At 46.2% G+C, this 249,685-nt stretch overlaps 3 protein-coding genes across 10 annotated transcripts; 2 read left to right on the top strand and 1 right to left on the bottom strand.

The window, feature by feature from the left end:
* Positions 1-6,318: 6,318 nt before the first annotated feature.
* LOC126285283 (glucose dehydrogenase [FAD, quinone]-like) lies at positions 6,319-29,604 on the bottom strand. The gene is made up of 4 exons (XM_049984571.1): positions 29,497-29,604; positions 12,987-13,151; positions 6,843-7,987; positions 6,319-6,796 (listed from the first exon to the last, which is right to left on the bottom strand). Exons 1-4 carry the CDS (start codon positions 29,602-29,604, stop codon positions 6,319-6,321), a joined length of 1,896 nt encoding a protein of 631 aa, XP_049840528.1.
* LOC126285281 (glucose dehydrogenase [FAD, quinone]-like) lies at positions 29,470-127,650 on the top strand. Its single transcript, XM_049984570.1, has 8 exons — positions 29,470-29,543; positions 56,580-56,879; positions 62,104-62,535; positions 67,173-67,672; positions 76,864-77,047; positions 79,985-80,206; positions 83,460-83,840; positions 125,347-127,650. The coding sequence occupies exons 2-8, from the start codon at positions 56,583-56,585 to the stop codon at positions 125,554-125,556; spliced, it is 2,226 nt and encodes a 741-aa protein (XP_049840527.1). The 5' UTR covers positions 29,470-29,543; positions 56,580-56,582; the 3' UTR covers positions 125,557-127,650.
* A 32,860-nt stretch (positions 127,651-160,510) lies between these two features.
* Positions 160,511-217,918, top strand: LOC126284825 (glucose dehydrogenase [FAD, quinone]-like). Of its 8 annotated transcripts, none has more exons than XM_049984045.1 (8): positions 160,511-160,645; positions 176,466-176,816; positions 192,445-192,690; positions 200,681-201,052; positions 207,145-207,420; positions 210,439-210,570; positions 211,991-212,227; positions 216,646-217,918. In XM_049984045.1, exons 2-8 carry the CDS (start codon positions 176,487-176,489, stop codon positions 216,958-216,960), a joined length of 1,908 nt encoding a protein of 635 aa, XP_049840002.1. In that variant the 5' UTR covers positions 160,511-160,645; positions 176,466-176,486; the 3' UTR covers positions 216,961-217,918. The 8 variants fall into 8 exon arrangements, with proteins under 8 accessions (XP_049840002.1, XP_049840001.1, XP_049839999.1 ...); XM_049984044.1 differs by having other exon boundaries at positions 160,519-160,645; positions 176,461-176,816; XM_049984042.1 differs by having other exon boundaries at positions 160,525-160,645; positions 200,648-201,052.
* The last annotated feature ends 31,767 nt before the right edge of the window (positions 217,919-249,685 follow it).

Here is a 249,685-nt window from a genome sequence, read left to right as displayed (position 1 = left end):
AGTCAGATTGTATACTGCTAATTGTTATGAAACACATGAACTTGATGGATATCATTAGTAGATGCAAAACTAAAAGCTAGCTCTCAATGTGCAAGGTAATACATTTTTTATAATCAGCTATAAAGACGTTACATCTTTTGACAACATTACTGCACTAAAGTATTGTTTAAAACATTAGTAGCGATTTCAAGTCACCGGGAGACTTTAGATAATTTAACTCATCTGAAAGGATACTGCATTCAAGGACTTTATCCTTTTACCTTTTACATCATTCTTCTACTTAAGAAGGTTACCAAACAGGATAAACAGGGGGGGGGGGGGGGGAGGAACAGAGAGAGAGAGAGAGAGAGAGGGAGGGAGGGAGCGAGATTAAATACAGATATACACGATTCGTGATTAGACATAATCAAGAAACTCGGAGAGGGATGGTAAAACAAGGATGCAAAAGTTTTTGTATTTCCTTTCGTCTTCCTATTTCACGGTACTCCAGTGTTTATATTTGTAAAAATAAACCCGAGGGCTCAGAAAGGTTTGGTCTTCATTTGGAACTGAGTGAACTTGTAATATTTGGCACTGTGAAACGAAGTTGCTGTGTTCATTTGAGCTGCAACAAATCCTTCGTGGGCATGTACGGGGGTGACGTCGAGCACGGGTTGTATTTACAGCTAAGTTCGCCCTCCTCCGTGAAAAATCCGAGAATTATACTAATGCAGACAGTATTGGGTTGTTCAGACGGAATCGACCATCCAGCAGTACTTATCGCTGTCGAGTGGTGCAAACACTTTAAATGCGTCCACAGCACTATCAGCGCTGAGGAGAGGTCAGGGACGCCTCTGCTAGCAGTGGACGATAAAAAGGCAACTGCCACTCGCAAAGAGGGCCGCCGCATATCAGAAAAGAAGATGCCACGATGTCACGTAAGAGAAGATTACGTAAAGAAATAAACTGCCCATCATTAACTCTGACGTGCGTCATACTGTTCTGGATGCCTCGTTTACTAACTTCTCGAACAAAAACCAAACTATAAAATCCACAGCTGTGACATCTAGGATGAAAAAAAATATTCTTTCAGCACTGTCAAACAGAACAAAACCCCATTCGATCGCTTTCACCTGCGGAATGAGGTTCTGGGCAGCTGGACCGCCGCCATTTTCTTTTCCACTGGACCAGTGTTTCTTGCAAGGATAAAAGTAGTTCCGAGATCTTTCGTATTCAGTACTCTATTAATCTGATGTAATACCTTCCATGAATACCCACGATTACGTAGGGAAATCGCACGAACCTCCATAGAAAACTGCGTGACGAAATTATTACTTGCATGGTAAGAATAATCATAAATCGGAAATGGAAAATGTTCTAAGAGCCAAATATCACAATTCTCAGGAGAATCAGAAAACAACCTCTCTCTTCTTGTACATAACTTATTTGTACCCAAAAAATTTAGAAGGTATTCTGCTACCACAGAAATATGCCGCTCAGCTCATTACCGCAAAAAATGAGAGGAAAGAGAAAATAAATAAGTTACGAGGAATGTTCTGAAGGGCCGTACCAGGAAACTGGCTGGTTCTAAGTGTCAATAAGAAAGTTATTGTTTGAAGTGCCATTAATACTGAGGTACTAAGTTTTATTTGTGAGAATACAAGTATACACACACAGCAGCAATAGCTTAACTAGTAGAACTCTAGTGAACAAAAACCATTTCTCATTTCTTTTCAAGTTTTCTACAAAAGAATAACAAAATTAAATCGAAGCAAAAAATACTTTGGTATTGACTTCTGTTCCGTACACATCTCAATTCTTGGGATCAGATGTTACACAGTTTAGTATAATTTCTTATGTTATTGAGGAAGAAATGGCAACATCATCATCAACTTTTTATGCTTTGTAACCTAGAAACATTTTAAAAGAAAGACGGCATGGCATACATCTGCTATAACCTTTCATCTTATGAAGATACTGGCATTTTTCCGCTCTTCTGTTTGAGAGTAAGAATTTTTAATAACAGTTCCAGATGGATGAGTATGAAACACTTTGATCATACTGCATTTGCTACACACGTGAATTGACAAAAACGTTTCAGCAGCGCCTTTAAAATAAAAAAATCAGTTCTATGCATTGGAATTACAGGGAACAGCTTTAGCGAACTCAACAATCTTGTGTACATCTTGCGAAACAAAAGCTTTGATTACCTTTCTACGTTCCTTCATAATTGAAAAACCTGTCGCTGCTCAAAACGCAATGCCCACTCAGCAAATACTTGTGTAATATGTCACCAAACCATCGTAGGCTAAATGTAGGAGGTCTTGACGCACAGCACTTGGAACTCAACAGGGAAGGACTGCTTGCCACATAGACAATGCGCCATGCAATCTGGTAATGTCTGAATCGTTTTCTCCGTGATTTGACACTTGGACCAAGTCTAGGGAAAATGTAACAGAGTACCGAGAACAATAAGTCTAACACAATAACTCTGAAAACACGTTTCGTGGAAAAAGTGGCAATTTCCACTGCTCAGTTGTCGAAGGTGTTCCATTGCGTTCGACATTGTACACCATAGCTCCCAGAAAAACAAAAGCCCTCAGCATAGAATGAAATTTTCACTCTGCAGCGGAGTGTGCGCTGATATGAAACTTCCTGGCAGATGAAAACCGTGTGCCGGACCGAGACTCGAACTCGGGACCTCTGCTTTCGCGGGCAAGTGCTCGCTCCATACTGGCAGAAGTAATGCTGTGAGGACGAGGCGTGAGTCGTGCTTGGGTAGCTCAGATGGTAGAGCACTTGCCCGCGAGAGCAGAGGTCCCGAGTTCGAGTCTCGGTCCGGCACGCATTTTTAATCTGCCAGGAAGTTTCATCCCTCAGCATGTTTATTTTATTTTGACACCTCCACTAAATTCATCGGATCTTGTAGCTTCAAATTTTATTCTCTTCTCAAGCACGTTAAAATTTTTGAAGCTCCGCCCCCCCCCCCCCCTCCCTTCCTCCAGGGACGGAATATGTGTACCCTTTCTCTCTGCGTGTAGTGTTATCCCAAGTTAAATTGTAAGAATGAGCTCGAAATGTTGACGAATGGGCTAACTGAGGCGGAACACGGGTAGATGCTAGATATTCACCTAGTCGGATATGGGGAAGCCGCCTAAGAGCGACAGCCAGGCTGGCCGGCACACCGGCCCTCGTCGTTAATCCGAATCGAGTCGGCACAATCATTAAACTCAAGAAGATCTTTACAGAGACACTCCAAATGATGCAGGAAGCCTACGGTGATGAGTGCTTAAGCCGTACTCGGTGTTACGGATGGTTCACAGGGTTTAAAAGCGGCCGGACGGAAGTTAAAGACGGCCCTCGTGCAGGGCGTCCTTCGACGTCTAGCAACAACGTTCGTGTCAGGAACGTCAACGAGATTGTGCGAGCCAATCGAAGACTGACTGTCCGACAGATTGCAGAAGAATGGAACATTTGAGCTGGATCGTGTCATGATGTCCTGACAGAGCATCTTGAAGTGCATCGTGTTGCCGCCCAAGTTCCTGCCGCGTCTCATGAACACCATAAAGTCATTTGTGTCGCAGTCTGTGAAGACCTTTTGGATAGCACAAATGAGAACGAGATGTTCCTTAAGAGGATCATACTGGAGATGGAACGTGGGTCTAAAGTTACGGGAAAAAAATGCTCATCAGAAATAGGTCAAATATAGAAATCACACTGATAGTTTTCTTTGACCTCGAAGGATTGTCCATCGTGACTCCGTGCCACAGGTGCAACTGTTAATCGATGCCTATCGGAACGTGCTGCAGCTCTTGCGAGAAAATGTGAGAAGGAAACTGTCAGAAATGTGCCGAGACAACTCATGGCTCTTGCATCACTATAGCACATCCACACCTCCTGGTGGGTGACTATCGGACAAAAAACAAAATCAGTGTGCTGCTTCATCGTCCGTGCCTGGCTCTTGTGGACTTCTTTTAATTTGCACAGTTGAAAACTCCGTTGAAAGGACGAAGATTTGAAATGATAGACGAGATAAAAGAGAAGACGCAGACGGGCGTACCAAGACTGCTTCTGGAAGTGGAAACGGCGGTTGGAGCGCTGTATCATTTGTGGAGGAGAGTATTTCGACAGAGAGCATGCAAGACAGGTAAAAGGTGGGAGCAGTAAATTTCTGAGGACGAAGTTCTGGAATTTTTTGAATTATCAGTCATACGAATTTTGCGAACATGAAGTTCTTAAATTTATTGTAATTATGTGTCACTACTCGAAGGAGTAAGGAAGATTTGGGATTGGCTACCCTCCAACTCTGGTCACATTATACATACAGTTCTGGATCAGTTTGTCAAGGATAGGGGAAGAAATCGAGTGCTGCTCTGTGTGAGTGTGGAAGGTGGGGGAGTGATCCCGTTGAATCATTCGATGCCTAAGCCAGCATGTCCAGGGTGGAATCTGAAATCTGGTTAGGATTTTCTCAGTTTCTACTGGGTATGGTACAAAAGAAGGAAGATAGGCTTTAACATCCCGTCATCAAAGATGCCATTGGAGATGAAATGAAAACTGGCAGATAATCCGGACGGAAAGTTCCGTTGACGAATCATGTAAATACAATACCGAGGCAGCCATTCTGAACAAATGGCACTTAATGGCTGCTGTTTCGACAGGATAACACAACATGTGAATATAACAGACGATAATGGGAGGAGAAACAGTGGTCTGTTACGAAGGTTGCTACTTGTTCCTGCTTAAGAACGAATGATCTGTTTACAACCCACTACGTACACTAACGTCCGCAATGAACAAGACAAATACGCATATTTTTGAGGAGCTGTTTTACCTGGACAAAAATTCGTTATCTTGTTTCTGTCATCCTTGCCACAGCTCCCATCTGAAGCATACTGAACTAGTCTGTAATTCAACAGTTATGAAATATTTTTAGGTTTCTAATTTTATGCTGCTAATGTTAAAATCGTACATTCATGAGATTTTACAAGAAAAACTTATTTATTCTTGAGGTGTATTAGTATCAAAATACTTTACAAATAGTATTACATGATGAGATTACAATACGAAGTATAGACGAAGACTAGATTGTGACTCACAGAGATGACAAAGGTCACTACGAAGCAGTCTGGAAGGAAATGGGGTGTCACTTGGTTATTCTGTAGTTCAAACTTAATTTGTGGAGAAAGTATACACCCGCCGTTTTCCGCTGTTAAGCTAACACCCAGTCGTAGAGAGAACACAGCAGTACCGACGACTGTGTCACTAACCAGTCGACTACGCCACACGGAGCCTGAAGATTGTTTCAAACGATCGCAGGTTCAGAATGTCTCGAACCTCCTTCATCTCGTCGCCAGTGGACTATAAGCAGCAACCCCAATGCTGCCGGCGTTTGGTTTCCGCCCGAAGCCAGGGACACAGGCAGAAGCATGGAAGTTAAAACAGGACTTTATGTAATATGTGAAAGACATTCAGGAATGCACAGAACTGTAGGACAGTGTATTAAGGTATTTACACAATACTATGGTGACGAGAAAAAGGTCTGCATCAATGAAATTCGAACAATGTAAATGAGGTGGTTGTGTTTGGCGCACTGCACTTTGGTATCTTTACAATCCATTAAATAATAAAAGTAATCATTTCCACCTCTACTGTTTATTACTTTAGCTGTATAGTTTTACTTAATGCTTGTACGAGACTGACTTGTTGAGGACACACAGGCCATTTTTAAATGGTACAGGTATACAGTATGACAGAGAGCGTTTCAGCACATTCAAAATATCTGTTCTCAATATCTCACATCGTAGATGAATACACAAAGAGACAAGATATATCGGAAAGCATAGTGACGCTGTCCTTATCGCGAAGATCCGTTTCCACAGTGGTTTACTAGTCAACGTCCTATAGGAAGTGGTGTGACCTTGCGTTCCTCCAACTTTTAGACTGATAAATCGACCGGTTTACTGGAAGCCTGCAGTTCAAGGTGCACTGCGAACAATCTCCACGTTTCTAACATTGGAATATCAGGACCGGAAGTGAAACACATGATAAGCGACAGAAAAAATTCTAGACCCAACTGAGGATCGATCGGGCACGGAGCAGTCTACTGACAAGATGAGCGGAGCTCGTTGCTCAGTTACAATACATCGGAACTGTCCGTGCATCGACGTTGGCTCCAATATTTTGAATGGATTAAGGCTGTGAAATCCATTTCCACACCCTGTCGCACTTGAGAATAACCTATGAGTCCAGAACTGGACAATCTCGTGTACGATTTCGATAAAAGATTGCAGATAAGTAATAAACAGACGCGATGGAAACAGTGACTTGTTCGTTTAATCAGTTGATACGTGTGAAGAAAATTTCCGCACTGTCAGGAGTAATCCAGTGGTCTGGTATCATGTCAGAGGCCTTGTGTGCCACCACGATGGTGGGAGCGTTGGTGTTGGCAGTGGGCAGCACCGGCAGTGTGGAGGAGCCGGCGACCCTGAGGCCGTCCACGCCGCGCACTCTGAGCTGCGGCGGGGTCGGAGTCCGGCCCGTTTCGCACGTGCCGCCCAAGGGGCGCAGGGACGTCGTGTGCTGGCGGAGCGCGCACTCCAGGAACCCGTCAGACACGAGCTGGAGGTGCTTGCAAGCCGGCAACGGGTGCGGCTTGAGGTGGGAGCCCAGTTTCTGCATAGTCTCCGTGGCGCCGAGCCTGCCACCGAATTTCGACGCCTCGACCAGGGCCCGGACGTCGTCCGGGTGTGCGAGGTAGTTGGCGAAGATGCGCGGTGGAGAGCTGGGATCGGCATCCCTCAGCCGGACGGTTCCCCTGCACGAGTGTGGCCACCGCAGTGAAACCGTCGCGGTACAGCAACGGTTCGTAGACGGCGCTGTAGAACTCGTCGCTGGGGCCGAGCAGGCCCTTGACGTAGACGCCGCCGTCGACAGTCTCTGGTACAGCCGAGAGGTACAGTGCCACCTCAGGGTACGACGTATCGTTAGAGTATTTGGTGTTGACGAAGGCGAGGGTCTCTGCCATTCCCGTCGTCATCAGTGGGCCCTCGTTACGGAGCAGGAAGTCGAAGATATTCTCGGTGTTGAGCTGGCGCGGAACGACTAGGGAAACCGGAAAGTCGACGAGACAGAGGAGCCCGCCTGGTGCGATGTGATCTTGTAGGCTGTCTCCCACCCGCAGATCCGCTACGACCGGGGAGGTGCCTGTTTCGTCGAGGTGTTCCTTCGGCCCTACGCCGGACAGCACGAGCAGCTTGGGCGAGTTTACGGGTCCGGCGAGACGACGATCTCCTCGGTGGCCCGGAGCGTGTAGCGGCGACCGGCCTCGGTGAACACGACGTGCGTGGCGTTCTTGGACTGGGGGTCCACCAGCAGCTTCTCGACGAGGGAGTGCGTGCTGATGTCGAGGTTGGGCCTGCGGGCGGCGGGCTCCAGGAAGGCCCTGGCCGTGCTGCAGCGCAAGCCGTCGCGCGAACCCGTACTGCGTCTCGCCGTTGTAGTCGGCGACAGCTCGCGGCCGGCGTCGACAACGCGTCCGCCGCCGGCGTGCGGTAGCGGTACTCGTCGACGGCGAGGCAGCCGCCGGTGGCGCGGTGGCGCGCAGCCGCTGCGGCCGCGCGGCCTCGCACCTCTTGAAGTACGGCAGCAGCCCGTCGTAGGACCAGCCGGCGCTGCCCGCCGCCGTAGTCGCGCCGGTTGCCGCGCACGTACACCGTGCCGCCGAGCAGGCCAGCAGCTGCCGGTCGTCTGCGGAGCGCGGCAGCGTGGCGGCCACGCCGGCGAGCGCCGAGCCTCGGCCGCCGCCCCCAGCAGCAGCACGCGCCGCCTCGCACGGCCGGCTGGCCACCACGGAGCCCGAAGACACGGCGCCCACCACCACCAAGTCGTGCTCGGGCGCCGGCCGCCGCCCAGCTGGGCCAGGTAGCGCGGCCGCTGCGCGTACAGCTCGGGACGCAGGTGGCGCCCCGTCAGCTCCAAGACCCCAGCCGCGCCGTAAAGGCGGCGCCTCGCGCCGCACCGCTCACGGCTGACGCCACTGCTGCGGTCACCAGGCGTACACGTCTCAGCTGAGCACTAGGCGAGATCGTCGCTTCAGCTACTACTTTCTTTATATGCACGACCTCTTTTGTAGCCTTTAGCTGCGTCGTCGCATGTGTTAGAATTGAGTCACCCTCTGATCAAAAAAACGAAGGCACGATATGATCCAGCGTTCAGTTAGCAAATTCCGGTGAGTAGCGGACATCAATTATGAAACAGTACGCAACGACACAGAACGCTACCGCGATACGCTTCTGTGATAACTGCTGAGTTAAGGGGATCTTCATATACCGAAAAGGTGATCAAAAAACGACCGTACGTGATCGTCCGTGGGATTATGTGAAATTAACTAGCAGTGGTTGCTCGTGTAGCTAAACAGTTGAATCGGCAGAAAGCGAACGCGCGGTAGTAAGCGCAGCCTTTTGGCGTCTCGCTTTGCCAGGAAGATCCTGTGCTGCTTAGTTTCACACAGACCCGTACATCATCTACAGTCAGTTTTTGATCACTTTTCCAGTACACGGGGACCTGATAGCTCAGCGGGTATCAAGGGTGTATCGCGGGATCATTCCACATTGTTTCGTACTGTTTTATATTTGTCATCCACTACTTACCGAAAATTACTGACTATGAAGGCTAGGTCATCCCATTTTCTCATCTGATCAGAGCATGACTCGATTTTATTCCACCTGATGATGCAGCTAAAGGTTCCTAAACTGGTCTTGTTTATAAAGAAAGTACTTACAGCTGAAGCGGTTTTATCTTCAAAATGGTGTATCCAGACTGTGGCTGCCCAGACTACAAAGTCTTCCGTAGGGACAATATTAAATGAAACTGGCCAGTTTCAACACGTGTTCGACGCGTTAACTACCAAAACTGTTCCCACAAGGTTTCATTTCAGATCCACAGTTTCTCATTGTGTATGCCAGCTGATTATCTTTCGTTACCAGGTTACGAAAAGGAAAAGGAACGAAACCTGCCTACAGTATAAATAGAAAGTCACTCCATTTACAGGTTTTGAAGTATGAATTCAGTATACAAGTAATTTAATTCAAACCTTTAACACTGTCATACCACGAAATCTTTTATAGTATCAGGAATGTTAGCGACCAGCATAGGAACGCGAATGTTAGGGATTCGATTTTAATATTCGTCGTTATCATTTTACATCATCGGTCCCCTCACCCCTGGCAGTCAATTGTCCTCGGGACTGTGATCAGTCAGCCTACTTACAAACACTATCATAAATCACCATTTTCGATTATTTTTATGTGGAATATTCTTCCCACCGGACTGCTGCTTTTAACTACGTCTCTTTCCAGCCCAGTTTTTTTTCCCTACACCGTTAACCATATATGTACAAGGTTTTTCTGCAATTTCCTCATGTTTTATCGAATTATGCTTACTTACACTGCAATGTGTGTCCGATTCCTACATCATATTTTCCCCCACAAAGTAACTCGTATGTGTATCAAGATTAGAAGATATGCTCTAAGTTTCATTCTCATATTTAAAGTTTCCTTGCAGACAACGAAAGTATTGTAATAAATAGTAGATGATCTCGAGGACGAAGCATTAAAATTTCACTGCAATAATTCTGTATTCGACTAGCAATACATATAATTCTGTTACGGTGACCTACAAGAAGGGTGATCAATTGAAACTGGCAACTTTTGAACGGCAGTTAATAACAACAACAAAAAATTGATCTTATGAGTGACCGCGTAACACAACAGTGGTCTAGGGTAAAAAAAAAAGAGGTAACTAAGGGTATAATTCTCTCATCGCAGAACTGAGGTGTCTGAATGTTTGCAGATAAACGGCAACTCTTTCTTCCCCAGTAGTCGAAACGAGGGAAGAGAGTGGCCGCTGTGGTCAGGAGCGAAACAGACGTCCGGAATCATTCCAAAGGCGTCCCACTGGGTCGAGGTCGGGACGCTGGGCGCGCCAGACCGTTTAGGACTGTTACGGTCCACAACTCAGCCCCTCACACATGCGGGGGATACAGTACGATACTCTTTAACGCTGATGACTCGGGTCATTTCGCTTTTTTCCCATTATAATTTAGTACTTAAAAGCACGAATCGGATCAAACTGTATCATATACTCCGCGACTAACAGTTCATAGCGTATTACGTTCAGGGCAAGCTTCCCAGCCTGCGCTGTTGGCCCGCTCTTCTGTTGCCTGCTTCCGCTATTTTCATCTTTTGAAGCTTACAGTGTGGTGTTGGCTGCTTCACTGTGCCCTTTCGATCACAGTGGACGGCTATTTACTGTATCTGTTGGAGAGCGATCGTAAGGAAGCAGAATAAGAATTAGAGCAGCAAAAAGTAAAAGGCAACGCGAAAAGGAAGCTAAGTAAGTAATAACACCCGACGTATTTAACGAATGAGCATTTTCAGTGAAATTTTTAATGTCTGTGCATTGATGTGTTATTCGCGTTGGAAACATTGCATAAAGACGTGTTCTTGTACTTGGACTGAACTTTAGTATCAGAAGTTATGACGTGACCAGACGTATTTAGTTTCAGGTACTTCAACCCAGATCCACATCTAAGTAATTTTGAATGGTGTTGTTATCACAAAGAAGACAAATTCAAGTGTGAAAGCATAGCAGTATTCTATCTGGAGAAAGCAAAAAATAAAGTTTAAAGTGAACTGAACAAAGTGATACAAGTTGGCAGACACTCATATATGATGAAAACTACAACTCCAAAACGACAACGAACAGGTTGCATTACGCAGGAAGGCGCGATCGAAATTCCACTGATGAACCGAGAAAATTGCTTGACGCTAAGAAACTGGATGCAGACAAAGTGTTGAAAACAAGATTTGGGGACAATTGGAAATAGGTTGATACTTTGCAGTTTTATGTTTCGGCACTAAACATCGATGCGACATCAGCTGACACAGGTAAGCCGACTCGTGAGGACGGTGATTGAGACTGTTTTCACGAGGAAAAAGGTCTAAGTGCAAGACTGCAATAGATCGATCAACCGTCAACAATATGTTAATAGCTTTATTTTCTTACGCGATGGGCTGTGTCCAACAATAAAACTCAATAAAAATTGAAATGAACGTTTCAAATGATAATATGTAAAATGACTGGATCGAAATGTGTTTTGTTAAGTGAATTGGTTCAAATGTATTAAGTGCACTTTTGAAAATTAAAATAGCATTTTCATGCAGTGGGAAACGATTTCAATTATGACTGATTCTGGAACACAAACACCTAGGCCCTGCCACCGAGAATTTTGACATATTTCATTTGATTCTGAATCGAAACGTATTTTTGGCTTCCTGTAGAGTACGATATGTGTGCTAAATCGATTTGAAACGCAACTCCTCACATATAAACAGTAAGCATTCACAACACATCCCCATTTAGTACAGCGCAGATACTCAGCAGCTCTTTAGCTTGCTCTACAATGAAGTTCACGTGTTTTTTCTATTTGTTTATAAATGCAACTTTCGGCAGGCGCAGTTACTTTAGCAGGCCTTCGCCGAACCTTTCGGGTAAATTTGTGGACCCTGAAGATTGAGCTTTCACTCTGAAATACTTAGGAGTTCAACGACGCTCAGAAACAGTCGTATATACAGTTGAAGGACTTTTAATAATGAGATAAATGTGTTTGAAAGTTTCTGGCCAGTAAATTTTTTTATACTTTTCATTATCTACTGTAATGGGCAACGGGTTTCTCGAGATCACATTCGATATGGACTCACGGTTCTTTTCAGTCAGATATCAGGAGAGCTGGTAGTAGCAGAAGAGGTTCGCGATCGGGAATTCAATAACGACGATTTTGTAGCTAAATTATGGTTTGTCATTATTGTGGGTATAAATTATTACCGATATTCGACAAACTGCATGCATGGCGTTCTGAAGCAGAAGGTAGCGGATTGGAAGGCGTGAAGGAAAGGAATCAGCCGATTTCACAATAATCGGAATAAGTTTAAAGCACAACACTGTTATACAGGGCGTTTCACAGTGTTTTGACGATTACAACTTTGAATATCACACATAGTAATGACGAAACAAAGTTGAATTTTATACTAAGTACAATATTTATTGAAGTTTACTAATGAAATACTACATCGGACAAATAAAGACCTTTCGCGGCTATACAATACTCGAGGGGTTTCATCCAATTTATGAGCACATCTTTCGTAACTGCTGGAGGAATTCTGAAAATTTCATCGTGAATTCGATCTTTTAACAGTTGTAAGCTTGCCGGCCGCTCAGAGTACGTTCTCGCCTTCAAATGACGCAGCAGGTAAAAGTCTGGCACGGTTAAATCAGAGGAGCGAGGCGGGCACTCGACAGAAGCGCGTTTGGAAGCTACGCGGTTGCCGGAGGCTTCACGGCGAACTTGGAGGGTCTTGTCGGATGTGCGACGTGTCGTGCCGTGTTGTCGGAACCCAGTGTTCGTAACGAGCGACGAGGGCTTGCCTGTAAACTGCTACGCTCACGGCAGACGTTCTCGGGAATTGCGACGGCTTTCCGAGGACTGGTCGACTTTCGATTTGGTTACCTCGACAGTTGCACGGAATTTTGTAATCTGTCCAGTACTCTTATACGAGTAGGAATTCGACTGAAACGCGAAATGCTGAATGGCAAGGCACGTTGCACGCGGGCGACAGATTCGTCGTAGCGGTAATAGCACTCCACGCGGGCGCACGACGTAGCTCCGACACGATTACTGACCTGTGCAAGGGATTAAACTCGACACTCCGCAAAACCACTAGATGGCGCCACCGTCACTATATCTCGTTTTTAGCGCGCATTAATGAAATTCGAAATTGTCAAAACATTGGAAAAACTCTGTAGGTATAAAATTTTCCAGAGCCGCTAAGAATGATAAATGACAGTGCCGTAACATGTTGGGAGGGGTGTATCGGAGTTGCGAATCGAGGGCGGCAAGGAACAGGCGCCACTGCGCTCTGCGCTTCTGTGCCAGGGCGCGGACTAACCTCATGGCCAGTGATAAGTCCGGCAGAGCGGCGGTCCAGAGGGTGGGCAGGAGGCGCGAGGCGCGAGGCGCGGCCGTCGCAGAGCGACTGGTGACCATGCCGAGCCCGCACGGCTGGCGGCGGGCTGTGGGAGCCACCGGGCGGCGGCGGCGGCGGCGGCACCAACTACAGCGCACTACGCCAACTGACCAAAAGTATCCGGGCACCTGTTAGCGGACGTTAACAAGAGTTGTGTCCGCCCTTCGCCTTTACTGTGGTTTGATCTCTGCTGAGGACACATTTAATGAAGCATCTAAATATCTATGTGGGGATGACAGCCGTTCCCTCTTCAAGAGCAGAAACCGAAGGAAAAAGTGTCGTTGGACTGTAGGGAGAAGTCGACGTTCTGACTAATCTGATAGACGTTCCGTCGGGTTCGGGTCGGGACTCTGGGAAGGCTAGTCCATTTCAGTAATTTTACTGTCGAGAAAGAATTGCATTACAGATGACGCATTGTCACAGACCGCGTTGTCATGGTGGTACTATCATCGACTCCCATCTGTCCCTCTGCTGTGCACAGCACAAGATGCTCTAAAATGTGCTCCTATATCTTTCCTCATTTACTGTTTTTTTTATTATTATTCGTAACACGGGGATCACACCCTAAACCCGAAAAACAATCCCAAACGGTAACACCACCTCCTTCCACAGTACTGCCACGGAGTACAGCGCTTCCAGTCACCCACTGGCCAGTGACGTTTTGTATACCACCTCAAGCGTCGTTTAGCATCGACAACAGAAACGTGTGGATGCTCGATCATCTTATCCCACTGTTTTTATCTTCTTAAGCAGAGTCACTGTGCTGATAGCACTCTGGAACTCACGAGTGGCCCTTCCGCTGACTCATACGACTTTTAAAAGCATCCTCCGCAATGAGGTCTACCTTGTCTTCCTGTAGCTGTGTCGTTCCTTCTCTTTTCCGCTTCACAGTAACATCTGTGGACTCGGGCGGCTTTAACAGCACTGAAACGTCCATGTTGGATTTCTTACTCCAGTGCTACCCAATGACTAGCCCATTCTGCTGCTTCTCTATTCACGACACTGTACTCCGTGGCTCCTTCTACATTCTGGCGGATCTGCCTCTCGCGACATTTAGTCGTCAGTTCCGCATTGCACACATGTATCCATACATTTTTGATCAGATAGTGTTCAGCAACATCTAATGTGCCATAATGAACGTGGTACATCAAACTTCTGCAGAAACTGTATACGCCCACAAATAGTTCCTAGACAGATCTGCGCAGCCATATTTGTCAGACAGTAGATTTAAACTTATTTGCCAGATAGCAACTTATTTGTGAGTTAGGTAACTCCAAACTTATCTGCAAGTTAGGTGCCGCGCGGGATTAGCCCAGCGGTCTAGGGCGCTGCAGTCATGGACTGTGCGGGCTGGTCCCGGCGGAGGTTCGAGTCCTCCCTCAGCCATGGATGTGTGTGTTTGTCCTTAGGATAATTTAGGTTAAGTAGTCTCTAAGCTTGGGGACTGATGACCTCAGCACTTCAGTCCCATAAGATTTCGCACACATCTGAACATTTTGCAAGTTAGGTAGAAACGTATTAGCAAGTTACGAAGCCCCTACCTCATTGGTCAGACCAGTAGACCGTATCTTACACGCTAATCAGGTAACTGGAAAAATATTTGCCAAACCAATGGGTCCAACCTTATTTACAAGTCAGCTGGGTACAAACATGTTTCCAAGTCAGGTAGCTACAAACGTGTTTCCAAGTAAGGTAGGATCAAACTTATTTGCAAAACAGCTATCTCCCCGAATCACCTTCAAATCATCTTTTAACAGCTTAGGACTCAACCAAGGCTGTTCTCCTGTACCTAATGTGACATCATTGTAGAGCCATGCCAACGATAGGGCAGGATATGTGAACCCGTGACTCCATGTTGTGTTGTGCTCCACCCCGTAGACTTTTACAAGATTCCAACTTGTTTTCGGCCTTTTTCAAACTTCTTTTTGTTTCTCGACTGGTGCAGTTAGGTCCATAGACGAAGTACAGATGTATACCCGTACAGTGTAGCATCGTTATGATCTTCAGAGACTACCACAACAACATTACCGCATGAAAGTCAAGTTGTCCACGGGCAGATGGTTAACACCGAGCGAGGTGGCGCGGTGGTTAGCACACTGGACTCGCATTCGGGAGGACGACGGTTCAATCCCGTCTCCGGCCATCCTGATTTAGGTTTTCCGTGGCAAATGCCGGGATGGTTCCTTTGAAAGGGCACGGCCGATTTCCTTCCCAATCCTTCCCTAACCCGAGCTTGTGCTCCGTCTCTAATGACCTCGTTGTCGACGGGACGTGAAACACTAACCACCACCACCACCACCACCACCACCACAGATGGTTAACAACTTTTGTTATTAAGTTGTACAATAGGCGGCAGGAGCGCCCTTCTACACCGGAGCCAAGTTATGTTAGTTTGGAAACAGTTACCAGAACTGCGCCAATGTTCGTCCGATCATTTTCTTCAGATCGATAGGGCATACGCGAAGAAATGAGACAAGTTTGAAAGTTGTTTCGGTTCTGTTCGCGTGTAACTTGATTGCAAGATAGCGCCAAAACCGCAACCGCACCAAGCAGACGGCATACTTTCCCGGGAGCTGCGGGACAGCCAAAAAATTCGTGTTATATACTGTTTTCTACAAACACTATTTTCCGTCGCGCTCGGAAATGTTAAATCTGCGGTCTATTAGACTCGCAGACAGTCTTGTGTCAGAATTTTGTAATGAATTAAAATCTGCACCTCTACATTCCAAGAGGGGAGAAATTCAGTGTAGATCAGGCCTCCTAAAGCGATAATGTTGGTTCAGTCATGGAAAGCTTCGCAACGTCCAGCGGAGTTCCCTTCGTTCTTTGTGAGTACTGATACTAATTCTTTGTATAGGTAGTAATGGGTAAGAAAACAGATAGCGCTTGTGTTCTCGCTTAGCCTGATCAGACAACTTAATGACACGAGAAAGTGTGTGATTATCTTTACAACACAAATGTAATCACTGAAATGGAAAAAGCTTTGGATCTTAGTTCACAAGAGTACAAGGACAGACCTTAGCGAATGAGATACAGTATGGAGAGAAACTACTGAAAACGAAATGTGGCATTGAGCATTTTAATACTGATACTCTTGCAGAATGTTTTGGGGGATCCTGGCCAGGAAGAAAACAGACGTTCATGAGTAAAGGCCTAATCCAATGTACGGACACCAACGCGTGACGGAGAAGGAATTAAAGCGAGAAATTGTGTAGCTGATATAGTTAATATCTTTGCAGTAAAAGAAAATAGAAGAATTGATCTCTGACTCTGTGGCGAGGGCACATACTCTGACGAGCTACAATTCTATGAATCAAGACATCAAGGAATTGAAGGCATTAGCTGCCATTGGGCACGATTTATAGTCAGGCAAGTTGAAAATTTGTACCACAGCGCGTTTCGAACCCGGGTCTCCTGATTACTAGGCAGATACACCGACCACTACGCCATCGACACACAGTGGTGACCACAACTGCGTGGACAAACCTAGAGCACCTCCTGTCAGATGTAAATTCTCAATTTATACCAAGCGCTGTTGACGTAGTACCCTGTTCATTTGCCTCATTTCTCGCAGCATCTCGCCGATTCCAGTAAGAGTTTGAGCTCGGTCGAGGGGCACTACATCGGTACTGTGTGGCATAAATCGAGAATACACGTTTGACCGGAGGCGCGATAGCGTAGTCCGTGCAGTTATGGTGACCTCTCTGTTCACACGGCGTAGAGGTCAACCGATCTGCCTACTGAGCAGGAAACCCGGGTTGGAATCCAGGTCTGGCACAGATTCTCAACTTGCCCCATCGATATAAATCAAAGGCACTGTCAGCTAACGTCTTTAATTTCTGTGTGTCTCGATTCATAGTAGTTGCAGGATCAAAATGGCGTCTGTTCTTCGGCGATACAGAACGCCGCTTGGTGACGCTGCGACGAAGTGACGCGGTAAGAAAAGTCTATAAGCTGAGCAGAGATGATTGGAGAATAATTGTAGTGACGATGCGGGAGGCAAACGGTGAAACCCACTGGCACGAGAAACTTGGACAAACTGCAGACTGTCACGGCCCAGCGCCTTGGAACGGCAGCTCGCAGTCGGCGAAGCTGGTCGCTGCCCGCTCTGTGGAGCAGGATGGTCGGCGCCCCGCGGCTGGTGACAGAGTACAACGCTGTTGCAGCCACAACACGCTGTCCAACGCACATCCCTGAACGAAGGGTGCCGCGGCAGACGAGCTTTACGTCCTCCCGTGCTGATCCAACGATATCGTCAAGTACCACTGCACAGAATCACAGGTACCGGACCGTAAATCTATGGAAACGTGTCACCTGGTCGGATGAATCATATTGCTTATTAGGTAAGGTAGATGGTCATGTCCGGATACGGCGTTTAACATGCAACCTCCCACGGTCGGCGAAGGCAGCAATATCCTAAGGGAGACCTTCACCTGGGCTTCCATCCGACCTGTGGTAAGAGTCGAAGGCACCGTGACAGACTGGAGTACACGAGCGTTTTTGTGGACCACGTGCAGGTCATCGCGCTTGATGCCCTTCCCGACGGGGGTGGCATTTTTCAGCAGGATAACTGCCCGCTTCATAAACCATATTCGTGATACAGTGATTCTGGGAGCACGATAGTGAATTGAAGTTGATTTCGTGACCATCAAATTCGCCTGGTCTGAACCCTACGGAACACATCTGCAACGCTATTGGAGCCAGTTACGCTCCCACAAACCACCGAAGCGCAATTTACGGGAATTGTATATCGTATGTGTAGACATATAGCGCCATATACTTATTAAGGACTTGTCGAATCCACACCACGCGTAATCACTGCTGCATTGCTTCCCATACGTGCACCAACACGCTACTGAGGAGGTCATAATGTTTTCGCTGATCACTGTATACTGCTTGTCCAATAGACTATATTGTTCCAAATTTTAACGTAAGAACTGTTAATGAAAACAGCATTAATGTGGTTTGGGTTTCTCTTGTTTCAGTAACTGAGCTAATCCGAATGTTGGTTTTATGTTCCCACCACCACACACATATTAAGATTCGCTTGGCTATGTCGAGGGTTCAAATGGTTCCGATGGCTCTGATCACTATGGGACTTAACATCAGAGGTCATCAGTCCCCTACAACTTAGAACTACTTAAACCTAACTAACCTAAGGACATCACATACATCTATGCCCGAGGCAGGATTCGAACCTGCGACCGTAGCACTTGCGCGGTTCCGGACTAAAGCGCCTAGAACCGCACGGCCACCGCGGCCGGCTATGTCGAGGGTATATCACTTTATATACGCAGCTGCACTGCAGTATATTTCCTTGCACGTCAAGTTTTAGCGTAAATGGAGCCACATTTGGTCGGTGGTGACAAGAAAATGAGAGAAAAGAGCTCCCGAAATTATCTGAAACATGTTAAAAAGTATGTCTATGTGTTACTGTGGACAAAAAGTGTGTGTGCGCGATTTCTTGATAGAAACGAAATGCCAGTCAAAGTAGTAGTTGGAACACGGTTGCCATGTAGAAACACAGGCGACGTCAGTTTCGTCTACCAGAAATGTTTTGGTCAGTGTTTTCTGGGACATAAAATGGGTTCACTTACCAATTACTTTGCAAATGATGAACATTAAGAATTATGACGAATACTATCGAATCCTTCTGGAGCAACTCGATGGGAAATGCCTGTGGAAAGGCTTAGTTTGCACAATAAAAACAGGAGAGAGCACCTGCACATAAAGATAATTTCACGACAGGAAAACTGAGGGCTTCGACAGATTTGGCTCCATCTGACAGGTTATTCCCGCTGTTCACTTATTGGCGAAGCAATGGCATTAACATCCACTTCTCCACCCATCCCCCGTCTCCTGGAGAGGAGTCTGGCCGCCGAAAAGCAGAAGTCTGCGCTGCTTTCCACGCGTTTGCTATCTGGAGCACTAAATTGTGGTCTGTGGTTGTGAAAAATCAGATGAAATCGGAGGAAGGAATGAAAATTCCAAAGAGCTACCCGTAGCCCAGCTGGCACTGACTGAGCGTACGGGGGTAAAGAAGATTGAGGTACAATGGTTTAGAAGCCCACCACAGTCAGTGCGAAGAGCGACGCCACTGAACAACGGTCGACTGCGAACAAGTGACTGGGAGCGATGAATCACACTATGTCCTGTGGCAATCCGATGGAAGAGTCTGGGCTTCACGAACGTCTGGAGAACATTCCTGCCATCCTCAGTAACGTCACCAGAGAAGTCGGTAGGGGGTTGTCTCCTTAATGCGCTTAAGAAAACGCTACATGCTTAAGGAATGGTTCAAATGGCTCTGTGCGTTATGGGACAACATCTGAGGTCATCAGTCCCCTAGAACTAACCTAAGAACATCACACACATCCATTCCCGAGGCAGGATTCGAACCTGCGACCGTAGCAGCAGCGCGGTTCCGGACTGAAGCACCTAGAACCGCTCTATCGACAGTGGCCGTCATACGGAAGGATATGAACATATTTTACAGCACTGTATACTGTGTACAGTAGAGCAACAGTCTGAGGACTGCTACTGTTTGTATCCGTTTAATAATGCATCATGTCATAAAGCAACATCTGCGAAGCAATGGTTTGTGGATATAAACATTCCTGAGTCTCTGTCTGAACCTTCGAGATGAGTTAGGATGTTGACTTCGACCCAGACCCCTGCGCACAACATCGCTAGCCTCTCTAATTTCGGCTCTTGAGGAAGAACGGCTTATGCTCCGAGTGTCCCAGGCAGAGATGTGGCCGTTATAGAAGCGATGGGTGGTGTCCGGCGCTGCTGCCGCCTTGCGTCCCTCTGCCGTCGACAGCGAACGGCTCACTTCCCACTTTCAACAAGGTCGCCGAACAGTAACGTCCACGTTGATTCCGGTCACCGTCGGCAGGCGGCGCTCCGCTGCCCCGTTCCGCCACTGCGCAGGGGGGCCAGTCAGTGCACTGCGTGTGAGCGGTGGAGGCTGGTACAGGCACGAGCGAAGAGGCCGAGAAACTGTTGGGGACAGGCTATTAAAAATTCTGTTTCCGTAAGGGTCTCGTCGATGGGGTTGATAGATACAAGTGTAGGAGGAGGACACGTACATCTTTCGTGAAATTCAAGTTTTTAATTGTCTTGTGGTTTGCAATTAGGCTATAATAATGAAGAAGATGAGTGTGGTGCATTAAACCGGCAGAGAGGCAGTAATAACTGTGAAGAAAAAGGCTGATGAAAATTTGTGAGAGTGCCTCTCCTGACTTCCACGCTTCGAGTTAGCTAATGGTCGTACTGACACACTCACAACTCAGGACTTGGTTCGAATAAGAAAAAAATAATAATGCCCCTCGATCAAGCAAACTTCCGAAGTTTTCCAATGACTTACCAGAGCTACATGAAGCACTGGCGAGAAACAGGGGATAATTTTATTGATAAGCGTCTCTGAAAAGAATACCGAGGGTTTCACACGTTAAAGCAATTTGAATTTTCTGAGGGAGTTTGGGGCTTTATTTATAGATGGGACCTTCAGGAGTTGCCCTAACCTGTTCCACCAAATACTGATAATTCATAAATGGAAATGGAAAAACTATTTTCCGTTGGTATTTTTTTGCTCCCAAAACAAAAATATGAAACATATAAGGAAGCTTTGTCCTTAATTCCAAATAACACCAACCGGAAGTTATATAGATTGACTTTGAGACGGCCATTCACGAGGCAATTGCTTGCATTTCCAAACGAAAATAAAATGCTGCAGATTTGATCTTGGGCAGACATGGTGGAGAAAAATTCAGTCCTTGGGACTGTAAAATTATTTTAAGTCAGAGGAATCTGATATGGTAAGTCTTCTGCTAACTTCGTTTGAACTGCCTCTCCTGCCCTCTGGCCACACTCAAGACTGTTTCGTCGAAGGCCTAAGTCCTGCAGGTCTAACGAAACTCTGGATGAAGGTTTTGATTATTTACTTCATATGCATGTTTTTGCTGATAATGACATTCTACCCATTATGTGGGCCGAATTTGGTAGTAGTTCTGAACGGACTACTACCTGCTGTGAGGCATTCCACTCTAAACTGAAGGCTCAGTTCTATTCTTCCCATCCCAACACATTCCATCGGCTAGAGACATTAAAATGCTTTAAAACTGAAACTTAACGTTGAAATGAGAAGCGAAAAGAAAACTATTCCCACAAAATGCGGGAAAAACAAAACTACGTAAAACAACAAATGCTTAATGTGTGTAATTCAATCATTACCCGGTATGACTATCTTCTGCTACAAGTTTCTCCCACCTAAATAGTTTTATTACTTTCGCTTGACAACTGTAACTTTGCTCGTACTGTACTCACATAATGAGAAGGTCAAAAAGCCAAACTTTTTACGCATACCTACTGCATGTAGAAACTCCTAAGTCTGCGTAAAATGAACTTAAAGGTCGGGCAACCACAGATAAAAAGCGTGAAGATAATATGAAGGACACTCAAACGATTTAAAATTAGAGACGATAAAATATTCTATATTAAACCGAGTGTAAGTTCAAATCCGCAATAGCTGTTTATTGTGTTTTCACTGTATGACGACCAGTTTATACCTTGAAAGGTCTCTGTTGGATTCCTTTCATGTTAATTTCTTAAATCTGTTGTCATTTACGGCATAAATTCCTCTTCTAAATTTACTGTGGTGTTTCCTACTATCTGGGAGGAGACTGAGCAGTGGAACGTGTTACTTTTACACATAAACAAGAACGATCTGTCACACTACTACACTTTAAAACACAGTTTATATGCAATTCATGTCACACAGTCTCATACGGAACCTACATCCGCTTTTTTTATGTACTGTATATGATAAGACACTGTCATCCCCCTTCCCTTCTGTGTGAAAGGATGAATGAGCAAATGTATTTCTAGTTGCATGCTTGAGGGTAGCAGACCAGCCTGTCTGCTAGAGAACAGTAGGACCAACGTCAGAACAGGTAGCTACGCTTTCTAAAAGCAAAGAGGTTTCTATCCTTTGTATGGTTCTGTCCGTCCCTTGTCATGTTGGTATACGAAGCCGCCTCTCTGGTCACTTCCGTTTTGTATCGGGAAGCACGCTCGGTAGGAGCGCAGGTCAGTCTGTCCGCGGCGAGCGTCTGAAGTGGTAAGATCTCCGGCTAAGCGCGTGTCTGCTAAGTCCGCAGGACAATGGATTTCTTAAGTTCAGCCTAACTGAAAATTTATCAACTTTATTTCAGGTTTAGCTCTAAAATATCTAATGTTATCTTAAATTGCAACCCAGTGTATTTCGAGTGTGAACTTCAGAATATTTTACAGTAGTTGCTTTGTCACTACTTTGTGAGTAAAGTGGAACCACGTGTTGATCAGTAACTCTAACTAAGATCATCAATCTTAAATGCGAATGTGCGTGAGATTATAACGTCTCGCCTTAACAATATTTTTCAATATAGCAACTTTTCTTTATGTACAATCCACGTGGGGTGTACTTCGTGAGACCAGTACCACGTGCTTATACAATTGTTTAACCCATCAGGTTAATAGTAAGACGATAGTAACCAGTTCGAGGTTTTTATTTTGTAAATTGCTTTTTGATCTAATTTATTTTAATTATCAAAATTATTGTGGAGTTACACTCTTTGTGTAAACCAAATTAACCACGTGAAGCATGTGGCGTAATCATCAAGTAGCTCTCAGATATTCTTTTCGGGAAGATTTCACAGAGAGTTAGTATGAATTTAGTATACCAGTGTGTGGTAATTACATGACGGACAGGATTGCGCTACGAACGTTACTTCTTTGGGTGAAAATTGAATCGGTTGGTTGTGGTTAATTTCCTCTTACATATGTTTCAATGTTCTTCGTGTGTTATCTTATGAATGTAGTGTTGTATGCAGTCTCCCAATCTTGGTTCCCTATTTGATGTGTTCCGTAAGATTACAAACTCACATTTTCACAATACTAAATAACGCACCAGCTTAGTTATGACTCAAGTTTAATATGCTGAAATTTCAATGATCAATGTTAAAATAAATTTCCAAATATAAACTGATTTTTTTCATTTTATTTAAATTCTCTTTTTTATATATGTATCACCGGTTTTCGTATGACTATTAAAAGATTATAATTAATGATAGTCTGGTTGGAAATTTGGTGAGCTAGACTGGATACCTGGTGAAACAGTTGCTCAGTAACGCAACGTTAACTTCCTCAGATAGCTCACAGCTTTTAACCCTCTTTTATTGTCTATCAGCACCGCTTTCACATAACAAAATAAAGCAACAACATTACAACCTTGTAGCTATATCTGCAGATGACATAAAAACTAATACTTCATGTGCCACGAATTCCAAGGTACAAGTGAGCTAAAAACATGTCACTCTTCGGTAAAACCTTGGATGAAAGGGCAGATGGTTCGTATCGGACGTCCATCTGTCTTTTCATCCCAGTCGTTAACGAGTAACTTTGTTACCAAAATCCTAAAGCGTTCGTAACTATTTTACTAGAAAATTTTCCACAGTATTGTAATGAAAATGTAGACGGACATGGGCTGCATATTTATAATAAGGGAAAACGCTGTTGGGAAAAATCTAGCTTTATATTGTGTATATTGAACTGGGGAGCTAGAAACGACGGAGAGGCTTCGTGCCGCAGTAGCCCTCAGTGGTTCACAGCCCGACAACAGGCCACACAGTCCACTCACCCCACACCGAATCCAGGGTTGTTGTGCAGTTCCCCCTCCCCCCGGCCGGTAGCGTCGCACACCAGACACGAGTGTAACCCCAAATGTTTGCGTGGTAGAGTAATTATGGTGTACAGGTACGTGGAGACAATGTTTGCTCAGCCCTCGCTGACATAGTGTAACTGAGGCGGAATAACGGGAACCAGCCCGCATTCGCCGAGGCAGTTGGAAAACCGCCTTGGAAACCGTCCACAGACTAGCCTGGCACACCGGACCTCGACGCTAATCCGCCGGGCGGATTCGTGCCGGAGACCGGCACGCCAACCCGCTCGGGAAGCAAGCAACGAGTTAGACCGCGTGGCTAGCCACGCCGGCAATCTAGATTTATTAAAATTTTTACACGATACGCTAATAAACATTTGGGTGGACATAATAGGCTATAAATGTTTTAACGATAATGTACAGATTTTCTGTTAAAACAGCAAAGTTGTGTCTATGGCTTATAATTACAATACCGTTACAGAATCCGAATAGTCCGAAACTTTGTAATCCTACCCATTCACAGATTAAAGCTATGTGAAATACTGCCATCAGAGCTGCTATCCTCTCAGATCTAGCAGCTGGAGAGGCCTCTTTCAAGCCCTGTATACCAGTGATCCCCTCGAATTTAACTATTCATTTTAGGCGACTTCTGTCCCCAGTCAGGGTTTAGTTTGCAATAACAATAAGTAAGGCTCACCGTCCTCTAGAGGGCAGAAGAGGAAATTGCAAGGAGGGGGGAGAGGGTAAGGGGGGGTAGGGGAGGAAAAGACACAGATAGGTGGAAGGAGGGGATGTACAGAAGGGAAGGAGATGGAGGAGGTGAAGTACAGAAAGATGGTGTGAGGAGATGGGAAATGAGAAGGGGAAGGAAGAGACGGAGAGGGAGAGAAGGGAAGGAATTTAGAATGTATTACCAGTATCCCACACACACGAGCGGGCGTTCAATAAGTAATACATTTTTTTCTGCGAGCAGATTGATACATTTTTTGCTGAAAGCAGGTCTGTTTTATTCTGGATTTCAGTAGACCATATTATTCCCCACTCTTCTGACTGGAAAACCTTGTTCTTCAACGAAATCGCCCTTCAGTGCGAAGGCCGTCCGCTACTTTACTGTGTTTGTCCTCCTGGGACCACTCTACTGGTCGACTTCGGAGCCAACGTCTTGCTGCATCAGTAACCTCCCAGATGAAGGGGAAGGTGCGAGATTCGGACTCTAGGGTGAATGACAAAGACAGTCCAATGAAGTTTCGTGAGCTCCTCTCGGGTGAGCAGATAGATGTGAGGCCTTGCATTGTCAAGGTGAAGGAGAAGTTCGTTCTCATTTTTGTGCTGGCGAACACGCTGAAGTCGCTTCTTCAATTTGCTGAGGACAGTATAATACAGTTCCGAGATGATCGTTGCACCTTGCAGGTGGACATCAAACAGAATAACCACTTCAGAGATCCAGAAGACCGTCGCCTTGAATTTATCGGCTGAGGGTGGGGCTTTGAACTTTTTCTTCGGAGGAGGGGACGTGTGGCACGACTCCATGGTCTGCCGTTTTGTTTCTGGTTTGGAATGATCTACATCTACATCTACATACATACTCCGCAATCCACCATACGGTGCGTGGTGGAGGGTACCTCGTACCATAACTAGCATCTTCTCTCCCTGTTCCAATCCAAAACAGAACGAGGGAAAAATGACTGCCTATATGCCTCTGTACGAGTCCTAATCTCTCTTATCTTATCTTTGTGGTCTTTCCGTGAAATGTAAGTTGGCGGCAGGAAAATTGTACTGCAGTCAGCCTCAAATGCTGGTTCTCTAAATTTCCTCAGTAGCGATTCACGAAAAGAACGCCTCCTTTCCTCGAGACACTCCCACCCGAGTTCCTGAAGGATTTCCGTAACACCCGCATAATGATCAAACCTACCAGTAACAAATCTAGCAGCCCGCCTCTGAATTGCTTCTATATCCTCCCTCAATCCGGCCCGATAGGGATCCCAAACGCTCGAGCAGTACTCAAGAATAGGTCGTATTAGTGTTTTATAATCGGTCTTCTTTACAGATGAACCACATCTTCCCAAAATTCTAACAATGAACCGAAGACGACTATCCGCCTTCCCCACAACTGCAATTACATGCGTGTCCCACTTCATATCGCTCTGCAATGTTACGCCCAAATATTTAATCAACACGACGGTGTCAATCACTACACTACTAATGGAATATTCAAACATTAAAGGATTCTTTTTCCTATTTATCTGCATCGATTTACATTTATCTATATTCAGAGTTAGCTGCCATTCTTTACACCAATCACAAATCCTGTCCAAGTCATCTTGTATCCTCCTACAGTCAGTCAACGACGACACCTTCCCGTACACCACAGCATCATCAGCAAACAGCCGCACATTGCTATTCACCCTATCCAAAAGATCATTTATGTAGATAAAAAACAACAGCGGACCTACCACACTTCCCTGGGTCACTCCAGATGGTACCCTCAGCTCCGATGAACACTCACCATCGACGACAACGTACTGGCTGCTATTACTTAAGAAGTCTTCGAGCCACTCACATATTTGGGAACCAATCCCATATGCTCGTACCTTAGTGAGGAGTCTGCAGTGGGGCACCGAGTCAAACGCGTTCCGGAAGTCAAGGAGTATGGCATCCGTCTGATACCCTTCATCCATGGTTCGCAAGATATCATGTGAAAAAAGGGCGAGTTGCGTTTCGCAGGAGCGATGCTTTCTAAAGCCGTGCTGATGCATGGACAGCAACTTCTCTGTGTCAGGGAAATTCATTATATTCGAACTGAGAATATGTTCGAGAATCCTGCAACAAACCGATGTTAAGGATATTGGTCTGTAATTTTGAGGATCCATCCTTCTACCCTTCTTATATACAGGCGTCACCTGCGCTTTTTTCCAGTCGCCTGGGCCTTTACGTTGGGCAAGAGGGTCGTGATAAATGCCAGCTAAGCGAGGAGCCAATGCAGTAGAGTACTCTCTGTAAAACCAAATTGGAATCCCATCAGGACCTGGCGATTTATTTATTTTCAACCCATTCACCTGCTTCATAACCCCAGGGATGTCTATCACTATGTCCCCCATACGGGAATCTGTACGAGACTCAAACGGCGGTATGTTTATACGATCCTCCTGCGTGAAAGATTTCTCAAATGCTAAATTTAAAATTTCAACTTTCGTTTAGCTGTCTTTCGTTGCCAGGCCAGACTGATCAGTGAGTGACTGGATGGAAGCCTTCGATCCGCTTACCGATTTTACGTAAGACCAGAATTTCCTTGGGTTTTCAGCAAGATCTTTTGCTAAGGTATGACGGTGGTAGTGGTTGAAAGCTTCGCGCATCGCTCTTTTTACAGCAGCACGAATCTCTACTAACTTTTGCCTGTCCTCATTCTCCCGATCTTTCTTGTACCGGGAGTGCAACTGTCTCTGCTTCCTGAGGATTCTCAGAATTGCGCTGTTAAACCACGGTGGGTCTTTTCCGTCCGTAACCCATTTTTTCGGCACATACTTGTCCAATGCGTGATTTACAATGTGTTTAAAATTTGCCCATAATTCTTCCACGTCTATCACACCGGAAGTAAATGAAGTCCATTCATTTACTAAGTGTGATGCTAACAACTGCTTATCTGCTCTTTTAGTAAGAATACTCTCCTAGACTTATTGGCCGACTTTCTAACTTTCGTAACCATAGTCGTAATGAGAACATGATGATCAGTAATCCCTGTCTGAACACTGACACTGTCGATGAGGTCTGGTCTGTTTGTGGCTACCAGATGTAAAATATTTCCATTACGCGTTGGCTGTCGATTTAGCTGCTCAAGGCAGTTTTCGGATAATGTGTTCAAAAGTAATTCACACTACGGCTTGTCTGTACCAACTATAATGAGTCCATAGACATACTAGGTAGGTTGAAGTCGCCTCCGAGTAATATAGCATTATCCGGTTACTTCTGCGATACAGAGTGTAGACTCCCTTTGAATGATACTAGAACTGTCACGGTGGAATCTGGTGGCCAGTAATAACAGCCGACAATTAACTTTATTTCTCCTAGCTCTGTTAAACGTGTCCAGATAACTTCACAATCACACTCTACTTCACCGGCCGCGGTGGTCTCGCGGTTCTAGGCGCGCAGTCCAGAACCGTGCGACTGCTACGGTCGCAGGTTCGAATCCTGCCTCGGGCATGGATGTGTGTGATGTCCTTAGGTTAGTTTGGTTTAAGTAGTTCTAAGTTCTAGGGGACTGATGACCACAGCAGTTGAGTCCCATAGTGCTCAGAGCCATTTTTTTTTCACACTCTACTTCAACCTCAGTAGACACAATATTTTTGTCAACTGCAATGAAGACACCACCTCCTACGGTGTCTAATCTGTCTTTCGGATACACGTTCCATCCCGCACTAAATATTTCAGAACTTCCTATCTCAGGGTTCAGCCTGGTCTCAGTCCCGAGAAAAACTTGCGGGCCACACGCTTCCTGGAGGACAGTAAATTCAGGAACTTTATTCCGAACACTGAAAATTTACTGCTAATGTCTTGATAGCTGAAGTGTCTTTACACTGAGCGCGTCCTGATTTCCCTGCCTGCACGTCGACTGGTGAGTGTTCATCAGGACACGTCGCACTACTGCCTAGCCCAAAAAAAAAAAAAAAAAAAAAAAAAAAAAAAAAAAAAAAAAAAAACATGCGCACGCCACAAGTATTCTGCTACCCGAGTAGCCGCTTCCTTTGTGTAGTGAGTGATGAATCCATGCTTTATAGCCTGTTACTATTTTCAACAAAAACGTGCTACGATCATCCTCGTAACACGCAAGGAAACAGTTTCTATGTAGGGTCTTCTGTTAAGCTGCGACGAACTCAGTGGGCACACATCTTTGAGCACCCCAGCTGCTCGACGAGCGTGTCAACACTACTTGCAAAGACGTTCAGCTGAGCAGCAAGACGTCTGATTGTGATCCATCGATCACTGCGAATGAGAGAGTCCGCACGTTCCAACATTGCACGAGTCAGAGATGTGAGGAGCCGGCCTACACACAGGTGATCGGGCAGGTTTACACGTCTTTGTTGCGATGATGACAGACGCCTCCGCCAGCGACTGATCGTTCTCTTGTTCACTGCCAGGTCTCCGAAGATATACTGCAAGCTTGTGATGCTCTGATTTTTCTCCGAAAAGAACTCAATGACAGCTCTCTGCCTGGAACTTACCTCCTCTACAGACGCCATTTTAAAGGCTGCGTACAGTGCCACCACCTATCGTACCTTCATGAAACTATAGGCGCTGAAGCGGAAATATTCCACGGTATTCAAGAACAAATTCCGCATATTATGAATCGCAATTGGTGGAGAAAATAAGTGTTGCATTACTTATCGAACACTACTCGTATGCATCAATTGTGAAGCAGCGCCGGGTTCGCTAGAGCAAAATAAAGATGTGGAACTGACAAGGACCAACTCTGAACTAACCGGAAGTGTTCTCGTCGAGGAACTGCATAAGGCGTGGGCCACAGTTGCCCGTCAGATCCGACACGGAAGCTAAGCGGGGGCAGGAGGCGGGAGGTGGAGTGTGGCGACCGCGGCTGCCCTGGCCCGACCTGTTCCGCTCGGCTCCGCAGCCCCGGCTGGCCCGCTGCCCGCTGCCTGGAGCCCGCTGCCTGGAGCCCGCTGCCCGCCGCGCCGCGCCGCCAGTCCTCCTCTGGAGAGCGCGGCTCCAGCAGGCGCCGCTCACCTGCGCAGCCCTCCCATCCCTGCCGAGCCACGGCGTCTCTCTCTCAGGTAGGCCGACGGCGCTCCGCGTCTCACACTCGCTACCTTCTGCCTCCTTCCGTTCAAACATTCTCCGTCGTCGCGACCACTTCCTCCAGTAACGACATCTCTTATATCTTCTCACTAATTTCTCCTAGCATTGCCGGCACATCTTCCAGCGACACACCTACTCTCACCAAAGACTGCGCGCACATAATAAGCGATTCGAAAATGTCGCTTAGCGTCGGAGACATCCATTGAACGTAGAAATTCTAGAAATATACCTGTTTCAGTCTGTTGGGCACAGTTGGCTGCGTGTCTCGATCTCTATTTCTTACATTTAGTCCACAAAACAGATTCATGCAGTTTCAATGATTGGCTCTAGACCTCCCAAAAATTTGGAAATGTTTTTAGGCTTTTCTCGCCTACACCTATTTTGGGTAAATTACTGCAAACTACGTGCTCCGGGTACATGCCATTGTGCCAATTATGAAGTATCTTTCTCGATCTTTTTATGTATTGAGAAGAGGGAGAATAACATATTAAATCGCACTGAGTAATTTCTCTCTTCATTCTGATCCCCAATGGAACGCTTCTTGACTGAAAACTGATTGTTGCAAATTTCTCAGTCACCTTTTGTGGTACCATAGAGGTGCGTATTTTAGCGTTTCGCTTCATCTTTTCTATATAGTCAAAGAAATACCTCTCAGCGCACATAGCTATTCCTGCTCCTATCACCTTTACGTGCTCCCACAGAGTCGAGAAAATTACCAGCGATTGTCTTAAAAGTGTTTTTACAGCCAGTCTCCCTCCGATAGGATATCAATGAAATGAACTGCCACTTGCTACACACACGACGGGCTCTCTGGGTCCATTGCGCACTGCCATGCGTTCTTAATTCCACATACAAAGGGAGTATGGCGCTGGCTCTGACACCGACTCGTTATTCCTGCACTCAAAGATTACTGCGTTTGTACGTTTCATGGAGTATAAAAGCTGAGCAGTTACAGAGTCTCGAGACGTGCAGAAGTTAAGCCCTTACAAGGCTTTCGTGAGGTATGCACGTGAAGCATAACAATGTTTGTACCTGTTTCAAGCTTTGTTAACGTTCCTGCGGTTAATCAGATCTACTGCAGGTGTGCTCTTCATTGCCACATAAACATGTAGAGTCTCTGTGGTAATGGAAACACGAAACCAACATTCGGATAAACTTCTTACTGTAACAGGAGAACCCTAAATATATTAACATACTTTTCCTTAACACTTTTTACCTTATAATTTCGACCCACTCAGTCTAGTGACGGAACAATAAATGTGCTCACGCCACGGAATACGACTGTATAAAAACTTGTCCGTCAATTCTGGATAAAAACTCAATCTTTCCACCATTACCGCCATCCGCTTCGTCAGGACCAACTGTTTTCGAAAGTTTGATGCTTTATCCAGAACTGATGCGACAAGACTGTTGTCGCAAAAAAACAAAAGAAAACGTTCTCACACAATAAGAGTGAACTACGTCAACTAGTGCAGCATTGGTCTTGCGTCTCTCGCCGTTACTCACGTACGAGTATACGTATATTCCTACATTGCCGAATCTCACTCCTTACATTGTATTATGCCGCTACCCCATGAAAGTCTGCTTGATTCTTTACCTTAATTCCCAAAATCCTCCACAAGTCTCTCAACACCAAAATGGCTGATACTGCACATTATTTTAATTTTTTTTCATCATACGATAATTTTGACTTATGAGCTAAGATATCCTTTTTGTTCTTTTACGAACTGAGATACAAAAGATTTTTCCATTTCAGTAATTACTTTTGTATTTCGAGCAAGATCACACACTTCTGCGGCGCATTAAGTCGTCTTCTCGTTTTTTCAGCCATTGTGTTGTCTGCAGTCAATACGCCACAGGTTAAGAGAGGTGCCCCAGTTGACAGTGCCTAGTTCGAATTACGATGAACGAATCCGCATTTAGCGCTTCAGGCGGTGAGACCTTTACAGTATTCTACGAGGAGTCTCTGTGTCAACGGCCTGCCACGTAAGACCAGTCTCTGCAACGAGGGCATGGCAGTCACCGGTAGCGGTACCAACGTCACATCCTTCGGCGACTCTTGGTTCGATTATTTTGCACTTTTGCGCTCCATTTCTTTCTTTGTCTTAATTTCCTTCCTGTCCTCAGTCACGAACAAGCTAATCAGCACAGTGCCTCGCTTCAACCAGTCACGCCTATCTCACCACTGACTACTAGTGTCAGACACATACGGTTGCTGTCAACAAGTATGGGCCTGAAGATGATGATGTAACAACATCGAAACTAGTTGCCAATATAACCAACACCTTAATACAGCTGGACGAATTTCATTATTTTTAACATACAGATTTTATTTGCTGACGGCTTGGGTGGGTTATTCTGTAACCGATATATTCATATCTGAATATGGTTCGCATAGATCCGTAACCGGTTACAGTTTTAAAAACACATGCAATCCAAACAGGCAAAAGTACCTGTTGTACACCCATACGGTGCTAATTTTTTCCTAACGTGACAGTATGTTAATTTTTACAATTTGCATGGGTGGCGGACGACGCAGCGGCGTTTAATCCTTAAGAGGTATCCTGCAAGCAAGTACAACGATACAGTTAAGTAGATGCACGAAACAGGTTTGACGGCAGCATAAAAACTGTTCGCCGGACAGCATCTGCCTAGCAGCGATGGTCTCGCAAACCTGAAACAAGTTTTGCGACTGGCGCTTGATGTGCCGCATCTGTTGGGCAACTGACCGCAGGCTGAAAACGTCTGAACCGTCTTTAGGTTCGAGTTCCATCTTTTGTATGGAAGCGAGACACGAGTGCTGAAACGCAGAGATGAACCGCAAATGCAGTCAGCAGAAGTGAGGTTTCTACGTGCAGCTGCGGGCTGCTCCAAAAGAGAACAAATAAGAAATGAGTTTATCAGAAAGGAATTAGGCGTCTACTCTTTAAGAGGCAAAATCAATAAAAATCAATATAAAAAAGGAAAACATGATCGCAAGGAAGATGCAACATGACTTCAGTCAACCAGTAACTTCCACAGTATTACCATCGTCAGGGCTAATGAAAATGAGTCACAGTGGCTAATTGACGAGGAGGGCACCCCAAGTGCCATAACCAGATTTCCCAGAAACTTCGCTCAGTTGAAGACGATCCAAAATAAGCGAACTCGTGTCTCGACTTATTCGTAGATAATCGGCCGTTTCCGAGAAAACGACGACGTGGTTATTGTTTTGTTTATTTTTAATTTTCTTTCATTTCTCTACTTATGTTCGTAGAAGATTACTGCCAAAACTCTTCATCTGTTTTCATGAAGTTAGCGGACAATTTGGTGTTTGAGTGCAGCAGGAGATGAACCGACCAGTGGAACAAGATTCGAACGTGTACGCAACCCCCACAAAATCCGGGAAGCTGCCAAAAGAAACATACAGTCAATTGTTGGATAAAGTTATGCAATCGTATGCTAAGACGTAGCCATTCTTATTTATTATTGACCCGTTGGAAATTTGGAAATTTGTGGTAAGGTCTTATGGAACCAAACACTGATCCAATGGGTAGACAGTCCGATCCTTAGTTATACAACGAGAAATACCTAAGTGAAGATGGAATACCAAACTGTTCGTTGGAAGTAAAGTAATCACAACTAGACGCGTTGCAATAAAAATCCTCGCATTGATTCATAATCAACTTGAAGTGCCACTTTTCGGGAAAATTATCCTTTATACGCGATTTGCCGCGAAACAATTGCCAACGCGTGAGATCTTCAGGCGACCACGTAGCACATTAGAAGGTATGTAGAAGTAGAAAATGCTAGAGGTGGACTAAAGGAGGAGTACGTTTGAGAAACCGATCTGGACGACGGTAAACATGAATTCCGTTTAAGTGAAAACTGGTGTACAACTGCACAAGACGCAAAATTGCTACAGATTATTCTTGGGGTAGATAAACAGCGACCGACTGGTACTACTAAATGAACAAGAACTAGCTTGTAAAGTATTTTTTGATTCGTCGATGGGAAGTGAGGAAAGTCAGAGTTTAGTGTTCCGTCGACGACGGTTCACTAGCGACAAGCATAAGCTCGAATAGGGAAGGAAGGGAAGTAAATAGTGACCGTGTTCTGCTGAGATGAACCATCGCGACATTTCTCCATAGTTTAGAGAATTAACAGGAAACCCAAATTTGTGTAGCCAGAGGGGATTTGAATCCCGCTCTTCCGAAATGCGAGGCAAGTGTGCTAACCTGCGCCAGTGGAAAGCGTTAGAACTCAGTGTCGGTGTCTGATGTACATGGACTTCCTGCGGAATACTCTGCCTGGGATGCTCGGGAATGTGCAGTTGACAAACGACTTCCGCATCACAGTTCACCGACACTACAACAATGTCTTCTCCGGACTCTGGGTAGGACGCAGAAGCCCTGTAGCACGGCCTGATAGAGCACCTGGATTTTCATGTCTGGGGGTATCTGAAAAGCATTGTGTATGCCGAACCAGTTCCTCATGTCCAGACCCTTAGCAACGTTTTGACGACGCCTGTGACGCGATTGAGAGAGAGGCCAGGACGTGTGAAAGAGCGCGGCAATCCGTGATGCGACTCGTCAACGCGTGCATTGCATCCCACGGAGGCCACATCTCATCGAGGCCACTTTGACCATCTGCTGTGACGCGCATGCGATGCAGCTCTGTACTATGTCCCCGGAAGATTTTCTGTAGCTGCGCCCAAACCGTCCGTTTCCCGACACACGTTCATACGACTTTTTTCCGCCATTTACGGTCAGAAATCCGTCCCTGCAGCCTGTCGGTTGAATTAATGTTCACCCTGTATTTGTTACTCATTGTGTCATTTCCATCACCACTAAAGAATTGCATGTTAAAAAAATACAACGCGGGCTGCTAGTTTCTGTGTTCGATTCCCAGTCCGAAACACAGATTTTATCTGGCAGCAAGTTCAAACTGTTGCTTGCACGTGTGGGATCGTTCAGCGCCGAAGAGAAGAGCAGCAGCGGGCAGGCCACGCGCCAGCTGGAGCCCGCGTGTTTGCCGCGCCGCGCCGCGCGGGTGCCGCTCCGGGGGAAGCCCGGCCAGCCCCGCCGTCCCCGGGGACGCCCACGCCCCGCCCCGCCCCGCCCCGCCCCGCCCCGCCCCGCCACGCCACGCCCCGCCCCGCCCCTCCGCGGCAACTGGGTCGCCCGGCCGGCGGCGGCGGCCCGCACTTCCGCGTGCGCGCCTCTCCAGACCCTGGGCCGTGTGGCGGCTACCACAGGGATCGATTCACCGACATCTTAGACGGCGCCGACAGTACTCACATCGTCACGGTACCCTGACTGTCTAAGGAACGATACGCGAGGGCTTTAATATAAGCTGAAGAGCCAAAGAAACTGCTAAAAACATGTCTAATATCGCGCAGGGCCCCCGCGAGCATGCAGAAGTGCCGCAACACGACATGGTATCGACTCGAATAGTGTCTGAAGAAGGCTTTTGACAATGTTGACTGGAATACTCTCTTTCAAATTCTGAAGGTGGCAGGGGTCAAATACAGGGAGCGAAAGGCTATTTACAACTTGTACAGAAATCAGATGGCAGTTATAAGACACGAGGGGCATGAAACCGAAGCAGTGGTTGGGAAGGGAGTGAGACAGGGTTGTAGCCTCTCCCCGATGCTATTCAATCTCTATATTGAGCAAGCAGTAAAGGAAACAAAAGAAAAATTCGTAGTAGGTATTAAAATCCATGGAGAGGAAATGAAAACTTTGAGGTTCGCCGATGACATTGTAATTCTGTCACAGACAGTAAAAGGACTTGGAAGAGCAGTTGAACGGAATGGAGAGTGTCTTGAAAGGAGGATATAAGATGAACATCACCAAAAGCAAAACGAGGATAATGGAATGTAGTCGAATTAAGTCGGGTGATGCTGAGGGAATTATATTAGAAAATGAGACACTTAAAGTAGTAAAGGAGTTTTGCTATTTGGGGAGCAAAATAACTGATGATGGTCGAAGTAGAGAGGATATAAAATGTATACTGGCAATGGCAAGAAAAGCGTTTCTGAAGAAGAGAAATTTGTTAACATCGAGTATAGATTTAAGTGTCAGGAAGTCATTTCTGAAAGTATTTGTATGGAGTGTAGCCATGTATGGGAGTGAAACATGGACGATAAATAGTTTGGACAAGAAGAGAATAGAAGCTTTGGAAATGTGGTGCTACAGAAGAATGCTGAAGATTAGATGGGTAGATCACATAACTAATGAGGAAGTACTGAATAGAATTGAGGAGAAGAGGAATTTGTGAGAGAACTTGACAAGATGAAGCGATCGGTTGGTAGGACAAGTTCTGAGGCAACAAGAAATCACCAATTTAGCACTGGAGGGCAGTGTGGAGGGTAAAAATCGTAGAGGGAGACCAAGAAATGAATACACTAAGCACATTCAGAAGGATGTAGGTTGCAGTAGGTACTGGGAGAAGCTTGCACAGGATAGAGTAGCACGGAGAGCTGCATCAAACCAGTCTCAGGACTGAAGACCACAACAACAACAATGTCTGAAGTAGTGCTGGATGGAACTGACACCATGAACCCTGCAGGGCTGTCCGTAATTCCTTAAGAGTACGAGGGGGTGGAGATCTCTTCTGAACACCATGTTGCGAGGCATCGCGATAAGCTCAATAAAGTTCACGTCTGGGGAGTTTCTTGGCCAGCGCAGTGTTTAATCTCGTAAGAGTGTTTCTAGCGCCACTCTGTGGCAGTTGTGGACTGTGGGTGTCGCATTGTCCTGCTGGAATGGCCCAAGTCCGTCGGAATGCACAGTGGACACGAATGGATGCAGGTGATCGGACCGGATGCTTAAGTACGTGTCACCTGTCAGAGACGCATGTAGACGTATCAGGGATTCCATATCACTCTAACTGCACGCGCTCCACACCGTTACAGAGCCTTCACCAGCTTGAACAGTCCCCTGCTGAAATGCAGGGTCCATGGATTCGTGAGCTTGCCTCCATGCACGTACACGTCCATCCACTTGATACACTTTGAAACGAGTCTTGTCCGACCAGGCAACATGTTTCCAGTCTTCAACACTCCAGAGTCAATGTTGACGGTCCAGGGCGAGGCATAAAGCTTCGTGTCGCGCAGTCATCGAGGGTACACGAGTGGGCCTTCGGGCCCGAAAGTCCATATCGACGACATTTCGTTCAATGGTTCGGACGCTGAGACTTGCTGATGGCCCAGCACTGAAGCCTGCAGCCATTTGTGGAAGGGTTGCACTTCTGTCATGTTGAATGTTTCTCTTCAGTCGTCGTTGCTCCCGCTTTTGCAGGATCTTTTTCTGGCCGCAGCGAAGCCGGAGATTTGATGTTTTACCGATTTCCTGATATTCGCGATACACTCGTGAAATGGGTGTACGGGAAAATTCCCACTTCATGGCCACCTCGGAGATGCTGTGTCTCATTGGTCGTGCGCCGGCTATATAACACCACGTTCAAAATCACTTAAATGTTGATAACTTGCCGTTGTAGCAGCAGTAACCTGCCTGCTTCCATATATCTGTATTTGAATACGCATCCGTGTACCAGTTCCTTTGGCGCTTCTGCGTAATTTTAGAGTTTACATTTCATACTTGTCTTCGAAACTTTGGTAGTGGGCTTTCCCGGAGTAATTGGCGTCTACCTTCGAGTGCTTGCCAATTCAGGACTTCCAGCATGTTAAGCGCGATGCCGGGAATCAAACAAACCTTACATACGTCTAGTATGTTCTGTAGGTCCCATTTGGTGTGGGTCGAACACACCAGAGCATTTTCTCGGAATTCTGCCAATTAGTAGATGTCAGTCGTCTATTTTACCTGCTATTGAGCTATGCGATCATTTCATTTCATATCTATATAAACTTTACACCTAGATATTTGCATCAATTGACTGATTTCAATTATGACTCACTGGTATTTAAGTCATACGACGCAGTTTTTCTGCATGCTGACAGCTGTATAATTTCTGGATAATGGTAGCAATGGACGTCAATTTTTGAGACACGGCCGTCACCTTCAAGTTGGTTCTCTCAACCTCATCCCACCAACTGTACGCATATATAAACTGAGAGTGACACTTCGAAACGTGGTAGAACTCTGACACACACCATCTCCATCTGCGCGTGTCAGAAAGGGATGCATGTCTGTAACAATGCTCATATAACGTGCACCTGGCAGTGGCCCCCACAGACAGACAGTGGCGATTAGTTGCGACCATGAGAACGCAGCCCAGACCATAACTGGGCCGCTTTCTCCCTGAACATATATACAAGAACTGCAGCCTCTGGGGCATGTGGTACATATACTCGTGCCCCCCCCCCCCCCCTCCCCAGGTCGATACAACTGCAGTCACGATCCATCGGACCTCGCTGAGGCCATTGGTGTTCCGCAGTCCAGTGACGATGTTGCGGGTCCGTGGCAGCGGTTCACCTCCTTGCCGTGGCGTCACCAAAGGAACACCTGACGGTCGACGGCTGGTGAAGCCTGGGCGATGACTTTCTCTCCGTATATTCCTAGTAGAACTGAATTCCTGGTGCAGCAAATTCAAACCGACGGTGACCTGCCTTGCAGTAGACCACGCTCTGCGGAAGCGACATGACGTTTGTTCGTCAAACACTTCGTGGTCGTCCTGTGCGGCGATTTACGTGTTTGGAAACAGTGTCTCTGCTATGGTGAGAATATACTCTACACCCTGCTGATCTCATAAATACGATTTTTTTTTGTCATCTTCGATATGCTAGGACCCATGCATCGTGCTCACATTATTGTCTCAGGTTCAAAGCTGGTAACTTCGCGACGTGCTGTAATAATCACTACATACCCATCTGTGACAAACTGTTCAGATATCACGTCTACACTCGTGCCATATCCGACATCTAGCCACAATATTCGGCCGTCATAAACAGTACATCTTCAACTTGGGCAACCGTTCTCCTGATTTTTGGGAAGTCAGTTCATTTCGAAGAATCGTTTCGGCATTCTCCTGGTACAATGTTATGTGCCTACACGAGACCTTTGTCAGGATTTCCGAAATGAAATTTCAGTCCATGTCTCCAGCAAACGTATCCAATATCTTACCCTGTATCCTGTCAGTGATAGTATCTGTGTAGTTATTCTGTGGGATGAATATAAGAGCAGAGTTCAATAAGTAATGGATCACATTTTTCTTCTGACAGGAAGTTGATTTTATTCACGATTCGAATACACCTTATTATTTCCCAATACTTTGGCTACAAAACCGTATTTTCCAAGGTAATCTCTCTTTAATGCAACATCCTTACGCCACAATACTGGCAGGCTGGCAGGGCCTGTATGTCGGCACGGTACCACTCTACTGGTGGACGCCGGAGCCAACGTCTCGGTGCATCAGTAACCTTCCCATTGCCCCATATTGCTTCCCGTGGAGTGCGTCCCTCACTATGCCAAACAGATGGAAATCCGAAGGTTCGGGATCCAGGCTGTATGATGGATGAAGAAAAAAAAAAAAACAGCCCAATGAAATCTTGTGAGCCCCACTTGGGTGCACAGACTTGTGTGACACCTAGCGTTGTCGTGGAAAAGGAGAAGTTCGTTTGCATTTTTTGCGACGACGAACGACCTGAAGTCGTTACTTCGGTATTCTGAGGGAAGCACAGTGCACTTCAGAGTTGATCGTTGCACCACGAAGAAGAAGACAAAACGGAGTAACCCCTTCAGAGATCCAGCAGAGCGTTGCCATGACTTTACCGGCTGACGGTGCGGCTCTGAGCAAATTCTTCGGAGGAGACGTGATGTGGCACCACTCCGTGGACTGCCGTTTTGTTTCCGGTTCGGAGTGGTGAACCCACGGGTCATCGCCCGTGACGACATTCGACAAAAAATTGTCACGATCAGCCTCGTAACGCGCGAGGTGGTCCTTCGTTGCTCCTACGCTCTTCTGTTAGGAGGCGAGGAACAAAGGGGACACACACTGAGTGCCCCAGTCGGTGGCCGGATTGTCAGCACTACCTTCAGAGACGTCCCATTGGCCAGCGAAGTATTTCCACTGTGACCAGCCCACCTCTCGAATGAGGAGGTCCCTACGTTCCACCACTCCAGGAGCCACAGCAGTGCGCGGTCGGCATGCAAGCGGCAGATGGGGCAGGTTAGCCGGACCAAGGTGCGAAGATGGCAGATGCCTCGCCCAACGACTCATTGTGCTTTTGTTCACTGACGGGTTTCCGTAGACATGTTGCAAGCGCCTATGAATATCTGTGAGGCTCTAGTCTTCCGCCAAAGTGATTCAATGACGTCTCTCTGCTGTGAACGCACCTGCGTTACGGACGCTATTTTGAAGGCTACGTGTAGCTCCGTCAGCAGTCAGAAGTTCGAGAGACTACGGGCGCTGAAGCTGGAATATTCCACTGTGTCCGCAATTTTTCAACCGAATTTGGCAGAGAAGAAAATGTACTGCGTGGCTTATTGAGTGCCCCTCGTTTTTACGGTGCGTACGGTTTTGGGAGAGGACTGACGGATCGAGCTGGACGCAGGGTGCCAAAAGCATCCGAGGCTCCCCACGGCGACCTCTGCGAGCGGAATACCGGTCCAGGGAAGCGGGTCAGCGAGCCGGCCGCTGGCCCTCGAGGCGGCCCCGTTCCACACGCGAGTCACGTGGGGCTGCCGTGCCGTGCAGCTGAATAGCAGTATCTCAGTGAAAATAAAAGCGTTACCTCGAACACAGTTACGTCCTACAGGGTCGAAGGGCATCTTACAAAGAAGAGGCGTAATAAATGACAAGACAGTTTAATGTTATTATGTCAAATCATTACATTATTTCATAACTGTCGTCCTTAATTGATGCCGAAATAGCTAATGTAAGTGTGTCACACCACGTGTTGCATCTCGATAATTTTATCCCATTGTTGTTGTTGTTGTTGTTGTTGTTGTTGTGGTCTTCAGTCCTGAGACTGGTTTGATGCAGCTCTCCATGCTACTCTATCCTGTGCAAGCTTCTCCCAGTATCTACTGCAGCCTACATGCTTCTGAATGTGTTTAGTATATTCATCTCTTGGTCTCCCTCTTCGATTTTTACCCTCCACCCTGCCCTCCAATACTAAATTGGTGATCCCTTGATGCCTCAGAACATGTCCTACCGACAGATCCCTTCTTCTTGTCAAGTTGTGCCATAAACTCCTCTTCTCCCCAATTCTCTTCTATACCTCCTCATTAGTTATGTGATCTACCCATCTAATCTTCAGCATTCTTCTGTAGCACTACACTTCCAAAGCTTCTATTCTCTTCTTGTCTAAACTATTTATCGTCCATGTTTCACTTCCGTACATGGCTACACTCCATACAGATACTTTCAGAAACGACCTCCTGACACTTAAATCAATACTCGATGTTAACAAATTTCTCTTCTTCAGAAACGCTGTCCTTGCCATTGCCAGTATACATTTTATATCCTCTCTACTTCGATCATCATCAGTTATTTTGCTCCCCAAATAGCAAACCTCATTTACTAGTTTAAGTGTCTCATTTTCTAATCTAATACCCTAAGCATCAACCGACTTAATTCGACTACATTCCATTATCCTCGTTTTGCTTTTGTTGATTTTCATGTTATATCCCCCTTTCAAGACATTGTCCATTCCGTTCAACTGCTCTTCCAAGTCCTTTGCTGTCTCTGACAGAATTACAATGTCATCGGCGAACCTCAAAGTTTTTATTTCTTCTCTGTGGATTTTAATTCCCACTAGGGGCGAATGAAAAAACTTAGTAACTTCCAACAAACTCCGGAAAAATGTTTATCGCTTACTATATTTTCGCTGCTTATGCAGGAAAAGTGAAGTTTTAATTTAATTTTTAATTGCTGCAAAATCTAGTCGCAATAAACTTTACAGGCAGTATCCGGATGCTCCAATGAATGTATCAGCAAAATCACGTCATTGTCGAACAAACAACTCCGGGGATATGGTGCCATGAACTCTGAGATGTACGGAACGGATTTCTGTACATGGGAAGGCGACTCTTTAAAGAACAGGTGGGGTTCGGAGCCAACTGCAATGATTTTAAGGGCGAGTGCCTTCAGATACTCGTTGCAGAAAAAGTTTTAAATATTTTGTCAGGAAGTGGGACCTTACAGAAACTCTGTTGGCGGGAGAAGGAAATGGACAATGATAATAATTGCATTCTGCTGCGCATTTCCATATTGGCTGGAAGGCCTAAATCTGAAAGAATTTTATGGACCGATCTGGAGCTCGCGGCCGGCAGATCACTTGGGATGTAGAAGCCGTCTCTCCTCTGAGACGGAGGTGCTGCTCCCCGATGAGCCAGGCTGTTTAGTGCTGTACGGAAGGCAGAGAGAATCCGAAGTGAGTTCTTGGGCGCCGGCGTAGAATTCTGTTTAGGCGCTTTCCCGTTTTCAGCGGCAACTGTTGCGGATTGGGGAGATGATATCGAGGCAAGTGGCCGTGGGATAGAAAAGCAACTGAAATCACTCAACAAAGGGAAGGCCACCGCACCTAACGAGATACCAACAAGATCCTACACAAAGTACGCCGTTCTTCTGGCAGCAGTGGCCTCGAGGTCCCCAGGTGAGCGAGGTGTTCTTGATGATTGGAAAAAAAGTACAGCTCACTGCCGTATTCAAGAAGGGTCGTCGAACAAACGGACAAATTATAGGTCTACATCGACAACGTCGGTCTGTGTAGCATTTTGGTTCATGTTCTATACTCGCGTATTATGACATATCTGGAGGGCAAAAATTCCACTGTAGGGATCAACACGTGTTCCTAAAGCAACGAAAGCATGAAACCAACTCGCTCTGTTCGTCCGAGACCCAGAGAGCAGTAGATACAGACGTCGTTGTAGACACCGTGTTCCTTGACTTCCGGGAGCCATTCGGTACAGTTACGCACTGCCACCTAATCTACAAAATACGGAAGTACGGAATATCAGACCAACTGTTTGCTTGGATAGAAAAATTTTCTAACAAACAGTTGGCATAATGTCATTCTTAGCGGAGAGAAATCTTCAGTCGTAAAAATAATTTCGGGTGAACCCCAGGGGAGTGTTATAGGTCCATTTCACAGCAGACTTTTCGCGAATGATGCTGCTTTATGTAGAGAAATAGCAACGCTACGAAGACCTGCAGAGGTTCGAATCTTGGTGCAAGGACTTGCCACACGAACAAATGTAGCACATTGCCTATACGTAAACAGAAAGACCCATTAGGGTAAGATTACAAGATTGGAGAACAATCACCGAAATCAGCTGCTTCCATAAAATATTCGAGAGTATGCGTACGGAGAGACCTGTAGTGGAAGGATCACATAAAACTAATCGCAGGAAAGGCAGGGGCCAGATTTAGATTCATAAGAAGAATCCTCAAAAATGTAGTCTGTCAACAAAAGAGTTACCTTACAGAAGCTTCGTTAGACCAATAGTTGCTGAGATCATTGGTTGTCAAATGTCCACATCATTTCCGGAACTCTGCCGATTTTATCAACAGACTGGAGGCTCTTCACCTAAGTAGTTCGGATCTTGTAGTGAGTTTTGATGTAGTATCTCTTTTTACAGAGGTACCTCTTGCTGATTCCTTGGCGTTAATTCGCAAACAGTTTCAGTCGGAAATACTGCTTTGTTTCGACACGGTCTTTCCTCGACCTATTTTATGTTTAAGCAGGAATATTTTGAACAGACTTACGGCGTCACCAGGGCAGCCCCTTGTCTCCCCTAGTGGTTAACTTCTTTATGGAGGATTTGGAGGAAAGAGCATTTCAATGGGCGGTTTCTGAACCACCTGTTTTTTTGTAGATACGTGGATGATACTTTCGTAGTGTGGGCCCAGGGAGAAGATAAGTTAATGGAGTTTTTACATAATCTTAACTGCATTCACGAGAACATTAGATTTACTATGGAATTAGAGAAAAATGGTTGTTTCTCATTCCTGGATGGTTTTGTTAGACGGTAGAGTGACGGCACTTTGGGACACTCTGTTTACCGTAAGCCCACTCTCACTGATTTGTACTTGCTCTCTTCAAGTTGCCACGACCAATACCAAACCATCAGTATGCCTAAAATCCGTGTACACGGTGTCCACACAGTGTCGGATGCAAATACTTTACCTAAAGAGCTCTCACATTTAAGGACACAGTTCAGAAACAATGGATACACGACCCGGCAAATTAACAGGGCATTCTCAGCTAAGACCGAGAACCGGGAAGCGGATAAAGAGGAGAACGCGCCGGCAAAGTCCCTAGCTTTTCCTCCCTTCGTTGCAAATATTTCCTTCAAAATAGCAAAAATCCTTAATAATTTTCATGTGAAAGTGATTTTCTGCACAACATCTAAGATTTCGGACCTGCTGGGATCAGTGAAGGATAATTTGTTATCGTGGAAGGCGGGAATGTACAAAATACCTTGCCAGTGTGGTACGGCTTATATAGGACAAACAACACGCACAGTGGAAGAACGTTGCACAGAACATAAACGTTGCACTCATTCCGCAAACCAGCAAGTCTGCAGATGCGGAACATTGTGTCTCCAACGGACATTCAATGGAGTATGACAAAACATTAAGTTTGACCATAGGAATATCTTTTTGGAATTCTGTTACAAAATAATCCGTTGAAATAGGCATCGCGGAAAATGTAATGAACCGCGACGGCGGCTACCAGCTGCACAATGTGTGGAATCCCGCCGCCTCCGGGATCTGCTCCAGACAGAGACGCCAGAAGAGTCCGCAGTTCCAGCAGCGAGGGCGCTGCCCCCAGGCGGCGCGGTCCTTCTGTCACAGTGAGTCTGACGCATGCGCGCCAATACTGTCGCTGCGCTGTTTAAGGCGGAGCGGAGAGCGTCTTCGTCAGTCTTCGATGGCTCACCCGAGGATAACTGACAGGTGGCCAGTTGAAATATCGTGGAATGTAGTTTACGATGACCGGCTGCAATCCCGGAATCTCTTCGAACATTTAATCCATCGGGAAAATTTTAAATTTCACATGAATACTGATCGTCAGTATGGGATCCGTACCATATAGGACCGATAGAGGAAATCGAGAAGATCCTAAGATGAGTAGCTGGTTTCGTTCCAGTTTCAATTATCAGGCACCAAGCGTCACGGAGACGCTCAGTCAACGCTGCGAGGGAGGCAGTACTGTCTACTGTTGAAGCTCCGAGAAGTCACAACAAATATTTTGGTCTCACCTAAATGTGTATCAAAGTGGGACGTACGTTTAATGCCTGCAGAGTTCTCCTGGGCTCGTGAGCATATCGATTGGACGCTAGACCGCTGCAAAACCGTGGTCGCTCAGACGAATTCCGTTTTCAGCTGGTGAGAGCTGATGGAAGCGTTCGGGTGTGGCGCAGACCCGACCAAGCCGTGGACCCAAGTTATTCAACAAGGCCAAGTTATTCAACAAGCTGATGGTGCTTCTGCACTGGCGTGGACTGTATTTGCATGGAATGTACTGGGTCCTATGGTCCAGCTGAACCTATAATTGGCTGAAAAATGGTGATGTTCGGCTACTCGTAGGCCATTTTCAGTCAATAGCCACAATTGCTCGCGGTTCGTTCAAAGAACATTCTAGACATTTCGAGCGAATGATTTGACCACCCAGATGTTTCGATAGGAATCCCTTCAGACATTTATGGAACATGATCCAGAGGTCAATTCGTGCCCAAAATCGTGCACCGCCAACACTTTCGCCATTATGGCTGGCTATAGAGGCAGCACGGCTTAATATTTCTGCGTGGGGCTTCCGACGACGGGTCGAGTCCACGCCACGTCGGCTTGGTGCACCAAGCCGGGCAAAAGAAGGTCCGACACGATGTTAGGAGCTATCCCACGACTTTTGTTGCCTCAGCTTATAGACGATTAAACAATTAACCGTTTTCGTTATGTGCTTCTTTGCTCACTCCAGTCTTCCAGTCTGCTTTAAATTGTTCTATCGCCCCCGAAGACTGTAAGAGCACCTTGCATGCCGCGTGTGTCGCCCTCGGATATCAGGCTAGAGACCGTAACGTACGTTACGAGCGACTGAGTAGAGCTATTAGCAACTCGACAGAGGGGAGTTTCGGTAGGCCGGTTACGTCTGACGACGGTCGGTACCAGGTGTGGCACGGCAGCCCGCTGCCGCCGTGGCGCGTCCGCCGGCCAAACGCACAGTCGGTCCGCCCACGCGACTCCCCCTGCCCGGAGTGGCAGCTCGATGGACGGCCGCGGCCGCGCATTGCGGATGGCGCGCGCGGAGCCGCCGGTAGCCGGCACGGCCGCCGCGTGCGTCGCCGGCCGGCAGCGCCGGCATGGAGGCCCACGTCGCTGCCCCAGGCGCCGCGCTCCGCCCACCCACGTGGCGGCTGTGCTGGTGGCCGCTGCCCACCTCCATTTGCCAACTCAACTTACTTCACCGACATTAAACGGACGCAGCAAATCGGAAAGAAAGAAATTAAATAGTACGAAATGAAATTAAATTCGTGACGTACGCTATCTCATCAGAGGTGTTCGGACACCTATTAGCTGGCGTTAATATGTGGTCTGTTAACCCTTCGCCTTTATAACGGCTTGAACTCTGCTTGGGACGCTTTCAAAAAGGTGTCTCAATACGTCTGGAGGAATAGCAGCCCATTCATCCTCAAGGGCCGAAACCAGAGAAGATAGTGATGTTGAACGCTGAAGTCTGGAGGCAATTCGACATTCTGACTCATTCCAAAGGTGTTCCCTGCGTTTAGATGGGGAATGTTGTTGTCCAACAACCACTGCCTGACAGATGCTGGTTTATGACAGAGTACATAGTCACACTGATACAGTCAATCCTCATTCGAAAAGCGTTCCTCTGCTTTACACAGTATACAACACCGTAAAGTGTCCTCGTATCTTTCTTACTTTAGCGTTGTCTTGAGCAAAATACGGGGACCACACCTTAACCACCGCCATACCGTAACACCACCTCCTCCATATTTCACTGTTGGCTTTGGTAGGTAACATTCCCCAGGCACTCGCCAAACCCAACCTTTCCTTTGGATTGCTATAGCGCACAGCTCGATTCGTTACTTCAGTTCACTCGTCTCCATTCCCCAGTGGCGTCGCTCTTTATGCCGCCTGAGGAGTCACTTATCATTGGCTACAAATATGTTTGGCGTACGACAAGTTGCTCGACCGTTGCACCCCACACTTTTCAATCCCCCACGCACAGTCATTGTGGTACCCGGACTGCTAGTAGTTCATGCGATTGTTCACAGTCACCCTCCGCAATGTTCGGCGGTCCCTTTCTCTCAGTACATCAGGTCTGCTCGGTCTTAGGTAAGCTGCGGTTATTCCCCCGCCTTTCCACTTCACAACCTCGTCACCACAGCTTTAGAACTGTTAAAATTTGCGTGATGGGTGTGTTACTCCGTCGACATTCAGTGACCAGTCCAAGTGAGAGGTTACCGAGCTCTTCTGGCCGGCCGATTCTGCTGTTCCTCCTCCTCTACTGAAAACACAGTTATCCCCGCCTCCTAATAAAGCGGCTTCTATACTAGCGGGTCCCTTTCTCTAGATATCTAGTGGTCAGTTCCGCGTTGCAATGGGTGTTTGTATAATTTTAATCGAATACTGTACGTATCACGTTGGGAGTGGGCTATCCTTCCACACCCGTGGGGTTCTTTTTTCAGCACAGGAAGCTTAAAAGAGTTCATAAGCGAGTTCGTGGGCTCGCGCGTAGAATTCTAATTAATCATTTTGTATTGTTACGCAGGAGTAAGTGTAGAGGAGACCCCTGCAGGCTGAGGCACCGTATCAGATGGCGGACCGCCTGTTTGATGAGCGAGGCGGAGTTGCCCATGTATGAGTGAAGCCATTAAATTCCATTCAGTTCCAGGGACACTTAGGTATCATACTTCTACACTACTATTGATGTTTATTACCAATTTATCCTGTATCGTATGCTAACCACATTCAGTACTTCCACGGTAAGATAAGAAGTGTGATTTCATCGCCATAGCGCTTTTTGCACTCGCCGTCCGAGACCAACTCGTTCCAGTGTTCTGGGAAAACTCGGATAGGTCGAGGTGGACCACTTGCTCAGCCGCCAAGGTCTCCGGATTTGATTCCTTGGCTTTACATGAAAAGCCTGGTGTCACGAGATCCCCAAACTATCAGAAGAAGGCTGAACGAACAGAGTATGGAAGCGGCAGAAGTGATGCACCGTACACCATATAGTTTGGACAGAAAGTACCAGATTCACTGCGGAAAAAGAATTCGTGTACTGAACATTGTCATCATACGGATCAATTTCTTGTGGTTGTCTACAAAACCTCAAGATAAGAGCGAGGGTTGAGAACCTGAGTTGGTTTGTTTTCTCTCACGAGGCCGGAACCGTGCCTAGGAGCAGGAGAGAGGCGCGGCCCGGCTCAGGCCGGCCGGCACGGCCCGGTCGGTAGTGGTGCTGCTCCTCGCTCGACTCCCGCTTCGCTACACAGTACTAATCCGTCGCGAAATCTCCAAACAGCGCACACACTTATACTGAATGAAAGATACTTTCTCATGAAAACTGATGGCTTGCACGCACATATTCCTATACACGAGTTAATTTAGTCTCTCCTCTACAGCACTGAGCAGTTACCTCACATTAAGCGGACTGGGAACGAACCCGCCAAGGTTGTCGAAAAGGTGCGTTTCTCCCGAGGCCGTTCAAACGTCTGGAGATTTATATTAGACATTCAGCCAAGAGTACAATCGCACATATTTCAAGCGTTTGAGATATCGCGCAGAACAGGTTCCTTCAGACCTCTAGGAAGACAGTAAAAATCCCTAATGCGGTTTCTATCTTTTATATGTCACGTATGCAAGCAATGAATGAAGAAACGGTGAACTGCATAAAATACAAAAGTCCGAGTTCTTTCAAAATTAGAAGCAAAGTTTAAATCAGACAGTCCATCGCTACCTTATACCTTTTTAAAATGACGTGTTATGTGAAAGTAGAGCGACCAACCGCGAAAATGTTCTGTTACTTCTATGGCGTTAACGGTGCTAAAAAAATTATATGAAAATTCAAGAACAAAAAGAAACGATGCTCAGTTGTGCGCTAGTATTTAATGATGATGTTGACAAAAAACCGAGCTATTGAGCACATTTTCAATGAGAATGTCACGTGTCTTGAGACTGTGATAGCATTCAACATCAATGATCAACTGTGGTGAAATATGAGGAACGGGCAGATCTCCACAGCATGCGAATTAAAAAATACATGTCAACCAATCAATTGCTTAGCGATCGCTGAAACTGAAGAATGATTTACAAACTATTACGCTTAAAAACGAAGATGGCAATACGGAAAAATATTCAGGAGTATACTTACATTCATATATGAAGTGTACGCTGTTCGGAAGCAGTTTATGTGTAATGTACCGTAACTGGAAAGAATTCATCTGTGTTACTAATGAATCACATAATGGGACTTGGTCTAAGCAAAGTCCAGGGATTAAACCGATATCGCCGACTCTAAAGACGACGTTTATGACACCATGCGTGATTTGAATTACTTTTAAAATAATTTCAAGTTCTGTGGACCCAAGGAATTGCTGTCTCTTTCCAAATCATCTGTAACGTATACGGAGACAAATGTCGATTCTTAGAAATACTTTTAGAAGCGAAAACCATGGATTTTACTGTTCATTTGAGAGTTTAAGAACTGGTGCCCTTAGTATGGAAAAATTCTGGTGCGTGTCATCTGAACTACGGCGAGCATGATGGTGGATTATCATAGTTCTCCGTTGAAGCAGCTGAAGTGAACATCGAGCTATGTTACAGCTAGTAAACTTTAACCTCGTGGGGGGGCTGTGCTGTCACTTCGGTACTGCACCGAGTATTATTCTGTCTGTAATGCTTGCGCGGCTCTATTCCAGATTTAAGCAGATCAACGTGACACATTTCAACACTCTCGTTTGAAATAAATATGGTTCACAAAACTCTATCTCTCTCTCTCTCTCTCTCTCTCTCTCACACACACACACACACACACACACACACACACGCACACGCACACACCTGGATATCGACTGACTGTTACTCTTTTATGCACCAAACTACCAAATGTGCCCTTGTCTTCCCGAAGAAACATCTGAAGATTCGTCTGTAGTTGTTTGAGGACGAGACGAGAACTCCAAAGCAGTTTGGCCGAACCGGGGTAGCAATACAGCCGTCTCAACTATGGTGAAGGTGAAACGACCAACCGTGGTGCTAATCAATGTAAGCATGTCTCTCTGGCACACTTACTGACTCCTTGTGTTTCACGGACTTACTTAGCATGCAGATAACGCCTACGAAGTACAAAGCGTAAAAGTGTCTAACCTCTTGTTGTACATATATATTCCACCCACTCTTACACAACAGTATTTTCCAATATGTCAACGAGTACCGGAGATTACCCCGAAATACTTCGAAATTCGTCGAGAGCCGTTTATGCACTAATTCTCCAGTCAGCAGACGAATAACGAGCCATGTACACTAACACAATGCTAATGTGTATTGAACACTGAGAAGCTTTGGAATATGATTTATGCTCTATTAGTAAAAAGTAGCATTCCTTAGGAAGTCAACTTCTTTCGGTTTAGCTTTAAAAAAACTTTGACATTTAGACCAGATGAGAGCAAGCACTAAATAAGCTCTCATATGACAAAGTGTTTACCTATTATTATCTTCTTCAGGTTGAAGTACTCCACTTTCATGGATTTTGTTCCATCATCTCAAGTGAAATGACACAAACTCGACTCACAGAAGCGGCAAAAAAACATCAGTTGCGTCAGGTCTCACTAAAGGGGCAGTCGAAGGCATCATTTCATTTCCAAATGCTTAAGTGGAGGACGCTGAATTCTGTTGTCCTCACTGTCTGACAGAACAGAACAGCTGTATACGACCTGTGGTTGGTTTCCTTTCGATCTCCGCGATCGTGAAAGCAGATGGTGGGTGGCCCAGAAACTACCCAGACACGTCTTGTACGTTACTACGATTGCAGCCAGCATGCTTGGTCTACGCGGAGCTTTGAGTCCGTTATGCCAGTAAACCACGCGAAATGTGTTGTATAAAGTTAGTCGCAAACCAATACATGAAGTGCACGACGGCAGAAAACGTTACACACTTAAGTACAGAATATGCAGAGTGTACATAGCACCTTCCACTGCTGAAGTTTAAGTCACTGTTTCACCACTACTGCAAAGACGGCAACTAACCTTCACTCCACGGCAGCGACTGAATGGTTGACACGAACACTTTACATAATCTTGCCACTGATGCAATCCACAAATGTGATCAGTAAAGTACAAGAGAATTAAATCCACTACATGATGATGTCTTGACTATTGAAAAGCGTGGTTAGCGTAAATAACAACTGACAGAGACAATCGATGCTGTTTATGTATTTTGGTTCATGTTAACAGGAGAAAGGTTATAAGATAAATAGTGATAAAATAGATCCAGAGGAAGGCAAAGCACAGCGGTGAAAGGCTCTTCTGAATATCTGAAATTTTTGGCAGATATAACCCATGAAACAGCCAATTATTCCGAGAGTTCCGAGGAATATGAGTCCCTGCGAGATGATGCATACTAAATTTATAGTGTACCAGAAGATAAATGACCGTGTGGCTCACTAATTACGAATCATCACAATCCCACTTCTTAAACCATTTTACAAAAGAGGTCTCGTAGCCAATTATGAGACAGACCTATGCTGTTATGTGCCTTTGGAATCACGGTACAATTATGTACGAGTATACCTCGCAAAATAGAACAGTGATAGACGATAGCCCTGTTCAGTGGCACAAAAAGTAGAAATAGGTAACAAGGAGGCCACGCCTTGTCGTCATCATCGATTTCGTGCAAATTTATGGAATGTACCACAAACGAAAGTGCCGTAAGTGGGAGCTCCAGCTGGCCAAGCGTTTAGAAATGAACTGCGTTCTTGGCGGAGGTGGACGGTGCATGAACCAGTTCCACTGAGTTGAGAAAACTCATGGGACAACGATGCGCACGAATACAGATCGCGTCCACGAGGTGGGAAAGAGTCTTGCACTAACAGAGCTGCCACCTGCACTCACGTGGTTCACGTGAAAAGCTTCTGGAGGAATTGCAGTCTCACAATCTTTGAACGGACAATCGTAGACGAACGAAGTTCAGTACTATGTCAAGCGTGTGCCGAGGATACTACGTTTCAGGCATTACATTTCACCATGAACTCCGCAGTGATCGACGGGCTTCACTTAACGAGCGAAAGCAGCGGTGTTTGCGTAGAGTTGTCGTCTTCTAACAAAGAGGCAACGCTGCGCAGCCATCAGTGTGGGGCGTATCTAATGGGTCGTGGCAGCGGGCGACCGACGCGAGCGCCCCTGCCAGCAGCACGACATCGCCCGCAGCACTTCTCGTGGGCTTGTCACAATGTCGGCTGTACCCTACGCGACTGGAGAACTGTGACCTGACGGGCTGAGTTCCGAACCACCCCCAGCCAACTGCCGCCGCCCTCAATGCACTCGCTAGTGCAACTCTGCGACGAGCATTTTTATCGTCAGGTAAGGAATTTGATCAAAAAGCTTCAGAACTGCTCTCATCTCATCAAAAGAGAAAAAGAAATCACATTCCGAAAAGATCGCACTAAAATACATTCTGTTGCCAATATTTGGAGCAATGATACGTTACGCGGGGTTTGCTTCGAGACTGCCTTCTCTGAATATAAATCAGGTTTGTTTTTGTATACAGACTTTACATTTACCATGTAAAAATGTGGTGTTTATAACGTGAAAATTAATGATACTGCTGTTTTCACCATGAATATCACCCCCAGCGCGATTAAATCATCAACTGTACAATGATAAGTGTATCTAACTTTATATACGATGTTCTCGTGTAAACTTACAGTCCCTTTCTGGAAATTTATTCACAAACTCAGATGTTCCTTAAGCTTCCCTTTTCAGGCATTTTTATGAAAATAATAACAAACACAATCATATTTTCGGTTTGTTTTCAGTATTAATAATATAAAAATTGAAAATAGAGACTCGATCCCAGGACCCAAGGAGCCGGCCGCGGTGGTCTAGCGGTTCTAGGCGCTCAGTCCGGAACCGTGCGACTGCTACGGTCGCAGGTTCGAATCCTGCCTCGGGCATGGGTGTGTGTAACGTCCTTAGGTTGGTTAGGTTTAAGTAGTTCTAAGTTCTAGGGGACTGACGACCTCAGATGTTAAGTCCCATAGTGCTCAGAGCCATTTTGAACCGAGACCCAAGGATTACCCTTCCGAGCTCTCACCTCTGCGCCAACAGCTCCCTGAAAACTACGCTACCATACATGACTCATACCTCGCCCGACCTGTGCCAAAAGTGCTGTTTCGTTTCCTAAATGCTTGGCCATCTGGAGCTTCCACTTCTAGCACATTCATTTCTGGCCAAGCCATGAGTACACCATAGAGATGGACACTATCGGTGATGACGAGTAGCTGACGACCCCTTATAAGTCTCTAACCCATAACACCTTATTGATTACGCGTGACAGTAACACAGAACGCTGCTACATTAGCAAAACTAAACAGCCGGTTATATAAATGGTGCCCTTTTCCTCGAATATGTTAGAAAGTACAGTAACCCCGCATTGATATAGTGGATTCGCCTCGATGGGCAGTGAATCCACCACTTTCAGTGCAGATACACAATTAAAGTCGACCTCCTGCGGGAATCCCAGAGTAGCGAGCGTGGAGGATGTGGGTGGGAACAGGGGACTGGTGGCGTGCTGAGGTAGTCCGCGAAACTGCGATTAACACCGTGTCCAGGCTGTGACATATTAGCCGGCGATCCCGGCTTCGAGACCCGGCCAGGCACACATTTTCACTCGTCGCCGCTGATTCCGCATTAAGACATCAATAGTTCCTCCCCCTTCCACCCTCAATGTACATACAAAATTATGGAGCCTATTTCCACATTATCTGTGCTCTACGTTATTCTGTTTTGGCCCCACTAAGGTATTGTGGAGGAGGAATTTCATGTGCACCAGACCTACAGTCATGTATCTACAAACAAAAAATTAATTACCTACTTTCTGGTTCCAGCTGACAGTTAAAAGTTAGTGACGACCGCTCTTAGTGTAATAGCACTTCCGTTGATGGGAAAGTGGTTAAATTTCGACAGTCAGCAGTTAAATAACTCCAGGTATTGTATAAGCTCACGTCCAACCTCGTGATCTCGTGATGATAGCGCTAATACTTTTGATACTGTAACTCACACGCCACTCGGATAGTCTGTGGTCGTCAGACACGTACTTTTAACTTATGAACTCTTCCTTCTTTCTGAGAGGTTTTCTAGATCAAGCGGCGTCTCCCGCATCCAAGTTTCCATCTCCTATCTTGCCACTCCTCCTCTTGCACGGCTCTGTCCTGCATCGCACGGTTCACTCCGTCGTTACACTATAGCCAGCTTCGCCCTCTTTTCTGTGTCGTGCAGGTCTCCAGCGCCATATTTTAGAAGGCCATCGTTCCACAAGTATTGTTCTAAGATATCCATACGATGTAGGTGTTTTTCTTCAATCGTGTCAAAATATCCTTGGTTATTCCATCTGTTCTTGTAGGACTTCATTTCTTATTTTGTTTCTTCTTGTTACTTCAAAACTTCATTTCCACTGCATTTACTTTCTTCTCATTGACTCTCTAGACTTCCCACAGTTCAGCACTATACAGAGCAATGCTCTCAAATATAGTTTTTGAATATCCTTTTTTTCAGCTTGTTTGAAGTATTTGTATTCGAAATGACAGAATGTAATTACTTGATTGCGACCTTCCTTTCCCTCTCCTGTTCTATAATGTATATCCTCGATGTTTTTTACTTCCTTTTCCAAGTTTTCAGTGCTCCGTTGAGAAATAGTTTAGAGGATAGGGACTAGGAAACATCCTTGTCTCAGTGCTAATCCTAAGTTTCTGTGAGAGTAGCTTCTCAACCTTAATACAACAAGCATTTTATGAATGTAGCTTTCTAAAAGTTGTAAAAAACGCTTATGAATGTTATTCGTTACTTCCCAAATGCTAGAAGATGGTACACTGTCATAGCGCTTTTGCAAGTCTATAAAACCCAAGTGTCTCTCCAAGTTATGTGCCGTTCTCCTGTAAGTCACCTGACTAATGCTGCAGGTATACAAGACCTCCCTGCCTGAAAACCACTCTCTTCTCCTTCCTTAATTTCTCTCTCAGTTCTAGTTGTAGCTGTGATCCCTCAAAAATTTGCGTAGTCATTCTTACTTCCATTTCGAAATATGTTTGTAATGAAGCCTTCACGCAAGTCGACAGTGATTTCCTAAGCCAGAGATTAAATAGCTTCGCGAAAAGTTCAAGCAATATGTTTGAAGCGGCCCTCAACTTCTTCGTATATACAGCTCCAGGTACTGGCGTTTTGTCATTTTTCACTTGTTAACTGTCTCTTGTTCCTCCGGTATGTAATCTGCTGGACTTCTGTGTCATTTTCGTTTCTGCAAAGGAGCATATATCTTCAATTTCTTATCGATATTCCTTAAACAGTTTTTTCATAGTATGTCTTCCATCTGTCTACCCATATCATCTTTAACCTCATACTACTCCTGTTATTTGTTGTTACCTGTTCTATCACCTTCCGTTTATCTTTAGACTTTGAACTCCCTAAGCACTACCTAATTTCTTCACATCCAAAGTCCCACAAAACATTTTTTGCTGTAATTACTGTTTTTTTGTCTCTCCTCTCAGCCTTACCTACCTACTAGTACAACTGCCCTATTACTCATAAGCCATCTGTTATAGACATTTTTATTCTTCAACTTTGCTGCAATATCATCATTCCACCAATCACTTCTGAATCTGCCAGACGTGTCCTCAACTACTCCGAGACTCTCATAGTGTGCTTCATGAACAGTGCAAGTTAAGTTTACTGCAAGACCCTTCAATTCCCGTCTTGTACAAGTGGGAAGCTAAATCTGAATGGTGATACGACAATGTATATAGTGTGTAAGACGTGAGCTCCTGTAAAGGCGCCGACACACTAGGCCAATGAACGAAAGAGACTGGATGCGGCCGAAAGTTGGTCACCAATGCATTGGCGTTCGGCTTCTCGTCCACACGAAACGAAAGTCTTGGCACCAACGGATTCGCCCACGTGGCGAATGGTGCGTATCGCTTTCTAATAGCTGAATTATTTCCCTCGAAGCATCTAACCTTTTCACTTTATTTGTGTAATCGCAATTAGTAGAGGTCGATGAAGACTCCCGTTTACGATAGAAGTCTACCAGCTTCAATTCTCTCTCCATGCTCCACTCTATACTCCGGTAATTTCAAACACAATAAGTACACATCCTTAGGCATTGCCTGCAGGAGAAACAGCTATCGTTGAAATTAAGCTTATCAGGACATCCACAAGTTGCACTCGGAATATTTTTCTGACTGAATTCGGTTTTTAATGTAACAGCCAACTACTGTACTTAAGACCGTAAATTCCTGAGTTTCTGGCGAGGCTCTTGTGAAATTAATGACCGAAAACGGTCAATAAAATAAGTGCGACTTGTGACTGTCCTGTAAAACGTAGGTTCTAGAGACACAACAAATCACTACTGAATCAACGAACATTCAACCCGGCGTTCACACTAGGACAGGGGTCTCGCGGCCAATCGACCTGCAGACCGAACCACAACGAAGGCCAGCCGCTTCGTTTGTCGCCTCTAGATGATGTGGTAATGATGCTGATGTTGATGATGATTGGTTTGTGGGGCGCTCTATTGCGCGGTTATCAGCACCAGTACAAATTCCCGATCTTTACACAGTCCAATCTCGCCAGTTTCGCGAATGATGACGATGATGAAATAACGAGGACAACACAACCACCCAGTCCCCGGGAGGAGAAAATTCCCAACCCCGCCGGGAATCGAACCCGTGACCCCTCGATGCTGATGCTGCCCGTACACAACGAGCGAATCTCGGCCAATGAAGAGGTCGGCTGTCGTTGGTCGGTGCAGTGGGTAAGCGCCTGTGGCTCCGGCAGCGCGCAGGAGGGAGGGAGGCGGTCGCCCGGCTGAGCGGCGCGCTGTGGTGTCGGCAGGCCATGTCGCCGCCGTGCCGCTTCGAGGACACGGCGGTGCTGGGGCCGTCGTGCGGCGCCGGCTTCGCGCTCTTCATGTCGCTGGTGGAAGCGGTGCTGCGCTCGCGCTGCGACGTCTCCGACGCCTGCAGGCGCGCCGGCCGCGACGCGGCGCGGGTGCTGCGCGACGGCGACGCCGCCGACTACGTGGTGGTGGGCGCCGGCGTCGCGGGGCCCGTCGTCGCCGCCCGCCTCGCCGAGGAGCCCGGCGTCTCCGTGCTGCTGCTGGAGGCGGGCCCCGAGGAGCCGACCAGCACGCAGGTGCGTTACGTCACGGCACGTCACTGCCGCGCCGCAGCTTGTCCCGCCGGCGCCTGACCGCTCATCTCTCTCGTGTCCGCCAGAACCAGTAAACGGAGGAGGGAGATCTTCTCCAGCTGCGTTGCTCTTTTCCTAGTCCTCCAGAATGGCTGTTGCTGGAACACACGTGGCTGCCTTACAGCTTTTGGATTTCCCACAATGGCCGGTACATTCGGACATATGTTACACATAAACCTGTACAACTTATACCAGCACCTTCTACAGAGACTGTATTAGCGGGAGCAGGAACTGAAAACGCCTACATTCTGCTGGTGATAGACTGTCTGCAGTGCCTAAAGGTTAAGTATTTTCGTAGACCGTTCTAGGGTGCTCGCGAAGTCGAAGAGTCGCCGACAGAGTTGGTGCGACCTCAGTGTACTTCAGACGTCGGGGGCAAGTGGTCCTTCGTGGTCATCCGCCCTACTATTGACGTTCAGACACCTCGAAAGTGCGTTCCCTTCAGCGGCCGCGGAATTCGGGTCAACTATTCCGGTTTTGCTGTTTTGCCAGTGTACAGACATTCTGCAGGCAGAACCCTCACATTAGGTTACGGAGCCAAGTAGATGGATGGACGCGTGGTATTTGGTAAACGAGACACACTGGACGAGATTTCATTGAAGCTAATAATTTACATTTCTTCTTCGTCAAAATCTGAATGTCGTGTTTTTGTGTCATTCTGAATATAGTAAACACACGTTTTAACCCACTTCATTTAAAGATAAACATTAATTTTAAACCGTCAAAAAATAGTTTGACAATCAGCAATTTTTCCATCCTCTCCAATGTGGAAACTATTAGTCCGAGAAAAAAAATGAATAAGATAATTTCTGTAGGAAATTAAAAGAAATTTAACTTTCTAATGGGAAAGATTTTCACTAGTAGACGCGGTTTTCGATTTATTCGAGAAAAACATTAAACCTCACCTTTAAACACCCCCCACCCCCATCGGTCACAATTTTTAGTGTGTAGTGCAATGCCATTCCGTTCCAACACTGTACAAACATTTGCAACTACACGACTTTTTGCTCCAGTCGACATATTTTGATCTCCGCTGACTGGGCTGAACTGTATTCATGCATTCCTGTTGTGGAGATTTTTTGTACAACTGGTTAGGAAACATTTGCACGTTGGGTTGTGAGTGTTAGCGATGTATATTTTCCACAGTCCTGTTGTCGGGTCTCGGAATCTTCCTGAGAGTAGTTAGATGGCTACAGGACTGTAATTATTGACATTGGAGTGGGTTACGATTGGGGCTGACAAACCTCATTTAGCCTCATTGAAGACGCGCAGCCGCGCAAAGAATTAACCTGGATCCGCTAGTAAACGCGTGGCGCTGCGTCGTGCGGTTTGTCCGTGCGACGCACGTCGCCAACAATGAGTGGGTTGTGGCCCGGTGGCGACTGTGGCGCCTGTGGCGCTGCCGGCCGCGGCATGGGAACTCGAGGGCACGGCCAGGTCCACATTCAACGAATTCCCACAGCCGCGGTGGAATCTTGGTTAGAACTCGTAACAAGTAGAACACGGTCATAAATATGGTTCTTCTAGTCCAACCGTTTGTCAAACGATACACTCAGGTATGATAGTCTATCGACTCATAGCTGTAGCCTTTCTGCAAATACCGAATATTGTAAAAACTCTATCGGGTGATGAAAGCCTGTCGGGTTTCCACCCAGCTGGCGGTACTGAAATAAAGCGACATTTCAAAATGTGTGATACGCACTATTTTCTGGCCAGATCTAAAACGATAAGTGTGACACTCGTAGAAATGTCTCTTTATTTCAGTATTGACACTCGGCTGGAAGTCAGGGAGCGATTCATCAGCTGTGTAAGAGGGGAAAGTTTACATTCACACACCGGGACCAAATGTTACCGCATCTATCTCCTCTATCAGTCTAATAGTATTTCAGTCTCTCTCATTTCGTAGACTAAGTCGATCCACTTCATTACTTAGAGTATTTCAGTCTCTTTCACTTCACAGACAAAACAAACCATTAACAGTGTCCATTTCCGACGCGGCTCACTGTCGGTCTCGGAGTTTGTAATAAAATTATAATTCGCTTATAATTCTGCTCGTCTAAAATTGTCATCCATATGTTTGTGACTATTACAGCGCCATCTGTCACAAAGTGAAAAAAGTGGTCCAAGTAAAACATTCATATCTCTTTACGTACTACACGAATATGTAATAAAAATGGTGGTCCCTATTCAAAAAACGCAGTAGATATCCGTTTGACCTAAGGCAGCGCCATCTAGCGGGCAAGCCACAGCGTCATCTCGTTTTCCCGTTCAAGCTAGACAAGTTTCGTTCTTTGTAGTTTTTTCGTTTGACGCTAATGTCGTGAGTTATTTGGCCCGGTCACGATCAATGGACCACCTTGTATATGCAGAGCCCACGTATTCGTATTGTTTTTGTTGACATGCCATTTGATTTCCAGCGACTACAGTTCGCTTATCGACTTGCATTATCAATGACCACCAACAAGGCACAAAGTCAACCGCTTCAAGTGCGTCGATTATATTTGGAAAATATATGCTTTTCTCATGGTCGGTGCTTATTAGTTGGACAGCCGGAAACTTTGTTTTCTGGAAGAAGGAAAGACCAGAAATATCGTGTATTCAAGAGCCGAAGAAAATGGTACAGTGTATAATATCGTGTAGCGCCTCCCGCTGAGCACGCACAAGTGCCACGACACAGTCTCGACTACCGTCGGAAGCAGTGCTGGAGGGAACTGACACCTTGAATCCGTAAGAGTAACAGGGGGTGGAGAATCTCCTGAAGAGCACCTTGAAAGGCATCCCAGATATGTTCAATAATGTTAATGCATGGGGAGTTGTTGGCCAGCGGAATTGTTCAAACTCAGAAGAGTGTTCCTGGAGCCACTCTGTAGCAATTCTGGACTGTCTGGGGTGTCGCATTGCCCTGCTGCAGTTGCCCAAGTCCGACGGACTGCACAATGGAAATTAATGGATGCAGCTGATCAGACAGGATGCTTATGTACGTGTCACCTGTCAGTGTCGTATCTAGACATATCAGGGTTCCCGATTCACTCCAACTGCACATGCCCCACACCATCACAGAGCCTCCACCAGCTTGAACAGTCCCACGCTGACATGTGGGATCCATGGATTCATGTCGGTTTGTGTCGTGCAGTCATCAAGGGCACATCAGAGGGCTTCGGCTCCGAAAGCCCATATCGATGATGATTCGTTTCGTTGAATGGTTTGCACGCTGACACTTGTTGATGGCGCAGCATTGAAATCTGCGGAAGGTTTGCACTTCTGTCAGGCTGAACGATTCTCTTCGGTCGTCGTTGATCCCGTTCTCGCAGGTCGTGCGGCAAAATCCGCACTTCATCGCTACCTCGGAGAAGCTGTGTTCCATTTGTCATGCGCCGACTATAACACCATAACACCACGTTCAAACTTACTTAAATCCTGATAACCTGCCATTGTAGCAGCAATAACCGATCTAAGAAATGCGCCAGACATTTGTTGTCTGCAGCGGCGTTTTCTGCCTGTTTACATACCTCTGCATTTGAATATGCATACCAATGTCAGTTTCTTTGGCGATTCAATGTATATCTCAAAGCACACGAATGAATTTAATTTAATGCACAAAAAAATAATTCTTTCATTTATTTTGCAAATGTAAATGTGTCTTCTCTGTATATGTTTATCTTCTTAGAAAGACGAAAGAGGCATTGCAGCGCTTGCCACCGTTTGAAAGTAACGGGTGAAATAAATATTGGTAAAGTAACCCATTGCTCTCCCAGGAGATGTGGTCGATACTCAGGGATACGACAGAAACGATCACTCGAAGATAGGCGTCTCTAGTACGCATGCCGTAAGTGTTAACAGCTGTGCGCACTACTTTATTTTCGATAAAATGAAACAAATTTCTTCTACTACAAGCTTTTAGCTTTCGATATTTTGGGAGGAGGTAGCATGGACCCAAATTCCAAAATGGACACATTGGTCCCCGTGAGATCAAGTTAAGCATCGTCGGGCGTGGGCAGTACACGGATGGGTGACCTTCGGGGAACGCCGTGTGAGTCCACAAATTTCCCTTTACCTGCACGGCAGAGCGGGGCAGCAGGGACGACGGTGTGAAGCTCTTATCAGCAGGCGCTCGACCCATGGCCAGTACTAAATTCCAAGCCTGTGCGCAGTGTTTCGTGGAAGGGAACGCGACGCTGCTGGCTGTGGTCTGGCCGTCGCACGGGGACTTTAAGCCCGATGGCTCCCATCCAGAGGTGTGGGCCATGTGCTGCCGCCAGGTTTTCCACACTACATGTGGCGCACGTGCTTCATCACACGGTCACCTACTCTTAACATATACACCTACACACAGCCTTCTAAAAAAAAAAGTGCCTGCTAGCGCGAAAAATAGGGAAAACCTTTCCAATTAGGAGGCTACACCTGTCCTTCCGAGTCTTCCAGCTGTTCATGCCATGCGACTTTACTTGCCCATGTTTAGTGGACATGTTTTTCTTCTTTTGGTCCATACTACCTCCACACAAAATGAGGAAAGCTTACAGTAGAAGAGATTTGTTTCACAGTATTGAAGATGAAGAGGTGTTTTATCTCTTAAGGTATATATTTTAGAGCCAATGTCTACTAGACTCTTTGCTGTGTACGACTTTGTATACAATGGTAAGCAGAGGTGGGGTACTTAATGGAGCGACAGCTGTCATCGTAGGAAAGCTGGACTGGAGCCGAAATGATCGGCGAGCAAGTTAACAGACGATTTACTTGAATTTCTCCGAGAGAACGAAGCCTGATTACAAAGAAGCAGCAAGAACTAGAGTTTTAGTTGTTACAACTAGGATAAGACTGGCTGTCGTAATGGCGAACGACGGGGTTGTAGCGTAGTGGCTCCGAGCGCGAGTCGGCCGAGAGGCCGCCTCCCGCCGGCGGCAGAGGGCGCTGCTGGTGGAGAGCTGCTGGACCAGTCACACCCCGCGCCATCGCTTTAGCGTCCGCGTCCGGTGCCGACTTCCCATTCTGTTTCCAACTTCGATACACGATAGGGTGTTGGCACTCGCATGTGATATCACTCCTTTTTGCTCCGATCGATCCCTGAATAGTGACCACTCGTCCTGGTACCCCTGCACGGTCAAAATAACCACAGAAAAGAACCGGCGATGGGAACAAAGACGCAGAGTGAGCGCGCGCCTGCGTGCAGGTGCCGTGCTTCGCGACGCACGCGGTGGGCACGTCGCTGGACTGGAACTTCACGACGACGCGGCAGGAGGGCGCGTGCCTGGCGACGGGCGGCGTGTGCCGCTGGCCGCGCGGCAAGATGGTGGCCGGGACGGGAGGCATGCACGGCATGATGTACACGCGCGGCCACCGCGGCTGCTACGACGGCTGGGCGCGCGCCGGCAACCCGGGCTGGCGCTACGACGACGTGCTGCCCTACTTCAAGAAGGCCGAGCGCAACCTCAACCCCGACCAGGTGCGCCGCTCGGCTCGGCTCGCTTCGCAGGCAGGCGGTGGCGGGGGCGGGGGTGCGGAAGGTGTGGCAGCGGGCCGGTGGCACGGCGCGACGGCCGCGGTAACAGGTGTGCCGACAGGGGGAGGGAGTGGAAGAACAGCAGAGCAGCCAGCGTGGCACGTGGGCTGAGACAAAGGGAAATACCGGGGGGCGCAAAAACTAGTACCATTACTAAATGAATGCAACGCAGGGAACCAGTTGCACCAAAAGGTGTTTTTTTCTCTTCAACCTTCAACCATAGTTTCCACAGATATAAAGTCGTCTTCGTCAATAACACGAGAAGACAGTGTAGCTGCATTAACTACAAACCCGGAAACATACACGTAAAAATTACCCGCCACACAGGACTACATCCCCACAAAGGCGTGGGAATATCCCATATATCACAGAACGTAATCAAAACAATAAAAACTAGTACTTACTAAAATTTCGCATTGGAAAAACGCCAAATAATGAGGAGACCTGAAAATGTGCTGTCAGCGCACGTCATTGCATACAAATGAGCTGGTCTCTGTGACCCGCGCTTGCCAAAGAAGGATAGTTAAAACGGAGAAATAAAACCATTCGAATAAAATATCAGGTCATATTTTGAGCTGCACGCCGATTGACAGGAAAGGGAGAGCGCGGACACCAGGAAAACAAGGCAGGTGGCGCGTTCGCCGATACCGAAGTACAGCTAATATGTGGAAATACACTGGGGGAGGTGGAGAGGGGGGGGGGGGGGGTGACAGAACCGTGAGAAATAACGAATGTTGAAGGACGTTATCGTGTAGTAAAATATGCTAACTTACGTTAATACCCTTATATAATACCACAAGTACATTATCGTACGAACAGTAACAAAGTTAATGCCTGAACGCAACCAATGTCTTCACAAAATACAAAACGGGGGAACGAACAGGCATGCACAAATAATGTACACTAGAATTTTAAGGAACGAGCAACTCTCAGAGGATACTGGCTATTGAATGAAGATTTTGTGCACAGTATAGTTCTGAAGCCTTAAAAAATATTCTGAAAGCAAGATGCAGAACGTCATTCAGTAAATTTTCGTCCCTGAGCTCCAGATGTTTAAAGATTTCTGGTTCTTCCTTAAGATCCGACTTCTGCTCTTTGACTTCTCTGAGTAAAATAACTGTGTCTTCCAACTTTTTCGGGGTATGCTAAGCAATCAGTAAATGTTCGTCAAGCGTAGAATTATGTACATTCACTCCTTTCTTTCCTAACAGATGCTCAATATATCTTGTCTTGACAGCTTTACCTATTTGATCGAGGTAATAACGTGGGCAATCATTACAGTCATTGGAAAACCAGTCGCCAGTATTTTCCAATGTGTGCAAAAATTTTCTTCTTTAAATTGTTGTCTGTAAAGAATGAAATATTACATTGATAATTTTTCACTAGGAGACTCTTAATCCTCTAACAAACATTTCTACTAAATTGAAGAGAGACGAATTTGCTAGAACGTTTGTTATTATTAGAAGCAATGTTGTAGCTCAATGTCGAGGATTTTGAGAAGTTTCATTACTGATGATGTAATCTGCTACGCCGCGGTCAAATCCGTTGTTGACTGTGATAGATTTAATCACATTAAGCTCATTTTGCTCAGTGCCAAGAAATAAAAAAAGAGGCAGCACATTTAATAATGTATTCAATGATGTGCGCTTTTCATTCGAAAAATGTCGGATCGCTTCATTATTTGCTGTTTTCCAACGTGAAATTTTAGTAAGTACAGGTTTTTATTCTTCTGGTTATGTTTTATGATACACGGATATTCTCACTCCTTTGTTGGGATCTAGTCTCTTTATGACGCTTGAGCCGGCCGCGGTGGTCTTGCGGTTCTAGGCGCTGCAGTTCGGAAACGCGGGACTGCTACGGTCGCAGGTTCGAATCCTGCCTCGGGCATGGATGTGTGTGATGTCCTTAGGTTAGTTAGGTTTAAGTAGTTCTAAGTTCTAGGGGACTGATGACCTAAGATGTTAAGTCCCATAGTGCTCAGAGCCACTTGAACCATTTACGACGCTTGATTTTTGACATGTATGTTTCCGAGTTTGTAGTTACTGTAGTTATACTGTCTTCAAGTTACATGTATTTCTGAAGAACAAGGGTTCACATCCGTCGGAACTGTGGTCAGACATTGCATGCAACCACATTTTGTTGCAACTAGTTGACTGCTTTGGATTCATTTACTAATCTCTAACCGTTGTTGAAGCGCCACCATGTTCAAAATGCTATTATTAGGTTTATTTTGATCATTTATCAAATGTATTTCCAGCAATACAGCCTGTAAATGACCCAGTTTGAGAGTTTCAATTATTTTCAAATATAACGTAGGAAACATGGTGACGCTCTTCGTGCATACATATTTAAGATCTTTCTTTCAAGTTCTGCATATCTTCTATCAAAGGGTCCTCCGAAAGAGCAATAATTTCTTCACCTATTGGAATCTTCAGATCGTTAAGTGGAAGAGGTTTGTGGCACCAAACTTTGCATTTCAAATGACCCCATACGAAGAAGTCGCAAACCCACAGATCTGGCGATCGCGCTGGGCAGTGGACATCGCCGAAACGTGAGATCGAAAAATGTTAGAAAAATGTTAGCAAAGAAAGAAAATGGAAAGAAAAAATGAATAATACAGTAGATCAAGAACAAAAAACCATATATGACATATATAGAAAGTTGTTTCAAAGGGAAACGTTTAGGAGTATAGAAATGTAATTGCAGTGCTCATTCAAGACAGTTAAAAATAACCTCTTCGTTTTATTAATATCATTCCCTGTCTCTTATCATCTACTGCTACAGATTCCACGCCTTGTACGTATTACCATCTTCCACACCCATCTTCTCTTTTTAATTTTGCAATGTTTCCGAGTGAAAGTTTTCTTCTCAACTGATCCTTCCAATACCCAGTGGATTATTACCAGATACCTAGGAAGTTAATCTGACGATTCTGGGCCGCGCGGTTGTAGGCGCCATGCCCCGGATTGCGCGACCCCTCCCTTCGAAGGTTTGAGTCCTCCTTCGGGTATGGGTGTGTGAGTTGTTCTTAGCATAAGTTAGTTTAAGTTAGTTTAAGTAGTGTGTAAGTCTAGGGACCGATGACCTCAGCAGTTTGGTCCCTTAGGAATTCACAGACATCTGAACATTTGATCATTCCGGTAGATATTTCCCAGTGTACATTTTTCTGTGGCATATTCCTATCAGTGTCTTTTTCCTTAAGTGGTCCTCACACGGGACGAGGCAACTAACGTTGACGTGGACGCGAACGGGACATCTGACCTCACGAGAGACAGCGGCGTCGGCACACGGGGTGAGGGCGAGCTGGATAACATTTTGCGCTCTCCAGCGGCCGTTTTCGGTTTTATTTGACTCGCAAACCACACTTTTTTTTTTACGAAAATTGACGCGGTTGAAATGCCTTCTTTGACACTGTTAACGACTGTCGAAGAAGAGCGGGGAAAAACGAGAAGAAGATTCCTGACTCGTCGATGACATGAACAAAGAACTTCTGCTCGATGAAAATTATATAATGCTGTACAGAGATCTGAGATACAAACTTGTAGAAGTTATTCGTTAACGCAGCTGAAACTTGATCCAATTTTCTGTTTGAAATTGTATATAGTTAAGGTTTCAATCACCAGTTGTCTCCTCCGATTGAGAAAACATTCTGTTGGCACCTACCTACATAGGGAGAAATCATCATTACGATAAAATAAGAGAAATCTGGGCTCGCACAGAAAAATTTAAGTGCTCTTTTTCCCGCACGCCATTCGAGAGTGGAACGGTAAAGATAGCTCAACGTTGGTTCGTTCAACCCTCTGCCAGACACTTAATTGTGAATAACAGAGTAATCACGTAGATGTAGAAGGTATAGCGTCTAACGTCAGTTCGTGCGTGCATAATTTCCATGTTCTCGATGTTGCATTTACTACGAACACTCTGAAATAACGTACTTCATCACACAGATTCAATGATCGAGATTCGTTTCGTAATTTTATTCTAATGGAAGAAGAGAGATTTCCGAAGCTGCTCCTCATCATTGAAAAATATATTTACGGGCGAGATACAAACATGAGCCACTCATTAACCAAGAAATAGGTATACACTTTACAGAAAGTTTCATAATAGCAACCCTTCCATTGTGAAACTTGTGTTTACTTTCAGACATTGATTGTCAGTCACGTTAAGATTTCTGGCCAGTGGGAAAATACTTCAGTCGTCGGCCTTTGCAAGAAAAATTGCAGCAAATATATTATTTATAATAAATAACATCGAATTTTGAGATAATGCTTCTATTAAATGAATAAGAAAGACCTATAATCTCTTAGAAAAGGAAAAGTTAGAAGGCGGATGTGAATCTGCAACCTTACTCTACACAAGTCAGAGCCCAGGACGATATCAACTTCGCTACAACTCCGACATAGAAATTCCCCCTTTCGATATGGCCTACAATGTTCAAGACAGTATCTACAAATGTCAGTATTGCAAACTGTATAAGGAAGACGCTCTTTTGATAGGTTATCAGTGTACCGTAGCGCTGAAACGGAATAGACCTTTCTTCGTAGCATACACGTCGTGACACTAAAAACATCAGCTAAAGAAGTCTATACCTACCGATATGTAATTTTCTGTCATTCTTTGTAATAAATCCTGGAGCTTTGAAATATATATTCTATGAGGAAGAAAACCCACCAAATACTCTATTTAACACAATACAGTATGGTTGCTCGCGTGTTCTGCTTGTTAGGTGAAATGATATCGCATTTCACTGGCCGCGTTCATCTCGTCGAGGCAAAAGCACGACACGCCAGATCCTTTACTTCACGCTCCGCAGTGTAGCGGAACGTGGAATTACACGCTGTGACGTCACCAGTACCACGCGCGTTTTCGCGTCCCGCGAGAGGACGGCCTTCCGTAAGATAGACGCCCACGTAAACTGCGAGACACTTTCGTGGCACGCTCGCGTGTTAGTTACGGGTGATGCGGCAGCGCAGATGGAGATGGAGTTCCACGGCGCGGAGGGCGCGATGCCGGTGCAGCAGTTCCCGCACCGTCCCGCTATGTCGGAGGTGATCGTGGCGGCGCTGCAGAGCATGGGCTACCGGCGCGGAGACCTCAACGGCGCCAACCAGACGGGCGTGAACGTGGCGCAGATGATGGTGGAGGGCGGCCTGCGCGCCTCCACGGCGCGCGTCTACCTGCGCCCGCTGCACAACAGCACCCGGCTGCGCGTCGCCATAGGCGCTCACGTCACCAGGTACGTCACAGGTACGGCAGCTGCTTCCACTAACATACAGAACACGGGCACAGGTAGCGTATGGCCTCATTCATTTTGTCCGGTTCCAGTCGCCAGAAGCGAGTATTATCCAATAATCACATCCCACGCCTGGCAAATATTTGCACGCCCGGCTTCCCGCACCACTCGATTCCGACCATTAATAAGAACAAGACAAAAAATGTTCAAATGTGTGTCAAATCTTATGGGAATTAACTGTTAAGGTCGTCCCTAAGCTCACACACTACTTAACCTAAATTATCCTAAAGACACACACACACACACACACACTCCCATGCCCGAGAGAAGACTCGAACCTCCGCCGGGACCAGCCGCACAGTGCATGACTCGCCTTAGACCGCTCGCCTAATCCCGCCCGGCAATAAGAACAAAAATGAAGGGGGCAGGGGGTAGACTATAGACCAGTAACAGACAGAAAATTTGAAAGCTGCCTCGTTACACAACTAGAACGAACCGGCCGTAGTGGCAGAGCGGTTCTAGGCGCTACCGTTTGGAACCGCGCGACCGCTACGGTCGCACGTTCGAATCCTGCCTCGGGCATGGATGTGTGTGATGTCCTTAGGTTAGTTAGGTTTAAGTAGTTCTAAGTTCTAAGGGACTGATGACCTCAGATGTTAAGTCCCATAGTACTCAGAGCCATTGAGCAATGTGACAATATTTACAACCTCAGCAGTGATGAAATAAAGACTCGCTACGCAAGCGGCGTAATCGCATAATAAAAACAATCCAACTTGCCAGGAACATTCAATTGCGAAGCACGCTTACGAAATGTTCAAAAGTGTGTGAATTCCTAAGGGATCAAACTGCTTACGTCATCGGTCCCTAGACTTACACACTACTTAAATCAACTCAAATTAACCTATACTAGGAACAACTACCCGTGATCTAGGGGCGCCGGCACGGTAGCTCGGCGTGTTCGGTCAGAGGGTTAGCTACCCTCTGTAATAAAAAAAAACTGAGTTAATCGATCAACAACTAACTTAAACGAACGTCTAACGACGTCCGCCCCAAGCAGACGCAACGAACAAGACTGAACAAAACGAGATAAAAAAAGAAAAAGGGGGTAGCGTCTTTGATTCGTAATCAAAACGTCTTCGGTCCCGGGTTCGATCCCCGCCACTGCCTAAATTTTGATAAATAATCGGCATTGGCGGCCGAAGGCTTCCGGCATAAGAAGTCAGCCTCATTCTGCCAACGGCCTTGTCAAAGAGGGGGGAGGAGCGGATAGAGGTTCAGGGCACTCTCTTGTCTTAGGGGTGGGAAATTGCCCCTAAAGGCGGAAGAATCAACGATGATCAACGACATGAGGATGCAGAAGGCAATGGAAACCACTGCATTAAAGACACGTAACGTGTATCCACAGGACATGTGGCCTGTAGTTGAAGAAGTGTCATGATGATCTCTCCATTGGCAAAAGATTCTGGAATAGTACTCCATTCGGATCTCCGGGAGGGGACTGCCAAGGGGGAGGTTACCATGAGAAAAAGATTGAATAACCAACGAAAGGATAACGTTCTACGAGTCGGGACGTGGAATGTCAGAAGCTTGAACGTGGTAGGGAAACTAGAAAATCTGAAAAGGGAAATGCAAAGGCTCAATCTAGATATAGTAGGGGTCAGTGAAGTGAAGTGGAAGGAAGACAAGAATTTCTGGTCAGATGAGTATCGGGTAATATCAACAGCAGCAGAAAATGGTATAACAGGTGTAGGATTCGTTATGTATAGGAAGGTAGGGCAGAGGGCGTGTTACTGTGAACAGTTCAGTGACCGGGTTGTTCTAATCAGAATCGACAGCAGACCAACACCGACAACGATAGTTAAGGTATACATGCCGACGTCGCAAGCTGAAGATGAACAGATAGAGAAAGTGTATGAGGATACTGAAAGGGTAATGCAGTATGTAAAGGGGGACGAAAATCTAATAGTCATGGGCGACTGGAATTCAGTTGTAGGGGAAGGAGCAGAAGAAAAGGTTACAGGAGAATATGGGCTTGGGACAAGGAATGAAAGAGGAGAAAGATTAATTGAGTTCTGTAACAAGTTTCAGCTAGTAATAGCGAATACCCTGTTCAAGAGTCACAAGAGGAGGACGTATACTTGGAAAAGGCCGGGAGATACGGGAAGATTTAAATTAGATTACATCATGGTCAGACAGAGATTCCGAAATCATATACTGGATTGTAAGGCGTACCCAGGAGCAGATATAGACTCAGATCACAATATAGTAGTGATGAAGAGTAGGCTGAAGTTCAAGACATTAGTCAGGAAAAATCAATACGCAAAGAAGTGGGATACGGAAGTTCTAAGGAATGACGAGATACGTTTGAAGTTCTCTAACGCTATAGATACAGCAATAAGGAATAGCGCAGTAGGCAGCACAGTTGAAGAGGAAAGGACATCTCTAAAAAGGGCCATCACAGAAGTTGCGAAGGAAAACATAGGTACAAAGAAGGTAGCTGCAAAGAAACCATGGGTAACAGAAGAAATACTTCAGTTGATTGATGAAAGGAGGAAGTACAAACATGTTCCGGAAAAATCAGGAATACAGAAATACAATTCGCTGAGGAATAAAATAAATAGGAAGTGCAGGGAAGCTAAGACTAAATGGGTGCAGGAAAAATGTGAAGACATCGAAAAAGATATGATTGTCGGAAGGACAGACTCAGCATACAGGAAAGTCAAAACAACCTTTGGTGACATTAAAAGCAACGGTGGTGACATTAAGAGTGCAACGGGAATTCCACTGTTAAATGCAGAGGAGAGAGCAGATAGGTGGAAAGAATACATTGAAAGCCTCTATGAGCGTGAAGATTTGTCTGATGTGATAGAAGAAGAAACAGGAGTCGATTTAGAAGAGATAGGGGATCCAGTATTAGAATCGGAATTTAAAAGAGCTTTGGAGGACTTACGGTTAAATAAGGCAGAAGGGATAGATAACATTCCATCAGAATTTCTAAAATCATTAGGGGAAGTGGCAACAAAACTACTATTCACGTTGGTGTGTAGAATATATGAGTCTGGCGACATACCATCTGACTTTCGGAAAAGCATCATCCACACAATTCCGAAGACGGCAAGAGCTGACATGTGCGAGAATTATCGCACAATCAGCTTGACAACTCATGCATTGAATCTGCTTTCAAGAATAATATACAGAAGAATGGAAAAGAAAATTGAGAATGCGCTAGGTGACGATCAGTTTGGCTTTAGGAAAAGTAAATGCACGAGAGAGGCAATAATGGAAGCAAGGCTAAAGAAAAATCAAGACACGTTCATAGGATTTGTCGACCTGGAAAAAGCGTTCGACAATATAAAATGGCGCAAGCTGTTCGAGATTTCGGAAAAATGTAGGGGTAAGCTATAGGGAGAGACGGGTCATATACAATATGTACAACAACCAAGAGGGAATAATAAGAGTGGACGATCAAGAACGAAGTGCTCGTATTAAGAAGGGTGTAAGACAAGGCTGTAGCCTTTCGCCCCTACTCTTCAATCTGTACATCGAGGAAGCAATGATGGAAATAAAAGAAAGTTTCAGGAGTGGAATTAAAATACAAGGTGAAAGGATATCAATGATTCCATTCGCTGATGACATTGCTATCCTGAGTGAAAGTGAAGAAGAATTAAATGATCTGCTGAACGGAATGAACAGTCTAATGAGTACACAGTATGGTTTGAGAGTAAATCTGAGAAAGACGAAGGTAATGAGAAGTAGTAGAAATGAGAACAGCGAGGAACTTAACATCAGGATTGATGGTCACGATGTCAATGAAGTTAAGGAATTCTGCTGCCTAGGCAGTAAAATAACCAATGACGGACGGAGCAAGGAAGACATCAAAAGCAGACTCGCTATGGCAAAAAAGGCATTTCTGGCCAAGAGAAGTCTAGTAATATCAAATACCGGCCTTAATTTGAGGAAGAAATTTCTGAGGGTGTACGTCTGTAGTACAGCATTGTATGGTAGTGAAACATGGACTGCGGGAAAACCGGAACAGAAGAGAATCGAAGCATTTGAGATGTGGTGCTACAGACGAATGTTGAAAATTAGGTGGACTGATAAGGTAAGGAATGAGGAGGTTCTACGCAGAATCGGAGAGGAAAGGAATATGTGGAAAAAACTGATAATGAGAAGGGACAGGATGATAGAACATCTGCTAAGACATGAGAGAATGACTTCCATGGTACTAGAGGCAGCTGTAGAGGACGAAAACTGTAGAGGAAGACAGAGATTGGAATACATCAAGCAAATAATTGAGGACGTAGGTTGCAAGTGCTACTCTGAGATGAAGAGGTTAGCACAGGAAAGGAATTCGTGGCGGGCCGCATCAAACCAGTCAGTAGACTGATGACAAAAAAAAAAAAAAGGAACAATACACCCACCCATGCCCGAGGGAGGACTCGAACCTCCGGCGGGAGCGGCTGCGCAGTCCGCGACGTGACCCCGCAAACCGCTCGGCGCTCCCTGACTACAAGCGACTGATTTTGCACAACACTGCTTCCGAGACAGTGGCAGCCAGCTCGTGTGCAATGAAGTGGCCAAGGCTCTCGCAGTACTAGTGAAACGTCCCCTTAGCAAAATTTATACAACTGTGCTTAAACTGACACACCATAGTTTTGAGCGCAACGCAATCTGACTTCCAAAAATCCCTACGAAAGAATGGCCCTGACTATCATGAACCTATACGTTTCACAAATCACTTACCTCACAAAAAATCTTCGTTACTCAAGCTACTGCAATGCAGCGAGCGCCACTACTGCCAGCTAAATAAAAGATTCAAACTACGGAAGGCACTAACTACTGATAGGCACAGTTAGCAAATGAAAGATTTTAATAGAGAACAAACAATGTATTTACCTTTATAGTCATAATATATATATCAGTTCATGACATCCAGTCTTACAAATTACAAAACTCCGCCATCTCTCTCCCCACGTCCACCACTGCTGGCGACTCACCTCCAACTGCGCAACGCTACGCGCTGTTAGCATCCAGCTGCCGCTGCCCAACACTACAATGGCAGACAACAATGCAAACCAGCCACAGGCTGCACACGGCACAGCCAGTGATTTTTCATACACAGCGCTACGTGGCGTTACCAATAAGAAAACGTAAACAGCCTACTTACACTAGCAGTAACGAAATGAGACCTGGAGCCGTATGGGTCTCGGCGAGGGCCTTGCCACGGTTTTGTAAATTTGGACGCAGCACAGTATTTTTGCCTCCTCTGAGTGAAAAAGATTTCGTAATCAACTTTAGAGCTAACCAGACACGAAATTGTAGCTGCACATGAACCAAGCGTACTGCTCAGAAAATTCGCTCAGGTTTGCCTCGTGACAATAAACCAAAATTCGACCAGAGTTGCCTCGTACCTAACACGGACTGTGTGGTGGGACCTTGCAGTCACCACGTGACACAAATACCGTCATCTGGTTACAAGTCTCATTCCTGCACTCTGATCAAGACATTCGTCTATCTCCTCCTTGAAGCTACGTTCTCCCCTCTCGATTCTCCGCTTTGTACTCTCCTAAACCATATTCTCTTCAAGGAGCTTCTTCAAAAAGCACAATCCACCAACGGCGAGGGGTGTGAAATGTTTTTCCGGTAGTGGTATATTGTTTTCAATACCTGCTACTCCCTCCCTCCAGCAGATGACCAATCTCCTTCACCAGTCCTCTCTATTGCGCCCTCCGGTACATGCCTCGACGTCACAGTCAGCTTACCATTCAACGCACAGATCGCCATTCACGCGTGAACACTGGCGTGGAAGACAACACGTCCCTCAAAAATGCAGCAGCTGTTGGAATTGCAGTGCAGCAGATGTCAAGCCCGCCGTCTTATTACGGTGACCGTAACCGACACGGTTTTCCCAGGTAAGCCCACGGAAGAAACATTGTCAAGTCTACCAGCAAAAGCTGACGTTTACCCCCTCCTCTTCAGGGATCAGTTACGAGTGGCCCGTGTTGATGTGATCCTGCGAAGGAGCCATAAAACTCTGACGCCGGCCTTTGCACAGAGATGTCCAGTGTCCCAATAAACGCTCGTTCCTGCGGAACACAGACGAACCCCCTGCTGCTGAGCCCTGTCCACCACTGTACCACCCAAAGTGGGAAGCGGTGACCGAGACCCCTCGCCTATCACCCCACTACATCTCAGCTCAGTCCTCCTTCTCTTCTTGTTTCTTGGCTCTACAGCTCATGATGAGCCTTGGCCTCTTCTACAATTCCCTTTCATCTCTCTCGCTCCTTTGCCCATACTCTCCAGTTTCTATGGCCCATCTTCCTAAGATCTTCGATTACTCCGTCTTCCCATCTGGCTCTTGGTCGACCACGTCCTCTCTGCCCTCCTGGCTTTCCTTGTAATAATATTCTTTTTGGTACTTCTGTATCATTCATGTGAGCCACTTGTCCCGCCCACCTCAGTCTGGATGATTTCACTATCCTTCTGATGGGTTGGTCTTTGTATATGATATACAACCCATGGTTGTATCTCCTCCTCCATCTTCCTCTTTCACAACTGGGCCGATAATTCGTCTAAGTACCTTTCTTTGAAATGCATCCAGTGTTTCAATATCTTTAGTTGTTAATGTCCAGGATCAGAGGCATATGTAAGCACTGGTCGTATAAGTGATTTATACATAGCTAATTTCGTAGTACAGTTCAGGAGCCTTGAGGATACAAGTCTTGTTAGGGCAAAATAGGCTCTGTTGGCCAGTATTAATCTCTGCTTAATTTCAAAGGAGGTACCATTTAGATGTGTAACTGTCGACCCCAGATACTTGAAATGTTCAACTCTCTCAAATGTATAATTGCCCATTGTTATTGCATTTGGCATATTTTCTCTATATGCTTTTCCAGCTGCCATATATTTTGTTTTTTTGTTCATTAATAATTAACCCCATGCTCCTACTGGCCTGTTCAAGAGCTGTAAATGTCTCTTCCATCGCTTTTTGGGTTCTTGTTATTATATCTATGTCATCTGCATAGACCAGTATCTGCACCGATTTATAGAAGATCGTTCCTCTGTTCAGAAGGTTTGCGTTTCTCATCACCTTCTCCAGGGTGGCATTAAAGAGAAGGCATGCCAACGCATCCCCTTGTCGCACTCCATTTTTAATACTCAATGTGTTGGACATCATTCCTCCTATTCTTACACTACCTTGCATTTCGCTCATTGTCATTCTCGAGCTCAGTCCTTCACATTCTCTAAATTGTCAGCAACAAAGTAGCTGCAGTCTACTCCGATGGCTACGACCAACAGCAGCCTTAGCTATTCACGAGAAAGACCTGCTTCCTAAATGAGCGCATTTCCCTAACATCAAAACACTGCAGGCAAAACTACATTACAACCGACGCCGTGCTTAATCACTGTCGATTTTTTCCCCCAAGTATGAACTCTAGGGATTGATCGATGAGCGGATGCGGAACAAAAAAGGTCTAGTGAACTTATTTCCGGAAATGCGTGGTTGCCATGCTAGAGACCATTTATTCAATCATACTTTGTTACAGAGACTGCGGTCTAATAAGCGCTGCACCGTGCAGCCACAGTTACGGTATGCATGATTTCCTCCTAGAGGGTGCTAATGTTCCTCATACGTAACGCCCTAGCGCCCTCTCCTGCCATAATAACTGGTAACGTTGTGTCCGATTCACTTCTGTGGCTGACTCATTTCGTAGTGGATGTGAACAGCGTTGTACACAATGGTTCCGTATTTGCCGGCATGTTGCTGACTTACGAAAGGGAAATGGCAACGAGCGGCGGGCAGCAAGGTTGTATCAGGAGGCGTGTCCCCGCCGACAACGACCACAGCATTCAGTGTCAGCAACAGTGTTTCGCCGTTTTTCTGAGACAGAGTCGTCTCGGGAAGCAGGAAATCATGAAGGACCAACCAAAAATGTTCGGACACCAGGCTTGGAAGGAAATGTGATTAACGCTGTGGAAGGTGACCGCCGAGTCAGTACCAGGCAGTTGGCCCGCCAGTACAGGGTAAGCCAGACGAGCGTGTGGAACATTCTCCATGGCAGTTCTTACTGCCCTTACCACCTAAAGCGTGTGCAGGGCTTATTAGAGACAGACCTTCCACATCGGGAGCAGTTTTGTCACTGGATTCTTCACCAGGCAACTACGATTCCGGGATTTGTGTCATCCACCCTATTCAAATAGTTCAAACGGCTCTGAGCACTATGGGACTTCACTGCTGTGGTCATCCATCCCCTAGAACTTAGAACTACTTAAACCTAACTAACCTAAGAACGTCACACACATCCATGCCCAAGGCAGGATTCGAACCTGCGACCGTAGCGGTCACGCGGTTGCAGACTGTAGCGCCTAGAACCGCACGGCCACTCCGGCGGCTCCATCTTAATGACAGATGAGGCCCCCACAACGCGAAGTGGTATTTTCATCTTTCGAAACAGTCATCTGTGGGATTGTATGTCGAACCTCCATGGTAAAGTAAAAGTGAATCATAAGCGTCGGTGTAGCGGGATTCGTGGTCCTGGATAATTGGCGATCGTATTTTGAGACCAGTCTTCCTTTCACGTCCCCTGAGAGTCGTTTCTTGACGGTGACTTTGCCCCCCACCCCTCCCCTGCTGGAAGAGGTGCCATTGATGTTTCGAAAGATTATGTAGCTGCTACGTCCGGCCGCATCTGAATCGTGTCTTCCCTGGTCGATGGATCCAACGAAGGGGGTCCAGTTCCGTGGCCTGCTCGTTCGCCGAATATCAACCTGTGCGATTTCTGGTTATGGAAGCATCTAATAAAACATGGTGTATGCAGAGCCCATTGTGAATGTGGAGACACTGGAGCATCGTATTCGTGCTGCCTCTGACACAGTTCGGACGCAGCCTGGCTGATGTCAACATGTGACACACAACACGGTACGGCGGGTACACGCACGCGTTGAGGCGCGGAGAAACCATCTTCATCACACACTGTAACTGTGGCTGCATCGTACAGCGCGTATTACACCGCAGTCTCTCTAACAATGTAAAATAGTCTCCAGCATGGAAACCGTGCATTTGCCGACATAAGTCAATTAGACCTTTCCTGTTCTGTATCCTGTCACCGTCCAGTCGCTTGACATTCTGCGCCGTGGATAAAATCGCCTCGCATATAGTGCAATGCACTGGTGACCCGGCGGCGTGCCCGCAGGGTGCTGATCGACCCGGCGAGCCGCCGCGCGCGCGGCGTGGAGTACGTGGACGGCGCGGGCGCCACGAAGCGAGCGCTGGCGCGGCGCGAGGTGATCCTGAGCGCGGGCGCCATCGGCTCCCCGCAGCTGCTGATGCTGTCCGGCGTGGGGCCCAGCGAGCACCTCACCGCCCTCGGCATCAAGGTACGTCGGTCTGCCCCGCCCTGCCCCGCCTAGTAGCGCTAGCTGCCTTCCCGGACATTTGCCACACTTGCCCCTTCGGCAGTTGGCTTGAGTAGCGATCCCTCAGCTAAGGGACGCCCTTCCTCGTACGTCTTCTGTCCGCTTTCAAACCGCCATCTCCACATCTTACTCGATACAAACGATACGTGAGCGACCTTCTTCTTCGACATCTTGGCAAAAACAGTTTCTTTTCCGAAATAGAAATATTTATAGCTTCTGAGAAACGAAAGCAATACCGACGATTATGTCAGTATGTAATTAGTTCCGCCAAGTATAAATATAGATCCGTCTGTCTGTACGGTAGCTTCCTTTCACGCTTACTGATTGCGATAGAAACAGTCCATCGCTATGGGAGTAAATGTACGCTAATCATTTCTTTTTGATCACTGCATTTGTGCTTAGTTTAATTACTGCATTTCTACCTACTGAAATTGCTACAACTCCACGCCCAAAAGACAATAAGTAAAGAAGAAATGGGTATGTGCATGTTTGAAAAGAAGAACGACATACTCCATATTAATTTATTCTCTAAAATCCGATATCCCTTGCGGCAAAACATTAGTTAATACGGCGTAGCGGGACAATGGTCAAAACGTGACTGAAAATACGTTCACTAAATAGAGGCAAGAACATCTTTGATTGACATGTCGTGTAAAGTCGACGTACAATTTCAAAATGTTAGAAACAAGGAAATGAAGTAATACAGAATGCTGTGCTTGTAACATACGTTGTTGTTCTACATTGTTTAGCTCTGGTATTTATAGGGTCACAGAGAAGGCATCCTAGGTTTTGGAGGGGAAAGCCGTAATTGTAATGATCTGCACAACAGAATTCCTGTGACTTAGTGTGGAAAGAGTTTATATTCGACAACCGGAGTAAATTAATAACTGGCTCCATTTACCGACCCCCGGTCTCAGATGAAACAATTGCTGAACAATTCAAAGAAAACTTGAGTCTCATCACAAATAGGTACCCTATTCATACAACTATAGTTGGCAGTGACTTCAATCTACCTTCTGTATGTTAACAAAAATACATTTTCAGGCTCTATTGTACATAGAAAACAACTTCCGTATTTGTTCTAAACGCTTCTTTTAAAATTATTTTGAGCAATTTGTTCACGAGGCCATTCAAATTGTATATGGTTACGAAAACACACTTGATCTCTTAGCCACAAATAATCGTGAGCATAACGACGGATACAGGGATTAGTGAACACACAGTCGTAGCTAGGTTCAATTCCGTAACAAAGAAATTTACTAAAACTAAACGCGAAATATATCTGTTTATAAAAGTAGCTAAAAATTCGGTTGGCATCTTTCTAAGAGACAGTCTCCAATCCTTCCAAACTATGTAAGTGAAGACCATATGTGGCTTAAGTTCAAAGAAAAAGTATCACAGCACAGCACAAAATAAATTAATAAGATACGGAACTGATTCCCCATGGTACACAATACACGACGGAAAGCTGCTCACGTGCCAGCTGTCCCCACACCCTCGTCACTACGCAGTGTCGTCACTAAATTGTGTAGCTAACGGCACAGGGAGCACAGTCGTGTATCGACTCGTACAATACAGATAGCCGACTCTTCACTTCCTGTCGTATTTGTCTTGCTCTTACGGCCTGTTCTTGGTGTCCAATCCGTACGACGTTTTGGCAAACGACCACACTACCACCATCGCATATATTACTTTCGCCTGTTGAAACATTGTGCCAGTTGGACACCAGGATCCGGCCGTGCGCCAGAGAATCATTCTCTGGAGACAAAAATCGATACTCGCTATCTTTCGCCGATGACAATGTGTTTGGCCAACACCAGAGCGAACATTATCTTCATTTTAGTTCGTTTGTGCATAATTTTCAGTAGACTAATCACTTAATGAGGAAAAGCAGAGTATATAAATAGTCAGTTTTGGTTTCTAACAAATATACGCCAACAAAATTAATTATGTTGCCTGCAATGTTGTTACTTCAAATTCGTGGCATGAAGTTATTTTCCAATAATTATACAGGTCAGATTACACTGTATGAACGAAAAAAATGAAAAGACAGAAAAAGATAGTGTGATGTCCGAAAGCTATACTTCGGGCCGAGTTTGTGTCATGAAATCCTCCAGGGCGTAGGGGGGTTGATAGAGGTAATCAAATAAAACATGCACACACCCACAAACGCCCACACGCCCGAAAATACGCAATCAAGATTAATTTTCTCATTTGGCTGACCATCTTTCGCCACTGCTATTATACCGTATAATAGTAATTATTGGGATTCGCGAATTGTAGAACATTTTAGACATGGAAAGCCAAATATTGTTGTTAAAGTAGGATGAAAAAAAATCAGCCAACGAGTTGCGTGACACACGTTTATTAGAACCCTTGACTATGTTTCGATAGTTATAAAATTATCATCTTCGAAAAGATATGTAACGCACGGAAACTACTCATTGGCTAGAAAAGGTTCAAGAAAACTCGAATTAACAAATGAGGATAAAATACTAAAAACCAAGAGTACACACTTATTTGTTACATCTTTTATTGAAAAGCTATGTTGAAATAAGGACGTTTGGCTCTTGTCAAGTAAAAACTCACATCGAAACCATAAAACAACATGATAAGGCCATCAGGTAACATCAGTGTGAACTTGACGGATAAAACTTGTCAGCTGACTAATGTAGCAGGCTGTTACGTTAGTCAATTGACTAGTTTTGTCTGTCAAGTTGGCGCTCATCGCAAGTCGGGGTTCTGGGTTCGAGTCCAGATCTGGCACATAGTATTAATATGTCAAGAAATGTCAAAATGAACATACCCCTCTGAGAAGCGACAGCATCATTTGCGAGTAGCATGCCAGTGTGGCGGTGACGGTACGATGTGGTGTGGTGTGGTGTGTTTATGGGACAGACGGTGCGCGACCTGCCCGTGGGGGAGAACCTGCACAACCACGTGTCGGCCGGCCTGGGGTTCTGGGTTCGGTCCCCGGGGCCGGGCCGGCGCGCCCTCAACGCCGACACGCTGGACGCCTTCCTGCGCACCCGCGGCGGGCCCATGGCCAGCACCGGCTTGACTCAGACCACCGCCTTCGTGCTCTCACAGTACGCCAAGGACGGCGTGCCTGACCTGCAGGTACTGTGCTCTCCGTTCTCCTCCCACGTCGTCGTAGGTCAAACTGAAAATCTCTATACATTCCAGTCTGCGGCTGAGACGATGTCATTTTACACGATGTCTCGACAGTTACTTGCCTTCCTTCCTCTTGTATGAAAGGGAACGAATCTGTAGGGGACAGAGCGAATAACAATACTGCTTTGTTGGAAGAGTGGTAGGTGCTGCTACTATGTTTGCCACTGTTCTTAGCTAAGCAGAACAGCAGACATCTGAACGAATTCTAAGACGCGGTGCTAGGACCGTAATAGTACGGTACTTCCCGTACGGTAATGTTCCTCAGGTACTTACAGAACTTACGTGGGAATACTAGAAAGAAATGCGACAGTGTTTCAGCAGACACTGTGTGCTAAATGTAGAAATCCATATTTCAGCATTACTACGAGAAAATTGTGCTATCTCCGTCAGACATCTCTCGTAGCGATTATGATAAAAAGACAAGAGTGATTTAATCTGGATCGGACTACTGAGCAAGCAGAGCACCCGCACAGCAATGCTGGTGCCTCTGTATTTCATTTCACGCACACGCGCGAGGCAGCGTCGGCTGCGTCTGACTGCCAGCGTGAGCCGAGGGTTCTCTGTTCCACAGTTCCACGCCGCCCACTCACATTACTGCGACCACCGCCTGAGTTCGACGTCGACATGCACTAACCACTCACAGACGGCAGATGGCAACACTAGCAGTTGAGGGTGTATAAAGTGTTGGTGGTGCTAGGACAGGAACCAGATTTGCTGTAGAAATCTTCTCAGTGACAAATGTAAAGCGTTCAGTGAGAAGAATTTACGTGTGCAACAATAAGAATGCAGTGGGAATGCATTTACATCTGTTGGACGAATGTTATGGAAACAAACACTCCAAACCGACGTTTCACGTAAGTCACATGCAACGAAAATGTGTAACGCAACCATCTGTATGTGGCGTGTTTATAATTATGTATTACTTATATTTTAGGACAATTAATGTGTAAAAAACACACCACATGTCATAAAGAAAGCATGTAAAGCGTCTTCGGATGAATCACAACCATTCGAAACCGGTAACGGTACCCTTTGAATAAAGGAAGTGAAAGTAAATTTGTGGCTCGTTGCTGTCCTAACACCACCAAGATTTGTCTTCAAACAATACCCACGGTTTATATTAATGGACTGAGATCCGCCTCGATTGCGAAAAAACACCTAGTGTTTACCTAGGTTTCTGTGTAGATAACTACACCTTCTTCAGAACAATAAACTCAAAAGTGTCTATAAAGACCTTTGTCAATAATTAAAAGCTCAGCATAGCTGTATATTTATAAAAGAAAGAGATGACACATAAAAGTACATGTGAACAAAGTCAAAAGACAAACGATTGCTGACGCGCTGCAATGTTGAAGGTTCTTAATACCCACGGTCTCTATAATGTCATCATATGACAAAATTGCATGTATAAAGTGTGTCGCGGAGACGCGGAAACAGAGCCGTCGTTGTCGCAATGTGGCACACGAGCAATTTATCTGACGCCCCAAAAAGGGCATGATCATTGGGGCGAAGCATAGAATCATTTCAGAAACGGCGACGTTTGTAAACTAATCGCGTATCGTCGCAGTTAAAGTACACCGTGCGTGGCAAAATGACGCTATTCGAAACCGGCGTCGAGGCAACTGCGTTGCACCACGCTCACCAATGAGGGAGGTGAATGGCGGCCGTGGAGTCGTGTGCGGGCTAACAGACGTGCAACTCTTGAACATGACCGCCCGTATAGAGCGAGTAGCTACCAGCAGCTTCGCCTCGACGAGCGTCGAGCGAACGTTGCTGCGCACGGGCCTCCCGGTTCACGCACCCCTGCTGACTGCTGTTCCGCTCACGCTTGTGCGCCAGTACTGCAGCTTGAAGTCCACTGAGTGACAGCAGGTGGCGCCATGCTCCACCGGTGGCGTCGAACATCCGAAAGCAAACACTGTGCAATGAAAGTCGGAAGTGTTGAGGCCAGAGGGCATCCCTGGGTGATCTCGTCATTCCGTAAGGCGCAGTGGATCCACACAAGTATGCATCTACCGTTTACGACTACGCCCAACCCGCACCAGCAGTTTAAGACCGACAGAGAACCTGTGGTGCGCCCCGATCGGGATGTCGGCGCACCCTCCTCAAGCGAGAACCCGAGCGCCGCCGGCCCCGGTGCTGGGAGCGGCGCGGCTGCACAGCCCACACCCCACACCGCTGCCGGTACGTCCCACAGCCCCGCCGACCCTCTCCCTGCACGCCTCGCAGCCGTCTGCTGCCAGGCTTCTGACAGGAGCCACGTTAACCTGACTGGACAGAGCAGCCCGAGCACAACACGTGCCACACTGGCAGCGTGTGCGGAAACCTCAGTCCTCTAGACTTAGAACTACTTAAAAACTAACTAACCTAAGGACATCCATGGCAGAGGCAGGATTCGAACCTGCGACCGTAGCCGTCGCGCGGTTCCAGACTGTAGCGCCTAGAACCGCTCGGCCACCGCGGCCGGCTTTTACCAGTGCATCTGAAGCAATTGGCTGCCAACAAATCCTGCATCCACAAACGTTGCCAACGACGGGGAGGCGGTGAATATCGCAGGCACTGCCATCAAATGTGGGCCATTTGTCGCAGAAATGCCGAGAGGATATCCGCCCTGTTTGCAAAGCGCTTCTTCAGTTGCGCTATGTGGCTGACGTCGCATTGCCTGAGGTGTGGTGATCAGGGTGGGTGGCGGAGGATTTGGCACGTCCATCGCTGTATACAGTTATTTACGACGCCTGTAATGTCGACTGTAGCGTTACCGTGGAGTGTGACTACATTACCCAACAATGTCGTACTGGAACACTCGTGGCTGCCGCATCGCGGTCGGGAAGTGGGGCTGAGGCAGCTTCAGTTAAGTTTTTAAAATATGACGACACTTGGTGTATTTGTATTTTTAGTTTGACAATGTCCATTTTGGACAAACGTTAGTAAGTGTAATTCTGAAGAAGGTTGGGTTATCCCAATTGGAACCTAGGTAAATCTAGGTAACTCCGCAACTGAGGCTGTTAATTTTGAATTTAGTTTGTCATATCTTTGTAAAATTACAATATATTAGCTGTTGATTAGAGCATTCGTATCATCTGCAAAAAAGTAAAGACCTAAGGTGAAACATTGTGGCGCAGTACATAGAAGCAGCTACCATTCCAATGAAGAGTACTTTCTTATCAACACACGGCGCTTCACTCCCGCGCGCGCGCAGATGTTCTTCGACGGCTACTCGGCGCGGTGCTCGCGCGCGGGCGAGCCGGGCGAGTGCGAGTCGGACTCGTGCGGGCCCGCGTACGTGTTGGCGCGGCCGACCGCCGTGCGCGTGGAGAGCCGCGGCCGGCTGCGGCTGCGCAGCGCCGACCCGCGGGCGCCGCCGCTGCTCGACCCGCGCTACCTGTCGCGGCCGCGCGACCTCGCCGTGCTGGCCGACGGGCTGCGGCTGGCGGCGCGCGCCGCCGCCACGCCGCCCATGCGCGCCTGGGGCGTCGCCGTCGACGACGCGCCGCGCCCCGGCTGCCGGCACCTGCCCTTCGCCTCCGACCAGTACTGGCGCTGCGTCGCGCGCGTCCACACCGGGCCCGAGAACCACCAGGTACTGCGGCCGCACTCGGGCTCAACATTAGTCAAACCGACCGAGCACAGCGACGGATTCCTCACTGGAAATGGGGCAAATAAGGTCCTACGAACGTGTGTCCGGCACCGGACGGTGTGCTTGCACCGACAACAAATCGTTACGGAACACACTAAAGTGTTGCGACGCATTCGCGTCGTTCAAAGTGGCCTCCGTCAGGTAGCAGGTGATAGGGACAGTAGCGGCTGTCACGCGGCGTACACACAATCGTACTGTAGCCTACACCGTGTTGACGGGCCACTCGGCTGGAGCTCGTGCTGGGGCTCGTCTCCGTGCCCCGCAGATCCCGCCCCTCCAGATCCGGCGTACCCACAGTCAGCCGCCTCCTAGCACCTTCGTCTGTCTGAAAGGATCCACGACCACATAAACTCCCAAAAGGGTTTGCAATGTTGTATGGAGTACTTGGTGTCAGTGAGGGCAGTTGTTTTGCTATAGCTCTGCTGCCTCTCGACCATTCCTATCTACTTGGCAGTACACAAACACAATTTCAGCTTGTTCCGGACATGAAAGTAGGACCAGTCTGCTGCTTACACTACGCTGCGTCAATTTCGCAGCTTTCACCACGCGAGGAACACCCCGCACATGCTCTGAGGAACTGTCACTCGTCAGCGCCGTACCAATGACGCGTTTCCGGACACGTGTTCGTAGCACTTTCCTCCATTTCCAGTCAGTAACCCCTCCCCGCAGATTATCGGCTTTGCTAATGTTCCTCCTATATAGGGTGATTCAAAGGTAACTGTCAGAACTTGCAGTGGATGCATCCAAATAAGAGTAAAAGTTTCCTCTGAAATTTCTTTATTTCTGAGTTTTGATGCATAATGTCATTTTTGGTAGGCATTACATCATGGGCCACTACAGGCCTTTGGCGTCTCGTCCTCGCCTTCAAATCGACCGATGTTGCTTTGTACATCCCTCTACACTGCTCGGTTGACTGTGGCACGAAATACCTTCCGTTACCTGACTTCGATGTCGTCTGACGTATTCTACGGCGCTATTGTAGTGCAGCGGCACCAGACGTATTCAGGGCGACAGAATGTCAGTCCCAAGGCCCCGGGTTCGATTCCTGACTGGATCGGAGATTTTCTCCGCTCAGGAGCTGGCTGTTGTGTGTCCTAATCATCATCATTTCATCTCGATCGAAGCGCAAGTCGCCGAAGTGACGTAAAATCGAAAGACTTGCACCCGGCGAACGGTCTACCCGACGGGAGGCCCTGCTCTCACGACGTTTTTACCAGACGCATTATGTACATTCATGGTGTCGGTACTTCATAGGCTGCAGTCGTCCTGTACTATACGATGGCGTACTCATCCGGTGATAACGTGGATATGTACTTCCTTTACGGCGCAGTAGAAGGCAACGCATGCAGTGGTGTGACTAGCGCCTCCCGTCGCCTTTCGATTTGACGCCACTTCGGCGACTTGCACATCGATGGCGATGAACTGATGGTGACTAGGACAACACAACACCCAGTCCCTGAGCGCAAAAATCTCCGACCCACCCGGAAATGGAACCCGGGCCCTTAGAATTGACATTCTGTCGCGCTGACCACTCAGCTACCTTTTTTTTTTTTTTTTTTTTTTTTTTTTTTTTTTTTTTTTTTCCCGACGGTAGCAGTCGCACGGTTCCAGACTGCGCGCCTTTTTTTTTTTTTAATTTCTAATAAGACGCTACCCCCCCTTTTTTTTTATCTGGACAGGAAAGGAAAAACTACAAAAAAAAATGTCTATTTGCCACCGCCACTTGTATTCTAACAAAAAATAAAATGAAATGCACCTCTTCAGGCGTTGGCACCTATCTACACCTATTCCAATACAACTAACCTATTACTGCAAAGGTGTAGGAAAGGAAGAAAGTAGGGGGGAAGAAACATAGAGAGTAGCGATAAAAAAATGAAATTTGTTGTGAACAGGAACTTTTTTTTTTAGTTTATTGTATTGCATTTTTGTTTTCTTTATTTTTCTTTGTTTTTTTTTTGTATGTATGTTTTTATTTATTCATTTTTTTTGTATTATGGCAGTCGTTGCACCAGAATTCTAGGAGTCGCTTGCGCCGTCTGATTGGCGGAACATCCAAACGTGTCTTCTCGAAATTTTAGTGGGGATTCCGTGTGTAGTACGTTCAGAACATCATATCGGCAAAAAAGCATCAGCATCTCATGGCTTGGACGTTCCAGCTGGAAGGCGGGTCATGAAAGGCGCTCCGTAGAAAATTGGAAAAGAACTGCTTGTATCTGGGGTTGCGAACAAGTGCACAATGTCGATCGTTAAGGTACGTCCAATAACCTAGTTCTGATTTCTCATCGGGCCCAAAAAGGTAGCGGACTGTATGACCGCGTATCCAATTCACGGCATTAGTTTTTGTTGTGGGGTAATGAATCACATCCGGGAATAGAAGCGTCAGGAAAATAATCTGAGCAGGCGGCTGTCGGGTGAGGAAAGCCAGGATACGCTGCGCGAGCCTCCAGACGTCAGCAGACGGACCACATGAGAACCGATGAGCGTCCGTGTCCTCTACACCACAGTGAACACAGAGTGGTGTGTCGGCAAGGCGGATGCGGTGCAAACGAGACTGGTTGACCTGTTTGCCATTGACGGTGATATACCAGGTGGACTGAACGCTGGTGTCGAGGTAACCAGCATGCACTGCTTTCCACACACGGCGCCATATGATCTGGGGAAACTTGTGTTCAATGGGGTTGGGGGTTTGACACATTTGTAAGGTGTCGTATACAGTCTTTGTCTGGAGTATACGGAGAAGGGGTAAGGAGTGCAGAATGTAACTGATTTCAAGGAAGAAGTACCGAAAGTGATAAAAGGGGGGTGGAATGTCGGATAACATGACCGGGGCTGACATGGAGACTGGTGCGTATTCACGCAAAAGCAGTCCGGTCAGGCTCGTCGGGCAGCGACGCCAGACTTTCAGTTGGGAGCTAACAAAAAGTGCGGTAACTCTGTCTGGCACATGGAATAAGCCCACTCCACCACGCTCCCGCGGGAGGGCAAGGGAGGAATACTGAACTTTAAATAACATCCCGGCACAGACAAAGGATCCCATCGCCATCAACATACGACGTGCGAGGGTAATCGGAACCGGGAACACTTGTGCCACATGAGGGATGTGTGAGGCGTGATAAACATTCACGTATTGCGCGCGCTGTATAATGTCGAGGGATCGAAGCCGGTGTTCCACAAGGCCAGCCCTGATCGTTTGTAGGAGACGTCGACCGTTGGTTGCCGCTGAGCGACGGAGGTCATTCATAAAATCAATGCCCAAACAGCGGACGCTGGTGGCCACACTTAGAGGAGCGACAGATCTTTCTGGTAGACCCTCACCAATGAGCAGAACCTTCGATTTGGAAATGTTAAGAGAACTGCCCGATGCCTCCCCATAAGTCGTCACCCAAGTCAGAGCAGCGCGAACATCGTCTTCATTGCGGAGGTAGAGGACTAGATCGTCAGCATAGGCTGTACAACAGAAGCGGTGCCCATGCAATGTCAGGCCCACCAGGCGTTGGCGAAGCCCCTGTAGGAGGGGCTCTAATGCCAAAGCATACAGTATCGTGGAAAGTGGGCATCCCTGTCGGACAGAGCGCTCGATCGCTAGAGGCGCGGTGAGGCGACCATTACAGAGTATTCTTGAAGTTGCGCCGCTCAAGAGCCGCATTACCACGGTGATTGTACGAACCGGAAAACCCATGTGTTGGAGGACCGATTTCAGAAAAGTATGGTCGACACGGTCGAAAGCTTGACGGAAGTCAAGCGATGCCAATGCGCCAGGTAAATGTCGCGAGCGCGCGAGCGCAATCATGTCCCTATAACGGCAAAGGGCCGTATGGATGTTGTTGTCACCGCCCAACGAAGTCTGATCAAGGGAGGTTACGGATCTTGCTGCCTTCTTGAGGCGTGAGGCCAACAAACGGGTGAAAATTTTCATGTCACTGTTGAGTAGAGTGATGGGCCGGTAATCACAGATCCGTGATCGCCCATGTGGCTTAGGGACCAGGATGATGACCCCATCAAGGAAGGTGGCTGGGATCATCGTTGTGGGTGACATCAATTCACGACAGATGGACGTCCAAGCAGGTAACAAAAGGTAGCTAAAATACTTGTAAAAGTCGAGGGGGAGGCCGTCAGGTCCAGGGGACTTGTTGGCAGCCCCCACCTTGATTGCATCTAGGACTTCATCAGAGGTCACTTGTTCCTGAAGTTCTTGAGCCACATCCTCTGGCATGGTGTTGACAGTCATTGCTGCTTGTCCATCGCTACACAGGAGCCGAGCGGACGTGTTTCGCGCGCGCTCCCGTCTCTACAGTATTCGTGTCGGGTTTTTCGCGGAAAATCGCGTCAGCGTGTGCCTAAAAACAGTGCAAGGCATCGATTAAGTGTGCTGTGATATAGTGCAGTGAAATTTCCTCGCGTTTTACGGGGGAAAAGGTGCTAAATGTGACGTCGCATCTGCACCCATTGGACTACAGTGGACCTCTTCAAAGGTATTTCCACCTTCAACTAACACTCGAGAAACATTACTAACACCCCTAGGAACAATTGACGTTACTAACGTTACTAACCATAGCTTGTGAAGTGTTGGAAAAACCACGAACGGAAAAGTTCACGTGTGGCGAGTCAAGACCATAACATACGGCAGGAGTGTTTTCTGCTCTAGGATGATGAAAGTCTACCAAAAGCGAGTCTAAGACATACGACAGTGTAGCAAAGCTCCTGCAAAAGTTTCGGTTCGGTAATTATAATATTAACGGATTTAGCAGAAAACAGTTTTGACAAACACGAAAGACACAAACCGATATACCGAACACAGTGACGGAACGCAAGTCCCGTAAGTAGAACGCCGGGCGCTGGCAGAGGCGCGCTGCGTGCAAGTTCCGAAAGTGGGCTATAGTGCATTGGCCGACGCGTGCCCGCGTTGCTAAGCGCGACACGTAGTCCTGCGCCCAGCCGCGGGAGGCAGCAGCGCACGGGAACTGCACAACTGCACAATCGGCATCTATTCACGCGCGTGAACTGCGTGGCCGACTGCCGAGCGAAGCCAGACCGCGAGGCGCAGTATCAGCTGGCCCGCGCGTGCGTGACCACCTTATCCGCACTCAGCCGCGCAGCACGACGTATCGCTTTTGGCGCATCGCTTTAGCACAGCGCCTTGGCATATCGCTTTGGAGACTTTTTTTTTTTTTCCACCGCCGGCCATGTAACAGCGTAGCGCCCTTTCGGCAACCGAGTAGTCACCACATAAACACGCAACCCTGGATCGAGTACGACAACTTAGTGGTGCAAGCACCACACCGACATCGACAAGAGGGCCACCTGGCAGGGCAAACATCAGTAACAAAGTGTCGCAAATAGGCATGGCGTCTGGTATTCACGAATATGCCGTCATGTCGCCGAGCCAAAAGATCGCTGCAATTGACGAGCTACTGAATGACATTGCAGCGGAACTGAAGGCTAAACACGTGTCTAGTAGTGTACTGAACACAATACGGAATAAAATATTCCCGTTGGCATTTCAACTTACGTCAGCAGAAGCCAAGGTCGAACTGCTGCAAGAACAGAATAAAGATCTACTGCGAGAATTGCAATACTCAGCAGATCCAGTAAAGGACCTACGCATTGAGACACTTACCGAACAGGTTAATAAACTAGAGGAGGACAACTCCAAGCTTGTTGAAATAAATCAGGAACTTAGAGACCAGATCAGGGAACTGACAGGGAAAGTCACTGAACAAGCGCAGCAACAGGCCAAAACATTAACATATGCTGCAGCTCTATCCACCGCACCCAAAGAACATAAACGCATTGAGGCGGCCAAAGCCAAACAGACAACAACATTGTTCATAAAATCAACAAACAATCAAGACACAAAAACAGTACAACAAACACTGACACAAAAAATAAACCCAAGACGTGATAACTTACATATAAAATCGATAAGAAACACGAAGACAGCCGTCATTGTCGAAGCAGCAACACAGGAGGACTGCCGTAAAATCATAGAAAAGACGAAAGACATAGAGAACATTGCGTGTGAAGGGCCTAGAAAACGGCAACCTCTGGTGATAGTCCACCGAGTTACAGACACTATCTCAGATAGAGAATTTCTGGAGTGTCTGTACGAGCAGAACCTCAGCGACGATCTCACAAAAGACGAATTTGACAGAGACGTCAAAATCAGATTCCGCACAGGTCCAAAAGGAAAGGGATATAACCATCAGGTGTTGGAGGTTACACCCAGAATTTATTGGTATCTCACTAAAAAAGGAAGGGTGTACATAGACTTTCAATCATTAACCGTCAAAGACTTTACCTCCGTAAGCCAGTGTTACAATTGTTGTGACCTAGGCCACACAACCAAAGCTTGCGCAGACACAAGTGCGACCTGTTCAAGGTGTGGCAAGAAGGGTCACAAACGCGCAGAGTGCCGTGCATCAGAACCCATCGATTGTATTCCCTGTAGGAATAGAAACAGAATTTGCAATAAGAGTAGGGGTGGGGTCTGCCAGACCTACAAACAACTGCTTGACAGACTAATTGACAGCACTGACTATGGCAACTGAACACCCCCCTGCGTCAACTGACCTGCTCCACAAATCACACCCTGCTAAAACGAAGTCATACAAGTCACCTTCGACAATAAACCGAAACCACCTACGTGCAATACTCTGGCGTAAGAGGCAAAAACTGTTACCAGACGACTACCCCAACAATGGATACATCCCAGGCTTGATGAACAGTACAAACCTGGAAGACAGCCTTCACGCAGTTACCGAATACATTGACGATCTCACATTGACAGGACAAATAGTACCAGAACCCGCCAAACTAATTAAAAGACAGATAAGGTACTGGATGACGTTTCAGACGACCCTCATTAACAGGATAGACGAACTTGAAGACGAACTACTAAGACTAGACATGGTAACCCCATACTCCGACACTGACAGATCAGGATGCTACAACACATATGACCAACCAGAGCAACCATGCAAAACAATACCACCAACGACCCAACGAGGCCCTTCTACTCCAACACAACGACGCACATACGATACCACGAAATGCGAAGGATATATCAAACCAGTTAAGTTCGTTTTAGGTGAGACTTTAAAACCTTCCGTTATGCAAGCCAGCGAAACTGGAACTCAAACGAAAGACACAGACAAATCAGACACCCCAGGCTGCATTCAATCCAAACGAATAATAACTCACACTTACTCATCGGCAGAGGAAGAAGATGACGTCTATCACTGCCCCTACGCCAGAGATTGTAGCGTACACAAAAATGATCCACCAAATCCCAATGCCAATCTTGAACAGGCCACAGCACTGACCGACACCGCAAATGACACGCATAAAGTCGGGGCAACAACCGCAACTAAAGCTGACAGTGCGCATATCATACTCAAAGCTGATACGACCGATGCAAATAATGACGAAGAGCAGACCTGTGAGAACCAACTCGTGTCAGAGCGAATTAGAACTAAGGTACACTCACCCAACACATCTAAAACACAACAAGATAGCACAAATGAAACACACAAAAAACACACAAAAATAATCACAGCCTTCAAGAAACTAAACCCACGTAATAAACCTAAACAGCCTAAGAGAGTTAAAAAAGTGAAAGCGTGTGACGACCAACCGCGGCAATTGCCGGCTGTTCCAACACCTTGTGTCAAAATAGTGATTCCCCCCAGTGGTGTAAACACACCCTCAGTTCCCAAATCAACAACCGCAACGTCAACGCCATTGGAATCCCCCGCAACGACCAACATGGGCACCCATCCAGCGCTTCTCGCAGAGGCGCACAACGACTCCACGGCACCACCACGGCACGACACGCCAGCGGGCACGGCAGCGGGCACGGCAACACACGCCACCACCACCACCACCACTAGTTTTAAATACGATAAGTTAGACCTAAATGTAAAATTAAGTAGGCTAGAAAAGAGGGACATATTAGAGACGGCACAACGGATGCTTATTCGCACCCTACATCCATATGGAGATTCGGTCTGTTTTCGTACATCGGAGCAAACCGACAGACTCATTCTCAAAACAGAAAACATTCCGACGGATCCTGACAGCCTGCTTAATCTGCTCATGCAGGTGTGCGCGCGCAGGGAGGAGCCATTCGACCTAGATAAGCTATATAAGGATCACGTTAGGGCTCATGGGAGAACATACTTCGATTATAGTCAAACTGGCAGCAAGTGCTACGCCACTGTTAAACACCCGAACTGCTATTAGCACAGCTTAATGCTATGCGGAGTATACTCGTCAACTCGGAGCTCCCACAAGCCCTACGTGAACTAAGAAGTGATATTCTGTGTTTACAGGAGCCATATACCAGAATAGGTCAAATCCCTAATCTCCCTCCAGGCGCGGTGACAGTTGCGGAGGGGGCGGGCTGCAAGGCATCCGTCACAATTCTAAACAAAGGAATATACCCGGTGAAAATCACAGAACTCTGTTCTGAACACCTAGCTACAGTCGAAGTCACGCACAAGGGGGATACGTGGATCATCGCGTCGCTGTACGCCCAATTCTGTCACAGCATTATACCATATGCAGACCTCATTAGAGATCTTGCAAATTATGCTGGCAACAAGAAACTACTTATCTGTGCAGACATAAATGCCAGATCCACCCTGTGGCATTCAGACAGAACTGACGACAGAGGCAGAATCATAAACGACATCATTAATGAAAATGGACTCCACATACTCAACGAAGAAGGACACCACCCGACTTACACCGGACACAACGGCTACACATCAAACATAGACATTACCATCGCCAACAATGCTGCCATTAACCATGTACGAGACTGGACTGTACATGATCAGATCACAGCTAGCGACCACAACATCATCACACTAACCTTAAATGGTACATCCAACATCAACTCAGTCACACAACCCAAAAGACTGTTATTTAACAAAACGGATTGGAATAGGGTCAGACGAACAATACATGAGCACACATTGCACGACATCACCGGTAGCGTTGACTTCCGAGCACACATGCTGACGGACATCATCACAAAAATACAGAACACCTGCATACCTACACAAAGCAAGATAAAACACCAAAACATTCCATGGACCACACAATTAACGCGACTCAAACAGGACTCAAAACGTAAGCGTAAGCTTTATCAACGAGCAATCTCAGACAGAGAAAGACAAATACGACTACACGACTACCGGCTTGCCAAGGACAGGTACAAACTCGAGCTGAATAAGACCAGGAAAGACCACTGGAACAGCCATGTAGCAGCACAAACACAACTAAACATTTGGGGGGAACCATACAAAATAGTGACAGAAAAAGTAAAGAGCCCACTGGTTCTGGGAACGCTGCGACAGGAAGACGGCGCGATGACTAAGGGCTGGAGACGCACAGCGGAGTTCCTGCTAAGCAAACTCCTGCCTGATGACATCGCTGACACTGACACACCAGAACAAGCAGCACTGAGACGCGAACTCGACACAGCATACATTACACCAACTGTCGTCTGTCCTTTTGCACAGGAAGAAGTCGCGATAGCGATTTCAGAACTAAAAAACAAAAAGGCGCCAGGACCAGACGGTATCCACTCTGAGGTACTAAAACAAATTGCACCGCAGATCACCCCATATCTCACAACATTGCTAAACGACGCATTAAGGCTGGGTCGAGTGCCTGCAGTGTGGAAGTCCTCGAAGGCGGTCATCATCAAAAAAGCCCCAGACAAAGACCCCTCAGATCCCAAGTCATACAGACCGATATGCCTCATCAACACACTGGGTAAAATACAAGAGAAACTACTTTGTAAACGACTACGAGCACATAGAACACTACGGGGACTAACACCACACCAATACGGCTTCAGGGAAGGGAAATCTATAGACGACGCAATAAACAGAGCACTCCAAATAGTACATAACACACCTAACAAATACACACTTGCCATTATGATAGATATATCAGGTGCTTTCGATAACCTGTGGTGGCCGGCCTTGTTCAAGAGGCTCAGACACCTGCAGGTGCCGGAATCCCTGTACAATAGCTTCATCGACTATTGCAAAGACAGGACAGTCGTTTGGCACATGGACAATCAGAAAGTAATCAAACGTATTACAAAAGGCTGTCCACAAGGGTCGATCTGCGGCCCCATCTTCTGGGACATAGTGATTGAACCGCTCCTACAGTTACTAGAGGAGCACACTTTGACAGATGGAGTTGTCGCCTATGCTGACGATCTACTCGTGGTTGTATCAGCAAATAACCGGGCCCAGCTAGAAGAAAGAGCCAATGGAACACTTCATACAATAACCAAATGGTGTGCTAAGAACAAACTAAAGATAGCAGAAACCAAAACAACATACACACTGTTAAAGGGCATCCTACGCAGGAACCCAACAGTCAAAATAGGGGACACAAACATAAAAAGACTCGCGGTTACACGCTACCTAGGAGTATACATTGACGAACGTCTGAACTTCCACGAACACATGCGAATATGCACAAACAAAGCAGAAAAGCTACTACACAAACTGGCAAGGCTAAATTCGGAACAATTTAGACTACCCCTGTCAGTCACACGAACATACCATTGTGCTCTCTTCGAGTCAGTACTATGCTTTGCTGCCAGTACATGGGCCCACAGATTGAGTGTCTCAACCAACAGAACCATCGTACGTAGAGGACAAAGAAGTGTTTTACTTCGATTAACTGGGGCCTTCAACACAACGTCAATTGATGCACTATGTGTGGTCATGGGAATCTTCCCAATAGACATCACAATCAGGTACCGTGCAGCAATGTACTGGCTTAGGATGGGGAGAATAGACCAGGTTCGGCAGATCACTGGTGTACCGATTGAGTCAACACGCCAACTTAAAACATGGCGAGTGGATACCTGGCAGAGCGAGTGGGACAACAGCGATAAGGGCCGCCGAGTATACAACTTCTTCCCTGACATCCGGGAAAGACTAAAACTGAAACATATCGATCCCAGCCGCGGTATGGTACACTTCATCACAGGACACGGACCCTATCCCACGCACCTGAACCGCGTGAGTCTGCAGCAGACTAATAGATGCACATGCGGGGAAGAAGGTTCCCCTGAACACATCGTCTTTTTCTGCGGACAACGCACGATCACAAGACACACAGTACACGTAGACCACTTGAACACACAAAATGAACTACATGCCATAGTACGCGATCCTGAAAGGTGGACTGAACTTAATACACTGACTGACGAAATCTCAAAGATTCAACATGCTGAATATTTACGCAACAGACCATACAGAAGGCAAGTCGGCACAACCAGACAACAGGATGCCCAGGGGATCACAGACATTACTGATACATCGAGTGAAGAAGAAGAAGACACAGATGCAGACCAAGGCACCAACACAGATATTGAGGCGTCCAGCGCGTATGACCCATAGTGTCAACTAAAGTGGCCTCAAAGACTTTTCCCGAAAGACCGACAAATGGTGCATATGTCACATAAATTCTGGAAAACTGATTGCACCTAAATGTAAATATGTATATAGTTAATAGTACCTCCATGTCTAACATGAGCTTAAAGCTAGGCACCTCTTCAAGGGACCTACGCCTTCTGGTAAGAGGCAGCGCACGGCCTGGATGGAAGGATCTTAATTGTGGTCCCTCTTGACTGAGCCCAACCCGACGGATACATATTGTAGATCGGGGAAAACCACCTTTCAGGCTGTGTTGCTGGCGGGGCCGGGAGGTGCTAACTAACGCATTATGCAGTATCATAAGCCTTATTGCTTCAACACAAATTGTCAGTTTTAATGCACCTGTACAACCGCTACCATAACCACTATTTTACCAATACCATCGAAGCCAAAGCTTAAAGGTAGGCACCTCCTCAAGGGACCTACGCCTCCTGGTAAGAGGCGGCACACGGCCTGGATGGAAGGATCTTAATTATAGTTCCTCTTGACTGAGCCCAACCCGACAGATACATCTTGTAGATCGGGGAAAACCACCGTTCAGGCCGTGTTGTCGGCGGGGCCGGGAGGTGCTAACAACCGAACAGTCTTTATTAGGAGCCATGCAAGCCCGAAATAAACAGCCACATTCCATCTCACCTCTATTACCATTACCATAACAACTTTCCACCAATAACTTCTGAGCCAGATCATAAAGCTGGGCATTATTTGTTATTCATCACAAGGTAACTTTGCAGACTAGACATGGAGGGTTAGTTGGCTAATGTACCTCAACCTTCCATAGTTAAGTAAGTACTTAGAATGGCAGACATTAGAAGGAATGGTGAGCGACGTCCAGCGACTTGAGGATCATTCCAAGACCCTGGACGCCGCCCACAACCAGGTGACGGGCCCATACTACACCATTCCTTTCCCTATTCCTTTCCCTTTTCTCTACTTCTTCCAAACATCCATTAATTATTAAGTTTTTGTATTATTATTTTCTTAATTCTTTCGTATACTTGTCTGTCTGTCTGTATCCTACTTATTTTATATTTTATATTAGTTTTAAGATTTTAATATGCTGCACAATAACAAAAAAAAAAAAAAAAAAAAAAGATAAGAACCATACAAAGCCCGCCTCCACGTGGCGGGACACGGGCAACGGTGTGGGTGGGGACGGGAGCCGGGGTGATAGCACAATCAGCCACTCCGGACCCCGGACCCAGCCACAGCGGCCAAGAGGCTATATAAGACCCACCATAAGAAATTAGGCGGTGGGTCATTAAATATAAAGCAGCAAGTGAAAAAAAAAAAAAAAAAAAAAAAAAAAAAAAAAAAAAAAAAAAAAAAAAAAGTCATTGCTGCCACCTCCTCAATTAAGGTCGGGGGATGAGGGACGGCAGCGAACAGTTGACGGAAATGAGAATAGAAAGCGTGACCAATGTCGCATTGCGTAGTGTGTCGTCGTCCTTCCGCATCTGTGAGATCGTGGATGAGGGTTCGACGACGACGTCGGCGTTCCCTGAGAAGGTGGTACATCGATGGCGTTTCATGAGGCATATGGTCACGGGTGCAGGATCTGACAAGAGTCCCTTCTAAGCGCCGTCGCGTGAGGGAAGTGATCTGCGCTTTAGCACGATGCACTATCATCTGACGATCAGGAGAGAAGGCCATCGAAGTGCAGTCACGAAGGACTGCATAATAAAAGTCCATGGTGCTCGCTTGCCAGGCTTTGAAGTCTTTGCCATATCCTATCAGCGCCCTGCGCAGAGCTGGTTTCGCGCAAGATACCCACCACGATAAGGTGGATGCGTAGGCTGGGCGACGACGATGACAGAGGGCCCACGCATCCTCAACGATTCGTCGGCAGTCAGGGACAGTCAGGTGGGAAACGTTGAATTTCCACAAGCCGCGGCTGTGCCACACTTGTTGGCGGGCGAGGACGACATCGCAGATGTAGGCGTCATGGTCAGAGAAAGCCAGAGGCCATACTTCGGCATGTCGAGTGTCGGCAGCAAGGGAACGTGTGAGGTATATACGATCGAGACGACTAGATGAATGCGCCGTATAATATGTGAAACCTGCACGGGTGCCATGCACCTTTGTCCATGTGTCAACAAGCTGGAGTCTGTCGATGATGACGGAGAGGGCCGCACAAGGGGAATGATGCGGTAATTGATCTTCAGGCCTTTGCGTGGAGTTGAAATCGCCACCGAGGACCATATCATCTAGGGGACCCTCAAACAGCGGCGTTACCTCGTCAGCAAAGAAAGTGTGTCGATCACGACGTCGACTGGAGCCGGACGGCGCATATACATTGAGGATACGGACGCCGAACAGCGTGAGAGCCATACCCCTAGCATTAGCAAGGTACACTACATCTTCAGCAGGGAGTCCAGAACGGAGGAGGATGGCAACTCCACTACCGTTGTCAGAAGCATGGGAGATGTGTGCCACGTAGCCAGTGGGGGCATGGAAATCGGCGACAAACACTTCTTGGAGGAGGGCAATGTCGACATCAGCAGCATAAATGGTCTCACGGAACATTGCCAGTTTATGGGGGGCCCGAATGGTGGCCAGATTCATCGTCGCTATGCGGTAATGTTGGGGGCGTGCTCCCACCATTGGCACAGATGTTCCGGCAGAGATGTCTGGCTGGCGTGTAACATCTGACGTAGTCACCGTTGTCTTAATCACTGGCTGGAAGGTGGGTCAGGCACCTCCATGGGGCACTGCCTGATGGGAGGACCACCATCTCGAACTGCTCCTTCGTCGATATCATCAGCCCAGGAGACTGGAACAGACGGTGAGCGACTGTCACACTCCTCGAGGGCGAGTTGTAGCGTCGCTGCTGTAGTGGGGTCCAGGGAGGCACCCTCCTTGGAATCCGTCATATTCGTGTGAGATCGTTCTTCAGATGGGACATCAGGAGCAGCCTCTCCTGTCGTCAGAACGCTCGAAGGGAGATCACTGTCGTGTATCAGCTCCACTGCCTGTGATGCCACATGAAGAAGTGTGTCGTCAGATGGCGTTTGACTCCTCTTCTTCCGTTTTCTGGGCGACCGTTGCTTTCGGAGGTGCTGTTCTGAATCAGAATGTGGATGTTCGATGTCCGAGGTCGCACCAGTCTGAAGAAAGGCAGAGGTAGGCACCGCATTCGCGTCGATGTCCATCGAGCTCTGGAGAGTTGGTGGTGTCGTAGCCGTCAGAGGAGATGGTGCCGGTGAGGCCATGGCAGCACCGTCATTTCCAGTGGGGAGTGCCGGGTGGAGAAGAGGTGCTTCCTGAAGTGACGCATCGGGGCTGCGTACGGCTGTGGCGTAGCTATCTGGTAAAAAAGCGGCCGTCACTTTGGGAGCTGAGTCACTGGTCGGGACCTGGAGCAAACGTCGGCGGAGACATTCTGACCGAACATGGCCCTCCTGTCCGCAACCAGCACACGTCCGCGGCTGGCCATCATACATAACGATGGCTCGCACGCCACCTATCAGCAGATAGGATGGTACATGTTTGGAGAGTTCGATTTTGATTTGGCGGACACCATTCAACACGTTGTATGTCGTGAATGTCTGCCATTTCTCCGCGATGTGCCCCACAACATTGCCATAGGGTCGGAAAGCTTCGACGACCACATCTTGCGGCACTTCGAAAGGGAGCTCAAAAACCCGGATTGTTCGAAGTCCGAAACCAGCGTGATCGACCGTCACCTCTCCAATATGCCCGTCAGAATGTTTGAACTTGAGTCCGCGTGCGTGTTGTCGAACTACGTTAGCACACGCTTCCTCCGTCGTCATCTTAATATAGACGATGCTGCTAGTGATAGAGAAATGAATACCTATCACTTCCTGAGGGTCCAGACGTAGCTCTTCGCGAATGAATTGCTCAATTTCAAAAGCGCGTGGTCTAGCATGTTCGGCTTGGAATGTTACTTTAACTGTCGCTCGGCGGGAACAGTGCGCCATGAGGTGCAATAGAAATGGACGCTACACAACACGAAATACCGCGACGCGGAAGTAAACAAACTACGGTGCGCTGTCCGGCGCACGGAGCCGGTCCGCACGCGACCACGGCCGAAAGCCGACTGCCAACGCATGCAGTGGTGTGACTAGCGCCTCCCGTCGCCTTTCGATTTGACGCCACTTCGGCGACTTGCACATCGATGGCGATGAACTGATGGTGACTAGGACAACACAACACCCAGTCCCTGAGCGCAAAAATCTCCGACCCACCCGGAAATGGAACCCGGGCCCTTAGAATTGACATTCTGTCGCGCTGACCACTCAGCTACCTGGGGCGGACAGGCAATGCATGACCAACAAGATGGCGGTATATCGAAGTATTTCCAAACACAAGACTACCAAACCATCAGACTTCCCAGCTCTTCAAATGGTTCAAATGGCTCTGAGCACTATGCGACTTAACTTCTCAGGTCATCAGTCCCCTAGAAACTTAGAACTAATTAAACCTAACTGACCTAAGGACATCACACACATCCATGCCCGAGGCAGGATTCGAACCTGCGTCCGTAGCGGTCGCTCGGTTCCAGACTGCAGCGCCTAGAATCGCGAGACCACCGCGACCGGCGAGATGAATGGAGCCTACCACATTAAGAGAGGGGTAAGACGTCGAGTGCGTCATTGCTTTCGTTTGTATGGAAATCATTTTGAACATGTTCTGTGGTAAATGTATAGTGATTCAATAAACAAGATTTCTTCATTGGAAAACACGACCTCTTTTACAAATTAAATTTGCATTTGAGGTGCTTGACTACATACAAAGGAATTGAAACTACTTTTCAGAAATTTAGCCTCACCAGGAAACGGACAAATAAAAGCCATAAGGTCTGTGTCTACTTAGAGTCAGAAGATTAAAGGTCACAAACTTGGCTTTCATTTGTCCGTTTCCTGGTGTGGCTAAATTCCTGAAAAGTACTTTCAATACCTTTGTATATAGTGATGCACCTGAAAATGCAAATTTAATTCGCGAATCCGGACGTGGTCTCTTATTAAAGAATTCAAACTGTCGCAGCGGTCGTACTTATTCAAATCGTGCAAAGTTTCGGCTGTCGTTGGCCTGTATATAAAGTAGTACAGTCTTAGTTGGATTTCGGCTCCCTTCTTGTCATTGATTTCTGAGAAGAATTAATTTTGTGTTGCACATGTAATCTCTACTCTGTGGCATAGCTCTAAAATAAAGCAATTTCAGGAAAAGCTTTAAATAACATTTTGCGGTTATTTTTATGCAGACATTTCACCCACAAAGTATATAAGTATGTACAGTTACTTTTGAATGACCCTGCATAACTGTAGGGTTAGATAGGTCTAGTACATAAATCGTTTGTAAGCTAAGAGCACTCTGAAAGCGGAAACTACGAGGGGTACGAATTCCTTTGTAATGTTCCATACGTACTGCACGCTGTACGACCACAACCAGACAGTATTATCGTAGTGTATAGCGCTCTTTCCAGGCAGCTTTCTTAGACACTCTACTAATTGCCTGCAACCCTTATGATGCGCTTCGACAAATATACTTAACCCCCCTACGACTACTATTTTCAAGCAGACGCTTCGTCTGTGAGCATTAGGCTTGTTGTCGTATGGATATATCGGGGAAAACCATTTCTCTGAAGAAGGCAAGGTGAGGCTATTCCGTCCCTGAAGTAACTTCTGCTACCAACACCTTGTTCCACTGCGTGTTTATTTCTCGTAAATAAACTCCGTGAAAAGTTTCCTTCTCATCCTTCCCAAATCTGAGCTTCCACTCAGTATCTAATGATATCGCCGCCGACGAAATGTTAAAACGTGATCATCCACCCTTAAAGCTGTGGCAGAAGCAATGGAAATTCACCTGATTGGCGCAAAACCCACACAGTCAGAACAACAACACTAATTGGCCAATATGTCTACCGTTTAAAAATTTGTTGGAATTCGTAATTCGCAAAAACGGCGACTTCCCCATGAACGCCGTTTGGGTGTAGAGAGCAGGTTTGCGTGTCAGCCATTTCTCCACTGTTTTTTTTCTGTAGTGACCGTTGCAATAATTAGGAATCGTAAAGCTATTTTTGAAGGACGGGAAGTTACAACAAAATGGCAGTTATGTTTCCGATTAAGATAACTCACAGTCACAGTACAAAGCCGTCTTGGTGAAGCAGTCCGGATGAGTCTTCTAGGGTTCAGAGACGACCTTGTGACGTGCTCTTATTAAACTCACTCTCCCTTAATAATGTGGTTGTCGGTGGTGACCAGTGTGTACCGAAAACGTGGTTACACTAATAACAGGCCAAAGTTCAAATCCACCCACAGTGTAAACATGTCAAACATTACACGTCGATTATTCTTTGCCAAGTGGTCTCTGCGGGCTTCAGTAGCTCACTCAGCGTGTATTTAATTTTTCCTTATACACATACGGAAAATACTCTTCTATTCACAGCTGAAAAAGAGCAGTTCGTTACTCACGAATGTGGAGTTGTTCCGACATCGCTGGCTGGAGGACGGTCTAATTGTTGCTGCTTCCCACTCTTACCTGAAACAGAAAAAGCAGAGGTGAGACGACAGAGTAAAGAAAGCATTAATATGTGCTCATTTGCGGAAAATGTTACTCTTGCCTCTGTAGTTACAGTGCCTTAAGTAGCTGTACGTTTACGCCTACATGAAGGCCTCGGCTGTTACTTGGGGCTGACATGTAGAGTGGAGTGAAACAAGTAATTGATGAGAAATGTTTGTAAAATGTAGATATCAACGATGAAGGATAGAATGTTTAAGGTTTAGCGAACATGACTCTAACTAATGAAGAATGTAATAGACTGTCAGCTGTTACCGAACACTGCACAACTCTGTGTCTCAGTAGGAGATTTTGATTCTTTACTTGTCTTGAAAATTACTGCGCGTTCAAAGTCATGGAGACACAACTCTGACGGTTTCTAGAGAGCAGTTTATCATTTACCAACTGCACTTGGTACTACCACGACAGTAGCCATGCGTCACATAAGCTTTAAGGGAGAATCAAATAAAAAAGCTGGCCATCAGGTACGTAGATAGCCAGTTTGCTGATAAGACAGAAATGTATTTAAATAAGCGCGAAAATCCTGCGAGTGCAACAAAGTTACAAAACGTATACACGTGTCGCATCCCAACAGTCCGCTAATATATAGTCTCTATGTCTTGTAATAGTTTGAAAGCGCACTTACTGTCACCCAAGAAAAGTTTTGGTCCCTATATACTGGTGGAAGAAGCTGCTATCGAACTCTGACAGGTTATTGATGATGAGGAGGGAGTGTGTCCTTTATTGGTGTTTTCATTAATTGTTGTCATTGGTGGAAATAGACCTTTTGGCTGGTGTTTGCTTTATTGCTTGCCACTGGTGGATACAGGCGAACTGGAAACGGACGGTAGTTGTGACGCAGCGCTGTTTACTTGCTGAAGCGTGCCAGTACTCTGTGCGCCAGTGAGTGCTGTGGTCTCCCATGCGCCAGTGTGCTGTCGTTCAGTAGCGCTGTTACTGCTGACAGCCACGGAAAAAATGGCTCTGGGCGCTATGGGACTAAACATTTATGGTCGTCAGTCCCCTAGAACTTAGAACTACTTGAACCTAACTAACCTAAGGACATCACACAACACCCAGTCATCACGAGGCAGAGAAAATCCCTGACGCCGCCGGGAATCGAACCCGGGAACCCGGGCGTGGGAAGCGAGAACGGTACCGCACGACCACGAGATGCGAACTGACAACCAGACGCCGGAAATCGGTGCTCGTTCGCTCTATTCACGTTGGCAGGTCGCTTGGCTAAACTTTCGGCAGAGTGGACGTGGGAACAGTATGTGCATACTTCAGAGTTACAGTGTTAGTCAATCATTTGTCACGGTCGTCGCCGATTGTAAGGTGATGTGGAAGAAAAGTACGTCCAGCATTCATTCTAGGCTACTACCGTGAAGTGTCGCTGGGTTCAGCAGTGGTCTGCGGAACATTCTCACGCCCGGAGACGAGGTTCTGGGCGTGCACGTAGCACAGACGCACATCAAGATCGACGCACTGTGAGAGCAGCAGTGCCCGTCTGAACGTCATCCAGGGAAGAAGTCTGGGCAAACGTTGCACATGATGTGGCGTGGAGGACCGCAGGGAAGCGCCTATCCTCTTGTCCCTGTGTCACTGCATATTATCAGTGCAACAAAGCACGTCCACCGACGCAACTTGTTCCACGTGGTGTACAACTGCCCTGCCCAGCAAACTAGCCACATTTCTCACGAGTTGAATTTGTACGAGACATAGTGTGGTGGAAACTTACTCATTCTCCAGAGCCTGCAAGGGTCATAACCCAATTTTAACAATCTGTGGTAGGTGCTTCGGACAACCTGCAAACACGACCATCCTCGAAGAAGTGACAAAACGATCAGCCACTACAGAGGCGCAGAGTGACGCAAGGGGAGAGCAACGTCGCACAGCAGAAATCAACACCTTACTTTCGCTCAGTTGTACTAAAGAAGCTCAACACAAGAATCTGCTACGTTAGATTTGTTGTGGAAGTAAGTCATTCAGCTTCGAAGTTAAGACAATGCCCAAGATAACCAGTGGGTGTAAACTTCTGTATTGGAATTGGCGTCTGTCCAGATCACAAACCAGACAATTTTACTTCTCTCGATGCAGCCCACACCAACACTACGAAGATGATGTCCACTACAGAATTGCCACAGATACTATTTGTGGTTTGACGGAATAGTGGTAACTACCGGAATATGATAATAACGCATTTTATTGCCTGGTTTCTTTCATGGACAGGTACAAGTGCTGACCAATCAAACAAACGCCTCTAAAAGCAAAGTAAAAAAATTAAACAAAAAACCTGAGTGTCACCGCCAATTTTAAACTGCTTGAACTTTAAAACGCACTCAAAACGAATCCAGTTTCAGGCGTTGATTTTCCGCGGACTTAGTACAACTGAAATTATTTAAAACAGCAGTCGCACGATTGGAGAGACAATTAGCATTTCCATAATTATAATGGTTCTTGTTTTGTCTTTTAGGATTTTATAGAAAAAGCTACTAAATACTACACCGCGCGTGCAAATCTCCTGACTTAGATTGGTTCTAGCTATGTCACATACAACTGTAGGACATCCGTTTTCCTAATTACGAAGGTAACACAGTCAGTATATCTACATAGAGATTTCCAAATCTTAACTAAAATACATCGAGGCTCACGCTCAAGTCCTAAAATAATCCCTAACAGCCGGCCGCGGTGGTCCAGCGGTTCTAGGCGCTCAGTCCGGAGCCGCGCGACTGCTACGGTCGCAGGTTCGAATCCTGCCTCGGGCATGGATGTGTGTGATGTCCTTAGGTTAGTTAGGTTTAAGTAGTTCTAAGTTCTAGGGGACTGATGACCATAGATGTTAAGTCCCATAGTGCTCAGAGCCGTTTTTAATCCCTAACACAAAATCGCAAAGTCACCATTTCCTTTGTGCTTGCTTCGACCTTCTAAACCACTAGTACACCAGCGCAGAGGCTATATTTCCTTAGTGTGTGCTTTCTCCACCTTCAGATTCAAGTAAAGACTTCACGTGATAACGTGCCTTACCCTCAACAACAAAACGGAAGTTTCCATCCAAACGGGTGGCGCTCAACCAAAACTTCGTTCACTAATTCTTTTGGCATAAAATCACCAATCCTAAACTACAACATACCGTAGCTACTAGACCTGCCTCAGAAACAATTCTAAATTCCCACATAAAGCAATCACTTGACGCTTTTCGCCCCACAAGGCGAGATCAAAATAATCGCAGATTGGCGTAAATATCTTAAAACAAGCCAATGACAATCTCGGGGAATTTTCGTAAACGATTGTACCGTTTGTTTCAAATACTCCGAACATAACTCCACTTCGGACTGATATTAGTCCGGCTACAACCAACAACGGCTTACTGAATTTCTAATGAGACAAACCAAAAACCATTTACGATGAACAAAGGTAGCGCCCTAATTCTCCCTTTGAACAATAGTTTTTTTTTTTTTTTTTTTTTTTTTTTTTTTTTTTTTTTGTGGCTGTCGTTAGAGTCTTGAGGTGGCCAGCTGCGCCGTAGGTATTACCTTTGTCGCAGGCCGCTACTCTGCATTCGTTCGTGTGTAGTAAACTCGCTGGCGTTGACCGGATTCTGCTGCTCAGGTATTTTCAGGCGACAGTCTCTACAAAATTTTACAAAATTGCATATAAAACCTCTTTCCAAACAACTCCTTACAACCTCGTTTCTTTTCATAACGGCGAATTTTAATAATAAGATGAGGCGACACCTACTAGTAATGCCGACGTGACACAAGACAAATTTTAGAGTATTACAGGGACCATTCGTAATTTTTACGATCGTCTGCATTCGTGAATACATGCCTGTGTTGCCGCCACAAGGGGCTACACTGTATAACGTTGCGACTGTTTGGATAGCCTTTACTGTGACACGTGTGTTTCATTTGGTCTGAGATTATTATGATATAAGCTAGCCGGCCACTGTGGCCAAGCGGTTCTAGGCGCTTCAGTCCGAAACCGCGCTGCTGCTACGGTCGCAGGTTCGAATCCTGTCTCGGGCATGGATGTCTGTCATGTCATACGTAGTTCTAAGTCTAGGGAACTGATGACCTCAGATGTTAAGTCCCATACTACTTAGAGCCATTTGAACCATTTGATATCATGATACAATAATGAACCACCTGTCACAAACTTGTTCATAAAATGACCTTGTCGTTGACGATGTTGCAATTTTCACCCAGCAGTGTATATAAGGGAAAGGAAGGCAACAGAAGACGAGTGGATAGCTTTGAGAGCTAAAAAAGAGGATAAAATAGACAGAAACATAAAGCCCTGTTAAAATCCATGAATGTCATACGAAATACTGAATGAAATTGACGAAAGTAAAAATATAAAGGTACTATCAATGAATAAGGTTTACGTAAATGCAGACTTCTGAAAAATGAGGCTGAGCGGAAATGAAATATGGATTACAGGAGAATGCAAACATGTAGTCTATGGGAAAGATAAATGCCACCTACAAGAAAATTAGAGAAACGTTTTCAGACAGCTGTACGGATATCAAGAGCTGAGATGGAAAAAAAAGACGGGAAGGCAGAAATGTAGTACAAGGTAAACGAACTTGAAGACAATATTGTACAAATGAAGGAAGAAGTAGAAGAAAACTACACGGAATGTACGATACTACAAGAAGAAATTGCCAGAGGACTGAAGGACATAATTCGAAACAGGCACTCAGAATTATTGACACCCTTGGAAGAACATTCCATGATAAAACTATTCCACCTGCTACGCAAGCTACACTCCTGGAAATGGAAAAAAGAACACATTGACACCGGTGTGTCAGACCCACCATACTTGCTCCGGACACTGCGAGAGGGCTGTACAAGCAATGATCACACGCACGGCACAGCGGACACACCAGGAACCGCGGTGTTGGCCGTCGAATGGCGCTAGCTGCGCAGCATTTGTGCACCGCCGCAGTCAGTGTCAGCCAGTTTGCCGTGGCATACGGAGCTCCATCGCAGTCTTTAACACTGGTAGCATGCCGCGACAGCGTGGACGTGAACCGTATGTGCAGTTGACGGACTTTGAGCGAGGGCGTATAGTGGGCATGCGGGAGGCCGGGTGGACGTACCGCCGAATTGCTCAACACGTGGGGCGTGAGGTCTCCACAGTACATCGATGTTGTCGCCAGTGGTCGGCGGAAGGTGCACGTGCCCGTCAACCTGGGACCGGACCGCAGCGACGCACGGATGCACGCCAAGACCGTAGGATCCTACGCAGTGCCGTAGGGGACCGCACCGCCACTTCCCAGCAAATTAGGGACACTGTTGCTGCTGGGGTATCGGCGAGGACCATTCGCAACCGTCTCCATGAAGCTGGGCTACGGTCCCGCACACCGTTAGGCCGTCTTCCGCTCACGCCCCAACATCGTGCAGCCCGCCTCCAGTGGTGTCGCGACAGGCGTGAATGGAGGGACGAATGGAGACGTGTCGTCTTCAGCGATGAGAGTCGCTTCTGCCTTGGTGCCAATGATGGTCGTATGCGTGTTTGGCGCCGTGCAGGTGAGCGCCACAATCAGGACTGCATACGACCGGGGCACACAGGGCCAACACCCGGCATCATGGTGTGGGGAGCGATCTCCTACACTGGCCGTACATCTCTGGTGATCGTCGAGGGGACACTGAATAGTGCACGGTACATCCAAACCGTCATCGAATCTATCGTTCTACCATTCCTAGACCGGCAAGGGAACTTGCTGTTCCAACAGGACAATGCACGTCCGCATGTATCCCGTGCCACCCAACGTGCTCTAGAAGGTGTAAGTCAACTACCCTGGCCAGCAAGATCTCCGGATGCGTCCCCCATTGAGCATGTTTGGGACTGGATGAAGCGTCGTCTCACGCGGTCTGTACGTCCAGCACGAACGCTGGTCCAACTGAGGCGCCAGGTGGAAATGGCATGGCAAGCCGTTCCACAGGACTACATCCAGCATCTCTACGATCGTCTCCATGGGAGAATAGCAGCCTGCATTGCTGCGAAAGGTGGATATACACTGTAGTAGTGCCGACATTGTGCATGCTCTGTTGCCTGTGTCTATGTGCCTGTGGTTCTGTCAGTGTGATCATGTGATGTATCTGACCCCAGGAATGTGTCAATAAAGTTTCCCCTTCCTGGGACAATGAATTCACGGTGTCCTTATTTCAATTTTCAGGAGTGTATTTCCACAGGAGATACCATGGATTATTCTGCCACGAAAATCTTGGCCCCACTGGAGATCCTTCTGCGATTCAGTTGTCAAGGAATCTGTGGAAATACGTTTGGCGGAAAATCTCATTAACCGTGATGGCGGCTTTCAATTGAATAAGGCCTGGGACCCGTTGATTTCTATTAATATCAACCAAAAGAAAACTTATTATGCCTTCTGACATGTCGAGCGACAAGTAATTTTAATTTTAATATTGAAATTTTGCATTTTATTGTTTTGGACACGTCTGCCAATAGGAGGCGTGCATGTTTTACTTGTACCACGCATGCGCTTGCGGTCCATAGACGCAGTAATATTGTAGAGGGCCTTGGAATCGACAGGTGGCGCGCATGCAACGGTAACTTGCGCATGATCGTCTTGCGGCACTTTTACGTATAAATAGAGCGACATGCACTAGCAATCTGCAGAACACACGGGCCACGACGCGAGTCTGCGCTGAGATGTCGGAGCGAGAGGATGTCCGTACAGCGAAGGGTGTGGCGGATCGCCGTCCGGCAGAGCTTGCTTTGCCGGCGGCCCCATCCGGCCCCCCACCTAAGACGACCCAGGCATCGTCATTGGACACGACTATGGATTTCGAGTCGGCTGCATTGCAAGTACCGCTGCCCGAATCTGACGACGAGACGGCGGCACGACATGAAGCGTCCACCTCCACCAGGACGACGAAAAGAAGGGCGACCACCACCACATGAACTACTCGAGCCCCTCCTAAGGGAAAGAAGGCAAAACCGGCGGATGTCGTCGTCGATGAGGAAGGTTTTCAACTCGTCAAACGGCCGGCCAGGAAGGCTCAACTGTCATCTGCACCGCCGGTTCCGACGACAAACAGTTATGATGAGCTCGCTGAGGGTGTGGAGTTACCTACTCAGAAGAGTGAACCAAGGCCGCCGCCTATTGTGGTCCAACATACTGAAGACTACGACGGCCTCTACAGGATGCTGCTTCGTCTTGTTGGCCAAGACAACGTTGTCATCAAGCCTGCTGGCACCAACCTGTACAAGGTCACACTGAAAACAGCTGATGACTACAGAAAGGTTACGGCTGCGTTCGGAGAACAGGAAAAGCTGTTCTACACTTATCCGTCGGCAACGGACAAGACGCTAAAGATCGTCTTTCGAGGGCTCCCTCGAAACTACAGCCTGGATCACATCCGGCAGCAACTGGAGGATATGGGCTATGGATTTGGACTCAGGTCGATAACCCGCCTACCGTTTCGCCGAACCAGAAAGGAGACGCCGCTGGTCCTAGTGGTCACTTGTGATATCCCACACAACCGTGGGCTGTGGCAGGTCACGAAGATAGCAGCGACACCAGTCACTACGGAAAAACTCCGCTCGAAGAGGGGAGAACCTCAGTGCTACAACTGCCAAATGGTTGGGCACGTAGCACGGTTCTGCACGCTACCCCCACGCTGTGTTAAGTGTGCAGGGGAGCACGCTAGTCGTGACTGCACACGGCAGCGGACAGATGGACCGCCCAAATGCGCTGGATGTGGGGGAGAACATGTTGCCTCTTACCGCGGCTGTTCCAGCTTCCTACGGGCTGCGGCACGGAGCCGTGGCCAGCGCCCTGGCTCAATAAAGCGGCCTGCACCAGTCAGACCTGGAGTCAGTTTTGCTGCTGCTGTTTCCCCTGGCTCCTCTCCGCAGGCCCCCGTACCTGCGACGGCGCCAGCCACTGTTGCAACAGCTGCAGACAACAAGAAGGCCCGCCGTCCACGAGGCACAGCGCGACCACCAGCACTGCGTCCTGATCAGCAACAGAGTGAAGACCAGGGACAACACGACCGCTCCCAACAGGGACGCCAGGCTGTCGTCGTGGAAACCCCAGCTCAACACCCACACGCTGCATCTGCACCCTCCCAGGCGGCCGATTCCAGCATGGAAGAAATGAAGCTCCTCCTGCAAGAACTTCGGGAGCTTCTCAGGGATATCCCGCGGCAACTCATCGCCGCTGTTAGTGCAGCCGTTCAGGTAATCACCACCGGACCACTGAAGACCCAGCATGGCCCGTAGTCAACGAGGAGTCACTGTATGCGTGTGGAATGCCCAGGGCATCCGCACCCAAGATGGCGAATTTCGTCAGCTGCTGCGAGATGAAGCCGTTGACATTTGCCTCGTCTCGGAGACTTTTCTCAAGCCTGGAGTTCACGTCCGAGCAGCGAACTATGTGTGCTATCGGACTGACAGACCAACTCATGGCGGTGGTACTGCGGTCTACGTCCGGACTTCACTGGCGCACCATCAGATTCAGCTTCCGCCACTACAAGCGATGGAGGCAACTGCTGTAGCTGTTGATACCTCACATGGGCGCATCACGTTTGTGGCTGTCTACCGTCCACCTGGCAGGCAGTTACTCCAACAGGACGTTGAAGCGCTGCTGACATTACCTGGAAAGGTCTTTGCCGGCGGTGATTTTAATGCAAAACATACTGAATGGCATTCTCGTCTTACCAACAACCACGGACGAAAACTTCTCCGAGTCGCACAGCGGTGGAACGCCATCATCCTCGGACCTCATGATCCCACCCACTTTCCTAACAATGGTGGACTTCCAGACGTGCTTGACATTGCGGTGGCCAAGGGGGTGCCCTATGTTATATCTGCCAGCACTCGCAACGCCTTATCCTCGGACCATGTTCCAGTTATCTTTGACATCGATGTCGATGCTCAGCCAGTGTCGCGGAGAGGAATCCAGACCAGGAACACCAACTGGATCCGATACCAGGAGCTGATCGCTGAGGGCCTCCGAGATGCACCAGATGCTGCTGAGGTTGGAGTTGATGGCTATGTCCGATTCCTTCAAGACTGTGCTATACAGGCGGTGCACCGGGCCACACCGCGGCCGCGATCTGAACCACCTGACCGATCACGGCAACTGCCACCACATCTAATGGAGGCGATAACCACCAAAAATCGCCTATTCCGTGAATGGCAGCTGACACGAAACGCAGCAACGAAGAGGGCACTAAACCGGATGAGGAGAGAGATAAAGGTTGCCGTTACAAATCACCGCCATCAGGAATGGTCCAACCGCCTGGCCACTCTTCGGGTTGATGATGGTACTGCTTGGAAAGCCACGCAGTTCTTCCTCCGCCGACGACAGAAGATACCGCCGCTACAAGTCGGTCAAAACATCGCCAGCAGCCCAGCGGACAAAGCCAACGCCGTCGCTGATGTTTTTGAACGAAATTTCCAGCCCATCATGGACCCCATGGATCCGGATCACATTCGACTGGTTACACAACGTCTTCCGGTATTCCTCAATGCACCTGTAGGCGACGATCACATCGAAGAGGTGGATGCTGATGAAGTCTCCGTAGAACTTCGGCGACTCAACAAGCGCAAGGCGGGAGGCCCTGACAAGCTCACAAATGAAATGCTGCGACAGATGTCACCAGCAGCCATAGAACACCTGGCTCGACTTTTCAACAACATTCTCCGCATTGGACACTATCCTCAAGCATGGAAACATGCGGAGGTAGTGCCCATCCAGAAGCCTGGGAAGGACCCTCGTTTACCAAGTAGCTACAGGCCTATCAGCTTACTACCAGCGGTCAGCAAGGTCTTTGAAAGACTTTATCTCAGACGCTTACAACGTCACATTCAGGAAGAACGTCTACTGCCGGACGAACAATGTGGTTTTCGCCCTGGTCATGCAACAACGCACCAACTGCTTCGACTAGTCGAAGAGGCCCTTGATGCCATCGAACGACGGGAGTTTTTCGGGGCCATCTTCCTGGATGTCTCACGGGCGTTCGATTCTGTATGGCATGAGGGGCTCCTTTTCAAGCTTCTGGACCTCGGTGTGCCCCTGCCGCATGTCCGCCTTCTACAATCTTACCTCGCCAACAGAAGCTTCCATGTCCGCACGGAGGACTTGTCGACGCGCCGTCTGGTCAGGGCTGGAGTTCCCCAAGGCTCCGTCCTCGGCCCCATACTCTACATCCTGTATACTGCAGACATGCCGCGGATGGACAGGGTCCATCTTGCCCTCTACGCAGATGATACAGCGATGTACGCAAGGAGCATGAATGCAGCTCTACTCCAACGACGCATGCAAGCAGCAGCTGACACACTTAGTCAGTGGGCCAGGAGGTGGCGCCTCAGCTTCAATGGGGCTAAGACGCAAGCCCTCCTCATCACGAAGAAACATATTCCAGCTGCTCTACCGCAGATCACCATTAGGGGAACCGCCGTACCTTGGGGCACTACAGCAAAGTACCTGGGTGTAACGCTGGATAGAGGGCTCACTTGGAGACATCACATCGATGATATAGTCAAAAAGGTCAGGGGTAGAATGACACAGCTCTACCCCTTCCTCAATCCATCAACTGCACTCCCGCCTGACCTGGGTGTTGCGATGTATCTGACTCTAATCCGTCCACTCATCGACTACGCCGCTGTGGTTTGGGGCAACGCCGCAGCGAGCCATGTCAGAAGACTACAACGACTTCAAAACCGGATCCTACGGCTGGCATTGCACCTCCCTCGGGACTTCCCGTCGGACGACCTTCACCGAGTCTCGAACATTCCAACTGTTAGAGAGAGGTTTCGCCAGGCTGCACGACTCTTCTACGAGAAGACCATGCAGTCAACAAATCCGCTCCTCCGAGCACTAGGCCACCGTGTGCAGCGTCTCAACGCCACCAGATGGCCACACCTGCTTCGCGACCAATAAGTTGCAAGCACGCCAGGAACGCCGTCCCAGCAGACTGAAAGGACATAAACACAACGAAAGGACAACCCACACACACCGCCAGCTTGGAGGAATAGCCAACCAGCTTAGACTCCACCGAACAACAGAGACCAATCTGTCTCTGTCAGGCTGAAGCAGCAGCAATCTGCAATATCAAACACTCGCCTGAAGATGACTGTAAGGTTGTCAGCCGAAATATCGTGGAAAGAAGTCGACGAGATCCGGCTGCAATCCCGAACTCTTGTGGAATATTCGATACGCCGGGAAAACTTCAAGAGTCACAAGAAGGGATATATTCCAATTTTTGTTTTCCCTTATGCTTTTTAATGTTCAACAACTGTCTTAAGTACCATGGAAATCTTTTTTTTGAAGTCTGAAAGTTCTCTTTGAATAACAAAAATATGACTGATGTACTCTGTTTTGAATAAGAGCTGTGCAGAAGTAATAATGAATTGTAATAGAAAATTGAACTGTCGTAATGAGAAGGCAAGCCTGTAATACTGGTAAAGTGAACACGCTGACTGCAAGATTTTTGAGCAGTACAAACTGCCTGAACAATGATCTTTGACATGAAGCCTCCGATGATTAGTCTTGCAAAACTAATCCCAGAACTAAAACCGATACACAACACAGAAAAATCCGTCTCTGAATGACACAAATTGGCCCTGATTGACAAATAAATGTCAAAATATTTAGCCCTTACCTCTATTATGCGCAAATCTCGATAACGCTGTGCAGTACTGCTCTGTCTATGCTAAAGGTGCAAATTACTGTATCTACACAGAGACACTCGTCAGGTGTCATGAGTTCTCCGTTAGTTGCAAATTATTTTCGAAACAACTTGGTTTCTTTTCTGCTTTTGGAAAACCATGTCCAATAAAAAATTGTAAGAGGAAGGTAGGTGAAAAATGGCGCTGCAATAATAAAGAAATTACATTATAATTCCTCTTCACGTAAATAAAAGATTCGGTTACATTTCCTCCTTTTCAGATAAGTTAACATTACATTATCATCTTACTTCAAAAATGTGTGTGAAATCTTATGCGAATTAACTGGTAAGGTCATCAGTCCCTAAGCTTACACACTACTTAACCTAAATTATCGTAAAGACAAACACACACACACACCCCTGCCCGACGGAGGACTCGAACCTCCGCCGGGACCAGCCGCACAGTCCCACACTGCAGCGCCTGTGACTGCTCGGCTAATCCCCGGCGGCATCAATCAAACATTGAGACTTTACATTTGAAACATAACATTACAACTGCACTTTAACACAGCTAACCACTATCTGCTACTTCACCTACACACACACCAATGTTGATAGCCGAACCCTGCGATACAGCTTACAACATCGCTGCTCCCTCACATATAACAGCTCGAGAACAAAGATACGACATTATTGTACAATCGATTAATACTCAAATGACACGCATCACGTGTTTCAATCGTGAATCGTGTCCCTGCTCGGCGGCATCAATCAAACACATCGATACATTGAGACTTGACATTTGAAACATAACATTACAACTGCACTTTAACACAGCTAACCACTATCTGCTACTTCACCTACACACACACCAATGTTGATAGCCGAACCCTGCGATACAGCTTACAACATCGCTGCTCCCTCACATATAACAGCTCGAGAACAAAGATACGACATTATTGTACAATCGATTAATACTCAAATGACACGCATCACGTGTTTCAATCGTGAATCGTGTCCCTGCTCCTTGGCAGTGTCTTCCACACGTTTTTACCCTCGCCGAGTCTGCAGACAATCCCTTCGTTCCTCATCTTCGTTCAGCTAATTTACAAAACTCTTCTATAGCAACACACCTCAAATATTTCGGATATGTGCTCAAAACGAACATATCCGGAAATTTGATCCTCGAGTTACGGCCAATGTTTGATGCTTGTCGACATATTCTGGACAGAAATGCTGCCTTTGCCTTTGCTAGTCTGCTTTTTGTGTCTTTGATTCGCCGATCACGTGCTACTTTGCTTCCAAGATAGCAGAAATCCCTCATTCCGTCTACTTCGTGGTCACTAATTTCTATGTTAAGTTTATCGGTGATCTCATTTATACACTTCTCGTAACCTGCGTCTTTCTTCAGTTTACTCCACAGCCATGTTGTGTTGTTGTTGTTGTTGTTGTTGTTCTGGTCTTCAGTCCAGAGACTGGTTTGATGCAGCTCTCCATGCTACTCTATCCTGTGTAAGCTTCTTCGTCTCCCAGTACCTACTGCAGCCTACATCCTTCTGAATCCGCTTAATGTATTCATCTCTTGGTCTCCCTCTACCATTTTTACCCTCCACGCTGCCCTCCAATACTAAATTGGTGATCCCTTGATGCCTCAGAACATGTCCTACCAACCGATCTCTTCTTCTACTCAAGTTGTGCCACAAACTCCTCTCCTCCCCAATTCTATTCAATACCTCCTCATTACTTATGTGATCTACCCATCTAATCTTCAGCATTCTTCTGTAGCACCACATTTCGAAAGCTTCTATTCTCTTCTTGTCCGAACTCTTTATCGTCCATGATTCACTTCCATACATGGCTACACTCCATACAGATACTTTCAGAAATGACTTCCTGACACTTAAATCTATACTCGATGTTAACAAATTTCTCTTCTTCAGAAACGCTTTCCTTCCCATTTGCCAGTCTATATTTTATGTCCTCTCTACTTCGACCATCATCAGTTATTTTGCTCCCCAAATAGCAAAAGTCCTTTACTACTTTAAGTGTCTCATTTCCTAATCGAATTCCCTCAGCATCACCCGACTTAATTCGACTACATTCCCTTATCCTCGTTTTGCTTTTGTTCATGTTCATCTTGTACCGTCCTTTCAAGACGCTGTCCATTCCCTTCAACTGCTCTTCCAGATCCTTTGCTGTTTCTGAAAGAATTACAACGCCATCGGCGAGGCTCAAAGTTTTTGTTTCTTTTCCATGGATTTTAATTCCTACTCTGAATTTTTCTTTTGTTTCCTTTACTGCTTGCTCAATATACAGATTGAATAACATCGGGGATAGGCTACAACCCTGTCTCACTCCCTTCCCAACCACTGCTTCCCTTTCATGCCCCTCGACTCTTATAACTGCCATCTGGTTTCTGTACAAATTGTAAATAGCCTCTCGCACCTTGTATTTTACCCCTGCCACCTTCAGAATTTGAAGGAGACTATTCCAGTCAACATTGTCAAAAGCTTTCTCCAAGTATACTAATGCTAGAAACGTATATTTGCCTTTCCTTAATCTATTTTCTAATATAAGTCGCAGGGTCAGTATTGCCTCACGTCTTCCAACATTTCTACGGAATCAAAATTGATCTTCCCCGAGGTCGGCTTGTACCAGTTTTTCCATTTAGGTGTAAAAAATTTATATTATTATTTTGCAGCCGTGGCTTATTAAACTGATAGTTCGGTAATTTTCACATCTGTCAACACGTGCTTTTTTGGGATTGGAATTATTATATTCTTCTTGAAGTCTGGGGGTATTTCGTCTGTCTGGTAGAGTTTTGTGAGGGTGGTTCTCCCAAGGCTATCAGTAGGTCTAATGGAATGTTATCTACTCCCGGGGCCTTGTTTGGACTTAGGTCTTTCTGTGTTCTGTCAAACTCATCATGCACTATCATATCTCCCATTCCATCTTCATCTACATCCTCTTCCATTTCCATAATATTGTCCTCAAATACATCGCCCTTGTATAGACGCTCTATATACTCCTTCCACCTTTTTGCGTTCCCTTCTTTGCTTAGAACTGGGTTTCCATCTGAGCTCTTGTTATTTATACAAGTGGTTCTCTTTTCTCCAAAGGTCACTTTAATTCTCCAGTAGGCAGTATCTATATTGCCCCTAGTGATTTTTTTTTTTTTGGGTCATTAGTCTACTGACTGGTTTGATGCGGCCCGCCACGAATTCCTTACCTATGCTAGCCTCTTCATCTCAGAGTAGCACAAGCAACCTACGTCCTCAATTATGTGCTTGACGTATTCCAATCTCTCTGTCTTCCTCTAGAGTTTTCGCCCTCTACAGCTCCCTCTAGTACAATGGAAGTCATTCCTTCATGTCTTAGCAGATATCCTATCATCGTGTCCCTTCTCCTTATCAGTGTTTTCCACATATTCCTTTCCTCTCCGATTCTGCGTAGAATCTCCTCATTCCTTACCTTATCAGTCCACCTAATTTTCAACATTCGTCTATAGCACCACATCTCAAATGCTTCGATTCTCTTCTGTTCCGGTTTTCCCGCAGTCCATGTTTCACTACCATACAATGCTGTACTCCAGACGTACACCCTCAGTAATTTCTTCCTCAAATTATGGCCGGTTTTGATATTAGTAGACTTCTCTTGGCCAGAAATGCCTTTTTTGCCATAGCGAGTCTGCTTTTGATGTCCTCCTTGCAATGTCATCAGCGAATCAGATCATTGAAATCCTTTCACCTTGTATTTTAATTCCACTTGTGAACCTTTCTTTTATTTCCACCATTGCTTCCTCGATGTACAGATTGAAGAGTAGGGGCGAAAGGCTACAGCCTTGTCTTACACCCTTCTTAATACGAGCACTTCGTTCTTGATCGTCCACTCTTATTATTCCCTCTTGGTTGTTGTACATATTGTATATGACCCGTCTCTCCCTATAGTTTACCCCTACTTTTTTTCAGAATCTCGAACAGGTTGCACCATTTTATATTGTCGAACGCTTTTTCCAGGTCGACAAATCCTATGAACGTGTCTTGATTTCTCTTTAGCATTGCTTCCATTATTAGCCGTAACGTCAGAATTGCCTCTCTCGTGCCTTTACTTTTCCTAAAGCCAAACTGATCGTCACCTAGCGCATTCTCAATTTTCTTTTCCATTCTTCTGTATATTATTCTTGTAAGCAGCTTCGATGCATGAGCTATTAAGCTGATTGTGCGACAATTCTCGAACTTGTCAGCTCTTGCCGTCTTCGGAATTGTGTGGATGATGCTTTTCCGAAAGTCAGATGGTATGTCGCCAGACTCATATATTCTACACACCAACGTGAATAGTAGTTTTGTTGCCACTTCCCCTAATGATTTTAGAAATTCTGATGGAATGTTATCTATCCCTTCTGCCTTATTTAACCGTAAGTCCTCCAAAGCTCTTTTAAATTCCGATTCTAATGCTGGATCCCCTATCTCTTCTAAATCGACTCCTGTTTCTTCTTCTATCACATCAGACAAATCTTCACGCTCATAGAGGCTTTCAATGTATTCTTTCCACCTATCTGCTCTCTCCTCTGCATTTAACAGTGGAATTCCCGTTGCACTCTTAATGTCACCACCGTTGCTTTTAATGTCACCAAAGGTTGTTTTGACTTTCCTGTATGCTGAGTCTGTCCTTCCGACAATCATATCTTTTTCGATGTCTTCACATTTTTCCTGCACCCATTTAGTCTTAGCTTCCCTGCACTTCCTATTTATTTTATTCCTCAGCGAATTGTATTTCTGTATTCCTGATTTTTCCGGAACATGTTTGTACTTCCTCCTTTCATCAATCAACTGAAGTATTTCTTCTGTTACCCATGGTTTCTTTGCAGCTACCTTCTTTGTACCTATGTTTTCCTTCGCAACTTCTGTGATGGCCCTTTTTAGAGATGTCCTTTCCTCTTCAACTGTGCTGCCTACTGCGCTATTCCTTATTGCTGTATCTATAGCGTTAGAGAACTTCAAACGTATCTCGTCATTCCTTAGAACTTCCGTATCCCACTTCTTTGCGTATTGATTTTTCCTGACTAATGTCTTGAACTTCAGCCTACTCTTCATCACTACTATATTGTGATCTGAGTCTATATCTGCTCCTGGGTACGCCTTACAATCCAGTATATGATTTCGGAATCTCTGTCTGACCATGATATAATCTAATTGAAATCTTCCCGTATCTCCCGGCCTTTTCCAAGTATACCTCCTCCTCTTGTGATTCTTGAACAGAGTATTCGCTATTACTAGCTGAAACTTGTTACAGAACTCAATTAGTCTTTCTCCCCTTTCATTCCTTGTCCCAAGCCCATATTCTCCTGTAACCTTTTCTTCTACTCCTTCCCCTACAGCTGCATTCCAGTCGCCCATGACTATTATAGTTTCGTCCCCCTGTACATACTGCATTACCCTTTCAATATCCTCATACACTTTCTCTATCTGTTCATCATCAGCTTGCGACGTCGGCATGTATACCTGAACTATCGTTGTCGGTGTTGGTCTGTTGTCGATTCTCATTAGAATAACCCGGTCACTGAACTGTTCACAGTAACACACCCTCTGCCCTACCTTCCAATTCATAACGAATCCAACACCTGTTATAACATTTTCTGCTGTTGTTCATTTTACCCGATACACATCTGACCAGAAATCCTTGTCTTCCTTCCACTTCACTTCACTGACCCCTACTATATCTAGATTGAGCCTTTGCATTTCCCTTTTCAGATTTTCTAGTTTCCCTACCACGTTCAAGTTTCTGACATTCCACGCCCCGACTCGTAGAACATTATTGATATATACCTCTATATCCTTACATTTGTCTTTTAGCCACCCCTGATTAGCCATTTTGCACTTCCTGTGGATCTCATTTTTGATACGTTTCTATTCCTTTCTGCCTACTTCATTTACCGCATTTTTGGATTTTCTCCTTTCATCAATTAAACTCAATATCTCTTCTGTTATCCAAGGATTTCTACTAGCCCTCGCCTTTTTACCTACTTGATCCTCTGCTGCCTTCACTATTTCATCTCTCAAAGCTACCCATTTTTCTTCTGCTGTATTTCTTTGCCCCATTCTTGTCAATCGTTCCCTGATGGTCTCCCTGAAGCTCTGTACAACCACTGGTTCTGTCAGATTATCTACACTCCTGGAAATGGAAAAAAGAACACATTGACACCGGTGTGTCAGACTCACCATACTTGCTCCGGACACTGCGAGAGGGCTGTACAAGCAATGATCACACGCACGGCACAGCGGACACACCAGGAACCGCGGTGTTGGCCGTCGAATGGCGCTAGCTGCGCAGCATTTGTGCACCGCCGCAGTCAGTGTCAGCCAGTTTGCCGTGGCATACGGAGCTCCATCGCAGTCTTTAACACTGGTAGCATGCCGCGACAGCGTGGACGTGAACCGTATGTGCAGTTGACGGACTTTGAGCGAGGGCGTATAGTGGGCATGCGGGAGGCCGGGTGGACGTACCGCCGAATTGCTCAACACGTGGGGCGTGAGGTCTCCACAGTACATCGATGTTGTCACCAGTGGTCGGCGGAAGGTGCACGTGCCCGTCAACCTGGGACCGGACCGCAGCGACGCACGGATGCACGCCAAGACCGCAGGATCTTACGCAGTGGCGTAGGGGACCGCACCGCCACTTCCCAGCAAATTAGGAACACTGTTGCTCCTGGGGTATCGGCGAGGACCATTCGCAACCGTCTCCATGAAGCTGGGCTACGGTCCCGCACACCGTTAGGCCGTCTTCCGCTCACGCCCCAACATCGTGCAGCCCGCCTCCAGTGGTGTCGCGACAGGCGTGAATGGAGGGACGAATGGAGACGTGTCGTCTTCAGCGATGAGAGTCGCTTCTGCATTGGTGCCAATGATGGTCGTATGCGTGTTTGGCGCCGTGCAGGTGAGCGCCACAATCAGGACTGTATACGACCGAGGCACACAGGGCCAACACCCGGCATCATGGTGTGGGGAGCGATCTCCTACACTGGCTGTGCACCTCTGGTGATCGTCGAGGGGACACTGAATAGTGCACGGTACATCCAAACCGTCATCGAATCTATCGTTCTACCATTCCTAGACCGGCAAGGGAACTTGCTGTTCCAACAGGACAATGCACGTCCGCATGTATCCCGAGCCACCCAACGTGCTCTAGAAGGTGTAAGTCAACTACCCTGGCCAGCAAGATCTCCGGATCTGTCCCCCATTGAGCATGTTTGGGACTGGATGAAGCGTCGTCTCACGCGGTCTGCACGTCCAGCACGAACGCTGGTCCAACTGAGGCGCCAGGTGGAAATGGCATGGCAAGCCGTTCCACAGGACTACATCCAGCATCTCTACGATCGTCTCCATGGGAGAATAGCAGCCTGCATTGCTGCGAAAGGTGGATATACACTGTACTAGTGCCAACATTGTGCATGCTCTGTTGCCTGTGTCTATGTGCCTGTGGTTCTGTGTGATCATGTGATGTATCTGACCCCAGGAATGTGCCAATAAAGTTTCCCCTTCCTGGGACAATGAATTCACGGTGTTCTTATTTCAATTTCCAGGAGTGTAGATCCCATCTTCTTAAATTCCTACCTTTTTGCAGTTTCTTCAGTTATAATCTTCAGGTCATAACCAATAGACTGTGGTCAGAGTCCACATCTGCCCCTGGAAATGTCTTACAATTTAAAAACTGGTTCCTAAATCTCTGTCTTACCATTATATAATATATCTGAAGCCTTCCAGTATTTCCAGGCTTCTTCCATGTATACAGCCTTCTTTCATGATTCTTGAACCAAGTGTTAGCTATGATTAAGTTATGCTCTGTGTAAAATACTATTAAAATTTTATCAGGCGGCTTCCTCTTTCATTTCTTATCCCCAATCCATATTCACCTACAACATTTCCTTCTCTTCATTTTCCCACTATCGAATTGCAGTCACCCATGACAATTACATTTTCGCCACCCTTGACTATCTGAATAATTTATTTTGTTTGATCATACATTTCAACAATCTCTTCCTCATCTGCGGAGCTACTTGGCATATAAAGTTGTACTACTGTGGTAGACGTGGGCTTCGTATCTACCTTTTGGCCACAATAATGCGTTCACTATGCTGTTTGTAGTAGCTTACCTGCATTCCTATTTTTTTATTCATTATTAAACCTACTCCTGCATTACTCCTATTTGATTTTTTATTCATAACCCTGTATTCACCTGACCAAAAGTCTTGTTCCTCCTGCCACCGATCTTCATTAATTCCCACTATATCTAACTTTAACCTATCCATTTCCCTTTTTAAATTTTCTAACCTACTTGCCCGATTAAGGGATCTGACATTCCACGCTGCGACCCGTAAAAAACCAGTTTTCTTTCTCTTGATAACAACGGCCTCCTGAGTAGTCTCCGCCCGGAGATCCGACCGGAGGACTATTTTACCTCTGGAATATTTCACCCAAGAGGACGCCATCATCATTTAAACATACAGTAAAGCTGCATGCCGTCGGGAAAAATTACGGCTGTAGTTTCCCCTTGCTTTCAGCCGTTCGCAGTACCAAAACAGCAAGGCCGTTTTGGTTATTGTTACAAGGCCAGATCAGACAATCATCCAGACTGTTGCCCCTGCAACTACTGAAAAGGCTGCTGCCCCTCTTCAGGAACCACACGTTTGTCTGGCCCCTCAACAGATACCCCTCCGTTGTGGTTGCACCTACGGTGCGGGTATCTGTATCGCCGAGGCACGAAAGCCTTCCCATCAACGGCGAGGTCCATGGTTCATGGGGGGAGGCCTCATTCATATCATTCACTTATCATTCATCGCAGTCAGCAGTTCCTGTAATTCTTTTTAGTTTACTGAGGATAGCAAAGTCGTCAGGGTATGTTATTATCGATGTTCTTTCATTCTAAATTTTAATCCCATTCTTGAAATATTATTTTACATCCGTCGTTGCTTCTTCGATGTACAGATTTAAAAGTAGGGCCGAAAGAGAGAGCATTCCCGTCTTCCACCTTTTTTCATTAGAGTACTTCGTTCAAAGTCTTTCCCTTTTCCCTGTACCCTAAACTTATTTTGTTGAGAAATTCTAACGTCCTGTACCATTTTACATTGTCGAACTCTTTTCGTATGTAGACAAATCATATGAGGTGTGTCTTGACTTTCTTAAAAATCTTGCTCCACCACCCAGCACAATGTCAGATTGCCTCGCTGGTGTCTTTACTTTTCCTAAAGCGAAGATGATGGTCATCCAACAGATACTCAGTTTTCTTTAGCATTCTTCTGTATGTAATTCTTGTTAGCAAAATTGGATGCACGAATCGCTAAGCTGATTGTGCGATAGTCTCGCACTTACCTGCCGTCGATATCTTCGGGATTGTGTTTATGATGTTTTCTCGAAAGTCTGATGGTACGTCTCGAGTCTCAACTTGAGTAGTCATTTATTTGTCTCTTCCCACAACGATTTTAGCACTTCCCAAGGAATGTTATATATAATCTCTGTCTTATTTGACCGCAAGTCTTCCAGACGTCGGTTAAATTCTGGCTCTAATACTGGATCCCCTGTGATTTCTTATCGAAAACCATTTCTGCTCTATTACGTTATAACCCATATCCCCCTTCCGTCTTGTGGAGACCATCAGTGTGCTCTTTACAACTACCCGATAACGTCTTAGCACTTAAAAGTGCAGTTCCCAGTGCATCTCAATGTTGTGGCCCTTGCTTTTAATTTCACCGAAAATTGTTTTGATTACGCTGTATGCTGAATCAATCTTTCCGACGACCGTTTATTTTGCGATTTCTTCACATTTTTCTGCAGCCATTTCGTCTCAGCTTCCCCGCATTTCCACTTGATTTTATTCTAAGTAACTTACATCGCAGTGTTCCTGTCTTTCCATACACATTTTTTTATTTTCTTCTTCCGTCGATCAGTTGGAATATTTCTCCGCTTACCCATGGTTTCTTCGTAGTCACCTTCCTTGTACCTTCGTTTGTCTGTCAAAATTCTATGATTGTACTTTTCAGTGATGTGCATTCCTCTTCAACTGAACTGCTCACTTTGGTATTCATTATCGCAGTATTAATTGCTTTGCAGAAATTCGAAAGCATCTCAACATTCTTCCGTAATCCACTTCTTTCCACATTGATTCTTCCTGACGATTCTGCCTACTCATCGTCCTTACTAATTACTGATAATATCAGCTTCTAGTACACTTTACATGACTTCGGAATCTCTTCCTGACCATCACGTAATCCAGATGGAATATTCCCGTGTGTCCTGGTCTTTTCGAAGTACACCACTTCCCCTCGTGGTTTCTGTACCGTGTGGTCACACTCACTACCTGATATTTATTGCAGTACTACTGAATCCTTATATTCTACCGTAATTATACCTTCTCTTACTTTCACTGCTACAGCTTTCCAGTCATCTACGGTTATTACTTTCATCTCCTTCTATATACTGAAATAAACGTTCGCTGTCTTAATATATTTGTCCTAGCTCTTCGTCTTCGGCTTGTGAATTCGACACGTATCCCTGAACTACTTGTACGTTTTGGTTTGGTGTCGACTCTGATGAGAACAACCCTGTCTCTGAACTATTTACAGCGACTCACTCTCTGCCCTACTTTCGTAGTTATAACGAATACTTCCTCCGTTGTAACATTTTCTACTGCTGTTGATATTATCCTGTATTCATTCATCTACATCTACATCTACATTCGACCATTTCATACTATTTCTAAGCTGTGTCTTTCCATTTCCCTTTTCATATTTTCCTTATTTCCTTATCACGTTGAAACGTTCGACATTCCGCCCACCGACTAGTAGAATGTTACCCTCTCATTGACTATTCTGTCCTCATCTCACGCTCATGTTTACCTTCCCGCTGGTAATCCCCTCCCGGACATCCAGATGGGGGACCCATCCGAAATCTTTTGCAAAAGGACAGATCATCATGATACTTTTTCAATTACAGGCCAAACGTCCTGTGGATACGCGTTATGTGTCTTTAATCAAGTTGTTTCCACACCCTTCTGCATCCTCAAGCCGGTGATCATTGCCGATCCTTCCGCCTTGGGCCCATTTCCCGCCCCAAGGAAAAGAGGTTGCCCGCAAATTCATTCCTCTCCTCCGTCCTTTTTGACACCGCTGCTGACAGAACGAGGGTGACTCCTTATACCAGTAATCTTAGGCTGCCATTGCTGACGATTTTCATTTAAAATTTAAGCAGTGGGTGGGATCGAACGCAGGAAACACGAAGTTCCGATTACTACTGAGAGACGCTACCTGTATACCGCGGGTGTGTATTTCACTGTATGTACAAAACTACTTTTGATCACACAAGTGGACGGCACGGCCGTGGGGTCGGGGATTTGTCCGAAATTTTGTGTGGTGGAAGAGGACCCCTAACACCTCACGTGGCTAAAATATTAGGACGCACTACCGGGAAAATCCCGGAAAAAATCGATCCAAAGTTTCTTAGGTGCCGTATGAGTGTAAAATGTTAGTCCGTTGCCGAGCCGGGACTTGCCGAGTAGTGCGCACGTGAGCTGTCAGGGGGGTCCTCCTTCACCGCACAAAATGTCGGACAAATCCCCGACCCCACGGTCGTGCCGTCAGTAAACAACCAAACGGGCTAAGGAATGAAGAGGATTACAAAAAATAGTGATACATCGGCAGGAGGTTGCGGCGCCGGGATGAAATTTGAAATTGGCACCAGTCACTGTAATTACGTGCCTGCCCGCCTCGCCCGTACCTCGGACCTCAGGTAGTGCCTTCCCCTGAGACAGGCGACTCTGTTGCAGGCCGGCACGTGCAAGATGGGCCCCTCGTGGGACTACACGGCCGTGGTGGACGCCCGGCTGCGCGTCCACGGCGTGGCCGCGCTGCGCGTCGTCGACGCCTCCATCTTCCCGGAGGTGCCCAACGGCAACCCCGTGGCGCCCATCATCATGGTGGCCGAGAAGGCCGCCGACATGATCAAGGAGGACTGGCGGCGCGCGCACCAGCACTAGCATCTGGGCAGTCACTACTGCCGCTGCCGTTCCAATCACTTCCGTCATCACAGGGGTCGTCGGACTCGTCGCGGTCACCATCACCGTCGCCCTCCCCACTTCCCGTCGGCACCGTCCTTTCTCGACAGTTCAGATAACCTTCTCGTGGTGTTGCCAACCACGCCGCAGTCATCGTCGGAAACAGCACGACTCACCTCATCGTTACGATGAATATTATTCATTTAAATCCCGTCACTACTTGGAAAATAGAGAGGCAGTCTGTTTTACGGTTTAACGTTTTCTCATTCTAATACCTTGCTGTTGACCATATGGGTACGGGAGTTGCATCTGTATCTATGTTTATTCTTCGATACAGAACAGGTTTCATGATCAAACGGTGCTCGCTGTTCTGCTTCCAAATCTGTTCTTTTTCCGATCTCTCCAAGTATACGGTGACAGAAGCCAGAACTTCGGCCGATCAGATCTTCCAGCACTCATTACCCTTTTGTATTTCCCGTATCAGCTGATGGCAACAACGGCCTTGCCGCAGTGGATACACCCGTTCCAATCAGATCACCGAAGCTAAGCGCAGTCTGGCGTGGCCTGCACTTGGATGGGTGACCATCCGGGCCGCCATGCGCTGTTGCTATTTTTCTGGGTGCACTCAGCCTCGTGATGCCAATTGAGGAGCTGCTCGACCGAATAGTAGCGGCTCCGGTCAAAGAAAACCATCATAACGACCGGGAGAGCGGTGTGCTGACCACACGCCCCTCCTATCCGCATCCTCAGCTGAGGATGATACGGCGGTCGGATAGCCCCTGTAGGCCACATGTGGCCTGATGACGGAGTACTACTTACTTTTTTTATCAGCTGATACTTTTTTTACAATTTTCAGCACAACTGCAATGTCATTCTAAATTTTATTTAAATTAATTTTTCTAGGAAGGTGGGAATTAGGGAGAGAGGGAGAGATTTCCGTTTCACACAAACACAATGGAGTACCAAGCTATCTTCATGTACAATGGGCGACTTCTAATCTTGCTATAGTTGTAGAATACCAAATAATCAAAGTTGTTGCAAAAATTAAACACTTAAGTACAACGCAAAAATCAAACAGGCTCACTCTGAAAAATATCTCTCGCAACTACAAAGAAGCTAGTAAATTCTAATCACGAGATAAGAAACAATTTGCGGGAGTTTATTCATCCAACAGTTCACCATTATACGGCCATACAGTCTCAAAAACGTTACTATTTCGCTTTTTCAGTCGACAGGAAAAAACGAAATTTCTCGAAATGGGTGTTGCTCTTAAGGCTACTACGGGTTTGTTTACAACGGCTTATATACAATGATATAAGCCACACTACCAGAAGGACACAGCTTTCCTACGACAGACAATTATTTAACAGGATACATCACACAGTTATTACAATCATTTGGAACTTTTTAGTCATAAAATAATAATCCAGAAAGTAGCTATTCAGTTTTCTGCATAATACTGCAGGTATACAGAGAACTACGAAAAATTGCATTAAGGTAAAAAATGTAAAAGTAATGACATAAAATAAATAGTCTTTCTGAAACGAAATATTTCGATTACACACAATTTTGGAAATGATTTGACAATTTAGTTTACAAGTGAAATGGGTGAGCGACGGGATTAAATACAGACAGTACGGAAATACTTTAAGCTTTTTAAGTGTACTTGCTCAGCACAATATATGTTGTTCCTCAGTCATGGAAAGTGCCATTATCAACGGCTGTGAAAGTGTTCCTTCACGTCTCATTAGAAATTTTTCCTACTAACAGTTGTACGACAGCAATGTGTGTGACTGTGTCGTATCTGCAGGCTGTTAAATGTTGTGCTGTTGAATGTGGTGATATCTAATCATCATTGAAGCAGGTCAAAGTAAAAATAAAGCATTGTTATAAATGAAAAACGTGTGTCCCCTACATCGAGTCCAGCCTTGGACACTAGTTTAGCGGGTAGCACCTCAACTCCAATTTGATGGACACTGTTATGACTGAAAGAACACCGAAGTGCACATGGATTGACGGAAGCAGCACCACGCGTAAAAGATTAACTTTACATCGTTGAAGAACTTTCAAACTGAACCACCATAAAGAGACGTATACGGTACAAAGTTCGGACAGGAAATTTTTGTAATGTATTCAAAATATTTTTCAGAAGTTCCCAGTAAGATCAAGTAGGGAGGAATGTGTATATTTTTACCACTACCTTTCGTATCACGCAAACGTGGCAGAACTTGCAGCAGACGTCGTGACAATGTTGTTTTTTTCGACCTGCTACACGTCACAACACTAATCGTCACAATGGACAGTTTTACTCGTCGTTCAGCTACTCCTCGTTCCCCCTGCGATTAATACCATTCTAAAACTGACGCTCAGAAGAACTTAATTTTGGTGGCCTTGAGAAGTATTTTTGCTGTCGTATTCAGGAAAACGCGCGCTCCTGGGCTGCTGTCCAAAGAACTCCAGGAGGAATTGTTTAAATTTGCTGTCTTATCTCCGAGATTATTGTAATTCAGGTCCAAGATATCCTCAATAACAACTACTTCAGATTTCCTAAATGACGTATGTGTTACCATTTTACTCGCATATGCTGCACTACTGGTTGTCTTTCTCGAGTGGAGCCATCTACATACCGTTTAGAACTTTGAGGCCAAAAACGTTAATTCATTTCTGTTCACCTGTTGAATAAAAAGTTTATTTTTCCTGCCACATAACAGTGCTGTAAAATGGGAGAATATTTTTTTCGTTGAGTTTTTATGGCCTGTGTTAATATTTGCGGTTAACACCGCTTACTTACTTTGACTGGTCAGCGATACCACCACTCCCTTTCTTTTTTTTGTCACATCCATACATGCAATCATCAGACTTCCTTTCGTCGCAGGATAATAAAAGAACGCCGCACTAACTTCACATTACTTACTGACTCACCTATACTTTTATGCAAATGTCCTTGGACTGAATGAGAGGTTCGCCTACTACAGTGAGAAATCCTACATCGACGTCACCTATTTTGGAACACACAAAGAAGGTGCAATTTTTACGAACTTACAAAGGAGTTGACCACTAACAGGTGCGATAGAAGCCTTGACCAAGCAATTAAAACCATTATACTTTGGTTTCTGATTGATCACTGCGTATTTATTTGAAGAACAAACTGATCCATAACAGGTAGGAAGGAAAAGAATCGGCGTAATTGGCTCAAGCTGCAGATACGGTATCAGCCTGCAGATACGATACAACAGTCTATAAATCTATTGATCTCATTTTGTACAAATGTTTACACATAATATTTGGTGGAAGCTGTATTTAATTTCAAATACTAATAAATATTTTTTCAATAAAATGTTCAGCATTTTACATCCTGTCTCATACTAGCAATGTAAGAGTAAAGAAATGATAAATTTGATGCAATGTAGCACGCATCAGTATGGATTTCGAAGATGAAAGGGAATGAAGGGTTTGTTCTGTAAAAATCTGGAACTGACATCGTCTGCTTTTAAAAGAATGACAGCAGGACTCAACAGCTATAATCTCAAGATGCACTACTCGGTGTGAAATTCTTGCCATGTATGAATATTATGCAAAAAGTGCAGGAGCATCAAAGCAGGGTATAACTGGAAGATAATTCTGCAAGACACAAGCTCATGTCGTGACCTGTCCTCCACATTTAATTTTTTTTTCATAATTTCCGTCAGTTATTTAAGGTAAATCTCGGGCTACGCGGGCACAACACTTTTCCTCTCCCATCGTTTCCAAATCCTAGCTTGTGTTCCATCCCTAACGATCTCGTAGTGGACGGGACGATGAACCCTATCTCCTTTTTCTTACTTTCAATGTCTTATTCTTTTTTTAATTACTGCTGTTAGAAGTAAACACCAAGCAGCCTGGAAAATTATTACATAAATGGAGCATCTGATGTTTAAGAGGACACAGTAGCCGATAATAGACCACAATAACAATTTTTTAGATTATTTAAAGACAAATTTTAAATAGAGAGACAAATACGCTATTTCGTTCATAAGTGATTTTATGACATATTTTGGTTATAAGGTGTCTTCCAAAAGGTAACACGCAAGCTATATCTAGGTGTGGCACTAGGACCTGTCAGGCAGATCACGATAAGGAACAAATCCTCAATGTAGCAATGCACAAGAAATCACATGTGCAGGTTGCGCCTCATACAACTAGAATTGTCCTCAACCAGGAGGCTGGTACTTTGTTACGCGTGGACCTACTGGAGATGGACTCCAAACCACGGTGCAGTCCAGTATTTTTCATACATACGAATCGTTGCCAGACGCCAAGGACAGAAAAATTTACGACCGAGTAAGAACTGGGCTTCGAAATTTTGAATGTATAGTCTCAATTTTGCCGCTTGGACAGAAAAACAACTGATGACTGCTGAAGTAGAGAAGATGTAAAATAAAACGAAAAGCATTTCTGAAACAGAGGAATTTGTTAACATACACCATGATACAAGTTTGTATGTTAGATAGTCTCTTATGAAGGTATCTGAAGTGCAGCCTCATGAAGGAATGAAACGGACTACAAGTAGTTCAGAGAAGGAGAGAACAGAAGTTTTTGAAACGTGGTGCTACAAAAGAATGCTGAGAACTGAGTGTGTAGCTCCTAGAAATATTAATGAAGTACTGATTCGAATTCGGGAAAAAAGAAATTTATAGCACAGATTGACTAAAAGAAGTGATCAGTTGATGGAACACATCCTGTTGCCTGAAGGAATCAAGGAATCACCAATTTGACAGTGGAGAGAAGAGTGTGTGAGTGTGTGTGTGTGTGTGTGTGTGTGTGTGTGTGTGTGTGGAGGGGGAGAGGGTGGCAAAAATTTTAGAGGAAGAGCAAGGGATGGACATCCTGTTGCCTGAAGGAATCACCAATTTGACAGTGGAGAGAAGAGCGTGTGTGTGTGTGTGTGTGTGTGTGTGTGTGTGTGTGTGTGTGTGTGTGTGTGTGTGTGTGTGTGTGGAGGGGGGAGAGGGTGGCAAAAATTTTAGAGGAAGAGCAAGGGATGGACATCCTGTTGCCTGAAGGAATCACCAATTTGACAGTGGAGAGAAGAGCGTGTGTGTGTGTGTGTGTGTGTGTGTGTGTGTGTGTGTGTGTGTGTGTGTGTGTGTGTGTGTGTGTGGAGGGGGGAGAGGGTGGCAAAAATTTTAGAGGAAGAGCAAGGGACGGGACGAAACAGCAAACGCGTCAAACTGATGCAGGACACAAAGAGGCTTGCACAGGACAGAGCTGCGTCAAAGCAGTCTTCGGACTGTACGTTTTTGGCAGTGGTAAAATGGACGTTTAGATTCAAAGAGTTCATACCACTCTACGTCCAGTATGAAATGTGTTCAGAATTAGACGAACAGCGAAGGTGTTCCGGTATGTGAAGGAAACGAACTCTGAAGTACAGGTGGTCGTCCCAATCGTGGTATTGCATGAATGTGAGACCTGGAGTACTGTGAATCAACATTTCCATAATTTCCTCTTTACTGAGCTAGAAGGCTTATGGAAAAGATTTTGATCAGGACACGATACACTCAGTGTAGAAATAAGGAACAATGACAGTTGTTCTTAACGAAATACACAATAGCCTCAACGCCTTAGGCCTATATTGAGTCCTCAGCCCACGACTTTACAGTGGCCCGCAAACTTTCCCTACATTATTCCCAGGGAAAGAAGACCATCAACTATAAACAGGCCAACAGAACGGTGGAGCGATGGACTTTGCAATGTTCTGTTACAAGTAGGCAAACAGAGGAACAGAAATAGGACGCAGGGGAGGAAGATCTTCCGTAATTGCGTGTGCTCTCCTTGGAATGTTCGCGATGATTGTTACACCTTACAGCAAAAACGATTATGATAAGTTACTTAAGCAATTTATTTATCCAAAAAAAACAATAATTGACTAACCTTTAAGCCAAATTTCCAAAAATTCTAGTGCAGGTTTCAATAAACTTTTCAACTTTCTTAGAAGCATTCTGTGTAACTTGTCACTGAAAAAAATCATGGTATTTTGCGAACGTAGCGGAGTTCTTGAGATGAGTGTGTGTCTCTCGCCCTTCTGTGAATCTTTGCAGCTGATAATGAAAACTATCCACATATTCTTCCTTAAGATCGCACTCGCGAATACCCTGTGTGATTTAATCTTCTTGTGAAACGCAGACGGACGTATCCTTTACTCTGTTATGAATCACTCTTTGGGTCATCTCTACAAGTGACATTCCGACTGTCCAACATTGGTTTCTCAGTTCGACAACATTTCCTACAGGTAAGAGTACGACAATATTCCATATTGTCACCTTCCACAAGACGAGCTGCAGCTGTAACTGACAGCTTATTCTATCTCGTACCATAAAGTCTGACTCGCGGCGGCTGTTTTGTTTAGTAAACGAGGTTTAGTGAGGTTTTACGTTAAGCTTCCTTCATAAAATTCACAAAGTGGTCGCTTGATCTTAATGCAGTGCAGCCATGAAACACTATTAGCATCAACGACATCAAACACGAGAACGGAAAGAACCCCATATGAGCTTGAGTTTTTAATAACATCATCTACAAGACCAATGATGTCAAGCTTTATAGACATTTACACTGAGCAGCCAAAGAAACTGGTACAGGCAAACGTAAACAAATACAGAGAGATGTAAACAGGCAGAATACGACGCTGTGGTCGGCAACAAGTGTCTGGCGCAGTTGTTAGTTCGCTTACTGCTGCTGCAACGGCAGATTATCAAGATTTATTAAGCGAGTCTGGTGGTGTAAGCGGCGCACGAGCGATGCGACGCAGCATCTCCGAGATAGCGATGAAGTGGGGATTTCACCGTACAAACATTTCACGACCGTACCGTTAATATCAGGAATCCAGTAAAACATCAAATCTCCCACATCGCTGGGCCGGAAAAAGATCCTGCATGAACGGGACCAACGACGACTGAAAAGAATCGTTCAACGTGACAGAGGTGCAACCCTTCCGCAAATTGCTGCAGATTTGAATGCTGGGCCCTTAAGAAGTGTCAGCGTGCGAACCATTCAACGAAACATCAGCGATACGGGCTTTCAGAGCCGAAGGCCCGCTCGAGTACCTTTGATGACTGCACAACACAACGCTTTACATCTGGCCTGGGCCCGTCAACACCGACATTGGCCTGTCAAAACATGTCGCCTGGTCGGACGAGTCTCGTTTCAAATTGTATCGAGCGGATGGACATGTACAACCTCATGAATCCATGTACCCTGAATTTCAGCAGGGGACTGTTCAAGCTGCTGGAGGCTCTGTAGTGGTGTGGGGCATTTGTAGTTGGAGTGATGCGGGACCCCTGGTACGTCTAGATAAAACTCTGACGGGTGACACGTACGTAAGCATCCTGTATGATCACCTGCATCCATTCATGTCCACTGTGCATTCCGACGGACTTGGGCAATTCCAGCAGGACACTGCGACACCCCACACGTCCAGCATTGCTACAGAGTGGCTCCAGGAACACTCTTCTGAGTTTAAACACTTCAGCTGGCCACCAAACTCCCCGGACATGAGCGTTATTGAGCATTTTGTATGCCTTGCAACGTGCTGATCAGAAGAGATGTCCACCCCTCGTACTCTTACGGATTTATGGACAGCCCTGCAGGATTCACGGTGTCAGTTCCCTCCAGCACTGCTTCAGACATTAGTCGAGTCTATGCCACGTCGTGTTGCAGTACTTCTGCATGCCCTGGGGGCCCTACACGATGTTAGTCAGGTGTACTTCTTTGGCTCTTCAGTGTATGAAAGAAAAGATTTTCTAAGATCATACAGATTATTTGGAAGAAGTTGAAAAAAGTGAAGAGAAGCTATCATCACTTTCAAAATGTACACAACACTGTATACTGAACGTTAGTCCCTATGACAGCTTATATGTTGGTGCTCCACAATTTACACAATCTGACTGCGGTAAACTGGCGCTGCAGCGTTCGTTTTTCGCCAGTCAGTGTAGATGGTGCCAGTTAAGCAAAAGAAAATTCCTGTAATTGGCACGTTTATTTACAAATGTAAGAGGACTTCGGAATTATTCTTTGTGTGAGAGCGCTTGTCATTTTCGCACAATTTAGTTATGTGCATCGTGATACATTGTCTACCTCCCAACATTTGCGAGTGCCGCCAAGACTCGTTGTACGTTGTCAGTTGTGAGCTGAGTTTGTGCTTACAGAAACTATTGGGAAGAATATCCTCATTCAGGAACAATCGCTCCCTGCTTTCATCGTATATGTGGATGAAAAAGATATATTTTTGAGAGTTTTCTTAAGTTACGTGTATAACTTATTTCGGTGTAAATCAGCGTTTACGTTTACAGTTATTGCATGTAAGTAACATATCACGTCACATCAGTTTCCCCTTTTTACATCAGTGTTTACTGTCTGCATTTATCGTAAATTAACGCTATTGTCAAATTTGTTACTGACGATAATCGCAGAAACGTTTCAGAGAAACGGTACATTTTGTACCAAGTTCTTCTGTAGTCGTAAAAGGGAATCTCATTTTGGCTGTTAACCGCTTCAGTTCTAAAAGACTACTGCAATAGTTGTAGCATGTCAGAGTCATAAATTAAAAGAGAATCAACAAGCTTAGTTTAAAATAATTTGTTTACCATTCTTTGAAATACTGCACCAGCCACGATGCAGCCCCACTGTGTTTGCTGTTCTCGGGCACGGAATGATTTAGTTACTGTTTGCAAGCAACACTTCACAAAATAAACAAAGGCCACAAACTCAGTCTTTATGAAGAATTGGAAATTTTCATTCTTAACAGGAAACATGGACAGCACTAAACGAAAAAGTTGAGAGTGGCAATGAGTTTCTTTAAGACCTTCGCAGATATACTACATGATGTACTACCACTCTTTCCACTTTCTTCTTCCCAAGAGACCTTCAATAAAAGATAATTCCCAAAGCACTGTACAGAAACAGTAAGAATTAAATTATGTTGATCCTAAGACAACAAGGTTGTGTTTTTTATTTATTTTTTATTTGTGATTTTACTGTCATGTATTGGCAACAGTAATGCTTGTAACAAATTATTGGTTCGTGATCTGTGGGAAAAATTGAATGGAAGATGAGTGTTTGTGGCGAACCGCAGGAGTGTGTGCACTGGAACAGATTGTAAGCAACTCTGTCACCGTTTAAAATTTATAATCTTAGCGCCATTTTACGCTATCACGTGCCTGTTACAAATTTTGAAGCAAAGTGAAACCACAACATAAAATGGTTGCATCCAGATAGCAAAAATGCAACACAATACCATTGTTTCACTTAAAGATGAGAGTACAAATTATCGAAACGAGTCGTCGGATAAAATAAAAAGAGCGACTGACCAAATACATGTTTTATTTGAACTTTTATTATTCTTAAACAGCTGTAAATCGCCTCTTTACTACTATAAAACAACTGGAAGCTGCTGCAAATAGGTGCGTTGGGTGGGCTACCGAGAGCCATTTATCACGGATATCACAGGTTCTTCAAGAACCGCCATCTCCTCTGCAAACTGTCTCTTCTGCAGGAAGTACAGTCTCGTCCTCTTGACTGTGAGCAGCGTTCAATGGAATTTCTAAGCTTCCTGTAGAGGGGAGACGGAAAGCAACGAGAACTCAGGATGTTAGACACTTCCGCCTAGCCAACAACACTGATATGCTGTCTTCCACAAAAACTGTATCTGAGCCACTGATAGTGACATCACCTATTGGTAAATGTGCTGCGTCCCATGTCAAGGTGAGACAAACGCAAAAGGGTTGGGGGCTATTAATCGTCTTGAGTTCAAATGTGAGGCGAATAGAGGGAAACGGCAGCAAGGGATGGTAAAGCACGAGTGTGGCTAAGAGCACCATCCTCGCTACTGAGCGAACAGGCTGCAACAAGCTGCAATTTGGAGCGCACGTTGGGACAAACCATGCCTGTCTTCTCAACTCTGTAGTCATACTCGAATAATTTCCTGCGAGGAGGTGCAGGACATCAACCTTGCTCATGGAATTTCAACGAAGCTCACAAGCTGCAGCACTGTGCCCAGAGAAGATCGTGGCCCTTAGTTCGGGTCCGACTGTATGGTCTGGACCAGACACTACCAAGCTTCTGTCTCAAGCTAGGTTGTGACTTCCTAGAATTGCGCCATTGCCTTGAGAACGGTAGAGTCCCTCTAAATGAATCAGATGCACACTACACATCACAGGCTCCTAGGCTCCTAATCACGTAACTCTGTGTGTGTGTGGGGTACACACAACGGTTTTTAGATATCCGGAATGAGCTATGAGTGTAAGATCAAAAGAAATGAGCCCCACCCCCTCCCATAGATGAGAGTATTAATATCCAAGTGGTTAACTGCCGAAGTATTCAGAATACAACGTCGGAGTTTGATGCGCTCAAAAAAGTGAAGTTTATAGAATATCGTAATACCGAAAACTGGCTAAACGTCTAAACTGACAACAGTGAGATTTCTGGCAAAACTTTTAGCATATGCTAAAAGGGTAGGGTAATGGCAGATCGAGGTGATGTATGTATTTGTCGCAGCAGGCAAAAAACTCAAATCCACCGAGATAGAAACAGAAACAGCATCCAAAATAGTTTGGACATCGGGGGTTGGCATAAAATTATACCTGTATCCTCATGTCGATCACCAGACTCACATCCTGATCTAATCAAGAACTTCAGAGAGCACCTCATTTCTTTAGTACGTGAGTTCCCCAGTCATACTGCAATCATCAGAGGAGACTTTCATCATCTAACAATCTACAGAGGCAACTACGGTTTTGTTAGTGATAGCCCTGCCAAACATTACTAAATACCTTCTCTAAACACTATCATCTCTTTGAGAATCTCAACTCTTAAACTGGTATCAGTGACCATGAAGCAGTTGTAGCAAAATGGTTACTAGAATTCGAAGGGCAACTAAAACATGCAGAAAGATTTAGATGTTCAGTAAGCTAGATAAAGAAGCAGTAGTGTCATATTTCAATAACCACTTGAAGCTTTTAGTACAGGACAGGGGTATGCGGAGGAACCACGGCTCAAATTTAAAAGAATAGTTGACGATGCACTGGATGGATATGTACCTAGTGGAACAGTTTGTGACGGAAGGAAGTCTCCGAGGTATACGGTCACTGTAAAGAAACTTATAAAGAAACAGAGACTACAGCGTAATAGATATAAAACAAAGCATACGGTTATCAATAGCGAGATCCCAAATGAAACGCGTTTGGCTGTTAAGAGGACGATGCGTGAACTCATCAATGATTACTATAGAAGAAGTATGTCTAAAGATCTTGCACAGCCCGGAGAAATCTTGGTCGAATATGAAAGCTGTTAGTGGGAACCAAAGTTGGTGCCCAGACACTCGTAGACGAGAGACGAACAGAAACTGAGCAATAGCTGAAATGTCGAACTGCACTTTAAAATGCCCCTTTACAAAGGAAAACTCAGGGGTAATGCCCCAATTTAACTCTTGTACCACTGCAAGGATAAGTGGAAAAGATATTAGTGTAGCGGCGTTGAGAAACATCCGAAATCGTTAAAACTGAACAAAACCTCGGAGAACGATAGAATCCCTATCATATGCTATGCCGAAATTGCGGCTGAGTTAGCTCCTCTTTGAACCATAATATACTATGGATCCCTCAAACCAAAAAACCGTGCCGATAGGTTGAAAGCAATCTCAGGTCACCTCCGTTGACAAGAAATTTCTCAGAAGTGATCCACAAAACTACCATCCAAGATGCTTGACATTCTTTTGTTGTAGTATCTTACAACATATTCTGAGCTCAAACTTAATTAAGTATGTCGAACAGAATGACCTCCTCCATACCAACGAGTATGGATTCCGAAAGTACTCATCACGTGAAACCCAACTCGCGCTTTTCTCTAATGACATTCTGAAAGCCAAGGATCGAAGAAGCAACACAAATGCAGTGTTTCTTGACTAAGAAAGGCACCTGACTGAGTAGCACACTTACTCTTGTATGATCATATGAGGTATCAGGCGAAATTTGTGACTGGACTGGGAATTTCTCAGTGGGGAGAACACAGTGTGTTACCTTGGATTGAGATGTAGAAGAAACTTGAGGTGCGCTCCAGTGAAGTGTGTTGGGACTCTTTCTGTTCATGTTTTATATTGATGAACTTTTCAGACGAAATTAATAGTAAACTCACACTTTTCGCAGATAATACAACTATTTACAGGATGACTTTTTACTTTGAGGCAACTAAACATCTCGAAAACGAAGCATGTATGAAAAAAACATTCTAGGTGAAAATTAATACTACTAAAGCGGACATCTGTCTCTGTTAGAACTGGTCATCCCGTAGCTACCCCTCCTGCATTGACGGCGTCAACTTTGTATTTTCAAATGCGAACCGCCTCTCCTCTATTTTTATTGCATATTCGGATTCTATGCCAAAAAATACATACGGTTTACCCAAACCACAATTTCCCATTTGTCGTAGATAGCGGTATAATTGACAACTATCAAGAGTGAGAGCTTTTGAGATTAAGAACAGACGAATTTCATTCTAAATTTCATTTACGATGTAAATGTAAACCTTTAGGTTAGAATACTTGATACTGATGTTCAAGCGTTACTTAAGTATTGCAAATGTGATTTTACAGCACAAATAATATGGCGAGACATGGGGATTTCCGCTAAATAAGCTACTTGTATGGTAAAGTAGTTTTCCGTTCCCTACGGGGTAGTTGCGGTGAGTCCCGACTCCATCGGAACGCTGGATTTCGATGGCCGGACCCCGCCATGAGGGCGACTGATTTCGGTGTGTGTTTCCATCCAACCGCCGTAACTCTCGCGATGGCCGCGACGCAGCTACCGGTGGAATACAAACGACAACCATTACAACAAGGTAACACGTCCATGAAGTGACAGTGGCAGGTGTACCTGCCACGGATACTCAGCGAAATCAGGCGCCCCAATGGCGAGAGGCACGGCGGCTCACCGAAATCAAGCGTCCCGATGGCAACAGAACTGTTACATCCACGCCGTTGTTCCTCGGTCACGCTACACGTAGTTCCTAACCACACACTGAAACGGCTAACCATTCCATACTATACAATCAAATTTGCAACATTACAGTACATTTCGAACGTAAATATGAACCATTAGAAAGCAAAGGTTTACATTTGCACCGTAAATAAAATGAAGAATCAAACACGTCGGTTCTTAATTGCAATAACATACACATTTGATATCCGGCGATTACAGCGCCATCTACCACGAATGGAAAACAATGGTTTAAGTAAAACTTACGTATTGTATGGCGTACAATCCGAATACGCAATAAAAGTGGAGGGTTCCCATTTGACAACACAAAGCTGATCCCGCCCATCTGGAGGTGGCCACTTGTAGCAAAGACAGATGTCCCCTTTCCTAATACTAACTTTTCACCTAGAACATTTTTTTCGTACGAGTTCGAGATATTTGGTTGTTTCAAGTTCAAACACACACTGTATATTGAAGTATTGTCTGAAAAGAGCTGCAAAAATACTCAGTCATACCTTGATAAGACTTCATTGTGGTGCAAAATTTGGTAACTTGCATTAAGTATTCACAAGTGTAAAATTGTGCTCTTCACAAAACTAAAAACGTAATGTCGTATGACTTCAGTATTAATGAATCACAGTTGGGGTTCAGACAACTCATTCATTTACGTGTGTTTAAGAGTTTGTACAAGTATGAAACGGAACGAGCTTATAAGGTCAGTAGTAGGTACTGTAAACCATGTGGCAGATTTCGATTCAGTCGTAGGATACTAGGAAAATGCAGTCATTCACGAAGAAGAACTCTCCTACAATGTGGCTCAAATATGTGGGACTTGTGCCAAACAGAACTAAAAATGGATATTAAACGGATGCTGTCACGAAGATGCTGCAAGAACTGAACTGACAGACGCTTGAAGATCGAGCAAAACTGTCTTATAAAACTCTACAACCAACTTTAAGCGATAAGTATAGGGGTATTCTAGAATTCCGTATCTATCGATCCCGTACGGATCGCGAAGCCAAGATTAAACTACTTACATCGTGAGAGAGGTGTTTTAGCAGTCATTCTTCCCGAGCACCATTCGTGAATGAAACGCGAAAAAGTCGTGAGAACTGGTGCAATAGGACGTACTCACAGCAATGCACTTCACAGTGGTTTGCAGAGCGCAATGTAGATGCAATAGAGCCAGTTACCTCGCTCTACGAATATAGGAAACCTAGGAGTGGAGTATTACAAAGAGACAAGTAACTATGTAAACTCTACACGTTGCGTCATTCGGTTCAGTTCTCCATTCTTTCAAACATCGTTCCCAGAACACTGGACAGTGGACACGCGCGTATCCGCTGCTGGTGACCCAACATTAGCAGTTTAGGCCTTCTTGTACAGGTGGCAGCACTCACCGGCGCGCTCTGCTGCCACTGGCGGCAGAAGTGGGAACTCTACTACTTCCGTCGTCACTGCAATACTTGACTGAAACTTTGTTATGCTCCTATTAGTGAATGAATCAACATTTTACTGTACGCGGCAGAACTCTGCCGTTATCCACACGCTCATTTTGCCATAAAAATGTTCCAACTTGTTTGGTGAAAGACCAACATTTATGCCTGTTCTTGCTAAAATAGTTACTCTTTCAGGAACGTTGTTGGTTTAAGATTAAGAAGAACAACTTAACACAGGTTACAGTTATTAGTAACCAAAATTCCCGTAAAGCTGTAACAGTACAAGGAATGACATAAAAAAGTCGCAAATAACAGAAAAGCTCTGACAAGTAAGAGGTACTGGAAATAGTAAATACAGCTGTTCTACACAACAGCATAATGTCTCGGAAAAACTGGTGGACATCTGAAAGAATTAATTTGTTCAAAGCACGACAGATAATTTACACGGTAGAACAAGAAATTATCTGTTCATCTGATGCGGATATTTGCAAGTCTAGTTAGTCTACACAGCTTTAACTAGGAATGTCGTCGTTTAATGAAATCCAAATCGCACGGAGAAGTTATATGCTTAAATGCAGTGCAGTGGAGTGGAGTGCAGTGTTGTGTGCGGCAGAAAAAGTCACCACGCCTGCGAGACGGCATCGGAACAAATTGTGGGAACGACGAGTGGTGTCCCTGGCATGTGTGTCAACGCCAAAAAACTGTAGTGAAATGCACGAAAACCTGCATGGGATTGACTCTAGGTGGAGGGACAAACAGTTTAGCTTCGAAATAAATAAAAAGGACACTGCGTGTAAATTGCGGAAAGAACCAAAACGTGAAGGTCTCATTACAGGTTTGGTGATCAGTTACTGGATATGCAGGAATATCCGTCTGGAGTGACGTGAAGTACAACTGTTTCGTAGGAAAAGCGGGTGCCAGGCTGACGTTCATCGGAAAACTTCTAAGGAAACGTACACGGTCCAGTCACACCGCGTATGCTCGACGTCAACGTGCAATAACCATTCACACGCGGCAGGTGGCACCACCGGCAATGGACGGAACCGGAGGACGTGGGAAACACTGCAGTCACTGTTCTAATGTAGAAATGAAGCGATTTACCTGACGTCCAAAAGGGTACGATCACTGGGACAACCCTGGAAGCACTTCCGAAACCGCCGAATTTATTAAGTGTTCGCGGGCCGCCGAGGTTAAAGTATACCGTGGGTGGCAAAACGACGCTATTCGAAACCGGCTCCGAGGCAACTGAGGAGCACCATAAGCGGCAGACGACATGGAGACGTGGACACGAACGGGCGAGTAGACAAGCAACTGGCGAGCAACTGATCATCCAAGTCAACTAAAGGGCTACCGACACCGATTCCTCAGCGATCGTTCAGCACACGCTGCGGCTTCTGCGCCTCTGCATCAAGCGCCTGCTTCGTGCACCCACGGTTCCTCCACTGAGAGGCGACAGCTGGTTTCTTCAAGTGAACCTTGTTTTGTCCTCCATTCGCGTGGAACGTCTGAAACCAAACATCCAGCAACAATCGTCGGAATGGTACAGACGGGAGGATGGAGCGTTACGGTTTTTGTGGGTTTCCTCGGGTGGTGCCGTCATTCCCCGAGATACAAGGGACCGACACATTAGTGTCTCCACCTCTAAATGTCGTTTGCTTCTCCTTAGCACGGTGCCATCTAGCAGCAGGACTATCTACATCGATACTTTGCAAATCACATTTAAGTGCCTGGCACAGGGTTCATCGAACTACCTTCACAATTCTCTATTATTCTAATCTCGTATAGCGCGCGGAAAGAATGAACACCTATATCTTTCCGTACGAGCTCTGATTTCCCTTATTTTATCTTGGTGATCGTGCCTCCCTATGTAAGTTGATGTCAACAAAATATTTTCGCATTCGGAGAAGAAAGTCGGTCATTGGAATTTCGTGAGAAGATTACGTCGCAACGAAAAACGCCTTTCTTTTAATGATGTCCATCACAAATCCTGTATCATTTCTGTGACACTCTCTCCCATATTTCGCGATAATACAAAACGTTCTGTTTTTCTTTGAACTTTTTAGATGTTTTCCGTCAGTCCTATCTGGTAAGGATCCCACACTGTGCAGCAGTATTCTAAAAGAGGACGGACAAGCGTAGTGCAGGCAGTCTCCTTAGAAGGTCTGTTACATTTTCTAAATGTCCTGCCAATGAAACGCAGTCTGTGGTTAGCCTTCCTCATAACATTTTCTGTGTGTTCCTTCCAACTTAAGTTGTTTGTAATTCTAATACCTAGGTATTTAGTAGAATTTACGGCTTTTAGATTAGACTGATTTATCGTGTAACCGAAGTTTAACGAGTTCCTTTTAGCACTCATGTGGATGACCTCACACGTTTCGTTATTTAAGGTCAACTGCCGCTTTTGCCACCATTCCGATATTTCTTCTAAATCGTTTTGAAGTTTGTTTTGATCTTCTGATGACTTTATTGGTCGATAAACGACAGCGTCATCTGCAAGCAAGTGAACACGGCTGCTCAGATTGTGTCTCAAATCGTTTATATAGATAACGAACAGCAAAGGGCCTATAACACTACCTTGGGGAACGCCAGAAATCACTTCTGTTTTACTCGATGACTTGCCGTCAATTACTACGAACCGTGACCTCTCTGACAGGAAATCATAAATCGAGTCACATAACTGAGACGATATTCGATAAGCACCCAATTTCACTACGAGCCGCTTGTGTAGTACAGTGCAAAAGCCTTCCGGAAATCCAGAAATACGGAATCGATCTGAAATCACTTGTCAATAGCACTCAGCACTTCATGTGAATAAAGAGCTAGTTGTGTTTCACAAGAACGATGTTTTCTAAACCCATGTCGAACGTGTGTCAATAGACCTATTTCTTCAAGGTAATTCATAATGTTCGAACACAATGTCTGTTCTAAAATCCTGCTGCATACCGACGTTAACGATATGGGCCTATAATTTAGTCGATTACTCCTACTACCTTTCTTGAATATTGGTGTGACCTGTGCAACTTTCCAGTCTTTGGGTACGGATCTTCCGTCGAACGAACGGTTGTATATGATTGTTAAGTATGGAGCTAATGCATCAACCTAGTTGGTATACAGTCTGGACCAAAGGACTTGCTTCTCTTAAGTGATTTAAGTTGCTTCACTACTCCGAGGATATTTACTTCTACGTTACTCATGTTGGCAGCTGTTCTCGATTCGAATTGTGGAATATTTACTTCGTCGTCTTTTGTGAAGGCATTTCCGAAGGCTGTGTTTAGTAATTCTGCTTTGGCAGCACTGTCTTTGATAGTATCTCCATTACTATCGCGTGAGAAGGCATTGATTGTTTCTTGCCCCTAACATACTTCACATACGACCAGAATCCCTTTGGATTTTCTGCCAGGTTTCGAGACAAAGTTTCTTTGTGAAAACCTGTTATAAGCGTCTCGCATTGAAATTTCGAGCTTCTGTAAAAATCGCCAATCTTGGGGATTTTGCGTCAGTTTAAATTTGGCAAGTTTGTTTCGTTGTTCCTGCAACAGTGTTGTTAACCGTTTTGTGTACCAAGGAGGATCAGCTCCGTCGTTTGTTAATTTATTTGGTATAAATCTCTCAATTGCTGCCGATACTATTTCTTTGAATTTATGCGACTTTTGGTCTACACTTATATTATTAATTTACAGTGAGTGGAGATTGTCTCTCAGGAAGGCGTCAAGCGAATTTTTATCTGCTTCTTTGAATAAGTACATGTTTCGCTTATTTTTCGAGGATTTGGGGATTACAATATTCAATCTCGCTATGACAACCCTGTGTTCGCTATTCCCTGAATCGGTTTTGATGCTCGTTATTGACTCGTGATTAGTTGTTGCTAAGCGGTGAAGTGTGTTTTGGAAACCGTTTATTATTCGCGTGGGCTCATAAACTAACTGCTCGAAATAATTTTCAGAGAACGCGTTTAGGAACGTACAACAAAGCTCGCAGTGTACGTGTGTGGTTCGAAGAGCACCAAGATGACTTTATCGTGTTCCACCAGCCACCAAAAGCCACGGATTAAAACCCAGTCGAGGATGTGTGGGATCACTTCGACAGGGCTGCTCGCGCCACGGACCCTCAGCCGTGAAACACAGCGCAGGTGACCACGGCAGTGGAGTCGGTTGGCACGTCTCCGCGTCCATGTCGGTGCCTTCCGGGACCTCACGGACCCTCTTCTTGCCCAGCTCCGCATCCCTGTCGGTGCCTTCCGGGACCTCACGGACCTTCTTCTTGCCTGGCTCCGCATCCCTGTCGGTGCCTTCCGGGACCTCACGGACCCTCTTCTTGCACGTCTCCGCGTCCATGTCGGTGCCTTCCGGGACCTCACGGACCTTCTTCTTGCCTGGCTCCGCATCCCTGTCGGTGCCTTCCGGGACCTCACGGACCCTCTTCTTGCCCAGCTCCGCATCCCTGTCGGTGCCTTCCGGGACCTCACGGACCCTCTTCTTGCCTGGCTCCGCATCCCTGTCGGTGCCTTCCGGGACCTCACGGACCCTCTTCTTGCCCAGCTCCGCATCCCTGTCGGTGCCTTCCGGGACCTCACGGACCCTCTTCTTGCCCAGCTCCGCATCCCTGTCGGTGCCTTCCGCGACCTCACGGACCTTCTTCTTGCCTGGCTCCGCATCCCTGTCGGTGCCTTCCGCGACCTCACGGACCTTCTTCTTGCCTGGCTCCGCATCCCTGTCGGTGCCTTCCGGGACCTCACGGACCCTCTTCTTGCCCAGCTCCGCATCCCTGTCGGTGCCTTCCGCGACCTCACGGACCTTCTTCTTGCCTGGCTCCGCATCCCTGTCGGTGCCTTCCGGGACCTCACGGACCCTCTTCTTGCCCAGCTCCGCATCCCTGTCGGTGCCTTCCGGGACCTCACGGACCCTCTTCTTGCCTGGCTCCGCATCCCTGTCGGTGCCTTCCGGGACCTCACGGACCCTCTTCTTGCCCAGCTCCGCATCCCTGTCGGTGCCTTCCGGGACCTCACGGACCCTCTTCTTGCCCAGCTCCGCATCCCTGTCGGTGCCTTCCGGGACCTCACGGACCCTCTTCTTGCCTGGCTCCGCATCCCTGTCGGTGCCTTCCGGGACCTCACGGACCCTCTTCTTGCCCAGCTCCGCATCCCTGTCGGTGCCTTCCGGGACCTCACGGACCTTCTTCTTGCCTGGCTCCGCATCCCTGTCGGTGCCTTCCGGGACCTCACGGACCCTCTTCTTGCCCAGCTCCGCATCCCTGTCGGTGCCTTCCGCGACCTCACGGACCTTCTTCTTGCCTGGCTCCGCATCCCTGTCGGTGCCTTCCGGGACCTCACGGACCCTCTTCTTGCCTGGCTCCGCATCCCTGTCGGTGCCTTCCGGGACCTCACGGACCCTCTTCTTGCCCAGCTCCGCATCCCTGTCGGTGCCTTCCGGGACCTCACGGACCCTCTTCTTGCCCAGCTCCGCATCCCTGTCGGTGCCTTCCGGGACCTCACGGACCCTCTTCTTGCCTGGCTCCGCATCCCTGTCGGTGCCTTCCGTGACCTCACGGACCTTCTTCTTGCCTGGCTCCGCATCCCTGTCGGTGCCTTCCGGGACCTCACGGACCCTCTTCTTGACCAGCTCCGCATCCCTGTCGGTGCCTTCCGCGACCTCACGGACCTTCTTCTTGCCTGGCTCCGCATCCCTGTCGGTGCCTTCCGGGACCTCTCGGACCCTCTTCTTGCCCAGCTCCGCATCCCTGTCGGTGCCTTCCGGGACCTCACGGACCCTCTTCTTGCCTGGCTCCGCATCCCTGTCGGTGCCTTCCGGGACCTCACGGACCCTCTTCTTGCCCAGCTCCACATCCCTGTCGGTGCCTTCCGGAACCTCACGGACACTCTTCTTGCCCAGCTCCGCATCCCTGTCGGTGCCTTCCGGGACCTCACGGACCTTCTTCTTGCCTGGCTCCGCATCCCTGTCGGTGCCTTCCGGGACCTCACGGACCCTCTTCTTGCCCAGCTCCGCATCCCTGTCGGTGCCTTCCGCGACCTCACGGACCTTCTTCTTGCCTGGCTCCGCATCCCTGTCGGTGCCTTCCGGGACTTCACGGACCCTCTTCTTGCCCAGCTCCGCATCCCTGTCGGTGCCTTCCGGGACCTCACGGACCCTCTTCTTGCCTGGCTCCGCATCCCTGTCGGTGCCTTCCGGGACCTCACGGACCCTCTTCTTGCCCAGCTCCGCATCCCTGTCGGTGCCTTCCGGGACCTCACGGACCCTCTTCTTGCCCAGCTCCGCATCCCTGTCGGTGCCTTCCGGGACCTCACGGACCCTCTTCTTGCCCAGCTCCGCATCCCTGTCGGTGCCTTCCGCGACCTCACGGACCTTCTTCTTGCCTGGCTCCGCATCCCTGTCGGTGCCTTCCGGGACCTCACGGACCCTCTTCTTGCCCAGCTCCGCATCCCTGTCGGTGCCTTCCGCGACCTCACGGACCTTCTTCTTGCCTGGCTCCGCATCCCTGTCAGTGCCTTCCGGGACCTCACGGACCCTCTTCTTGCCCAGCTCCGCATCCCTGTCGGTGCCTTCCGGGACCTCACGGACCCTCTTCTTGCCTGGCTCCGCATCCCTGTCGGTGCCTTCCGGGACCTCACGGACCCTCTTCTTGCCCAGCTCCGCATCCCTGTCGGTGCCTTCCGGGACCTCACGGACCCTCTTCTTGCCCAGCTCCGCATCCCTGTCGGTGCCTTCCGGGACCTCACGGACCCTCTTCTTGCCTGGCTCCGCATCCCTGTCGGTGCCTTCCGCGACCTCACGGACCTTCTTCTTGCCTGGCTCCGCATCCCTGTCGGTGCCTTCCGGGACCTCACGGACCCTCTTCTTGCCCAGCTCCGCATCTCTATCGGTGCCTTCCACGACCTCACGGACCTTCTTCTTGCCTGGCTCCGCATCCCTGTCGGTGCCTTCCGGGACCTCACGGACCCTCTTCTTGCCCAGCTCCACATCCCTGTCGGTGCCTTCCGCGACCTCAAGGACACTCTTCTTGCCCAGCTCCGCATCCCTGTCGGTGCCTTCCGCGACCTCACGGACCCTCTTCTTGCCCAGCTCCGCATCCCTGTCAGTGCCTTCCGGGACCTCACGGACCCTCTTCTTGCACGTCTCCGCATCCCTGTCGATGCCTTCTGGGACCTCACGGACCCTCTTCTTGCACGTCTCCGCTTCCATGTCGGTGCCTTCCGGTACCTCACAGACCCTCTTCTTGCCCGGCTCTGCATCCCTGTCGGTGCCTTCCGGTACCTCACAGACCCTCTTCTTGCCTGGCTCTGCATCCCTGTCGGTGCCTTTCGGGACCTCACAGACCCTCTTCTTGAACGTCTCCGCGTCCATGTCGGTGCCTTCCGGGACCTCACAGACCTTCTTCTTGCCTGGCTCCGCATCCCTGTCGGTGCCTTCTGGGACCTCACGGACCTTCTTCTTGCCTGGCTCCGCATCCCTGTCGGTGCCTTCCGGGACCTCACGGACCCTCTTCTTGCCCAGCTCCGCATCCCTGTCGGTGCCTTCCGCGACCTCACGGACCCTCTTCTTGCCCAGCTCCGCATCCCTGTCGGTGCCTTCCGGGACCTCACGGACCTTCTTCTTGCCTGGCTCCGCATCCCTGTCGGTGCCTTCCGGGACCTCACGGATCCTCTTCTTGCCCAGCTCCACATCCCTGTCGGTGCCTTCCGCGACCTCAAGGACACTCTTCTTGCCCAGCTCCGCATCCCTGTCGGTGCCTTCCGCGACCTCACGGACCCTCTTCTTGCCCAGCTCCGCATCCCTGTCAGTGCCTTCCGGGACCTCACGGACCCTCTTCTTGCACGTCTCCGCATCCCTTTCGATGCCTTCTGGGACCTCACGGACCCTCTTCTTGCACGTCTCCGCTTCCATGTCGGTGCCTTCCGGTACCTCACAGACCCTCTTCTTGCCCGGCTCTGCATCCCTGTCGGTGCCTTCCGGTACCTCACAGACCCTCTTCTTGCCTGGCTCTGCATCCCTGTCGGTGCCTTTCGGGACCTCACAGACCCTCTTCTTGAACGTCTCCGCGTCCATGTCGGTGCCTTCCGGGACCTCACAGACCTTCTTCTTGCCTGGCTCCGCATCCCTGCCGGTGCCTTCCGGGACCTCACGGACCCTCTTCTTGCCCAGCTCCGCATCCCTGTCGGTGCCTTCCGGGACCTCACGGACCCTCTTCTTGCCCAGCTCCGCATCCCTGTCGGTGCCTTCCGGGACCTCACGGACCCTCTTCTTGCCCAGCTCCGCATCCCTGTCGGTGCCTTCCGCGACCTCACGGACCCTCTTCTTGCCCAGCTCCGCATCCCTGTCGGTGCCTTCCGCGACCTCACGGACCCTCTTCTTGCCCAGCTCCGCATCCCTGTCGATGCCTTCTGGGACCTCACGGACCCTCTTCTTGCCCAGCTCCGCATCCCTGTCGGTGCCTTCCGGGACCTCACGGACCCTCTTCTTGCACGTCTCCGCATCCCTGTCGATGCCTTCTGGGACCTCACGGACCCTCTTCTTGCACGTCTCCGCGTCCATGTCGGTGCCTTCCGGTACCTCACAGACCCTCTTCTTGCCCGGCTCTGCATCCCTGTCGGTGCCTTTCGGGACCTCACAGACCCTCTTCTTGAACGTCTCCGCGTCCATGTCGGTGCCTTCCGGGACCTCACAGACCTTCTTCTTGCCTGGCTCCGCATCCCTGTCGGTGCCTTCCGGGACCTCACGGACCCTCTTCTTGCCCAGCTCCGCATCCCTGTCGGTGCCTTCCGGGACCTCACGGACCCTCTTCTTGCCCAGCTCCGCATCCCTGTCGGTGCCTTCCGGGACCTCACGGACCCTCTTCTTGCCCAGCTCCGCATCCCTGTCGGTGCCTTCCGGGACCTCACGGACCCTCTTCTTGCCCAGCTCCGCATCCCTGTCGGTGCCTTCCGGGACCTCACGGACCCTCTTCTTGCACGTCTCCGCATCCCTGTCTATGCCTTCTGGGACCTCACAGACCCTCTTCTTGCACGGCTTTACGTCCCTGTCGGTGCCTTCCGGGACCTCACAGAGCCTCTTCTTGCACGGCTCCACGTCCCTGCCGGTGCCTTCTGGGACCTCACGGACCCTCTTCTTGCACTTCTCCGCGTCCATGTCGGTGCCTTCCGGTACCTCACAGACCCTCTTCTTGCCCGGCTCTGCATCCCTGTCGGTGCCTTCCGGTACCTCACAGACCCTCTTCTTGCCCGGCTCTGCATCCCTGTCAGTGCCTTTCGGGACCTCACAGACCCTCTTCTTGCACGTCTCCGCGTCCATGTCGGTGCCTTCCGGGACCTCACAGACCTTCTTCTTGCCCGGCTCCGCATCCCTGTCGGTGCCTTCCGGGACCTCACGGACCCTTTTCTTGCCCGGCTCTGCATCCCTGTCGGTGCCTTCTGGGACCTCACGGACCCTCTTCTTGCACTTCTCGCAGCGGTGTGCGCTGCAAGAGCTGGTTATTCAGGTTTTGGACAGGTGGTCACATTAATGTGACTGAAAAGTGCAATTCATACGTGAAAGAAGTAGTGCACGAAAACGTCGTTCGACATTTTATTGAGTACTGCCCGTCTGTATGAGAGTCTTAGCTAATAGTGGAGACAGAAAAGAGGCAAAGAAGGGCAGCACATTTCGGCATCGTTTCATCGAGTGGCATAGTAACAGATGGAACCACACAGTTCCGAGGAATTCTCCCAGTGCCCAGACTCTATCTCTTCAGTGACATGACGTAAGACACAGCTTACCAATGGTATCGATTTTCATTCTTATTCAATTCATATACTGAGCATATGCCTCTGTACTGTCTCTACGACTCTGTGCGTGCCCTATGCCCACGATCCCTATGCGAGATACACGATGGTGTAGCATAATAGTTGCAATCTTTTTCGCATACAGTGTACCTAAATTTTACTAATATGGTTTCTCGATAACTACGTCATTTACTTCCAAGGGTTCCCATTTTAGTTCGTTAAGCGTTTTTGGTCTATACAGAGCTATACATACACGTTAGGGGCCTAGGAGAGCATCTCTAAATCTGTTAGATATTTGTTGTTATGCCTCACAAGGCCGGTTCGAAAATATTTTTCCACACAGGTATCATTTGGGCGCTCCCCCTATCTCAGATATCAGTTTTCTTTCCTTGGCGCCTTGGTAAAAGCCTTTAAAAATCAAAATCGTGTTACTGTAGAAATTTGTTCAAAATGGCTCTCAACACTATGGGACTTAACATCTGTGGTCATCAGTCCCCAAGAACTTAGAACTACTTAAACCTAACTAACGTAAGGACATCACACATAACCATGCCCGAGGCAGGATTCGAACCTGCGACCGTAGCAGTCTCGCGGTTCCGGACTGAGCGCCTAGAACCGCTAGACCACCGCGGCCGGCGTGTAGAAATTTGTTGCTGTTTCTTTTAAAATAAGTACTGCATAGATATTCCACTGTAACAGAAAGAAATATCTGAATCTTATGCCAGTGCCGAATATTAAAAGAAGAAACAATTAAGTTCCATTCGAGGAAAGTCACCTGCTCATTTGATGATTTAGCGAAAGCAGAAAGAACAATACTTGTCATATTGTTCTATCTTCAGTAAAATGCCCTCTCCTTTATACTTAGTGACTGAATGGAAATATACAATTTCTGTTACTTTTTAGTTGAATAAAAAATTACAGCATCCCAAAGGACTGCGTTCAGTGGCACCAGGGCACGATATGTGCATACTGAGAGGTTGTACTGTTAGTGACTCATTTGTGGCGAATATTGGTCGCAACCATCCACGCCGACGAGTAAGTACTCCTGTTGAACACTTTCAGCCACCGAGCGAGGTGGCGCAGTGGTTAGACACTGGACTCGCATTCGGGAGGACGACGGTTCAATCCCGCGTCCGGCCATCCTGATTTAGGTTTTCCGTGATTTCCCTAAATCGCTCCAGGGATGGTTCCTTTCAAAGGGCACGGCCGACTTCCTTCGCCGTCCTTCCCTAATTCGATGAGACCGATGACCTCGCTGTCTGGTCTCCTTCCCCAAACCAACCAACCAACTTTCAGCCGATTGAACGAAGTCGGACTGTGTGCCGGTGGGAAGCCGGATGAACACGCTGACGGACTGCGAAACACGTTCGGCACCACGTATTGTCGGTCTGTGGCTGCTTTCACTAACGTTGCGTGAAGCATTCCCAGACCTACAGACCAAATTCTGGACGTCCAAATAGTGTAGAAGCACCTCGAGTTCGACGTTTCTTGTGAGCATTGGTGGTCGACCGAACATCATCCAGGGAAGAAATATGGGCACAAGTCGCACCTGCTGCGTCATCAGGGGCCACTGGGAAACGGGTCCTTGCAGTGGGATTGAGATCGCGAGTGACCCTGGCCAGGCTACCACCGTCAATCGAGGCTACCCAGGTGTCGTTAAAGAGTCGACTGGAGAGCGGAAAGGCACCCTGTTCTCGTCACTGATGAGAGCAGGTTATGTGATAGAAGTGTACCAGTCTGGCTCAGACATTGTGAGCTGCCTAGACCAGACTGCATTCGCCCTCGACACTCAGGTCCCAGAACATGTTTCACGGTGTGGTGGGCCATAAGTTCCAACTGGCTGACACATTTGGTGTTTCTGTAGGGTAAAGTAAACAGTGCCCGCTGCATTACAGAGTAGCGCCACTGTGATTTCTTTGACGGGAAGATGATGTGCTTTCCCAGCAGGGCAAGGCCGTCCACACGAGGCTGCTTAAGGTACTCGTTATCTAGGGCGAGAAGAACCACTGCCCAATTACAACAAAAGGCGCAAGATGTCTGGAACAATCCATCGCAGGATGCCACTCCGCACCTTCATGACCGTTTACATGCGAGAGTACAGGCCTGCGTTGACGACAAAGAGGGGTGCACTGTCTAATGTTGCGACTGTTTGGGCAAGTTTTACTGTTACATGTGTGTTTTCTTCGGTGTGAACTAGTTATGATACACTGCTACAATTATGAACGATCTGTCACATCACTTGTCATTTAAATGACCTCGTCCTTTAACGTCTTGCATTTTTCGCGCAGTGTTCTGTACAAATTATCTCATATTTCATTGGGAAAAGTGAGGCAGAGCTTAAACTGTCCCGTCACATTAATGTGACCACCTCTTGCAGCGCACACGGCTGCGAGACGTGCAAGAAGAGAATCATTAACGCCCCGGAGGGTGCGGGCAGGGGTGTGGAGCCGTGCCTACGCCACCTTCGGGGCCAGCTGCGCCAGATTTCTCAGTTGAGGATTCGTGGCACGAACAGCCCGATGAGGTGGTCCGGCAGATTCTCGACTGCGTATAAATCCGAGGAATTTGGTGACCAGCGTAACACTGAATGCTCACCCTGGTGCTAGTCGAACCACTCACTGCGAGCTAGTGACACGCTGCATTGTCCTGCTGGTAGATGCCACCGTGCCGAGGAAAAACAAATTGCATGTAGGGGTGGAAACGGTTCGTAAGGATAGACGTATACTTGTGTCGATCTACTGCACTCACCAGAATGACGAGATCATCCAGGGAACGCCAGAGAAACATTCCTCTGACCAAAAAACTCCCTTATTCGGCCCTGAACCGTTCCGACGATTGTTGCAGGGTGTTTGTTCTCCGAATTTTCGCGCTCTACACGCCAACGGTCACCTGTTCTATGAAGCAGAAAGCCTCATTAATCTGAGAAGACTACCTGTCGCCCCTCAGTGGATGTCGCGTTGCGGTCACCGAGCGAGATGGCGCAGTGGTTAGAACATGGGACTCATATTCGGGAGGACGACGGTTCAATCCCGCGTCCGGCCATCCCGATTTAGGTTTTTCGTGGTTTCGCTAAATCGCTTCAGGCAAATGCCGGAATGGTTCCTGTGACAGACCTCGGCCGACTTCCTTCCCCATCCCTCCCTAATCTAATGACACCGATGACCTCGCTGCTTGGTCTCTCGCCCCAAATCAGTCCAATCCAGTTGCTGTCGTCGGCAGCGAACAGCTGTCAGCACGAGTGCACGAAACAGGCGCCTGCTGCGAAGACCGTTCGCAGCAACCTTTGCTGTCGGTGGCCACTGGGTTCACCTGGGCGGTCAGCTGCTCAGCGGTTGCGCGCCTGTTCGCCGAACACATCTGGCCAGGCGTCGCTCACAGCTGTCCTCTATAGGCCGTGGAGCGTCACAGTCGCCTAGGCGCCGGTGTTGGACAGAGCCGTTCTGCAACGTATGCCGCACTTTAACCACGGCGGCAGACGAACAGCTCACAAACTTAGTGATTTCGGAAATGCTTTCACCCTTGGCTTATGCCCTTTCGGACTGGAGGTAAATAGGTCTACTTCAACGTTACAACAACGCCTGCACTGTTTTCTGCTTTCCCTGACACGCTTCATATTCCCTTTACCCTAGCGCTGCAACCTGCCGTCTGTGAGTGGCTATTGCACGTTGACGCCGAACTTAGGCTGTAGTCACATTAATGTGATTTGCCCGTGAACAAAAGATATAGGCTAATTTTATACGTAACACAACGCACTGAAGAAGCGCTGTATTTCTTGTTAACGTTGACCTTGTGTCAAATTTGAACCGAAATAGAGATGGGAACTTAATCGAAAAGTTTACATTTCAAATGCGTTTATAGTAACTATGATAATATTCGATGCTGAAGTCAGTGCCAGCTCGTAAGCACACAGTCGCAATTCAAAGTGGAAAGCGCTCACGACTCTGATGTAATTTTAAAAATCGTACAGAGCAGCTTTCCGTTGTCGTTTCCGTTCTGGCTTTATTAGAGCAGATCCAGATTTCGGCTAATAACTATCCATTATCAATGTTAAAAATCCAAGACGTGTATAGTCGGAGCATAATATACAAATATTTCTACCCGTTACATAACCTACATCGCTTGTACATTAAACTACATACCAGTATTTCGGAGTTGTTACACATGGCTTAGTACGTCTACAGCTGTTGTTCAGGCTCTCGTCACAGTTCATCAAAGATTACTGTGTGATGAAGGTAGCCTTGGCAGGAAACAAATCAGTTGCTTTATTTTCCTTTATTGTCTTTCAATGCCTCATCTGGGGCGGGCTGGCAACAGCACATGCGCTGCTCTTCAGCCGAAAGACATGAATTATACAAAGGAAGACATTTGAAAGAACAGAAAGGAGAAAATATGGTGTACATATACATAAAAAAGAGGGAACAGTACGGAAGAGAAAAGACAAAAAGGTGGCAACTAAAAAATGCAGATAAAAACCGTAAAAAATTAGCACACACAAACAAAACCACACACTGGATCATAAATGTATCGACGGACGGCGTAGCACATAACAACCACTGACAATAACACTATGTACTAGTCCAGCACACAATGAAAATCACAGCTCTGAATGCACAGAAGAACAGCACTAATAACAACACTGACGCAGTACACTGGTGACGATGAGCAAACAGAGAGGATCTGCCAGGGGCATACAGACGAGGGAGGAGGGAAGAAGGGAGGGAGGGGAGGAGATGGGGAGGGGGAAGAAGGGAGGGAGAGAAGGAGGGGAGAGAAGGGAAGAAGGAAGGGAGTACATCGGTTGGTTGTGTGGTGCCCTTTATATGAACTACATCGTACACAATCTTCATAGTAAAGCAATTCGCAATTATCTCACAAGCGGCTCGTTTGTGAACCAACCATTACTGAAACGCTTTCGTTCCTGTTCTCGCACTCTCTTGTCAGTTTTCTCTACTAACCTGGAGACATCCTGTGTAAAAGTTTAGCACCTGGTTGCCTCTGGCGTCCCGCTGAGCATGGTGACTCAACTGGCCGCATGTGTCGCTTTCTCTCGGGCCTTGAAACCAGCACTACCCACTGGATGGGACAGCCAAACACGAACAAAATTTGGTTGCTCTAGTGCCCTGCAAGTGATTTTCGGCACAGGTGCTCTGCACAGTCCCAGAACCGTCCCCACAAACCGAAGTCTCCCACTAGCTTTACCTAATACAGATCTTATGTTGGTCTCATTTCGTATAGCTTCTTCTTATTGCCCCTAGGTACTTATACAATGTAACGTGGTCAAGACGTTCACCAGTGATCCCGTTATCAGATACTGTCGGGGTCTCCGTCGCTATAGGCATTATCTTACATTTATCGACATTTAAAGAAAGGTAGCATTCATTAAAGCAGGTTCAAATTTTATGCAAGTATTCCTACAATTCTCTTACGATTATTCAATGGCGATATTTTACTGTGGACGAATGCATCGCCAGCGAACGATCTTATAGTGCTACTCATAATGTTCGATGAACATAAGGGAATTCTTAACTGAAAACTAGACGTATGACAGAGAGAGAGAGAGAGAGAGAGAGAGAGAGAGAGAGAGAGAGAGAGAGAGAGAGAGTTAATTAAGTGTACATATATTTCTTCCCTTCCGGGAATCGAGGATTTCCACCGTTTTTACCTCTTATCTCCACTGATACTGGCAAGACAACTGTCTCACGGATTCTAAGAGCGTTTTAACTTCAAATTTGAAGTAACATAACAATTGACATAAGAAATACTTTTTTCGTATGATATAAATATAAATTTACAATTTTCGGAATGTTTTAAATAAAATGGGCTTTTCAGTCTTCGATCGCTATTCTTTATTTTCAATTACCGGTTTCGGGCTAGCTTCCCATCTTCAGAACATATATTGTAGTTACAGAGTAACTTGTCTGTACGGACAAGTTACTCTGTAACTACAATATATGATCTGAATATGGGCAGCTAGCCCGAAACCGGTAATTGAAAATAAAGAATAGCGATCGAAGACTGAAACGCCATATTTTATTTAATGAACGATCCCGGAATTCCCATTGAGACAATCATGTCTAGTTTTGATTCGGAATGTTTTCTTTACTTGGACTATGAAACCTTACCTCTTGCCAAGTTTCATGATTCAACGTCAAGGAAATGTAACCTATAGGTTTAATGAGTGAGTTTGCGAGTATCAAAATATGAGACATAAATGGCCGTATCTTCTGACTGCATTGACTTAGAAGCTAATATTTATTATAACGTCAACGGACTATACACCTTAGTATGTGACGTAAATTTCAAATTGGTAGTCCAACGCGTTCCTGAAGAAAAGGGCTTTGAACAGTCTAACAGACAGACGGACAGACAGGCAATAATGTAATCCAGTAACGGTTCCGTTTTCACTGATTGTAGTATGTTGTTGTGGTCTTCAGTCCTGAGACAGGTTTGATGCAGCTCTCCATGCTACTCTATCCTGTGCAAGCTTCTTCATCTCCCAGTACCTACTGCAACCTACATCCTTCTGAATCTGCTTAGTGTATTCATCTCTTGGTCTCCCTCTACGACTTTTACCCTCCACGCTACCCTCCAATACCAAATTGGTGATCCCTTGATGCCTCAGAACATGTCCCTTCTTCTTGTCAAGTTGTGTCCCAAACTCCTCCCCTCCCCAATCCCATTCAACACCTCCTCACTAGTCATATGGTTCACCCATCCAACCCTCAGCACTCCCCCGTAGCACCACACCCCGAAAGCTTCCATTCTTTTCCTGTCCAAACCATCCACCGTCCATGCTTCACTTCCACACACGGCCACACTCCATACAAACACTTTGTAATAGGGAATCCTAAAAAGTAAGTCAACTGTTTAATATTCCAAAAGTAATAGCCAACAGTCAACACTGTGAGACAAGACTGTCAGTGGCTCCATGGAAAATTTTTTGTGATTGTTTACGGAAAAATGATTGTATCCTGGCGTGCACTCGTTCGTCTGAAGAAAATAGGTGGCCACGAATGTCTTTTTCGGGGCCCCAAAAATATGGGTACCGCATTAAGCAAGATTGGGACTATATGACTGTTGTCTAAGAGTCTCCCAGCGGAACTTCTGTAGTTACACGAAACAACAGACACGTCTGCTCCGGGATAGTCATGACGACCTTTTTCTTTGACTGCAAGGGACCCTTGCTCATTGACTTTCGAGAACACGGCGCCCCAATTAAAGCACAATGGTATGTGGACGCTTTGCAACAATTGAAGCACGGCATCGCGTCCGAATTCCCAGGTATGTTGATGGTAGGCATCATTCTGTTGTATTATAATGCCCACCCACATGTTGCCAAGGCTGTCTCGACTTCTCTGCAGATGCTTTGCCGGGAAGCCCTTACACATCCACAACACAGTCCCGAATTCTCGCCATGAGATTTCTACAGCCTTGGAGCCCTGAGGAATGATATTCATGGGACACGATTTGCTTCGGACGAAGAGGTGGGCGCCTGGGTGCAATCGTGATCCAGTAAACAATTACGAATATTTCTCCATGTAGGCATTGACCGTCCTGTCTCGCAGAGGGATAAATGTATTACCTGTTATGGCTATTACTTTTTTCCAACAATATCGTGAGAAACAAAACTGACGTTCTACGGATCGGAGCGTGGAATGTCAGCTCCCTTAATGGGGCAGGTAGATTAGAAAATTTAAAAAGGGAAATGGATAGGTTAAAGTTAGATGTAATGGGAATTAGTGAAGTTCGGTGGCAGGAGGAACAAGACTTTTGGCCAGGCGAATACAGGATTATAAATACAAAATCAAATAGGGGTAATACAGGAGTAGGTTTAATAATGAATAAAAAAAATAGGAGTGTGGGTAAGCTACTACAAACAGCATAGTGAACGCATTATTGTGGCCAAGATAGACACGAAGGCCACGCCTACTACAGTAGTAGAAGTTTATATGCCAACTAGCTCTGCAGATGACGAAGAAATTGAAGAAATGTATTATGAAATCACAGAAATTATTCAGATAGTGAAGGGAGGCTAAAATTTAATAGTCACGGCTGGCTGGAATTCGGTAGTAGGAAAGGGGAGAGAAGTAAACGTAGTAGGTGAATATGGATTGGGGCTAAGAAATGAAAGAGGAACCCGCCTGGTAGAATTTTGCACAGAGCACAACTTAATCATAGCTAACACTTGGTTCAAGAATCATGAAAGAAGACTGTATACATGGAAGAAGCCTGGAGATACTGACACGTTTCAGATAGATTATATAATGGTAAGACAGAGATTTAGGAACCAGGTTTTAAATTGTAAGACATTTCCAGGGACAGATGTGGACTCTGACCACAATCTATTGGTTATGAATTGTAGATTAAAACTGAAGAAACTGCAAAAAGGTGGGAATTTAAGGAGATGGGACCTGGATAAACTGACTAAACCAAAGGTTGTACAGAGTTCAGGGAGAGCATAACGGAACAATTGACAGGAATGGGGGAAAGAAATACAGTAGAAGAAGAATGGGTAGCTTTAGGGGATGAAGTAGTGAAGGCAGCAGGGGATCAAGTAGGTAAAAAGACGAGGGCTAGTAGAAATCCTTCGGTAACAGAAGAAACATTGAATTTAATTGATGAAAAGAGAAAATATAAAAATACAGTAAATGAAGCAGGCAAAAAGGAATACAAACGTCTCAAAATTGAGATCGACAGGAAGTGCAAAATGGCTAAGCAGGGATGCCTAGAGGACAAATGTAAGGATGTAGAGGCTTATCACGCTAGGGTTGAGATAGATACTGCCTACAGGAAAATTAAAGAGACCTTTGGAGATAAGAGAACCACTTGTATGAACATCAAGAGTTCAGATGGAAACCCAGTTCTAAGCAAGGAAGGGAAAGCAGAAAGGTGGAAGGGGTATATAGAGGGTCTGTACAAGTGCGATGTACTTGAGGACAATATTATGGAAATGGAAGAGAATGTAGATGAAGACGAAATGGGAGATACGATACTGCGTGAAGAGTTTGACAGAGCACTGAAAGACCTGAGTCGAAACAAGGCCCCTGGAGTAGACAACATTCCATTGGAACTATTGACGGCCTTTGGAGACCCAGTCCTGACAAAACTCCACCATGTGGTGAGCGAGATGTATGAGATAGGCGAAATACTCTCAGACCTCAAGAAGAATATAATAATTCCAATCCCAAAGAAACCAGGTGTTGACAACAGATGTGAAAATTACAGAACTATCAGTTTAATGAGCGACAGCTGCAAAATACTAACGCGAATTCTTTACAAACGAATGGAAAAACTAGTAGAAGCCGATCTTTGGGAAGATCAGTTTGGATTCCGTAGAAATATTGGAACACGTGAGGCAATACTGACCCTACGACTTATTTTAGAAGCTAGATTAAGGAAAGGCAAATATACGTCTCTAGTATTTGTAGACTTAGAGAAAGCTTTTGACAATGTTGACTGGAATACTCTATTTCAAATTCTGAAGGCGGCAGGGGTAAAATACAGGGAGCGAAAGGCTGTTTACAATTTGTACAAAAACCAGATGGCAGTTATAAGAGTCGAGGGACATGAAAGGGAAGCAGTGGTTGGGAAGGGAGTGAGACAGGGTTGTAGCCTGTCCCCGATGTTATTGAATCTGTATATTGAGCAAGCAGTGAAGGAAACAAAAGAAAAATTCGGAGTAGGTATTAAAGTCCATGGAGAAGAAATAAAAACTTTGAGGTTCGCCGATGACATTGTAATTCTGTCAGAGACAGCAAAGGACGTGGAAGAGCAGTTGAACGGAATGGACAGTGTCTTGAAAGGAGGATATAAGACGAACATCAACAAAAGCAAAACGAGGATAATGGAATGTAGTCGAATTAAGTCGGGTGATGCTGAGGAAAATGAGACACTTAAAGTCGTAAATGAGTTTTGCTACTTGGGGAGCAAAATAACCGATGATGGTCGAAGAAGAGAGGATATAAAATGTAGACTGACAATGGCAATGAAGGCGTTTCTGAAGAAGAGAAATTTGTTAACATCGAGTATAGATTTAAGAGGCAGGAAGTAGTTTCTGAAAGTATTTGTATGGAGTGTAGCCATGTATGGAAGTGAAACATGGACGATAAATAGTTTGGACAAGAAAAGAATAGAAGCTTTGGAAATGTGGTGTTACAGAAGAATCTGAAGATTATATGGATAGATCACGTAACAAATGAGTAGGTATTGAATGGAATTGTGGAGGATTTTGTGGCACAACTTGACAAGAAGAAGGGACCGGTTGGTAGGACATGTTCTGAGGCATCAATAGATCACCAATTTAGTATTGGAGGGCAGTGTGGAGGGTAAAAATCGTAGTGGGAGGCCAAGAGATGAATACACTAAGCAGTTTCAGGAGGATGTAGGTTGCAGTAGATAGTGGGGCGATGAAGAAGCTTGCACAGGATAGAGTAGCGTGGAGAGCTGCATCAGACCAGTTTCGGGACTGACGACCACAACAACAACATCGTTTTCATTTGACAGATCCTTATAATTTAGGTAAGTTGAGAACTTTATTTAGAGGTCCCACTGCGCTTCCCTTCTGTGGAACGTTCGCAATCCGGTTCAAAGTACTTGCTCTGCTATTCGTGTGTTCCTAGACGCAATCACACATTTGCGATTGTACTACACACGATCGTATCTCGGTTGGCAGATGACGATGTGGTACGACCCTTCCAGGGAAGTCGGCTGGCGCTACGGCGCAGTGTCGCCTGCGGCCGTGACCCACGCTGTCGCAGTTGTTTACGACGGCTGCGATAGCGGGCAGGCGACACGGCGCCCCGCGGCTGACAGTGTGTCTCTTCGAGCCGTCCCAGTCTCAAGCTGCAGCACTGCTCCGCGTAAGCCCCCACGCGTTCTCAACTGCCGTGTATTACCCGACCACGATATTACTGCACTTGGCCGATACGGGAAACACGCGGTGAGCAACTTCAATGGTGACTACGGAAACCGCATGCACTGTGAATGGTTTCGAGACAGTTGTGCGTATACTGTCAACTTGTTTAGCGTGTCGTCGTGAAATATCACGATAAGCCGACTGCTGAGTCCTCATTTTCAGTTGCACTAACATTGTGGTCGATTAATACATATAATTTTATTCATTTATTTATTTACTTATTTTCATTTGAGTTTTTGTTGGCTTCGGCAGGTACGGTTCAGTGTAAAACATCTGATGTGGCTGTAATACATACGATTTCAGCAGAATTACTTGACCATAGACCAGTAAGGTGGGAAAATTGTTACGTTGCTACTATACCATTGAAAAGTTTAGTCCTCCACATTTCATTCTAAGGAAGTCATAATATCTAAGTTAGGCATTAATTAATTTCCATTATTAGATATCCAGTGGTAAGTTATTTACCAATTTAAGCACATAACGTCCTCAGAATGAAATTTTCACTCTACAGCGGAGTGTGCGCTGATATGAAACTTCCTGGCAGATTAAAACTGTGTGCCGGACCGAGACTCGAACTCGGGACCTTTGTCTTTCGCGGGCAAGCGCTCTACCGACTCACAGCTTTAATTCCTCTAGTACCTGCTGTGAGGACGGGGCGTGAGTCGTGCTTGGGTAGCTCAGGCAGTGCCGGCACGGTAACTCAGCGTGTTCGGTCAGAGGGTTAGCTGCCCTCCGTAATAAAAAAAAAAAAAAGAAAACTGAGTTAATGGATCAACAACGAACTGAAGCGGGTGTCTTGCGACGTCCGCACCGAATAGATGAAAAGAACGAAACCGAACAAAATGATATAAAAAAAAGGTCGGTAGAGCGCTTAGCCGGCCGCGGTGGTCTCGCGGTTCTAGGCGCGCAGTCCGGAACCGTGCGACTGCTACGGTCGCAGGTTCGAATCCTGCATCGAGCATGGATGTGTGTGATGTCCTTAGGTTAGTTAGGTTTAAGTAATTCTAAGTTTCTAGGGGACTAATGACCACAGCAGTTGAGTCCCATAGTGATCAGAGCTATTTGAACCATTTTGTTAGAGCGCTTGCCCGCAAAAGACAAAGGTCCCGAGTTCGAGTCTCGGTCCGGCACGCAGTTTTAATCTGCCAGGAAGTTTCACATAACGTCCTGTTTTATATCCTATTGCAATCGTAAATTTTGCGGGGGTTTAGTGATCTACAGCTAACTCCTAACAGGGATAAAATATGTGAAAATTAAACGTCCATTCTCCGCAGTGAACGTGAATCTTTTTGAACATTATTTAATTATATTTTCTGAGTTTTTTGGAAAGAAATTTAGTCATCACTGAGCCACCGTCCGCGGAGTTACGGTTCCTCTGTCCAAAATGAGGTGTGTTCACGACGGAGGTCCTGCAATCTGCAAATGTTATCTGAAATCGAAAAACAAACAGTTTTCGAAACCAATAGAATACTAAGCAACGGAGTAATGCACAATTTTTTTAAACTTTTAAAAATAATAAAATGGCAGACGTTTGAAACAAAGATGGCTTTTGTCGTGTGTTTTTGTCACTTTTTAGCGATAACTAATGAATAAATTAAAATTTAAAAAAGTAGCTGTTAGTCCTCAGCGACAGACCAAAGGAGTAATTAAGTCAAGTTTCATAACTCAGATACAGTATGATGGTATGGACTGGACTGAAGGAGGGCGGGGGAGGTGGGAGAGGGGAGGGGGACAGGGTAATGAAGGTATCTTTCTTTTCACGGAATTGCTCCTGGGGCATGTTCGCAAAGACTAATAGCAATTTTAATTTATTCATTAGTTACTGCAAAAAACATACGACGAAACTAAAACTTTATTTCAAATGTCCCCATTTTATTATGATGTCGCATTTCAAAAAACCGTGGTATCACTGCGTACGTTATATGCTATAGATAAAGAAAATGTTTGTTTTCTTGATTTCAGATAAGATTTGCAGATTGCAGGAGCTCCGTCATGAAGACACCTCATTCTCGACACAGAAAATTTAACTCTTCGGATAGGGGACTTAATGATGACAGCATTTCTTAAAAAATCAGAAAATGTTGCCCAAGAATCAATAGGTAACGCGCAAGAAGATTTGGTGATTGCTTCATTAGTTTTTCCGCCCAAAAATCGCAAAACTCGCTTACTGTATAGGGTGACAGGAGAATGGACGTTTAACCTTATCGGACTCGCTTAGTCATTAATCCAAGTCTTGTGAGATATGTAATGTCTCATACGACAAAGGTGATGCTAGACTGCGTTCATTATATGCTGATGCCGTTTCTCCTTAGGAAATCACCGACATCTCTCTGTGTCCGCACTTTCGAAGTCATCAGAGTTACTGCTGCTGTAGGGAGCTATAAGGTTCATTTGAATAAGAGAAACAGGAAAAAAGATGAGTTTATATATTTCCACCACGCAAGCAGCATGAGACTAGCTTCACCAAAAGAAACGTCGTGGCACCCTGAGTGAAGTGTGTCAAAGTTCATGCGGTGAAAATGAGGACGACGATCGAAGTGACTACGTTTCAGACTGTTGATGATTTTAATGCTTTGCAAGGACGCCGGCAGAAACATGTTGCACGTCTAGTTCTGTAGGAACAAACAGAGGAGCAAATCTCCAAGGTCATGGAACGTGCCAGTACGTGAAATCAACATATAAAAGTAATAACAGATAAAATATAGTGTTTATGAACCCGAAAAAAGTCAAGCCATAAGTTTAAGTAAACGCAAACAACAATTAGCACAGGAATCAGCTTAGGTTTTCAAGGAACTCGTCAACAGAATAGGAGTGATCCATGAGGAAGCTCCTCAGTTTCGATTTGAAAGCGCGTGGACTATTGCCAAGATCTTTGAATTCTTGCGTTAGCTTACTGAAAATGGACGCATCAGTATACTGGACACCTTTCTGCACAAAAGGAAGATCGATCCTAATGCAGGTTGGATTTCTCCCTAGTATTAACTGAGTGAAAGCTGCTAATTCTTGGGAATAAAGATAGTAAAGAATATATATATTAAAAGGCAGCTCACTTAGCCCGACGACTCATTTGGACAGTGTGCGCGCCTGTAATTAACATCTAATTGTCTCGGCGAAGGACGTACTGAGAAATCACTGACACAAGTTTCTGGTAAAACCGTTCGTCTATTTGTAACATTAAAACTTTATATGTATCTATATTGTAACTTTTAATTCTGGTGGCTGATTTACAGAATATAAATATTTTTTGCTCTGATAATGCACAGTTCAGTTGCCTAATACACAGTTCCTTTTCACCAGTGCCCACGAAAAGGTCGCAACCCGGATGTTGTGATGTCGGCGACACGGAAACGAGGCGACGCTTCAGCCGCTCGTAAAATATCATTTAGCGTCCACATTTATTTTTCACACCGAAGTACCATGTCTGCACGTGCTCGCGTGTCTCCAAAGTCGCCTTGACGCGGACAACTGTTAACCTGCGCGACGAGAAGCGATACACGTATTACAATGCCATCAATACAGTATTTAGGTAACTGTTCATATGCTACATATATCCATGATGCATGAATGCAACAGTCTGTGAACGATTCTGTGGTCCGGCACGCACTGGCCGTGAACAGGTCCGGTCACGAGTACACCTCCTCACTCACTAGTCTGCAACCGCAGCTCCTGCTTTCAACAGTCGCTTTCGCTTTACCAGAGGCAGCACTGTACCGTGGAACTAACGTTGACTTGGAATATATGCTTCAATAACGGCTTATTGCCTACCTTGCACAATGTTTAGTTAAAGTTATATTGCCATCTTTCGGTAGAGTATTTGAGCTGAAAAGTCTGAGTGAGGAAGTCTCATTTTCGTCGATTCTGAGTAGTTCACCAAGACTTAATTGAAGGGCACTTCCGTGTGGGAGGGTATGAAACTTAATGTCTCATCAGGTTAACGAGTTCTAATATATTCTTCAATAAGTTCTAGTATAACATGATTCAGTGCATTATTCTAATAAATACTTGTAACTACTCTAAGAACGATTTTGTTATCCGTCACCAACTTTCTCTTCCGAATGCGAAAATATTTTGTTGAGCCCAACCTACATAGGTAGGAATGATCATCAAAATAAAATAAGAGAAATCAGAGCTCGAACTGAAAGGTTTAGGTGTTCGTTTTTCCCGCTCGCTGTTCGGGAGTGGAATAGTAGAGAGATAGTATGATTGTGGTTCGATGAACCCTCTGCCAAGCACTTAAATGTGAATTGCAGAGTAGTCATGTAGATGTAGATGTAGATGATGATACACAAAATATTCTAGGTGACCCGTGGCCAAAATTCGAGGACTTCGCTTATTATGTTCTCACATTATTATTAGAATACTGTCCGCCACTGGTAGCTGAGTGGTCAGCGCGACGGAATGTCACACGTAACGGCCCGGGTTCGATTCCCGGCTGAGTCGAAGATTTCCTCCGCTCACGGACTGGGTGTTGTGTTGTCTTACCATCATCATTCCATACCCATCGACACGCAAGTAGCGAAGTGGCGTCAACACGAAAGACTTGCACCAGGCGAACGGTCTACCCGACGGGAGGCCCTAGCCACGCTCAATTTCCATTAGAATACTACTATGGAATCTGAATCGTCCGAAACTTTGTGGCCCCACCAGTTCGCCAGATTAAAACCGCGGGAAAAGCTGTCATTGTAGCTACTATCCTGACAGATTCAGCAGCTGGAGGGGTCTGCCGTACGCTGCATACCACCGATTTACCAATTTATTTTGAGCGACCTCAATTCCCTTGAAACACCAATAAACAAGGCTCAGAGACACAAAGGGGGGATGAGGAGCTGGACAAAGAGGGGAAGGAGGGGTAAGGGAGGAGATTGACAGAGAGGAGGGGGAGACAGAGATTAGGGTGTTCATCCAATTCCCACACATATTTAGCAACTGCGAAGCACTGCCAGGTTCGTTAATGTGTTATAACAGCAGGTATAGTAGTTTAATTTATTTCGATATGTAGCAGCGCAACTGCGAAAAATATTATCCGTTGCTGGTCCTCCTTAATACACCTGCCTTCCCCTTGCACAAAATTACTCCATTATCTCCTCGAGTTCGAAACGTCTACAGGTGGCCGCCTCACTTTCTCCGTAGCTCTGTGATTACTCTGCATTTAGACTCAGATCGGACCCCAGTATTTTTTGTAGCCTGCGCGCGACTTTCGGAGCCCCCAGAGTGGGGCCTGCTGGCGCTCACTGCCGTTATCTTTTTCCTTGTCCCTGCCATCATGAGCAGCTGCTGCTGGCTCCTGACTCGTCAACTTTCCCTCCGTCATCAAAGGCCCTGTTTCATTTCCGCGTTCTCCTGGGCTTCCCAGAGCGCTGGTAAATCTAAGTGGGTCTTACGACTCCGACCATTCTAAGAACTGAGGTAAGGGGAGAAAAGCAATTAGAAAAAGGGTGCAAGTGATTTTGTACAATGATTCTTTTCACAATACACGACAACTGACATGCGACGCGCATACATAAAAATACGGTAGAATCTTACAAATAAAATCGATACACCTCGCCATTTGTTCTAGAGATGGTGACCATGTTAGAGCGAATTAAAGTTACCACTAAAGTATGCAAAGAAAAAAATTAAAAACGACTGGTAAACACCTCTGTCTCCTCTCCCCCACCCCCTCTTTGCCCCCAAAAGCTCCCTCATTGTTGTCCCATATGCCTCACAAGCCCCTGTCATATCCAGGACGCCAACTATAAGGATACTTACGCATCAGGCTAAAATCGAACAAGAGCTACCCACCAATACGCTGATACTCTTACTAACATTGAACACAATGCGTTGACACTTTTGGCGGTGGTGAATATACACATTTACTAACTAACTTTGGGCCGGCCTGGAACCGCGCTACCGCTACGGTTGCAGGTTCGAATCCTGCCTGGGGCATGGATGTGTGTGATGTCCTTAGGTTAGTTCTAAGTTATAGGGGACTGGTGACCGCAGCAGCTATGTCTCATAGTGCTCAGAGCCATTTGAACCATTTTGAACTAAGCTTGGAATTAGTGTTAAAAGTTGTAATGAAACTGCCGTTTGTTTGTCGTTTGTGTGTGCTGGTACGCGCGCGTGCTTTTGAATGGAACAGGAGAGCTGGCAGTATCTTAGGTTATAATTCCCGTTTCGTCTACTTGATGCTGTGTGTTTCGAAGCAGTGGTTTCGGTGAATACTAAAAAGTGGTCAGAACTATCTGATCCCTTTATTTTATATACTATATTATTTTATATACTCTGTTTTATACACTGCTGGTCATATATTCCCAACAAATTGTAAGTGGAACAACGGCCAATACAGAACTGAAAGAATGTATGTATGTATCTACAATGTCAGTTTATTTAGTCTGCGTGTTGGCTACGGGAAACTGGTAGCCGGTACGCAAAATAAATAAATGGCGACTGTACACAGAATGGTTCAAATGGCTCTGAGCACTATGGGACGTAACATCTGAGGTCATCAGTCCCCTACAACTGAGAACTACTTAAACCTAACTAACCTAACGACATCACACACATCCATGCCTCAGGCAGGATTAGAACCTGCGACCGTAGCGGTCGCGCGGTTCCAGACTGTAGCGCCTAGAACCTCTCGGTCACGGCAGCCGGCGACTGTACACACAAATATACTTTTTCTATACTGATGGTCATTAAAATTGTAACACCAGTAAGGCTAGCAATTAATCGAAACCCATTGTATCGAGGTAAGGCAGGATAGGAAGGGCAACATAAGGTCTTGCGTTATCTTGTTGAGAGATAAAGCCACGGAGACGTCGGAGACAGGGCACAGCCGGCAGAATTAACACGTCACTGTGCACCCCTTTAACACGTCATTGTGCGTCACCTGAGTAATAAATCCACGAGAGACATTTCAACATTTCTAAATCTCATTACAGGGGGAGATAAGAAGTTTTCCGTTTAAGGTTGTTGTTGCAGCATATATGCTACTCCGACGCGGGTACATAAGCACCGAAAAATGTGTTCAAATGTGTGTGAAATCTTATGGGACTTAATTGCTAAGGTCATCAGTCCCTAAGCTTACAGACTACTTAACCTAAATTATCCTAAGGACAAACACTCACATCCACGCCCGAGAGAGGACTGGAACCTCCGCCGGGACCAGCCGCACAGTTCATGACTGCAGCGTCTAAGACCGCTCGACTAATCCCGTGCGGCCATAAGCACCGATATTTAGGCAAGGGATTAGTGTGGGATTCATGTCTGCGAAGTGCGTTAGTAAATGCGAGAACGTGAACTATGGCGATGTTGTTACCAAAGGGGTCCAACGCGAGCAACGCATTGGCTGTCAAGGACAAACACCACTAGACATCCATCGTATGAAGAATGTACATGGGGCATCGTGTCTGCGGAAAGCCACTGGCGCGCTGGGATACTGCTGCTTAATGACAAGGCACGCCCTCTCACTGTAAATGGAGTAACGCAGAAGCTGCGCCAACCCGAGCACCCGGCCTAGAGTCCTGACCTCTCTCTCCGTGCAATTACTACGCCTCCCGCCCCTTACAGAAGGCCTCGAAGTGTCGACGATTCCAGTCAGGCGATGTGAGCGGCAGACAGTTGTGGACTTCTTCAGCAGCAGCATTCGGCGTTTTACCAAACGGTATCTTTCTACGTGGTGCGTCGGTGGGATGCACACGGGGCGATTTTGCCTGACTGGCCTTCGGCCTTCGAACGAAACCTTTTTGAGCGGCTCTTATAGTTTCTGAATTAATCGACTGTTGGTGACTTGTCCGTCAAGTGGAGTCACGAACGGACAAACACAATCGAACCGTGGCCAGGCAGACCTCAGGTACTGAGGCAACGTCGGCCACTGCGGGAGGTGGTCGTAAAAAAAATCACGTGAAATCAGCGGAAGGAATCGTTCTTGAGCGCTTAAATGCTACCTGCAGTCAAGCTAGCACAATGACTGCGTAGGGAGTTAATGGGTTACTCTCGTCGATCAGGTACCCGCAAGCCACACACTTCTGTAATTAGTGCTAAGCGATGCGTGAAGGTCGACGCCGCTGCAGTGACGAATCACGCTATACCTGGGGCACGTGCTAGCACCGTTGTGAATAGACCACTGACACGTATAGAGCACGCATTTCGCTATCTCTCCGTGTTGAGGTTCGAAAGCATGCATTTCGCTATCTCTCCGTGTTAAGGTTCGAAATCAACATTTAACTCAAGTGACGGAGAGCAAAAAGCCGAGTTTCTGTCATTAGACACTAGGTGAAGTGAAGCCAACAGTTACTCACATCCCATTTACACATGAAATAAAACACCGATTTTTACGGCAGAACGGCCTGTTGCATTAGTATTACACATATAGTGTAACAGTTCACATATTTTCTTCAATATTAATGCGATAGTTATCATTTTTACATTTGGTCATGTGACAGTGTAACGAACAGCTTGGAACACCATATTGTCAATTCTTTCTTTATGCAAACGACAGAATCACAGTCGTTTAGTGAAGTTCTCTTTTCGTTACACTACAAGTCCTTCGGTTCACCACTTCCGCAGGAGTAAAGGACTAAATTTCAGATTGGCAGCAAGCCTTTACTTTTCTGACGATTTCATAACAATACCTGTAAAAAGTTTTATTATGTTTTTATAAGAAAAGACATTCATTTCTACCCGTAAGCAAACTCCTTCCACAGGCTCTGGTGGGCTTGTCGTACCTACCGACCGCCACGTCATCCTCTGCCAACGGCGCCATCGGTTACGCCATGGAGGAGTACGGGTTTAGCAAACCACACTCCTGACCATTGCCAGTTTCGGTAGCCTGGAGCGGCTTCTACTTGGTCAAGCAGCTCCTCAAATGATCTCACGAGGCTGGACGCACCCCGTTCCAACCCTCCAGCCTAAGGCTCATCCTTGGCAGTACTGGCAATCGAACCTGGGTCCTCTTCATGGCAGTCAGCTGCGCTGACCTCTCAGCTATGGAGGCGGACACTTCTATTCGCAATGTCTTTTCTTTTTTCCACGAAATAAGTGTTTAGTTTTTATGACTTTTGCTGAATCCAGTACCGATACTGAAACAATATCAAGATAAGAAACATAATATTCTACAAAATCTTGCCTACATAAGAAACTCTAGTAGTGGCAGTAGGAGTGCAGTGCCTCTTCTCCCCGAAAGTCCTCCTCTATCACCGCATGTCCCCCCTCCTACCCCTTCACCCCTTTCCCTCCTGTTCCTTTCCTAAGCCATGCTATGGTGAGGGGAAGTTCAGTGATGAGCAGAGGGGGAAAGAAGGAAGTGATGTGGAAGGGGCTTCAGTGTTTTATTTTATCCGGAATCGGAATCGAATTCCTTCAACTAGCAAGTTATTCTGATGTATGAAAATCTTCGCCATTCACTGAGATACAGATATGAGAATAAGCACACACACTTTTAACTCCAGGAGAGATCTCTGTAAGGATTCCAAACTAAGTTTACGATATAGCTTTGTGTAATCGTTTGGCTAAAAATTCTTCTTCTTGAAAGCAAGGGCCCAAACGTTTTCCCGTTTAGTCAGCGGAAAAACTGTAATCAGTATTGAGATTACATAGAAACAAGGCTTGAAAGTGAACATAAAAAAATAAGGACCTTGCAATTAATCTACTTATATCTATACTAACAATAATTCTGTAAAATTGCCATGCCTTTGTACACGGTAATCTCAACTACTAAACATGTTTTTATGGGATTTTCACTGGTACTTTATAGCAGTTAGGGGCACTATATAGGCTAAATTTCATCAAAATCGGATCACGGAAAAAAATATATTCATAAATATTATAAAAATATATGTATGTATGTTCCACATCTCCTCCAAAACCACTGGACCGATTTCAACAAAACTTGATACACATACTATTTATTGTCTGGAAGGAATAGCTGTGGGGGTAAGAACAACCTGTTCATCAAAGGGGTGGGGGTAGGGGTGAAAAAGAAGTGTAGGCTACTACACGCGTATACACTGACTTTATTCACTCAGTATTTGAGAAAGGCAGCACTTAGTGACTTGCAATAAACTTTACATATAATTTCAAACCTCAACGAAACATTTTCTCGCGATCTCAGGTGCCACTAACAACTTTTACATGTGACAAGAATTTCTTTGGGTTTTGTGAAATATCATTTGACAATATTCTACTGCGGTAGTCACTGAAGACATCAAGCATTGCTGTCTTGACAGCCAAACGCGTTTCACTCAGCACCTCTCTGTCTCTAACCCCGCACTTTTTTTTACACCTGTTATGCAGTAAATTCTGTTTCTTTAGAAGGTTCTTGACAGTAACTGTATACCAAGGAGGGTTCTTTCCATTATGGAATGTTCTGCTGGATATATACAATGTACGTATCTATCCAGTGCATGGTCAACTATTCTCTTAAACTTCATCGAACAACGTGGTGCAGTGGTTAGCACCCTGAACTCGCATTCGTGAGGACGACGGTTCAAACCCCCCTCCGACCATCTTGATTTAGCTTTTCAGTGATTTCCTTAAACTGCTTCATGACAATGCTGGGATGGTTCCTTAGAAATCTCAGGGCCAATTCCTTCCCAGTCCTTCCCTAACCCCAGCTCGTGCTCCGTCTCCAATGACCTCGTTATCGACGGGACGTTAAACACTAATCTGCTCCCCCGCCTCCTCCTCCTCCTCTTAAACTGAGCCATACTTCCTCTACATGCTCCTGCCCTCTTCTAAAAGGTTCAAGTTCCTCATCGAGGAACGATACCACAGATTTTTTATCTAGTTTAGTGAACATACATATCTTTCTGTTTGTTTAATTCTCTTTTGTATTTTGCTAACCACTGTTGCCGCAACCGCGTCGTAGTCACTGATACCAGTTTCCATGTGGACATCCTAAAAGATGTCAGATCTATATTTTGCCATTAGATCCAATATATTTCCATCATGAGTGGTGTTTTAAGCAGTTTTCAGAGAAGGAATTTAGTAATGTTTCACAGGATGTCTTATCACGCTCACCTCTAGCGAAACTGTAATTTTAACAAATATTTGTTGGATCGACCGATGATTACAGTATGAATGCGGACATACTTACAAGTGAACTGAGGTTTTCTCTGAGTTTTCGGTGTCAGGTGACCGACAGAAGGACCCAATTATCATTTTATGCCCACCCCTGATTCTCAGTCCTGCCCAGTCAGTCTCACGTGCACTTCAGTTTCTACCTTGGTGGACCTGAGTTTCTTATCCACTGTGACAAATACACCACCTCCACTTCCATTTTCGTATCTTTTCGATATCAACTTATTTTATTCCCAAAAATATCAGTGCTATGAATTTCAGCGTTTCTACCAGCTTTCTGTACCTAATATTACGTGACCTTCACTGCTTTCAAACTATGGCACTTCGATAAGAATGCTTCACCAGTTAACCATTAGGATTTTAATACTCTCGCCTATGGGAGGCTCTTCTTTCGACCTTGCACTGATACTTCGGGTTTTGTACAGCTACCGTTCTCTGACCTGGATAGAGTGTCGCCTAATCTATTTCATAAATTACGAGACAGATATTTAATGACTCCTGTCATTCAATTCATATTATCTAGACATTAAACAAATACTATCAAATAAACGGTCATTCACATCTGATTGATAACGATCTAACTCTTTAGTTTCATCGCATAAAGTCATCGAATCTCCAAATTTGTAACCGCTGTTTTTTTTGTATTTTAAAACAAATGTTCCAGTGGAATATTACTTCCCTTAACATAACTTTTGGTGCAACGAAGCGCTGCACACGATTTCATCATTCTAATAAAGAAACCTTTATCAAAAACACTACAATTAAGACTGAACACTATTGTAGAAGTCACCTGCGACTGAGTGCTGCCACTACACAACGCATCGAGATGTTTGGTTTCAATGTAAAACGTTGTGTGCTGTGTACTGGGTGACGCTTAAGTCTGTTAACACTTGAAAATACAGTACTTCACGAAATAATGCACGTAGGGATGAATAAAGTGACACACATGCTTGAAATGACATAGCGTTATACTTAAAGCAAAAAATGGTACTGAAAATGATCAATACTTGCGCTTCATATGAAACAAAAGCAATATTTAGAGTAACAACTGATCTTTAGGAAAGACAATGTTCTTTATAACACACCCTCCACATGTCGGCCATCATTCATCAACAATACCTACAACCTATGAACAATGTTGTGAACAGTACCATACAGCTTATCAGTACATGTGGTGAGAAATTGCCGTCCGATGTCGTCTTTTAGCATCCATAATGACTTCGGTAGACCTGAGACTTCCGATGACCACACGACCAGTAATCACACAGATTGAGGGCTAGGGACCTGGGAGGCTAAGCATGCGGTCCTCACCAAACAAAGCGCACAAAAATCTTTAACATGTGTAGCAATACGAGTTGGAGCTCCATCCTGCATAAAAATCGTACCTTCCAACAGCTGTGTATTAGTACAGGGAAGGGGTGATGAAATTCTGTAACGTATCGGCACCAGTCACACTGATAAGTTTGAAAGGCGCCACTCCTCATTTCTTCAAAGGAAAAGAATCCGGTTATGACTGATGCGGTAAATCCACATCAAACCGTGACTGTATCGTACTGTGGTGGGGTTTCGACGACAGTTGTAGGGTTTTCGGTAGCCCAAATTCTGCAGCTGTGGGTGTTGATAGACCATCGGGTTGTGAAATGGGCTTCGTCGGTCCACAAGTTGCTAGAGAACAAGTTGTCTTCTTCCCCCATTTTCTGAAGTACCCACACCGCAAATGCTCTCCACATCACAAAATCGGTGCCCAATGGTTCAAGATCACGATAAGGGTACAGATATCATTGGAGTGTACACCTTAGCGCCCTCCAAACAGCTGTGCGTGGAATGTCGCTGTGACATGCGATTTTACCTGTGTTGAGTTGACCCTGCGAAGTAAGAGTGATTTCAGGTGTGCCCCAGGGAAGTGTCATAGGACCGTTGCTATTCACAATATACACTCCTGGAAATTGAAATAAGAACACCGTGAATTCATTGTCCCAGGAAGGGGAAACTTTATTGACACATTCCTGGGGTCAGATACATCACATGATCACACTGACAGAACCACAGGCACATAGACACAGGCAACAGAGCATGCACAATGCCGGCACTAGTACAGTGTATATCCACCTTTTGCAGCAATGCAGGCTGCTATTCTCCCATGGAGACGATCGTAGAGATGCTGGATGTAGTCCTGTGGAACGGCTTGCCATGCCATTTCCACCTGACGCCTCAGTTGGACCAGCGTTCGTGCTGGACGTGCCGACCGCGTGAGACGACGCTTCATCCAGTCCCAAACATGCTCAATGGGGGACAGATCCGGAGATCTTGCTGGCCAGGGTAGTTGACTTACACCTTCTAGAGCACGTTGGGTGGCACGGGATACATGCGGATGTGCACTGTCCTGTTGGAACAGCAAGTTCCCTTGCCGGTCTAGGAATGGTAGAACGATGGGTTCGATGACGGTTTGGATGTACCGTGCACTATTCAGTGTCCCCTCGACGATCACCAGAGATGTACGGCCAGTGTAGGAGATGGCTCCCCACACCATGATGCCAGGTGTTGGACTTGTGTGCCTCGGTCGTATGCAGTCCTGATTGTGGCGCTCACCTGCACAGCGCCAAAGACGCATACGACCATCATTGGCACCAAGGCAGAAACGACTCTCATCGCTGAAGACGACACGTCTCCATTCGTCCCTCCATTCACTCCTGTCGCGACACCACTGGAGGCGGGCTGCACGATGTTGGGGCGTGAGCGGAAGGCGGCCTAACGGTGTGCGGGACCGTAGCCCAGCTTCATGGAGACGGTTGCGAATGGTCCTCGCCGATACCCCAGGAGCAACAGTGTCCCTAATTTGCTGGGAAGTGGCGGTGCGGTCCCCTACGGCACTGCGTAGGATCCTACGATCTTGGCGTGCATCCGTGCGTCGCTGCGGTCCGGTCCCAGGTCGACGGGCACGTGCACCTTCCGCCGACCACTGGCGACAACATCGATGTACTGTGGAGACCTCACGCCCCACGTGTTGAGCAATTCGGCGGTGCATCCACCCGGCGTCCCGCATGCCCACTATACGCCCTTGCTCAAAGTCCGTCAACTGCACATACGGTTCACGTCCACACTGTCGCGGCATGCTACCAGTGTTAAAGACTGCAATGGAGCTCCGTATGCCACGGCAAACTGGCTGACACTGACGGCGGCGGTGCACAAATGCTGCGCAGCTAGCGCCATTTGACGGCCAACACCGCGTTTCCTGGTGTGTCTGCTGTGCCGTGCGTGTGATCATTGCTTGTACAGCCCTCTCGCAGTGTCCGGAGCAAGTATGGTGGGTCTGACACACCGGTGTCAATGTGTTCTTTTTTCCATTTCCAGGAGTGTACATAAATGACCTGGTGGATGACATCGGAAGTTGACTAAGGCTTTTTGCAGATGATGCTGTGGTGTATCGAGAGGTTGTAGCAATGGAAAATTGTACTGAAATGCAGGAGGATCTTACGCATGGTGCAGGGAATGGCAATTGAATCTCAATGTAGACATGTGTAATGTGCTGCGAATACATGGAAAGAAAGATCCCTTATCATTTAGCTACAAAATAGCAGATCAGCAACTGGAAGCAGTTAATTCCATAAATTATCTAGGAGTAGGCATTAAAAGTGATTTAAAATGAAATTACCATATAAAGTTGATCCTCGTTAAAGCAGATGCCAGACTGAGATTCATTGGAAGAATCCTAAGGAAATGCAATCCGAAAACAAAGGAAGTAGGTTACAGTACGCTTGTTCGCCCACTGCTTGAATACTGCTCACCAGATAGGGTTGATAGAAGAGATAGAGAAGATCCAACGGAGAGCAGCGCGCTTCGTTACAGGATCATTTAGTAATCGCGAAAGCGTTACGGAGATGATAGATAAACTCCGGTGGAAGACTCTGCAGGAGAGACGCTCAGTAGCTAGGTACGGGCTTTTGTTAAAGTTTCGAGAACATACCTTCACCGAAGAGTCAAGCAGTATATTGCTCCGTCCTACGTATATCTTGCGAAGAGACCGTGAGGATAAAATCAGAGAGATTAAAGCCCACACAGAAGCATACCGACAATCCTTCTTTCCACGAACAATACGAGACTGGAATAGAAGGGAGAACCGATAGAGATACTCAAGGTACCCTCCGCCACACACCGTCAGGTGCCTTGCGGAGTATGGATGTAGATGTAGATGAAGAAGATAAAAACGCTGAAGTCTCCATTTCTACCTGAACAGTCCGAGCAACAGTAGCATTTTTTCTTCAAACTTCGCTATCATTTTCGTGAGAGTGATACTTGCCAGAGGACCTTTACCCATTATAGTACCCTTCTTAGGGCGATAGGATCTTAAAGCTTCAGTAGCGGATTCTGCTTTCTGACACTAGAGCTACAGTGACAGTAGTTTTCCTGGTAAAGTCAACACATTCCGCGACTGCTGGCAGATGCGACACCATCTCTCATTACAGCTCATTTTATATACGATTCTCGTGCGGCGTTACTGACGTGTTGCGGTCCAGTGCCGTCTGTTGGACGGTTTTTGTACTCGCCTTGGGTTCCGACTCAACCTAATCCCATTTAAGGTAGGCGTGTTAAGTTTTTCTCTGTGCCTACGACATTCCGAGGATTAGTGCATTTTCAAATGTTAACCAACTTTTTGTTCATCGCACATAACGTCTACGGACCAACGCGTTTTGCACTCAGTACAGGGTGACGACGACGCCGACGCGATGGAGAGCTGCCCGACCAATGCTTCGTGGTCGGCGGTGGAGGCGGCAGCGGCGGCCGGGGGCGGCGGGCTGGGGGCGGCGCTGCTGGCCACGCTGCTGACGACGCTGGCGGGGGCGCCGGCGCGCATGCGCGCCGAGGCGGGCTACCCGCCGGACGCGGCCGACCGCCTGCTGCCCGAGTACGACTTCGTGGTGGTGGGCGGCGGCAGCGCCGGGTCCGCGGTGGCGGCGCGGCTCGCCGAGGTGGCCGAGTGGCGCGTGCTGCTGCTCGAGGCGGGGGCCGACCCGCCGCTCTCCGCAGACATCCCGCCGCTCTTCCACAGCCTGCAGGTGCCATACCTGTCCCTCATTCGTATAACGCAGAGGCGCCCCAAGTCGTGGGATACCGCCTAATATCGTATCGGACCTCCTTTTAAAGGGCGTCCGAAGTACCTTACAGAAACGAAATGGAACTTCACGGATTGAGATGGTATGTGATATTATTTAGGTAATTTCAAAACAGATTCCAACTGACAAAAAATTTGCAGGATATGTTCACTTATTAACATGAGAAGCTTGTCATAAGGTCGTCATATTCTCTCCTGATGCTGGCGAGCCCACAATTGTTGTAAGAGGACCTTGATAACCTGGGGCGGAGTTGACGGCCCAGTTGAGCCACCCCAGGATCTATCGGGTACAGATAGTGCAGATAGCACAAAGTCCACAGGGATCCGTGTCATGTATGGACGAGCATTGTCCTGTTGAAGAACAGTACCACGATACTGTCGCAACAGAGGTGAAACACGAGGACGTGGGGCGTCTGTGGAGCACCACTGTGCTCCCGTCATCACTATCAGTCGTCACCGAAGACACAGTCGACGGCACCCCACACCATAGCAACCGCTCTCACTCCCCAAAACATTAGATGAATGGGACGTCCCCCTAGGTCGCCGCCATACTCGCGGAGGATATTCATAGAGGGTACTGTAGAACCGCGATTCATTGCTGAGAGTAGTGTGACAACATTCATCAGCAGTCCATGTTTCACTGTAATGAAACTGCTCCAAAACAGCTGTTTATGTTGTGGTGTTAATGGCGGCCTACCCATGGGACGGTTAATTCCCTAACTCGGCTGCTGTCAGTCTCTGACAAGTGGTGAGGGATGTCCATCACTTGTTCTCGAACGGTAAGCGCAGATGTGAAGGCACTCCGATGTGCTCTGTGCACAACACGGCCATCCTCCCTTGCGGTGATCAGATGTGGTCGATCAGCATCGGGCCACTGTCACAACGGTACGGTCCACGAATCTGGATATTGCAGTACTCGACCAGCCGGCCAATTGGAGAGCCACAATGAAGCGCCTTTTAAACTCTGTTAGGCGCCGATACTGCTGTCTCACACGAGAATGTGACATTTTTGTGCCCGTGATCACTCAACGCCTGACTTTTCATGTCTCTTACATACCCTACAAGGCCTAGCAGCTACACTAAACACGAAGAACACCTATACTCCCTGGTGGCCGCTCTGTCACAGAGAGGTACAACTCTAATCATTTGCATTCCCACCGATTGTGTGCATGTGTCGAGAGTTATACCAACATACGATTATGTTTTCTTGGTGCTCGATTTTGGCAGGTGGTGTGTAAATACACCAATTATGGCCGCTAAATTCATTCTAATTCATTTGTTACTGACCAGTTCCAATGTTAGCATCTCTTTCAAGCGGAAGTAGACACCACCATGCACTTTATATGTAAAAGAAAAAGTATAATTCAAGTTATTCAGTTTCACCAGGCGTTGATGGCACCGTTGTCCTCGAAGATGCGACAGTACTCCGAGAATTATTCCCTCAACATCATTGTATATAAACTTATCTTCCCACCTAAAGTCCTAATACATAGAAAAGTCAGGAGGAAAGGAAGTACGGATTCGGGGGTAAAAATAGGCCCGCGGTATTCCTGCCTGTCGTAGCAGGCGACTAAAAGGAGTCTCCAACGTTTCGGCCTTAATGTGATGGTTCACTAAGGGGTTTGACCACTACATTTCAAAATTTTCCGTTAGTGCGTACCATTTGGGGAAGGACGCCTTACGTGCTGCATCTTAAATCCATATTGCCCTAAGATCTGGCACACCCAATACTGTCATAGAGTTGGACTGACACCGAGCTTTTGGCCACATCAGCTGCAGTGTGTTCCGGGTAGCATACATTACCTCCATTGTGCACTTCCATCTTCGCTATCGTGATATACATGGATATTCGACACCCGCCATCCAGCACGGTAGCCAGTCCGTTGTGGTGGGGTCGTCATGTACCCTCTTGGTGGTTGCCCCCTGACTACACAGGGATCGCACTGCTGATGCCTGAGCTGCTACCTCCCCACGTGTGCCGAGGAGTAGAAGCCTATCCCTCTGGGGTATCAGGACTCCCTGCATAGGCCATCCTGCCAGGTGGTCTTCGCTGTGGCTGGGTGCCGCCCGTGGGGAGAGCCCCTGGTCGGAGTGGGTGGCATCAGGGCGGATGACCTGCAATGAGTGTGCTCCCTGCCGCCGTTGGATAAGCAGCTGCAGCACCAAGTCGTATAACCCTAGCTTACTTATTTGTTACATAGTTTAATTAATTTCTTTGCGAGTTTTTGGGTACTTGCATTGTTTAATTCATATATTTAGGGCGTATTATAGTATTGGTCAGTTGTAGCATCGCGCTTTAGTGTTTACTTCGTAGATTCTTATTTAAATTGCGTATGAGTTTCGTATAGGAGGTGCAATTTCGAGTTTTAGTTACTGTAATCGTAAATTCAGCATATTGTAGCGCAGTCGTTAGGTATTTGTACAGGTTAGTTGATACATTCTTTTCGTGTTCCGCTTGCGTTATCTAGGCACGGACTCGTGTTTCGGTAACTGTTGTTAAACATCGATTAGAATGGACAGGGACTGCGATTGCTGTGTTCGGATGAGGGCTGACTTGGCATCCCTTCGCTCACAGCTGCAATCGGCGCTGACTTCGGTCGCGCAGCTTGAGGCTGTTGCCAATGGGCACCACTGTGGGGAGCCGGACTCGGGTATCACGGGGATGTCAACCTCGTCCCGTCTGTCCCCAGATCGGTCCGCCGCTGTGGTTGCCCCGGTTGCTGCCCGCAGTGGGGCTGAGCCCTCGCCTGTCGTTGATTGGGAGGTCGTTCCAAGGCGTGGCAGGCAGCGAAAGACGTCCCCGGAGGCTGATCAGAAAGCCTCCCCGGTGCGTCTGACAAACCGGTTTCAGGCACTGTCTCTGGCTGAGCCAGATGCAGCCGCCTGCCCTGTTTCAGAGGATCATTTTCAGCCTTCAAGGTCCAGGCAATCGCAGAGGGTGGGCTTACTGGTAGTTGGGAGCTCCAATGTTAGGCGCGTAATGGGGCCCCTTAGGGATACGGCGGCTAAGGAGGGGAAGAAATCCAGTGTGCACTCCGTGTGCATTCCGGGAGGAGTCATTCCTGATGTGGAAAGGGTCCTTCCGGATGCCATGAAGAGCACAGGGTGCAGCCAGCTGCAGGTGGTGGCACATGTCGGCAATAATGACGTGTGTCGCTTTGGATCTGAGGAAATTCTCTCTGGATTCCAGCGGCTATCTGATTTGGTGAAGGCTGCCGGTCTTGCTTACGAGATGAAGGCAGAGCTCACCATCTGCAGCATCGTTGACAGAACCGACTGCGGACCTTTGGTGCAGAGCCGGGTGGAGGGTCTGAATCAGAGGCTCAGACGGTTTTGCGACCGTATTGGCTGCAGATTCCTAGACTTGCCCCATAGGGTGGTGGGGTTTCGGGTTCCGCTGAATAGGTCAGGAGTTCACTACACTCATCTGGCGGCTACACGGGTAGCGGAGGCTGCGTGGCGTGGACTGGGCGGTTTTTTAGGTTAGAAGGCCTCGGGAAAGTGCGGGATCTGCTGCAATGTCAAAGGGTGCTTGGCAATTACAGGACGTGCTTGGATCAAGGAACAGTCGGAATTATAGTTGTAAATTGTTGTAGTTGGGCTGGAAAAGTCCCTGAGCTTCAAGCGCTAATAGAAAGCACAGAAGCTGATATCGTTATAGGTACAGAAAGCTGGCTAAAGCCTGAAATAAGTTCTGCAGAAATTTTTACGAAGTCTCAGACGGTGTTCAGGAAAGATAGATTAGGCAGAATTGGTGGTGGAGTGTTTGTGTCTGTCAGTAGTGGTTTGTCTTGTAGTGAAGTCGAAGTAGATACTCTGTGCGAATTGGTGTGGGTAGAGGTTATACTTAACAGCCGAATTAAGTTAATAATTGGCTCCTTCTACCGACCCCCAGACTCCGATGATACAGCTGCGGAACATTTCAGAGAAAGTTTGAGTCTCATAATAAATAAATACCCCACTCATACGGTTATAGTTGGTGGGGACTTCAACCTACCCTCGGTATGTTGGCAAAAATACTTGTTCAAAACCGGTTGTAGGCAGAAAACGTCTTCCGAAATTGTCCTAAATGCATTCTCCGAAAATTATTTCGAGCAGTTAGTCCACGAACCCACGCGAATTGTAAATGGTTGCGAAAACACACTTGACCTCTTGGCCACAAACAATCCAGAGCTGATAGAGAGCATCATGACTGATACAGAGATTAGTGATCACAAGGTCATTGTAGCTAGGCTCAATACCATTTCTTCCAAATCCATCAGAAACAAACGCAAAATAATTTTATTTAAAAAAGCGGATAAAGTGCCACTAGAAGCCTTCCTAAAAGACAATTTCCATTCCTTCCGAACTGACTATGCGAATGTAGACGAGATGTGGCTCAAATTCAAAGATATAGTAGCAACAGCAATAGAGATATTCATACCTCATAAATTGGTAAGAGATGGAACGGATCCCCCGTGGTACACAAAAAAGGTCCGAACGCTGTTGCAGAGGCAACGGAAAAAGCATGCGAAGTTCAGAAGAACGCGAAATCCCGAAGATGGGCTAAAATTTACAGACGCGCGAAATTTGGCACGTACTTCGATGCGAGATGCCTTTAATAGGTTCCACAACGAAACATTGTCTCGAAATTTGGTAGAAAATCCGAAGAAATTCTGGGCGTATGTAAAGTACACAAGCGGCAAGACGCAGTCAATACCTTCGCTGCGCAGTGCCGATGGTACTGTTATCGACGACTGTGCCGCTAAAGCGGAGTTATTGAACGCAGTTTTCCGAAATTCCTTCACCAGGGAAGACGAATGGAATATTCCAGAATTTGAAACACGAACATCTGCTAGCATGAGTTTCTTAGAAGTAGGTACCTTAGGGGTTGCAAAGCAACTCAAATCGCTTGATACGGGCAAGTCTTCAGGTCCAGATTGTATACCGATTAGGTTCCTTTCAGATTACGCTGATACTATAGCTCCCTACTTAGCACTCATATAAAACCGCTCGCTCACCGATAGATCTGTACCTACAGATTGGAAAATTGCGCAGGTCGCACCAGTGTTCAAGAAGGGTAGTAGGAGTAATCCATTTAACTACAGACCTATATCATTGACGTCGGTTTGCAGTAGGGTTTTGGAGCATATACTGTATTCAAACATTATGAATCACCTCGAAGGGAACGATCTATTGATACGTAATCAGCATGGCTTCAGAAAACATCGCTCTTGTGCAACGCAGCTAGCTCTTTATTCGCACGAAGTAATGGCCGCTATCGACAGGGGATCTCAAGTTGATTCCGTATTTCTAGATTTCCGGAAAGCTTTTGACACCGTTCCTCACAAGCGACTTCTAATCAAGCTGCAGAGCTATGGGGTATCGTCTCAGTTGTGCGACTGGATTCGTGATTTCCTGTCAGGAAGGTCGCAGTTCGTAGTAATAGACGGCAAATCATCTAGTAAAACTGAAGTGATATCAGGTGTTCCCCAGGGAAGCGTCCTGGGACCTCTACTGTTCCTGATCTATATAAATGACCTGGGTGACAATCTGAGCAGTTCTCTTAGACTGTTCGCAGATGATGCTGCAATTTACCGTCTAGTAAGGTCATCCGAAGACCAGTATCAGCTGCAAAGCGATTTAGAAAGATTGCTGTATGGTATGTCAGGTGGCAGTTGACGCTAAATAACGAAAAGTGTAAGATGATCCACATGAGTTCCAAAAGAAATCCGTTGGAATTCGATTACTCGATAAATAGTACAATTCTCAAGGCTGTCAATTCAACTAAGTACCTGGGTGTTAAAATTACGAACAACTTCAGTTGGAAGAACCACATAGATAATATTGTCGGGAAGGAGAGCCAGAGGTTGCGTTTCATTGGCAGGACACTTAGAAGATGCAAGAAGTCCACTAAAGAGACAGCTTACACTACACTCGTTCGTCCTCTGTTAGAATATTGCTGCGCGGTGTGGGATCCTTACCAGGTGGGATTGACGGAGGACATCGAAAGGGTGCAAAAAAGGGCAGCTCGTTTTCTATTATCGCGTTATAGGGGAGAGAGTGTGGCAGATATGATACACGAGTTGGGATGGAAGTCATTACAGCATAGACGTTTTTCGTCGCGGCGAGACCTTTTTACGAAATTTCAGTCACCAACTTTCTCTTCCGAATGCAAAAATATTTTGTTGAGCCCAACCTACATAGGTAGGAATGATCATCAAAATAAAATAAGAGAAATCAGAGCTCGAACAGAAAGGTTTAGGTGTTCGTTTTTCCCGCTCGCTGTTCGGGAGTGGAATAGTAAAGAGATAGTATGATTGTGGTTCGATGAACCCTCTGCCAAGCACTTAAATATGAATTGCAGAGTAGTCACGTAGATGTAAATGTAGATAGAAGCGTGGTGCATCATCTCTCGCTGGTGGGCCTCCACCACCAGTCTCTAATCGATCGAGGCCTAACCTCAAAGGGAAGAAATATGATCCTAGATAATTTCCCTCCCTGGCAACTCCATGGGAGGAATGTATGGCTAAAGACGGCAGTGCAGATTATTCACCCCATTACCTCGCCTGTACGCGAGTTGATGGTGAATCATTTATGTCGACGAAGCCTCAGTTTTTTGTGGAGCATTTAGAGGACAAGTTTGGGGTGGTGGAGGGCTTGTCCAAAATGCGCTCAAGATCAGTTCTAATCAAAACAGCATCCTCTGCCCAGTTAAGGAGGTTGCTCGCTTGTGACAAGTTGGGGGATGTTTCAGTTACCATCACGCCCCATAAGAGTTCTAACATGGTCCAGGGTATTATATTCCACAGGGATCTTCTTCTGCAGTCAGACGATGAATTACACACCAACCTAGAACAATGAGGTGTTCATTTCGTCCGGCGCGTCTATCGAGGTCCGAGGGATAATCAGGTAGCCACTGGTGCCGTCATCTTGGTCTTTGAGGGTGACATCATACCCGAAAAGTCAAGGTGATGGTTTACCGCTGTGATGTGAAGCCATATATCCCCCTACAGTGCTGTGTTTTAAATGCTGGAAGTTTGGGCATATGTCATCCTGATGTACTTCTGTCATTACGTGTCGAGATTGTGGACGTCCTTCGCATCCCAATACTCCATGTGCCCTGCCTCCTATCTCTGTTAACTGTGGAGAACACCATTCCCCCTGCTTACTGGACTGTAGGATCTTCCAGAAAGAACGGATGATCATGGAATATAAGACCTTGGACCACCTGACCTACACTGAGGCTAAGCGGAAATATGAGAGGCTACATCCTGTGCCAATTGACGACAACCTACGCCGCTGCTGCAACAACGGTTCTCCCATCACCCGTGTCGTCACATATGGTTGGCTCTATGATCCGTCAGAATCCACCTGCCCCCTTGATTGTGGGGGGCACTTCACTCCCTGTTGCTCCTGCTCCATCTACTTCAGGAGCAACACCCTCCCAACCATTGGGGACCGGTTCCCACTTCCCAGCCAGAGAAGCGTAAGACTTCTTTGGCGTCTCTCGACAGGAAGGGGTCCCTTGGGGACCTTGCTTCGCAAGTTCAGACCACTGGAAAAGCGGACACCTGTAGTGGCTGAAACAACCACAGGTCGCTGGTCATAGGGCTTCACGGCCCTCGTCTGTCTCTGAGACTGACCTTGTGGAGCCCTCCCAGCCGGAATCACCCAAGGCGCAGCGCAAAAAGCTGAAAAAGAAAAAGGCTCCCAAGAATCCAGCCATATCGGTGGCACCCATCCCACCACTTCCTACAAGCTCAGTATCTGAGGATGAGGTCGAGATTCTGGCATCTGCTGAGGACCTGGATCTCTCTGGACCCTTGGACACAATGGATGTCACTCACACGGATACTGAATTGGTGGCAGCAAGTTACTCAGTGGCGTAATCTGCTTCCCCAGTCCCTTCATGCCTTTCTCAGCCATGGACAATGTCATCCTCCAGTGGAACTGCGGCGGTTTCTTCCACCATCTTGCTGAGCTCCAACAACTTCTTAGCCTTCAACCTTTCTTCTGCATTGCTCTTCAAGAAACGTGGTTTCCAGCGATGCGAACCCCCGCCCTCCATAGCTATCAGGGTTATTATAAGAACTGGGCAGCTTATGAAAGGGTATCTGGTGGCGTCTGCATCTATGTCCTTCAATCTCTTCAGAGAGTCTGTCACTCTACAAACACCTTTAGAGGCTGTCACTGTTCATGTGTGGATGCCACAGGCTGTTATTGTCTGCAGTCTGTATCTTCCACCGGATTGGTGATGTCCCACAGCATGTCCTGGCTGCGCTGATAGCCCAATTGCCGCCATCTTTCCTGTTACTGGGCGACTTCAACGCCCATAACCCTCTGTGGGGTGGATCAGTGGCAACGGGCAGAGGCAGCACTGCTGAGCATGTATCGGCACAGCTCGACCTTTCCATTTTAAATGATGGTGCCTTCACACATTTCAGTGTGGCGCATGGCACGTACTCAGCCATCGACCTTACGATCTGCAGCCCTAGCCTCTTACTGTCTGTCCAGTGGAGTGTGCATGACGACCTGTGTGGTAGTGACCACTTTCCGATCTTTCTGTCACTGCCACAGCGTCACTCTTCTGGGCGCCCATGCAGATGGGCTATGAATAAGGATGACTGGGACTTCTTCTGCCCCATTGCCACTATTGAGCCTCTTTCCAATGAAGCCATTGATGCGATGGTTCACTCGGTCACCACCGGCATCATTACTGCTGCAGAATCTGTCATTCCCCTTAGTGGAGGACTGTGATCGCCGAGGCGATTAGAGATCGCAGGCGGGCGCTCCAGCATCACAAGCGGCATCCCTCATTAGAAAATCTCCTCGCCTTTAAACGGCTCCGTGCGTGGGCCCACCGCATCATTCGCCAACTCAAGCAGGAGTGCTGGGAACGGTATGTCTCCACCATTGGCCTCCATATCTCTCCATCGCAGATTTGGGCCAAGATTAGGCGCCTCTATGGCTATCGGACCCCTGTCAATGTCACTGAGCTGTCACTGAATGCAGCAGTTTGTACTGATTCCGATAATTTGCAAACCGCTTAGCAGACCATTTTGCTCTCAGTTCCACTTCTGTCACTTACCCACTGGCCTTTCGCTCCATTAAAGAGCGGTTGGAACGTCGGAGCCTTTCATTTCATACCCGCTATCCTGAATCCTACAATGTTCCATTCAGTGAGTGGGAATTCCACAGCGCCCTAGCCGCTTGCCCTGATACAGCTCCCGGGCCAGATCGCATCCACTGTCAGATGCTGAAACACCTCTCAGTGGTCTGCCAGCAACGCCTCCTCGACCTTTACAACCGTATCTGGGTCAAGGGTGAGTTTCCGTCGCAATGGCAGGAAAGCATTGTTATGCCTGTTTTGAAACCTGGCAAGAGCCAATTGGAGGTGGAGAGCTACCGCCCCATTAGCCTCACCAACATTCTTTGCAAGTTGCTCGAACGCACGGTAAGCCGGCGGTTTAGTTGGGTACTCGAGTCTCGGGGCCTTCTGGCTCCGTCTCAGGGTGGGTTCTGTAAAGGCCGCTCTGCCGCAGAAAATCTGGTGAGCCTGGAGTCAGCCATTCGTACGGCCTTTGCCCGTCGTGAGCAACTCGTCGCTGTCTTTTTTGACATGCAGAAGGCGTACGATACGACATGGCGCCATCACGTCCTCTCTATGCTTCACGGTAGGGGTCTTCGGGATCCCCGGGGTCCGCTGCCGATTTTCATACCAAATTTTCTGTCGCATCGTACCGCGTGCAAGTCGGGGCCTCTATAGTTCCCCCCGAGTTCAGGAGAATGGGGTACCACAGGGATCTGTCTTAAGTGTCTGCCTGTTTTTAATTGCAATTAACGGGCTCGCTGCGGCGGTGGGAACGTCTGTCTCAGCGTCCTTGTATGCTGGCGACTTCTGCCTCTACTATAGCTCCAATTGGCATTGCAGCTCCTGAACGTGAGCTGCAGTGCTATCCGCAAGGCGCAGTCTTGGGCTGTAGCGCACGGCTTCCACCTCCTTTCCGGGCCCCCCCTGCGCACACCGCCGTGGTGTGTGCCCCGCCTTTGCCTTCGGCTTGAATTGGCACAGGGCCCGAAGGACTCCATTCCTCCAGAGGCCTTCCGCCGCCGCTTTCTTTCCATCCTTGCTATGTATCAGGGCTCTGGCGTTGTGTACACTGACGGTCGATGGTACTGGTCGTGTCGGGTATGCTCTCGCTCTAGGGGACCATCATGAACAACACTCATTGCCGACTGGCTGCAGCATTTTCACTGCTGAGCTGGTCGCCATCTTTCATGCCCTAGAGTATATCCGCTCCTGCTCATGAGAGTCCTTCGTTATCTGTAGTGACTCCCTGAGCGGTTTACGAGCTCTCGACCAGTGTTTCCCTCGCTCTCGTCTGGTGATGGTTGTCCAGGACTCCCTCCATGCTCTTGCCCATTGTGGCCGCTCTGTGTGTGGACCCCTGGTCATGTCGGCATCCCGGGATGCAATGAGCATGTTGACCGCGTGGCCAAACAGGCCACCAGTGAACCAACTCTGGACGTTGGCCTCCCGGAGACTGATTTGCGAGCAGTCTTACGCCGCAAAGTTTTTCGCGCTTTGGGGCGCTGAATGGCGCGATCTGACCACACCTAATAAACTCCGTGCTGTCAAGGAGACGACGACTGTGTGGCGGTCACCCATGCGAGACATTCGCAGGGACTCAGTTGTCCTTTGTCGGCTCCGCTTTGGCCACACCCGGCTAACGCACAGATATTTACTGAGCCGTGAGGACCCGCCTCTGTCTTTGACGGTGGTCCACATTTTGTTGGCCTATCCGCTTTTGGCTGAGCTCAGGCAGAAATTTGCGCTGCCTGATATAACCCCTGCCCTTTTAACAGATGACACGGCCATGGCAGGCTTAGTTTTGCGTTTTATTCAGGCAGGGGTTTTTTATCACTTACTCTGAGTGTTTGTCATTTTTTTGTTATGAGTCTGGCCTTAGACTGGGTTATTTTTTAGTGTTTTTCTAGGTGGCTGGCTTTTCCTTTTTTGTCTCTGTGGTCGGCCAACCACCGCCACACTCTGTGTGGTTTTAGTTCCTTTTGTCTGGTGTCAGTGTGCCTCTTTCTTGTCCTGTGTTGTCATGTCCACTGTTCGTTTTTATTCTGTGTGGGTGTTTGAAGTTTTGGAAAAAGGGACCGATGACCATAGCAGTCTGGTCCCTTTAATTTTACAAAGCAACCAACCAAAGGGAGGAAAATGGTTTAATGTCTCGTCTTTATAAACGGAGTACAAGGTGGCACTGGCGAAGGATGGGGAATTGAGCCGTGCTCTTTCAAAGGAACCGTTCCAACTTTCGCCTTAGGCAACGTAGTGGATTCACGGAAAACTACAACTGGATGGCCGCACAGAATTGAAGTCCAGTGTCTTTCTACTGCGGCACGGGGCTCCATGCCGAATGTACAAGGAGCACTCAGGTGTAAAGTATAACAAGTTAGCATGGACGTTAGTAACGCAGGCAGGCGTATGCATAACACGACCGTCTGTTGGGGATGAGAAAGGAACAGAGCGAATGTTGAGCGCTGCCTCATTTGTCTGTTACACGTGCTCGGCGTGATCTCAGCGATCTGTGTGCGCTTCAGACTTCATTGTGTAGGCCTAGAAAGAGGACAGCGAGATATCATGCCGTTTATTGACTGTGGGAGGAGTGTCTGCCGTGAATGTCATGCGCACTTGGGATTTAGTGGAATTAAGGATTTCGGGAAAGTCGGGTGTTACTGAAACACAGCAGTCGGCCAGGACAAGTTCATTGTGTCTTTACTCCTTTCGTCATTGTTGCGGTGGGTGCAGCCGCCTGGAATTGCCGACGATGCACGGTAGAAGACACTCGGCTCATACTGGGCAGCGGTCACAGTGTCTCAAGTTCCGGAAGATCTGCGCGCAGAGCGTTCCCTACAGCCTGATGGAGGAGCCGTGTAGTCGCGGGGGATGAAATATGGTGTCATCACTTTGAGCCGGGGAGCGAGCGTCAGAGCCAACAAACGAACCTTATGGAGTCATCCCCAGCGAACAAAATTTCAAGCCGTGAAAGCCATCTGCGGGGAAGTCGTGATACTTTTTTTTCCTGCAAGGGCCCGTTGATCATTGTCTTTCTGGAACACAACGCCACAATTAACACAGTTGTCCGTCGGCATTTTGGTAAAATTGAAGCGCACTGCGAAGTCTAAATGCCCAGTAATATTGACGGACGGCATCATTGATAATGCCCGCCCACATGTTGCTAAGCGGTTTTCATATTTTTGGAGCCTTGAAGAGATATCCGTGGCCGTCCGTCAGTTTCAGACGAAGAGATGCACGCCTGGGTACAATCAAGGTTCCGTAGCCAACCGCAAACATTTTTCCGTTCAGGAACTGCTTCACAGTGGGATAAATATATAACAATTACAGTGGTTACTTTTGAAATAATAAAGAGTTAACTTTTTTCCATCTGCCTCGTTTCCATTTGACTGCCACTTATGCGATGCAAATATTAAGCACTCAGGCGAGAAGCCAAACTAAAGGAATACCAAAGAAACCTAAATAGTCACCGACAGCCAACTGCCACAATAATTAACAAAACAAAGTAGAACTGGCCACTAGCAAAGACTCGCATGGAGTTTACAGCTTACAACGGAAGCGAAACTACAAATCCGAAGATGAACCGAGTCTCGAATTTATTGTTTTGTGTTTCACTCCCACAACGCCACCGTGGACTATCAGATGTATTTCTCAAACTTGATTACGCATAGAACTCCAAATTTTAAGTACGCTCAGTGCATCTTGAACAATAAAAGCAACTTAGCAGAGGAGGAGAAAGTGGTTTCATCAGCATCAGTGAGCCACGTTTCTGGTTGGTTGGTTGGTTGAAAGAGGGGGGGGGGGGGGAGAGGACCAAACAGCACATTTCTGTTTTCGTTGGACGGAAGTGCAATGATCGGTCTATCGAACAAGAAAGAACGAAGGACGGACACAGTGAGGCAACGACTGGAGGCACACAAGCTGCTGGTAGCAGGGTTTTCATGACATTCGACGGTCACAATAGTTCTTACAGAAGACATTCAAAGTCACTACGGTGAAGAGCCTGGCACCTAAAATGGCCAGTGCCTGCATGACTTGGGAGATGAAGTGACTGATGCAAGTATTCGCACAATCTCGAATCTGACCGCGATGAAATGCGCTCGGGTTACGCATCCTGCCCAAACACTGCAGCCTCTTCTCTGCGGGATAATATGCGCCTCCTTAGCTGACTATCAACGCCTTTCACTGCCATGCAGCGGGCACGGGTTAGATTCCCGTCCGGATGGGAGATTTTCTCCGCTCGGGGACTGGGTGTTGCGCTGTCACCATAAGTTTCATCGTCGGCACCCAGCGTAGCATCGACTGACAGGACTTGCGACTCGGAGGCCGAACTTCCCCAGGTGGGGACTCTCGATCATCAGTACCACACGATAATTTCATTTCGTACGAGACGATTTCCCTGTACATAAGATGTAGCATTTATCAGGTTGGTTTTGCCTGGTACTATATGTGTAGCTGTTTACTTCATGTCGAGGCGCTGGGTCTTATTTTATCACTTTGCGCTCAGCCGCTGGTGGCCCTGCTACATTTCAAGTAGAAACACCCGCGGCTTGTAGCGCCTGAAATTTAATATTCAGAATTCATCGCTTTGCTGTAAACTTTTCTGGCAAGTTACTTAAAGCCGTCCAGGGCACGCTTTTCGTCTGCTGCATTGTGAAGGTAAGGGAATTTCGTGAGTACACGGAAGATCGATCACAGTGCCTTATTCTGGAGCTGTTTCCATCTTCCAGACAGGGCAGAAGTAACCCGTAACAGGTCTAACACAGGACGCCCGCAGTCTACAGAGAGGGCTGGTGACTCTTTGATGAGCAGACCGACGGCGCCCAGGATGTTGCTCGTCTTTTTGTAGATATCATTTACCTCGTGTTTCCGCAACAGCTGGCGGTTCAGTCTGACTTCTAAATACTTCACTGTTGGTGTCCACGGTATCGGAGTACGAAAAAGCGTCGTGCTCTCTGTTTTTGTGACTATGCCTCTTGGTCAGGATTATCGCTGGGCTCTCAGTTGCGTTGAAACCCACGCGTCAGCCTGCTGGCAGCGTGCAACGACGGTACAGTAGAGTTTCAGTCAGCGCTGCGTGGCTTCTGGGAGTTTGTTTTGGTGTACCAACGCAGTGTCGTCAGCGCAGCGGTACAAGGTGTGGCTATAAAATAACGGGACTAGTGCTACAGAACGTTTTATTTCAGAAAAATATATATTTGGTTATTGTCACCCTCAGTATACTCTCCTCCCCTATCCCTACAACGTTTTTCGTATGGCTGCTTCAACGAACTGAAATCTTGTTTCTTTGAATGGAGAGTTAACCTTCGGGAATAAATAAGTCACAGTGTGCTACGTGACGCGAATAAGGCACGTCACCTAATACTGGGATTCTACTTCGATAGAAACCTCTTAACAGACAATGCGGTTTGAGACGGTGTCTTGTCTCGATGCGGAACCCATGACGTCTCCTTCCTCATTTCTGGTAATTTTTTATTATTTTCTCATAGAGTTGAGCGAGAAGCTACAGGTGCTAATGCTGATTAATAGTTAGACCTTCAGGTACCCAGTGAACATACACAATTCCATGAATATAGAAAAAAAAATCCTCATCGCTTTGATCTTTGAGTTGCTTGGACTGGGGCTTATTTTGTGGATCCTAAGTGAAAAACAAAGTTTCTACACATGTTATCACCCTTTCCAAAAAATTAGGATCATTTTCAATCGTGTCAAAGTGTCAGTACAAACGTTTTCCCAACCTCTTTTTGTTCGAAAGTCAGATTTTTCAGCCGGCCACTGTGACCGAGAGGTTCTAGCCGCTTCAGTCCGGAACCACGAGCCGGCTACGGTCGCAGGTTGGAATCCTGCCTCGGGCATGGATGTGTGTTATGTCCTTTGCTTAGTTAGGTTTAAGTAGTTCTAATTCTAGGGGACTGATGACATCAGATGTTAAGTCCAATAGCGCTTAGAGCCATTTGAACCTTTTTTTCGAGACTTTTTTACACAAGTTTCGCATGTTAAAATGGTTATGTAAAATTTGCCTTACGCAATGCGATTGAATTCTCAGCCGACCATCAGATGGAATCAGAAACGTTTTGACATTTCTGGTGTTGGAGGTCGTCCTGTGCGTGGGCCGCCCTCAAAGTCTTCTCGGGCATCTTGGAAACGCTCGAACCAGTCAAAAACGCGCGTACGTAGTAAACATTTTGCGCTATACACTTCTTTTATTGAAACACAGGTTTCGGCATGAGTTTTTCCAATTCGTTGCTCTCTTATTACGCTTACCATATTTTCAAGCAAAAACTAACAGCTCTTACCTAAACGAAGGTCACGGCCACACTGATGTGTGAACAGGCGCCAGAGGCGCCGTATCGGGCTTCACGCTTCACGGCTATCGGCCGTTCATCTGTGACACCATCAGTCCTATTCCTCTATAGCCAGACCTCGTATTTCCTGACGCGTGGCGGCGTCGGTAGGTGGGCGGAGAGTGCAGCCGACTGCTATGGGGCGCCCCCACTGTGTGCAGGAGTCGGAGGTAGACTGGGGCTACGAGACGGAGCCGCAGGAGGCGGCCTGCCTGGGGATGGAGGGCCGGCGCTGCTACTGGCCGCGCGGCAAGGTGCTGGGCGGCTCCAGCGTGCTCAACGCCATGCTGCACGTCCGCGGCAACCCGCGCGACTACGACGCGTGGGAGGCGGCCGGCAACCCGGGCTGGGCGTACCGCCACGTCAGGCCCTACTTCATCAAGGCCGAGAGCTTCGAGATGCCGCAGGTGAGCCAGCTCTCATCTTACCGAGCCCGAAGCGCGGCGGCCCCAAAATACTAACTAAAGTTCACCCACGGAGGTCGACTGTGGGCTGTAATTATCGTATGGGAGCGGAACTTGGCAGGTGTGCTAATGCGATAATGCGGAACCCATTTACGCTGGCAAAAGATTATTTCCAATTTTGGCCACCAGGTGCAAATCTAGCGCAGTACAGCATCTCGTCGACGTTCCCGATGCTCGTATTAAACACACTGTCTAAGCGGCGGTTAACAGTAAAACCAACATTATGCCTTTCTCACTTGTCTGAACTCTTCTGACCACGTCCTGTTCCTAATCCAATACATATAGAAACATTTTCACACGTCTTTCTCGCATTCACAGTGCCAGATTACACCCGGAAGTCAAAACTGGAGCCAATTTATTCCAGCGTAATTCGATTCCGCACTAACGCATTAAAATATCTAACAAGTTTGGCAGGCATGTACAACTACAACCCACAATGAACGTCTGTGGCTAACTCAACTTCAGTTACAACCACAACCAGTAGCTACGTAATTTCCTGTTAGTGTACTAGTTATGGCGACTGTACACAGTCTTATTTACTACATACGCTTTTTGGCGTTCATTATCCACGAATGACCAGTCCACACTTTTTTTATACAAGATTATTATTGCTACACAGAGTTAATAAATGGCTTACAAACCTTAAATAAGACGGGAGAGTTCCGAAAGTGTTGATGAAAAATTTCCAAGATCGAAATGAAGTGCTCTTTCAAAATTTCAGTTTGAAATCGGCAAAAGGTTCACCTTTTGGGAGAATATCAAATAAAGACTCCAGCTTCACTCCAACGAGTTTGCGAACCTTTTCACCCTCTGTGTTTACGTTCAGTTTCCTACCCGGCAGCACCAGACTCATTCGGCACCAAACATAGCTAGTTACTAGTTGGAAATAAGTCTCAACTTGTTAATGTACTTCGGTTTTAACAGATCTCACCACCCCTCTCCCCTCCTCCCAGACTATTTTATCTTTCAAGAACTGACAGAGCACCTGTAGGGTATAAAATTCAATTTGTCCATATACTAAAAGTTTCTGAACACAGAATATTCGTGATGTCTGTTCTGTCGGACGTGTCCTACAGAACAGGCACAATACGCTGTTATGATTCAGTGGCCATGAATATCAATAGTCAGGGAAATTTTTCTGACTGTGTTCGCATTACGGCATTGAAATTAATGAATTCATTGAAATTGAAAATGAAATTAATACTTGTCCAGCACAAATTTTCAACACACCAAAACGGTACACAGTTACTGCCTGGGGTTGTCTTAGAGGAGGAGGAATAGGCCCAAGTAAGGACTGAACATCATTCGCGACCAAAATAGTTATTGAACAACGTATGCTTAAAAGTAGAATCAAAGCAATTAAGAAAAATTTACTTGCAAGCTTTCAACAATTAATTGAAAACAAGTTAAGAACAATAACAAAAAGTCTCAGAGGTGATCAAATTTCATAAATGCGCACATCCCTGAAAATGTGCTGCAATATTTACTTTGTATTCCAGTAAGACTTTAATACACTGTCACACTGACCCACAGTGTAGTGTTAAAATATAAGAAATGCAAAATGATATAGGTGATTATGAACATATCTATGTTCAAAGGCAACAAATGAGCTTTGCACTTAACTGTCACTGTTATGGAAGCAAATACTTTCAACACCCGACATCACAGAGGCGAATAAATTTGTTGTAGTTCCTTGAGAATTAATCGCTTAAGTTTCAGTTCCTATTATGAGACACCGTGTAATTATGAGGACACAGGTATTTTTTGGTACAAGTGTATGTGACAGAAGAACGATGCAAAAATTTAATACAATATCTGTGCTTCAAAACGATAACTACAACACGAAGAATTTGTGTCACAAACAATTTGCCAATTCACCTTGTCATATTTTCTAACTGCCTGTTTACTGATTTACAATTGCTTGATATCACAGAATGTTCCACAACATTACTAACCAAAGGTATTAAAATTTACTAACGCAATGACATTAAAATCTACATTCAGTTCCCAAAAAGGATACACACACACATACCAAAAACACATAATTTAAAAAGAGCCAAGACAGGTACAATGTCGCGTGAAGCACCTGAGGCTGCGCAGTCCACGACCTCAGAATGCCACCGGCTGCACTCAGGCAGTCGCTCAGCGTGAATCAGGTACAGACACCTCCCAGGTAATCGAGACAGCACTGCGCATGCCGCCAGTTACTGGTATTATTACCTGGCAAGAAAAAGGATGCTCAAGTTCAACAAATAATCAAATCATGAATGATGTTTAACCCCTCAATCATGGAACTAAACACCGATGGAGGTGGCGCAGTGGTTAGCACACTGGACTCTTAATCGGGAGGACGATGGTCCAATCCCGCGTGGGGCCATCCTGATTTAGGTTTTCCGTGATTTCCCTAAATCGTTCCAGGCAAATGCCGGGATGGTTCCTTTGAAAGGGCACGGCCGACTTCATTCCCCATCCTTCCCTAATCCGATCAGACCGATGACCTCGCAGTTTGGTCTCTTCCCCCAAACAACCCATGGAACTAAACAAAACATGGCTACGAGTGTAGTTACACACGCACGTATCAATAAAGGGGCAGAAACCAAGCCCTCTAGAATTAATAGAAAAAAATAGTCGGGGCCTTATTACTGAACACATACCAAAACCTTAATGAGAAGATAAGAAGATACCCCGCCAACCACAATTCAGGTTCAAAGTAAGCGGTAGTGTCGAAATATTCGTACCACGTTCATACCACACTCAGGACCGAAATCATTACAACGTACACCGAAGAGTGAAAGAATCTGGTACACTTGCCTAATATCGTGTAGGGTGCCCACGAGCAGACAGAACTAATGTCTGAAGTAGTGCTGGAGGGAAATGACGTCATGAATCCTGCAGGACTGCCCATAAATCCGTAAGAGTGCAAGGGGGTGGAGATCCCTTCTGAACAGCACGTAGCAAGGTATTCCTGATTTGCTCAACAATGTTCATGTCCGGGGAGTTTGGTGGCCAGCGGAAGTGTTTAAACTCACAAGAGTTTTCCTGGAGACACTCTGTAGCAATTCTGGACGTGTCGGGTGTCGCACTGCCCAGCTGGAATTGCCCAAGTCTGTCGGAATACACAATGGACATGAACGGATGCAGGTGATCAGACAGGATGCTTACGTACGTGTCACCTGTCAGACTCGTATCAGGGGTCCCATATCAGTCCAACTGCACACGCCCCACACCGTTACAGAGCCTCCAACAGCTTGAACAGTCTCCTGCTCACATGCAGGGTCATTGGACTCACGAGGTTGTCTTCAATCCCGTACATGTCCACCCGCTCCATATCATCTGAAACGAGACTCGTCCGATCAGTCAACGTGTTTACAGTCATCAAGAGTCCAATATCGGTGTTGACGCGTACAGGCGAGATGTAAAGCTTTGTGTCGTGCAGTCATTAAGGGTACATGAGTGGGCTTTCGGCTCCAAAAGCCCATATCGATGATGTTTCGCTGAATAGTTCGCACGATGACACTTTTTGATTTCAAGCCACTGAAATTTGCAACAATTTGCTTAACGATTGCACTTCTGTCTTGTTGAACGATTCTCTTCAGTCGTCGCTGATCCCGTTCTTGAGGAATGTTTTTCCAGTCGCAGCGATGTCGTAAGTCTGGTCTTTCCACTGATTCCTGATATTCACAGTACACTCGTGAAATGGTCTTACGAGAAAATCCCCATTTCATCGCTACCTCGGAGATGATGTGTCCCATCGCTCATGCGCCGACTGTAACATCACGTTGAAACTCACTTAAATCTTGATAACTTGCCATTGCAGCAGCAGTACCCGAACTAACAACTGCGCCAGTCTCTTGTTGTCCTATAGACATATAGGACATATATCTGTATTTGGATACGAATGCCTGTACCAGTTTCTTTGGCGCTTCAGTGTATTAAACATTTTAGCAGCATATGATTAGTGAAACGCAAATAGTACCTTTCCCGAATTTTTTTTTAAACATCAAATTGTAAACTGTGTCTCTCTGTAATTTTAAAACTTCCCATAACTCCGTAGCAATTACGGACAATACTGACCTTACGACTTATCTTAGAAGAAAGATTAAGGAAAGGCAGACCTACGTTTCTTGCATTTTTAGACTTAGAGAAAGCTTTTGACAATGTTGACTGGAATACTCTTTCAAATTCTAAAGGTGGCAGGGGTAAAATAGAGGGAGCGAAAGGCTATTTACAATTTGTACAGAAACCAGATGGCAGTTATAAGAGTCGAGGGACATGAAAGGGAAGCAGTTGTTGGGAAGGGAGTGAGACAGGGTTGTAGCCTATCCCCGATCGTATTCAATCTGTATATTGAGCAAGCAGTAAAGGAAACAAAAGAAAAATTCGTAGTAGGTATTAAAATCCATGGAGAAGAAATAAAAACTTTGAGGTTCGCCAATGACATTGTAATTATGTCAGAGGCAGCAAAGGACTTGGAGGAGCAGTTGAACGGAATGGACAGTGTCTTGACAGGAGGATATAAGATGAACATCAACAAAAGCAAAACGAGGATAATGGAATGTAGTCGAATTAAATCGGGTGATGCTGAGGGAATTACATTAGGAAATGAGACAGTTAAAGTAGTAAATGAGTTTTGCTATCTGGGGAGCAAAGTAACTGATGATGGTCGAAGTAGAGAGGACATAAAATATAGACTGGCAAATGGGAAGGAAAGCGTTTCTGAAGAAGAGAAATTTGTTAACATCGAGTATAGATTTAAGTGTCAGGAAGTCATTTCTGAAAGTATCTGTATGGAGTGTAGCCATGTATGGAAGTGAATCATGGACGATAAAGAGTTCGGACAAGAAGAGAATAGAAGCTTTCGAAATGTGGTGCTACAGAAGAATGCTGAAGATTAGATGGATAGATCACATAAGTAATGAGGAGGTATTGAATAGAATTGGGGAGGAGAGGAGTTTGTGGCACAACTTGACTAGAAGAAGAGATCGGTTGGTAGGACATGTTCTGAGGCATCAGGGGATCACAAATTTAGTATTGGAGGGCAGTGTGGAGGGTAAAAATCGTAGAGGGAGACCAAGAGATGAATACAGTAAGCAGATTAGAAGAATGTAGGTTGCAGTAAGTACTGGGAGATGAAGAAGCTGGCACAGGATAGAGTAGCATTGAGAGTTGCATCAAACCAGTCTGAGAGCTGAAGACCAGAACAACAACACAACAACCGTAATAGTTGGTAGCCGTGTAAAATCTACTTCTCTGACGCCACGAGGAAATTCAAGAGTCGCCCTGACCAGTGTATCAGATGAGCCAGACCCTAACGTGGCTAAATAAACAGTAAAATAAATTTCATTTCAAACTTATTAATGTCTTCGTTCGGCAATGTACATATAGCAATGTGTATTCAACATCAGTGTCCCATCAGCCTGTGAGTTTGAGTTGTTATTCGCATTTATTAGTGCATAAAATCTGCCTACCTAATAATTTCAGTGTACTGTGCTACAACTGGACAAAACTACTTTTCCTAATCTACTAAAATAGGCAAAACTGATCTACTTCCATAGAAAATAGATGTAATTACACACATACACACACAGATTAAAATGTTTATGAGTATAGTCTTTTTAATCTTTTTAGTTTATTGCCTTTCGGGTCGTGCCCATTCAGCCATTTGTAATGGACAGACGATACGACAGCGTATTGGGGACAATTTTCTAGTCACTTACAGCGACCAAGGTGGACAGCTGTACAGGTATTACGCCGTTTACCCTCTCTGGGATGTCGCCAGATTGCTGCACATCCCAGCCGACTGGGAGGTGGCACACTGCTACTAGCCATCGATGAACATCCTCGTCCCCCGTATTAAACTACATATAATACATGACATCAAACAGTAAATTACAGTAACAACTTACGTTACATGATGTTAACAGTGGAAATGTAGGTAAGTACCACCATGTAGCACACCTCCGACGTCCCCAGGCTACACGAGCCAGCAAGGGGAGTCAGTAGCAGCTCCTACAGTCCTGGCTGCTACACAGTGCTAGTATACTTTGCACCACTGCGGCATCAGTTCACTGCGAGCGTCGCCCGACAGCATAGACGGGCGGTCGCACGATAACACTGCCACATGCGGGTGTGAGGACAATGCCGAAGAGTATACTAAGCTGCAAGGTCGTCTATGGTCTTATACACTGTCCAGTTACATTAATGTGATCACTGATTAAAAGCCTGAATAATCACCTTTTACAGGGCGGATTGCTGAGAGACGTGCAGGACGAGAATGCTGTGGCCATTTCGTCGAGGTTACTCGACTGGGGATCAAAAATGGCTCTGAGCATGGCTCTGAGGACTATGGGACTGCTGTGGTCATCAGTCCACTAGAACTTAGAACTACTTAAACCTAACTAACTTAAGGACATCACACGCATCCATGCCCGAGGAAGGATTCGAACCTGCGACCGTAGCGGTCGTGCGATTCCAGACTGTAGGGCCTAGAACCGCACGGCCACTCCGACCGGCGATCCGTGGCGCGTTTGGTGTCCAGGGGAGTATGGGAAACTCGTCCTCAACCACTTCCGACCGCGCACATACACTGCGTGCTGCGTGACACGTCGTACTGTGCTGTGGTGGATACCATCGTGCCGAGGAAAAACTAACTGTATGCACGGGTGGAGATGGTCCGCTAGGGTGGATGCTTACTTGTGTTTGTTCACCGTGCCCTCCAGAATCTCGAGATTACCCAGAGAATGGCACCATTACACTCCCTCCTCCAGCCTGGACCCTGTGCTTTCACACACTTCACGCCATTATGCCGGCAGGCGTCATTCCGATGGAGCACAAGATGTCAGCCTCCTGGAAACTCCACCTGACGCAACTCACTGGACGTCCACTTGCGGTACTGGCGTGCAGAGTCCAGCATTTGTCGCCGATGAAATGCAGTCAGCATCGGTGCAGCAACGAGGCGCCCGCTGCAGAGGCGCATACACGCAGTGTCGTGCGAACGGTCGACGAGGAGACGTGTTGGACGAGGAGACGTGTTGGACGAGGAGACGTGTTGGACGAGGAGACGTGTTGGACGAGGAGACGTGTTGGACGAGGAGACGTGTTGGACGAGGAGACGTGTTGGACGAGGAGACGTGTTGGACGAGGAGACGTGTTGGACGAGGAGACGTGTTGGACGAGGAGACGTGTTGGACGAGGAGACGTGTTGGACGAGGAGACGTGTTGGATGAGGAGACGTGTTGGACGAGGAGACGTGTTGGACGAGGAGACGTGTTGGACGAGGAGACGTGTTGGACGAGGAGACGTGTTGGTAGCCCCTCGGTTCATCTGCTCAGTAGTTGCACGTCTATTGGGCCGTACACATCTCTGCAGCCGTTGTTCACTCCCATAACTTAGCGTCCGCACAGCATCGCAGTCGCCTCGGGGCCCCATGGCGGCAGGAGAACAGTTTAAAATCCGAGCCATTCTGGATATGCTTCCAGACCAGTAGTGAAAGAAAATGGTCATGCTCTCCTGAACCTTAAATAAATCGCTCCGTTTCCGCATTGTGACGACTAATGCATTGTTTTCCGCGCCCCCACCCCCTCCCCCCGGACACGCTTTATGTACCCTCCACTGCTAGAGCTGCCACCTGCGAGTGGTTACTTCTCGTTAACGTCGGACACAGACGGGGGTCAGATTAATGTTACGGAACCGTGTCGCATTATTCTGGCCGTTTGTTAGTATTCACAGAAAGCGGTGTTACGCAACACACAGCAGCATGTAGACTAAATGCGAATTCTTCCCAAGATAGTGTCATTTTTCCTGTTCTGTTGACGAGGCACGTGGAAGTACGTATGTAAGCACGCACGCACACAGACAAGCTGCAGTTCGATGCCAACATTTAACACGAATTCCAAATTAGGCTGGTAGACCCCTACGGCAGAGTGGTGTGCAGGAGCCGAACCCCTGGGGCGACTACTCGGCGCCGGAGCACGGCTCGTCGGGCCCGCTGCGGCTGACGCAGCGCGCGTGGCGCAGCCCGCTGTGCGGCGCCGTGGTGCGCGCCGCGCGCCAGCTGGGGCTGCGCGTGGGCGACGCCAGCGGCGGCCGCCAGGCGGGCTTCACGCTGCAGCACGTGGCCGTGGCGGGCGGCGTGCGCCAGAGCGCGGCGCGCGCCTACCTCAGCCCGGCCGCCGCCAGGCGCAACCTGCACGTGGCGCGGCGCGCCGCAGCCACCGCCGTGCTCGTCCACCCCGGCACGCTCGTCGCCAACGGCGTGCGCTTCCTGCTCGCCGGCCGCAACCTCACCGTCCGTGCCGCCAAGGAGGTACCGCCACACGGCCTTTCTGGTCACACATTTCGTCGCCGAACAGAGAACGAGAATCGGATCAATGCGGTCTCAGAACGACCGGCGCGACGTCTAATTTTGCAATAAACACTTCGTTGTTTTCAAAGGTTGTTAAGAAAAACTTCATTACTTATTTGTGGAAAAAGTGAAACATTTCACGAATATCTGCGACACTGATGTAGGCCGAGGTAGTGAATTATAATTTGTTCGACTGCCAAGATGCGAAGCCAGGCCCCCCGCTCACTAGGCAGAAGCGCTATCCGCTGTACCGCACTGCCACTCTGGATGCTGCAGCTGCACAGGCTACCGTACTACGTCTCCATCCCTGATAACAAGTTCCAATTCGTGCGTCGGGCCATCGCTGTTCTCTTCATTGCTTCAGTCTACATCGTTACCGTAGGTGAAGGTGAGATTCAATGTGTCTCACAAAATACGACTGTATATCATGAACCTGCAGAGTAGCAATTACTGCTTTTGAACGGTTTGCGTTAGGGTCTTGAAGCTGCGCGGTTGGCCGCGGAGCAATATCAGAATTAGTATGATGTGGTTTAGCGACAAATCCCACTTTCATATCGATAGGTTTGTCAATAAGCAAAATTGCATTTGCGGGACTGGCAATCGGCATTTCGCGATCGAGAACTCTGCACCCTCAACGGTTGACTGTGTGGTGTGCAGTGTCCAGTCACGGAATGGTTCAAACGGCTCTGAGCACTACGGGACTTAACAGCTGAGGTCATCGGTCCCCTAGAACTTAGAACTACTTAAACCTAACTAACCTAAGGACATCACACACATCCATGCCCGAGGCAGGATTCGAACCTGTGACCGTAGCGGTAGCGCGATTCCAGATTGAAGCGCCTAGAACCGCTAGGCACAGTCACGGTATAAACTGTGCGACGTGCCTTGATGGCACGGTGACTACCGAAAGGTACACGAAGGTTTTGGAACATGATTTAATCCCCATTATCCAAAGAGACGCTAATTTCGACAAGGTGTGATTCATGTAACACGGAGATCGTCCCTGTCGAAGCAGGAGAGTGTTTGATATCCTGGAGGAGTTGTTTGGGGATCACATCCTGGCTCTGAGGAACCCGGAGGCCACTGGCATGGCCGCCGATTGGGCCCCATATTCTCCGGATCTGAATACGTGCGACTCCTTTTTGTGGGGCTATATTAAAGACAAGGTGTACAGGAATAACTCCAAAGTCGCTGCTGAGCTGAAAACAGCCATTCTGGACATCGGCGACACCATCGATTTTCCGACACTTCAGTGGTTCATCAAGATTTTCGCTACTAAGCTGCGCAACATCGTCGCCAATGGTGGCAGCCATATCGAACATGCCATAACCCAACTCCGAATATCTGTAGTGACGTTTGCATGTTGAATAAACTGTGTGCACGCCGTAGTTTGTAACTAATTTACGTTTTCTTTCATATAGTTGAATAATTGTCACCCTGTATCACCCACATCTGAGGTACAAGCGGGATTAACCCCATTTCACTCGTTGCTAACGTGCTAATCCAATAACGGAGAGCCTTGGCAGTAGTGATCCGAATTTACAAGGGGAGCAGTTATGGGCTAGGCGTGAAAAGGACTGTGCATTGGCGAGGGGCACGTGCTAGGGTAGTCTGTGCAGCTGTGGTACTCGGAGGGTCCGCGTGTCACAACGGATGGAGCGTCTGGCTAATAAACAGGAGACTTGGCGTTCATGAAAATTTAATTCATTGCTCCTACATACATTATCATCGTAAATAAATGTCACACTCAATAAGACTGTATATGATTTCACAATCAGCTACGTAAATAAAGTACTAAGAACTTCACCTCTTCAAGGGTTATTTATTTTCTGCATAAAAAGCTACGTTGATGTTAATTTGAACGGTCAAAATGGTCTTTCGGATCAAATGCTCAGGATATTTCGGGAACAGAAGACGCTACCAAAGTAAGAGGTATGTCAGCAAGTTCATGCTTTCCTAAAGAAAACTTGAAAATAATAAAAATTTTGAAAAGTTCAGTCCAGATCTTTGGTGAAATGATTTGTCTAAAAAAATAAGTAAAATAGATTACGAAAACATTTGATGTGCCTCCGAATCACGGTCGAAATAGTGTGCAGCAAATGAGGTGTGCAAAGCTTTCTCTATTATATACCTTAATTTTACAGAAATTATTTCACAAAACATTTGAGCAATATGTTTTCAATGTTGTTTTCATATGATCACCTTTCCTAGCGCCACGACACAATTTCATATGTGTGTAGCTCTTTCCGTATGACCAGTCTACCCTGTTCAGTACCTTTTGGAACACCCAAATGACATTGGTCAGGAGTAGTGTATTATTCTGCTGATGTTGAAATGTATTGCACACCGTTCGAGCAGCTTACATAGTCTGTCGACGCGTCTCTTCTGCTTTCATTTTTTAGTAGATTTCATATGAGCGCATAAAACAAACCACCCTAATCAGTTCCCAGGTGTCGTACACATTCTCTTGCACTGCTTACTACTATAGGTACTGCCTTACACCACATGGGGTGGACAGCCTTCTAAACAGTGTGCTGGGTTTTCATTACACAACACAGTGACTGAGGTCCTGTTATCTGCTAACACTTAAGCTGCTGTACGAGGAATGAATCAAGTGCTGTGACTGTCCACAGTTCCAGAAGGTAGTGTGATTAAGCAGGTATTTAGATAGGAGTGTTGGAAGACTATGATTTTATGACTGCCTGTCGAACTACACTCCTGGAAATTGAAATAAGAACACCGTGAATTCATTGTCCCAGGAAGGGGAAACTTTATTGACACATTCCTGGGATCAGATACCTCACATGATCACACTGACAGAACCACAGGCACATAGACACAGGCAACAGAGCATGCACAATGTCGGCACTAGTACAGTGTATATCCACCTTTCGCAGAAATAAAGGCTGCTATTCTCCCATGGAGACGATCGTAGAGATGCTGGATGTAGTCCTGTGGAACGGCTTGCCATGCCATTTCCACCTGGCGCCTCAGTTGGACCAGCGTTCGTGCTGGACATGCAGACCGCGTGAGACGACGCTTCATCCAGTCCCAAACATGCTCAATGGGGGACAGATCCAGAGATGTTGCTGGCCAGGGCAGTTGACTTACACCTTCTAGAGCACGTTGGGTGGCACGGGATACATGCGGACGTGCATTGTCCTGTTGGAACAGCAAGTTCCCTTGCCGGTCTAGGAATGGTAGAACGATGGGTTCGATGACGGTTTGGATGTACCGTCCACTATTCAGTGTCCCCTCGACGATCATCAGAGGTGTACGGCCAGTGTAGGAGATGGCTCCCCACACCATGATGCCGGGTGTTGGCCCTGTGTGCCTCGGTCTTATGCAGTCCTGATTGTGGCGCTCACCTGCACGGTGCCAAACACGCATACGACCATCATTGGCACCAAGGCAGAAGCGACTCTCATCGCTGAAGACGGCACGTCTCAATTCGTCCCTCCATTCACGCCTGTCGCGACACCACGGGAGGCGGGCTGCACGATGTTGGGGCGTGAGCGGAAGACGGCCTAACGGTGTGCGGGACCGTAGCCCAGCTTCATGGAGACGGTTGCGAATGGTCCTCGCCGATACCCCAGGAGCAACAGTGTCCCTAATTTGCTGGGAAGTGGCGGTGCGGTCCCCTACGGCACTGCGTAGGATCCTACGGTCTTGGCGTGCATCCGTGCGTCGCTGCGGTCCGGTCCCAGGTCAACGGGAACGTGCACCTTCCGCCGACCACTGGCGACAACATCGATTTACTGTGGAGACCTCACGCCCCACGTGTTGAGCAATTCGGCGGTACTTCCACCCGGCCTCCCGCATGCCCAATATACGCCCTCGCTCAAAGTCCGTCAACTGCACATACGGTTCACGTCCACGCTGTCGCGGGATGCTACCAGTGTTAAAGACTGCGATGGAGCTCCGTATGCCACGGAAAACTGGCTGACACTGACGGCGGCGGTGCACAAATGCTGCGCAGCTAGCGCCATTCGACGGCCAACACCGCGGTTCCTGGTGTGTCCGCTGTGCCGTGCGTGTGATCATTGCTTGTACAGCCCTCTCGCAGTGTCCGGAGCAAGTATGGTGGGCCTGACACACCGATGTCAATGTGTTCTTTTTTCCATTTCCAGGAGTGTATTTATGAGGAAGAATTCGTGGCTGCCTTGATAGAAACAGGCCTCACATAACCAAGGAGCAGCTGCTGTTGACCGCAACGTGTCCTTCCAGCAACGTAAACTTGTTGCAGGGCGTGATTAACAAAAAAAGATCTGATAACTTATCATCTCAACTACTCGATCATACATTTCCAGTGAAATGTCAATTTCGGACAAAATGGCAGTATTAATCTGAAAATATGTAAGACCTAACACGTAATTATTGCTAGAGTGGCCGCCACGAAGCTAGACGCCTCAAGATCAGACCCGCTGGCTGTAGTCCGCAGGTGCTAAGCGCTGCGATCCGCCCGCCTCGCAGCTTTATTGCCACATACACATTCCTAAAAGTGGCATAAGTCAACGCCAGCTGAATGTTCAGTGTTTACGTGCGATACCGTGTGCTCACACGTTGTTACAGTCTTTCGTGGAATAGTGCACTGACGTCTGTTTGGTGACCGAAGTGCAGGAGGAAGGACCTATATGTAGTCTTGCTCCAACGGTGTGCGTAGCAGCCAAAAAGAAATTTTAAGTTGAAGTATAGAATGCACTGAAGTATTTTTTTTTCCTGATCAGGTCAACAGTGAAGAAGCTAGAGGAAATGCAAATTTTGCGCAAGTTCATAAAATGACAACGAAATCTTGCGTTATTTCCAAATCGACTGTATTCCATATTAACAGCGCAGTAAAATAGGCATAATCTATATATGTGAGCAAGTGTTTCCGTTCTCCAAGAAAGGGGTATAAATGAAAAATGAAATCAAACGAATCGGGCGATTTTGAGAAAAAGTTAGTAAGCAGAACCGTACTTAGATACTACGACAGACGAGAGTATCCGACGGCTATGAAAATACAGAGCGATCTAGATGAAAATATTAAATACTGGGAATCAGGGACCTCCGTTATCGGTATTCTCTGCTCACTTGGTCTTTGATTCAGGAAGTGTAATGATAGACGAATAATTTTAATGGAATGCAGAGAAATCGCAGCAGCAAGAACGAAGTTTCGTGTTCAGTGCACTTTACTGCTTGCTGAGCACAACAGCCTTGTAGTTTATACTTCGTTAAAACCATAAGCACAAATGTATTTTGCTCGACGTCAACGGAAATAATGGCGTGAATATATTTCGATAACACTTGGGTTTCGCGAAACCATACGTACAAATATATTTGGCTCGATTTCAACGCAAATATTGGCCTGAAGTACCTACAGTACTGTTGTATATCGACAATTTGGATGATGGGTGCACTGCTGAAAGGTCAGTAAGAGCTGAAAAAAAAGTTCGCGAGGTAGGGAATGTTCTCCGGCGTATTAAGGCAAGCCGTCCAAATTAAAATCCAGGCGGCAACATGCAGGTACTGTCGCCTTGTGCGCACGGTGTTTCTCGCAAATGAAATGCTCTCATAGGTGACCCGATACGATAACCATGTCTCACGTGTTACCGAAATTAGTTTTGTAGTTTTCTAAACACCTTTCTCGCTGGAAGTTCCTAAAAGATCCTAAATTCATTAGCGACGACATTTTTCGTTACACTGGCGGAACAGTTTTCTTTTCGTTTTCGTTTTTACCTCGGAATACTTCTATGTTTTCACGACAAAATACGTATCACATGAATACATAAACTTTCGGGGTGTTCATTTGCTTCTTCAGTCCAAATATGTCACTGGTTCTGTTTTTTCAACAAGATGACGTAAAAAAATATTTTTTACAACATTTCTTGTAACGTCAGTTGTTTTCGTAACAGGAATTTTCTTTTGGAATGTACTCCAACACACTATAGACTAAAGATAGAGATGTCTAATATTTTTGCGGAATTTTTACCAACATCTGAAATGACCACAAACTGCAAAGCTGTGAGACACCCTTGATGCGGCCATGAAGCGCACTCGCTACGAACACCTAGGTGGTGCTGTGCGCCGGCACGGTGGGGTCGGCCCAGCTGCTGATGGTTTCCGGGATAGGACCGCGCCGCCACCTGCAGTCCCTGGGGATCCCCGTGGTGCGGGACCTGCCGGTGGGGGAGAACCTGCAAGACCACATGCAGCTGGTGGCGCCCACCTACCTCTTCAACAGGTCCCACCCGCAGGAGCGCACTGTCTCCCAGTGGATGGACGACACCTACGAATACTTCGCGCACCGCACTGGACCACTTGCCAGCTTGGACCTCCTTCAAGTGCAGGTAACTACCGACAACAGCAGCACAGCAGGTGTCGCCAGTTTCTTCCCAGCCAGAAGGCTGCACTGCACTGACCGTGCTGTGCCGATGTATCTCCCTCGTTTATATTTACTGTTGTTACTCAATTTCCTCAGTAAGGTTATGGTCAACATCACAGCTTTATGCTAGCTCTTCTTACCGTCGGATAACGCCTCCGTTATAGGATTCGTTAAGCCATTGTAGTAACTTGCCGTCCGACCTAGACGTAACTGGTTCGAAGTACGATCTAGAAAGACGTTCTCGACACCATTGTTTGACTGGCAACGGAACGAGAGGTGGCAGCTAATTCTGTCTAAACGAAAGAATAAAGGATAAAGGAAAGAAAAAGGAAAAGAACAGGAAAGGGAAAAAAGGGAAATGAAAAGGAAAGAGCAATAAAAAGGGAAACAAAGAAAAGAAGAAAGGGATGGCAAAAGAAAAAGTGGCAGGAAAGGGATCGTGGGGGGAGGGGGGGGGGGGAGGGAATGGGTGGGAGTGGGCGTAATGACAGAAGGGGACAGGATGAGGGAGAACAGGGCAAGATCCTGGATAGGGGAGGAGTGGGGAATGGAGGAGAGTGTGGGCACAGGAAAAGGGAGGCTAGGGGGGCAAGGAAAGGTGCATAAGAGGGGAAGTATGGGAGGAGTGATGGGAGGGAAAAAGAGAGCAGGGGATGGGGTTATGGACGAGAAGGGATAGCAAAGGACGGAACAGGTAATGACAGGGACGAAGAAAAGGGGAAAGGAGCGAGGGGAAATGAAGGAGAAAGGGAAGGGATGAGAAAGAAAAGGGTGGGGAAAGCGAAGGGAAAATTTGAAGCAATGCAAAGGGATGGGACGAAATGCAACGAAGCGAAAGAGATGTGAGAGATGGGAACAAAGATAGGATGAGTTGGGGGATAAATAGAGGGAAAGACTTCGAAGATCATTATGTTGTCGTGTCGATCTACTGCCGTAGCCCTCCTATGAGACCAAGTGCTCCGTTCCATTTTAGGCCATGCACCAATACTACTGGCACGCTTATACACAAAAGTACGTCATGCAATACCGTTACAGCCAACGGACTCCTAGTAACACTTCATATGCTACCCACTGCAGAGGAAGCATCTTAGAAGCCATTAACAATCACTGTTATCTGTAATAAGCTGACAGCTATTGAAACGTTCCTTCTCATAGCTGCTGTGGCATCCTGCGAAATCCTACTCACGGATGCATAGCTACGAGACAACGTATGCGACATATTGCTCCACTGATTAACTCGAAAGCTTTTAAGAGCGAACACGGATTAATTCTCTGCACTCCCACATTTTTAAGACCATTTAAAATAAATGACCCCATCCCGCTTTCATACGCGTGACAGTGTTTGCTCCAAAGTTAATAACTACAGCCCTTAGCTGTTTAACTACTCTCATGAAGATTCCAAGATCCTCTCACTGGACTGGAAATACGTTCACCACTAAGAGTTCATCCATCACCGCCAACGCCGCGCGGTTAGAGACGCCAAGGCCGGCCGCTGTGGCCGAGCGGTTCTAGGCGCTTCAGTCGAGAACCACGCTGCTGCTACGGTCGCAGGTTCGAATCGTGCCTCGGGCGTAGGTGTGTGTGATGTCCTTAGGTTACTTAGATTTGAGTAGTTATAAGTCTAGGGAACTGATGACCCCAGGTGTTAAGTCCCATAGTGCTGAGAGCCATTTGAAGAGACTCCATGTCACGGATCGCGCGGGTCCTCCCGCCGGAGGTTCCAGTCCTCCCTCAGTCATGGGTATGTGTATTGCTCTTAGCAAAGGTTAACTCAAGTAGTGTGTAAGTCTAGGAACCGATCATCTCAGCAATTTGGTCCCTTAGGAATTCACACATATTTGAACATCGCCGTCAAGAGGCTACAAGCAACTTCCTCTCATCTTCACAACAACAAAACACGAATAAGTCAGCAGAAAAAGGTCATATATAATTTCCACACTCAAGTTTCCACGGAAACAAATACAATCGGTGGACCAGTAAGTCTCCGACACACGTAAATCAATAATACTTTGGAATCAGCATATCCTCTCCAGAGATCTCGCACCTCTAAGATGGAAAACAGCTACTTTCCACAGATGCAGGTCCTAGCAGAAAAGCCTCAGGAGAAACACACAGGGTGGCCGGGAAGTATCGCGACACGAAGGTGTGGGTCTCATCGGCGACAAGGTCAGTGAAATGCGATCAGGAAAGAGATTACTCATTAGCATGTGTGTTCAAGACCAGAGTGCCAACAAAGATAGGGCAAGAGCAACGAGTTGATACTGTCAACCTTCTTGTCAACCTGACGCAAATAAAAAAAGATTTCCGTTGCGCATGGTGTCTACACCTTGGACTGCCGATAAATGGATAGACATAACCTAGTGCACAGCATTTGCTTTTACACTGTAACCTATACTTGTTTATGTGTGGACAACGTACAGGAATGTATAAAGCCCAGACAACTTTCTTCCAAATGTAAGTATGTTGGAAGACTTCTAATGGCTTCCGCGGATTTCAGGGGATACTGTAGTCACAAGTGTGGTCTATAAAACCGTCGTAACTGACCATGTTCATTCAGCGGCGTGAATATTGTTTCCAGCAGAGGACTTCATCTTCCTTATGATGCCTCATTCAAATCTTCGGAAACGACCAATACTGGTTTGACAAGGTCGGGAGGGTAACAATACGGTTCGAAATTCGCTGGACAGTCAGTTTGGTTTCTATCAAAATAACAATTTTTATGCTTGACGTGTTTTGGATCTCAGAAGCGACTCCACTCCATATTAATTTTGTGTTAACATTAACTTCTTTAGATTTTAGTGTTTAAACATCTGAATCAACGCTTAATCTTGAGCTGTCAACGGTTGTAAATCAAGTATCGAAACAACTTACCTCCCTAGGAAAACGTGAAAATCGTGCTGTCCAGTAGAAAAAGATATGTTGGTTTTCGCATTGATTGTATCAACGTTCCTGGCACTTAACTGATGTGTTTCGTCCTCCACAGGGTTTCATCAAGACGAAGTACGAAGATCCCCAGGACGACTACCCCGACGTGCAGTACCAGCACATCCGCTTCCCACACAGGGACTTCGAGACAGTGGAGCGCGTCTCCAGGGTGACGCGCTTCCGTCCAGAGGTGACTTTCTGGCAGGCTCACGGTCTCTAGCGGGCTTCACACCGAGTTCACGTGTGTTGTCTTTTAATGTGTGCCCCCCATTTAATACGTACTGGAGGTAAAAATTCCCTGATATTCATTTAATGCTGAAGTGAACGTACTAATGGGTTACCAGCAAATAATGGAAGAGTCGCAGTCGACTACGCGCACTCAGCTCAAATATGGGGTGACTGGTCTAAAATTAATTGTTCTACTATCGAAACTTTAGCGAAAAGTCTGTTGTTACTTTGCTTTTGGAACCCGTGAAGCTTCAGTTCTACAGACCATCTTACGTAATTTAGAGATAATGTCTGTCACTGTTTTATATTTGGTCAGGCAGATCATGCAACATAATCTCATATCGAGGAACTGTATCAGCATCTGACATTTTCATATAGACGGCTGACCACGCACTGAACCAGTGTCATAAGACACATTCCCAACCCTATTGTCCAGCACACTGTCCAGGACTCTATAGGTATTTGTATAACGGACCTGCATGTTGCAAATTTTGCCCAGCTTTATCGCTTAGTACTGACTCTCGAAATCAGTAAGCGATGGAAACCCAATGGAATTCCCCACCCACAACGAGCTACTTAATTGGACATAAGCTGCCTATAATGCAGGTCAAGCCGGAAAGGGGCAGAGTTCCGATTCGTTGTGCACATTCACCTGCTGTTCTACGAGCACTGCAAAGGACTGTGTGAAGGGAAGTGGTTCTTTCGTCCACTTCAGTTTAGACAGCAGGCTTCCTCCGCACAATCTGCTCCTGTGCTTCCTCTCCGCAGGAGACAATCCCCTGATCGTGGAGTGTGTGCTGCTGTGTTCAGTGTCGACTGTCGCCGGGTAAAGACCGCGTTACCCAGGTCTGTCAGATTCCTTGGATGGGCAGACCACTGCTTCCACGGTGTTTTTCTCTCGTTGTACAGGGGAGCAGGTTGGTTCAAATATCGTTGTGCTTACCACGCCTTTTTAGGGCTCTGGGTCAGGAATATTGTGAAGGATCTCCTCAACATCTGGTATTCGACGCTGAGTTAGTTGTTGCTGCCCATCACTAGCCCTGTCAGCACACAATGGGCATTCCCAGAAATGTACTCTGGAGTGCCGCCTTCTCCACAGACAAATTAGTTTCTCTCTCTCCTTCTGGTTCGCTATAAGAAATTTACATGACTCATCAGAAAATGGTTCAATCTTTAATGTTTCGGAAGAAGTTGTAGGTTAGTTCTTTCGTATATGTCACGTTTGCGTTGTTGCTAGAGGACCCAGATCAGGTAGTTTACTTGTTTTCGGCTATTATTCCTCTTCAGCCAGTGGATGGCTTCTTCCTTCTGTTTCTATAGGCAAGTGTGCCAGCGGTAGCAGGATGCAGGGACACACGAGACGGTGTGGCGGCCTGTTGCAGGTGCACGAGGCGGTGTTCGGGCGGCCGGTGTCTCGGTCCGAGATCTACGTGCAGCTGGCGGTGCTGCAGCGGCCGCGCAGCCGCGGCTCCATCAGGCTGCGCTCGGCCGACCCGCAGGTGCCGCCTGCCATCGACCCCCGGTACCTCACACACCCGCACGACGTCGCCGTGCTCGTCGAGGGCGCCAAGTTCAGCGCCCGCATGGCCAAGACCAAGGCTCTCGCCAAGGACTTCGAGGTCAGTGCCCCCTGTGCTAAAACACTACCTACAAATTACATGCTACCTTGTCTACTAACAATACATCCACGATGAACTGAACTATACACTGATGGTTTCCCCATCTGACTACATGTAACGTGCAAAAACTGTTCATCTACAATGTGTATCACGATAATTTGAAAATGTTCCAAGAATTCACAGTCCCACTGCCAGTCTTCATTTCTGGAAGTGCCTCAATGTCTTACAGTTACAGTATTTATTTCACACAGTCATCCACTTGTTCTCTCTCTCTCTCTCTCTCTCTCTCTCACACACACACACACACACACACACACACACACACACACACACACACACACACACACATGCCTTTCCCTGTGGCTACACCCACTATATGCATTCAACATACACACCACCACCTCTTCATCCCCCTCTGTGTCAATCCCTCCTTGCCTCCCCCACTCCCTCTGTCTTCATCTATGCCGGTCGCTGTGGCCGAGCGTTTCTGGCGCTGCTGCTACGGTCGCAGGTTCGAATCCTGCCTTGGGCATGGATGTGTGTAATGTCCTTAGGTTGGTTAGGTTTAAGTAGTTCTAAGTCTAGGGGACTGATGACCTCAGATGTTAAGTCCCATAGTGCTTAGAGCCATTTGAATCATTCGTCTTCATCTCCTCCTCTCGCTCTCTTTGTCCACTTCCTCCACCTCTTTTTGACCATAGCTTCCTCCTCCCTCACTATCACCATTCTCTCCTCCCACTCCCTCTCTTTCCATTCTGTCTCCCTCTCTTCCTTTTCCACCTGCCACTACCCTCCTACACCTTCAGCCTGCATCCTCTCTCCTCCTCCTCCTCCTCTCTCTCTCTCTCTCTCCGTTCATTTCACCTCCCATCACTCTGTCCATCCCCTCCTCTATCCATTCCAACCAGTCCCCAGCCATACTCAATGATATTACTCTCTCAATATGCCAGTCACACAGGGGCTTGAAAATCCTTTATTTGCTGCGAATGTGCAGGGCAAAGGTCGATAAAGCTGGCCCATACTACAACAACACAATGCACCTCTCACACAAGACAGCCTACATACCAGAGCCCAGAAAGCCGTTTCTTGTCAATGGCATATAGGCTTCACTGCAAAGCAGATTGATCTGACAGGACGATACCGTTCTCACACAATGCATCTTTTGTGGAAGGCAGCCTGTACACCAGAGATTAGAAAAAACACGTTTCTGCCCATATCTCCACTCCTTCTGGATCCAGGAGATCATCAACTTCACAGTGCTGATAGTTGTGAGGTCTCGTGCTTATGTGGTAAATTTGGTTGAAATTGATGTAAGGCTTTGGGAGGAGATCCCAGTCATGTGTTTAAAAGTATCCACACACATGGCTGCATATGACACAGAAGTTTGTGGCGCCCTCCATCGGTAATGCTGGAATTCAATATGGTGTTGGCCCACCTTTAGCCTTGATGACAGCTTCCACTCTCGCAGGCATACGTTCAATCACGTGCTGGAAGATTTCTTGGGGGATGGCAGCCCATTCTTCACTGAGTGCTGCACTGGGGAGAGGTACTGATGTCGGTCGGTGAGGCCTGGCACGAAGTTGGCGTTCCAAAACATCCCAAAGGTGTTCTATAGGACTCAGGTCAGGACTCTGTGCGGGCCAGTCCATTACAGGGATGTTATTCTCATGTAATCATACCGCCACAGGCCTGCATTATGAAAAGGTGCTCGATCATGCTGATTGTTGCAGTCGCCATTCCCGACTTTCCCTTCAACTGTGGGAAGCAAGAAGATTCAAAAATGGTTCAAATGGCTCTGAGCACTATGGGACTTAACATCTAAAGTCATCAGTCCCCTGATCTCACAATTTCCACATGGCACTTCGGCATGGAGTGTCAGCTTGTATGATGACTATTCGAACGAGAATGAGAAATGGATCGAAAGTAATTACTTATTGCTTATAGACAACGCCAAACCTATTTTTTAAAGTTGTGTGAACACGTTTGCAGTTCCCTTACAAGTGTAATTCCCCACGACATCATGCATACAATAGGTAGTCAAGAAGCTTTCAGTATCATCTCAAAAATATCAAGCTGCCTCCATTAAACTTGGTGACGGTGTAGTCCTCTACACATTGACCCCTCATGGTGACACACTTACCCCTCACGAGCATAATTTGTTGCCACCACGCCAGTGCCAAAAATCAATCTTTGACTCTCTCTGAAGACTATTGGGTCATTGCCTGTTCAGGAAGTGGTGAATACTCCTAAGTCCACTGCTCGCTTCCCTCCTTTGCCTCGAATTACAGCGATACTCCCAGCACTTGTCCTTAGCATGACAAGACTTGCCACATTTCCGCTGCTGCATAGGTTTGACGACCTTCATCATATTCAAAATGGTGAGTAAGGTGTTCACAACTGATCTGTGACTGATTTTCACTTTTTCCACTATCGCCTCGATTGTGGTACACCAGTCTTCGCTCACCAGAGCTAGCGCTCCTCTTGCAATTCCTGGTTGTTCATGGAAGGGTGTTCTGCCATTTCATTCTCCATCATTCAGATTTACTTGACCACTCTGGAAAGATCTGCGCCACTCATCTGCTGTGTGATATGATGGTACATTGTCGACATACATTTCCACCTACACTGTGTGAATTGTTGCAGCATTGTTACCATTCAACGTAAAAAACAAATTACTGTACAAAACTCCACTATGAACTGCGCCATTTTGTTTTGGCACCTGTAGCGAATTTCTGCAGTACTGTGGAATGGGGGATGTCAGTGTGTTCAAAACGTTCAAATGTGTGCGAAATCTTAAGGGATCAAACTGCTGAGGTCATCGGTCCCTAGAATTAACACTACTAAAATTACCTTATGCTAAGAACAACACACACACACACACACACACACACACACACACACACTGATGCCTGAGGAAGGACTCGAACCTCCGGTGGGAGGGGCCGCGCAATTCGTCCATGGCGCCTCTAACCGCGCGGCGACTCTGCGCGGCTCTGTCAGTGTGTACGACATTTGCAGACATATAGGGTGTTAGGGGTATAAGTGGAGATGTTTTTATTGGTGGCTGAGAACAGTGTACTGAACATTGCGTCACATGAGATATATTCGTTGTTACGGATACGTCAGCTGTATAAGGGAATGACGGCAACGAAAATTTGTGTGAGACCAGGACCCGGACCCAGATTTTCCGCTTTACTGAGAGACCACCTTAAAAACTTTGGCTATTTGTGCACGATTCGTGGCCAGACCCGAACTTCCATATGTCGTCCCTGTGTTACAACCTGTTCTCGTATGCACATCACGTAATTTGTGTATAGGGGAGGACATTTCAATTGAAAGTCGCTGCCTGGTATCGGGGGGTAAAAACGATATTGCACACGCTTTCCTTTTAAGAAGAACAATGCAATGTTCCGTCAGATATGCATCAGTATCACGTTAATCTGCTGATACCAAGTAGCGACTTTCAATTAAACTGTCCTCGTCTGTGCGGGAATTACTTAGCGAACATGTTGTGACGCAGGAACGACGATATACTGAAGCTCAGGTCTGGGCGACGATTAGTGTACTGATAGCCAAAGCGGTTAAGGCGACCGCTCTCGTAAAGCTGGAAATACGGGTTCAGATCCCAGTCCGGCAAAAGTTTTCACTGTCATCATTCTCTTATACAGCTGATGGATATTCGTATTCGCTACAGTGAAGACATGTCACGTATTTCGTAACGGCTGCTCTCGCCGCAGTGCCTGTTCCTTTGGATATCCGTGCATTTCTGAAGGAACATTGCCTCGTTCTTCTTAACAAGATAGGCGCTGCAGTATCGTAACATTACTTCAGTATTTACTTCACTTGCAGGCTAATAATTATAGCTGTAGACTGTTTTTAGGTTGGTTAGTATCTCCAAGTATATGTGGGTAGAGTAAGCCATTAATACTTGCCGGCCAGAGTGGTCGTGCGGTTCTAGGCGCTACAGTCTGGAACCGAGCGACCGCTACAGTCGCATGGACGTGTGTGATGTCCTTAGGTTAGTTAGGTTTAACTAGTTCTAAGTTCTAGGCGACTGATGACCTCAGAAGTTAAGTCGCATAGTGCTGAGAGGCATTTGAACCATTAATGCTTATTTTCTTCTGGGCAACAGGTCCAGTGTCGAAGTGTGGACACTTGGACACAAAACAGTTAATGTTCACCGACAGGTGTAGTCCACTTAGTGGTGCAGCTACGACCGTGCAGAAGACATGAGGCAGTAAATCGTGTGACGTGTTTGTGGGAAGACGGATGCAGAGAAAAAGCAATTCGCCTACTGAAGTGGGTACATATTAAGGCGTCAGTCATGACAGCATCTGCGCTTATGCACTTAACACCTAAGTAAATGTCCGCGGGGCCGTTAAGGCTCTGTGAGTGCCTGTTGCACTGCCGCTGTGCAGGTGGAGATGAGCCGCGAGGCAGTGCCCGGGTGCGAGCACCTCGCCTGGGAGACGGACGAGCACTGGGCGTGCGTCGTGCGCACGCTCGCCACGACCATCTACCACCCGGTGGGCACGTGCAAGATGGGCCCCGCCTCCGACCCGGGCGCCGTGGTGGACGCGCGCCTCAGGGTGCACGGGCTGCGCGGGCTGCGCGTCGTCGACGCCTCCGTCATGCCGACCATCGTCTCCGCCAACATCAACGCCCCCGTCGTCATGATCGCCGAGAAGGCCGCCGACATGATCAAGCAGGACTGGGGGGCCATCGCCGCCTGAGCAACGCCCGTCCCTGTACACCGGTTGTTTCTCGAAGCGCGCACACATCTCGTGTATTGTACTCGTATGATGACGCATTCGCCTTACTACCACTGGATGCCTCTTCCTTCACAAGAAATTACTAATCTGTAAAAACTTGTTACACAACTAGCTATTATGGATTCGAATAATGTCTCTGCCAAACTCGTTGCGATATTAAAACAGTTTACCATGTTATTGTGTTCAAGGCTGTGCAATAAACGAGATGCTGAATTGCCAGAATCGCATGTTTTACATACGAAATGGAATACTGGGCCATCAATATTAGAAACTCTCTCACTGACGGCCTGGGGTGTTCTATCTAGTTATAAGACTAGCGTACGATACCAAAGACTACGATAAGCGAACGTAGACTACTGTAGCTCTCCTTGTCGCTTTGGTCAGTTAAGATCTTACACGCACTGCCTATACGTCAGGTGTGTTGCATACCTATCGGTCGTTACCTCATTACGATCGCTTTCTTTACGTATGTCACAGTGTCTTACAAGATTCCCCTAAAAAGCAGAAGCGCTGAACCGTCTAGAAACTGAGTGAGGGTTTATGAAAGGCCGGTGACCCAGCGAAAACTGTTCTACATTGTTATTCTCCAGGTTGTTAATCAAGAATGAACATTATTTACAGCAAAACTGAAATTGTCAATGTTTAATTCAAATTTGATTTGGAAATTATCGGTTTGTAACGTAAAACAGACGAATGTTGTAGTAAAAATAAAGAAAACGATACAGATATATCATGTAGCGTCAGAAAACACAATTTCCTCAACAAAAAGATAAAGCAAAAAACCGCAAAACAAAAATATGTATCATACATCACTTCAATACTTCGTCGCATTTATACAAAACATGTTTATCTCATTCATAAACAATTTTCGCATTTATCAATAATAACAGGAAACTCTTTCCTTTGATAATGATTAAAATGTACTATTAATTACAAAATAACAAAAAAAATATTATGTTTCTGCATATAAGCTGTCCTTGCATCAAAAGTAATTGCTTTGGTTACAGAAAAGTGCAGAATTAATTTTTATTACTTATAAAATGCTATTTATATTGTGTAATGGTATAAATACACAACGGAATAACATTGAATCATGTGCGCTTCTAACTGTGTGAAAACAAACAACCAAAGAAATAAAAAAAAAAACAAAGAGAAGGCATCGGCTCCCAGTTTTTCTCTTACGTACTCATTTATGTTTCTATCCTTACCGATTCTACCAATACTACAGGTAATTCTAGCATTTACTACCTCATTTATGCAGAGAACCAAAACTAGAGAACCGTATTTTAATGCAGTGCAACTCTAATTGTAACTGATACCGTTGAAATACAACAAAAAATTTGTATTTCCCATACGAGTACATGTGCAGTCCTCCACCTCAACTAATACGTCTATGCCGTCTGTAGCGCGCAAATTTATAGGACACACAGGTAAATAGTGTTACGTCTACCACCTTATAAGTAATGCGTTTACGCTCTTTGTTTTTATTTTTCTCCTTTTTGTCATATGACTTCTGACTGGCATGATGTCGTGCTGGTCAAGGAATGGTTTTCGCGCAAGAGGAGCTTTCGCTCCATTTCAGTCGTAACGTGCGAGCGGTTCCGTTTCAACAGGGAGCGAGGAAATTTCAAATACACGGCCTCTGTAGTCTCCGTTTAGAGTCCTTTCTTTGAATCCCGCACATGGGATTAGGAGTCTATTTCTAGAACCGCCCACACGAGTTACATTGATTTTGCTCCTACGCTGTTTAAAAAACTGCTACATGCTCAGTTTTGACGTAATTAAATCAGTATTTTTCGATTATAAATGTGATAATATTCTTGTATAAAGTACGTTTGTTGGAAGAAATCCCGCCTTTGTGATTCAGTTGTCAATAAACAAACAAAACTCAATCAGAAGCAAAACTACCTGTATCTTAAAAGTTACTTCGTTCGTCATTGTTTGCTGCTAATCTATTATTGGTTGTTTACTATTTACGGTAGCACAATGATAACTGTGAAGTGACACTGTGACGCTGAAACATGTGTGCTTATAAACAGCAATCCTCCTTTACTGAGTACTATTAACAGTTTCCAATTCCTGAGTATGATCAAGTAATTTATGAGAGTTGCGAAGAAAAACTATGTTCCCCTTGAATTAGTAGCTTAAGTGACAATGTGGCTCTAATTTTACGTTATATTTTCTTCTCTTCTAAACTTTCTCCTGTAATATCATCTTTCTTTAGGATGTATAATTGTGAAATAATGAAGAAAGTTAAGTGTCCTGTTATTCTCAGGCTACCAGGAGATTTCATATGCCTCAAAGATCGTCTCCAGAAATCAGTTCATAAGCAAAACAAATTTTCTGAAAGATATAATGGGAAAATACTGACAGGAAAACCTAATCACGGCATTTCGATTAAAAATTAAGATCGCTAAATTGATATTAAAATAGGGCACACACTTCAGATAACTGGATTGTTAAGTCACGGACATGCATAGTAGAAGTTACAGTTACCCTTAATAGTAGCTAAAATGCAGAAATGCATTCTCAGATGCAAGTGGCAGAAGAGGGTTCTTCGTGCCGTTAATGGCTGCTTCATAAATTGACCACATACGAAATATCAGAGAATAACACAAATTTCGTAAATGCTTAAACTAAGGAATGTCGTCCTCAACTCGAAAGGTGATTTGGACATAGCAGTGTCTACAAAAACGTGGTGGTATTACCTTCCTCCGATGTCTGAACTGACTTACCGAGGCAGTTAGTATAGAAACTGTAGTTTAAAATGAACTCCGGACCACGAGGAAACTCCGCATTTTTCAGATATAAAAAACCATTGACAGGGGTCAAACAAGCGATAAGCAACATGAAATCCTACGACTGATTCGGGCTGTGGTCTTCCGCCGGGCAGTTCTCACATGTGTCGAGAGTGCTTGAGAATAGTCAACCAGAATCAGCTGTACGTTATGCCCCACCAGGGAGATCCTGTGTGGGACGCTCCAGAAAGTGGTGGAGTGCTGAACTGGTATGGACAAGCTAGCACAACCCGCGAAGGAGAAGGAGGAGGAGGACAAGGAGAAGAAGAAGAAGAAGAAGAAGAAGAATGTGATGATGACGACCATTTGTCTACTTTATGTGCAAATTAACGCTGTTTACGCGACTTTTTGGGGCTATGGTGCTGTGTGTGTGTGTGTGTGTGTGTGTGTGTGTGTGTGTGTGTGTGACGTTCTGGGAGCCTGCAAACATTTCTTACTGCGTCTCCGAAAGAAACGGTCAGATTTTTTATATCGCAACTTAATTTTCTTTTCACTCATGGCCAACTTTTAGAAGATTTTTGGAGCAAGTATTCAGCTGCCAGCGATATTGCATGTACAGAATGTTTTTGTAAGATCCAAAAATATTACGCACATTCACTATCGCTGGCAGCTAAACAGGTATGGTCTGACTGAGCCCGCCCGGTTAGCCATGGGGTCTAAAGCACAGGTTTCCGGATTGGGAAGGAGCGCCTGGTCCCCGGCACTAATCCGCCCGGCGGACTTCGGTCGAGGTCCGGTGAACCCGCCAGTCTGTGGATGGTTTTTAGGCGGTTTTCCATCTGCGGACTGGTTCTCCTTATTTCGACTCAGCTACACTATGTCGGCGATTGCTGCGCAAACAAGTTCTCCACGTACGCGTGCACCACCATTACTCTACCATGCAAACACGTAGAGCCGAACCGCATAATAAGGCTGGAAGAGTGGTTCGGTGTGGGGCGGCGGAGGGGTGAAGTGGACTGCGGTAGTCGTCGTGGGGTTGTGGACCGCTGCGGCTGCGGCGGGGCGGACCCACTCCGTCGTTTCTAGGCCCCCTGTTAACATACAATTCAACAGTGTGGCTGATGTGTAAGAAAGAGGCACAGTACCCGCATATTAGCTTTCTTCATTATCAAAGCGATATTCCTCTTCAGTGGGCGCTACGACATCATTGGGGGTATCCATCCTTCAGTTTGAAGCACGGAGCGTGATTATATCGGGCGGTGAATGTTGACATGTGGGCTTTGTGCGCCGTTAATCACAAGTGGAAAATAAGTGACGCTAGGTTCCGGTAAGAGAAATCTGACCGTTCCCTCGTCATTTCTGCTCCGCTTACTGACAGATTCTACAGACAGCTTATTCACTGTAAGCTCCCAACACGTGACAACTGGCTCGACCTTGACTCTGCTCCTGCTGGGACAGTGCTGCCACCGTCCCACGCGGCCGGCTGCCGGCTTGGTAGAGGTTTTCCGCAACGGCTGCTCAGCACTGTGCCACCTAGTCACCGGTGGCTGGTACGTGGCCGGCGCCGCCCACCTGCTGGCGTGCACTGCCCCCTGTGGACGGGAGGGGTCTGGCATTCCCGTCGAGGAAGAGACGAAGAATCTCTCAGGAGCAGAGGCGCTTACACCTTAGAAGCTGTGCTAGTCTTCCGTAAGTTCTCGGCCTGATTCGTACAAGGTCTGGTCGTCTCGTGTGATGTGTTGTGGCATTTATGCGAAGCTGCATCAGTAGCTGGTAGTCGGTAGCTGACCTCACACCACGCGACGCCAGGTGGTCACGTAGTGTGGGAAGACGGAACATTCGATAGGCTGCCTATGCAGAAGCTATTGGGAGTAACCGTTCGGACGGGGCACCAAGCCGCACACCGCTCACAATTTGCTTTTGCAGATTACTATTAAATTTTAACTTCCAACCGTACCGGTGGTCTTGCTTGTACAGATAACAATCATTCAATAATTTCAATATTTTTTACGAGAAAAGTTTGACATTTTAATGTTTTATTATATATTGAGATCGACCAATCAGAAGCGAGCAGGGGGAGGCAAGTGCGTAACGGTGGTTAAGCGTCTGCAAAGGTCACGACCGGGACTGAAAGGTGTAAATATGTGTGTTGTAAGTGTTAGGATACTGAGTGACACGGAAATGTTTAGTGTCATATTACCGGAATGTATAAGTTAGAGCATATTGCCTGCAAAGAGACTGTTAATCACGTTGTTCATGGAATATTTCAAATTTCGAAATGTACTTTTACTGGCTCTGTGCGTCTGCAGGCCATTCACGACAAAGTTTAATAAATTTGGAGAGGCATCTGTGGCATCCTAAGTCAGTGTCCGTTGCTTTATTTTGAACCACTGCTCGTCCATTCAGTATAGGAGTAACGAACTCGCGACCTGCTGAGAAGAAGAATCCAGTGGGGACGTCAGTGTCTACAAACGGCGTCCAGGAGACATCTATAGAAGAGGGCAGGTGAGCTAAACCCCTCCATATAATCAATGAAGATACAGCGCGCAAGTGCAGAACAGTTTAAGGGACTTTAATTTCACAGCGTCCGTGTTTTCTCTGTGCAACCAAAACGGTAAAATTCAGTCCCGGCGAATGTAATGTGTGGAAACGGTTGTCTGCATACGAATTTTCGGCAGTATCTAGTAGGAAGTGAACATGTGCTTTGAAGACCACCGTTCAGGTGATAAAAAAGCTTGATAATCTGCAGTGCACAATCACTTTCCACTGCTTGTCTCCACACCGCTATTTTTTCACCGTCCCAAAAAAAAAAAAATCATGGAATGGTCTGGATCCTCTAGTCAGATGGTTCAAATGGCTCTGACCTCTATGGGACTTAACATCTGAGGTCATCAGTTCCCTAGACTTAGAACTACTTAAACCTAACTAACCTAAGGACGTCACACACATCAATGCCAGAGGCAGGAACCTGCGACCGTAGCGGTCGCGCGGCTCCAGACTGTAGCGCCTAGAACCGCTCGGCCACGCCGGCCGGCTTTTTCACCGTATTTGTGTCATTATGTGACGTTCCCGTTACACTTTTTATAATAAATAAATGGTTTAGTCACATTCGTGTGACGACCACGGATGTTCGACGTGAAATAACCACACACACACGACAGACGACAACACTACCCGTGGAGGGTACATACAGCGTCTCGGGGGACGCGGAAAAACACTGCAGCCGTTGTCATAATGCGGAAACCGAGCTATTTATCTGACGCCCAAAAGGACACGATTACTGGCTTTCGAGCCAAGGATGAAGCATTTCCATAACGACTAAGTTAGTAAACTATTTGCACCACGGACCAAAGATGACATGGGCGAATTACAGTTACAGAGATGTGTACGGACGAAGAGAGGTGCAGCTGAGCGCACAGATGAACCAGTGGGCTACCAGCAGTGCCTCCTCAACGGCCGCTCTGTGAACGCTGCTGCGTGTGGTGCTCTGCAGCGGGCGCCTGGTCCGTGCAGCCGTGCTGACTTCCGTCCATCGGCGCGAGGGATGGACTTTGCACGCCGACAAGGCGACTGGACGTCCAGTAACCGACGACAGGCGGTCTTTCCACATGAACCACGTTTCATGCTCCAGCGGGCGGACAGCCGTCGTGAGGGGCCAGGCTGCAGGAGGCAGCATCATGGACTGGGGAACGTTTTCACGACATTTCCTGGATGATGCTATTCTGGAAGGCACCGTGGATCAACAAAAGAACGAATCTATCCTCGGGGACCATCCCCACAGGTACATGCATTTTGTTTTTCCTCAGCAAGATGGCATCTAATGCGACACAGCTCGCAGTGTACGTGCGTGGTTCGAAGAGCACCAGGCTGAATTTACCGCAACCTCATGGCTACCAAATTCCCCGGATTTAAACCCAAACGATAATCTGAGCGACCAGTTCGTTCGGGCTTTTGGCGCCATGGATCTTCAGCCGAGAAACCCGGCGCAGTGTGTGAGTGCACTGGAGCCGGCGTGGGCCCGCATCCAGTATCTCGCTGACACTCTGTCTGCACGTCCGGTGCAAAAGGCGGCTGTTAGTGCTTTGACATCGATTTGTGGTAGGGTCTTACAATGTATACTGTGTTCTAGCACTACGAAATACGGAGGTTTCACGCACTTGTCGTCGAAAATATGTGATTTATAACAGTTGTTTCGTGACTACATTATTCCAGTATCAAGTTTGTAAAATTGGTACGTCATTAACAACAGACAAAAATAATAATCAAGCAGCAAACATGCACTGTCAAACATTTAACACACTTCCTTGCACTTCTCATGATGGTACATAACTCTCTCGCAAAGCTCTGTTAATCATCTGAAGTCAAATGGTAACAATCTAGGTGACAGTTGTGATAGGCTTCTGATATACGATCACGGAGAATTCGTCCATCAGCAATAGTGGTCCAATATTTGGAAAACGTTGGTTCTGTTTCTTCCTTCATGAAACAAGATTGCCAAAATATTCTATTGGCACCCACCTACACAGGGAGAAATGATCATCACGATGAAATAAGAGAAATCAGGGCTCGCACAGAAAAATTTAAGTGCTCATTTTTCCCGCGTGCCGTTCGAGAGTGGAACGGTAGAGAGACAGCATGAAGATGGTTCATTGAACCCTCTGCCAGGCACTTTATTGTGAATAGCAGAGTAATCACGTAGATGTAGATATACTGACAAGCCACTGTAGTCCTACACTGGAGAAAAAATTTTAAATATCTACTTGGTTCTTGTTATTTACTGTTTCCTTGTTTCCTTTGAATGATTCTAGGAAATTAGGTAAATACATTTCTTAGTTAAACTTTGCTCATTCTCTAACATCTTAGCTGTCGGCAACATCAAATTTTAATGTGCGCTATTGCGCTACCTCTTTTATGGGTCTCTTCTACAGACTAAAGAAATGGTTGCGATACTTCACTTGCGTAGTCTCTTTTGCAACCAGCTAAGGACATCAGGATGTTCACACCTGTCGTCAATACAGCAAAGACGACCAGACAATAAGCAACCCGTACGGTAATAAGCAGAGCACATTAATCCAGAGCTATCCACTGCTATAGCAACAAACACGTCAGCTGGAAAATCTTCAACATATACTGGACACTAAAACATTGGAGCATACTCATCACCGACCCTGAAAGTTGGGATCTACGGTACTCCCTCCACTCTGCTACAAAAAGAAGGTCTTTACTTACCAGCACCTCACGCCCTCTATAACAAGCGAGATGGAAGGAAGGGAACGCACCTAGCTCAGCGACTGTTCCCTGGTATCAATCACATCTTACCTGCAACATAAAAGGAAACATTTCATTATTATTTGCATTGATATATAAGATCTTAACAACGATGAAACAGGTTTCTTAAGTAATCCGTGGTGGAAGACAAAGGGAAATAGCTTTGCCAGAATAAAAAAGAAATTCACCATCATCTTCGTCTTGTTCTTCTTCGGGTCCAATTACATGCCCTGCACATGTCGAGCCTTTGGTGATTGAAAACTTTCATTTTTATCAGTGATTTTATTTAAAGTGCACCTACTCATGGAGGTCCAGTCTGGGCTGTAATTATCGTACGACAGCAAAACTTGGTAGATATGCCAACGAGTTAATGTGGAACCTATTAACACTGGAAAAAAATCAGTTCCAATTTTGGACACCAGGTGCAAATCTGGAGGTATACATTATTTGATGGTCGTCTCCGGTACTAATATTGAACGAATTGCGTAAGCGGCTGTTAATAATAAAATCAACATTATGCCTTTCTCGCTTGTCTGACCACTTCTGTGCACGTCCCGTTTCTGATCTATTGCATGTGGAAGCACTTGTATACGCCTTTCTTGCATTCACAGTGCCAGATCTGCACCTGGTGGCCAAATTTGGAACTAATTTTTATTTTCAGTGTACATCGGTTCCGCATTAAAGCATTAGAATATCTACCAAGATCCGCGGCCTCGTGATAATTACAGCCAGCGGTGGACATCTGTGAGTAGATGCACTTTAATGATAACCACAGGTATCTTTTTTTGGGAGAAATGTCGTGTATATTAGTCGTCTCAGAATCGTGTGAACTGCAGCTGCCCATGAGCTATTTACTTGAGGCGGACGCTGCAAATGAAGCACGCTGGATCACAGTGTGCTTTACGGTTGAAGTTCCCAGAACATGCGTTCCTACAAGAGTCAATCAACATGTTGCTTCACCCTATTTATGTCTCGCGAACAGATCATGACGACGAAATAGAGAGATTCGAACCCACACGGAAAGCTTACTAACAGTCGTTCTTCCGGGGAACTATCCCGCCATTCACTGTACGGTGGCTTGAGGGGTACAGTCGTAATTGTAGATGTGGGGCGAAGAATCGTCCTGAACTCCGCTTAAGCGGATCTAAAAGGCACATCCAGTTTGCCAAGTGTACCGGATCTTCCATGGTTAATCGGGCGCCTCCAGTCGATTTTGGTCTAAAAGGGAAGAAGCTTAAGGGAATAACGCTCCGTACCGTTCACCACATCGTTTATCTCGCATACAGACCACATCAATGAAATCAGAGAATGAGGACTCTAACCAATTACACAAACTGTCATTTTCCCCCGAGCAGTACGCAAATGGAATAGGCAGAAACTCGCAGTACTATACGAGTTATCTTCCGATACTTACTGCACAGTGACATGCGGAGTGTGTATGGAGAACTCGGCGGTTTACGGAACCTACGGGTGGCCTGAATCTGGATGGTCGGACGAGAACTCGAGCCTTCATCCTGCGAGTTTACTAGTAATGCCTCCAACCAGTGTGTCACCTCGTTTGGTGGGGGTACACCCGAACTAGTTTTGTGCTCGGCACAGAGAAGCACAACGCAATACACTTTATGTCGCAGCTGGAACGGGCAACGATGTCGGCAGTTGGGGACACTTCAGTAACGATCGACAGGCAGCTGTCACGGTAATTTTAAGTCGTTCTCACACGGGACGTGTTTCTCATCGTGAAGCGCGCCAGACGTGGCCGCTGCACGCTCTGCAACATCTCACGGAACACAAAGTGCTCCTCAGCGTCAATTGCGACCGCAGCGCTGACCGGCGGCAGTTCTTGGCTGCATCTGGCGAGCAAATCGACAGTTTCTTTACGACAATGGACGCAAGTAAAATAGCTCCGTTAACTCTGTTAGCGATTGTCGGAGAACAGCGGAGGAAATCGCATAGAGGATTCTAGACTCGTCGATGTCTTGAACAGAGAACTGCTGGTAGAGAAACACGACATAACGCTGTACACCAATCTGAGATACATATTAGAGGAACATATTCGTTAGCTCTATTGAATCTCCATCTCATTTTCGATTTTATATTGAGTACAGGTAAAGCCTAATAACCATATTCTCGATGTTGTATTCACTATTATCATTCTGCCGCAACGCACTTCTTATAGATTTCAAGATTTCGTTTCGTGATTTCATTAGAAATGAAGAGATTTTTTTCGAAGTTGCTTACCATCACCGAAAAAGGTATATACCGGAAAGATACAAACATGAGGCAGCCCGTGAAGCGAAGAGATAGGTGTATACATTTTACACAAAGATTCGTACTATCAAAAACTTCAGCATCTAACTTGTGTTCAACTTCTCACATAGACCGGCAATATGTTATGATTTATGGCCATTGGGGAAAGATTCCAGTCGTTGGCGAGTGCAACAAGAATCCCAGCACGTACTTTATTTATTATAAATAACATCGACTATTGCAGATAATATTTCATTAAATTAATAAGAAATACACAGAATCTTTTGGGAAACAAAAGTTTTAGGTAAGAAATATTGTAACTAACTGCACTTGGAAATAGAACATGAGGGCGTTTCCAGGAACTTTGTTGCGTTTTTGTAAAACATTGGCCACCAGTTCCTGAAATCCGGAGTACGTTCAGCAGAAATTCGAGTAACATTGAATCCTGTCTTCCTTGACGATTAAAACAAAACAACGTATTGTTGTGGTGTTTAAATTTTGTCTATTGGTCTGATTTTGCTTTTCGCAGTCCCAAAATTGCGATCACACTGAAGAGATGAGTGGTCTCGCAATGGGAAGTACTAACATATCTCTGTAAATCGCCTAGTGTCAACCAGTCCAAGGAAACAGGGACAGGGCACTGAGGCGGTGTTAAAGTTTTGTCCTCTGCAGGTGTAGCTGCGAAAGTGACGTGATTTCATCACAGGGAACATGCTATCTTCATTTTCACAGTCAGCATGCTATATACTTTGTCAGGAAATGTAGGCTTACAACAAGAAAAATATGACATCACATTAGAAACGGAGGAGTAACACACTTTTACAACAGCTAGAACAGTTACCAGATAAAAAAATATTCTTCATTTACCATTAATGAAGGCTAGCTAAGGTCAGACGTCCGACATTAAACACCAACCAACACTCTGATGAGGCACAGCAAACACAAGGTTTTAAGCAACTGAAGAGCAGATATGTTCACCAGCGTTGAGGGTGAACGAACTCGAATGTGGAATATGTTCCCTTCTTCAAACTAACAAATATTTCCAAGTCGATTACGCCGGCATAAGAGCGGTTTTTCTTCCCTTTTTTGTATCCCACAACGCGCATTTACAATATACGCTAACATATATTTGGTGAAAAAAATCGACTTTTTGGCGCTTCTTCCATGCTTCAAACTACCGATCAGTTATTGAGCGGAAATACGAAAACGTGTCAGGAGTCTGATTCGTTTGTATCCAAGGTAAGGAATTAAACGAAGAGGAAAAGTAACTAAAATTAAATGTTTGAGAAGCTCAGTAACATGCTTCTTCCAATTTAAGTTCTCATTAATCTACAAAACCCAAAGTCTGGAGCATTCTACTCTCTAATCTTTGCAGTCTACACGTGTCCACACTTCGAAGTGGGCCTGAAAGCCGTGCTCCTGGTGCACGAGACACTGCCAGCTGCTGCTCAAGACCGCTGCAGCCGCGGACCAAGTTGCCGTCTACGTCCATGAGGTAGTTCACGAGTTATCGCCAAGCATATTGCAAACTGCGTACACATACGGTTTTACGCCTTCGATATGACACATTTAGTGTCGTTATTGATGTTGTTGACGTTGTTCATATGAAGCGCCGTTAAAAAGATACAGATGATCAAAAATAAAAAGTGAATGGGAATACCAGTTTGTTTCTGCATAGCGTTTACCTGTTTGCTGGGAATGTAAGCACTACATTGCTGTCGGTTCATGGTTTCTGCCATCGCATGACAGTGTAAGGAGGTCAGGGCCGTATTAAAGGCGGAAATACATGAATTTGACCGAAAATGTCAGTTTTCAATTTATTTTTTATTTATTAGTAGAACTCACCGACAGTAAGTTCCCAAAGTTTCAAAGATGTAACCGCATCCGAAGTGCTTGAAAAATAATTAAATGTGCGATACGACATTCCTGCCACGCCCACTTCTTGAAGCTACACCTCAATACCTACAAGCTGAAAGGGGTAACAGCCCCTACATTCACAAGGAGAGGCTTCCAAATTGTACCCTGGATGTTGTCGACATCACTTACAGGTTTCTGACCTATACTGAACTTATAAAAAGAATAAGAATCATGAAAGAAGGTTGTATACGTGGAAGAACCCTGGAGATACTAAAAGGTATCAGATAGATTATATAATGGTAAGACAGAGATTTAGGAACCAGGTTTTAAGTTGTAAGACATTTCCAGGGGCAGATGTGGACTCTGACCACAATCTATTGGTTACGACCTGTAGATTAAAACTGAAGAAACTGCAAAAATGTGGGAAATTAAGGAGATGGGACCTGGATAAACTGAAAGAACCAGAGGTTGTACAGAGTTTCAGGGAGAGCATAAGGGAACAATTGACAGGAATAGGGGGAAAAAATACAGTAGAAGAAGAATGGGTAGCTCTGAGGGATGTAGTAGTGAAGGCAGCAGAGGATAAAGTAGGTACAAAGACGAGGGCTGCTAGAAATCCTTGGGTAACAGAAGAAATATTGAATTTAATTGATGAAAGGAGAAAATATAAAAATGCAGTAAATGAAGCAGGCAAAAAGGAATACAAACGTCTCAAAAATGAGATCGACAGGAAGTGCAAAATGGCTAAACAGGGATGGCTAGAGGACAAATGTAAGGATGTAGAAGCTTATCTCACTAGGGGTAAGATAGATACTGCCTACAGGAAAATTAAAGAGACCTTTGGAGAGAAGAGAACCACGTGTATGAATATCAAGAGCTCAGATGGCAGCCCAGTTCTAAGCAAAGAAGGGAAGGCAGAAAGGTGGAAGGAGTATATAGAAGGTTTATACAAGGGCGATGTACTTGAGGACAATATTATGGAAATGGAAGAGGATGTAGATGAAGACGAAATGGGAGATACGATACTGCGTGAAGAGTTTGACAGAGCACTGAAAGACCTGAGTCGAAACAAGGCCCCCGGAGTAGACAACATTCCATTAGAACTACTGACGGCCTTGGGACAACCAGTCCTGACAAAACTCTACCAGCTGGTGAGCACGATGTATGAGACAGGCGAAACACCCTCAGACTTCAAGAAGAATATAATAATTCCAATCCCAAAGAAAGCAGGTGCTGACAGATGTGAAAATTACCGAACTATCAGTTTAATAAGCCACGGCTGCAAAATACTAACGCGAATTCTTTACAGACGAATGGAAAAACTGGTAGATGCAGACCTCGGGGAGGATCAGTTTGGATTCCGTCGAAATGTTGGAACACGTGAGGCAATACTGACCTTACGACTTATCTTAGAAGAAAGATTAAGAAAAGGCAAACCTACGTTTCTAGCATTTGTAGACTTAGAGAAAGCTTTTGACAATGTTGACTGGAATACTCTTTTTCAAATTCTAAAGGTGGCAGGGGTAAAATACAGGGAGCGAAAGGCTATTTATAATTTGTACAGAAACCAGATGGCAGTAATAAGAGTCGAGGGGCATGAAAGGGAAGCAGTGGTTGGGAAAGGAGTGAGACAGGGTTGTAGCCTCTCCCCGATGTTATTCAATCTGTATATTGAGCAAGCAGTAAAGGAAACAAAAGAAACATTTGGAGTAGGTATTAAAATTCATGGAGACGAAGTAAAAACTTTGAGGTTCGCCGATGACATTGTAATTCTGTCAGAGACGGCAAAGGACTTGGAAGAGCAGTTGAACGGAATGGACAGTGTCTTGAAAGGAGGATATAAGATGAACATCAACAAAAGCAAAACGAGGATAATGGAATGTAGTCAAATTAAATCGGGTGATGCTGAGGGAATTAGATTAGGAAATGAGACACTTAAAGTAGTAAAGGAGTTTTGCTATTTAGGAAGTAAAATAACTGATGATGGTCGAAGTAGAGAGGATATAAAATGTAGACTGGCAATGGCAAGGAAAGCGTTTCTGAAGAAGAGAAATTTGTTAACATCGAATATAGATTTATGTATCAGGAAGTCGTTTCTGAAAGTATTTGTTTGGAGTGTAGCCATGTATGGAAGTGAAACATGGACGATAACTAGTTTGGACAAGAAGAGAATAGAAGCTTTCGAAATGTGGTGCTACAGAAGAATACTGAAGATAAGGTGGATAGATCACGTAACTAATGAGGAGGTATTGAATAGGATTGGGGAGAAGAGAAGTTTGTGGCACAACTTGACTAGAAGAAGGGATCGGTTGGTAGGACATGTTCTGAGGCATCAAGGGATCACAAATTTAGCATTGGAGGGCAGCGTGGAGGGTAAAAATCGTAGAGGGAGACCGAGAGATGAGTACACTAAGCAGATTCAGAAGGATGTAGGTTGCAGTAGGTACTGGGAGATGAAGCAGCTTGCACAGGATAGAGTAGCGTGGAGAGCTGCATCAAACCAGTCTCAGGACTGAAGACAACAACAACAACAACAAAAAGAGGGTGTTCATGGCAAATTCACTCATATGGAAGGGATGCCCTAAAACCACATTTTCATCTGATACAATAGCCAGATTTTTGCAGTTCTTGCATTTAATGACAGGAACGTAAGGAGGTTGATGGTATTAGAGAATGGGCTTTAAGTAGGAATTTTCCCTCGATACATCTTGAGAAAAATATATTTACGGCGCCTCTCTCCAGCTGTAAAGTAGCTGAAGACCTGGTAAACGATAGAAAGCATAAAAAAGAATATAGAACACAAGCATTGAAGTGTGGGATTTTAGAATCTATGCCTCCCTGGTGAGTGAATATTTTTTGTGTTGCTATCTGCAAATACGGATGCTATGATTTATTTTGTTCCGTGTATTGAGCTTTGTGTGTGTAATTCATGTATGTAATTAACGTATTAATAAATTGTTCCAATTATAAACCGCCCGTAAATTACTCCGCTAACAGGTTATGGGCCCAGAATTATAAATCGGCGTATTTTTTTTTTTTTTTTTTTAAATTACGAGATCACCAGCTCGGGAAAATTAGCAGCATCGCGCAGTAATTTGGAACGACGTAATCGCTGAACTCATGGGGCAGGAAATACCAATTCATTGCCTACGATCGAAAAACTGATGCGAAGAGAAAACTACACTACCCAGTAGTTCGCTATGCGAACATATTTAAAACACGAATAATTGTGGGGATGCGTCAGTGGTGAAGTACAGGATCCAACTAAAGTTTGTACAGCAAGAGCCAAAATTATACTCTCCGTCCATCCGTCGATATATGTTCACTTGCAACATACATCTACAGAAAAAGAAGCGTGGCCGGCCGTTGAGGCCGAGCGGTTCTAGGCGCTACAGTCTGGAACCACGCGACCGCTACGGTCGCAGGTTCGAATCCTGCCTCGGGTATGGATGTGTGTGATGTCATTAGGTTAGTTAGGTTTAAGTAGTTCTAAGTTCTAGGGGACTGATGATCTCAGATATAAAGTCCCATAGTGCTCAGAGCCATTTGAAGCAAAAGAAGCGTGGGACAAGTTAAAACAAGTCTGCGATGTTTCTGGTCTCTTCAGAAAGATAGGGCTATTAAAAACGTTACTGTCAACCAGACTGGAGAATTGTTCTTCAGTAGAAGAGTATATGTCAAAGATAATTTCCACGTCACAAAAATTAAATGGCTTGAATTTTGAAGTTAAAGAAGAATGGATTGGGTGTATTCTGCTTGCAGGATTACCAGACGAATATAAGCCTCTGGTTATGAGCTTAGAAAATTCAAATGTGCCGATCTCAGGAGACTCCATGAAAAATAAATTACTGCAAGAAATAAACGATGAAGCTTGGAATAAACAATCGATTGGCGATGCTGCTCTGCGAGTCAACAAGAAAAAGAGTGATGTAATATTCAAAAAGGGTCCCAGGTGCTGTAACTGCAACAAGTACAGGCTTCTGAAGAAAAACGACGAAAAAACTTCAGCCAAGACAGCCAGCTAACAGAAGTTTCTCACAACAGCAGCTGCAGGTAACGGTGCACGGACAGAATGGTACGTAGACTCAGGTGCAGCAGCGCACATGTCTAAATATCCTTGTAATGAAAGTAGTGTTAAAGCATTGACGTGCTCCAAGTTTTAATAGCAAATAATGAAAACTTACCCGTAAAAGGTATTGATCTTCATTTGTAAATGTTCTCACTGATAAGAAGAAAGCTAGAATCAATGTAGAGGATATTCTGTATGTGCTTCAGCTAAACACAAATCTACTGTCCGTTAATAAAATTGTAGAAAAAGGTTCCTTCGATTTTATTTGACAAACAAGGATGTATTTACGACGCATGCAAAATTATGGTTGCTAGTGCGTAATTAGCAAACGGAATGTACCGACAAGATCAATCATATGATCGAAATTTTGAAGCAAAATCCGTATTGCAGGCAAATAGTGCAGACTAGTGGCATAAAAGGCTAGGTCATCTGCATTCTGAAGCTATGGACGCACTTTGTAATGTCCTGGCTAGTGGAATTTCACACAAGGGAACAATAAATACTCCCTATCCAATTTGCTTAGAGGGAAAGTAAACAAGACTTCCTTTCCCACGATCTAGCTCAGGAGCCACAGAAATCCTCGAGATAGTTCACTCAGATTTGTGTGGGCCGATGGAAACTAGATCCATTGGATGAGCCAAATACTTCCTTCAAAATGGTTCACATGAAATGGCTCTAAGCACTATGGGACTTGGCATCTGAGGTCATCAGTTCCCTAGACTTAGAACTACTTAAACCTAACTAACCCAAGGACATCACACACATCCATGCCTGAGGCAGGATTCGAACCTGCGACCGTAGCAGCAGCGCGGTTCCTGACTGAAGCGCCTAGAACCGCTCTTCCATAGCGGCCGGCAAATACTTCCTTACTCTAACTGATGACTACTCCACGAAAGTATGTAACATTTTTCAGAAAGGAAGGAATCCGACATCGGTCTATAGCGCCATAAACACCAATACAAAATTAGTGGCTGAGCGTTACAACCGTACAATAGTAGAAAAAGCAAGATGTCTCCTCTTTGAAGCAAATTTGCTAAATAAATTCTGGGCAGAAGCAGTCTCCCTTGTTGTTTATTTAATTAACAGGTCCCCGACTAATGCACTAAAGAACAAGACCCCAGAGGAAGCTTGGACAAAAAAATGGCTCTTAGCACTATGGGACTTAACATCTGTGGTCATCAGTCCCCTAGAACTTAGAACTACTTAAACCTAACTAACCTAAGGACATTACACACATCGATGCCCGAGGTAGGATTCGAACCTGCGACCGTAGTAGTCGCGCGGTTCCGGACTGAGCGCCTAGAACCGCTAGACCACCGCGGCCGGCGAAGCTTAGACAAACAAGAAGCCGAATCTTAAGCATCTTATAATATTTAGAAGTATGGCATATGCTCACATTCCAAGAGCCAACAGACGAAAATGGGGCAAAAAAAGTGTTGAGTGTATTTTGGTAGGATACTGCGAAAATTCAAAAGCATACAAACTTTTTGAACCTGTCAGAGTATCATAAAAACGTGAGATTTTGATGAAGATACTTCGAAACAGTGTAAGGAGGGAACTGAGTCAAAGGAACCAAGTAGACTGTTTCTCCCACTGACAGAGAAGAAGCAAGATGAATAACTACAACTGAATTAGAAGAAATCGAACCTGAACCTGAGAGTGTAACACCAAGTAACAGTCCAATGAATACTAGCAGCAAAGACGAAACAAGTCCAGACGATCCAGTTAATGATAATGTGCAACTGCAGCAGATGGGAAGGTCATCGAGAATTCCAAAGCCAAAGAAACTGCATGACTTTGTAACTTATCAGTGTAAACAGTCAACCGACTCCGATCCTTCGACATTACAAGAAGCGATGATGTCAGACAATGCCGAAAACTGGTTGAAGGCAATACAAGACGAATTACAATCTCTCAAAGAGAGCCACACATGGGAGTCTGCTGATTTACCTTCATACAAAAAGCCATTAAAAGCCATATCCATATTTAAAAGAAAGAAAGACATGAGAGGTCTCATTGTACGCTATAAAGGACGGCTAGTGGTAAAAGGTTGTGTTCAGAAGCAAGGCCTCGTCTATGATGAAACATTTGCGCCAGTCATAAGATATAACTCGTTAAGGTATTTATTTGGTATGGCTGCTAAATATAATCTTGACATTGATCACTTAGATGTCGTCACAGCTTTCTTACAAGGTGACTCACATGAAAAGATTTATGTGAAAGTTCCAGAAGTAGATCCAGTTACAAAGACGGTGAAAGATAACGGTGTAAAAAGACTGAAAGCAAGGTGGTCGCTGCTGGAACTTGAAATTAGATGGTACACTATAGTATCTAAACTTCAAAATGTCAACAACTGATCCTTGTGTCTGTTATAAAAGATCAAGATTCAGACATTTCAATGATTGCCGTTTATGTAGACGATATGCTCATTTTTAGTAGCAGTTCACAAGACAGAGATGCTTTTAAAAAGAAACTCAGAGAAAAACTTAAGCTGAAAGATCTTGGTGAAGTTACAAACTGTTTAGGCATCCGAATTACTAGGAACCGCAAAGAAGGTTATTTGTGGATGGATCAGACACACTATGTGGAACAAATTCTCGACAGATTTAGTATGAAAGAGTGTAACTCAATATGTACACCATTGGACGGTAATCAGATGATCACTCATGATATCTGTCCGAAAACAGAACAAGCGCAAGAAGCTATGAAGAACATACCCTATCGTGAAGCAAAAGGTAGTTTAATGTATGTTAAATTAGGAACAACGCCGGACCTAGCCTTTCCGATAGGAGTTGTTGACCGTTTTTGTAATAATCCAAGCATACCGCACTGGAAAGCAGTGAAAGGAATCATCATCAGATATCTAAAAGGTACTAAAGATATGAAACTTCAGAGGACCGCCACATAATAGGTTACTGTGATGCAGATTGGGGTGGAGATTCTGAAGAGAGGAAGCCAACAACTGGATGTCTCCTTAAATCTCAAGGAGCAGTGATATCTCGGCAGTGTAAGAAACAGCCAACAGTGGCCTTATCCATAACTGAGGCAGAAAATATGGCTCAGACCTCAGCATGTCAGGAGGCTCTACGGCTTCAAAGGCTACGCAACGAAATATCACCAAACCCCAAAAAAGCCCCTGTCAAACCGTTATGTGACAACAAGGCAGCAATTGACCTTTCTAAGACTACCGGCTATAAGAGTCGAACCAAACATATAGATACAAGACACCACTTCATAAGGGAAAAAACAGAGTCAGCACAAATTACTGTTGAGTACATACCTTCAGACCAAATGTTGGCAGATATGGTGCTAAAATCTCTGACGAAGGCACGCCATCATCTGCTACAGCAAGATTTTGAACTGAGAAAGTAGTTTTTTGTTGTGTGTGTGTGTCTTTTTTGCAGGCATAATTCTAGTGAGGGTGTGGGATTTTAGAATCTATGCCTCCCTTGTGTGCGAATATCTACTACTGACGCTATCATTTATTTTATTCCGTGTACTAAGCTTTATGTGTGTAATTCATGTAGCTTGCTTAATGTATTAATAAATTGTTCCAATCAGAAACCGCCCGTAAATTACTCTGCTAACATGAAGTGAAAGAGGACACTGAGTACTGATCTGGGGCTTTCTGAACAAGTGACAGAAGAAAAAACGTTAGGTTGAATTTTGAATTGCGTTCCCGAAAATATTTTTTAAAGCTTATGTACCGTTATCTCATAACCTATGACGGCTAAAACGACGGAATTTTGTACACTAATTTCTATAAAAGCAAAAAGAGATGCTCCAAGAGTAAATGTTGCATGAATTTTATATTATACTAACAGGATTATAATTAAACTCTTACTAAAATTCTGCTATTCGATATATCCAAAAAAAACCAAGACTACTATTTACAAAGAGATTAAACACCAAAAATTTTGCAGAAATCTCTTGAATAGTTTCCGAGAAAGAGGTACGTATATTATTCTTTGAAAATAAAAAAAATGGCTGTAAAATCTTATGGGACTTAACTGCTAAGGTCATCAGTCCCTAAGCTTACACACTACTTAACCTAAATTATCCTAAGGACAAACACACACACCCATGCCCGAGGGAGGACTCGAACCTCCGCCGGGACCAGCCGTTGAAAATAAAGTTTTTAAATTCCCCCCAAATTTAAATATATCTAATCCAAAGAACTTAACAATAAATGTGTTACTTTCGTGTGTAGCATGGTACAAAATTTCATCGCCATACCTTCAATATTGTGGATTTGGTGCATCTTTTAAATAGTGTGTGTATTTCATGAGCGTCCCCTCTTAACAAATCAAACTGGTTGCAAAATTCGATCTACATTTACAAGCGCGTGAGGACGTAGTATTGCTGAAATTCACCATGAAGTGTAACATATGAGCTTGAATGAGTGAATGAAGATATAGGATACGGACTATCGATCTCGTAGAATGGGCGAATGTAGATGCGAGGCGTAATCGTCGCTTTACATGAAGCACTCGTCATCTACAATTTTTAGAAGCTTCTACAACAATGCTACTGACAATAGTGACTGGTCCCAAAAATAGTCACAAATGCATGCACTACGGAATCTACCTGTCCTCAGTCCCCCAAGTGGACTTTCAAATCACGGAGCGTAACATCTATACACAGGTACCAAAAGGGAATTGCTGAGCGCAAGGAAAAAATCATTGGTGATGATGCTAATTGTCAGAAGACAATAAACAAGGCCCTGGGACTCAAGGGTATCCTGTAAGACGAAGATTTCCTCTTCTGGCTACATTTTGTAAATAAAATCATGCCTCATTATGACATTCTGTTCAATCAACTCCAGAAAAGGAATACTGCTGTAGTGGAAACAGTTGAATACGTATCTCACTTTGCAGCTTCTGTTAGGGTCCCACTAGCCACTGACGATCACTGGCAAGAGGAAGAACCAGGACGTTTCACTAAATCAAGAATGGTGTGTGCACGGGACGTCTGCGACCGCATGACGACTCAGATCACTGATCGATTCAATTTCAATGACTGCTTGTCAGTTACACAACTCTTTGAACCGTCATGGTTTTTCAAACACAAAATTGTTTTCCCAGAAAAAGAATTGAAAGCATTTGCCAGTTTGTTTAAATTACAATATTCAAACTTACGCCATGAACTGAATGTGCTATACAGCCGGAATAATTAAATTCAATTGATGTGTATCAGCTGCTTTGATTTCTTTGAACCTTCTGTATGAAAATAATTTGGCAAAAGCATTTCCTGAAAGTATTAAACTTGTGCAGCTAATAGTAATCTTTCCAGCGACAACAGGAGAGACAGAACGCTGCTCCTCTACATTAAACCGAGTGAAAACGTTCATGGGTGATACTATGAGTGACCACACATTTTGTGCACTTGGCATACGTTCTCTTGAAAAAGAACTAAAATCAGCCAAATTTCAATGAAATGTTCATAGACCGTTTTGCAATGCAGAGGAGACGAACTGATTTCGTCTTCAAACAAATGAGTTAAGGTAAGCGAAAGCGCATTAATAGGTGATAAGAAGAAATTCCTTTGTTGTAGCTATCAGTTTAGCTTAAAAAAGTAACTGCATTAAAAAGAGTAGTAGCATGTTTGGTCACTGATTTATTTTCCAAACCGCGTCCTCATTCATAGTATGGCTTGTTTTGGTAAATGTCAAATTTGTCGACATTTTATCATAAGAAACAGTACTAAAAACTGCATGTTTGGGGGAGATCTTTCATGCGCTACATCACTTAAAATGCATCAAAATACAAATAGTACAACAAATACGGTATGTAAATTGACATGGTGGTTGCTGATGTCAATCAGTCACGACATAAGACCTGTGACGTCACGGAAACATTACTGTTCCGTCACGCGAACTCAAACGCCGTGGTTTGAGCACATCAAACAAACTTCCCAAGTGTAGAAATGAAAACACGAAAAACATTAAGCGTGTAGCGAAGCTAACATATGCCGCGTTAAAGATCTCTCCAAGACGCGTCTTTTAATACGATTAATTGCGGTAAATTGTTGGGAAATAAGATGTCAGGTGATAAATAAGCTCCCTATAGATTTTATCTCGGAGTCAGCTTTTGATGTTACTTGTAGTACGACCCACGAACGATGTCCGCTCGAGAGAAAGACGGGGGCTGCATTGTTGCCGGTCCTAAGCGAGAGTCGCGCAGGCACGTGCTTCACGCTTGATGAAAGCGTCTACCCCGCAGATTAGCCTGTCGCTTGCTTGTGCACAATTTTACGCTTACCACAACAATTAGCCATGACAACTAGCAACAACTGGAATAAGTATTCACTAAATAATTCTGTACGATCACGTACAATGCTCACATTGCATACAACAGTCAGAGTACAGCGGTCAGAACACTACTGAACGTCCACTGGCTGTCAAAGAACTAAACTCGGCCGTCGTCGTTTGTGACTCCAACGATAGTATTTGATTACGAGACGGAAAGAAGATACAGTACACAAACATTTGGCTAGAGTGTGATATTGCTCTGACAGTCTGAAATGATGGCTGCGGTACCACCAGATCTGTAGCGTAGCCCGAGGTTTAGGTTAGTTCCGATCGATAAATGTCGCAGCGTTTTCCACTATCGAAACTATGAGCAGCGCCTGGACAAGGGTTTCGTCATGTGAGCCCATGGGGAATGTGGTAGAACCGCTGTTATTTTCTGTATAAAGAAAGGGTCTGGCGAACAGGGTAAGCAGTAGTCTGCGGCTGTTTGCTGACGATGCTATGGTGTATAGGAAAGTGTCATCGTTGAGTTACTCTGGGAGGATACGGCTTGGGCAAATTTTTTGGTGGTACCACGAATGGCAGCTAGATCTAAATGCAGAAAAACGTACGTTAAGGGGGGTAGGACGTCAAACTGGCCGACTGCAGCAGGAGAGGCACCACAGGACATTTTAATTTCCACTGTCTATACTTTTACAAATAAAACTTTGTCAGCATGACCAGGAAGGGTTCAGGATTCACGCTCATAGCAGTGGAAGTTCAAAAATATTCCAAAATAGTTTTTTTACATGTGAAATGTCATCATTTTTTCACTTACTATTGGCTGCATTCGTTGCTACAGGTACACTTTCCTTCATAAGTAAGGGAGATTCTTCGATGAATTTTGCACAGCATACAAACCATACTTACAGGTGTATGAAACTCTAGAATTTTCCAAATCTATTAAAAACTGTGCTAAAAATTGAGATAATTAACCATAAAATTTGAGTTTTTTTTCTAATCATGAAGTTTAAAATGTAACCGCTCATTTTTTCACTAAATAAATGAATTCTAGAGTTTCATACACCTGTAAGTATGGTTTCTATGCTGTGCAAAATTCATCGAAGAATGTCTCTTACTTGTGAAGAAAAGTCTACATATAGCAACAAATGCAGCCAATAGTAAGTGAAAAAATGATGAAATTTCACACGTAAAAAAAATTATTTTGTTATATTTTTGAACTTACATTGCTACGAGTTTGAATACAAAATCCTTCCTGGTCGTGTTGACAAAGTTTTATGAATATATTTGTAAAAGTATAGACAGTGGAAATTAAAATGTCGTGTGGTGCCTCTCCTGCTCCAAGTCGGCCCGATTGACGTCCTACCCCCTGTAATGCAGATGAATGTGAAAAACAAACCCGTGATGTTCGAATACAGTATTTGTTGCGTGCAGCTTGACACAGTCACGTCGATTAAATATCTGGGGCTAACGTTGCAAAGTAATACGAATTGGATTGAGTACCTAAGGACTGTAGCACGGAAGGCGAATGGTCGACTTCGGTTCAGTGGGAGAATTCTAGAAAGTTTGGTTCATCTGTACAGGACACCGCTTATAGGATACCAGGGCGACCTGTTCTTGAGTACTGTTCGAGTGTTTGGCATCCGAAGGAACACATCGAAGAAATTCAGAGAAGCGCTGCTAGATTTCTTGCCGATAGGTTGGAACAGCAGGGAAGTATTACGGAGACGCTTAGAGAACTCAAATGGCAATCACTAGAAGGAAGGCGAGGTTCTTGTCGAAGAGCACTATTGAGAAAATTTAGAGAACTGGCATTTGAGGCTGTTTGCAAAACTACTCTACTGCCGCGAACGTACATTTGACGTTAAGGACGACGAAGATAAGATTAGAGAGATCATATCTCGTACGGAGGCCCAGAGCCAGTCGTTTTTCCCTCGCTTTATTTGCGATTTGAACTGGAGAGGAAATAAGTAGTAATGGTACAAAGGTACCCTCCGCCAGGTACCACAAGGTTGCTTGTGGAGCATTTATGCAGACGTGCCCTTGTGTCAGATGCGGCTCGCCGGCGCCTGCCAGCGACACTCTTGAGGCAAGCGAGAGCACGGCAGTGAGCGGGCGGCGGCGGCGGCGGCGCAAGCGGAGCCGGACCCCCCGCGACGGTGTAAGCCGCTTAGGCGGCCGCTCCATTCACCGGCGTTCGGCGCTCTCGACAAGTGCAGTCCTTCACTGCTGCACTGACAATGACACGTCAGTGCAGAGCCTGCGCGACAGTACCGTGCAACGACGGCTGACGCACATCACGACTCATTACGGAATACATTTCTTTAATTTCTGCGAAAAGCGCTAGCAAATACATCTTCGTGGCGGACCTAATCACATCTCTCCATTTCGCTGTTAGTACATAAACTTTACCATCACTAGTCTCGCTTTATTTACAGAAAATCGCTTTATGCCTTTCAGTAAACTGGTCCACTGAGTCAGACATAAAATTTAATTATAACTAATCCTGCTCTAACATCACTTCTCACTCATAATTGTCTCCAAAACGTAGCCAATATCAATCTGTCAGAATTAGATTGCCGGCCGCAGTGGCCGTGCTGTTCTAGGTGCTACAGTCTGAAGCCGAGCGACCGCTACGGTCGCAGGTTCGAATCCTGCCTCGCGCATGGATGTGTGTGATGTCCTTAGGTTAGTTAGGTTTAAGTAGTTCTAAGTTCTAGGGGACTGATAAGTTAAATCGCATAGTGCTCAGCGCCATTTGAGCCAGAATTATATTACAGAGAAACAGTGACGTGCAAAACAACAACACACTGGATCTGTAACGAAATAGGCGCCGCCGTAATATTACTTCTGCCTAGAAATGGTTACGCTCGCGCAAAAAAAATTAATAATTAAAAATATCTGATCTTTCAAACTGCAGTAATTTGACCAAAAAGAATGAGAAATGTAGGAAACCGGATTCATTCATAATGAAATGAGCAATAGAGTTTTAACATATAATCTTGAAATACCTCAAAACACAAAATTTTGACTGTTCCCAGAGTTCATAGAATGTCAACACTCACTCGTACTGCAGCAATTACTGATATTCACAAAGCTCTGGAATAGTACGAGGACGTGCTGAAAAGTAATGCCTCCTAATCTTCTCGTGATAACTCTTCAAACTTTTTAAACGTTGCTAACACTCTACTTCTTTATTCTTCATGTATACATGTTTATTTCTCAACATAGCCACCGTGGTGACGAACAAAGTTCTCCAAATACAATTTAAATACAATAGCAAGGTATCCAATGCGGAGAAACAGCACACCAGTTGCGTTAAAAAACGATTTTGAACGCAACTAACTAAAAAAAGGTTCAAATGACTCTGAGCACTATGGGACTGCTAGGGTCATCAGTCCCCTAGAACTCAGAACTACGTAAACCTAACTAACCTAAGCACATCACACACATCCATGCCTGAGGCAGGATTCTAACCTGTGACCGTAGCGGTCGCGCGGTTCCAGACTGTAGCGCCTAGAACCGCTCGGCCACCCCGGCCGGCCGCAACTAACTAACAAATCGGCATTCTTCAAAAATGGTTGCTGAAACTGATGAACAAAAATCTAAATGACAAGACTGGTCTTTGCGTTGGATGGAGACGTGTGAGGGGAAAGGCTGACGTAATCGGCGCTACCAACGGAAAATCGTCTGATAACACTGTCACAGCTCACATGTGATGTGTCACGATAGCGTGTTCAGGCCACCACTGCAAAACTGCGCACGGCGGGTGCCACGAACGCTCACTGCTGACTGACGTTTAACTTCACCCACCACGATTTTGACACTGCAACTACAAGTTCGTGGAGTTGGCGACGTGGAGTCTTCCGGACAAATCCGATATGTGACGAAACTCAACGACGGACCCTTCGGACACCTTTTATTGTGCCACTTACACGCAGTTGCCACTGTTAACAAAATGGTTATCACCAAGCACTAATGTGCATCGTTTTCCTTTCAGCTCTAAAACTGGCAGTATATTTACAATGTGCACCATTTTTTTCTTTTTTTTTGGCCAGTACATTGATATTCTTTCCGTAAATACATCTATAATGTTTTTCTATATATCGAAGTCAGTTAATGGTATTTCTTAAGTACCGATGTTTCGAATGTGCGATATTCAACAGTCCTAGCCAGGAGTGAGCGTTCGAGGCGCCCTCCCGTGCGCAGTTTTCTGTACCACAGTTTTGCAGAGGTGGCCTGAACACGCTATCGTGACCTATCACATGTGGGCTGTGACAGTGTTATCAGACGATTTTCTCCAGTGAGTTGAGCAACTCAATTCCCATGCGTCTCGTCAGTTGCCGTATTCCGTCGTCCACGCCGAGCTCTGTGACACGAGTTGAGGTTACCACCACCGTTTCGTGCATTACGAGCACGAACGAGCCAGCGTCGCACATTACCGGTGTCAATACAATTACCATAGTACACACCTTTCATTCTTGTATACATTGAATCTGAAGCCTGTTTTCTGCAGCCATCGTCAAAGTTGTCTTACATCCAGTCATGTTACACGCTACAATCCGGAGCCCTCTTACCAAAAGAATGATTTAAAAAATCCAGGAATAAAATTACGCGCTTTAGGTAACAACAACTAGAAGACGCACTTTAGATGTAAGTTCGCCAAAAAAGAACTCTTTGGAAAACAACTTTTTTAAAGAAACGGATATCAGAGAGGAGAGCTTCCTGGCAGACACTATGTCTGATGGAGAAAACCATAGCTGTGGGAATAATGTGTAACGTTATCCTACGTTGGCGTCCCATAAACCATAACTAATGTAGCCCTTATAAAAGGTCTGACGCTGTAACTGTCGTCTAGAAATTGATCACTTTCATAGCAATGCAGTAGAAAGTGTATCGAAATTAATACTTTTGATATTAGCTCCCTATATATTAGTTTATAACCAGAAATACTTCACTCCGCACATTTATATTCTTATTCGACAGTAAGCACTGTGTCAGAAGCAGTGCACATTGTAAAGCACTCCTCCGCTGTCCGAACACCACGACTGCCAAATTACTTTGACGGATGACAGTCAATAACAAAAAATACTTCAGTAGATTTACACTTTAACTTCACATTTGTCGACTGCTATCGTGTTCGGAGAACTTAGTTTCACTCAGTGCTTACTGGGAAGTGACGTCAAAATGACGTATTCTTATCCAGGACATTCGTCGACCGCTATCATTTTCCGTGGTCACATCAGGTTTTATTGAAGTAAGGTGTGTGTGTGGGTGGACCTTCGCAAATAGCGACATATTTAGAAAAGAAATCTACATATCTGTGACAAGCAAGAATATAACGGTCATTACTGCTCGTTTCACTCGTAGCAATTTAGGCTGTGCTCTTAGGTTGCTGCCCAACCACAACCTCGTGAATCGAGACATATTGGGAAATAACCAGCCAAATATTAATGAAAAGCAACAATATAAATGTCGGTGCTCCTCGTCTGACTTACAGGTTCCTGCCAAAGCATACCCTTAAACATGACAATACCCAGGCTCTCCTCTTCCGATTCCTTCGTTACCGCTTCACACAGCAATCTATCGATGAATATAGAAGTTCACCTCTCACGCAAAATATTACATTAATTACAATAATTTAAAATTTTCAATTCAATATTGAATTTTATGCACTTAGAAATATTTGGTTCAGGAGTAATAAAATGACCATACAGAATCACAAAATAAATATAACAATTCCACAGATGGTGGTTACAGAACGGATATACAAACACAAAACTTGCACAATTGTAAATCTTACTCCTCCATCCCTCAAAATTCTGACTGTCGTTTTACTATTTTCGATTTCGTGTGTGTGTGTGTGTGTGTGTGTGTGTGTGTGTGTGTGTGTGTGTGTTTGTTACGCCTCGACGGCAATTAATGATCATCCACTGGAGATGCAGTCTTCGTCCGACCTCTTGCGGGAATCAGCATGAGGGTGCGAGCAGTGAAGGTATAGGACAGGGGAAGCTACGTGTGTACCGTGCGGCAAGTTAGGAATTTGGGTTGGACGTCAAGTGTGCTCTGATAGCTGAAGCTACTAAGGTGACCACTCGCGCAAAGTGGAAAATCTGGTTCGAGTCCCGGTCTGGTAAAAAATTTTCACCTGACGCTGTTAATTTATTTCAATGCCCGATTTCGGCTAAGGTAGGAATCTGAATTTCGTCATGAGAATCATACTTCGGTGTCACGATAATAACACATTGTAAAGTGTTGTGATTCCTGCATTAGAGGTACAATTGCTTTCGCTAAAGTTCATAAAAAAGATGCAGCATTTTTCTCATACAAGCTAGGCATTAGTGAATATTTATTTGACTTCTATCACTGTACATCGATGTACTAATCCAAAGCCTTCAGCGTAGTTCAACACAAACAACTTCTATTTTGAATCAAAGGAAAGTACCTTAACAGTTAAATAAGAAAACCCAAAGTTTTCCTACTTGCCGTCTGTTTCAGGTTTTCTAAGAACAGAGCTCAGTTTTTGCACTACCATTGTTTGTTGTGATATTAGAATCTGTAACTAGCGGGGCAGTAATAAACGCAGTGATGCAGTGATTAAAAATAACTTCTAATGGTGTTTGTAACAGCTATTTACGCTTCGTCACCTGTCAGAGAGAAAGCAAAAGAGAGAGAGAGAGAGCTGAAAGGGGGAGGAACAGACAGTAGTTGCTATCAAGAATACAACCACAGCTCTTCTCACAGAACTACAGAGGTTAAAAGTCAGCGCTCACATGTATTGTGTTTTGGATAAAGCGTTTTCGACCAAGTCTTTCTCAATACACCTATAGATCAAGAAACAATGTACAAGAACAAAGCTGTCAAAATTACTTTAAAACTTACATAAAAACTTAACTACATTACGTAGATTAAAAGTAACACCACATTACTTTTCAGCCTGTGGCTGCCTCAGTATGCAGCTGAAGCGTTCATCTCCTCTAGTGTACTAATGGAGGACTACTCATGGGAATTAATTGCTCTGAAACGAACAACACGACATCTAGCATCGAAACCAGTCTATATCCCATTTTGGGACGAGAAATTCGCTATTCTTTCGAACTGTGAGTCATGTTCTTCGGAAGTGGTAAAACACAATGGATTTCAGTCGACTGTGTGGCTAGGATTACGCTATCTGCCTCGAGAGATTTCGACACCGAAGTCAGCGTTCTACTAAGTGCTCAGCAAGAATTTGGAAGTTGTGCGGTGGGCCTAATTTGGAAAACCGTTACTGCCGAATTTCCTCACAACACGACAGGCGGAACTGTGACCAAATACCAGCGATCTTTCCGCCTCGGTTCCTTTGTTACCGTAAGAGCGACAAAGCTGCTCTACTCACTTGGGTTACTCGTACGAAGAGCCGGTTTTTTGCTGCCTGTACCGCTGCGAACCTGTTTTCGCTCGATACTTTGTGTCCATTATATTTCTACCAACAAAACATGACTTAATAACACTTTAAAGAGCTTTCATAAATTTTGAGTAAGTGCTACATTATTTTATTCTATTGTTTGCGAGATGTATACCACTAAAATAACATACATGCGTCTGATCATACGAGGCCCACTGATAAAGGTCTTAGAAAACCTTCTACAGCCAATGGCTGAACACTGACAGACGTCATGACCAGGACAGCACCCCTTGCCGACGCACATGCCACACTCACTACGAATGACTGTCGGAACAACCCACAAACAGATCATCGTTACATAGCATTATAATGGTCAGGGCTACGAAGTATGCTAGAGGTTTAATGTTGTATAAATGTTTCAGGGAGAGACCTTGTTGCCTACTTGGCTCTCAGAACGCCAAAACAAGTTGGTACGTCTGTTATTTACAAGCTACTTCTAATACTTATCTCTGGATTTAGGCAGACAAGGATGTGTTTGCATAGCATTATAATGGTTAGGGCTACGAAGTATGCTAGAGGTTTAATGTTGTATAAATGTTTCAGGGAGAGACCTTGTTGCCTACTTGGCTCTCAGAACGCCAAAACAAGTTGGTACGTCTGTTATTTACAAGCTACTTCTAATACTTATCTCTGGATTTAGGCAGACAAGGATGTGTTTGCAGGGAGGGTTGGGGAGTGGAGAGGATGGGAGGGGGGAGAGCAGGGGTAGGGGGATTGCATACAGACCACATTAGGTCGATAATTATGATTAAATAGGGAAATCTCCTTTGGAGTGTGATGGTAGGAAAGTGTCCATTCGATGGTGATTTGTATACTTAAAAAAGTGTCCCATATTCTTGTAGCAGATAGTAGAACTTTATTTTCTAGTACTGTGCAGTAATAACTAACGTCCAGAAAATAATAAACTTTCTTGGGTCTTGGGCCATTCTTTCCCACGAAACCCGTCTTTCTGTTGACGTAACATGATATGTTCCATATGGTTACCTGCCATTCCAACACATTTTTCAGCCGTCAAAAGATTCCACATTGTCGGTAGCCATGGACAACACCAATGTTTGTAAATGTCGCAGCCAGAAATCTCTGGGATTAAAGTCACGTGAACGGATAGGACATCCTACAAGACCATCGCTCATTAAACGTATGGTCTAGATACTTCGAAAGAGACTCAGAAAATTGGGTGGGTAGTTGATACCTTCATTCGCTGCAGTGCCTCGCACACTTGTTTAAGGTTAATGTTTTCCACGTTCCGTCCTATCTGGCGTGCTATTTGCGCTGCGTGTACCACGGTACATTGTCCTTGTTGCGAATGATCCTGCACCCGAAATTGACTGAAGAAACCTGCTGCACCTTCCTATCCAAATGGATTGCGGATATTATGTAGATCGTTCGCCATAAATGCAACGATTAACGCTAGAGCTAAACCATACGCTTTGTACCCAATTCCAGTTTAGAACTAGAAGGATACTGTTTACAGCCGTCCATCATGGGGTTTAGAACATTCCGCATCGGTTGACGTCTATTATGCAGCGCGTGACGCATTTTTATCGATGCGTAGTCGACAGTGATCCGAATGAGTAACACGGAAATGTCGTGATTCAAGGTAGTTGTTTATAGCTCACGAGCAAGGTAGTGGCGTATGACAATGTCCGCCGCTCGAGTTGCAGTGAAGTCCTTTCAGTAGCTACGATATGGGTAAGCAGTATGACATCTTCGCGAAAAGTTATTGCGAGTATTGTGTTGCACTAATTTACGGGTGTTTCGGGCACCACGAATGCTGAAACAGATTCCATAGCACTACAAATGGTGCGCTGAAGTAAACGCTATCCGCTCGTGCGCCTGATCAGGAAGAATATATTTCGCAAGCTGTCGAGCAGCTCAGTGCCAGCACTACACACTCCGTCGCAGAACTTCATACACTTCGTAGAGCTGCGTGGAGGGCGTTTGACGGGCAGCTCATGTCGCGTGTGACTCAAAAAGTAAGAGCAGATTTCAGTTGCTCATTACAGAGGAACTGTATAAAGGAAAAAGAATCACACTGCACGTTTCAATCGATAGAGGTATGTTCAAAGTTTTATGTTCGCACAGACACTATACCATTCACTCAACACGAGCACCATGCGTTGCACGATAAACTTGGAAACTGCCTGCATGTCTTGTAGACTTCTGAGAGCTCCGTGTGAACGCATTTCCGATACGCTCGACATTTTCATTAGGCGTCGGTGACCGATCAGTGCTCTTCCATTTGCAGATGCACCAACTTCCCATAATTGTGTAAGTCAGTCATAAATCTGCTTGTGCAGACTCCTAGCTGAACCGACGCCGGAATCCACGTCGCACTTTAACAATGGATTGACTTCGCGCAAATTTCGACATACAAAATGATTTCTCGTTTGGTGAAGTCGCCATGTTGTTACAGACAAACGGCGCACCGGTGGCAAAACTTTGAACTTTCCTGTATCCAGTGACGTGCACAATGTATTTCTGTCTTTTACAATTTGTCTGGAATAAACAATTGAAATCTGTTCTTTCTTTCAGGATCACCCGGTATTTCGCCTGACTTTCAGTACCACAAGAGAATTTTCACTGATTCTTTGTTGCACAAATCAGTATTCCGTTGTTTTTATCTTCATCCTTGTTTACCCATCAGATCAGAAAGACATGGAATAGAAAATTTTTCCCAACAGTTGTTTTGTGCGGATGAAAGTCCTCACGTTACGACACCAGCAGTTTACGCTTAATGCGTGGGATGGAATTCTACGTAACTGTCTGATGAGGAAAAAGTAAATAGTAAAGCTGTCAGCAGCTCAAAAGTC

The sequence above is a fragment of the Schistocerca gregaria genome, chromosome 8 (assembly GCF_023897955.1).
Source record: "Schistocerca gregaria isolate iqSchGreg1 chromosome 8, iqSchGreg1.2, whole genome shotgun sequence".
Classification (NCBI taxonomy): Eukaryota; Metazoa; Arthropoda; class Insecta; order Orthoptera; family Acrididae; genus Schistocerca; species Schistocerca gregaria.
Note: the sequence above shows the minus strand (reverse complement) of the source record. Positions and strands in the feature narration are given on the sequence as shown.

Excerpts from the sequence above, each read along its gene's own strand:
- LOC126285283 (XM_049984571.1), bottom strand. The coding sequence starts at position 29,604 with ATGTTTGAACGGAAGGAGGCAGAAGGTAGCGAGTGTGAGACGCGGAGC. Across the intron at positions 13,152-29,496 it reads GGGATGGGAGGGCTGCGCAG|TTGGTGCCGCCGCCGCCGCC; the intron begins GTGAGCGGCGCC and ends AGTGCGCTGTAG. Across the intron at positions 6,797-6,842 it reads TACAGCGCCGTCTACGAACC|GGGAACCGTCCGGCTGAGGG; the intron begins GTTGCTGTACCG and ends ACACTCGTGCAG.
- LOC126285281 (XM_049984570.1), top strand. The coding sequence starts at position 56,583 with ATGTCGCCGCCGTGCCGCTTCGAGGACACGGCGGTGCTGGGGCCGTCG. Across the intron at positions 62,536-67,172 it reads CAGAGCAGCCAGCGTGGCAC|ATCGCATTTCACTGGCCGCG; the intron begins GTGGGCTGAGAC and ends AGGTGAAATGAT. Across the intron at positions 67,673-76,863 it reads ATAGGCGCTCACGTCACCAG|GGTGCTGATCGACCCGGCGA; the intron begins GTACGTCACAGG and ends GCGTGCCCGCAG.
- LOC126284825 (XM_049984042.1), top strand. The coding sequence starts at position 176,487 with ATGGAGAGCTGCCCGACCAATGCTTCGTGGTCGGCGGTGGAGGCGGCA. Across the intron at positions 176,817-192,444 it reads CGCTCTTCCACAGCCTGCAG|GAGTCGGAGGTAGACTGGGG; the intron begins GTGCCATACCTG and ends CACTGTGTGCAG. Across the intron at positions 207,421-210,438 it reads TGGACCTCCTTCAAGTGCAG|GGTTTCATCAAGACGAAGTA; the intron begins GTAACTACCGAC and ends CGTCCTCCACAG.